The 220,031-nt window shown below is 42.3% G+C and overlaps 2 protein-coding genes across 2 annotated transcripts; one reads left to right on the top strand and one right to left on the bottom strand.

The window, feature by feature from the left end:
* Positions 1 to 30,107: 30,107 nt before the first annotated feature.
* On the top strand, positions 30,108 to 141,295 carry fam222a (family with sequence similarity 222 member A). Its single transcript, XM_033043778.1, has 3 exons — positions 30,108 to 30,215; positions 96,009 to 96,139; positions 133,636 to 141,295. The coding sequence occupies exons 2-3, from the start codon at positions 96,058 to 96,060 to the stop codon at positions 134,898 to 134,900; spliced, it is 1,347 nt and encodes a 448-aa protein (XP_032899669.1). The 5' UTR covers positions 30,108 to 30,215; positions 96,009 to 96,057; the 3' UTR covers positions 134,901 to 141,295.
* Positions 141,296 to 158,242: 16,947 nt separating this feature from the next.
* Positions 158,243 to 219,439, bottom strand: trpv4 (transient receptor potential cation channel subfamily V member 4). Its single transcript, XM_033043776.1, has 16 exons — positions 219,054 to 219,439; positions 205,735 to 206,117; positions 197,211 to 197,383; positions 192,876 to 193,028; positions 188,476 to 188,616; positions 179,598 to 179,896; positions 177,496 to 177,675; positions 176,126 to 176,284; positions 174,446 to 174,538; positions 172,012 to 172,085; positions 170,201 to 170,366; positions 167,040 to 167,106; positions 165,177 to 165,511; positions 162,978 to 163,105; positions 160,262 to 160,386; positions 158,243 to 159,060 (listed from the first exon to the last, which is right to left on the bottom strand). The coding sequence occupies exons 2-16, from the start codon at positions 206,109 to 206,111 to the stop codon at positions 158,900 to 158,902; spliced, it is 2,631 nt and encodes an 876-aa protein (XP_032899667.1). The 5' UTR covers positions 206,112 to 206,117; positions 219,054 to 219,439; the 3' UTR covers positions 158,243 to 158,899.
* Between the last annotated feature and the right edge of the window lie 592 nt (positions 219,440 to 220,031).

The raw sequence follows: 220,031 nt of genomic DNA, 5'->3' as shown, positions 1-220,031 counted from the left end.
TCAGATTAATTTCTGATGTCCAATCTCCAACGATACAGTAGGTAAACAAAGGTTGATGGAATGATCCAAAATATTGATGGCGTACAAATCAATGTTATTCCTTTCTTGGAGCCAATGCTGCTATTGATTTTTTTTCTGTTTCTTGCATATGTTGTGCCAGCACTTTGTACAATTGGTGCATTTAATATGCTGAAAACAGTTGAGTTGCCAAGAAAAGCAATAGTGAAAACTGGCCAACATAACTACATTTGTAATACCATTAAATCTAGTGATTTTCCCCTTTGGCTCTAGGAGAAGTTATTTTCATACTGTGAGCTTGTATTAATGAGTATTAGAATGACAATACATAACATAATGAAAATCACATTTAAGGTCATTTAAGGGTCAACAATTTCATCACTTACTTAAGTCTGTTCAAATCAAAGTAAATTAGAAAGAAATGAGCCAGAAAAGCGTACTAACCAAGGTGAAGATATGAAAAGGCTGAACCAAAATTTGATTCCCAAGCCCAGTGCAAATAAGCATGGGCCAGGTGTGGCACACAGTCTTGTAAAGGAGATCCAAACTTTAGTTTGAGGCCTCTGCTAAGCGTACAGTCAGCACTCATCAGTGACATTGGTGCTACAATTGACCTTGGTATGCAGGGCTGAGAAGAGAAATAGACAATTCAGCTTCTTGTTATTATCCAGAAGCTCAATCTAGAAACCATGCTGTTGTAGGTGTAGGATGAAAGCAGATTGTGCTTACGTTTAATGCTCACCATGCTTTAGTGGCTTGGGTTCAAGTAAAATTGTCAATTAGAAGAAGGACCATGCATGACTGGTTTTGATACGATAATACCTATCCAAAATATACTTTTTAGAGATATAGAGGGAACATATCCCTCTAGGGATATAGGGGGAGAAAATCTTCCCATTATATTCTGGCTTGAAAGGAGGATTGTTAGAGACAGTGTCACACGGCACAAAAATAGGCCCTTTAGCCTAACAGGTCCATGGCAACATCAATTACTCATTTATACTAATCACATCATTATGTTTACTAGGACTTTGTTCATAGTCTTCTATGCTTTGGCAGATCAACTGTTCATTGGGTTAGTTTATAAATAGAGTAAACCCTCATTTTAACAACCCTTTTATAACAGATGTTGGTTATAGTGGACAAAACAGCCAATGCCACCCTAGTCTCACAGCATCCCCCCAGCCACCCACACCCACCCTACGTCAGTCTGAAGAAGAGTTTCGGACCGAATCGTTGCCTATTTCCTTCGCTCCATAGATGCTGCCGCACCCGCTGAGTTTCTCCAGCATTTTTGTCTATCTTCAAAAGAGATGAAGCTTTAGCCACCTACAGTTCTAATAGGTAGGAACAATTTCACAGTACAATTGCAGGGAATATCCAAAAAACAGCCTGTAAAATTGGACCTGATTCAGTGTGCTAAATACATGTGCACTCAGTTTCAGTTCTGGTTACTGCACCTGTAAAATTGCGAAGGGCATCCACCTGATAATCAAAGCCATGACAGAGCAGCCATTTTCCAATAGCCAAGTCCTGAAAATGTAAAGAGAATTATTGTTTTGTAGGCATGGATAATCTCCCCTCTGGAGCACACTACAAAGACTCTTATAGCATGGCACCAGATCCTTCAGCCCAATTCGTTCATGCTAACCATGTTTTAAGACTAAGCTAGTCCTTTTTGTTCCTGCATGTGGCTCATATCCTTCAAACCCTCTCTTACCAATGTGCCTGTCCACATCTTTTAAGCATCATCGTTGCACCCACCTCTACAGCTTCCTCTGGCAGATCCTTCCATACACACCCCACCCTCTTGGTGAAGAAATTGCCCCTCAGATCTCTTTTAAATCTGTTCCCACTCGCTTTAAACCTATGCTTTCTGATTCTGGGTTGCTCCACCCTGGGAACAAGCAGTGTTTTATCTTATCTATGCTATTCATGATTTTGTACATCTCCAGAAGGACATTCTTCATCTCCCTGTGCTCCAGGCAGAAAAGTCCCAGCCTATTCAGCATCTCATTATAACTCAAGCCCTTAAGTCCTGGTAACAATATGGTGAATCTTTCCTGATTAATGACTTCCTTTTACTATACAATCAACTGCACACGAATGTGGTTGAATTGTTTTGTTTGAACAGCATACTGTTGCATGATTCTATGGCAACTACAGAGTTGTGCTACAGGCATCTACCACCTGCCTCCGGATCTTTGGTTATTCCCATGGCATGGGTAGGTAGAGCAGGAATTTCTATTGTCTTGGCCAATATTTCCTCCCTCAAAGGGAAAGATAAAATTCATGCTATAAACGTTGCCTTGGATATTTTGGATATAGATTGGCTACCATGCTAACAATTACTTTCTCTTACGTCTTCATGTAATGCACAAAGTATAAGAAATAAAGGGGATGAGCTTGAGACTCAGTTAGAAATTGGCAAGTGTGATGTTGTGGGAATTACAATGACATGGCTGCAAGAGGACCAGGGCTGGGAACTGAATAGTCAAGGATATACGTCATATCAAAAAGACAGACAGGTGGGCAGAGGGGGTGGGGTAGCTCTGTTGGTAAGGAATGAAAGTCAGTCCCTTGCGAGGGGTGACATAGAATCAAGAGATGTAGCGTCAGTATAGATAGAACTGAGGAATTGTAGGGGTAATAATGCCCTAATGGGAGTTATCTACACACCCCCAAACAGTAGCCTGGATACAGGGTGCAAGTTGAATCAAGAGTTAAAATTGGCATGTCGCAAAGGAAATGCTACGGTTGTTATAGAAACATAGAAAATAGGTGCAGGAGTAGGCCATTCGGCCCTTCGAGCCTGCACTGCCATTCAATATGATCATGGGAGATTTCAACATGCAGGTAGACTGGGAAAATCAGATTGGTTCTGGACCCCAAGAAAGGGAGTTTGTGGAATGCCTCCGAGATAGATTATTCGAGCAGCTTGTACTGGAGCCTACCGGGGAGAAGGCAATTCTGGATTTAGGGTTGTGTAATGAACCGGGAAAGGGAACTCGAGGTAAAGGAGCCATTAGGAGGTAGGCATTTTTTCCAATGAAATAAGAAGCCAATTAGAAAAGTGGGGACGAAACTTGACACACAGCTTTGCTTTCCCACTATGTCATCTTTATTTAAATACAGGTTACAGTATCTCTTCAATGGTATCTTGACTTAGTATCACAATGAATCTGAGAGATTGATTTTCAAATGCATCCAGGGGTTAGTTTCAGAGATGAGGCTACCCATGTTCTCAGTTAAATTATCTGTGTAAGGTACTGTTAACACTGCGTCATAGAACTTCGTAATAAGTACTTTAATAAGAATACATACAGAGACCATAGCAACAGGTACTGTAGGCTCAAAGTTGTAGCTCAAAGTGAAAGTATGGTTGCTTACATTCCACAGGGTGGCATGGTGGAAACCCGACATGGGTTAGGGATTGGGTCCTCAATAGCAAAACCAGACGGGGATCAAATCAGCAATAGTGATTGATCAACATTATCTTGATTTTCTTTTGGAAAGAGAAGGTCCTGCTAACCCCATTTCATCAGATTTTGATCGGAATCTAATGCCTCAGAACATTTACCTGATTCTATTTTTAATAACAATAGATTGGACAGACTTTTGAGTTATTAGTTCAATTGAAGGAACTGAAAAAAATAAATGGAAATTTAAAAATATGGTAAATTTCAAAAGAATGTGTAGATAAATATCTTGATTTATGTGGTTGGCCAAGGCACTAGGAAGTAAAACTGCTTTTTACTTCATAAAGAGTGGGGGGAAAAAAAAACAAGAGTCTAAAGATTATATCAAACATATGTGCTCATCTACTTATTCCTATGTATCGGGCACACTCGTTTTAAAAAATAAAAACAAATGCATATTTTTTTGGAAACACAAGAGATGAAGATCTGCATTAGGTACTCATCGTAACTATATCCAAACATTCAAATCCAGAAAATAATCAGTATCTCTGGAGAGAAGGAATGTCTGAAGAAGGGTCTCGACCTGAAACATCACCCATTCCTTTTCTCCAGAGATGCTGCCTGTCTCACTGAGTTACTCTGGCATTTTGTGTCTATCTTCGATGTAAACCAGCATCTGCTGTTCCTTCCAATATAAATATTCTGCTCACCTCTTTTGGAGCAAGTGGGGAAAGTTCTCACATTGCTTCGAATGTGAAGTCAGGAAGCAAGAGGAGAGAGATTTAAGGAGATAATTCTGGTTCAGAAAATGATTAATGTGCCAGTTTTATCTTTGAATGGTTTTGGGACCAAATAGCATTTGATATGATCTAGCTAGATCTGGTGGACATTCAGATCTGTAAAATATTGCAGCTGTACAATATTTAAATGTTATAAATCTCCATGCACTTTTTCCTCCACCACTTCCCACTGCACATTATAAACTGATACAAAGAGACATAAGGAATTGTGAACATAAGTAATTTTTATTTAATATGTTAAAAGGGATAGATTCAGGGGTTTAGTGAAGGCTTAGATATCAGTTGGCATGGCTGCCAAAAGAATGTGAACATTTCTGGAGTTGCAGGAGATTCGAAAAATACAAAGAATGGCCATCGAACAATGAGGTAGCATACTATTTCTCTGGCATCACTGGGTGACCTTGGAATCAAGGAAAGTTTGCCCTAAACATCACAGGAAGTATGAAATATATCTCCTCTATATATTGTCATTCTGCTTTGCAAGACATCTTTTGCTGAGAGCAAACAAAACATAAATATAAATCCTTCACTCCTGAGGCTGCAATTTAATAGATGTTTTAAAGATTCATTGTATTAAAATGACTGGTATAATATCAATACACAAAATTCTAATGCAGACAAATTATATTCCTCTGTTGCTACTCGAGTTGATATAAAGCAACAAGATAAAAGAATATTCTGCAAAATTTAAAGAATTTGCTTGTGATGCCAACTGTAATTACTAGCTTTATATCAGCATTCCTGTGGTTGTTTACTGAGTTAAAAGCAATTATTTAAACTGTGATGAAACTAACTGGGAAACTGCTCTTTGTTGGATCCACTGCTGAATGCAACAGTGTAGTCTGCTGAAATAACATCAGTAGTCATTAATCCAGGCTGCTTCAATTTCAACCACGCATGTTAATCCAGCTCTCTTGCAGTGTCAGGTTCAATTACTGTTTCAAGTCAGATTCCCCTGATGTCATCAGTATTCACTATTTAAATAGATACACGAAGCAAGGAGGGAGTGCTGTAGCCCGGTTAGTGCTGAACACCTTCGTAAGGAAAGGGACTGGAGAGGGAGGGAAGGAGGAAGGGAGATGTTGTCAGCCATCCAGCACACATTTTTAAAAATTAAATGCCTCCTCAAAAGGATTGTGAAAACATAGCTGGTGATAAGCAAACCTGGTTTGCAGCTTAGGATGTAGATGACTAATACATCAAGGTCATGGGTGTATCATTACATACGTACCAGATGGGTCCTTTCATCTGATCTTAAAAACTGCTTTCTGACCAAAAGCCAACAAGGGAACTTGGAATCCTCAGCTAATACAGTGCATCCATAATGTTTGGGACAAAGACCCATCATTTATTTATTTGCCTCTCTACTCCACAATTTGACATTTGTAATAGAAAAAAAATCACATGTGGTTAAAGTGCACATTGTCAGATTTTATTAAAGGGTATTTTTATACATTTTGGTTTATGGCGAGCACAGCCTAAAGTTGTCGGTCAACTTGTTCTACTTGATCTATTTGTTTGTGCACGTCGGGTTGATTGCATTAGTCGAAACAGGGTGGACCACGTGAAGGTTACAATCTCCCACCCCTGCTTCATAATAAAATGATGGAACTGGTCCTGACCTCTTTTTGGATTTGTGCATTGTAATACAATGCCTAGATCAGATGGGATGACAGTATTCCAGAACACAATAGATGATCTACCTGCCAGTTTAACCCATGAATAAATATGAAGGATCAACAGTAATATCTGATGGATAAAGATATCCCAGTTGAATAGGCCAAGGAACAATAAAAATGTGAGTTTAGCTCTAATCCATTTGGGAAACCCCAGCCCTTCTCTTTACAGGTTATATGAATATAAATAGGTGATGCAGCCAAATGAAAACTTTTTATTTTGTGTGGATTCTTACTCATACTGTTTTGAATCTCCAATATCATGACAGGTGTCCATGTACCTGCACATTTGATTCTTGACTGGTCCAAAAAGACCATTGATCAAATTAAAATAAATAACTTTATATTTAGCAGCCACCAAAATAGTTATCTTTAGGACATGAAGTAAAAACTGGGATAGTTAAAAAATATGCCAAATTAACATTAATAAGAGATTAAGGACCTTATTTTGTGTCAAACATAAAATCGATTCATGCTACATGAGATATTGTCGTCATTCTGTTGCTTGTACTTATGCAGAGGCAAAAACAACAACTATTTTATGTACAATAAAATTAGACATCAAACGCCCAATTAATTACCAACCTCGCAATCTACAGTTCTTTGTCTCCCAATTAATTGTTTTGAAACTGCTGATTGAAGATGGTTGTTTTGACCTTGGGAGAACACTTTGAATAATGACTTTTTAACATCCAAAACAATGGAACAGGCAGTCCGTTTTTGGATTAATATCTGGATATAAGAACTTGGAGCTCAGTAATTTTTCAAAGTGCCTGGAATAAATATTTAAACTGAAGCTTCTGATGTAGACTTGAGTCAATTTGAACCTGTGATGATAAATATTGGAATAGTACTTGCTGGAGCAATGTGTTAGTTATAGAAAGAAGAAGAAAAAAGGTTTGTTATTTAATTGCGCTCTCTAGCTCAAAAATGTTTTCGCATATACTGTGAATTGCTGGAAATGTAAGCCGATGATAACACAGTAAAGGGGCTGTCCCACTGCGGCGATCTAATTGGCGAGTTCAGAAGAGTTTGTCCTCGACTCATACTCGCAGCATGATCGACACGAGTCCTAGGAGGTCTTTGTAGCTCTCCTTCATGCTCGAGAGTAGTCTCCGCGTATCAAGGCCTCAGTTAGGTCGCAGCGTATTTTTCAACATGCTGGAAAAAAATCAATATTTTTTTTGTCGTAGGTTGTCGAGGTAGGTCGTAGTAAGTCGGCATGTTATTCGTAGGTAATCAAAAGCAATCAAAGGTAATCGAAGGTAAAGCTCGTTGAGAAAAAAAAGGTAAGTATACCGACCGGTAATGTTAAATGCCCGCTAAACTTTATTAAAAGTTGTCTGGCTTCTTAAAAGTGTCTCCACTTCGTCTCTCCCCCCTCCCCCCCATCTCTCCCTTTTTCACCCCTTTTCTCCCCCCCCCCCCCCCCCCCTCTCTAAAGGTCTTACCGTAACTGTGCCAGCCGTCTTTTACCTTCATGTTCATCGCGGGTGTTAATTGCAGACACCGCTCCCCCACTTTCCCTGGCTCCCGCCTTTGCGATATGTGTGTGTGTGGGGGGGCAGACGGTCGATCCAGCTTGCGGTTTCATCGCTGACGGTCGATCCAGCTCGAAGTTTTTCAGGCGAGTGCCCTCGAGTATGAAGGTCGAACAACAGTCGCTGAAAAGTTGCGTTAGTGAGACAGGCCCTTAAAGACGTTGCAAGCAGGACCTTGTTGAATGAGAGACAAACAATGCAACTCCATTGAAATTTAATACTGGAAGGGCTGAGATGGGGGAAGTGCAATGTCAAATTCAGTATCCATCAGACTTTTTCACAACTGGATGGGGAGTATGGATAATTGGATTGAGAATACAAAGAGGGAGAGAGAGAAAGGTAATGTAACAAGAAGATTAAAAGTTAAAAACTCGACAGTATTCAATTCCTTTTGCAACACCTTAGCTTGTTTGCAATGAAAACCTTGAAGTGTGGGCAGATGTGGCAAATAGGATTCACACCACTAAAGTGCCAGCAAATGACCTACAAAAAGTAAAAAATAATAATCACCTACAGTTAATACTTAATAGCACTGTCATCACTGAGTCCCCCAGTAACAAAATTCTAGGGTTGCCATTCACCTGCAACTCACTGGACCAACTATAATAAATAAATGTAACTATAAGAACAAGTCAGAGGCTGGATATTCTGTGGAAAGTGACTCACCTCCTGACACCTCAAAACATTTCCATCATCTACAAGGGATAAGTCAGGTGTTTGATGGAGTATGCTCCACTTGCCGAGATCAGTAGCGTTCTAACATCTTTCAAGAAACTTGACACCATTCAGGACAAATCAGCCTGCTTGACTGGAATTCCATTCACCACCCTGAGCATTCACATTTTATTACTGGAGCCCAATGATTGTAGTGTGTACTATCTGCAAAATGACTCACCTATGATGCTCTAATACACCATCCCATACCTGCAGCCTCTCTCCAACCATAAAGGATGAACGAAGCAGGGGCATGAGGGCACCACCACCTGCAGAATCCCCTACAGGTTGCATGTCACATTGACTTGGAACATATTTTTAAATGATAAAATCGAACCTGGAAGTGGTGGAGGCAGGTTCGATTTTATCATTTAAAAATAAATTGGATAGGTATATGGACGGGAAAGGAATGGAGGGTTATGGTCTGAGTGCAGGTAGATGGGACTAGGGGAAAATAAGTGTTCGGCACGGACTTGAAGGGCAGAGATGGCCTGTTTTCCGTGCTGTAATTGTTATATGGTTATATCAACACTAAAATGTACCTGAGTCTATATCCTATTAATTGCTTCCCCACGAAGTTACTTCACCACAGGACTACAGTGTCTGGCTCACCACCATCCTCTCAGGAGTAATCAGAAATGAACACTAAACATTGTTGTTACCAGCGAAGCCCAGAATCTGAAAAATGAATAAACTTTTATGACACTGCTAAAGATTATTAATTGCTTGATCAATGAGCAATTACGTGCTAATGCAGCTCTTTCATGAATGAGGTTAGAATGAGCTGATGGCAGCGAGCATCTCTTTCATGTCTAGACCATGCACCACCTTAAACATTTACTCTTTACCACTAGGGCCCATCAGCAATAACGTGCATCTTTCACATGCCATTTTTCCAGCAAGGCAGACCACTTGCAGAGAAATACCTCAAAATAGATTTAACTGATCTTTATCACTCTAAAAAAAGATAGCATTTATCCTTGTGTCATGTTTATAAAGTTATCAGGTGTACATTTATTGACCAGCTGTGTAAGATACATTCTTAGCAACTGATGGGACAATCATCCCTCCTATTCACAATAGTAACAAGTCTACTAGAGCCTCTAAGATGTAGAAAGTTAATCTATATAATCCACTTTTAAGGCCACTATTTTACAGATGTGAGTCGGATCCAATTAGGTTCGTTCATTAATAGATTGTCTTTGAAAGAGTAAAGATGAAATGCATATAAGTTTTACAGTTTGAGAATCACTGAGAATAGTCCATTTATTTTCTAATTGCATCAATTGAATTGCATTATATTACCATATTTAATTACAAGAATCCTTAATTGCATTGTGATTATATCCACATTCAGCCAATAATGAAAATATAAAGCTCACAATTTTAATGTCAATTCTTTCTTCTCTGATATAATCATAATTTGCTGATCTGTATGTTCCCCGCTGAGGGAGATTCACAATCTTTAGAGTCATACGGAAATCTAATGTGACAAATAGTGTGAGTTTTAATTTGAAACTAACAACTGGGATTACTGAATGTTCCTTACAGTATATTTGAGAAATTATGGTCTGAACATTATCATGCATCATACACCTTTCCACTGATTTTTTTCTGAATCAATCTTTGAGTATTTGGAAACTGAGAGAATAAATGAGGGCCAGGTAAGATCTTGTGGTCAATACAAGCAAAATAGTTTTTTCTTAGATAGTCCCTTGGCATCAAGGATAATATCTCCATATCAGTCCTGTTGAGTATGGAGGTAGCTGAAGAAGCCAATACTATATTCTGGAGGTAGCTGATGAGTTACAGACCTACCACTGCTGGGCAGGAGGTATTTGGAAGAACAGGCAAATTGATGTTTTAGAAGATAGTAGACTTTTCCATCATTACGCTGCAATATTTTGTGCTCTCTTCACAAAGATCAAGGAGGTCAATGCCAAATCCAAATACTTCTTCTCCATTTTGAGTGGTTATGGGTCAGGGATTCTAAGGAGTCCGTGGAAGCTTTGGCACATTTCAAGGAACCTCCATATACATATCTTCAAAATAAGAGTCAAGTGTACTTATCATCTGCACCAGATGTGAACCAGAACAATGACATTCTTTCTTGTTGAAGTTTTACAGGCACATCAATTGCAGCAAAATAAATATACAATAAATTATCATATTATAAGGAAACTAGACGGTGATAATGCAACAATCAAAGCAAGTTAAGCAAACTCCCTAGTAGTTTAGTGCTGAGGTACAATTTGTAGTTGTCATGGTTGCGTTGGTTGGTTCAAGAACCTGATGGTTGATGGGATGAATTTGATCTTGAACCTGGCGGTAATGGTTCTCAGGCACCTGTACCTTTTTTGTGTTGGTATTAACGAGCAGAATGCATGACTAGGGTAGTATGGATCTTTGATGATATTAGCTGTCATCACTTCCTGTGTGAGATCCTTTGGATGGTGAAGAAGTTAGTACTATGATGGATCAGACAAATGTTCACCTTTTTTTGCAGCCTCCTTCCTTCTTGAGCATTAAATTTTTCAAAACCAGGCCATGATGCTATGCTCCCCTCCTTACACTTGTTGAAGTTCAATAGAGTATTTGGTGACAGGCTGAATCTCCTCAAAATTCTAAGTAGGGGAAGTACGTTTTTTCCTTTGTCCACCTCGTAATCACCAGCTCCGAGGAAGATATTGGAATAGAGTCACAAAGTGCTGGAGTAACTCAGCAGGTCCGGTAGTATCTATAGAGAACATGGATATGTTTCAAGTCAGGGCTGAAAAAGGGTGATTACAACCCAAAATGTCACCTATCCATGTTCTCCAGAGATGCTGCCTGACCCGCTGAGTTACTCCAGCACTTTGTGTCTTTTTTAGTAAACCAGCATCTTGTTGCTACATTGGAATAGAGTGCCTGTTTCAGGAGCCTGGTGCCTAGAGATGACTGAGCAGCCTCAGTACCACAGATGTCAACTTGGAAAAGGATCTGTATTCACCTCCTCACCTTTACATAATTCGTGCATTGTAATACCTTAAACCAGTGCAATGAATTAATAACTTTTTTCAAGTCCAAAATATAATGCTATTATGCATAGCACCAACAAGTGGCAAAGAACAGCAAATAATTTATTTTGTATGTGAAGGAGGAATTTGAGGTTTGCCTTTGAAACTAAGGCAATAAGTGAAAACTTACATAGCTAAGAGAGCATTTTTGGACAAATTTGTCAACATTTCTTTAATGCAACTACAGTGCGTTGTGAATAAATAACATTGGCATTTGATATCTCAACGTCAAGTAATCACTTAATAGATACAGATTAGTTTGTCACCAGGGTACAATTAAATTCCATGTTCCCATGAGACACAGAATAAAGAGTATACATACAATAATGATAAATACAGCAATAAATAAGTACTGCAAAAAATATTAATGTACAATACAGAATAACCAATAACCAAGAGTATGTGGCAGCCCCTTTGGAAATGGAGCGTGAAAGAGGTGACTGGTTCAGTAGTCTGATGGCATTGTCTTTTTATGTCATTTTAAACAGTTAAGGGTAAAAAAAAGATGAAGGTTTGAAACTGCAATTTGAATGGGAAATTGGTTTCATAATTGAAAATGAGGGTGATTATAAATGGAACTTATTCAGGCCAAGAAACAATGACTAGCTAATTCTCACAGGAATCATTCCTAGGACTTCAGCTATTCATTTAATAATAACCTTGAAGAATGGACTAAGTTTGCATACAAATCAAAGTGAAGTCCAGAGCAGAGAAATGGAGATTCAGATGTAATTCATACATTTGGAAACCATATTCCTGGTAAGTAACACGTTATTTCCAATATTAATAAATGCCTAGATATAAAAGTTATTTATTCCAAAGGAGGGAAATCAGTATGGAGAATGCAAAGGAAATATTTAATTAGATGACTAATTCAGTTTCGAAAATATCTTTATTTTGTAAGGAGATTATGGAATGACAGTGATATTTTGATTATTTGTTCACATATTATATATGTTGCATTTATGGCATCCCCAACTGCCCATGAATTAACTAGGCATTTCAGAGTCAATCTCTTTAGAAGGTCCTAAGCCACATAGAAAATACATAAGAAAGAATGAATCCGATGGGTTTCATAGCAATTCTATACTGAGTCTAAAAACTAAATTACTAAAACCTTTTTTTTCAGTTAAAATTCAGATTTAATACATGGAGGTTAAAATTTATGCTCATGGATCAGTGATCTAGAATTCTGGTTGCTGGCCCAGTAACTTAACCACTATTCTACTATAATATCAAAAGACTGCTCTGATTAATGAGAATACTGATGTTCAAAAGGCCTGAAAAGTTAAGGAAAAAAATCTAGGTTGGGAGGTGATTGAAATCCAGTTTATTCTTTCTGGAGATGGTGACATGATTGAAAATAAAGTAGATAAACTTTATTGATACTGCTCACACTGAACTCTACCGATCATTGCCACCTTTGGTTGTAAGTTGGGTATGGGAATGATTCAGTAAGTTGCTAAACTGCTTGAACAGTAACTCCCTACAACATCTGGTATTCAAATATCTCTCGTTGACATGGATGAATATCACTATTTCTTGATTATTGCACAAGCTTCCAATTCCCTACCTAATATCATTGTAGGAGATACTGAGACTTTAAAGACTGTGTCTGTTCCAGGAGAATATTCACCATCACCTCTGCTGGTTACTCGTTTCTTGTTGATACCGTTTACATCTGACAGCAATAGAAAAATGTAAGTGTGAAACAGAAATATCTGAGGAACCAAGAGCGAACAGTGGTGCTTCATTATAAAGAAATTGTAGGGTTGAAATTCTTTCAGGTTATTTTAATAAAAACAAGAAGCTTCAACTTTGACCGCAAGCTCATTTATCTTAATTACAGTATTTGCATTAAACGCCTACGAATTTCAACTCTGCAAATTAATTAATGATTCAGTTTCAGATTAGTTTATTGTCATATACACCAGGGTGCACTGAAATTCCTTGTGCATCTCCTTCACTTTGCATGGAGGAGTTCAGAATAAAAATTAAGCTTGTGACGTTAACCCTGATTATTAAAAATATTCCTGGATATATTCAGTTTTCAGAAGTTCCTGTTACCATTACATTAGTGTGAAATTAAGATGATTCTGAATGCAAAGCACAAAATTTTTCCTCATGATTTATGGATGATAGAAACGTTGGTTACCCACTGACTTAGTAAATGAACTACATTGGGTGATACTGAATTAATGACATGAAGACAGTTCAGCCTCCAACCACAAGTCTTGCTGAGTTAGTTGATTTATCTAAGAGTGGCTGTGCAGGCACAACAATTAACTGGCTCTGAAGAAGAAAATCAAGTTGGCAGTTGATTTGGCTTCAGAAAGTCACAATCTGTTGTTGCCCTAGCACGTTGTTCAATCTTTCTTGCAGCTTATGTTGTAACTCACCTTCAAAGTCCCTGTGACATTGGAATTCTTCTTCAGAACTTACAGGAAACTATTCAACCCGTGGTAACTACACTCCAGAATCAAGGTCCCCAACCCTTGATTGTCAAGCTGCAACACACAATGATTCTCCAGTCTGCACAAGCTCGGAGACCAAGTTCCAATATATCTTCCACTCATTCACTGAAGAATAAGAGGGGATGGACTTTATAGTGAAAATCCACACGGTTTACTACCAACTTCATTGCAACACACTTCTCTCCAACTATAAAGGTTCGCAATGGGACCCTGGAAAACATAATTTACAACCCATATCTCAGAAGCTTTCTCTTGGTGAAGGCAAACACCAATGAGGAAATTCACTATGACCTTCCCAATGCAAGCACAGTCTTTGATTAATTGGGAAAGGGTGTTTGGAGATCAGAGCCTCAGACCTGGTCCAATGCTCATGACTTACCAAGCAAAAGTAATCTTTGGCCTCCTATATGCTTTAATATCCTTGTGGACCTTACATTAGCCTCAATAGACAATTCAGAACCCACAAAAATTGGACTGGATGCAAGTCATCCTTGATTGTAAGGGACTGCCTTGGAAGAAGATTATAACAAGACTTGGAATTAGGCAATGTGAAGGAAACTGCATTATTTAATATAAATTTTACTTCGGAGTCACGTGAGTGACTTCGTGAAGAACCCCGCCTACGGCGCATGCGTGTCATATCGCATACACGCATTGAACGTGTCGGACCTGGGGAGGACGTCCCCTTGAACGGGAGAGTTAAAAAGCCGGTCGACGGCAGGTAAGTGATTCTGCATTTTCACCGTTTTTTAGGAATGGATAGAGGACGCAGAAAGGCTGTGAAGAAGCTGCAGGATGTCGGCGGTAAAGGTGCCGGGGACCCGCAGCAGCAGCCGACGGCACAGGCAGTTTGCGTTGAGCCAGCTGTGCCAGATTCAAACCCCGCGCCGGGAAAAACTAATTCTAGACCGGGCGGGAAGGCGAAACGCAAAACGAACCGCTGGGAAAGTGAGCCCGAAAAATCGCCGGTAAATACTTACTTGTATAGCAGTGATGATGACCAGCTGCAGGGCATAGAGCAGCCGGCAGCGATCGCATCTGCAGAGCTCGGAAAACAGTACGAGTGGCTGCAGCATGTGGGGCCGTCATCTATCTGTTTGGAGGAGTACCGGGACGGCGAAAAACGGCGTTTGCAGCGGCCGGGAGCAACCAGAGCCGGTAGGCATGGCGACGAGTTGCGATTTAAACCGCGTGCGACTAGTGCCCGAGGGCACGAAAGTCGGCAGGAGCGGTGGGCTAAAAAGAAACACCCGCGAGCGACTAGTGCGGGAGAGCACGAAAGTCGGCTGGAGCGGTTGTGGGAGGAACATCTCCATAGTGTCAGGCTCCAGAAAATGGATAAAAGCCGCACACATACAGGTGTAAGTCCCTCAGAGCATGGCCAGAAAAGGCTGCTGGACATATCATCCTCATCTGAAGAGGGTGTTCAAGGGCTGCCTGACTCGGACTCTGAACAAGAGTCAGAGCCACGTTCCCATATGGAGGATGAGGGAACACAGTTGCTGGACATGGTGCACACATATTTCCAGCAAGAAGAAACTGGAAAAGACCTAGAGGCCAGGATGGCGGCCAGCATTGATTATATGACGACCCATCACCTCAAAACTGATACCTTAGCTGAGGTATGGGCAAGACATTTACCTCCGCGAAATTGTGCGGCTCTGAATGTACCCAAGGTGAACCGAAGCATTTGGAGACACGTGGGGCAGGATATTCGGAGTCTGGATATAAAAATACAGAATGCTAGTAAAGGACTCTCGGCGGGTATAACAGCTTTGGGCCGTAGGCTGGAAAATGTGGATATGTCCAATGACATGAAAGACGCTTTAGCACTGTTTTGCAATGTTCAATTTGAACTGAACAACATCAGGAAAGGGGCTATTCAGCCAACGTTAGACCCAAAATTTGCAATCCTGTGCAAACAGAAAGCCATAAAACCTCAAAATTTGTTGTTTGGGGGTGACCTATCAAAACAGGTCAAAGATTTGGAGGAAGAGGCCAAAACGTTGGGCCTAATAAAAGCGACCAAAGGATATGTCGGAAAACGGTATCATCCTTATGGGACGACTAAAAAAGCAAGTACTAGTATGTATAGTACGAAAAATTGGAGAGAGGCCAGAGGAAACCAGCAACAGCGTCCTTTTTTAGGGGTTGGCCCGGGACGCCCACAATGGAAAATGCGGAAGCCTCCACTTCAACATTTACCCCACTTTCAACCTCAAGGCCCTCCGCAACCTCGGTTAAGACCAAGAAAGTAACACCACCGATAACCATGGAGGTAGGTGGGTCTGTGCCTCAAAAATTAATAAGGAGCACAGAACTTGGAGGGAGGTTGCAATTTCATTTGGAAGCATGGTGTAAGTTAACTGTGGATAGGTATATCCTTAGCAGTATTAAGGGATATCTTATAGAGTTTATACACATACAAGAACCTCCAGTACAACATACACCGGACAGAACTTATATGCTTACCAAATTAGACAGAGCTAAAGCAAAAATTGAAATACAAAGGTTGTTCACGAAAGGAGTAATTGAAAAAACCAAACATGAACAACAGGAATTTATCCATCCAATTAAGTCAAGATTAACACCTGCAACTAATATTGATTACTTGGGGTTCACTATTAACACACTTGATGTTAGTGACTTTACCTATAGGGAAAACCACTGAGTTCCAAAAGGATTGCACAGAGCTTATTAATACCGTTAAACCATCCATTAGACGGGTAGCCAGGATTATTGGGAAAATTATAGCCACGTTTCCTGCCATTCAATTTGGACGATTGCATTACCAAAATTTACAGAGAGAAAAAAATTAGAGCACTAAAAATTAATAGAGGCCATTTTGATAGGCCTATGGAGCTAACAATTAGAGCTATAAAAGAACTACAATGGTGGGAACAAAATGTTATATATAGCTCCAACCCAATAGTTATTCCAAACCCATCTGTGGTATTACAAACAGATGCCAGTGCACTGGGTTGGGGAGCAACGGATACCATCTCGAGCTCTGGAGGGAGATGGAATATACAGGAAACTAACCTACTTACCACAAAGGGTATAAATTACTTAGAAATGTTGAGTGCTTTTTATGGTTTAAAATCTTATTGCTCGGGAATGATTAACCAGCATGTTAGATTGCAGATAGACAATACCACGGTGGTGGCATATATAAATCATATGGGTGGAAATATATCAATATCCTGTGATGAATTGGCAAACCATATTTGGGAATGGTGTATCCAAAGGAATATTTGGTTATCGGCTACGTATCTACCAGGGATACTTAATTCAGTGGCAGACGCCAGGTCACGAAAATTTAATGAAAATACGGAATGGATGTTAGACAGAAAGATGTTTGCTGATATCACAGCAAAGTACGGAAGGCCGGATATTGATCTTTTTGCATCCAGGTTAAATCATCAGTTACCTAGGTATATATCATGGGAACCAGATCCTGAGGCAGAAGCTACAGATGCATTCTCTTTGCACTGGGGGAAATGGTTCATTTATGCATTTCCTCCTTTCTGCCTCATCAATCGGGTACTACGGAAAATTCAGCTAGACTCGGCATCTGGGATTCTCATAGTACCTGATTGGCCTACCCAACCATGGTTCTCGGTGCTGCAGGATTTGGTGCTTACACCATATATTACTTTAAAACATAGTCCTCAGTTGCTGGTGCATCCGGTGACTGGGGACAGCCATCCTTGCCATAATTATCTAAATTTATTGGTTTGTAGACTCTGAAGGAACCATTTCGGCATATGGGTTTATCTGATAGAACTGTGGACATGATCACAGCAGCACAGAGACTTTCCACTCAAAAACAATATTTATGTCATGTCAAGAAATGGACTAAATACTGCCTGGACAACAATCTAGACCACAGAAAGGTGGATATTCCAGCTGTCCTAGAATTCCTCACAAGCCTGCACTTTGAAGGACTCAGTTACAGCACGGTCAATAGTGCTAGGAGTGCCTTGTCCAGTTATTTATGGGAAGGCACAGAAAGACAGGGTGTCGGCTCACATCCTCTAGTAATAAAACTGCTACGAGGCATCTTTAACACTAACCCACCAAGGGCTAGATATAGCCAAATCTGGGATGTGAGCGTAGTCCTAAAAATGTTACGGAATTGGTCACCGGCTACGGCATTACCGCTAAACTATCTAACTATGAAAATGGTTATGCTTATGGCGCTGGTCACAGCGCAAAGGGTCCAGTCATTACAGAAGTTAAGATTGGATAACTTGACGGAGGCGACAGGAAGGCTGATTTTCGTGATCCAGGGCCTTATTAAGCAAATAGACCAGGATCAGCGGGTCAGGTGATAGAGTTCATAGCCTATCCACAGGATGAACGTCTCTGTGTAGTAAAACACATCATGTTATATATGGACAGAACGAAGGCTATCAGAGGCAATGAAAAGGCTCTTTTAATTAGCCATAAGAAGCCATACCATAAAGTCTCGACTCAGACCATTTCACGGTGGCTGAGATATTGCTTAGTTCAGGCAGGAGTGGACACTAATGTATTCAAATCTCACTCCACCAGGGCTGCATCTACATCAGCAGCTAATCGCCTGGAGGTACCGATGGACAATATCCTCAGAACTGCAGGATGGTCATCAGAGAAAACGTTTCGCACATATTACAACAAACCAGTTAGAAAAGAAGAAACGTTTTCGGGCAAAATTTTGAGTTCTATTTAATTTACACCTGAAGCTTATAAGGTTTATAAATTGATTTAATAAATATTATTTACAATTTTTGCTTAAAAATGTTGGTATCATTGTGTTTTTTTTTTAAATACCAGTAACAATTTCTCCCAAACTACCAAGGCAGTTGTGAAGATTGGACTCGTTCCACGGCATGAGGTCACAGAGCTTTGAAGTCTTCACGAAGTCACTCACGTGACTCCGAAGTAAAATAGTAAGATTAAACGAGAACTTACCAGTTTGAAGTTTGATCTTTATTTTATGAGGAGGAACGTTGAGGGAATACGTGCCCTCCGCTCCCACCCTTATATGGTCATATCTTAAACTGGTATCTCTTTAATAATCTTACTATCTTAGGTCATTATTTTCTATCTGTGACCTCACACCGCTGCTTTGAAGAATGACACGCATGCGCCGTAGGCGGGGTTCTTCACGTATTCCCTCAACGTTCCTCCTCATAAAATAAAGATCAAACTTCAAACTGGTAAGTTCTCGTTTAATCTTACTATTCTATTGCAAAGTTGAAATAAAATTACCAACTTCAGAACACACAACAAAACAAAATCAAAAACGCAGTAAATACACATAAATATTTCCCCAGTCGTGGAGAGATCCAATGAAAGAATGGTCACCTTTTTAAAGTTTTATAAGAAAACTGAGAATTGACACGATAAATATGACAACAAATATCCCAGCCCACCTCAAACCCCACTGTGCCAATGTATCAAATAATGTCAGACAAAATTAAATGTCTCACTATTAAATAGTAATTGCAAGAAAAATCATTCTGGGATATCACTGATCAGTTTGCTACTGATCAGGAAATCATGGGACAAAACATGTTCACAGTTTCACATTAACAAGAGTTTAAATTCAGAAATTAGATTGACTCATGAGAATTGTAAATTGAGGATCATTGCAGTACACAAGCCTTTTGAGACTTGGTACTAAGCTGCATGACACTATGACTACCTTGCAGACCAAAGTGGTGGGTGTATGGAACAAGCTGCCAGAGGAGGTAGTTGAGGCTGGGACTATCCCATTGTTTAAGAAACAATTAGACAGGTACATGGATAGGATAGGTTTGGAAGGATATGGACCAAGCGCAGGCAAGTGAGATTAGTGTAGCTGGGTCATTGTTGGCCGGTGTGGGTGAGTTGGGCCAAAGGGCCTGTTTCCACACTGTATCACTCGATGACTCAATGACTCTAAATCAAAGGTAAAATAGCTTTGCACTAATGTAGAATGCAAAAATTATTTTTCTTTCCTTGCCAAATTTGCAAACCAACATTAATTCCAAAAATGATCTGTTCTGGAAACATAAAATAGGTTCAACATAGCATTATGCCCTTTACCTGATCTGTAGTAAGACAATTACAATATGTAAATGTCAAACCTGCACAATTGCTAACTTTACTGAGGTAGACAAGTTGCAATCTATTTTGATGGCTGTTCTCAACAATTATATTTTTCCTACTTATCCTCACAGTTGGATTTTACTTGCATCTTTTATAAGCCCACACTGTAGTTTTTGAACCTTGGTTCATTTGTTAATAGAAGTTTCCATATTGTGTACTGTACAGTCCCACGATGAATGCAACCCAAACTTATTTATTGAAATTAATCCACGTGAAAATGACTATTGCGCGCAAGAATGCATGTTTTCATACTAAGGTACAACTTTCACTTACCAAATTCCAGCAGCAAGTTCATTAATGTTGTCAGTCTTTTAAAAGGTTTCATCCTAATCGCAGGAGGGAACGAACCAATCATTTAAAAAAAAACTATTAGATTACCATAAATACCAGAAAGACGTGTGTTTTCAAAATGATAAAACATTCTTATATTGTGATAGCTGTAAATTAGTTAGAACACATTAAAGGACAATATTCATTTTCTAAATTGCAAAATTATTCTGCAGTATGCCATAAAGAAATACTGTTCATTGGGGCTTGGGATCGCTTTCCCATTTTGGTTTTAAAAAACTTCAAAGTACTTCAAAGTTTGTCAGTCACATTTATTTATTCTGTTCCATTTCTTCCAAAGCCTCATCTCTTGCTGAGGTGCAATTTCCCATTTGCTGGTGATTCTCAACCTCTTTGCCCAATGCCTTTCTGCATAAGTGATTTCTATAAGTATGTGACATAATTGCAGAATACATGTCCTCGCCATATGCGGTCACCCTTTTGGCTTAGAGATCATTCCAATTATTGTGATCCTACTTTATGCATTGACTGAGATCAAAACGGATACTTTATTTGGCTCGGCTGTACGCTAGTATACACTGAGAGTCTGAAGAAAGGTCCTGACCTAAAACATCACCTATCCATGTTCTCTAGAGATGCTGCCTGACCTGCTGAGTTATTCAGCATTTTATGTCCTACACTGAAAGTCTCCTTGAAGAAATGCAACAACCCCAAACTACTGGGATACACTGGTCCATGATTGTTCAAAGCGGAGAAGTATTAAACGCATAGTTTTTAAAAACCTTTAAATCATGCATTAGGAGAACATAAGCTGCAGAAAGAGTGAATTATCACCCAAACTACCTATCTGCTTGACCTGTCTCCACTATTTTTCCCATACTGGAGAAGAACCACTTTGGTTTCATTTGTAATCTAAGAACCCATAAAACTAGATAAGAGGTTAGTCATCTTCAATCCTGAGGAAGTGCTCAAGAATTAAACTTTCATGAACAAGTCAAGAGGGTTTATTTCCTTTGTTGCAAATGTGATGTAACCACATTATTATTTTTTTACCAGCAATAAAACTGGTTAAATATTAGTCACATATGCTCATGAGATTACACAATTTCAAAACATTACTTCAACGTCCAAATTGGATTCTGAGAATTGAAGATAAAATGAATTATTTCCTTCTCAAAATGGAGAAAGTAAATGGAAAATTAAAATAACAGAGCTCATTCATGTGATTTGATAATTCCTATGTGGAATGGCACTTTCAGAGAATGCTGTTTAGCAAATTAAATGAAAAATGAAGTTTAAAAGATCCAATAAGCAGAAAACTCATGCTATTCTGGCCACACATATTGAACCAGATTCAACAGGAATAGCTCATTAAATAAATAAATAGGCAGGAGAAAAAGGGGAAATAGTTCAGTAATACTACTGAAGTAACAACATTTATGTTACTCATATTGCAATGTAGTGTGTATGAACGGGTGTTTTTTGATCTTATACTGCTTGAGCTGAAAATTGAGAAAACAGGGCCAGATACACATAGTTTACTAAACTTAGCAGTCACAAGTAAAGTTTACCTTTCCTTTCCCAAGGATACTATTTTGCTAAAATATTTCCTTTAAATTTATTCACTTAAAAATTAGTTACAGATGAAAATTGATCCTCGAACAAATCATTGTCAAGCTCAGTGCTTGTTAGTTTAGTTTAGAGATACAGCATGGAAAAAGGCCCTTCGGCCCACCGGGTCCGCGCCGAACAGCGATCCCCGCACAGTAGCACGATCCAGCACCCACTAGGGTAAATTTTTACATTTACATCAAGCCAATTAACCTACAAACCTGTACGTCTTTGGAATGTGGGAGGAAACCGAAGATCTCGGAGAAAACCCATGCAGGTCACGGGGAGAACATATAAACTCCGTACAAACTCCATAGTCGGGATCGAACCCGGGTCTCATGCGCTGCATTCGCTGTAAGGCAGCAACTCTACCGCTGAGCCTCTGTGACTGCCCGTGTTGAATGAGGTTATGCACAACTGTGCTTTAGATTACTATTTCTAAACAAAAAAAAGGCCTAATAAAGATAGATCTCACCACTCATATTCCAATTTATGGAAGACACAAATTTGCAATGTTCATTTTCATTATAGAATTAGTTTAGAAAGTTTATTGACAACACCAAGATATGGATGTTTCAAGTTCAGAAGTGTCTCCAGTTATTTCTCACAATAGTGCAGTCATTGTAATTATTTTTTCAGCTTAATTAGGATAGAATTGAAATGTCATCTTCAGGGAACCAAGGTACCAACTATTATGCTAATCAAATAAGTGTTAACAGTTAGAGTTTCAACATTCTCTTTCTGTAAGAACCTTGGGGATTTGGTATGGGAACATTAATAGTTTCTTCCACTTCTGTGCAAAAGGGGAAGAAAATTGGACACAGAAGACAAATTCAAAAATGTTCAATGCGATGAAATGAAGGAGAGTGTTAATGTTAATGAAGGCTGGTGTATTAATGCAGTTGGTGAGCACTAAACACACCACGGCAAAAATGATTCTTCATCATCACCCAACTAGTTCTGATAAACACGCATAAAATGTTAAATGCTAAAATCCAGGAATTGTTTTAATATCATGCTGCTGTAGGCTTTACAGATGTGATCAAAACAGATTTGAAGATTTAATATAAAATTCAACTCGGTATTCACATCAAGCACTAACAGAACAAAAATGCGTTGCACCTACCCAGGTTTAGTACGTTAGGAGGCAATTGAAGAGACAAATGTTGGACGTGTAAGCTCTACCACTGATGAGGCAGGAGATGCTGGGGTAGCACAACTGGTGGATAATGTTGTCTGGTGGATACTGAAAGTAAGCATGCAGGTACAGCAGGCAGCGAAGAAAGCTAATGGCATGTTGGCCTTCATAACAAGAGGAGTGAGTATAGGAGCAAAGAGGTCCTTCTGCAGTTGTACAGGGCCCTGGTGAGACCACACCTGTGGGATTGTGTGCAGTTTTGGTCTCCAAATTTGAGGAAGGACATTCTTGCTATTGAGGGAGTGTAGCGTAGGTTCACAAGGTTAATTCCCGGGATGGCGGGACTGTCATATGTTGAAAGAATGGAGCGACTGGGCTTTTATACACTGGAATTTAGAAGGATGAGAGGGCATCTTATTGAAACATAAAAGATTATTATGGGATTGGACACGCTGGAGGCACGAACCATATTCCCGATGTTGGGGGAGTCCAGAACCAGGGGCTACAGTTTAAAAATAAGGGGAGGCCATTTAGAACGGAGATGAGGAAAAACTTTTTCATCCAGAGAGTTGTGAATCTGTGGAATTCTCTGCCTCAGAAGGCAGTGGAGGCCGATTCTCTGGATGCTTTCAAGAGAGTTAGATAGAGCTCTTAAAGATAGCGGAGTCAAGGGATATGGGGAGAAGGCAGGAACGGGGTACTGATTGTGGATGATCAGCCATGATCATAGTGAAAGACGGTGCTGGCACAAAGGGCCGAATGGCCTACTCTTGCAACTATTGTTTATTGTCTATTGTCAATTGATGCACATCTTTAACCATTTATGATCCTGCAGCATGAACTTAAGGCTGTTAGTAGTTCAACACTTTGACAAGTCACGAGCCAGGAATTCTCATGAGTTAGAGGGAATATTGCATTTTTTTTAATTCTTGAAGACTTTAAGAACATGCAAATCATTCTTCTTCCCCCTCTGTTAATCAATTCCCATGAACAAGCTTGGTGTCTGTTCCAACTTCCGATGTTGACTATTGAATGATGTGACCTAACTAATAGAGGGGATTGAGTGCAGTGAGGGCCTCAGGTCCAAGGATGTTAGTACTTTTATCCTTCAGATAAATTTGGGAGATTTTGTGAAAACAGCATTAGTGATATCTTTCCAATGTTTTGAGGTGCCTGTTACAAATTGCCCAAGTTTCAGAATCACAAGAGGGCATGGGTCATGAGTTTTGTCCCAGTTTGAAATCTTGATCTATTAGCATAATTTTCCTTGGCGGCCAAAAAATGAGCTAGTGTACTGAAGTCAACAGTGAATTTTATCATCGATATTGCCTTTGCTGAAATAAAGTATTGCCAAGAACCTTTGTTGTCAGAGGTTGATATTGTTCAGTGAGTTTACAGGAAGTTTTGCTTATGCCAACTGTAAGGTTTCAATGAACCAGTCAATAATGACTTTGAGCTCAGCTGAACGAATGCAATCACTGGCATTGGCTGCATACTGCAGCTTACTTACTGAGATTAAGTTGATCTCAGATCGGGTAAAGAGGCAACTAGGTTGAACAGTTGTATAAGAAGGAACTGCAGATGCTGGAAAATCGAAGGTACACAAAAATGTTGGAGAAACTCAGTGGGTCTGAAGTCTGAAGAAGGGTTTCGGCCCGAAACGTTGCCTATTTCCTTCGCTCCATAGATGCTGCTGCACCCGCTGAGTTTCTCCAGCATTTTTTGTGTACCTTAAGTTGAACAGTTTTCTATTAACCCTGTAGATTAGTTCTACTGCAAAAGGAAGTTTGTTGGAAGTAAATTGTGGCACTGTGGAAATAAATTTTTTTTTAATTGTCAGGGCAATGATTTTGACTTTATTGAACAACGCTCTGTAATAACTAATGATTAACATCTCTGGGCATCAAAAAACAAATTTCATAAGTGTGGAGTTTAATTTCCTCACAATATTTTTAAAAATGATGGAGGCATTCAGTGGGTCAGGTAGCATCTGTGGAGGGCGTGTACAGCTGATATTTCATCTGTCCATTGCTCCACAGTTGCTGTCTGACCCTTCCAGCATCTGCAGTTCTTGTGCCTCCATTTAAAAATAACGTGTTTTATTTTACATTTATGATCGTTCAGTGCCTCTAAATGTGATGATAATGTCTAAATATTATTTTTATCACTTCCTGGACAATGATTAGAATATGAATTAGGTTCATATTTCGTATTTAGACCCTTCGCTCCATAGATGCTGCCTCACCCGCTGAGTTTCTCCAGCATTTTTGTCCACCTTCGATTTTCCAACATCTGCAGTTCCTTCTTAAACAAGAATATGAATTAAGATCAGTTTCAATTTCTGCTTTGCCATGAAATAATTTTTCTGACTGATTCACTGATCTGCCAACTTGCCCTTGGACATTTGATGGACTGCACAGAACATACTAAATTCAATTATTTCAGAAGAGCAGCCTTTCAGGTCAGCGTGAAGTATCTTTCTTATTTTTTGATAATCCAGGCTATGCCTTAAGATTTTCTATGAAGAGTTGAAAACTTATTCATCCAGTGTGTCACATGTTATATACCTTGGCTCATGAGTTATAGGTATGCAATTATTAGATTACTCCCTGTAGAATTCCAGACTGCAGCTTCCTCTCCAATTAATCCAGGTCTACAACTATCAAAGTAGTTTCCTTTGTAGTTTCTATTGTGGCTAGTTGGTAGTGCACACACCATAAAGCCAGCAGTTTCTAAAAAGGCAACATAAGAACCCAAGTGCAAAATTCCAGTCTGAAACTATGCTACTGACGTTAGGGAGCAGTCATTCAGAGATGTTGAACCACAAACCAGTTTACTCCCTATAGAAAGGTTTATAGGGAGTATTTTGAAGTGCAAGAGGTATTTATATCTGGTGCCCTGGCCAATAATATTCAGTCAAATAACTTCACTTTAAATTAATAAAAAATGATTGAATTGATTATTATCACAACATTGTTTGAGAGAATTTGCTATCAATATATTGGTTGCCACATTTTCTATATGGCAATCAATCCACAAAGTATTTAATTGGGTGTAAACTATACTGAAAAACACCAAAAAGGCAACAGAAAATGTCTTTCTTTCTTTACTTTCACTTTAAAGAAATTTGCTGTAGGGTTGTTCTTTGTGCAAATCTATGCCCTTTTTAACTAATGTTCAGATCTAAGATAATTAATTTCTTTTTTGATCACTGAAATCTACTTCTGTTGTTAGTAGCTTACTGATGAATTTTTGATTTGTTTGCAGTAACATTAAACCTGGGGATGCTCATTTGAAACTCTACCTCCAATTTGGTTAATTTAAATTCAGACTCAGATCAGTTTATTGTTATGTTCACCAGGGTGTAATGAATTTCCTTGTTTGCATGGGGCTCATTGAGTAAAATACAGCAATAAATACGACAACAAATGCAAAATGGCAGAATGGTGCTAAGATGGTAGTGCAATCTGAAGGGAATAACCATATGTGAGAGTTAAAAGTACATGGTAACACTTCCGGAAAGAGCACATGATTGGTTCAGGAAATCGGGTAACACGCAACATATTGGTTACAAAATCTAACCCATCTGGTCTGTGTGACTTTGTGACTAGATTAACATAGTTAACTATTTAATTAATTCATTATGGAGAGTACTTTCAGTTGAAATACTCATAGTCACTTGTTTTTGAATTGACTGTTATTGAGGGTTTGGTTATTTTGTTAAAATATCAAATTAATTTTATCTCCCAACTCTCGACAATAAATGAATAATTGCCACTTAATTACACTACTTATTCTCCATAGCTAACAAAATATTTATGGATGCGAATTTTCAATTAGATGCTTTAGGTCAGGGAGACATTCTCAGTCAGCAAGGTTTGGAATAATCCTTAAGCAGGACATTGTGCAAGGTTAGTGATAGACAAAGTGAATGTGGCAAAGTTCACACCAGTGGAATACTGAAGAAGGGAGAATGTCAAAGGAGTGTCAAAATAACAAAGCAGCAGGGGGGTGGGCTCCAGTCATTTTGCAAAGACAGAAGAACATAGTCAACAAATTGCAGGCAAACAATGGCCTGCAATTAAATTGTGGTCAAATAACGCCCTGCAATTTCCTGTGAGAATAATTTGAAGCTATCAATGCTCACCAGCATAATGAAAGAAATCTGGTAGCAACTTTGTATATTCTCAGGTAAAAATGGTCAATAATTTTAAATCATTAAAAAATGCTGGGAATGTGATCCAAGCACAGATGCTGCCTGACCTGCTGAGTAGCATACTGAGTTTCAGTTTTTAACAACATTGTAAACCATAACTGACCATCTCAAATGCCTAAACAATCTATTTTTGTATAATGTTCTCCAGTGATAATTTCAGAAGGTTGTAGTTTTTTGTAGATTTACAATATTTCAATTCATATATTTCTCTGAAATAAGCTCAAAATTTGAACCTGTGCTGCCTGTGCGAATTTCTGGATACAACGGGGTGCTCAGCCTGCGTAACAATGTGACATTTGATGGACGTGAGGGAACTCCTTTCACTGATCCCTGAAAGAGATAAACATTAGGTGGGGGAGCACTATTGCCCAGGTCAGGTCGGGGAGAGTTCCCCCCGCCACTGGTACCATGTAATCCCATGCTACCTGCTCCATGGTTGGATAGTCGGCGACTAAACCGTCTCCCCCCACCTGGTTTGCCTGGTGAAGAGGGGGCTGTGGATCCCCCCCCCCCCCCCCCAGCAGGACCAAAAACAAGACTTGTCAAAGGGCGGATGAGCTTCTAGCGAGCCAACGGCCATCCACACTTCAGTAGAAGTTGCGATCACTGTCGTACATAGCATTGTAAGGAATGATAAAACACACACGCCAAAATCCTATACTTCCAGCGGCAGAAGTCCACAGGAACTGAAGGACAGAGATGTATGGTGCGCCTGTCACCGTTCCCGTTGAAAACCAGCACCACTGCGTCGCTAATGTTTTCAACGATGATGAATGAAACTATTGCTTCATCACCAGTCCGGATCACCCTTCTGTTGATGTTAGGGTGGAACTCAATAGTTGAGTTGACATGGGTAAAAATTACTTTTGAGTAGGTCAGGAGTTCTATTTGCTTTGTTGGACACTTGACTAATATGCAGCGCCCAACTTAAATCTTTGCTTAATTCGACTCCTAGATATGGGTGATGATCGACAGCAAGCGATGTATGGCTACCCATGTTGTATTCCGAGAAAAGTGGTTTCATCTTGTAGGAGACATGCATGGTATGGCATTTGGTTGTATTGAATGACATCTGCCAGGTTTTCCCCCACTCACAGAGAGCATCCAGGTCCTTCTGTAAGGATGTTTCCAGTAGTGGGAGAGTCTAAAGCCAGAGGGGCACAGCCTCAGGGAAAAAAAGGTTTCAGGCAGCACTTTGACTTTGATCTGCGGTTCCTTCCAATACATGCAGTCGTTGACTCTTGTGCAGGAAGATGGCGGCGCTGGCTTAACAGCTGCGGCCCACCTGCAGTCCGTCTGTTTTTTTTCTTTCGTTTTGTTCATTGTCATGTTTTAGTTAATTTTGTTTTATTAAGTTGTGTATGTGTGTGGGTGGGGTGGGAGAAACATGTTTTGGTCTCTTCCTTCGGGGGATGCGACTTTTTCTTCGGTCGTATTCCCCGTCTCCGTCTGCGCCGAGGCCTAATGGCGGAGCTGGCGACATCGGAGCTGTAGCAGCAACAGCGGCGGCAGCGGAGACCTGACTCGGCCCCGAAACTGTGGCGGCGGCGGCGGCAGCAGCGGAGACCGGACTCGGCACCGAAACTGTGGCGGCGGCAGCAGCAGCAGCGGAGACCTGACTCGGCACAGAAGCTGTGGCGGCAGCAGCGGCAGCGGAGACCCGGCTCGGCCCTGGAGCGGTGGCGGCGGCAGCAGCGGCAGCGGAGACCTGACTCGGCACAGAAGCTGTGGCGGCGGCAGCGGCGGCGGAGACCCGGCTCGGCCCTGGAGCGGTGGCGGCGGCAGCAGCGGCAGCGGAGACCCGGCTCGGCACAGAAGCTGTGGCGGCAGCAGCAGCAGCGGAGACCCGGCTCGGCCCTGGAGCTGTAGCAGCAACAGCAGCGGCAGCGGAGACCTGACTCGGCCCTGGAGCTGTAGCAGCAACAGCAGCGGCAGCGGAGACCCGGCTCGGCACAGAAGCTGCGGTGGCGGCAGCAGCAGCAGCAGCGGCGGAGACCCGACTCGGCCCTGGAGTTGCGGCGGAGGCAGCAACCACCCGCGGAGTTTGAACCGTCGCCTCGGCGCAGAGGGAGAACAAAGGGGGAAGAGACAGAGACTTTAAGATTTTGCCTTCCACCACAGTGAGGAGGTGTTTGGTGAACTCACTGTGGTGGATGTTAAATTTGTGTTGATTGTGTGTTTTTGCCATTTTTAAAAATTATATGTATGACTGCAGGGAAACAAAATTTCGTTCAGACCGAAAGGTCTGAATGACAATAAAACGAATCTAATCTAATCTAATCGAATCTAAAGGAACTGCAGATGTTTAAGAAGGAACTGCAGATGCTGGAAAATCGAAGGTAGGCAAAAATGCTGGAGAAACTGAGCGGGTGAGGCAGCATCTATGGAGCGAAGGAAATAGGCAACGTTTCGGGTCGAACCCCTTCTTCAGTTTAAACTGCAGATGCTGGTTTAAGCTGAAGATAGACAAAAAAAAAAGCTGGAGTAACTCACTTACTCAGCGGGACAGGCAGCATCTCTGGAGAGAAGGAATTGTTGACGTTTAGGGTCTGAAGAAGGGTCTCTCAACCCAAAACATCACAATATTTCTTCTCTCCAGCTTTCTGTGTCTATATTCAGTCGTTGACTCTTGTTTTTCTCCTCTCCTCACCCTGAACGATGACTTTGTTTCCCCCACTCCTGACAGGAGTCGACGGACCTCTTGCCCGGAGCGGGCGCTTCGCACCTGCTGCGCTCGCGCCCAAAGGCTCGCGACTGGCGGGAGGAGGAGGAGGTGGTGCGTGCGCGCCCGCGACAGGCGGGAAGGCGTGCGCGCAAGCGCGGACTCCCCGCTCACTTCCATCCACCTCTCCCTCCCTCTCTACGTCACCGCGCGGCGCGCTCGCTCGCTCGCGAGAGCGAACCGTTAGTCCGCCCCCAACCGCCGCGGGGGTGGCCGCCCCTCTGCGCAGGCGCAGAGCCGCCCTGTTTGCCCGCCCCGCCCCTCCCCGCCAGCAGCGGCGTCTCTCTCTCGCCAACTAACGTGCGGCGCTCAGTCGGCTGCGCCAGTCAGTGCAATGGGCTGCTGCAAGCGCCCTCGCCGCCCACATTGCACCTCAGCGCCGCAACAAAGATCCAAGAGGGCAGGTGAGTGTGGGAGGCAGTTTATATTAATCTTTTCTCCTCTTTATCCTTCCCCGCCGCTGCTGGCTGTATTAAAATGTATATGTGAGTGTGTGTGTGAGGCGGTATTGGGTTGATGGAAGGTTGGTTGCGGTTTGACAGCTGATCGGCGTCGGTGAAGTCGGCACCTCTGTCCTCTCTCTCTCTGTGTGTGTCTCTCCCTCTTCGGGGAGGGCGACCGGGACTGGAGGCAGCTTTGTGAGGGGAGGAGGCGAGGCCGAGGGGACGGGGGTTGAGTAGCGGATGGCGGCTGAGGGCGAGCCGGCGGCTGGTTGAAGGCGGCCGGGCTTGAACGGGAGCTGGAGCCGGTCGGCCGGTGGGTTGGAGAGGATGATGTCGAGCTCGAACTGGGGGCGATGGAGGGGGGGAGAGAGCGGTCCCGGTCGAGGGGAGGAGGGCGTTGATGATGAAGGAGGGAGTGCGAACCGGTTGCAGAGGCTGCAACGGAGGTGACTGCACCGGCGACTGATGGAGAAAGCACGGCCAAGTTATGGGGGGGGTTACAGCTCCCAGCAAACGCGAGTGGTCCGTGGGCGATTAAGGTGGAGGACAAGAAAGGGGGAAAGGATGTGTAGGAAGGAACTGCAGATACTGGCTTACATCGAAGGTAGACACAAAATACTAGAGTAACTCAGCATCACTGGAGAGGAATGGGGGGAAAGGAGCCGGTTCGTTTCTGTTTTAAAACGTGTATACGACAAATAAAAAAAACCCTCGGACCTCAACCCTGCTGTCAGTTTGCACTCGTGTTCCGCAGTCCAGAGTATGTGTCTGTCTGACTGAGGCAGACTTACTTATTGTTTCATGTGTTGTGGATTTGCCGATCTATATCTCCAGCTGCATCGAAAGGGAGCTGTCTGGAATTAATATTAACAATTATCAATCTGGATGCCTCTCACTACTGTTGCTGGTCTTGGGAATAGGGAATAAGGCAAGCTACAGCGGTATTTCCTTTATATCCAGTTTCATTCCCACTCCCAAAGGTTATAATTTAATAGACCAGATGGATACAAAGTTTAATAGGTTGAATATTTTTAAAGCGTGAATTACGTTATTCCCGCCGCCATGCGATCATAAATAACCAACATTTTGCAAAAAAATGATTGAAGCTAAAATAGGTTGCTTAGTAGCTGTAAAATGTAAATTCTAGTTTTTCAAACATTTTGTTTTAATTTACTTACAACTGCATTTCGTATGATCGAAATCGTGTCATTGCTAAATGAGGTTACTACCCTTTCCATCATTTACCTTCTTGCGATTTTTTTCCCCCTTGAGGTCAATATTGACTGCGACTTGATCGATAGGTGAAAGGCGGTGATTTCAGCGAAGCGTTTCAGGATCATTTTGTAAACGTAATTTTATGACTTTAAAGGGAGATCGAGACCTCCAGACACATAGGGTGCAATGGTGTAGGTTTTTGTGTATGTTATAGTGTTTTAAGTCTCTTTAAATTTTTTATCCTCATTGTCTCCTCCTCCCGATTTTGTGTTTGTTTTATTTATATTTTAGCCATAGACGACTTGTTTGCATTTGTTTATGGCTCCGACTTCGACTGAGTCTTGGCTTTATTGTCAGTGATTTCACGCATGTTCCCCGACGTTTCCCTTTTTCAAGAATATCTTTTTAATCCAGTTATAGCGTGAAGAGTGAGTTCATTGCAAATCTATCTATTGCACATTTTAAAGGGCAAACATTCGTGAAATACGCCTTAATCCAAAGCTTATTGAAATATTTAACTTATATTTACCTGTTACAGTAAAGTTACTCAACACTGGAAGTATGCTAGGGCATTAAGGGCTAGAGGTTTTGATTTCAATCAACGGATAAGTTGTCTGTAAAATACATCGTATTTTTAAAATGTTTTTCAAATGTTGGTGTTAATTATTATAAATAATTTAGTATTAAAAAAAACTACAATTCCTCAGGATTGCGTTTTCATCCAATATCATGTTTTTTTGGAAAAAATTGCATGAGATAATTTTTTGCATTTTAATGGATTTGCTCAAACAGAATTTTTTTATTTCTTAGTCTAGTGGGTAGCACTGTTTTAAAATGTGATGGAAGCGGCTTCTACAGCCATTAGGTGAGAACAGCAGACAACATTTTCACTGATCAGATTAAAGAGCTCGTTCAAAATGTACCCGGTGTTTCTCTCTTTAAAATGTCAATAATTTTTATGTTGATTTCAATACCAACATCTTTTTGTAAGTATATACAGACATAATGGTCGTTTTGATTTTTAACAACGGTGACCTTAAAGTTATCTTTACCTATTGAGGCACGTTATCATTTCTGAGACTGGAGAATCGTTTAAATAGATATCTGTGACTAAGTGAAAGGCTGTAATTTTATCCTCTGGTTTGGTTGACAAATGCAATGTACATATGCTGTTTGCCTTTCAATTGCAAATAATTTATATTGTTACTCTGAATTCAGAATTGAACGGATCAAATTTTACCTTCTTTAATCAATATAGTTTAGGTTTAATAAAACTTTGAGGAAGGAGTCTTGAGTTTAAACTTCAATGCATTCACAAGCCTCTTAAATTTACATGTTTAGATTATAGCATCTGAATATTAAAAAATACTTCCATTTGTATATAAAATCCATAAATTACAGATTATGACAGATTTCAAAGATAACAGTAGTCTTGAATATAAATAAACATGAAAGTATTCATTTTATTTTTGAGTCTTTGTGTTCTCTGATTCAGTACAGAGCCCAGTTGACAATTAATCTGCTAGAATGTTATGTCAGTGGAATTGCATGTGCCCAAAGAGTTATGTGGTACAAATAATATTTTATAAAAGGGTAGAGGAACATTTTTTATCTCCCTACGCCTCATATCTTGTACTGTTATCTTCAATCTTGGGATTGTCACACTGAAAAATTGAGGAGATTTGACGGTTTTGATTAATTATTTTGGGGTGATGCAACAAAAGCGAAGGGTTTACAGATCTATTTATGAAATTAGTTTACACAATTATATTTGAATGCATTGTGATCTTTATTTTGGCCCTGCATTTAAAAGCTGTTTGCACTTTGTTATTTTTATGAAAGTTGGGAACTATAGCTTCAGAACGTTTTTGTTTCTTTCTTTACTGGGTAGCTCAATGTAAAACAAGCATTTTTGACCTCTTGACCGTTACATACTTTTTAGACTTCTTCAACTGGAGGTGTCTCTTAAATTAAAATTATCGTCAATATTTACATTTATTTCTTACAACTTGTCAAACTCCAGAGAAGATGCTCAGTGTCAATAAACCCCTTATTAAAATAAGTGTCTCCACCCCGCCCATAGTTTCTATTCCCATACTATAGTAATATTGATTAAAGACCTTGATTGAATAGCCCTGTCTGACTGCAGGCCGTGGGAGGGAAAGGGGATCAGGGCTAATGAAGTTGGGGGAGGTGGAAGGAATGGTGATTTGGTTACTAAATGTCCCTTCATTGTCTGTTCTGAGTTTAACCCTCAGCCACTGAAATGCAGGAGACTACAGATCTGTATCCAAAGCTGCTTTTGAAACAATTTCCCAGTGGAATGCAGCTCGTGCTTGTGAATCTATTGTCTAGCAAATATTTTTATTACCACTGTGGTTTAATTTGCATTACAATATTACAGAAATAGACCCGGGAGTATATTAAGTTTTTCGGGGGCGATGTGGATATAATTGGCAAGCACATTATTTATTGCCCATCCTTCTTCACCCTTGAAAGTGGTGGCTGCCTTGAAAACAAATTAGGAATAGGTCACCTGACCCCTCAAATGTCGCAATACTTGATGCAAAAAGGTTTCCACGGCATTGTTAGAATCCAGTAATAGTGAAAGTACTCACAACATCAGGATTGTTAATGGCACTTGCAGATGGTGGTGTTCCCATCAATTATGAAAAATCTTTTGACAGTAAGAGTTTTAACTCGAACTTTCTGCAGTCAAGAGTTTTTTTAGAATGTTTTACTCACCCATTCTAGGAAATTGTTTTAAAACGGTATAATTTGTCTTTTATTTTGATATTTTATTGGCTGACACTTCAAAAATTGTATAAATAATGTATTTATTTGAATCTCTTTCTAGATCAATGTTACAGCTTGGTAGGTTTATTGTGCCCTGCTTACAATATGGACACTAACCTTTTATGGCTAGGTTTGCCATAGGCAGAGGTAGTTTTTTGGTAATCTGTGGTATAGTGTACCTCACAAGTTTAATTTTTTTCGCAATGTGTTTCTCTTGATCAACAAGTGTTTTATTTTGTAACTGGCTAACTATTGAATGGATTCTGCAGGTATCAAGTGTTTTCTACCAATTATACTTTGAGGCATCCTTTATCTCTTTTGTCCACTGCTATTTAATTATATTTTGTGATGCCTTAAATGAGAACATTAAAAATAAAGTATTTCACATATAACATTATGATTTGAGTGGATATATTAAAGTGAAGTCATGGTGTCCATGATCAACATTTAAACTTGTATTTGTCAAATCTAATTTGTTCTTAATGATATGCTTGCAATTTTATTTTGTTTTGCCCAAGAGATTTTAATATAAGAATAGTTTACTCAAACCTCCTGAATAAAAGACTACTTTTCAACCTCCCATAAACATATGCCTCCATCTTTGATCAAAGGTACTTTATATGTGAAACTTTATTCTTGATTTATCTCGCATTTGGACCAAGTTGCCAGTGCTAACTTCGGAAGTGTTATTCAATTAATTCCATTTCCAGTACTCTTTACCCCATAATTCTATACTTTTGCTCCATTCAACTAGGTCGATAGAAGTGACAGCTATAAATCAGATGCCACACTTTTACCCAAATTGCTAGGTTGTGGGTTCGAATTGTATTCCAGAGATTGAACAAGGTCTTGTTGGCCCTCTTAAATAGATGTAAAATATCAATTATTTCGAAGTAAAGCAAACTTAGCTCAGACAATATTTATACTTCAAGCAAGATCAGAAGCTATTTTGTCTAGTTATTATCATAGTGTTGTGTGAGACACTTCAATGCACAGGTTAGATTTCTTATGATTTTGCAATGTTGCAAAATAATTAATAGGTTCTAAAATGAGTTGACACATCCTGTGCTAATGTAAGGAGTTACATAAAGGTAAAAAAAAATACTGGGGTAACTCAGCAGGCAGCATCTCTGGAGAACCTGGAAAGACAATGTTTTGGGTTGGGACCCTTCTTCAGACCCGACCCGAAACATCATCTATCCATGTTCCAGAGATGCTGTCTGACTCGCTGAGTTACTCCAGCACTTTCTGTCTTTCTGGAAACTAGCATCTAGACTTCCTTGCTTCTAAATAAAGGTAAATCTTTATCATTCAAGTACTTAACTAATGCTATTATGTATGTTAAATTTAAATCTGATTCCATGCATAGGATTCCTGCTCTCAGCATCTTACTTAAAAAATAAAAAAAATGTCAACTATAGTTTATTTGCCAATTACTTTAAATGCCTGCCCTCTGGTTTCAGTTCTGGCTGCCAGTACAAGGGACAGCTTCTTAAAGTTAACGTGGAAACCATTATTGATGTTTTCTTTTGAACTCTTTCGTTAACCATGCCTGCTCTAAGGCAATTGTCAGTTTCTTTAGATAGATGAAGCACCTCATCTGAAGGTAAAAATATAATAAATCTCCATATTAGAACATGGAACATAGAACAGTACAGCACAGGAGCTGGCTCCTCAGTCCATGACGTCTCTGCCAAATATGATGCCAAATTAAATTAATCTTTCTGTCTGCACGTGATACACATGCTTCTATTCTCTGCATATATTTGTGCCTACCTAAAAACCTCTGAAACGCCACCATCATACCTGCTACCACTGCCATCCCTGGCAGTGGGTTCCAGATATCTACCACTCACTGTGCGTGTAAAAAAACTGCGCCACATACCTCCTTTAAACTTTTTCTCTCTCATATTAAAACTGTGCCCTCTTGTATTTGACATTTCCATTTTGGGTAAAAGATTCTGACTTGTCTATCTTATCTATGCACCCCATACATTTATTAATTTATATCTAATCTCCCTTCAGCCTTCGACGCTCCAGAGAAAACAATCCAAGTTTGTCCAACATCTCCTTATAACTAACGCCCTGTCATCGGGCAGCATTCTGGTAAACCACTTTTGCATCCTCTCCAAAGCCTCCACATTGTTTCTGTAATAGTGGACTGGAACTGCACACAATATTCCAAATGAGGACAATACACAATGAGGACAACACTCAAATGGGGACAACACACAATACTCCAAAAGTTTTATAAATTTGCAAAATGATTTCCTAACTTTTATACTCAATGTCCTGACCGATGAATGTAAGCATACTATGCCTTCTTGCCACTCTATCAACTTGTGTTGCTGCTTTCTGGGACCCCATGATCCCCTTCAGATGTTCCCTGCTCTTACATTGTTTTCCTCTATTAATGTTCAGGATTCTATATATTTAACAGTCTTTTTGATTGCTACCAAGTGATTTGGTCACATAGATCCTGAGTTGTCTCTGTTTCTTAATCTCTTAAAATTGTGCCATGTACTTCACATGCCCCATACACACCATAAAATGTAACAAAGTACATTTTAACTGCCATGTGTGGCCAATTGATGTTTGTATTGTCTTAAAGTCTGTTCCCATTGTTAACTGTTCTTTAGATTTCCTATCAGCATATTTTGAATAGCAAACTGTTGTGAATTTGTTAATTTGATCCTATTGGGCAGAGAGCTAAGGTGGGAGTTATAACCGTATCAAGCAAAGCTGCATGGGATCTAAATGGATGGGAACTGAGGCTGAAAAGTGATGTTTAGTATCACGGTGCATTCTGGCTAAATTACAGAAATAGAATTAACTTTGGAGTTGATAGAAATTGTAGTAAAGTTAATTCAGTTTGATGTTGAAAACTAAAACAAAACTGCTGATGCTGTGAATCTGGAGGAAAATGTGAAATGCTCAATTTTAAGCAAGTCAATTAATTGTTTCTTTCTCCTCAGATGATACCTGACCAGCAGAATAATTCTTGTTTTTTTTGTTGTTAAAATGACATTGAGTCTATGTATTAGAGCACACAGTGATGAGGTTTTGTATTGATTCCATCGTGGAGACTTTGGTGCAGAGGAGGTTTACCAGAATGTTGCTACAGGGAGAAGTTGGACAGACTTTGATTGTTTTCTCTGGAATGCCGGAGGTTGCGGGGAAATCTGATAGAGTTATCAATAGAGGCGCAACATTTTTCCCAGGATGGAAAAATCAAATACTGGAGACCATGGCTTTAAGGTGAGAGGGGCAAGTTTTAAGATTTGCAGGACAGGTATTTTTAAACAGGATGGTGAGTGCCTGGAACGGGCTGCTGGGGGTGGTGGTTGAGGCAGAGATGATACGGTAATGGCATTTAAGGGACTTTTGGGTAGGCATATGGATATGAAGGAATATAGATTATGTGCAGGCAGATAAGAGTTGATCTTGGCATCATGCTCGGCATAGACATTGTGAGCCGAAGGGCCTTTTCTTGTGCTGTTCTGTCCTATGCTCTATGTTTGCTTCCTATGATACATTCTTGAAATTTAACATTCTATTAGAGGTGACGGTAGTCAATCATTGGCAATAGAATTAAAGCTACCTACATTTTTTAAATTTGGTAATGAACTGTTACAGAGAATACCCTCACAAGAATACACAAGCTTCATAAAATGAAGATGTTAAGATTTTGCTGCAGCATGTATTAATGACTCTACTAAATGATCTCTTGGGTTTAATGCTGGATAATAACTTTGTATTAAGGATTGAGTCACTCACTTTGACCTAAGCCCTGTCCTATATTCCAGCATAATGTTTGAATCATTTGTAACAGCCTTACTAGAAACAGGTGCCTCCAGTCATAAAGTGCCTGACTTTGGCAGCAGATCTACTGACTGAATCTCTCCTACTTAAGTTTTTTAAAACATAATTTAGTTTTGAGTTCAATGAAAGGAAGCATTCTTAGAATCAGAATTTGTTTCTACATGAAGCTTCAACAGCATTAATGTGCAGAGCTCATTAAAGGTGGCAGCACAAGTTGATAGGGTGGTAAAGAAGGCGTATGGAATGCTTGCCTTCATTGCTAGGGGCATTAAAGTCAGGAAGTCATGATGCAGCTCTATAAGACTTTGGTTAAGCCATCTTTGGAGTAATGCATGCGGTTCTGGTCGTCCCTTTACAGGAAAGACGTGAGGGAAATTGGAGAGGGTGTAGAGGAGGTTTACCCGAATGTTACCTGGATTATAGCTACAGGGAGAGGTTGGAAAGACTTGAATTGTTTTCACTGAATCGTTGGTGGTTGCGGGGAGACTTGATAGACGTATATAAAATTATGAGAGGCATAGTTAGGGTAGACAGTCAGAACCTTTTTCTCCAGGGTAGAAATGTCCAACACTAGAGGGTATTGCTATAAGTGAGAGTGGGGGAAGTTTAATGGAGATGTGCAGGGCAAATATTTTACACCGAGCGTTGTGGGGGCTTGGAATGCATTGCCAGGGATGGTGGAGGCAGATGCAATGTTTAAGAGGCTTTTAGATAGACACATGGAAGTTGAGGGAACAGAGGGATATGGATCATGTACAGGGAGATGAGATCAGTTTAACCAGGCATCATGTGAAGGAAGGAACTGCAGATAAAATGTGTCGGGAAGAACTGCAGATGCTGGTTTAAATCGAAAATAGACACAAAATGCTGGAGTAACTCAGCGGGACAGGCAGCATCTCTGGAGTGAAGGAATGGATGACGTTTCGGGTCAATCTTCAGACTGATGTCAGGGTTGTGGGTGGGACATAGATAAGGAAGTGCGTAGTGTGGAAACAGGACCAAGGGAATCAAGATCAAGGAAAATGTAGAATAGATCATTGTTAGTTGAGAGAAGGTAACAACAAAGCAAATAGAGATAAAAAGTAGTCCGAGACTGTTAGACTGGTCGGAGAATTGGGAAGGGGGAGGGAATGGAGAGGGAGAGAGAGGGAAATCAAGGGCTACTTGAAGTTAGAGAAGTCAATGTTCATACCACTGTAAGCTACCCAAGCGAAATATGAAGTGCTGTTCCTCCAATTTGCGCTGGGCCTCACTCTGACAATGGAGGAGGCCCAGGAATGAAAGGTCAGTGTGGGAATGGGAGGGGGAGTTAAAAGTGTTGACCAACCAGGAGATCAGGTAGGTTTATGCGGACTAAGCGGAGGTGTTCAGCAAAACTATCGCTGAGTCTGTGCTTGGTTTCGCCTATATACAGGAGTCCACACCTGGAACAGCGGATACAGTAGATAAGGTTGGAGGAGGTGCAAGTGAACCTCTGCCCCATCTGAAAAGACTGTCTGTGTCCTTGGATGGAGTCGAGGGGGGAGGTATAGGTACAGGTGTTGCATCTCCTGTGGTTGCAGGGGAAAGTACCTGGGGATGGGGTGGTTTGGGTGGGAATGAACGAGTTGACCAGGGAGTTGTGGAGGGAGCAATATTTGCAGAAAGTGGAAAGGGGTGGAGATGGGAAGATGTGGCTAGTAGTGGGATCCTGTTGGATGTGGCGAAAATGTTGGAGGATTATATGCTGTATGCGATGGCTGATGGGGTGGAAGGTGAGGACAAGGGGGACTCTGCTGTGTTACGAATGGGGGGAGGGGGAACAAGAGCAGAGCTGCGGGATATCGAGGAGACCCTAGTGAGGGCCTTGTCTATAATGGAAGATGGGAACCCCTGTTTTCACTAAAGAAAGAACATCTACGATGACTTGGTATGGAACATGTCTTCTTGGGCGCAGATGCAGTGTAGACGGAGAAATTGGGAGTAGGGAATAGAGGAGGCAGGGTAGAAGAAGTGTAGTCTAGATAGCTGAGTCAGTGGGTTTATGATAGATGTCAGTTGATAGTTGTCTCCTGTGATGGAGACAGTGAGATCAAGAAATGGTAGTGAGATGTAGGAGATGGTCCAAGTGAATTTGAGTGCAGGATGGAAATTAGTAGCAAAGTTAATGTAGTCAGTGAGTTTCGCATGGGTGCAGAATGTAGCACCGATGCAGTCGTCAATGTAGCGCAGGTAGAGTTCGGGGATAGGGCTAGTGTATGACTGGAACAGTGATTGTTCTATGTACCCTACAAAGAGGCAGGCATAACTGGGCCCATGCGAGTGCCCATAGCTATGCCTTGGATTTAGAGAAAGTGGGAGGAGTCGAAGGGGAAGTTGTTGAGGGTAAGGACAAGCTCTGCTAGGCGGAGGTGAGTGTTAGTAGACCAAAATTGGCTGGTTCTGCGGTCGAGGAAAAAACGGAGTTCTTTAAGATCTTCCTGGTAGGGGATGGAGGTTTAGAGTGACTGAACATTCATAGTAAAGATGAAGTAGTGGGGGCCTGGAAAACGGAAGTCATTGAAGAGACGAAAGGCACATGAGATGTCTTGGACATGGGTAGGGAGGGATTGGACCGGAGGGATAGGATGGAGTCGTGATGTGTGGAAATTAATTCAGTGGGACATGAACAAGCAGAAACAATGGGTCTGCCAGGGCAGTTCTGTTTATGGATCTTTGGGAGAAGATAAAATTGGGCTGTGCAGGGCTGGTAAACAATAAGGATGGAGGCATTGGAGGGCAGACAGCCTGAAGTAATGAAATCTGAAATGATGTGTGATATTAAGGCCTGGTGCTTGTCTGTGGGATCATGGCCCAAGGATAAGTAGGAGGAGGTGTCAATAGACAATAGATGCAGGAGTAGGCTGTTTGGCCCTTCGAGCCAGCACCGCCATTCACTGTGATCATGGCTGATCATCCATCTCTGTCTGAGAGTTGTCGCCTGGCCTCGGAGGTCAGCGCGCCAGACTACCATGGCACCTCACTCGGCGGGTTTGATTATAATGTCTGGGTTGCTGCAGAGCGAGCGGAGGGCTGTATGTTACTACCCATAACGTCATCATGAAGACTGCCTGCTTCTAGCAATATTAGCCTTTCTTGTCCCTCTCAGACCATCTCGACCTGTAACTATAAGGTTTTTATTACATCCAGACAATTACAATATTCTTTTGGTTATCCTTCAATCTAAACCATTAAAAGGTTGGGCTTGCGTAACCATCGTCTGTCCATATACTATGAATCTGCAGTTCCTTCCTGCACATACTATGAATCCTTGTTTGCCTCTAGTCCTATGGCCCTTGGTCCATACAGGCCTAGTTATTTTTAAATTTAAAAAATTGTGTCTCCATCAACAGCCATCACTTGTTCAATAATCGAAGAACCACCAGAAATGGTGCTACAGGTAGAGACGGAGTAGCTTTAAGCTGAATCCGTATTTCATCATTTTGAACAACACTTGGAAGAAGCAATGAAAGTAGCAAGGACACAGAATGTGATCTGGGTAGAACTCCTAAATAATCCTGAAAGGCATAACTGTCAAGTAGGTCTGGGACATTTGGTAGAAGTGGACAAATGTGAGGGATAAACTTACCTGGCCTTGTCCTCTACTTTGCAATGTGTTGAAAAATACAAGTAAGATGCCTGATTCCGGAGTGTTATTTGGGTTCGAATTTACAAACCAAGGAATAATATGGATGTGTAAGGAGAATATACCTCTAAAGAAGGAGTTCACCTCTCTTTGTAATGTAAATCGATTTTTTAATTATTGAACCAGGAACTGGACTTTTAAAATTTTGCAATTGGTGAGAATTGTATGGTGAGACGTGTAGCAAATAAGCTATAATCAGCTTTTGCTGAGTTTTGCCAACAGTTCCCCACAGCTCTGCTGTTGTTTCTCAGCGTAACTGCAACAGCTTCTGAGAATCCTATGCCAAGGGGAGTGTGCTGAATTCGCTGGTAATTTCACTTGTACACGTTACCACGGTTCTTTGTATGGAGCTCCAACTACAGACCAGAAATTTGTGGGGAATATTCTGTCTTTACACTGGGGAATCTGCTCTTGAATTGGATCATGTTAGGTTTGGCACAAAAACCATACGCCTGAAAATATGAACAAGCATTGTATGGCTGTAAGGAAGAAATTAAGTTACACTATTTTAATCAATTAGTTTCAAATGTTTGCAGTTTTTAGGTGTTCTAATTTGATTTGTTTTTTTTAATTTTATATTGAAAACAAGTTTTATTTGTACAGATGGTTAAGAATTGTGATTGTCTGATTGTGATTTTTGCTTCCAATATAACATTCATCCTACAAATCCCTGCCTTTTTTTCCCTCTTTTGCCTAAACCTTGGACAATTATACAATTAAGAATAATGTTCTTTAGTTAGGCGTGGTTATCTTATTACCCTGATTGGTACTTAGTATATGCTTAATTTATTGCAGATGTGACTGCAGCATAAATAATGTGCCACAGAATTTCTAAGGCTCTAGGTAACTAGGCCCAGCTTTCTGATGATGATTGATATTCATGACAAGGATAAGATGTACTAGTACAATGCTATCAACAAATTGCCTGCTGCCACTCACCACAAGGGCTCACTTGTTAATAATGGGCACGTCTTGATATATATTGACCCAATAAGGAGCTGGTATCTTAAGGCGAAGGCAAGCAATGAAAATTGATAAAGAAAAGTAAAACCAAAAAAAAAGACACCAAGTTGTTGGTAGAGGCGCTGAGGCCTTGTCTATTTGGAATGCCCCAGTATTCTGCTACTTAATTTACTTGGCCTTTGTACATTCTTTGGCGTAAACCAAATAAAAACTGTCCTAAAGTAATGAATCTTTACATCATTTTTCTGTATTTTAAATGTATTCGCTGAAATATAATTGTCTGAGCATGTCTTTCCATTCAAGCTGAGTTTATGGTCAGTTCGGTTTCAGATGCATTTAATGTGGTATACATTGCGGTGCAATTACCTTTTTCACATGAAGCTTGCAAAGAAAACAGTATGTGTACAGTAATGAAAAGTACTACAATAAATACAACTTCGTGTAAAATAAGATTGAAATACAATCTATCCAGCTCTGATCCATGGTCCTGGTTCTCAAGCTCTGATACAAATTATTATTTTGTGATAACTAATGCATTTACTGAACTGCTTATATTTCTGTCTCAGACTGAGATTTGGAATTCACTTACTTTAGTCAGGTATCCAATCATAGTTCATGAATAAGTTGCAAACAGTTTATTTGAAAGGAAAGATATAATATGATTGAAACTATTAGTATTTAAATACATACTCAGTGATCACAAAAGGATGGAGGCTAGTGTTTTATACAGTGCAGTCCATAATGTTTGGGACAAAGACCCATAATTTATTCATTTGCCTCTGTACAAATTTGAGATTTGTAATAGAAAAAATTGCATGTGGTTAAAGTTCACATTGTTAGATTTTAATAGAGGCTATTTTTCTACATTTTGGTTTCACCAAATTGCAGCAGTGTTTATACTTAGTCCCCCCCATTTCAGGGCATCATAATGTTTGGGACACACGGCTTCACAGGTGTTTATAATTGCTCAGGTGTATTTAATTGCCTCCATGCAGGTATAAGAGAGCCCGCAGCACCTAGTCTTTCCTCCTGTCTTTCCATCACCTTTGGAAACTATTATTGCTGTTTATCAACATGAAGACCAAAAGTTGTACTAATGAAGGTCAAATAAGCCATTATGAGACTGAGAACCAGGAATAAAACTGTTAGAGAATCAGCTAAACCTTAGGCTTACCAAAATCAACTGTTTGGAACAGCGTTAAGATAGAGAGCACTGGTGAGCTTACTAATCGCAAAGGGACTGACAGGCCAAGGAAGATCTCCACAGCTGATGACAGAAGAATTCTCTCTATAATAAAGAAAAATACCCAAACACCTGTCCGACAGATCAGAAACACTCTTCAAGAGTCAGGTGTGGATTTGTCATTGAGCACTGTCCGCAGAAGACTTGATGAAGAGAAATACAAAGGCTATGCTGCAAGATACAATCCACTGGTTAGCCACAAAAATAGGATGGCCAGGTCACAGTTTGCCAAGAAGTACTTAAAAGAGTTCTGGAAAAAAGTCTTGTGGACAAATGAGACGAAAATTAACTTGTATCAGAGTGATGGCAAGAGCAAAGTATGGAGGAGAGAAGGAACTGCGCAAGATCCAAAGCATTCTACCTCGTCTGTGAAACACGGTGGTGGGGGTGTTATGGCCTGGGCATGTATGGCTGCTGAAGGTACTGGCTCACTTATCTTCATTGATGGTATGATGGTAGAAGCATAATGAATTCTGAAGTGTATAGACACATCCTGTCTGCTCAAGTTCAAACAAATGCCTCAAAACCCATTGGCCGGCAGTTCATTCTATAGCAAGACAATGATCGCAACCATACTGCTAAAGCAACAATGGAGTTTTTCAAAGCTAAAAAATTGTAAATTCTTGAGTGGCCAAGTCAATCACCCGATCCGAACCCAATTGAGCATGCCTTTTATATGCTGAAGAGAAAACTGAAGGAACTAGCCCCCAAAACAATCATAAGCTAAAGATGGCTGCAATACAGGCCTGGCAGAGCATCACCAGCAACTGGTGATGTCCATGAATCGCAGACTTCAAGCAGTCATTGCATGCAAAGGATGCAACAAAATACTAAACATGACTACTTTATTTTACATGACATTGCTGCGCCCCAAACATGGTGCCCTGAAATGGGTGGGACTATGTATAAACACTGCTGTAATTTCTACATGGTGAAACCAAAATGTATAAAAATGACCTTAACATCTGACAATGTGCACTTTAACCACATGTGATTTTTTTTTTTTTTTTCTATTACAAATTCTCAAATTGTGGTACAGAGGCAAATAAATAAATGATGGGCCTTTGTCCCAAACATTATGGAGGGCATTGTAGCTTCAACTTCTAGTGCCTCCCTGTCCACACTATAACTATGAACTCTGTCGACTGCTAATCAGTGTTTCTGAACTCTGCTTTCATCACAGGTGTTGGCTTTGCCTTGGGAGAGTCACAGGACTTCAGGGGCAAGTGTGAGATAAATGCTGATATTTTTTTAATAGAAAAACAAACTGCTCGAGGAACTCAGTGAGTCAGGCAGGATCTGTGGAGGGAAATGGACAGATAATGTTTTGGGTCATGACCCTTTTAGGCTGAAGAAGGATCCTGATCTGAAATGTAGAAACAAATAATTGCAGATGTTGGTTTGCAAAAAAAAATGACACACATGCAAAAGGGTATCACTTATCCATGTAGTTCAAGGATGCTGCTTGACCCGCTGGGTTACACCAGCATTGTGTCTTTCCTGATTTGAAATGTTGTCTGTACATTTCGCTCAACAGATGCTGCCTGATCTGCTGAATTCCTTCTGCAGGTTATTTTTAACTCAAGATTCCATCATCTGCAGTCTCAAGAGGCTGCATTTTACAAATGCACTTGTTTTTCTTTTGATTTGAGCGAAATGTTGTACATTCTAACACAGAATTCTGCTTAGCTACCACTAAGTATCACTCCAGATCTCTCCTGTTCCCTTTGCATTTATTTTATAAGGCCTTGGGAGTGTCTTTATCAGATATTATAAACCAATCATCTCCAAAATCGCGTTGATAAAAATAGCTATAAACACGTGTATAGATTTTCCTCCAATTTGTCTATGTAATGTTTGCAAATGTGGCAGGGACATTTGAGTACTTGCTGCATATGGAAGTCTACCTTCTACTGATAGCTTTAAAATTACTTGCATATCAAAATGTATGAATTCTGGTTTGGAAACTCTTTATCTGAATCCCTCTTTGTATGGGGGAAAAAACCTTGTTTTTAACCTAATGCATTTCCTCCTTCAGGGCAAGCTATCTGAGGAAGACTGAATTCAGCTTGGGTCATTGGATTCAAATTTCCATTAATCTCCTTCAAAGTTAACTTTTTTGAAAATAGTTCTTGATGTTTTATCCCTAATCAGCAACAAACTATTTAAATAAATATGTAGATTTAATTGCATCAGAAGTAAACACATTTTTAAATTGACCTAATGAATATTTGCAAATTTGTTTACAATTTAAATGCTACCCATCTTCTTAATGATTTGCACCTTTGGATGTTTGCACACATTTATAATGAGGTGGACTTATTTATTTCTCTAGTTATTCTAGCCTGTCTTATATCTGTATTTAAACAGTCTGCTTATCTTCTTTACTTATTCAACAGTAATGTTCGTACTCTAGACACGTTTAAGTATTTCAGTAGTCCCAAGACATTTTACTGTGGGGTTATCATATGAGTTTTAACATTAAGCTTCATAAGGTCTTATTAGAGCAGACAACAGATGTTCTTAAGGATGATTGAAGAAGGAAAGATGCACACTGCATATTATGGAGCTTAGGATCTTGGCAGCTGTGAGCAGTGGCTGCCAATAGTGAAACAATTAAATTCAGGGATGATTAAGGGGCCAGGAAATGAAGAATGTAGCTGTCTTAGGCTTCTAGGATTTGTGGAGATTATGGAATGGATAGATTTGAGATTGTTGTAGGATTTGGAAACACAGGTGAACATTTTAAATTCTAACTGTTGATTTACCATAAACCGATGTAGGTCTACAACTACAGGTGTGTCGGGTGAATAACTGGTGTGAGTTAGGAAGTGGGCACCAAGTGTTTTGTGTAACCACAGTTATACAGCAACAAAGTAGACTGGTCCAAAAAGTGTTGGAATAGCAAATTTTGTCCAATGCATTTGGTGCTCCCAATGTGTCCACCTTTACAATGGTGAACTATGTGACCATTTTGCCAAGCACTTGCACTCTTATTTGCCTAGGCCTGCTGGAGCTCTCAGTTGCCAACTATTTTAACGCTCCTTCCCATTCCCATCCCAGCCTTTCTGTCTTTGGCCTCCTTCATTGCCAGAGTAAGGCCGCTCACAAACTCAAAGAACAGCACCTCCTATTCCGCTTTGGTAGCTCACAGTCCAGTACACTCTGAAGGGTCTCGACCGGAAATGTCACCTATTCCGTTTCTCCAGAGACGCTACCTGACCCGCTGAGGTACTCCTGTTCTTTGTGTCTATTTACAGTCCAGTAGCATGGGCTTTGAATTCCTTAATGTCAAGTAATAACAAGTAACAACCCTCCCCACTGCCAATGCCAGTGTAAACACATTTCTCCTACCACCCCAGATACCCTGCTCATTTCCCCTCCTCCCCTGAGTATGCTTATTTCCCATTCTCCAGTTCCACAAGTCCTTTATATCCTTGCTCTTTCCCCTTCCCCCTGAACGTTCCCCCATATCCCTCCCTCTGGCTTTACATTTCATTCCTCTCTTACTTATCTGACAACATTTGTCTCCTTTTCAGCTCTGCTGTTTGTCACTTACCCCGCCTACCTGTCACTCACCCCTCCACCCACCTGTATTTGCCTTGGAGTAACTCAGCGGGTCAGGTCCTCAGACTGGTTGTGGGGAGAGAGAAAGCTGGAACTATCACTCACCTTTTACTTGCTAAGCTTTGTCACACCCCCACCTCTCTTTTCCAGAATTTTCCACCCACCTATCAGGCTGCAGAAGAGTCCTGACCCAAAACTTTGTCCATTTCCCTCCACGAATGCTCCCTGGTCCCCCGAGTTGCTCCAACTTTTTGTATTTTGCTGGGAATAGTCAAATCTGGAATGCAAAATTAATGAAGCTGTTCTTAGCAAATCTATGCAGGGGTCAGAGCTGGCCAGGGTTATGGAGATGAAAATAAACTCTTGTGGTAAAGGCATAGACACCAAAGCTATTGGGGTCAAATATAATATGAGAGAAATAAATAATATGATTCGGTTCGAGACAGACACTGATGCGTTTGGTTAATGCGGAACAAGGCTTATGAGGATGATAGAAGAGTTTGGTCATTCTAAATTTAGCCAGAAGAAATTTCTGCTCATCTTGTATTGAATGTCAGACAAACAGTCTAAGAAGTTGGAGAGAGCAGACTGTCAAGAGAGTTCATGATGTAGATATTTTGGCTTGTATTACCAAGGGGCATCATTCTGTTGAGAAATGGCAGGCAAAGAATAGATCCTCGTGATTCAATTTGATATGTCTGAAAATATTGGACTGGGGTCTGCATCCATGTAACACGGACTGCTCCTCATGACTGGTGCTTTGATAGCACTTGGGCCATTTTAATGGTAAATAATCCTGTAGTCATGTGACATCATTGTGTAAATGCTCCCAACTAATATTCATGAAATGTAATTCAATAAGTGAGATTTATATCTGCAAATGGCAGTCAGGCCTGTGAAGAATTGAAGCTGGCATACAAAGCCTCATTTTATTACCTCCCTGAGAATTGCTTGCCTGAGAATTGCTTTTTTCCCTTGAGTGATCCTGCTAAAGCTGGCTTTATTGTGTTAACCTATTTACGTGTCAAGAGCCATTGTGCCTCTTTTTATCTCTGTTTGTATTTGGTGGTGCAGAGAAGGACAAAGTGAAAATGGATGGCTGGTCAGCTCTATGCGCTTGGGGTAATGAGTGGTTGCTAAGCAATTTGCATGCATGGTAATCAGTTTTATCTAGAAGATGTCATGTACAATTATAAGCCTGCTGACATCTTTTGAAATTGGCCTAATGGGTATTTTAATTTATTGTTGGGGAAGATTATTGCACTTCTTCAATTACAGGATGCGTCTTTTATTCCCGGGGCTGTATTGGAAAGGATTGCTTCTGTGCACATAATCTCACAAGGAGAGGCTCTCAGTAGAGGTCATACAGGATTACTTGTTGTGCAAAGTCACTTCACTTCCACAGAGCAACACAGCTTTGAAAGCTTCATAATCAGCGGAAAGTAAGATAGCTGCTTATTTTGGCAGAGCCCTCCCAAGTTGGTCTAGGTGTGTATAAATGAAAGGATGAATATATGTTTGGTAGATGAGATCATTTAAAAAAATATGAAAGCAACAATATTGTTATCCTGAAAGCGCTGATCCTATAGTATCATCAAAAACTTTCAGTTCATGTTCTTTATTATTTTTAAAATGCTGCCGGGCAGACACACCGAACGGAACAAACTAGTACTTTGTTTAAAAAGCTTATTGGAAACACAATCACTTTCCGAGCCCCTACTCCCTCATCTTTACTATGGACGTTCGGTCACTCGACACCTCCATCCTCCACCAGGAAGGCCTTAATGCCCTCAGTTTCTTCCTTGACTGCAGAATCATCCAATTTCCCTCTACTAGCACTCTACTCCTCGCCCTCAACAAGTTCTCCTCCCACTTCCACCAAGTCCAAGGCGTAGCTATGGGCACCCACATGGTTCCCAGCTATGCCTGCCTCTTTGTAGGGTACATTGAACAATCCCTGTTCCAGGTGTACACTGGCCCTACCCCCAAGCTCTATCTCTGTTACATTGATGACTGTATCGGTGCTACCTCTTGCATCCATGCAGAACACATGGGCTTCATCAACTTCACCACCAATTTTCATCCTACACTCAAATTTACTTGGACCATCTCTGGCACCTCCCTCCCCTTTCTTGATCTCAGTCTCCATCACAAGAAACAGACTATTGATTGATGTCTATTACAAACCCACTAACCCACAATTATCTAGACTACACTTCTTCCCACCCTGCTTCCTGCAAAGACTCTATCCTCTACTCCCAATTCCTCTGTCTACACCGCATATGCGCCAAAGATGAGGTGTTCCATACTAGAACATCCGAGATGTCCTCAATCTTTAGGGAACGGGGGTTCCCCTCTCCCATCTTAAATGAGGCCCTCACTCATGTCTCCTCGGTACCCCGCAGCTCCACCCTTGCTCCCCCTCCCCCTAGTCGCAACAGAGACAGAGTCCCCCTAGTCCTTACCTTCCACCCCATCAGCCGTCGCATACAACACATAATCCTCCAAAATTTCCGCCACCTCCAACGGGATCCCACCACTGGCCACATTTTCCCATCTCCATCCCTTTCTGTCTTCCGCTGAGACCATTCCCTCAAACTCCCTGGTTAACTCGTACCTTCCCCTGCAACCACAGAAGATGCCACACCTGTTGCTATACCTCCTCCCTCAACTCTGCCCAGGGACCTCAACAGTCCTTTCAGGTTAGGCAGAGGCTCACTTGCACCTCCTCCAATTTCATCTACTGTATCCGTTGTTAAAGATATGGACTCTTATCCATCAGCGAGACCAACCGCAGATTGGGCGATCGTTTTGCGGAACACGTTCGCTCAGCCCACGTGAACCAACCTGTACACTTTAATTCTCCTTCCCATTCCTACACAGACCTTTCTGTCCACTTTCTCCTCCATTGTCAGAGTGAGGCTAAACGCAAATTGGATGAACGGCATCTCATATTTCGCTTTGGCAGCTTACAGTCCAGTGGTATGAATATTGATTTATCTCACTTCAGGTCGCCCCGGCATTCCCTCTCTCTATCTCTCCCCCACCGAAGTCGCACTAGCTTCCCATTTTCACCTACAAACTGCTTACATTGGCATGTTCCCTTTATCATCGTTACTTTTTTGCATATCCTTGATTCATTGTTCTTTATCTCTCCACATCACCATCTATATCTCTCATTTCCCTTATCCTTAACCAGTCTGAGGAAGAGTCTGAAACGTCACCCTTTCTTTCTCTCCAGAGATGCTGCCTGTCCCACTGAGTTACTCCAGCTTTTTGTGTCTACTAGTAATTATTGCTCCCTCCACTGATAAATGTCTATCAAATGTAGATGAGTTTCAGATTTGAACTTAAACCAATCTGATTTGGAGGTGACAGGGCTATAGGTGAGTCAAGTCAACTGTTTTAATAGTAAAGCACCACTGAACTGCTTCGTAAAACATAGTGATGGTTGGTGGAGGTGGAAGGGTCGGGATAGTTTTCAATTGTAAAACGGTGAGGCTGTTCCCTGTTTTTGAAAAGTATTAAAAACTGAAGTATTGGTTCCCACTGAGATGAAAAGATTTTGAGGTTGTTTGTGGTCATACTGATTTAATGAAAATGTAGTTTTGCTAGGGTTAAAATAAGAAGAGCAAGCCTTTCAGCCACTGAACTATTTTTTATTTGATAAGTTCTGTAAAATACCCTAGGATTTTACAGAAGGCAGTGTTAAATGGAAATTAGTGTTACATAAGACCATCAATAGAAATTGATGTGCAATTTTTGAATTAACATTTTATTAATTATTCATGGGATGTAGACTCTGCTGGCAATGAACCTCTTCATTATCCAACCTGTAATTGTCCTTGTACAGAGGGGGCAGTTAAAATTGTCGCATTGGTTGATCTGAGGCGCAATAAAGGTGAGCCCTGTATTTTTTTTCAGGAGATACGATAATTTCCTGGTTGCCATTATTGAGATTAGCTTCAATTGCCGATTTAATTACATTAAATTAAAAGTTAACCACTTAACCTGAGTTCCAAGCTTGTGCCTCTGCACTTCCATCTGCAACTGGATCCTTGACTTCACAATCAGTTGGAATTGGCAGCAGTTTCTCCTTGGTTTAGTTTAGTCTAATTGTCACGTGTACCGTGATACAGTGAAAAGCTTTCCTTGCATGCAAACCAGTCATTGGAAAGACAATACATGATTACAATTGAGCCATCCACATCGTACAGATGTATGGTAAAGGAAATAACGTGCACAATATTTAGTGCAAGGTAAAGTCCAGTAAAGTCGGATCAAAGATAGTCTAAGGGTCTCCAATGGGGTAGTTATAGGTTAGAACTGCTCTCTTGTTGTTCAGTTGCCTGATAGTAGCTGGGAAGAAACTGTCCTTGAATCTTGAGGTGTGAGTTTTCGCACATACACTTCTTGCCTCTTGGGAGAGGGGGGGGAAGAGTGAGTGGCCTTGGTCAACTCGTCCTTGATTATGCTGGAGGCCTTGCCAAGGCGATGTGATGTGTCAATGGAACTGAGGTTGGTTAATGTGATGGTCAGGCTGCATCCACAATTCTCTGCAGTTTCTTGTAGTCTTGCATGGAGCTGTTCCCAAACCATGCTGTGATGCAACCCGATAAAATGTATTCTATGGCACATCTGTAGAAGTTGATGAGAGTTGTTGGTACATGCCAAGCATCCTAAGTCTTCCAAGGAAGTAGCGGCCTCAATAACCATCAGCACAGGAACACTTGTGTTCAATCTCCTGGACTCTCTTTACATGACAATTGATAATCTGATTGAATGGTGATAGAACAACCTTACTCTCAACATCAGCATGTCTAAGAAGCTGATTGTTGACATTAGAAAAGGGAAGATGAGGATCCAAGAACCCATCTTCATCGACAGGATGGTGAGAGACAACAACTTCAAGTTACTGCCCGTGTATATCTCTGTCCCAGCAGCACATTGATGCAATCATAAAGAAAGCCCATCAACTGACCCCCTTCCATCGAAGGGATCTATAGGAGACGCATCCTCAAAAAGACAAGCAACATCAAAGATTCACAACACCCTGGCCACATTCTTATTGCACTCCTACCATTGGGAGGGAAGTATAGTAGTTTGCAAACTCCAATCTCCAGGTTCAAGAATAGCTTTTTCCCCAACAACCATCAGGCTCTTAAACACTAACTAAACTATGAACTTTCTTGGTTGCAGTGAGAGCTTTGGAATTTTTGCACCAATATTGGGTTTGCTAACTTATTTTTTTAAATATATTTATGAGTACTGTTAACAATCGTGTTATGCTGCTGCAAGTAACAATTCCATTGTTCCATTATCAAGACATATGACAATTAAACACATTTGACTCTTGAGATTAGAATCTGTTTGCAGCCAAAAAAAAGGCGCACCATGAGTGCAACACTCCTTCAACTACTGGGAATTATCTGTGTGGGATTTGAAACTATAAATTTCTGACTCGGTGACAAGAGTGCTATCATCTAAACCACAGCTTATGCTATAAATATACAGCAGAAGTAGAGCCAAGAGAGCAACAGTGGTGATGGTGGAAACAGGTTGAGGAGATTGCTGGAAAAACTGGTGGGAAGTTGGGGATAATGAGATGGTTTGCCTGGGAACATTGCAACGAGGGATGATGGGCTGGAAATTTTGTGAATGGTGACATTTGTCTTTTGCAGACCAAGTCTGCTCCCTTAATGTTCATATGGACTTTATCTCTGGTTAAAACCTGCTTCATTGTTCTCATCAGCTTCATATTCATGGTTGATTTTTGCAAGTGTTTTCCAATGAGTGTAATATGCTATTTGAATCACTGCACAATCTCTGTGGCTCTGTGCTGTTGCATCATGCACCACATGCTTAGAAGTGCCAGCCAAAAGATTAGATCAGTCTGAAGAAGGGTTTCGGCCCGAAACGTCGCCTATTTCCTTCGCTCCATAGATGCTGCTGCACCCGCTGAGTTTCTCCAGCATTTTTGTGTACCTTCGATCTTCCAGCATCTGCAGTTCCTTCTTGAACACAATTAGATCCTGGTCATCTGGTTCCAAATTGAATATGCCTCATTCCATCACCCCCACCCCACCCCCCTTCCCTGCAGCAGATGTTTGTTGTCCCTTGTTTAGATTTGCTTAACTACACGAATGGACATAAAATCCTGTGATTTGAGGGGAAGAACAGTGCATTGTGGTATGTTATCAGGAAATTTGACATGTAATCATTGAAACTAATTGAAAGGTTAAGAATTTTGTTTGGTTAGCACGTTGGAATAATTGAGGAGTCAGTACATTTTGGGTAGAAGGCACGTGACTATTATAGGAATTAGTCAGTCATAGTTGCTCTAAAATAGGTTCACTGTTGAATATGTTCAGTTTTTATCTTCTGGTAGGAATGTGTTATTTGTGCAGTCTTTTTCTTTCTGCTTGAATTAGTCAGTTGATGGAAGATGTACAGGCGGTTAAATTATTCCTCTTTTGATCATTTCCAGACCAATTAGCATTTCATTATCTCAGGGTCTCATTTCCATTACCATCAGTTTTAGATTTGAAGCATAGTAGTATATTGGCAGAATGTTCTTAGAAGCAGAACAATTAAAATGTACAAAATACTTAGCACTTACCAGTCCTGGAGTATACTAGCCAAGTACAACATCCAGGTACTGGGTACCATTGCATGCCATCACCACTGACCCCGCTTTACACACAAGGTCAGGAGATCAAAACCTTTATGGTGTGTTCGTACTAATAATAAAAAAAAGAACATTGCAAATGAGTAATGTACAAATGGAGTAATGACTAATGTGAAAAACATTTATATTGCATTAACTATGTTGTAAAATGGAGAGTTTTTATTGCAATTCTATAGAAAAGGTTATACAATGTAATTCAACTAAATGCCTTTCTGATTATGGAGTCAGACCCAGAAGCAAGAAAAGTGCAGATCCCATAAAGCTGAGATTAAAAGAGGGAATATGCTGGAAATACAATCTGTTTTTGATCAAAGACCTTATATGATACTGCTTGTCCTGAAACCTAATTGTGTTAACCTATTTTTTGTTTTTATTTAATTTACTTTACCCTCTTCTTATCCTCCCCTGTCTTCACTGCCTCTCTATCAGAGCACCACTGCCATTGTGAATCAATTAAAAAAAAAAGAATTGTTAGTTCATTACATGTGTAAACAGCACATAAATTACCTTCTCCTTTGTCTGCATTTGTGGGCTTGAGTAAGAAAAAAATGGATTAGGAGCAATTTAGATTTCAGCAAAAAAAGAGCGGGAGTATGAAAGCATAGAGTATGGGAGTAAACTTGCAAAAAATGCTAAAATATGTCAAACAAAAGTGTAGAAAAATGTACGTCCCTTAGAATCAGAAACAAATGTTTTGTGCATTCATTGCCATTTTCCAAAATTTTACAGATTATAGAACAGTTCCTACAGATTGGAGCATGACAAATGTAAGACCGTTCTTTTTTAAAAAGGGGGAACATAGAAACAGGCACAGATCACAGCCAAATATCAGTGGTGAGGAAAATGTCTGAATTTCTTATAAAGAATGTGATAACAAGGCAGAGAGGGAAATCACGTGACAAATATATTGGGAGATTTTTTTGAGGATGTAACTGGTAGAATATACGAGGAAGAATCAATGGATGTGGTGCATTTGCATTTTCAGAAGGCTTTTGAGGAACCACATGGTGTGAAAATGAAAGTGCATTCTTTGGGAGGTAACGTACCAGCATGAATTGAAAATTAGTTGACAGAAAGAAATAGTAGATATAAAAATGGCCTATTTGGATTGCAAGCAATACTAGTGGGGAACCAAAGGAATCTGTCCAATGTATTATGAAGGATTTGATGAGGAAAGTGAATGTAATATTTCTGTTTGCCAATGCCACAAAACTGAGATGCGAGATTTATTCAAGGAGATTTAAATTGACTTGGATGGAATGGCCAAACTAAATTAATGGTAAATGCATTGTGATGTGGATAAATAAGATGTTATCTACATTTAATAAGATGATTGATAGGGAAATGTTGATGCATAAAAAGATCTGTATGTTCTTGTACACCAACCATAAGGCAAATATGCAGGTGTGGTGTTCATTTGTTGGCATTCTTGAATGTTGGCATTCATTGCAAAAAAAATTGGAATGCAGGAACAAGAATGTCTTGGTACAATTATAGACTGCCTTAGTGAGACAAGAAGTGGAGTATTGTACCCAGCCTTGGTCTCCTTTATTGAAAAAAATAAAACACTTGCCACAGGTGAAAGGCAAAGAAAGTTCCCAAGACTGATTTCTGGGTGGGTGAAACTGCCATGTGAGGCGAGATTGCATCGACCAGGCCAATATTCATTAGAGTTTACAAGAATAAAAAGGAATCAAATTGAAATGTTTCTATATTCTTATAGGACTCAACAAATGGACATGGGGAAAATGCTTCTCTTACCTTGGGATTTATGAACAAAGGGTCACAGTCTTGGGATACAAAATATGTCATTGTAAGGATAGATTTCTCTCGTCAGATAACAGTAAGCTATCACAAGGCTGTGGAAGCCTAGTCATTGAATATATATTTAAGAAGGAGATGGGTTTTTAAGGAACAGCAATCCTCAGGATTTAAGAGTACATGAGAATGTGGTATTGAGATCAGAATAGCCATGGTTGCGAAAAGAAATCACCTCTGAATGGCCTACTCCTATTTTCTATGTTTCTACCACACATTATTTTCATATTTTCTAGCTATCAACTATCATATGCTATTTTCTGACACTAATTATTTGCCTGTCCTATTTTTATGGTTGATTTCCAACTGTGCAGTCTAATAAATAAGCAAAATCATCTCAATTGACTGCTACATATATTTGCACATGTCGGAACTTTGAATTCGATTAAGGATCTTCGATCTGAAATGCTAACTCTGTGTGCAGATTGTGCCTAATTTGGAGAAAACTGTTATTAATTCAAGTTTCCAGCATCTGCAGTTTTTTATTTTCATCTTCCATCCCTACCTCTTACTATGAAACTCACAATGACTTTTTTCTGACACCTCGTCTCTGATGTCCTAGAATAGAATCTCAGATGAGAATCTCAGAGATGTCCTCGTTCTTGAGTAAACATGGTTTCCCCTCTAATGTTGTAGATGGATCCCTCACCCATGTCTCCTCTGTATCCCGTGGTTCAGCTTTCACCTCCCCTTTCCCCCCTCAGATGGAACATGGATAGTTCCACATACCTTTTTCCCCACCAGCCTCTGCATCCAACACATTCCTTGACATTTCCTCCTCCTTCAAGGTAATCCCACCATGAGTTGTATCTTCCCATTCTCATCCCTTTCCACAGAGACTGCTACCTCCACAGCCGCATGTTTCATTCATCTATTCCCTCCCCAGATTTCCTTGCCATTTCAGAAGGTGTAATACACGTCCTTATACCTCCTCCTTTGCATCCATCCAGTGATTCCAGTCTTTCCAGGTGAGTCACGAGGTTCACATGCCTCCTCTAACCTCAACTACTGCATTCAGTACTCCTGATGTGGCCTCCTTTACATCGGCGAGACCAAGTGTAGGCTCGGCAACTATTTAGTCGAACATTTGAACTTGGTGCACCTGTGCCTGCTAAAACTTCTGGTTGCTGACCATTAAAGCTCTCCTTTCAATTCCCACACTGTTCTTGGCTTCCTCCATTGGTAGAGAAAGGCCACATGCAAACTGGAGGAACAGCACTTCATATTCCGCTTGGATAGCTTACAACCCAATGGTATGAACATAGTCAAGAGTTTTATTGTCATGTGTCCCAGATAGGACTATGAAAATCTTGCTTGCAGCAACACACCAGAATATGTAAACATAATACAGAACAGGAGATAAAAGTTCTGTGTCTATACCATAGACCATATATATACACAATAAATAAACAGATGAAGTGCAATAGGCTGTTATTGTTTAGAGCTTGTTTAATGGCGAGTTTAATAGCCTGATGGCCATTGAATTCTCCAATTTATGATTACTCTACAACCCCCCCCACCCTCCTTCCTCGCCCACAATCAGTTTGATGAAGGGTCCCGGCCCAAAACGGTGCCTATCTGTGTTCTCCAGAGATGCTGCCTGACCTGTTACTCCAGCACTTTCTGTAAACCAGTATCTGCAGTTCCTTGTGTCGAAGTATAATCATACTTTAGGAACTAGAATTAAAATTCTTACAAAAAATAAGATGGGAAAGAGTCAAAATACAATTTTATTCTGGTTTTAAAAATGCATTGGGAATTTGCTTATTTAAAAGTTTTACCGTTATAATAATGGTAATGCTGCAACAATTATTAAAATTGTGATATGTCCCAGTGTGCACGTGCGATCTACTGTTTTAATAATTTATTTTCACAAATGTTATGCTAATGTCTTGTCATCAAAATCTTGTTTCTGAACTGTTCTGCGCTGTAAATATTACACATCATGCAGCCGAAGTAGTTATATCAAAATGTAATAATGCTTCATATGTTCAATAGAGTTGAATCTATTGGACAATATCTACCACATTTCTTTCAATATCTAATTACTATGCCCCATAAAGCCAATTAAAGCTATTATTTTATTAAGCACAATATTTACTGTATTTTAAGCATTTGGTAAATTCCATAATTAGATGTCTATTAATTGAGGTTAGCATCTTATTAATAGTAAAAAAAATCTTTAATTTTGATTAATATTATTATACTGATAATTTTCAGACTAGAGTGTGCAAATATTCTCATGAGTTCCATAAGGTCATCAATTAGCATAATCTTTGATACAAATTAAAAATTTAATACATGTCCGTGTTGGATGAACTTAACATTGCGCATTTATTTTTGGTTTTATCATTGAAAGTGTCAACTAATAGGATGCTGCTGTGGCAGCTATGTCAGGTTGATGTAAAAAGTATGTAGGCTGCACAACACAAATGTATTGAGGTGCTGACTTTTATTTATGTGCAATTAATGCTGCCTGGCTGTCACCAAGACTGTTTTTGAACATTCTTTTTATTACTATTGCTTTGAAAGCTGTATTGTTTAGAGGTTACAATTCTTGCCGGGATATGGTGCAGTTTTCCAAATTTCTAAATGTAAAAACCGTAATATTGAAAACCCTTGATTAGCTCCCTTTTGCATTTCTTAAAAGTTTTGCACATAAGCTAAAGTTACATGTGTGTTAAATGTCCAGGGTTATTTTTGTTTACTGAGAACGCCCTAACCAAGCCAGACCTATCCTCATCTGCAACTAGCTCTGCACGGTGGTGCAGCAGTAGAGTTGCTGCCTTACAGCGATTGCAGCGCTGGAGACCCAGGTTCGATCCCGACCACGGGTGCTGTCTGTACGGAGTTTGTACGTTCTCCCCGTGACCACATGGGTTTTCTCCGAGATCACTGGTTTCCTCCCACACTCCAAAGACATATAGGTAAGTAGGTTAATTGGCTTGGTGTATGTGTAAATTGTCCCTAGTGTGTGTAGGATAGTGTTAATGTGCGGTCAGCACGGACTCGGTGGGCCGAAGGGCCTGCTTCCGCGCTGTATCTCTAAGCTCAAATTATTGGGAACAGCAGCGTTGCTGAACTAATCATCGGCTTGTTGGCAAGTAAGGGTTCAAGTTCATATTTTGCAATCCACCAACATTTAATTACTGATACAATCCATCAATACATTGAAGTAAATTGTGCCTAATCTACTGCAAACACCATTGTTGAGGTAACCAACTATGAATCTAACTTGGTAACCTCTAAAGGTTACTGCCTTTAGAGGAGGAAACCTCTAAACCTCTGGCTAAAGGAAGTTAGAGGTTACTTCCTTTAGCCAGATTCATTAGACTTAGATTTAGTAGGCAGTAAATTAAGATTTTTATCAGCTTAATAGTTGATATAGTTGTACTTTTAAATTATAGCTCTGTTTTTAAAACACAGATTTATTAAGTGGATCTTCAAAAAATACTGCAAAGGAGAACATTTGCAACTTAGTGCTTGCTCAGTCAGTGGCTTTTCATAAGCATCCAGTTAGGAGAAACTAATTCCAATTTGCTCACTGAATGGTCTTGTTCTGAGCTGTTTAATACCACGATCCCATGATAACTTCACATTGTCTGCCCCATAGTGCGTTCCTCTGAAAGACTTTAATAATCCATTGATCTCTGCACTTTTCTGTTCACTTTTCTCTGCTCGTGGTGCTCTCCTACCTGTTCCTTTCTGCTTTTTCCTGTCTCGAACAGTACTAATTTGATTATTTAATTGCTGATTTGATTTTCCTCATCTTAACTTTTTTCACCATATATGGTTGGACATTGATTTTGTTCAACAGAAATGGTTATTTGGATCTGTTTATCTTCTCCGCAGGGAGTATGTTCTTGTGTGCAACAATGTGAGGCCAAGCTTTCAAGTATGACCCCTTTCAAAGTCTCAAACCATGAATGCATGCTCAATGCATGACTTTCAATTATACAAATTCATGGATAGTATAATCAGTTCCTGTAACTAAGTGCAGCAGTCCTTTTAAAACAAATCCTGCTGCTTGTGGAAGAATATGATTACAGGCTGTTTTCTTTGATGAACATACTCCTCCAAAGGAAACATTTTAGAGGCTGTCTGCAAGCTTTAATACATGCATCTCACAATGCAAGTACAATTATTTTGTCTTGTGGGTCACATAAACCTAGTAATTAAATTTTCAAATGTGGCTTAATAAACAAAGTAGATTAACAATCTGCTGAATGTATCTTTAAATAGATCTGACAGTTATTTGCTAAATTCCTGTTCAATGGGTTCAATTTACAGGACGTGTCCAATTGCTAGCAACATAAAAGAGTAGAGCACAAGGGTTGGCAGTGTGTTTTTATAATGTTACTTCTGGTCTTCATGATCTTAATTTTCACCCTTTTTACCAACTGTGCGTGCCTATTTTATATTACAGCTGCACAACTGCCAAGTTGCATATATGGTCTGAAAGATTTGAGTCAGCAAATAGTAAAAAAAATCCCAAATGTGAAGGAATCTCAGTTGAAGAATGGCAATTAAGTTATCTAGTCAGTAAAGGCTTCTGCTCTCTAAGCAGTCCTCTGGGATTGTGCTTCTATTCCAGTTCTACAGGTACTGAGGTGGCTTATGGGGCTGCAAGCACAGGTCAAATAGACTTAGGATGTACTCCTTCAATCATTTATACTAAGCTGCCATGCGTTGCTGTCAATTGATTCTATTCTCAATGCCATCCCAAATGATGTTCCTCCATTTTGACTTGTCATGGGCCAGGGATTATTGCAAGCTGGATGGAATGTTGCACTGTCTCCAAGGCGATGCATATTTAGCTGACCCATATCCAAGGGTCCTTCAGGGAAGGAAGACTGCTAGATAAATTAGCTTTGTGCTGCACTTGAGGATCTGTTCTTCAAACATTATTTTTCCTAAAATGCCCATTATTTGTGCAGACACACAGAAGGCAATGGTCAATTTTATCATTTTTCAATTTATCATTTATCAATTTTATCAATGTTAACCTTCATTGAGAAGTAACTCCCAAAATAAGTAATCTATGTTTTGGGGGATTTTATCATGGGCCACTCTTGTCGAAGGATGGTGTTGTACAGTGGGGATAAACAGGCAGAGGATGTGTGCTTGGCAAGGTATAGGGTCTACTGTCATGTGCTTTCCTGTGCACGTCAATTGTGACTTGGCTTGGATTCCGAGCCTGCACTTGTCATAGAAGACATAAATTGGGGTGATCTTGATTTGATGTGGAGACTACAGGGGTTGTTGAATAGTTCTCCAAGTGGATTAACTGCAGATTAAATGGAAACCTGAAGGTGAGGTGCAGCATTGCAATGAAAAAGTAGTGACTTTTTAGGGTAATTATGCAATTTTACTTTATATCAGTCTGTACTTTGATTAGGCCTTGAGTTTTAAATGGTGCCATTATGAAGCAAATGAAAGATGGAAGTTAAATTTTGTAAGTTGCCTAATCGGAGCAGAAGATCATGTCCATTCTGTCTGTTGATAGACCAAATACAAAGTATAATTCAGGAAATAGATCTTGCGACACTGGAAGGAGGCAATTGAAGAAGCTGATTTTTCCAATGATAAATAACTAAGGTACTGCAATTAAATCTATTTCCTTTTTTAGATGGTATAAGTAATAGTAGGAGTAGAATTAGGCCATTCGGCCCATCAAGTGTACTTCGCTTTCAATCATGGCTGATCAATCTCTCCCTCCTAACCCCAGTCTCCTGCCTTCTCCCCATAACCTCTGACACCTGTACTAATCAAGAATCTATCTCTGCCTTAAATACATCCACTGACTTTGCCTCCAGTCTTCTGTGGCAAAGAATTCCACAGATTCATCACCCACTGACTAAAGAAATTCCTCCGCATCTCCTTCCTAAAAGAACATTCTTTAATTCTGAGGCTATGACCTCTAGTCCTGGACTCTCCCACTATTGGAAACATCCATTCTACATCCACTCTATCCAAGCCTTTCACTATTCTGTACGCTTCAATGTGGTCCCCCCTCATTCTTGTAAACTCCAGCGAATATAGGCCCAGTGCTTATCATATGTTTTGGTGATGATTTCAACATCTAAGAAATCCTGCTATGACCTTGTCTTCCCAGGCACAGTAGATGAGGTTACAAATTCATAACCAAACTTCCACTCCAAAGTTTTAGAATCTCAGCACTGATACCGTCTGCTCCCAGGGTTTTGTTTATTAGTCGGCCTACGGCCCTTTCAACCTTTTGTCAGTTAGTGGTGGGAGCAGAATTGTACCAAGTAGTTTGTTGTGGAATGGAGTCAAGGATGCTGTTGTCTAGAGCAATCAAGAATGAGGAATTCCTTAAAGTATTGGGGTTTTTTCTGGGAAGGGATATCAAATAAGATTATCACTCTTTGTATAGGGAGTCTATATATACATCCTGATGTATTGTGAGATATTGTAAGTTTAGTCAAAAAGGAATGGCAGTCATTTTTTTCCTTTAAAAAGGGCAATATAGGTCATCCCCTGGTTACAACAGGATTCCTTTCCTGCAAACTGTTTGTAACTTGAACAGTTCACAAGTGGGGAAGCTCGGCCCCTGGTCTATATATTTAAATAAAAGCAAATGCCAACCAATAGCCTGGGGGTTTGACTCAACCTTTCGGGTATTGCCTTGAGCTGAGTCACCGCATGACAGAAGACGCCTTCAGGCCCGCAACAGCCTGCAAATCCATCCTGCTGGTCTCCCAAACAATCATATGTATGCACAGGCTGTATGTCAGTCAGACATTCATAACCTGGCGAGGATTTGAAGGTATAAACCAGGAAATTATAGGCTGGTGGGCTTACATCAGTGCTAGCAAAGATTCTTTGTGATAGGATTTACTCGCGGCTGGAAAAATATAGCCTTACTAGAGATAGTTAGCGAGGCGTTGTGCGTTAGAGATCACACCTTGATTGAGTTTTTTTGAGGACTGATGAAGATGATTGTTGAGGGTAGAGCAGTAAAATTTGTATGCGCGTACTTCACCAAAGTGTTCGACAAGGACCCTCATAGTAGGCTGATCCAGAAGATCAGGGTGCGTGAGCTCCACAGCTTGGCCTTGGAAGATAAAGCCTGGAAACAGGCCAACTCATCGCAGTCACGACATTAAACGAGGCATAATGCACTGCCAGGGGAGGTGGTGAAAATGGATGTGATCGTAGCATTTAAGAGGCATTTAAACAGGCACGGACAGATGGGGAATAGTGGGATATAGATTGTGTGTGGAGAGATGGATTAGTTTAAAAAGGCATTATGGTCAGTGCAGGCATCATGGACTGACCAAAAGGCCTGTTTCTGTGCTGTACTGTTTGATGTTTTATATCTGTATCCCACAGGGATGTTAGGAGTCATAATGATCAAAAATAATATGTCGGCTGGATGCGCTGGATTCTCAATAGTTTGAAGTTTCTCAAGTTTTTATTGATTCCATGAAGTTTTTTTATTAAAAATGTTTTGGGGGTTTAAGGACAATTTAGGTAGCAGCAGTTTAGCGAGCAATAATAGAGAACAGAGGTTATTTGAAAAACACTTCCTGTTATTGTTGGCTATTCAACAGACTATAAAGCTGGGTAGAAAGCATTTTATAAGATTATTTTTGCACTCAAGCTCTGGTCTCTATATCACACTTTACTCGGGTTACTGTCACAAATTCTGCAACATAATTTACAAAGTGGATTTTCTATCAACCTGGGGATATACATATTTTAAAATGTTAGTGTATTTTTGGAATAACATATTTGCAATTGTTTCATTGTTGTTCCTTGCATGAATGTGCAAAGTTGACAACTCCTTGATGCAACTACAATGAAGGAAACTGGGGAATGACTTCAAAATGTCAGAGTTCAGTTCATGTGAGCTTAAACATTTATGATATTTGAACTCCCAGTGTTTACTTTATGCATTTAATAATAGAATATTAAAAAATGGACAGTTTTCATTCTTTGTGGGAGGGGAATTATCCAAACTTATTGAGTTCAGGCAATATTTATATATATTTTAAGTTGCTAGTTACTTCTTCAAAAAAAAATTTCAATAGATACCGAGAGTTATGTCACTTACATGATAACTGGTTACTGCTTTTCAATTATGATCACGATTGTTTTTTGCCATAGTTTGGGGAAAGGTAAAATAATTATCAAACTCAGTGTCCTAGCATACACTATAGATCATGCCTGTCACACAAAGTTCCCATTATCCATTGATCTGCGTACTTGCAAGGTCGGCTGTGTCTGACTGGGAGCATTGGCAAATATAATGCATTCCTCATGAGTATTCTCCTGCGGTGTCCAGTGAATCCCTTTTGCTGAAAGATGGATTGCATTTGATCTCTCGTGCCAGCAAAAATAGAGAAATATATCAATAGTCAGTGTGCAGCTGGAGCTGGGATGCGGAGTGTGGGCTGTCTGTGCAGCCAGAGCTGGAATTGTTGTCGAGAATATAGGTGTCAGTGGTAGGCTTGCAGTCACTTGTTTTGACAAGGTTATGTCCAAATGTGGTCTGTTGTGTGTCAATGCAGCCTTGGTGTATTAGTTTTATTAGTATCTTTAATTTGTTGGCCGCAGGAAGTCCATGCCTTTATAACTGTATTTAATACCAAAATATTAAGTGTTAAAATTGAGCAATTAACTATTTTCTTGCTTTGTTCCTCATTTTATTCTATACTTTTCATGTTACCTCTTAAAAAATAAAGCAAGGAAAGTTCATATGCTGGTAATCTAATACCAGCAAAGCCAATTCTGAAATCACTAACCAGATAAAACAGCATCTGTGTAGAGAATAAGGGAACCCATTTCTTCTTATTGACAATTTCATTGCCAAAATAACCGATGTACAGCCAGGAGTGGAAAAAGTTTATGGGTCAGTTAATATTTCCTATTTCTTTCTGAGGAAATGCATGGATGCTTATCTGTAACTCATTTGTGATCATAAATTCTTATTCATTATGTGAACAAACATCAGCGATGATACCTGGATTTTAAAATATTTTGAAGCAGGGTGTTTGTTTTTGAAAATGAAGCCAAATTAAAATATTCTGTGTGTTTGGTGCCTAGTAAACACAAACTTGGTTTCCATGGCAGGTAACAAGTGAATGATCCTAATGCTTACTTGCTAATGTAATCTCTAAATAGATCTTCAAAACTGTGTCTAAAATTTCTTTACGGATTAATATTTAACTATTAACGGCATTCTCAGCTAGGACCTCGGGTCATGAGTTGCTTACATTTGCTAGTCTGCATGAAGTAAAGTTGATTGAGACATTTGCCAAAAACTGGGTGGGGCAAAATAAAAGGACATTTCAGGTCAAAATTCCTGTTGATATACTTCTGGCATGATTCCATGACCATATCTCACTCATCTGGGGAGAATGAAGCATGAGATAGGATCTCAGAGATAGAATGATGTTTAAAACCCCCTCCATGATTAAGATTAAAATCAATTTCCTTCAGAGAAAGTCATCACACAGGCCCTCTTCAAAATGCCTACTTCCAGCGGCCTAAAAATTTCACCCACACAAGCAATACTGGTTCAGTCTATTCAGAGGTAGAATGGACGTGATCTTCACACTCTAAATAATTTTTTTAAAACTAAAGTGCAAACATTTTTTTCCATTCTTGCAGAAATCTTTGACTTTGTCAACCAAACGTGAAAATGGAGAATTGTTCTCAAATATAGCTATTCATAAAAAATGAATTCTGTATATGATTATACATATGACACACAAACCATTTGGATAGGCACATGGATAGGAAAGGTTTAGAGGGATATGGGTTAAACGCAGATAAATGAGACTCGCCTAGATGGAATATCTTGATCAGCAGTGACGAGTTGGGCTGAAGGCCCAATTTCCATGATGTATGCTTCAATAATGCTATGATTCTAAGCCATAACATTAACCAAATCCATCACAGGCTCAATCCCAGTGCAGACTGGAATCAAGCAAGCCTGTCTCAACATTCCATCTGGTTCCCAACCATCTCACTGCAATGCTGTGTGCATCTTATCTCCAATAACCTTACAGGTGGAAAGGAGCCAACTTCAGTTCCAGCTGGAAACTGTTCAACTTAAAACTGCCCTAATTTCAGTCATTGAATTAGAGTATGCACATAATGCATATATACACACATTGAGGCAAAGCTCCATGTGTCTGAAAGGGTGGGCCTTGCACAAAGTATCAGTAAAATAGTGGTGCTCTATCAAGCTGTCTCAAGCCATAGAACACCTCTGCCTGACAATTGAATTCACAGCGAGAACCTGGAAAGAAAAATCACTTTCCATGTTGCAGAAGTTGCATCCTTGGTAGAGGCAATCAATGACAACATTTGCCATTCACTTCCAATGTGCCTGCACAACATTCAAGACAACTGAGAAAAAGGGTATTGGAAGATGAAGATCTCAAATTCTGCACCAAGCTCATGGTCTTCAGAGTAGCAGCATTCCTACTCTCCTGTAAGCTTAGGAATCATGGACATCCTGCAGTAGAGACATCAAAGCATTAGATAAATACTACCATAACGTATTGGCAAAAGCAGGCTAAGTGAATCAGTGTTGGCTTTCTTTCCCAAACCTACATATCCAGACTCGAAGCTCCAATGTTGTACCATCAGCTTTGTTGAATAGGCTGTATCTTGCACATTTGACACCAGATTGTTTGAAACAAGCACTTAAAGCTCCATTGAAGCAATGGATTTTTGAGGACATCAGAGAAAATGCCCTCTAACTCACTCATGAAAATATCTAATCTTTGGCCACTCAACAGAGCTAATGTGCAAAAAAAGCAGAAGGAGCACATAATATGCCTAGCTACCTGTTCATCCAGCTACCTGTTCATCCAGCAGCACATGTCCCATATCTGGTAGAATCTGCAAATCCTACATTAGACTTTTTGGGCTTCTCAGACCTCTGGAAACAAGTCACCCCTGACCCCAAGGATACTGCCAAAAAAGTAATATTAGTGGAAATAATAGTAGTAATATGGAACCAACTGAGCCAGCAATTGTTTTGCACAAATTTCCTAATAAATGCTTCTATAAATGCACATGGTGATACTGTGTAATATACTTGCACATCATTTTGACTTGATTAGCAAAATGTACTGCTGCCCAATTGCTGAGATACCATGTATCACATATTTTCATTTTCACTTAATCTCGGGTCGCATTATATTTTGTTTTTATTGCACTTTATATTGCTGTCTGAAAGTTTCCATTCTGTTTTTCCTCTTTTTCTGACATAGAGTGGTGAGTCTGGAATTCTCTGCCTCAGAGGGTGGTGGTGGAGGCAGGTTCTCTGGATGCTTTCAAGAGGGAGTTAGATAGGGCTCTTAAAAAAATAGCGGAGTCAGGGGATATGTGGAGAAGGCAGGAACGGGGTACTGATTGGGGATGATCACATTGAATGGCTCGAAGGGCCGAATGGCCTACTCCTGCACCTATTGTCTATTGTCTGTTTCTGTGGGTCTCTTGAATTCTTGATGCTTTTGACCCTATCTTTGCTATTTCATTTTGGATCAAAGGAAATTGACATTCGTCACAAACTTTGCACTTATTTATATTGATTACCACATGTCTCTGACTTTTCTGGTGGAAACTTCATGTGAGGGGGGGGGGGGGAACAGATTCAACAGAATTTATACAGATGACATTTGTCCTCCATCAGAAGTAGAGTTTGTATTGCTGTATTCATTTTTATCGTAACCAATCATTAAGTTGAGCCGCATAATTTTACCAGATAAAAATATAGATATAGTAATTCACATTGAAAACAATGAGCAAAATAACTCTAGCCTTTTCTTCAAAATAAGGAATATTGATATACATTTGTAACTTGTGTAAGAAAGGGAAAGCCAAGACTATTCACCTGGCTTCAATTGTGGGACAGCGGTGAAGTGAGTTCACCGCTTCAAGGTTCTGGTTATATACATCCCTGGTCTGCATTCACCAAGTTCATTGATGCAAACACAAAAGCTTACCAGCATCTTTAGCAGCATGTTTCAGAAATTTCCATCAAACTTCTATGGTGTTACGGTGCCTGACCTGCTGAATTCCTCTCTCAGTTTGAATTTTGCCTGGGTTCTTGAACCATACTACTGTACATAACCACAACCCTACCTCTTCAGCACACAACCACTACGGACTTTTCACTGCTGTGGTTGCTTTATTACTTTGGATACGTCTGATTTACTGAGACGATAAATTATCAGTTATTTTGTTTATTGTCTAATATGCCAGTAAAGCTCCTGCAAGAAATACTTTTATTGTTCTGGTTCATAACCAATGCATACGATAATTAACGCTTCTTGTCTCTTATTTACCGCCATGCAAACATCTCAATTTATCAACTTTGTCACTGATAAAATCAACCTCAGGAAATATTTATTGGTTTAGCCAGAAATTTGCAAATGGTTTCAAATTTCATGTAATATCAAGAGTAAATAACTTACTAAAATGAAGTAAGTAAGTTATTTATTTAGATTATTACTAAAATGAAGTTGGTTGACCTCATACGTGGACTATAAATATATATGACTGATTGCCAGCTAAATACCCGAGCTTATTTATCATAAGCAAAATTACAGAAAAGCTTGTCCATTCTCCTGAAGACGAGTTTATTTTTAACTAACAGCTTCCTTGATTACCTATTCTCCAGTTAATGTTAAATTTAAACTTGAATGCAAGACTTTTCTGAATTGTCTTCTATAAATGCCACTTCCCCCTTCACCACCCCTTCAGGAGTTGACTATGGTCACTTGTGAAAAGATGTGTAACTGCTTGTGATAAAACTGGTGTGACTGGGTATGGGTCTATCCCCAGGTTGTAACAAGTTCCATTGCAGATGACCAAGTCGATTGTATCCATGTCGTAAAATACATAAAATCATTCAAAACTGTAACCAAACCTCCTTATACTTGCAGTATAATGTGGATAAATGTGAGGTTATCCACTTTGGTGGCAAAAACAGGAAAGTAGATTATTATCTGAATGGTGGCCGATTAGGAAAGGGGGAGATGCAACGAGACCTGAGTGTCATGGTACACCAGTCATTAAAAGTAGGCATGCAGGTGCAGCAGGCAGTGAAGAAGGTGAATGGTATGTTAGCATTCATAGCAAAAGGATTTGAGTGTAGGAGCAGGGAGGTTCTACTGCAGTTGTACAGGGTCTTGGTGAGACCACACCTGGAGTATTGCGTACAGTTTTGGTCTCCTAATCTGAGGAAAGACATTCTTGCCATAGAGGGAGTACAGAGAAGGTTCACCAGACTGATTCCTGGGATGTCAGGACTTTCATATGACGAAAGACTGGATAGACTCGGTTTGTACTCGCTAGAATTTAGAAGATTGAGGGGGGATCTTATAGAAACTTACAAGATTCTTAAGGGGTTGGACAGGCTAGATGCAGGAAGATTATTCCCGATGTTGGGGAAGTCCAGAACAAGGGGTCACAGTTTAAGGATAAAGGGGAAATCTTTTAGGACCGAGATGAGGAAAACATTTTTCACACAGAGAGTGGTGAATCTCTGGAATTCTCTCCCGCAGAAGGTAGTTGAGGCCAGTTCATTGGCTATATTTAAGAGTGAGTTAGATGTGGCCCTTGTGGCTAAAGGGATCGGGGTATGGAGAGAAGGCAGGTACAGGATACTGAGTTGGATGATCAGCCATGATCATATTGAATGGCGGTGCAGGCTCGAAGGGCGAATGGCCTACTCCTGCACCTATTTTCTATGTTTCCATGTTTCCACCTTGTTGATAAGAGCCAATTAACATTTAATATCTTCCTCGTCCTCTAGTTACAATGGTAGAAAATTAGGATGTTCCATACTCAATGACTGCTTTCATTGGACTTGAAGTATCAGTATTTGTTAAATTGATTAATAGCATATTGCACAAGTATCAAAATAAATATTGCATGTCATTTTCTTCAGTTGCCTTCTACGGTGAAACTGGCACCCAGTGTTCTGAAAAGATGATGGTTACTGAGGCTACATGTAAACGGATTATTATTTTTTTTCTCTTCGAGAGTGGATCTCATTGGAACAATAATAATTGTGGGAGCTCAGTTGTATGTACTGGATGCCCATTCGTCGGGGGTTTGTAAACTAGGGAGGACCAAATGGCTGCAAAGATCTTAAACCTTTTGTAGGTAGACACAAAACGCTGGAGTAACTCAGCGGGACAGTCAGCATCTCTGCTGAGAAGGCATGGGTGACGTTTCGGGTCGAGACCTTTCTTCAGAAATTTTATATTTGAGTTCCAAATTGTATATCCTGTGTTCCTAATTAACTCTGAAATTGTAGTTTAATGACCAGTTCATTTTAGCATTTTATTTCTTGATCACATAAACTGAACTAAAAGTACACTTTACATTATTGCAGAAGGGAGAGCTACTACTTTGATTTATCAGCAGTGAGCAATAATGTGTTTAACTATGTAATAAATCAATGTAATATTACAAAATAAAAAGGGATGACATCTGGAAAAATCTGCATTGACATGAAGTTGGAATTCATTCACAGATAACAATAGTAATATGGTAGTATCATTTTGTTCACCATAACCCATTAGGGCAAGCCAATGCCATCCTGGAGTTTTGCAGTGCAGAACGATTAAAAAGAAAAACATCACCTTGTGAACAATATTGGTAAAGCTGTGAAAAAACAACATTATGTTAGATCTTTTTAAATATCAGTCTGCCATTATCTGGAGAAAAAACTCAATTTCTGGGAATAAAGCTTTCTGAAGGGCATGATGACTTTGGTGGGATGCAGAAGAGATTCAAATAGAGCGTCTTTGCATTTGAGACATTTCTGTAGGGTCGGCAGATGGAAATGACAAGAAGAGTTTTAATAGAGATGCTAAATATCATGACTGGTTTTGAATGTTCCATGAAACGTCTTCCTCATTGATCTGTGGCTGACATTTTGCCAGAGCTGACGGAGCATTTGACTGTAGCTTTGCTTTCACCTGCTCTCCTAGATAGTAGGGATAGAGTTCCCACCAGTCTTCACTTTTGACCCCACCCAGCCTCCACTTTGAACAGATCATCCTTTTGCAATTTATATCCACTTCAATGCAATTCCACCACTCGATACACATGTCCTTCTCCTTTCAACATTTTAAGGGGACCATTTCCTTCACCACTCCCAGTACTGCTCTTTTCCCACCAATCGCTTGCCTTTTTCTATCACTTCTCCATGCAACAGTTTCAGTTTAGTTTATTGTCGCGTATACTGAGGTACAGTGAAAAGCTTTTGTTGCATGCTAACCAGTAACAGTCACAGATACACCACCTTTGCTCTTTCCCTACCCGCCATCCTGGGAGCCAAACAGTCCTTCCAAGTGAAGCAGCAATACGCTTGCACTTCAAATCTAGTGTGTTTACAATGTGGTCTCCTCCACTTTATAGAAACCAATTGGAGTGACAGTTGACTGAGCACTTGCAGTCACAGGGCCATATCTGAGCTCGCTGTTGCCTGACACATTAAGTCTCCAATATCTATGCGGAATAGTCTGTCTGTAGCCTTGTGCTCGATTATAATGAAGCCTGAAGAAGCTTGAGGAACTGCACCTCGTCTTCCTTCAGGAAGCATTACAAACATGGATAAACTCACCGCCTTGGTCTATATCAGAACAGGCTATTTCTACTGTGACTAATTTGTCTGTGATATTGGCTTATTTAATTTTCTGTCCATTTGGACACTCTGACCTGCTGGGCATATCCTACGGCCCTGCATCTTGAAACTTTTGTGTTCCTTTGTTTCTGTTCTCACGTTTCAACTGTGCTTATAGCTTTTGTTCGCTTTCTCTGTCTTTAACTGCCGCCATTAACCCATTAACCAGATGACCTCTACAAATTATTCCCACGTCCACCTGGTCTACAGTCCATCAGAAATATTCCATTTATCATATCCATTCCTCTTCTTTTCTCCAGCCTAAATATAACTTGTTTTCTTGCTCTCTCGTTTAAATTAAGAATCTTTGACCCGAAGTGTTAACTCTGTTTTTCTTTCTAAAGATGCAACCTGACCTTGCTGAGCATTGCAAGCAATGTGTTTCTATTTCAGCATGGTTATTACAGCTGGGTACTTCATTTACAATAATTGGCAGATAATATAGAGTTGTTGTGCTGCCTTCGGGTAAGTGAATGAGCATGTGATAGATTGCCATGTTCGTTTTTAGGAGCAATCAGATTTAAACATCTTTTATGTTTATCTCATAGTGAAGATTCTATGGCAACACATCCAACATTCAACTACTGCAATTTCATTTTTAATGCAGTAGATCTACTCTCAAAGTACATGTTACACTCTTTTTTAAGGGAATGGCCCTAAATTAGACCACAACATTTAAAACAAATGGAGCTTGCCCACATGTAAACGGAATGAAATAGCATCTAAAGCCTATGCAAAACTGAAAGTTTACCTTCCAAGTAACTGGACACTACATCATTATAAGTTAATGCCTGAGGAGAATGTTGTTGTGGAAAAAGGATAAGCCCAAGATCTATATATCTTCAATAAACAAGTTGTGCACATCAGTCTAATAGGTGATTGCAAGGTTATTAATTAGATCTTTTTTAATTACATGCTCTAATCTGCTGAATGTGGCTTTCTCAAGCCAATCATACCTCGTACAAGATTGAGGGCAAATAATTCACATTCCCTGCTCTTCTAATGAAGTCCAATTCTTTTGTTTCCAATGATTGGTGGGTTTGAGTTCAGAGATTCAACCTATTGACTGTACAAGTCGTATAATAAATAGTTGGATCCTAGAGAAAATGTACATGTGTTATTTTTTTCTTTTCCAAAAGTTACCCCAGCTGTCAAGCATTCTTTATCTAAATCCCTGGCTTGGTGAAATATTGACAGCTGCTGAAGAATAATTGCTTTGTACCGACCTTGATGCAGAAGTTCTTTGAGATAAGGACTATGCCATTAACACATTGTCAGTAATATCTGCAGTGGATTATATTGAACTGTCTGATGTGCATTCTGTGTTTATTGAAGTTGTGTGAATTTTGAGTTTACTTTCTCCAGCTTTCCTCCATCTTTGCAAGCATAAATAATAATGATGCATTATTTGTAAGTACCTAATCAGAAATTGTCCATGACTCTTAATGACCTGAACTGACAGAAGAATTCTCTCTATAATAAATAAAATCCCCAAACACCTGTCCGACAGATCAGAAACACTCTTCGGGAGTCAGGTGTGGATTTGTCAATGATTACTGCCGCAGAAGACTTCATGAACAGAAATACAAAGGCTACAAGATGCAAGATGCAAACCACTGGTTAGCCGCAAAAATAGGATGACCAGGTTACAGTTTGCCAAGAAGTACTTAAAAGAGCAACCACAGTTCTGGAAAAAGGTCGTGGACAGATGAGATGAAGATTAACATATATCAGAGTGATGGCAAGAGCAAAGTATGGAGGAGAGAAGGAACTGCCCAAGATCCAAAGCATACCACCTCCTCTGTGAAACACGGTGGTGGGTGTGTTATGGCCTGGGTGTGTATGGCTGCTGAAGGTACTGGCTCACTTATCTTCATTGATGATACATCTGCTGATCATAGTAGCATAATGAATTCTGAAGTATATAGACACATCCTATCTGCTCAAGTTCAAACAAATACCTCAAAACCCATTGGCCGGCAGTTCATTCTACAGCAAGACAATGATCCCAAACATACTGTTAAAGCAACGAAGGAGTTTTTCAAAGCTAAAAAATTCTTGAGTGGCCAAGTCAATCACCCGATCTGAACCTAATTGAGCATGCCTTTTATATGCTGAAGAGAAAACTGAAGGGGACTATCCCCGAAAACAAGCATAAGCTAAAGATGCCTGCTATATAGGCCTGCCAGAGAAGACACCCAGCAACTGGTGATGTCCATGAATCCCAGACTTCAAGCAGTCATTGCATCCAAAGGATATGTAACAAAATACTAAACATGACTACTTTCATTTACGTGACATTGCTGTGTCCCAAACATTATGGTGCCCTGAAATGGGAGGGCTATGTATAAGCACTGCTGTAATTTCTACATGGTGAAACCAAAATGTATAAAAATGGCCTTTATTAAAATCTGACAATGTGCACTTCAACCACATGTGATTTTTTTTATTTTCTATTACATATTTCAAATTGTGGCGTACAGAGGCAAATAGATAAATGATGGGTCTTTGTCCCAAACATTATGCAGGGCACTGTAATTATACAACTGCATCTTTATGGTGGTGAATTTAAAAACGGATTCATTTCAGTTTTCTGAAAATTGTAGTATCAAAATATGACAGTTCAACTGAGAAAATATGAAAAGACTTAACTTTTTCAGCTACTTTATTTTCATCTCTCTGCATCCTTTTTCAGCATTTCTAGTGCATCATAATTAATGTTTTAAGTCTTATTCTTAATTGTTTACTCTGTTGTTACTTGCGAGCGGAGCACCAAGGCAAATTCCTTGTATGTGTACATACTTGGCCAATAAACTTATTCATTCATTCAAATGTTAAAACTCCTTCAAATGTGTCACCTTTGAAAAAACGGAATATCTCTCTACTCCTTGAAGATGTGTGCTGGATCTCTGACCAGCAGGCCAAAGTACCAAAATATAGAAGATGGTCTCATTGCTTTGGTTTTTCAAAATATAAAAGATGTTCTCATTGTTTTTTTAACTGAAATGAGATATAATCACATTTCAAATGAGTCGTAAGCATATTTTACCTAGTATTACCTGAAATGGGAAAATTGGGAATTTGTGTGAAAATATAATAGCTATGGAATTTCTTAATTCTGCTTTAAACGATCTTTTGTAAGGATCCAATAATATTTGTGTAGGTATTGCCATACACATAATGTAAATAATCCACAACCATGTATCTGGACATAAAGGCAGGCTCCATCATGAATAACATTTACTCCATAGAATTAGTATTAACATTGAAAATCCCAGCAATGTAATATCAAGAGTAATCGTGCTTTGTACTTTTGAATCTTGGGCTCTGAATGCTTTGACTCAGTTGCAAAATAATTTCTTCAGTTGCAGTCTTTCTCTTATGTTCAGTATTTTTCCTGATAATAGAGAAAGCATACCCGAAGAGCAGATTAAATTTTAAATCTGATGGTAAATATACATTCTTTTACTGCATAATTTAGTTATAGTTTCATTGTGGAAGTGCTGGAAAATTCAATGCAGCCTGATAACCTCTCCAACATTGGTTGACATTGTTTTTTCAAAAGGAACATTTATGCCTTTTCTCTCAGCATGCAAATTGCTTTAGACGTATAGTACTTTGTGATTCAGCTGACATCTATAATCTATTTACCATTGAGATTCCTGGATAAGAATGTTGATTTAAGGAAAGATTTTAGTGGAGTTGGCCTATACACACTGGAATTCAACTGAATGAAAGGTGATGTTATTGAACAATACATAATTCTTAGAGAGCATGACAACAGTCATGAACAAAAATGTTCTCTCCTGACAAGGGAGTTTTGAAATAGGGGGCAAAACCTCAAGATAAGGATTTTCCCACCTAAAGTTTCAGACGTGCAAGCAATGTACACCATATGCTTAATATCTAGATCTGATAAATCCGGGCAATCTGTAACATTAAGTTGATGTGTTGGAAGGTTATTTGTGTAATCTTTTGGAGTCTGCCATAAGCACATTATACACAAAACCTCCAAAGAATCTGTATGTCATTTAAAAAGGACATTGTTTCAATTTTAATTTTATCAATCTGTCATCCTAGTGATCGGAATGATGGATTGAAACATTTCAAATAAAACAGGTCTTTCCATTTTGACATTTGATATATTCCATTTTGTGAGAAATAAAGTAAATTCACTTATTTATCAAACTTGACCAAATAGTTAATGTATAGCATATTGCCAAGTTTGTCCTTTTGGAAGGTGAAGAGTTAGTTTGGATCATACTGAAATTAAACAATGGAGATTTTGACTTGTTTATTTAGACTGTTATTGACATGGACATCTGAAACATTGGAATAATTGAAATGCAATAAATGTTTTACTATCACCAAGCACAAAGTGCTATAAAATTGGTTTCTCTCAAACCCCAATTTCTTAAAAACTACCAATCCTTTCACTTTACATAATATAAAGTAAGAGCCATTAATAATGCTTATTCAGAGGTTTTGACTAAAGATTAGGTGGAAAGTAATCTAAAACTAAAACTGTTGTCATATCTGCCAAGGACAAATAGGATAATAGACATGAGAAATATAATACATAATTTGAAATATTAAAGTAACGTTAGTGGATCTTTATCAATTTACTGTAATTTCCAAAGACAAACCATACGTTTGGCTTCAGTAGTTTTAACGCAATTGAACAGCCACTTTGGAGTATACTGAATGATTTCATAGTCCAATGTTCTGTTGACTGATTTGAAGTTTCAAAACCAATAATTCTAGTTTAAATTTACACAACATGATGGGGTATTCAGGCATGTGCCGTCATGGTAGGCAAGGTAGGCACTGCCTACACTGACTAAAATTATAAAATGGTAATTATTAAATATAAATAGTAAAGGCAAGGGAGAATGATGCCTACCTGAGAGATCGATCTCTAGGCATAATTCTCCCGTACCTTTCATCCGCAGTACATGTAACATGCGAAAGTACGTGCAGCTCGCGTGCCGTCGACACTGCTTCAAGCCTTCAATGTCAAGGGGAGCTGAAGGCAGCTGAAATTCTGCCTTTGCATCGTGGACTGCGTACTGCGCATATACAGCAGCCTACTGCGCATGCGCAGCGCAAGTTTCTGCGCTGGGTGACACTGCATGGCATTCACTACCCGGTCCGTGTCTTTCAATGTAGACCGGACAGTGAGGGGACGGTGGAGCTCACTCCTGTGTCAGCGCGATCGAGGGACCAATTGAGGTTACTCGCGCTGATACAGGAGTAAGCTCCACCGCCCGCTGTCCTGTTATCCATCGCCCGCTGACCCGCTCTTGAGCTGGTCCCCTCACTGTCCGGTTTACAATGAAAGACACGGACCGGGCAGTGAATGCCATGCAATGTCACCCAGCGCAGCAAGTGAGGCCATGTCCTGTTCCCGGCGGCAGTTGGAATTTAAGGATTCGCGGGAAGCGGCTGACATGAGCGAGGCCGGCGAGTGGCAGGTGAGAGATGTTCAGACGGAGAGCACTGCCAGAGGTGAGCGGGCCGGCAGAAGGCGCTGAGGTGGCGGCCGGTTCCGCTGTCCGGTCCCGGCGGCCGCTCGCAGCCACCCGAGCTACTTCCCTTGCCGGAGTGCCAGTAGGGACAGCAGTGAGTGAGTTACTGGCATGATCCCCGACCCCCTCCTTCTCAACGCTCATGCCCTCCCCACAACTTTACCCCTGGCCAGACACCCCATGCGCTGTGAAAGGAACTCTTCCCCCCCCAATTGGTCCCTTGAACTAGTGTTGTCATTCATTAAGATCACAACTGATTCAATTTGTCCCGGTGTGCTCCCGTAATTCCCACCATCTCTCCACCTGCCGTCACCCTCCACCCCCCACCCTTTCACTAATTCAGAATGAAGGAGATTTGGAAGCCTTGGGCAAATTGAATTGTTACTTTCTTTCTTTTTATTTTTTTGAGCGTGAGAAATTCTATGTCCCGCCAGCCTTCTTTCAAAATTTAGCAATTACAATACAATACCGTTTATTTGTCATTTGAACCTCACATGAGGTTCAAACGAAATTTGGTTTCTGCAGTCATACAAGAAAAGAACCAAGACACACACCGACACAATTTACACAAACATCCATCACAGTGAATCTCCTCCTCACTGTGATGGAAGGCAAAGTCTTATCTCTCCCCTGCTCTCCATTCTTCTCCCGAAGTCAAAGTCAAAGCCCCTGGCAGGCGCTAGCAAGTCCCACAGCCATTTAAAGCCGCACCGGGCGATGTAAGGCCCCGCTCCGGGTATTGATGTTGGAGCCCCCGGCAGGTGCTAGCAAGTCCACGGCCATTTAAAGCCGCGCCGGGCGATGTAAGGGCCCGCTCCAGGTCATCCTCAACCCCGCAATTCGGGCGGGAGAAGTCGCTGTAGCCAGTGCCCCGCAAAGCGGTCTCCCACCGGGGACCCGCGAGCTCCCGGTGTCACCATCCACCGGAGTCGGGTCGCAGCAGCGCGCCACTGCAGCTCTCCACGCTCTGAAGCTGGCCAGCTCCACAATGGTAGGACCATAGCTCCGCCGGCTCCGTGACTTGAACCCCCAGGTCGTTCCGGTTGGAGGCCGCTCCACGGTGCTAGGCCCCAACGGCAACGGAGACCCGACAGGGAAAGGTCGGGTCCCCATACAGGGAAGAGATTTAAAAGTTTCCCCCACCCACCCCCTCCAAAATGGGGGTGCGTCTTCGGCACAGGTGCGTCTTCATTGCCGGGAAATACGGTACTTTATTAAGCGATATGGTTTTTGAAGACTTTATAAAAGTCGACTGACAGCTTACGGAGAGGAGAACAATCTGCGCATGCGCGGTTTAAGATTTTTTAAAAGCCGACTGACTACCTACCCTGAGTAGTTACTCACGGCACGTGCCTGAGGGTATTGGAGACCACCTTTTCACAATTGTTTTGCAAGTCTGTTTGCTGTTTTCAATCAGAAGTGTCTGGTAAAAGGGGGAAAAGAGATCTAATTTGCTGTCTTCATTCTAAAATTATTGGAAATGGTATTTTGCCATATCTATGGGTAAAGTTGCATGCATTTATCTTAGTCTTGCTTCCTCTCACACTTCCTCCAGGGAATTGAATTGCTTGTTTGTTGCTTTTTTGTGGCTTGATTCACATTGTGCTTAACTTAAATAGTGAATTATCCCGATTGTAAAATGCCATTGCTTAATTGTAGAACTTCTATAGTGCAGTTGGAGATAATGTAGCCATTGTGTCTTGGATCTGTTCATACTGCAGCCGTCCTATCCTTCCCATTGTCCTGCTTTCCACGCAACCCCATGTTATTTTTCCACAACTATCATACAGTTCTCTTTTTAAAAATACTTGAATGACTAGAGGCAAAATAAATCTCCACCTAAAATATATGTGAACAACTCCGTTGGGGCGCAGTTGGGGGAGGGTTGCCGTGACTCGCGTCACAACGGGAACCCCTCCACCGTGCCTGAGCAGTTGGGGGCTATGGGTCAGTGGTGGAATATTTTATTGGGGACGGGGCCCATCGGGTCCGCATTTGTTCTAGTATCCCTCTAAAACCAAGTGGTATCAAACAAAATGTAATATCAGTAAAGAGAATTTGGCACATCTGATAATGGTTTAAATGAGCATCATAAAGCAAAGAGAAGAATTCTAGAGTTTAAGGCAGTAGAAGGAATGGCTAGTAGTCTTGGTGCAATTGGCGGCCGGCCTCGCTCATGTCAGCCGCTTCCCGCAAATCCTAAGATTGTAGATTAATTCCTAAGTCAACCAGTGAACACCATTATTTAAACAAAGGTCACTCAATGAACAAAATATGTTTGATTTTTACATTGACTTCCTTATCTAATGCAACATTTTTTGGTTTCCCAGCTTTGAATTTTAAATAATATCTGTAAATTTCAATATTGTACATCCTTTAACATCAGGCTGGTATGATCACTGACCTACTACTTTAGAAGATGAGCACTTCTGCTCCTGGGGTCGAAGGTCCCTCTTCTTGTCTGCTCAATTACTTCCAGTGTCAACCAGGTTACTGTAGTTCGTTTGTACAGTCAATGTTTGGATATTTGACTAATTTGACAATAGGAATATGCCGGTGGAACTTTTAACAAAATGTCAACTCTACAGCATTAGTAAGGAGAGGACTTTTTTGCAAAACAGTTGAATAGAGAGATGACTGATTGCTTAACATAGATTCTATTACAGTAATGCAGACAAAATTTGTGGGGAAATTTGCATATACAATTGCTTGCTTATTTTTTTTAGCTGAAACTGCTGACATTTTTTTGTATTAATTGACTAGCTTGAGACATTCTAGGCCCCTAGTAATTCAGTTTAATGAGTTAGAAGATTGGAGTGGGCCTCAATAGTTTAATTATGCCTAATCATACTTGGAAATAACTACTTGATTTTTTTCCCCTTTATATTTGCTTTATCTTTGTGCCCTGCAGTTGAAAGGGTCAAATAAGGATAATGTAAAATTTGACCTTCGATACAATTTCTTACGGCAAGTAGATTTGCTCAATAGTTTAATTATACTTAATCATACTTGGAAAGAACTACTTAATTTTTTTATATTTTAATTTGCTTTGTATTTGTGCTCTGCAGTTGAAAGGGTCAATAAGGGTAATGTAAGATTTGCTTACCTTTTCTTTCCTTAATAATAATAATAATAATAATAATAATAATAATAATAATAATAATATATTTTATTGTCATTGCACATTAGTGCAACGAGATTTAGTATGCAGCTTCCAACCGATGTAAAAGAAAAGTAAAATAAATAAATAAGCTGTGTGACGTGACCATCCGAGGGAGACAGTCCAGGGGGGATGGGGGGCACTCGGCCGGTTCAGAGCCGCTATAGCTCTGGGAATAAAGCTGTTTCTGAGTCTGGAGGTTCGGGCGTAGAATGCCTTGTAACGTCTGCCGGAGGGAAGTAGTTCGAATAGTCCATTACAAGGGTGTGAGGAGTCTTTATGGATGCTGACGGCCTTCCTGAGGCACCGTGTGTGGTAGATGCCCTCCAAGGCTGGTAGCTGTGTCCCAATAATCCTCTGCGCTCTGTGGACGACGCGCTGAAGAGCTCTCCTCTTCGCCATACGTTAATATGCTCTCTGTGGTGCAGCAGTAGAACGTTGTCAGCAGCTGTTGGGGCAGACCAGTCTTTTTTAATGTCCTCAGGAAGAACAGTCGTTGCTGTGCCTTCTTGACCAGTGCAGCGGTGTTGGTGGACCATGTGTGGTCCTCTGAAATGTGAGTGCCCAGAAACTTAAAGCTGGACACTCTCTCCACACTTTCCCCGTAAATGGAGATTGGGGTGTATTCTCCATTATGGGACCTCCTAAAGTCAATAATCAGCTCCTTGGTCTTGGAGGTGTTTAGTGACAAGTTGTTACGTGCGCACCAGTCCGCCGGGTTCTGCACCTCCGCTCTGTATTTTGTTTCATCACTGTTGGTGATCAGCCCAATCACTGTTGTGTCGTCTGCAAACTTCACAGTGGTGTTGGTGTCGAATGCAGGAACACAGTCGTGAGTGAAGTGGGAGTAGAGCATGGGGCTTAGTACACAGCCCTGTGGTGTGCCGGTGCTCAGGGTGATAGTGGAGGACAGGTGCGGGCCCAGTCTCACTGCCTGCGGTCGCTCCATCAGAAAGTTCAGGATCCAATCACATATCGGCGAGCTGAGGCCTAGTTGGTGGAGTTTGGTGGTGAGCTTGGTGGGGTGACCGTATTGAATGCTGAGCTATAGTCAATGAAGAGCATCCTCACGTACGTGCCCTGCCTGTCCAGGTGAGTCAGGACAGTGTGAAGAGCCAGAGAGATGGCATCCTCTGTTGATCTATTTGCCCTGTATGCAAATTGATGAGAGTCCAGTGAGGCAGGGATGCTGGATTTGATGTGGGAGAAGACCAGCTTTTCGAAGCACTTCATTGGGATTGGAGTTAGGGCGGGCGGTAGTCGTTCAGGTTGGTGACTTTAGACTTTTTCAGCACCGGCACTATGGTGGCTGTTTTACAGGCACTTGGGGACCGTTGCCAGAGATGGAGACAGATTGAAGATTCTCGTGAATACCTCCGCCAGCTGTACTGCACAGTCCTTTAGTACCCTTCCCTGGACTCCATCCGGGCCTGCAGCCTTACGTGGATTGATCCTACGCAGAGCGCACTGTACCTCCTGAGTGCTCAATGTTAAGGCCTGTCCCTCCGCCATGGCCAGGGTAATTCCACTCCTGGTGGTGTTGCCAGTTTCGAAGCGGGCAAAGAAGGTGTTTAGTTCGTTGGCCCGTGTGATATCACCGTGGGGGCAGGCGGGGCTGCTCTTGTAGTCAGTGATGTCCCTGCCACATGCTTCTGGTGTCCGTGGTATTGAACTGGTCTTCCACCCTCTGCCTGTGGATGTCTTTGGCTTTTTATATGCCTTTGTTCAGGTTCGACCTGGCCGCACTGTAGGCAGAAGTGTCCCTGGATTTAAAGGCATTGTTGCGTGCCCTTAGCAGATCCTGAACCTCCTTGTTCATCCAGGATTTCCGGTTTGGGAACCTCTTTATTTGCTTGTCCACTGTGACAGTCTCCACACAGCAGTTGATGTAGGAGAGCACAGTGGATGTGTACTCCTCCAAGTCTACCTCTGTACCACTGGTTGCCTGTTGTACAAACAGGTCCCAGTCGGTGCGATCAAAGCAGCCCTGGAGTTGTAGGGTGGCGTCCTCGGGCCATATTTTGACCGTCCTTATTGCAGGTTTGGTCTTGCGGATGAGGGGTTTGTATGCAGGCAGTAGAAACAGTGAGAGGTGATCGGATTGTCCCAGGGATGGGCAGGGGAGAGCTCTGTAGGCGTCCTTGATGTTGATGTACACTTTATCCAGCGTGTTTGAGCCCCTGGTAGGGCACTGCACATGCTGGTGGAATTTGCGGAGTGCAGCTCGTAGGTCCACCTGATTAAAGTCCCCTGCAACAATAACGATTGTATGATTGACAAGCAAATGAATGGATGTCTATAACACATGGATTACCAGTTTTGTGGGAACTATAGATCAGAAAGGGGACTGGTTGCTGCAAATTATTCAACATTGAGTTTTTCGTACTGGGTTTCATAGATCCTACATGCCTCTCAAAGCTCATGTGACCAATCAACATTTTGAGATATTTAATAACAATTTTAATTTTGGAAAGACTTGCTATCTGATGCATGTATGTACAGGTATTGAATCTCCGCTTATTTTGTAACTCTTTGATTTTTTTAAATTGAGATCAGTGAAACAAGTATCAAACTGTAAATAAGCTTCCAGCTCAGTACTTTTACCGATGTGCAAGTCAAGGCACACTGGCTTTTTAAATATGTGGTGTGTGATTTTTTTATTTTTTTTTCAGCTTGTGATCTCAGCCTGTCAATTATCACTGGAAATTTTGTGACATGAATCTATTAGCTAATTAGCTGGTGGCCTAAAAATAGAAAATGGTGGAACTGCTCAGCACTTCTGGAAGGATCTGTGGAAACAGAGTTGATGTTTCATGTCAAAGATCATTCATCAAAACTAAAATGTTCTTTATTCTGAAATATTAACTCTGTTTCTCTTTCCACAGATGCTGCCAGACCTATTGAATGTTTCCTGTATTTTCTGTTTTTATTTCTGATTTCTTGCATTTTTTTTTTCATTGTTTTGGTAGACTTTTTTCTTTCCACCCTAACGTTTTAATTTCTTTCTATGATAAAATGATTTCCTACCATTTAGTAGTCTGTTTTCACAATGAAGAATTGCAGAATTAACTTGGAATAATGTAAGCAGACATGGCAGCTATTTACAAAGAAATTCCGCGAAGAGCAGAGAGATAAAAGACCAGGCAATTTGTTTTAAATGTATTAGTTGAGGAAACAGTGTTGACCTGTGATTTGAAACATGTCCCAGCACCTCAAATAGTACTGTGGCATATTTACCATTTAATGAAGAAGGGAAACAGGACTCTGTTTTGATGAGATATAAAAAATTAAAGAAAGAATTAAGAAATTTGAAGTATAAACTCCCCAGGGAACTTTATAGAAGAGGCATAATGCTAAATGTAAAATGAAACAGCCCAAGAAATATTAGGACAAATAACCAATGGTTTGATCTGAAATAGTATGAAGGTGAAATTAGAGAGAGAGAAAGACTTTGCTATGCAATAGGAAAAGAATCCCAAACTTTACACGGAGCTGCTCAATGGGATGGGTCGGCTGTTGATGTAGACGTTGACTGGACTGTTTACCATAGATTGAGAGTCTCTAATGTACAGGATTTGCTGCTGGTTCACTAGCAGTTGACATCGGCATTCAGAGAGCAAGCTAGTTACAAAAGTGAATACTTACAGCAATGGAGAACGGGTAGTGCTGTTCGACAGAGGTTGATACTAGGACCTCATTTGTTCGTTTAATTTAAGCCATTACAGTGGAATCATAGCTGAAGCTGACATCAAGTTGGAGGATAGATAATGCTGAGGAGAATTGTGACAAATTATGTAGATATTTCAAAAAAATTGATTTCAAGTCGTGGATATTATCCAGTCAAACATACGCAGTGTGCTGCAAGGTTTTGTATCAATGATCTATTGGTATCGATGGTATATATTTTCAGGAAGTAGTTGACACTGATACTACAAGAATATTTAAAGGACATTTGGACAGATTCATGGATAGGAAAGGGTTAGGGGATATGGGTCAAACGCAGGCAGGTAGGGTGAGAGTAGATAAGACATCTTGGTCAGCATGGACATATTGGGCAGACGGGGTTGTTTCTGTGCTGAATGACTGATTCAATGTATTGGTGTTTCCTGACCTTTTTTGCTGCATTTTGACACTCGTGTGTCATCGTGTTCTATGAGTATTCCTGTAAAATCCTTTATATCACCATGGACTTTGTCCATTAAGTTTAAGTTCTATCCATTGTGATGTTTTAGTTCGAGTGGTGATGTAAAAGGAGCTTTAGAAACAGCAGGAACATAGTTGCTGTGATTACATATTCTATAACATGATTATTCAATTATGCAAAATCTGTCTACAATTTTTTTGATAAAATCAAACTATAAAATCTTACCTAGTGAGGTGCCTTGGAATTCAAGGATTGTGGTAACATATGCAAATAAATATTGCAGAACATTAGGGTGAAAATTAGGCTTGTATTGTAGGATTAGTTTAGCAATGAAATGTCACTATTTGACCAAACCAAATTCAATTTGCTAATCATGAGATTTGTCTGGATAATTTCCTGTGAATTATTCCAGTGTGTGTGAGCTGCTCTCCAATTTAATGAACATCTGGCTTGACTATCTTCTATCAAGAACCACATTATTTATTGACTAGAATGGAGTTGTAGATTACAGCTTTTATCGGTTTAATTGTTGAATGTTAAATCTTCAAGCAGGCATGAGAGATATTAAAATATAACACGTGGATTGTGCTAGTATTTTCGGCTGCACCTGTTCTGGTTACCTTGGGAGCAAGTTTAATGACATACGTAGTTTCGTGTCTGACCTTTGACAAAAGTCAGAACATAATTTTGAGTGTAATGTCAGAATGACCGTGGCCTTGAATATTTTTGTCTGACTCCCAAAAGAACAAGGGTTGGAGGAGGTGGGGCAATTTTTTTATGTGTACTGTAGTTAACGATAGTTAATGACCAACTATATTCAACAGTGGGAACTGAAGGCCCCCTCACTTTTTGAATATGTATTAGGGGGGAGAAAAGGGCAAAGGGAATAAGTGAAAAGCTCTGAGAAATTACAGGCAGCAAGGTCAAATGACCTCCTCTTATGAATTCTATAATTCTAATTGGCAAACTGTGCGGCAACTACAGCATAGATTCAAAGTAAAAATAATTTAGAATTAAAGATGGTGAAAAGACTGGGTTATTTTAGGTAAAATGGAATAAGACTGAGCAAAATAAATCAACTGCTTATATAAGGTGGTTGGAGATAAGGTCATCCAGTCAAAGGGCATGACGCACGGAGTAGCTCAATCCTTCTGGAGTGCTAGGCAGCTTCCGGCATACACTAGTAACACACGCAACACATATGTTCTCACCTGTTTAAAAACCGCCACAATAGCCAATTTTTGTGCAGTCAAAAATTGTGGAACTAGGGGCAACCATGGGTGAAAACCGCCAAAATCACTGCTGCTCACTGACTTGCGAAAGAGCAGCTTGCCGGCTGATTGAGGGCAAGTCTTGGCCCACGACAGCCTGGGGCTTGAGGGTGACTGAGCGCTCTGAACCAAATGCTCTAGTATCTTTGCTCTGAACCCGAGCACCAAGGTGTAAGCGGCCGAAGGAGCGGATCCCTCGGGATAGCCCCCAATCTCCCCCCCCCCCCCCCCCCACCTCCAGCGCCCACACATGAGGCTGGGTGGAGCGGGGCCACGGCTCTGGGCAGCGGTCACATGTGTACGTCCCCGTCAGCTGCAGCAGAGTTGGGGACAGTCTGGTCCCTCCCAGAGTCACTGACCGCACTGCTGGAACTTTTCCACATATAATTTTGACACTCACTTTTGAACCTCTGCCAGGTCATAAGTGACAGGAGCAGAATTAGGCCATTTGGCCCATCAAGTCTACTCTGCCCTTCAATCATGGCGGATCTGTCTGGGGGTTTCTGTAATAGCTAGATTTGGTGGAAGTAGTTTAGGGCAGAGTTGACTTGTGCAACCTATCTCTCTTAGATCTGTTTCTTTTCAGTAATGAGTTTAAGTACTTAAAGGACTATTTGCACTTAAAGGACGTGAACTATCATATGGCAAGATACAGATTTTGCAATAACATAGACATTTTTAAGTCTTTCCAATCATACCTCTGATTTCATCTGTCTGCATTTTCTGCAATTTGGTGGAGCTTTTTTTGGGAAAAAGTGGAGACTAGATTTCCTCAATTTGTTTATAGGATTTTCTACTTTTGTTAATGTTCCAGTATTTTTATTTATCTAGTCATCTGTCATTGTTTGCAAGAAGCTATAAAGGGTAAATTGATCATATGTTTGCTTATCCAATTGTCCGTACTTTAAAAGCAATTAATTGCAAAGAGCATTTGGATGACTTTAGGATGTGATGAAACATTAGATATAAACAAATCCATCCTTCTATCCCCAACAAAACATAGCAGTTTGATAGGTAGTTGCAATTTGCTGAAGCCATCTAATTCCAAAAAGAAATCCAGCTGGAAAGATTGGTCCTGAGCCAATTTATAAACTGATATGTCGTTATTTGCAATAGAATGGTTCGTAAAATCAGTCACTTTAATTAGTAGCATTAAGGAGACTCTGAGAATCTTCATGTGACATTTTCTTGTTTAAAAGAGGAGAATTTTATGAACAATTACATTCTCCTTCGTAGACCATGATAATGACAACTTTTATTTATATACTGCCTGCTAATGTAGTATAAGGACCCAGGGTGTTATTGCAAAATGGTTATTGTGTACAGTATGGCACCAAAGCATGAACTTATAGTTTACCAGTATATATCTGGCTTAAAGATGATGGCAGAACATCTTTAAGTTCAGGCTATTAATGAATAACAGAAATTTGGAATTCTCACAATTATCTACCAAATTACCTTTCAAATCTGACACCAGCTGAGCATTTTATTATCTGGAGCTGCTGTTTACATTCATTTGTAGTTAAGTCTAGAGAATTCTAAAGGCCTGTCCCACTTAGGCGACTTTTCACACACACGCACACGCACACAGAGCGGGGCCAGGGAAAGCGGGGGAGCGCTGTGTGAAATTCACAAAGCCAAGGTGATACAAACACACACCGCGATAAACAGGAAGGTTAAGATGGCTAGCACAGTGTACGGTAAGTCCTTTAGAAGGGGGGAGACACTGTTAAGAGGCCAGACAACATTTAATAAGCCAGAGATACACAGCTGTGAAGTTTAGCGGGCATTTAACATTACCGATCGGTTTTCCTTGGTTCTGAAAACTCGTGCTTATGTTTTTTCCCCCCAATGAGCCAATGAAAATGCCCGGTCAGCAAAGGAGATTAACTAAAACTACCTACGACTACCTCGACTACCTACACCGACACGGCGACCCCACTACCACTGCACCTACGACTACAGGATTATTCATTTTCTCCATGGCGACCAATGTTGAAAAATTTGCTGCGACCATACTGAGGCAGCGACTAGTTCCCAGAATGCGGGAACTCCTCGCGACCATGAACTCCTCGAGACTCACCAGAGACCACCAGCGAACATGTGGCGATCATGAGGCGAGCGCAGATTCTCCTGCACTCGCCTAAAAAGTCGCCTGTGGGACAGGCCCTTAAGGGAGTAACTCTCCAGTTTGTTTGGAAGCTCTGCCTTCAAATGCCTACGTTTGAAGTTCCTTTCTTAATCTTGTTCTTTTTAAGTTATTTGAATTGAATTGAATTCCTTTATTGTCATTCAGACTTTACGGTCTGAACGGAATTTCGTGCCTGCAGTCATACATACAATCATACAATAATAAACAACACTAAACACAAATTAACATCCACCACAGTGTATCCTCCAAGCACCTCCTCACTGTGGTGGAGGCAAAAATCTTAGGGCTGCAGTCTCTTCCCTCCTCTTCTCCCTCTGCGCTGAGGCGATTCCCCACCGGGCGATGGCACAAACAGTCCCGCGGCTCACCGAACCCCGCAAACGGGCCGGCTCAAACACCGCGGCCCGGGGTGGTCGATGCTGCCGCCCTCCAGTCCAGCGGACGCAGCCGCTGGCCCGTGGCTGAACCCTGGACTCAGGTCATAGCTGCCAGAACGCCGTCCCAGCCACCGGAGCACCGTTCCAGCCCCGAGCCGGATCGCCCTCACGTGAGTGCCGTTCCTCCCTCGAGCTGGGCCGCTCCGACGGGAGTGCCGTTCCTCCCTCGAGCTGGGCTGCTCCGACGGGAGCGCCATTCCACCTCGGGCTGGGCCGCTCCGACGGGAGTGCCATTCCACCTCGAGCTGGGCCGCTCCGACGGGAGTGCCATTCCACCTCGAGCTGGGCCGCTCTGATGGGAGTGCCATTCCACCTCGAGCTGGGCCGCTCTGACGGGAGCGCCATTCCACCCTCGGGATGGGCCGCTCCGACGGGAGCGCTACAGCCCCTCACGGGAGCGCCGTTCCAGCCCCGAGCTGGGCCGCCCTCACGGGAGCGAGCCCAGGGTGAGTCCTGACTGGCTGCCTCCGGAGTCTCGAGGTCGCCAGCTCCGCCACTAGGCCTCAGCGCAGACGGAGGCGGAGAAGGGGGATACGACAAAAAAGTCGCATTCCCCCGAAGGGAGAGACAGCAAGCCCCTTTTAAACCCCCCCCCCCCCCCACATAAACACAACCTAAAAACCAAAAACTTAACTAGACAAAACGAAAAAAAACAACACAAAAAAGTAAAGACAAACGGACTGCAGGCGAGCCGCAGCCATTCACCAGCGCCGCCACTTCCGGTAAAACCTTTCCCTGATTAAGCATAACTAATGGTGTTACTGCATCCAAGTACAGTTGTTTTAGGGGAAATCAAGAACCATAGGACATAGATTTAGGGTGAGAGGGGAAATATTTAATAGGAACCCGAGGGGCAACATTTTCACTCATAAAATCTGTGGGTCTATGGAATGAGTTGTCAGAGGAGGTAGTTGAGGCAAGTACGATAGCAGCATTTAAAAAACACTTGACAAGTACATTGATAGGAACGGTTGAGATGGATATGGAGCAAATGTGGGCAAATGGGACTAGCTTAGATAGGGCAGTTTGGTCAGCATGGACGAATTGAGCTGTGCTGTATGGCTCTGACTCTATAATGAAGATATTTTTATGCATGAAATATTCAGATTTTTTTTTTTTAAATGTTTTGTTTGGCCAAGTAGTCAGTGGCATATATGAAATCATAATCATACTTTATTTGCAACATACGAGGAATTTGATTTGCCATGCAGTCACACCATTAAAAAGCAACAAAACACACAAAATACATTTTATCATGAACATCCACCACAGTGACTCCTCCACATCCCTCACTGTGATGGAAGGCAAAAAAAAGTTAAATCTCTTCCCTTTATTGTTCTCACGCGGTCGGGGGCCTCAAACCTTCCGTTGACGGGTGATCTTGACTACCGTAGCCGGCGGCGGGCCCTCCGTGTCGGGGCGATCAAGCTCCTGCATCGAGGGGATCTCAGCTCCCCCGCGCCAGGCGATCTACCTCGGGTCAGGGCTGGTCGAAATCTTCTGCGACTGGAGCTTCCCTACATCGGTCTCTACCTGAGACTGCAAGCCTAGCGATGTTGAAATCCGCAAGCCGCGGTTGGAGTGTCGATCCTAGGCAAGGGATCAGCTCTGATGGCAAGTCCACGTCCCCGAGGTGGGGCTCAGTCAGTCCCGAGCAAGGCCTCCAGTTCCATGATGTAAGGCCGCAAAGCGACCGGAGATACCATCCGGAAAACAATCACATCTGCAAGGTAAGAGATTGAAAAAAATGTTTCCCCCATAAAACAAACCGGAGAACATTAACACAAACTTTTAAAACACACTAAAAATAACAAAAAGACGCAAAGAAAGACGGACTGTTGGCGAGGCTGCCTCCTGGTGTTATATGGAATCAGAATTTCAGGAGTTTGATTTCATGAAACTCCTCTGTATTATTCTGCAAAGATAGATTGGATTCCATGGTACCATCAAAAGCAGACTGCTGACACTGGTTTTTAAAAAATCAAAAAAATATAGTATGGTTATGTAATAGCCTTCCCTCGAAGAAAATGGATCCTGGCTATAATTCAACTGGGAAAATTAGAAATGTTGCTGGTAAAGGTGCATTTTCCTCCCCAATTAGTATCTGGAACAACTGGTTACATGGCTTTTAGAGCCACTCCAATCAATTGCTGGAATCTCTGAAGTGAGAGCTGGCATGTCTGTCATATAAATGATTGGAACTTAATTGCAGCTTTTTGTTCCGATCCTATGGCCATCTCATCATGCTGTACATTTGAGAAAGGAAATTATGTATTATACAGGAATTCAATTTGTACTGCAGATCATGACCTCTGTGGCTTAAAGAAAAAAACTCACTTTTACTTGTACATATTGGAAGTATTTGTGTGATTAGTCTGTTCTTCCAATATTGTTGCATGCAATCATTTGAAATGCTTTTAGCAGATTCAATCTTGGTTTTAAGATGAAATATTCCCATTGTTTTGTGTATTAATGAGTTGTATCTTTCAAAGAAATGCAGTGAATTTATGTAATGTTACATTCATAAAGTCACATTAGTTTTTATATATTAACTTATGACTTGCACGATATATAACATTCTAGTCTATGTATTTTCAAAGCTTAGACTTTGATTGTTGGTGACAACTATAATTTCTGGATGTTAAATGGTTCAAAGCACATTCCACTCCCCTCTATCCTGATTTATTCTGCTTACAGTTTAGACATGGAAGCTATCAGCCATGCCTGTTATGCAGCTGTCTCGGGGACTACATGACATCACTTATAGTTATTTGTAAATGGGTACAAATTCTGATGAGTTCAATAAGAGCTTTTGACTTCATAGGGATATAGTTGGTTAGATTAGTTCGGCAGAAAGGTTGCACATGGAATAAAAGTATGAGGTATTACATTTGAGAATTAATTAAAAACAAGGCATTTACAATAGCAGACGTTGATAAGTGTGAAGGAACATGAGGACTTTGTGTGTGTGTGTGTGTGTGTGTGTGCGTCTACAGAAAGTTAGAAGGATAGAAGGATTAGAAGATGTTTTAAAAAGCACACAAAAAAAACTATGGTTTGTTAGTTGAAGCTTAAAGTAGAAGAGCAAGATGTTATGCTAGATTTGTGCGCAACAACAGTTAGAGCATAGCATGAGTGTTGTGTACTGTTGTGCTGTTTACTTAACAGACAGATGAGAGTTCAGGGGAGATTTGTGAGGACATAGCTGTGTCATGAAAGTTTTTAGCCATGATGGAAAATTGAGGAGGCTTGGATGCTGTTTACTTTGGAACAGAGGAAGGTGAATAGAATTTAATTGAACAGCCTAGACAGAGTAATTAGGAAGGGCCTGCTTCCCTTGGCAAAGGGGTCAAAAACCAAGGGGCATAGATTTGAAATAATTGTAAGAAGAATTGGAGGAGAGACGATACATCATTTCACCCAGAGGGTGGTAGCTGTCTGAAATTCACTGTCTAAAAGTCTCATCACATTTAATGGGAGTCTGGATGTCTACTTAGAGCTATGATTTGCAGGGCTGCAGATCAAGTGCTGGTATTAGATTGGGTAGCTTTCTTTCAACTGGCATGGATGTGAATGGTTAAATTTTCCATGACATCCCAATAATAAGCACATTTCCATATATATCTTGACAATTTAATATCACTATTTAATGCAACTATTTAATTTCATTATATTATTTTTTTAAACGATGTGTTAATTAATTATACTGGATCAATCTGCAGTATCTTTAAAATTAAAAGTGATTGGGGAGGATGTGAATGGCATTATTGTATTGTCAGCATGTGTATTGGAGGGGAGGTGATGCTTGATTAGCACAATAGGACCTCTGAGATTTTTTGTGTTAATAAATGGAATTTAATGGGTATTTAGCTATACTTGTTTATTGGAGATGGTGACATGTAAGAGATTCATTAGAATATATTAAAACACAAGATCAAGGATAATACAAGTACATAGTAGGTATAATAGAAGCTAGATTGTACTTTGGAATGAAAACAATGGTTCAAAGTCCTTTGCTGTAAAATAAAAAAGGCTTTGAATACATTTGCAAGTATTTGAATGCAGAATGCAAAGTACCTCTGTGTTGAAGACTTAATTCCTTTTTTGAGTCTAGTCCAAGAATTCTGGTGTTTCGCTGGTACAAATAGTGAAGGGAAAGGGAGAGTTGGTGCACTTGTCATCAGGTATTCTTTTCTCAAGTTCTTATGGAGCAGCTGGTGATAGTGGAAGTAAATCCTATCAATGAAGGAATGATCAAAGTTAAGAAAATATAAATGACAAGTTTTGGAAAAAATGTTTTTAAAATGCAGTTTATTACCTGTTTAATTATTGTTTGTGTCAAAGCCATCCTTTAGGGCAGGGGTTCCCAACCCTTTTCATCCCATTTACCCCTGGCAACTTTAATAGCACATAAAAATGTTATTTCACTTATTTATGAACAACTAATGATGAACAGATACCAGTATACCAGAACCAAACAGTCAGTCAATGAGAAAAAATATGTATAAATCCAGAATCAACAAATTTACCCCCTGGTAAATTTAGCCCAGGTTGGGAACCCTTGCTTTCAGACTTATTGGAGTTTAAGATCTAATGGTCCGTATTTTAACATTGTGTTCAAGACCTTTTCGATAAAGCATTTCACCCTCCTCTTTCCTCCAGTTTTGCAATGTTTTGTGCCTTAAGGTTACTTTCAATTTCTTATATGTGCAGAAAAGTAACCAAATGCATGTAGCAGCCCTTTAGACATTTAACAGATAAGTGTCCATTCTAGTCAAATATCTTAAATTGAAACGTGTCCAAAGCAACTTAGTTGATGTCTTGTACTATGGACCATCAAATTACATGATGGTCTCTCGCAAAGATAACTTTCATGGGGCTGAATCAAAACAAATTATTCAAATAAGCAGTGAATTCTGTATCTCAGCGATCAATGGATGCTGAGTTGCTAAATATATTCTAGACTGAGAAAGATTTTTGGATTACTAGGGAATTGAGATTTATGGCAATGTAGCTGGAAAGGTCAAAGATCAGAACAGACATGATCTTATTGAATAATGGAGGATGCTCGAGGGGTCTTATGGCCTACTTATCTTTTGCATCTTCTTGTGTGGCTCATTACCCTAGTGGTGCATTATGAGCTACTTCAGTGGGATTCCAAATACAGCAATGTCTTGGATGTAAAATTATGCTTGCTGCATGACTTGTCCCATGTATACTGGGTTTGTTCACATCTCTGTTGTGGAGTTCAAGGATTTTGTGATTCCTCGAAATAAGTGTCTAATTTTTAAATGGAGAGTTATTTACTCGGCCTTTACATATTAATATCTATAGAAGTGATACATCAATTGTATTTTCTTTTCTGTTATGCCCCCTCCACTACATCTCGGTTTAGCATTTGTTTTGGTATTTATTCTGAAGAAATTGCAGACTTTCAATTTTGGCTATTTCCAAATTTGGAACAGTGCAAGATGAGTTAGCTTTATTTTATGGAAATTATAGAGCAGGGGTCGGCAATCTGTTGCCTCCGAGCCGAATGCGGCCCTTAACCCAAAATCATCCGGCCCGCAGGCATATATATTTTTTCCCGTAATTATCCGGCCCGCAGATTTCCGTCATCTCCGTTACCGCCCAGGTCGGAGGCCGCAACGCCAACGCGAGGTGACGCAAGGAAGTCTGCGCTGGTGGCCGCACTGGTGGAGCCGGCGAGCGCTGTCGAGTGCGGCCGAGCACCGAGCTCTGGCTGTACCTCATCCTGCGCAAATTTCTGTTTCTGGGCTTCACTGTCGGGAACGGAGTTGTCAATAGGCCGGGGACGAGTGAGTGTGAATATTTGAGCCACCGTCTTCAAGACAGAGCCAAGGCAATGATCCGTAGGTACGCCATGTTCGTGAGCGCCTGTAATTAGGGGCCAGTGTTCCGGGTGGCATCCTCGAAGGGGCGGGATCTATGTGAACATGTGATTTTATGCCTGCCATCCGGGGCGGGATCCATGTGTACACGTGATAGATGTGGCCCGCCATCCGCTCACAGACTTGTGTCCTGGCCCCTATGAAGAACAAGGTTGCCAACCCCTGTTATAGAGCATATAGAGTCAGAACCATACAGGATGGAATCAGGCCCTTCGGCCCAACTTGTCCATGCTGTCCAGAATGTGCCATCTATACTAATCCTACCTGCCCACGATTGCCCCGAATGCCTTCAGAAATGTCCAGCAAACAAGTTGGTTATATCAAGCTCATTTACTCCTATGCTTCAAGGAGAATGTCAGCCACTCTCATTTTGGAGCATCTGCAAAGAGTTGACCTCGGTAATCAAGCAATAGTATGCAGCTGACGCTTGCATTTGCCCTTGCACAGAGGCTGAACTCCAAATTATGGTTGACACTATCATTGAAGCTTACGAGAGAAACACCTGACACAACATCTGCAAGGTAAAGGTTCTCTGCTAAACTATTGTTCAAGAAGGAACTGCAGATGCTGGAATATCGAAGGTAGACAATGCTGGAGAAACTCAGCGGGTGCGGCAGCATCTAAGGAGCGAAAGAAATAGGCAACGTTTCGGCCCGAAACGTTGCCTATTTCCTTCGCTCCATAGATGCTGCCGCTCCTGCTGAGTTTCTCCAGCATTTTTCTCTGTCAAACTATCCCAGTGCCCCACATTGTCCTCTGGCCAAAAAGTTCACAGCCAGATCCTGGAAAATGCGGATCAATTGCTATAACTCCATATCCAGTAAGGGCGGATGTTGCTGAAGTTCATCTTCAGACTCCTGAAAAGACAATATTCTTGTCCACATGGGAGGAGAGGTGAACAGAAGAAAATCATTGATGTTCTCAAAGACTCATTGAAGAAATGCAACTTCTCAACTCACTCCTGGGAATCACATGCCCATGACTGGTTCAACATGGGACAGCAACAGTGGGGATGTTATTAAGAAAATTAAAAACCAAGCATTGGGTTCACAAGCAACTCTGTAAATGACAGAAGGAGCGGACTGTGTCACAATTCACCATCCCACCCACACAATCTGCCACAACGTGCTTCATTTGTGGAATTACGTGGCCTCATTATCCACTTCAGATCCCATAAATTCGGAGTAAAAAGAAGTAATTTGTTCATCCCGGGGAGCTGCCCAAGAAGAGATTGTTCGTAGGAAATATGAATTGGCAAAAGATTTCAAGATAAGTTGGACCTGATCGTTAATTAAGTAGAGAGTAACGAATGAACGCACCAGCCCTTTCAAAGGTTCAGCAGTGGATCATAATTAAGCCAATACTGTTGTTATAAACACCTCAAAGGCCTTTACATGCGGAACTTCTTTTGGACTGCTTTATATGAAACTTCAAATATATATGGAGGTTAATTTATTTCTGATTGGGAATAATTATTACATTTATAGAGTTTGGAGTTAAAATCTAGAAATGTCCTTTTTTACATTTCACTTATCTCCATGCAGAAAATGGAGTAGTCTATAACGATGCTGTTAACTCAATACTAAATGCCCTCTATAACTGAAATTTTGCACTACATCATTGAAATATTACCCTTTTTTTTTCCAAAAGCAAGTAATTGGTTCTTATTTTTCTTCTTCCATTTAACAGTGTTATAGTTGAGGGCGTTGACTGTGGGAATAGACGCAGCTCCTCCATCATGTTGGCCTGTCTTCAACGAACACAGAACCCACCTTCACAGCGCTTGTCATGTCCCAATAAAACGCTGGAGCCTCTGAAATGTGAGTGGAATTTGATTGCAGTTTGATAGGGTATATCTGTGCACACTGCTGCCATGGTGATGCTTGTGCTTCCATATCTTGATTGGACCTTTCATGCAGAGTGCTTTGAGTGAATAAATCCAAACATCCAAAATTGTATTGGAAGAATTTTTGTCCTGAATCGTCGAAGGGATATTTTAATGGAGCCGCCTAAATATTTGAATAGAAGTGTTGACAGAATGGAATAGTTACCCCTTTTTTTGTTTTTAAAAAAAAAAGAAAAATTATCTTTATTGAAAATGGAATAGGGTACCTATTAAGGGTCGAATTCTAAAATAATAACAGCCTGTTTGTAATGCGTAGCTGGTCTTGAACTTTGATATTTGTACTATATGAAATGTGGAGAGACAAAAACAGCAAACATAGGGAAACCAAAAATCATTATGATATTTTTTTTTAATAGCATCCTGAATAAAGAATTACAAGAACAAAAGGATTTGCAGACTCTTTGGATAATAGCACCAGAAAAGACTGTAGGTCTGAAATTAAATTGGGGAATAGTGATAACACGCAGGCATGCTTATCCTCAGAAGATTTTAAAAAGCCGTGCCATCATTCTAGACATACTCCCAGCAACGTAATCTGATTAAAGAACTTGGTTTTAAAGAGTTAACCTCAACTGCCCTTTTCTTGGGTGTTAACATGTTCCAGGTTTTAAAACATAAGGATAATGGTGTGCACAATTAATATATCAAGTTACTGAATTCAATGTTATGAGCAAAAGCTGTACAATTTCAGGAGAAAGATTAAATATTATTTTTATAAATTGTATTCAGTTTGTTTACAATGACACGGTGGGCCGAAGGACCTATCTCCGCACTGTATCTCTAAACTAAAATTATTGGGAACTACAGCGTTACTGTAATGTAGGACAGTGCCAGAGCAAAAGTAGCTGGAAATCCTCATATCTAATTGCCTGCTTGAATTCTTTTCACCTTTTTAAAATATTTCATCAAAGGCCCTGATTCCAATCTCTTAAAGGCAGCATGCACTTCCTTTTTCTTTTTGACCAAATTTACCACCTCTTTCATCAACCGAGATTCTAATTACGATTAGCTCCAATCCTTATTTTGCCATCCTTATTCCTTCTCCTTATTGGAACAAACCAGTTCTGAATATCGATCAGTTGGCCTTAAAACGACACACATGTGAGATGTGAACTCTCCCAACAATGATTGCTCCCAGTGCACCTTCCCGAGCTACTGCTTAATAACATTGCAGGAGGGTGCTAAATTAGAGTAGGCAAACTACAAATTCCAGTCTTCTCCCTATCTATAAAAATGCTCTTCCTCTAAAACGCCAGTCGCCTGACCAGACTCATTTCCCAACACAAGGTCTAGTATGTTCTCTTCTCTGATTGGACCATCTAAAAACTGTTTCAAGAAATCTCTTTGGATACACCTCAATTTCTGGCCCATCTACGCCTTCGGCACTGAGCAAATCCAATTCAATGATGGGCAAGTTAAACTCACCCACGTACAATCCTATTAGAGTACTTGCACTTTTCTTATTTGTAAGCTCCACCCATACCACCTCAGGAAATTAACTCTCCAGTGTGACCTCTCTGCGTGCCGCCATGTCAATCTCCCTGATCAGTAGTGCAACTCCTCCACCTTTTTTGCCACATTCTCAATCACAGCTGAAACATCAAAACCCCAGAACATTGAGCTGCCAGTCATGTTCCTCCCGCAACCACCTATAACAATGGCCACAACATCCTCGCCCCAAGTGTCAATCCAGGCTCTATGTTCATCTGCTTTCTCCACAATACTCCTTGCATTGAAATAAACACATTTCAGCCCATCAGTGTCACCATATACCTTCACCTCACCCTGCCTGTCCTTCCTTTGAGACATACTGATCCTCACCTCTACCTTCCCATCACTCCTTCCAATTTCCAATCTACAACTCTGGTTCCCATGTCCCTACCTCTCTAGTTGAAACAATCCAGAGTAGCACTAGCGAACCTCCCTGCAAGGTATTGGCTATCATGAGAGATTGCACAAACTTGGATTGTTTTCTCTGGAACTTTGGAGACTGAGGGGACACCAGATAGAAGTATACAATGTTATGAGGTGCATAGATCAAGAAGACAATCAGAACCTTTTTACAAGGGTGGAAATGTCACAGATGCGATGGTATAGTTTTAAGGTCAGAGGAGGAAAGCTTAAAGGAGATGTTTGGGGCAAGATTTTTTACACAAGTGTGGGTGTCTGGAACACAGTGGTGGAAGCAGATATGATAGTGCCTTTTAAGGTGCTTTTATGTAGCTACAGGAATATGGCTCTTGTGTAGGCAGAGGAGATTAATTTGGCATCATATTTGGCACCGATATTGTGGGTCAAAGGTCCTGTGCTTTTCTCTTCCATGTTCTGTGTGTCGGAATCCCCAAATGTAAGCAACGATGCACCATGTGTATTAATGGTCACCAGGAATTTGTGACAGGAAGGCTCCGCGCAGTGGGCTTCTGTATAGTTCATAGCAATATAGCTCCCTTTTTTTGTGGTATTTGTCAAGGATTTAAACAAATAGAGATAATTAGAGAAACAAATAGAGAAACAAATAGCAATAATTAAAAAGTTTACTAAGGTACCAAAATTGTAAATTAATAGAAAAGTTACATGATATTGAAAAGTTTATAACGGAATTGTTAGTTTGGACTAAAAAGTGTTGGCGGAATTCAATCCAGGGATGTATGATGTACACATTGAGACGGGAAACAAGTCAAGGAAATACGTAATAAATGGTGGGATAGTGAGAAGTTTAGATCAGAAGGATCTGAGAAAGCATATCCTGTTGACTTGAGGGATTTGTATCTTCAGGGATTTGACAATGACATAGATGTAAGACCAGGGAGTTCTCTCTGGTACTTTATAAAACAGCAATTAGTCCACAGCTGGAATACTATTTACTGTTCTGGTCATTATGGGAAGGATCCAGTAGTGTCAGAGTGTGCAGAGGAGATTTATGAGGATGTTGCCTGGGCTGGAAAATGTTATTAATGAGAATGTGCTTGTGGTGTTTTCTTTGAGAGAAGAAACTGTGAGGGAAGATTTAAGCATATGTATAAAAATTACTTGCCTTAAATGAAGTAAATAGGAAGGACCTATTTCTGATATCAGGGAGGTCAATAATGAAAGGCATAGCTTTAAAATAATTGGAGGAAGTATTAGAGGGGTAATTGAGATTGGGGTTTTTCACCCTTTGGGTGGCAAGTGGTCTGAAGGGATAGTGGAAATCCTCATCATAGACCATCTGGAGGCGGGATTAGTTTATCTCTTTTTTTGGCTGGCATGGGTAAAATAGGCTTAATAATCTATGCGCCGTATCTTGGTTAATGTTTGCTCAGATAAACCTAAAGTCAGTATAGATCTCTTAAATTACCATGTTACTTTTCTAATATATATTACTTTTTAATATTACTTTTAACTTTACCTTCTCAAACTGTTGCTTTGTGTCTGATGACCATCTTGTGTCATAAGGTTACTGTCAAATCCCTTTAATTTCATTATGTGCTATTTAGATGCTGGTAAGTCCTCAAACAACTCAAATACATTAGCCAGCAATGAATTGCTCTTCACAAGAAGAACTAGGTTCCCCATTCATCTGCAAATATTTGTGCAGGTGCTAAATTGCCTACTCTGAGTAATTTATTATCCTCGCAGTCAATGCAGAACAGAAATACCTGTATATTTACTATTTCTCTTTCTTGTCTTGAAATAATGGAATGTCATGAACTGACTAATCCAGATTCTGGAAGTAGGTTTGTCGCTTGGTTTTACAAATTTATAGCAAAGGTTCAAATATGTACATCTTTATTATATTAAATCATCCAAATGATTCAATGAGCAGCTTAAAGGTGGAGGGGAAGATTCAGAGAGGAATTTCAAACTTTATGACATAGACAATGGCTCCGGGCACTCTAGTAATGGACTGACAAACGTGGGGGATGTACAACGTGACCAGGGCGTAGGAAGGAACTGCAGATGCTGGTTTAAACCTAAGATAGACACTAAAAGCTGGAGTAACTCAGCAGGTCAGGCAGCATCTCTGGAGAGAAGGAATGGGTGGCATTTCGGGTCGAGACCCTTCTTCAGACCAATGTGACCTGTACTGGTGGCGTTCTTGGCAGTTGTGTTTTAAGGTGACGGGGATAGTCAATGTTATGCAGAGCTTGGAAAGAGAATGTGAGAATTTTAAGGTGAAGGTTATCGGGAACCAGGAGCAGTAAAAATCGACGATTATAAAGGTGACGGATAAATTCATTTAAAATTTCCTTTTGACTTTTTTAGATTTTGTACAGATAGTTTGAGCTGTACAAAATCCATTATGAAAATGTTCATATAAAAAGCTGTCGTTTCCTTCTTGTCCATCATAATTTCACTTGCATTTATCTTTCTCTATAACCACTCTCGAGCCTTAATGTAGTAAAACGTTTTTAATGTTGGCTTTCAAGTTGGTTTTTTTCATATTCCCTATTGAACAGTTTTTCTTCTATGCTTTTTTTTTTATGGTGCTCCTAGTTTCAGGCTTTCCACTTTCTTGCAGTTATGTTAGCCCTTTTTAGTTTAATATATATGCTATTTAATGCCCTTTTGGTGAGTGAATAGAGTGATAACTGAATTGTGTGTTATTTGCTGTTAAATAAACTTTAAAGAGTTATGACTTCATATTGAAGCGGCAGATTGATTAATGCAGCAAGAATATATATCTGATATGAGTACCCAGTCCTGGTGTCTTGTTTACATCGGGAGAGTCTTCAATTGGATAATGTGACATCATCTCTCTTCCAAGTTACATGAAGCAAGGTCTGATCTAGCAACCCCAAACAGACAGGCCAACGGATATTGTGGGGTTTCAGTATTAAATTAGGTGCCTCCTCAATCTATAATTGCATTCCTTGGCAAATCCTTTGCTACTCTGTTATCAATTTCAGCTGTTTCAGCCATGACCTTCTCTCTTGTTTAGTAGGTGCTTGTTGATGATTTCAGTGTTCAGATTCTACACACCTCAGATAATAAAGCAATCATTGTTCCAACGTAACACATGGAAAACATATCCCGAGGCAGGCAATATTTGTACTGAGCATTGGTATTTTCCATCATCAGAAGGATAACACCCATCCTTGCCCTCACAGACATCAATATTTTTGTTACTGGGTTTTCCATGCAATGTCTTGGGGGGCTGAAATGAGAACAAGATTGACTCTGTTAGTGCAAAAACATGCTTGACATCCAAAATACGGTAGGTATATTTATTAATACTCAGCAGTTAATGCAGCATCTGTGGAGAAAAATGTACATATCGCGTATTCTGCCAAATCTGAATATTTCTAGCATTTTCTGGGTTTTTTCAATTTCACTCAAAACACTGTGGATACCAGAACACATATGTGGTTATAGGTGGATATATGTAATGAGCTGCCATAGGAGGTAGTTGAGACAAACTATAACAACATTTAAAAGGCATTTGGCCAAGTACATGACAAGGAACGGTTTAGAGGGATATGGGCCAGACGCAGGCCTAATGTAGATGGGGAACCTTAGTTGGCATGGGAAAACTATAAAACAGGGTCTGTTCTATAAATCCCCTATTCTGTTCTGTTCCATGTTCTATAAGTTTCATGTCAACAAATTCACAAGGATGTTGCAGTAATTCAAGTAATTCCCCTGACAGTGCTGTACTTGCTCAGTTTTCTCTTCTCTCTTGTTTAGTAGGTGCTTGTTGATGATTTCAGTGTTCAGATTCTACACACCTCAGATAATAAAGCAATCATTGTTCCAACGTAACACATGGACTAGAGACGGAAATTAGCTACTGATTGGCTACAATCTCGCATATTTACATGCAAATGTTCATTAATATGCACTGTCCCTATAAACAAATTATTATTATTATTTTGATTTTTGTGCTTAATTTCTTGGAGTGGGACTATCCCCACACCTTTCTAATTCAGATGACAACACCACCAGCTGACCTCATACCTCTCTGATCCAGATGGACAACACCAAATGAGGCATAGTTGGTATTTAAGAAACTATTATATTTCTGTGTGAAACTCTGCCTGTCTGCATTATCGGGCTATCCTAAAAAAGAGAAAGACTGTTTAGCCTAATTCTTCTCAAATGTTTTGCAACTTTGTTCTTGGCCTTTTTTAATGAGCGACCCATGATTAAATTAATTGGGAAATAATCCCTAATCCCAGAGAGCTCCAAGTTTCAAAAATAATTATTGTACTTTTCAAATATTATTTTGCATTCCCTGCAATCTCACTGATGGAAAGCCAAAGGACCTTGCACCTGCCCTCATTGGTGGGATGACAGTGTAGAGTGTCAAGTTCATGGACATCCACATCTTGATGAGCTCTGCAGAGCCGAGCACATTGTTACGAGCACAGATTTCACCAATGCCGCTACCTCATCTGAGATTTGGCATGTCACCGAATACTCTATCCGCACTTCGACAAAGTGTTCAGTAGAGAACATACTGACTGGTTGCATCACAGCCTGGTTTGAAATTTCAAGTGCTCAGGAATGAAGGGTGCTGCAGAAAGTGGAGGACATATCCCCAGTCCATCACGTGTTCAGACCTCCCCACCATCGAGGGGATCTATAGGAAACGCTGCCTCAAAAACAGTTAATATCAGCAACTCCCATACCAACCTGGCACGTTCTCTTCTCACTCCTACCATTGGGAAGGAGGTACTGAGGTACAGTGCCTGAAGACCATTAACTCCAGGTTCAAGAACGGCATCTTCCCATCAAACATCAGGTTCTCGAACCATACTGCATCATCCTAATCACAACTCTACTTCAAACACCTCAACCCTGCTGAACTACGAGGGACTTTGCATTACTTTGGTTTTTGTACTATCATGGCCAAGTTTAGTGAAGGTCATTCATAATTTATTATACATTATTGTTGTTGCGTCTAATCCATTTGTAAAGCTGCCGCAAGTAAGAATTTTATTATTCTGGTGCATCTTACATATTAACACTCTTGACTCTTAATAATTACATTCGACTCACCTCCCTGATCAATCGGCTTTTCGGTTAGTTGCAGTGACAGTGGGTCGACCTAAATGTAATTTATGACTTGGAGATGTGTTCCAAGTTGCTGGTTCCAGTTATTCATCCTTGAATTATGAATATTACTGACAAGGTTGCTATTTTCTACCCGCCATTGTTTTCTGCCAAATTGATTGTATTCTTTTGGTTTTTTGACTGTTTATTTGTATCTATAAATGTAGTCAACATAGATGTATGTTTCTTGGAGGTAGACAAAAATGCCAGAGAAACTCAGCGGGTGAGGCAGCATCTATGGAGCGAAGGAAATAGGCAATGTTTCGGTTCGAAGCCCTTCTTCAGACTGCTCCATAGATGCTGCCTTACCCGCTGAGTTTCTCCAGCATTTTTGTCGTACCTTCGATTTTCCAGCATCTGCAGTTCCTTCTTAAGCAAACTGTATGTTTCTTGGAAATTTTTTCTCTGTAGCCAGATGATTATGAATGTAATAGACTTTTCTGGAACAGACAAGCTCAAATTACAGTTAAGCCTTTTAAGGCATTTATAAACTTTATATTTAATGATTTTGATCACTTAGACAGTAGACACAAATTTTATATTTAATGATCCTGAACACATAACACCAAGAGATAAAGGCCTCCTTTACCTCTTTGAAGAATCTGGTATCCAATTGTTGAAATGATAGAATTATTTTAGTTTGACAAAGGTAAGAATCTCATTGTTCTGGTAAACAAACATGGCTTTCACTTGTTACATTTTAGCAGCACCTCTTGTTCATTTAGGAGCCAAGCTTGAAAGACTTACATTTACTAACCTGCACTTGTGTACAGAGGGGAGAAATTCTATGTCAGTTATCAGACAAGCAGAAACTTTATCTGTGCAGAAGACTGTACAATAGCGTGCATTTATAAGAAGCTTTCAATGTCACTAAACGTCACAATGTCCTTGACAGGAGAGTTATCAAACTTAATTTGACAGGATTACATGAAGAGATTTTATTCAAAGCTTGCTCATAAAGATAGATTTTAAGAAAAATCCTAGAGCAGTAAGAAGGGTTGAGAAATTTAGTACAGAAGTTGTAGAATTTAAGATTTTGGTATTGATGCGATTGTTATATAAATAGCTATTTTCAAAATGCAGAGTAGTGCATTCATTATTAGCGTTATTATGTAAATTGCAGAAATGTGTTATTGTCTTACCCCATCGTGAAAGAGTTCCTCACAGAAGTTAAAGCTACAATTTAGTTAATTTCCTTTTACAAACTCAATAATTAGCATGTTGTCTTAGTTTGTACTGGGTTTTTTGTTTAGATTTTTGCAACTAAATCTCCCTCTAGGATTGGTTCCACTATACGATAAAACTTTGCCAGCATTGCAGTGAAATCCTATTGTCAAAGTCGGCTATTCTTATTCATTTCAGTTAAAAAATGAAGGTGATTAATGTTTAAGTTTAGTCAGAGCTATGTATAATTTATTAAATAAATGGGACACCTTCCCAATCTATCTCTGAATGAGACTTTGAGGGGTTTCCAGGCTTTACTCAGAAACATGGTCATAGAGTAATGGTTGTCTTATTGGAAACAATTTACTCATCATGCAACAGACAAAAAATTTCCGTACTTGTACTTTGCTTAAATGAAACCATATATAGCTGCCATTTCTAATTTTTTAGCTTTCGATTATTCTCCACATAATGGCCTACTGTGTCTTACCACTTTAAATGCTTCCTTTTACTCATATAGAACACTGATTCTGAAAATCCCAAAGCTAATTCCTAGAGGGACGATTGTTGATAATTATTTGGATAAATGAGTGATTATTTTGCCTCCAGCATAAAGCAAAAGATGGGACAACATTCCTTGTAGTTCCTTCTCAAAAGTGCATAGGAACCTCAAACAATGATTGTTTTAAAGTAATCTCATGCAATCTAATATCTTTTGTCCTCTTCGGGTGCATGGCTTTTGACAGTCCTGTAAATGTTGCCCAAAATGTTGTACTAAATAATCCCTACCATCTCTACCATTAAAATCATTCATTGTCAAATGACATCCTGACATCAAATGTAAAATGAAAACTATTTTCTCCAATCAAACTTCCAGGCTTTGTATAGCATTATGGCCATTAATCCATCAGATCCTCTCTCCTCCATTATTATAACTTTGACATTCACTCACATTTTACTCTGATATAGTCCCAGGATATGAATGACACAATGCTGAGAATGTTCTCATTGTGAATGTAACAAAACAGATTCTAACATCGCCTCGCATAGGACAAGAAATGTTATACTTTCTCGTCTTCCCAAGAGGTGTTCTGATGAAAGGCTTTAACCAGAAATGAGATCTTTCACTTCATCTATCCAACATGCATAGTATTTTCTTTTTTCTAGGATGGTGAATCATTTATTGTGCAGAATAATAGAGATAGAAATTAATATTGGTTGATATTCATTCTATCTCTCTGAAGTGAACTGGATACTTTTCTACCTGTTAAAAACGTTCTGAAAATATCTTTATTGTTTCTTTTATAATATTTTCATATTTAATTTACATTCTTCCCTTCTGCTTTTAAGCTTCTGAAAGATCCTTCCATAAGCTAGGGTACTGTCTGATTCACCTCTACCCCATTATGGACATTGGACTTTGTCTATGGAACTGAAGCACTTCAATCCTGAGAACTACATTTTGCACTCTATATTTTCCCCATTGTACTTCAGTTTGACTTGATTGTATTTATGTATAGTATATTTGATCTGCTTGGTAGCATGCAAAACACAGATTTTCACTGTACCCCAGTGCATGTGACAAAATCACCCTAAACCTAACATAATCCTAAACCACTAATGAAGAGGAGGCCATTGGGTTAATTGAGTCTGTTGCCACCCCTCAATGTCATTCCTATTTCACTGTTATTCTCTCCTACCCTCCAATTTTCTAATCTACACTAGGGATAATTTACAGAGGCCTTTCACCCTACCAACAGCATATCTTTGGGCTTGTGGGAGGAAACCAGAGCACCAAGAGAAAACCGACTCTTTTTGCGTGTTCGCCCTATGACAGATCTGAAGGTCATAATTGAACCTGGGTCTCTGGACCTATGATAATGTCGCACTCTGTGTGCCACCTTAATACCATCCGAGAGCTGCAATGCAATGGTATTCCCTGCAATGAAAATCGTATTTGCAGCAGCACAACAAGTTTGTAAACACTACTCATAGGATAACATAGTAAACAAACAAAAAGTGCAAGAAATGTAAAAAAGCCCAATATAGTGCGAAACAAAACAAAAGTCCATAGTGCAACCAACACAATTCATAGTTCAAAGTTTGGTTGGCATTTATAATGTTCAATAGCCTGATGGTTTATTGGGAAGAAGCTGTTCCTGAACTTGAAGGCCATGGTTTTCATACTTCCTTGGCAGGAGAGGAATGAGATGGTAGTGTGGGTCCTTGATGATACTGACTGCCTTTTGAGGCAGCACCTCCTTTGATGGCGGAGAGGTCAGGGCCAGGCAGCATTCAACACTTTTTGTAATTTCCTAGCTAACTAGGCCGTGATGCAAACAGAACGTATGTTCTATGGCATACACCTGTAGAAGTTAAAAGAGAGTATTTGTCGACATATGAAAAATCCTCGATTGTCTAAGGACTTTCCTTATAATTGCATCAATGTGCTGAGTCCAGAACAGATCTTCAAAAATATGCATGCCCAGGAACTTGGGGGAACAAAGACCATGGTGCATTCTGTTTTTTTAAAAATGGCTAGGTAAGACAATCTCAGTTTCCTTCCTGTGGAAATTGAAATGATGATATATGGCCAAGTAGTTAAACATTAGAACAGAACAATTGCATCTTTTGTTTCATTTTGTGACACTGCAGGTTACCATTGGAGAATGTCATTGCTGTCTCTTTTGAAGCTACTACATTTTGCTTCTCCACGAGATTTGCTTCTTCATGAGATTTCTCCACGCATCCGCGGATTTCCGCAGATTTTTAAATTTGGTAAGGCATAGCCACCGCTGCTCCATCGTCACCACTGCCGTTGCTGAGGCCTCACTGCTCTCGACGCCTAACTTCACACCTCCGTGGTGCTGACCTGGGCCCCAGCCGTGGGCACCGTCGGCCGCTTCGTCCGACCCGGGCTTCTACCCGCGAGGCCCTGGCTGGGGTTCTCGGCAGCGATCCAGGAGGCATCGAGACCGCGGCGCCTCGATAAAGCCCTCTTTCCCAGTTCGCAGCCGCAGCCCGTCGGGATGCCTTCTGGCGGCGCAATACAATGTATTGTTGCATTTCCAACTTGGACTCGCCATTGAGTCAGCAATTAGCATTCCTTAATAGTCACTGACTTGGCAAATTCTGGCAATCAGAAAATGTCCAGCAATCAAAAGAAGATAAAATATTATTCGCTTATTTTTCTTTCTTTTTTAAAAAAATAATTTGACCATAGAAATAAAGAAATTAAATCTTTAATTTTAAATTTTGGGAAGTGTTATTTTCAAATAATGTCTTAGATTTTAGGTTGAGATGTTAATAGTTTTGTCCACTGTACTTAATTTGACTGAGTAGCTATGTAGCACAATATGATAATCTTTGAAGTAGATGGATCATCATTTTCATCCTAACTGTTAAGAGTTGGATTTGAAATTCATTTGGCGTTTAAATACAATGGTGAAGGATACTTCTCTCTAATTAAACAAGCAAGGAACAGGTATTATATTACAAGTAGGTGTAGGTGTAATATAAAATATTTTCAATATGACAAGTGTAAACAAGCAAGGAGTTGGTGTCATTTTAACGTATGATTATCACAAATTTTCTGTGTAAATTAAAAAGTGACAAGCAAGTAAATTGTGTTATTTTAAGGTACAATTTTAAAAAATCTATAAATTAAGGGTAAGTAGGCAAGAAAACGGTGTCATTTCAAGATATAATTATCAAAAAAGATCTTTTTAACCCCACCTGGGGCGTTGCCCCATCTTTCTTCCTCTTTTTTCATATTTTTCCTGTCTGATCAGAGAGTAATAGTTCTATTTTCTGCTCATAAATAATGAGGGGAGGGGGTTGTTACATTTAAAGGTAAATGCATTCATGTCCGATAGTTAGAATTGATTGGGTGGTTCAAGTTGGATAATCTCAGCATTAGTAGCTATTATTTATGAGATTTGAAATTTTCTGATAATTTTTAAACCCTCAAAAAATTCCACTGTGTTGCTACCAAATTTATCAAAGAATTTTGAGACAATGGACTCTCCAAGGGCTTTTAGTGCTGGTTTTATATATTTGCTTAGTTTCCATGAAATCATTACCATGTTATTTTCCTGTATTAAACTAACACCACTTTTGAGTTCAAAATTGAATACATTGAAGTTTTGTATTATCCCTCTTGCTGCTTTTTGTTCTTAATGGAATTCTGGCAGTAATATCCGTGAAGAACAGTCTGATTACTAACAGGATGTTCTTCACGGTTGTTGAGAACAGCACAGCATGTGTTGGGGAACTTTTGACAGAAGCATCATTCTGGAGTTGAGAATGTTCAAAATAAAAACTGGGTCCAACTTTTTCATCTTTTTGAATTATTCTGTCTGTTTTTTAATTTTAGATTATTAGATTTAATTTTAATTATTCTGTCTTTTTTAAATTTTTTTCCTTGATTAATTTATTTGTTCAAAAGAATACGTATGCTTTTAACTTGTGTGGTTAACAGATTAAATAAAAGGGTAGGAATTAATGCTAGAACTGTATGATGCCTGTTAGACCACAGCTGATGTATTGCATAAAGTTCTGGTCACCATATAATAGGAAAAATATAAGATAGGAAAAAGGGGACAGTGGAGATTTAAAGAGGTTGCTGTCAGGTCTTAAAATTATAGATATGAGTAATGATTTGATAAACCAAGATTATTTTCTTTGGAACACAGAAGATTGAAATACGATTTAATGAGGGGGACTGGATTAGAATAAATAGATTACATTTATTTCTCTTGGCAAATGGCTTAAAAACCCAGGGGGTGTGGATTTTAAGTAATTAGCAGAAATATTAAAGGACTGATGAGAAAAAAATGTTTTCATTCAGAGGTGGCAAGGGACTGAAAGGGGGTAAAGACAAAAAATTCTCTCATCACATTTAAAATAATGTAATTGTATATTTGAAGAACCAAGACTGCAGGGCTACAGATCCAATGCTGGCTGTTGGAATTATACAGGATAGCTCTAATTAGAAATGGACAAATACACTTGGGTGAATAACTGCCTCCTGCATTATATATTATCAATGATTCTGGTTAAGATGAGGATAATTTGCTCCATTTCCTCCCATGTGCGTGAGCCTATCCTTGTGAGTTTCTTAGTAAAATACTGCAAGTGTAGAAATTTACATTTGTGATTGCTCAATGAAAATGCTCGTGAGGGTTTTGCTGTTGCTCATCCTTCCCTATTTTGCAGACCAGTACATTGGAACACTTGATTGGAGTGGTACCCTGAAATCCTGGAGTGGTGCTCTGTTCCTTTCCTATCCTATTATCTATTTGCATTTATGTCCAAATTTAAGACATCTTTCCCCCTAAGTGGTCTTAAGAATTAAATGTTTAGTGTTAATTTCCAATCAGTTGTTTGACTACATGATTACTATTAGTTATTTTGTGTAAATTACTACCTTTCAGTCTCGTGAACTTTTGAGGTAAACATATGACTATCACAATTCTTAAAACACCAAGATGAATTTTAGTTATTACCCTGAGATTCACTGACTGCACTAATCCATTTCCCAGTTGCTATCTTTTCTTCGATTGTATAGAGTTGAGTGTACATGAGTGGCAATCCCCAGACTTTTATGTCCAAATCAATAGTCTATATATATTATAGCTGAAAATAATGAAGCAAAATTAATAATAACATTTCACTGAGTAGTATTCTGCACCAATAAAACGAGGAAGGCATTATGGATTAAAAATGAAACCAATCCAATCATTATAATTCAAATTGGACTTTAACAAGTATTAAAAGATCAGTATATGTAACGGAAGAGAAGGATTTACAAGAAATATAAAAGACCTAAATAACTGGATATCATACATTGGTCTGTACTATACATTTGGGGGTAATTTGTAAGAAGATTAATGGGATTGTTCACAATTGAAGTATCATGGTACGATGGAGAGACCTGTATATTGTAATGTAAGAGAGATAACCTTCCATGCTATTGATGAAGATGTGTTTTAAAAGTGTAAATGTTACAAACTACACTTGAAGTCCTGGATAACCGATGGTGATCTATATTATTGTTGTAAACATTAAATAATTGGACTGAAAAGTCCCTCACAGGGATGGGATCTACACAAAGGATGGTGGGTATATGGAACGAGCTGCCGGAGGAGATAATTGAGGCAGGTACTATCATAGCATTTAAGAGACAATTGGACAGGTACATGGATAGTGTGTAAGAAGGAACTGCAGATCCTGGTTTAAACCAAAGATAGACACAAAGCTGGAGTAACTCTGCGGGACAGGCAGCATCTCTGGAGAGAAGGAATGGGTGACGTTTCGGGTCAAGACCCTTCTTCAGACCTACTAATTTCAGACACCATTTGGCCTTCATACATTTCCTTAATTCCAAGTTCCAGATAGTATCACGAGTCATTTTCTGCAACAACAGTTCACAGACGCCACAATAATCCAAAAATAATTATAAATTATCCAGAAATGATCCATGTAAATAATCCATGGTAATTAACACAATGCAATTTGAGTTCAAATCTATAATGATGGGTTGATGGGGCCTAGCGAGCAGGTTGGCTTCGTGTAGATGGGGCATGTTGGTCGGCATGGGTAAGTTGGGCCAAAGGACCGGTTTTCACGCAGTATGACTATGATTCTAGAATGTTTTTATTAAAATTATAGAAAAGTTTCAAATAAATAGTTATGATATACTTTGTCATATTACTTTTTTTTCTTCCGGTAGATGGTGCTCTGTTTATGCAGCTCCATTTGAGATTATAGCTGTTTACCTCTTGTTTTGGCTGTGGGCTCCTGTTGCTTGTTCTTCCAACTGTAAAGAAAACACCTTATTTTTCACCGCGGTACAGCTTGCTGCCTGGGCACTCTTGAACAATATCATCATATTCATTTTCTCAGCCCCCCCTCTTTCTTTCTTGTCTCACCTTCTGATCATCTTCCTTTAAATCCTCCCATTTGCAGTCACTAACCGCTTTCCCTCTATTCCTGACTGTCTCTCTCACTCATCCTCGACCCCTTTCACTTACCATCTACCCTCTCAATTCCCCCTCAAATCTTCATTGCTCACCTAGCCTTGCCTTGCGCCCACTATCCCAGCTGCTGGTCTCCCTGGTAGCTCTGTAGGAAAGTCGTTGGGTTACAAATGCATGATTTCCCAGCCAATGGAAGTGTATTTATCCTGTAGAAACAAAAGCACCTCGTTCAGCTGCCATTGGACACTGCTGGTAACATGGCCAGCAATTATTCTTGGTGATCTTTAAGTTGACTGGGAATTATAAATTCATATAACACAGAAGAAAGTTACTCAGCTCATTGTATAGGAGAGGCAAAAAAAAATCTCACTTCCAAATCCACTCCACAATTAATTCTTTAAAAAGGTGTTTCACCTACAATATAACTCCATAAACCTATCTTCCTCTCCCTTAGTTAGCAAAATTCAGTACATTTCAGATCTGAATTAATAATTAACGTATCAAATTAATGTGCTATTTTTGTGAGAATGTTTGGAGCTTATGCAGTGTCACAGTATTTCTATCCATCACATATGAAAGACTCCACAGAGGTCTATACTCCCTAACCAGCAGAAATTGTTTCATTCAACGTAACGTATTATTTCCCCAAACTATCTGGGCACCTTTGAACATACTGTATATCTTAATTGCCTCTACTGTAAAAAGAACCAGCACATAACTGAAATTCCTCATCCTAGTTATCATTCCAATAGAGTTGCCCCCCCCCCCCCCCCCCCCCCCCCCCCCCCCACCTCAAACACACGCAGTCACACTCGCTCTACAGGTAGATTTTGCCACGGTGATATATTTAAAAAATAATGATTGGGGCATTAATATAAAACTTGTTATGACCACAATTTTGACTTCCATACTTTTAATAAGGGTTTGTATTTATTGGTTTCAAGCTATTGAAATAAAATAAGTATTCTTATCTATCCATGTACTTGGAGATTTGCTTACACTGTCAGTTGAACTTGTTTCTTTGTGTAAATGAGTGCTTATGATCTCTCTGGAGAATTAGTGCTGTGTAGTACCAAATCATTTTTTTTATGTGGAGATTTCAATATTGACCTACTAAATCCTAACCAACACAACCTTAAAGAAGACAGGAGATTTCAATATTGACCTACTAAATCCTAACCAACACAACCTTACAGAAGACTTTGTCAACACAAAGTCCACTGTTGTTTGTCATGTACATCAATGATCTGGATGATGGTGTGGTAAATTGGATTAGTAAGTATGCAGATGATACTAAAATAGGTGGGGTTGTGGATAATGAAGTAGATTTTCAAAGTCTACAGAGAGATTTATGCCAGTTGGAAGAGTGGACTGAAAGATGGCAGATGGAGTTTAATGCTGATAAGTGTGAGGTGCTACATCTTGGCAGGACAAATCAAAATAGGACGTACATGGTAAATGGTAGGGAATTGAAGAATGCAGGTGAACAGAGGGATCTGGGAATAACTGTGCACAGTTCCCTGAAGGTGGAATTTCATGTAGATAGGGTGGTAAAGAAAGCTTTTGGTGTGCTGGCCTTTATAAATCAGAGCATTGAGTATAGAAGTTGGGATGTAATGTTAAAATTGTACAAGGCATTGGTGAGGCCAATTCTGGAGTATGGGGTACAATTTTGGTCGCCTAATTATAGGAAGGATGTCAACAAAATAGAGAGAGTACAGAGGAGATTTACTAGAATGTTGCCTGGGTTTCAGCAACTAAGTTACAGAGAGAGGTTGAACAAGTTAGGGCTTTATTCTTTGGAGCGCAGAAGGTTAAGGGGGGACTTGATAGAAGTCTTTAAAATGATGAGAGGGATAGACAGAGTTGACGTGGATAAGCTTTTCCCACAGAGTAGGGAAGATTCAAACAAGGGGACATGACTTGAGAATTAAGGGACAGAAGTTTAGGGGTAACATGAGGGGGAACTTCTTTACTCATAGAGTGGTGGCTGTGGAATGAGCTTCCAGTGAAGGTGGTGGAGGCAGGTTTGTTTTTATCATTTAAAAATAAATTGGATTGTTATATGGACGGGAAAGGAATGGAGGGTTATGGGCTGAGCGCAGGTATATGGGACTAGGGGAGAATACGTGTTCGGCACGGACTAGAAGGGTCGAGATGGCCTGTTTCCGTGCTGTAATTGTTATATGGTTATAATGTACAGTATGAGTATTTCCCAAAATCACCAGACCCAGTAGAATTACTTCCCATTGTGCTACACTCATTGACAATATATTCAACAATGACATTGAAAACAAAACAGTAAGTGGATTATTAATTAACGATATAAGTAACCACTTGCCAGTTTTCATAGTTTATGATTACATCCACAGGAACAACAAACCATACAAACTAACAGAATATAGACGAGTGAGATCGGAGGAAGCTATCAAGGCACTAAAAAAGGACTTACTGGCACAAAACTGGGACATAATATACCAAAATAGAGACATTGACAGTGCTTATGAAACATTTATTACTATGTTTAAGTCACTCTATGATAAAAACTGTCCAATCAAAGAATATAACAGAAAACCAATAAATACTAAATGTCCATGGATTACAAAGGGATTACAAAATGCTTGCAAAAAAAAATGCACTATACAGAGATTTCATAAGACAGAGAACTAAAGATTCAGAAAATAAATATAAAAATTACAAAAATAAGTTAACTTATATTATAAGAACAAGCAAGAAAGATTATTATAAGAAAATATTAGATGATAACAAAAACAACATAAAAATAATATGGAGTATACTTAATAATATTATCAGAAATGGCCTGGGGAAAACAAACTACCCGAAGTATTTTATTGATAAGGACAATGAAAATTATAATATGGAGGATGTAGCCAATAGCTTTAATAATTTTTTTGTAAATGTTGGACCAGACCTGGCTAAACAAATCCCTGATCCAGGGACATCTGGAGAAACTCCTGAGAATTTATTGGAGAGAAATCCCTGCTCTATGTTTCTTATGGCAGTAGATGAAAAAGAACTGTTGGACATTGTTAAAACATATAAAAACAAAATGTCTACTGATTTCAACGACATTGACATGTCGTTAGTTAAGATGGTCATTGAGGGGATTTCCAAACTTCTAACATTCATCTGTAATTTATCTTTCCGAACCGGTACTTTTCCAATCAAAATGAAAATAGCAAAAGTTATACCGATATACAAAACTGGGAACAAGCATCATTTCACAAACTACAGACCTGTTTCTTTACTCCCTCAATTCTCCAAAATACTAGAAAAAATGTTCAACAATAGACTAGACATATTTGTAGAAAAGCATAAACTAATCACTGAAAGTCAATATGGATTTAGATCAAGCAGATCAACATCACTTGCAATAATAGAATCAATTGAAGATATCACAAACGCTATTGACAATAAACTATATGCAGCTGGGATATTTATTGATATAAAGAAAGCATTTGATACGATCAATCATGATATTTTATTAAAAAAATTAGAAAGGTATGGCATCAGAGGTCTAGTACTGGATTGGATAAAAAGCTATTTAAGTAACAGGCAGCAGTTTGTGAAGCTGGGCAGCTACAGTTCTACATGCTTGGACATTGCTTGTGGTGTTCCCCAGGGGTCAGTGTTGGGTCCAAAACTATTCACCATGTATATAAACGACATTTGTAATGTGTCCAATGCCTTGAGGCTGGTCTTGTTTGCAGACGACACAAATATTTTTTGTTCTGGGGAGAATTTAAAACAACTACTGGATAAAATAACAAAAGAAATGGGCAAACTGAAAACATGGTTTGACAGGAACAAAATATCATTAAACTTGAGCAAAACCAAAATAATGTTATTTGGTAATTGCAGAACAAATACACAAGTAAATATAAAGATAAATGGGGTTGAAATTGAACGAGTTCATGAAAATAAATTTCTTGGGGTTATAATGGATGATAGAATCAGCTGGAAATCACACATTAAACATGTACAATCCAAACTGTCAAAAAGCATTTCTGTATTACACAAAGTTAAGCAGGTTCTGGATCACAAATCACTCCGCATTCTCTACTGTTCACTAATCTTACCCTATTTAAATTACTGTGCAGAAGTCTGGGGCAATAACTATAAAAGTTTGCTACATTCATTAACTATTCTGCAAAAAAGAGCAATACGTATTATTCACAATGTCAGGTATCTGGATCATACTAATCCATTATTCTTACAGTCAAAGTTATTAAAATTAGCAGATTTGGTTGCATTTAAAACAGCACAGATAATGTTTAGGGCCAAAAATAAAAACTTACCTGGAAATATACAAAAATTATTCAATGAGCGAGTGGGGGGTTATAATTTAAGAAGAATATTTAATTTTAAGGTACAAAGAGTCCGCATGACCAGAAAAACTTTTTGTATTTCGGTCTGTGGAGTAGGATTGTGGAACAGTTTGAATGTGGAGTTAAAGCAATGTCCAAACATGAACCAGTTCAAAATGACATACAAAAACTTTTTTACACAAGGTACAGGGATGAAGGGGTTGTTGACAAACAGGGGTTGGTGTTTGTTTATTATTTTGTTTATTATTTATTTATGTTTTTTGGTTACTTCATACATATTACTTGTAAGTGTATATCAGTTGTATGTATATATATGTTTGTATGCATCTCTAAAAATTGTCTGGGGTATTATTATTATTAATTAATTAATTATTAAATATGGAAGAAGGGTTTAGGGAGAAGGGGTGAGATTAAATAAGTTATTCTTCTTCTCACTCCTTTTCGAGCTTGTAAAGAAAAAGTGTTGGACATTTAAATTTTGCTTTATGCTTTTCATTGCCTTGCAAATATTGCCTGGAATGCCCAAATGTTTGACTATTTCGATTTTGTTGTTGTTATTTATTCCTATTTATGTCTTTACTTGTTCGGAACAAATAAATAAATAAATAAATAGATAGATGGTTATTGAGCCTGTCAGTGTGAGAGAAGTGTATTAACATCAGCGGTGCATTCATTAATCCAGGGCACCTCTGTAGTCTTGCTACTTCAAGCGTGTGGGTAATATCTTCTGGCACAGAAGATTCCTGAACCAGCCTTTCTACTGATTCTCCCCATAGCCCTCCAATTATTTATTAAGAGCTATCTTACATATTTTATGCCATTGGAATGACTTCTTACAGGAACAACTAGCCAACAATGGAGATTAAACTTTTTTGATTCTCACATATAGAGTTATCCACCCGTCTGCATTATAACTTGATTTCTTGCTGATTTGCCCGAGGGTGTAAATAGTATTGAAGTCTCCACCTAGATTCCATTTGTGTGTTGAATATTTGAATGACTGCATCTCGTGGTGGTTGTAGCAAGTCAATACTAGCTTTCCCTAAGCTGTATTACCCACAAAATATTAGAATTGTATTATTTGTCGAATTGAAATGGACGAGGGAAATCATTTTGAGATTGTTGTTCAAGGAGGAAATTACATGATCAGAGGTTGTTCACATAGCAGAGACTACTTGCAGAACATCATTAATCAGGCCTTATAAACTTGTCATCCATCTCATCAGCTTTTACAATGTTTTGGAAGGAATTGAGGCAAATTGCAAAGAACAAATGCTTTGATTCACAAAATAGTTTTTTTTTTCATTAATTACATCGACTAATATTTCGAGCGTCATTCTCTAATCGAAGGAGCTTCTTATGGTGAGATTATACTTGAATTACATGGGTGACTTTGACCTATGTATAGATTTGTCAAACTAAATTAGCAATAAAGCTGCAGGAGAAATTCCTGAAGTGTGACATGGTGAGTATTTTTTTAGACCACTGTTGAAGAACCGACTAAAGAATAGGCTTCCTTCAACTGTATAACCTGCAATGAGAAAGGAATAACTGATATTATTATTGTGCATGCTCCTTTGGGGAAGAGCCACCATGAAGTGCTGGAATTCTTCCTTAAGATGGAGAATTAAATAGTCGAATTACAAACTAGGGTCCTGAATTTTTTTTAAAAGAAACAAAGTATGAGATGTAAGTTAACTATGATAGACTGAAGAACTTCACTTGCTAAGTTGATATATCAATTGATAGTTTTTTTGAAATGTCACATGCATTATAACGATCATTTATTCCTGTCCGGCATAAAAATAAACCTGGACAGTGGGCCCAACCATAAATCCCAAAGTAAAAGTAGATATCTTAATGGATCCAAAGAAGAGGCATCCAAAATTGCCATGTAATGCAACATTGTGAGCAGTTTAGAATTCAGTGAAGGAGGCGAAAACTAAAATTGGTTAAGCAGGGAAATATGGGGAATGAAAGTAAGCTTCAGCGAACATTAAAAAAAGATTGTGACAGTTTCTATAAATCTGTGAAGAGAAGAAAAAATATTTGTGAAGAAAAATGTGTGTGCATGACATTGTGAAATGGAGTAATCATAATTTGGAACAAGGAAATTACAGAACAATTAAAATACTTCAGTTCTGCCTTCACAAAAGAGGATTGAGATAACCTGGGTAAATGTGTGGGTACACAATTTGTTTTTAAAATCAAAATCAGATTATTTTCCAAATTGTGTTAAATTGGGGAAAGTGAACGTCTAATGAAACAGAGAGTGATGAAACCGAGGGGTCTTTGCTTTCAGCAACTGGTGCACAGTGTGAGATGTAGCCGGAGAGCATTAATTGCAAGAACATTTGAGGATGTCTTGCTGTGACTGAACAGGGCTATGATAAGATCACATCTGGAATTTTGTGCAATTTTGCTTTATAAAAGAGGAATTATCCCTTTCAATCAACTGTCTGGGTGAAATTAGTATTATTAACTTTTCAGCATTTTACATTTTCATGTACATTTTTGCTATATCAGCTACAGTTTAAAAGATTGCACTTTTCTCAAACTTGACATTATCATTGAGATGTGTTGATGTGATTTTTCAAAGATTGAGAAAGTAGGAAAGTAAGGAGCCCTATAAAAATGTGTAACTGAAAATGAATTATTTTCCCAGCTTTTTTTAATTTTTAATTTAATCCTCCCTTCACTGCCGTTTGAATTTGACTGCCTGCTTGCTGCTCTGTTAATACTACAGCATGGAGACAAATAGAATGTGACACTTCTATGTGTAGAATGGTATTTGTGGTGACGCTTTGACTACAGATAATAAACTACTTGCCCTGAGGTAATCTAATTCTGCAAACGTCTGTGATAAAACCAGCTTATTCAACATGTAAAAAGCATAACTAGATGACAATGTTGCTTCATCCTTTTCAGATATTTTCCTCTTTAAAATTTAAATACTTATAGTTAAGTAATTCTGGTGGTCTTGCAGTTTTAAGGTATACATGTCCATAACACACATTTAGACTTGCAAGTTTTAGCAGATGATTCTTTCCTTAATTGTCTTTTGTCAGAAGATTTTATTTTGTGTTGTGATAATGTGTTCTGACAGAAAACTTCTGTTTGTTCCCCCCTTTGAAAGTTAATTGTATATAATCAAAATCTAATGCAGTACAATGACTAATTGTTTATATCATTTGTAGAGAGACTGTTGAATAAATTTGCTGTTTGGTAGTTGCATTTGCATAATATATTCAGTTTTAGAGACTAGGACTTATTTACTTCAGTCAGCAGGACAATGCTTTTTACTTTGCAAACAATTTATTTTAATGACATGGGTTAGTATCAGTTTCGAACCAAGACATATATGATAAATATTACATTTATAATGCATAGTACATTAATAAATTAGACACGGTGATAAATGTGCAATGTTGTTGCTGGATCTTGATTAGTTTTTTTTTAATTACATATGAATATTTCCAGCAGAGAATCATACTTGTAGATATTTGTAGCAAGAAGGCACAGAATCATTTATTCCCCAGTGTGATAATTATCATGTCCTGATCTCAGGAGTCATAGTAACCAGGTAAATATCTGTGGCTCAAATTGAAATGTTTGATAAAGGAGAACCATATTTCATAGCAACATAGAAAATAGGTTGCAGGATTAGGCCATTCAGCCCTTCGAGCCTGCACCGCCATTCAATATGATTATGGCTGATCACCCAAAATCAGTACCCCCTTCCTGCTTTCTCCCCATATCCCTTGATTCCATTTGCCATAAGAGCAATATCTAACTCTCTCTTGAAAACATCCAGTGAATTGGCCTCCACTGCCTTCAGTGGCAGAGAATGCCACAGATTCACAACTCTCTGGGTGAAAAAGTTTTTCCTCCTCTGTCCTAAATGGCCTTCCCCGTATTCTTACCCTGACTCCCCCAACATGGGAAACATTTTTCCTGCATCTAGCCTGTCCAATCCCTTAAGAATTTTATGTTTCTATAAGATCCGCTCTCATCCTTCTAAATTCCAATGAATTTACGCCCAGTTGATCCATTCTTTCATCATATGTCAGTCCCACCATCCCGGGAATTGGTGAACCTACGCTGCACTCCCTCAATAGCAAGAATGTCCTTCCTCATATTAGGAGACAAAAACTGCACACAATACTCCAGGTGTGGTCTCACCAGGGCCCTGTACAACTGCAGTAGGACCTCCTTGCACCTTTACTCGTATCCTCTCGCTATGATGGCCAACATACCATTTGCTTTCTTCACTGCCTGCTGTACCTGCATGCTTATTTCAGTGACTGATGTACAAGGACACCAAGTCTTGTTGCAACTCTCCTTTTCCTAATCTGACACCATTCAGATAATAATCTGCCATCTTGTTCTTGCCACCAAAGTGGCTAACCTCACATTTATTCACATTATTACTGCATCTGCCATGCATCTGCCCACTTCCCCCAACCTATCCAAGTCACCCTGCACCCTCATAGCATCCTCCACACAGCTCACCCTGCCATCCGCAAACTTGGAGATGTTACATTTAATTCCTTTGTCTAATCGTTAATATATATATATATTTTATATAACTGGGGTCCCAGCACTGAGCCTTGCGGCACCCCACTAGTCACTGCCAGCCATTCTGAAAAAGATCCGTCATTGCTTCCTGTCTGCCAACCATATCTCTATCCATGTCAATACTCCACCCCCAATTCCATGTGCTCTAATTTTGCTCACTAATCGCTTGTGTGGGACCTTGACAAATGTGCACTGGGGACAATTTACAATCTTTACCAAAGCCAATTAACCTACAAACCTGTACGTCTTTGGAGATGTGGGATGGAACAGGAGCACCCAGGGAAAACCCACGGGGAGAATTCTGTACAAACGCCGTACAGGCAGCACCCATAGTAAGGTCCGGACCAACCGTAAGGTGGTAGCTCTTTTGCTGTGCCACGTGTGCTATGAAGTGACATGGTGCCACTACTGGTAGACCTGCTACTTCTCAATTCTAGCAAACCAAGTAACAATTCGGACGCCATTTCTTTCAGTGTGGTTTGCATGTACTCCCTGTAACCATGCAGGTTTTCCTTGTCTGAGAAGAGTGCGTGAAGAGTTCCCACACACCGAAGATATTTAATGTCCTCTTTTATATGATAGATATACTTTGAGGTTTAAACGTCTCTCCAAAAGCATTTAACAGGAATGGAACAAACAAAATAAGACATTTTATTATAGCCACATCTTGTCAAATTTAGCTTTGGTTTCAAATAAGGAACGCGTACCACTTCCGTTTGCTCACATTGTGTGACCTAATCAGGACCTTCAAATTTGGTTTTCCGTCTTGTATCTCGGCACATTATTAAACATCATTATGGTCCAGACTTTATTAATTGACAACTATTATAGTTAAATGATCTCAGTTAGAAAAAATATTATGTTTTCTGTTTTGTGTAAATGAAGCGAAAACACTTTTAAACATGGCAGAGAAGAAGCAGGATGTTTGCATTTCTAAGAAGGGAATGAAAATGTCATAGATCAGTATCAATGCACAACTTTCAGAATTGGTGCATATCCTTGTCTCATCATTACAATAATGTGTCTTAGTTGGACTTAAAAAATGATAGATTTTGTATCTTGCTGATTGAAGTTTTTTAATAACCCAAATTAACATTTTTGGTTCATTTAACATTAATAAAACCAAGAATAACATCCTAACTAATTTTTTTTTAAATCCAGCTCTGTGCAATGGCCAATGTAATCACGTCAACACTTCTTATGAATTGTTGAAAGATTGTTCCTTCTGCATACTTTTTAACTCTGGTCTCTGAATAAAAATGTGAGTTTTTTTACTGTTGGCAGCTAATTAGTGGCATAGTAATTGGCATCATATATATTTGAAGCTCAAGTGGCTCCGAGGGTAGACCGCACCAGCAGGAAGGGAAATTGAAGCATTTATCTTTTGTATTCAGTTTGCCAAAAAGGTCAATGCAATGAGAACCAGGCTAGACTGAGAGAGTGATTTTTGACTCATTGCCAATTAACCCTTGAGGCTCCTCCAAATGAGTAATGCAATAACCTTGTTATTTATTCAGATTAATTTAGTAACATGACACAAGAATGGACAGTAAAAACTGATTTAGAATTAGTGGGGCAGATCAAAAAGAGATACAGTGCCCTCCATAATGTTTGGGACAAAGACCCATCATTTATCTGTTTGCCTCTGTACTCTACATTTTGAGATTTGTAATAGACAAAAATCACATGTGGTTAAAGTGCACATTGTCAGATTTTAATTAAGGCCAGGTTTATCAATTTTGGTTTCACCATGTAGAAATGACAGCAGTGTTTGTACATAGTCCCCCCCATTTCAGGGCACCATAATGATTGGGACACAGCAATGTCATGCCAATTAAAGTAGTCGTGTTTAGTATTTTGTTGCCTATCCTTTACATGCAATGACTGCTTGAAGTCTGCGATTCATGGACATCACCAGTTGCTGGGGGTCTTCTCTGGTGATGCTCTGCCAGGCCTGTATTGCAGCCATCTTTAGCTTATGCTTGTTTTGGGGGCTAGTCCCCTTCAGTTTTCTCATCATCATATAAAAGGTATGCTCAATTGGGTTCAGATCGGGTGATTTACTTGGTTACTCAAGAATTGACCATTTTTGAATTTTGAAAAACTTCTTTGGTGCTTTAGCAGTATGTTCGCGATCATCAAACCAGCCGACAAGGGAGGTGCCGTGGTAGTCTGGCGCGTCGATCTCTACAAAGCTGAGGCCACGCGCCAACTCTCGGACACCTCCTCCTACTTACCCTTGGACCATGACCCCACTGACGAGCACCAGGCCACCATTTCTAGCACCATCACCGACTTCATCAATTCCCACGCCCTACCTGACCAAGCCTCCAAACTCATCGTTCCCCAGCCCCGCACGGCCCGTTTTTACCTTCTCCCCAAAATCCACAAACCCGGCTCTCCCGGCAGACCCATTGTCTCTGCGTGTTCGTGCCCCACCGAACTCATCTCCACATACCTTGACTCCATCCTATCCCCCTTGGTCAAATCCCTCCCCACCTATGTTCTAGACACCTCAGACACTCTACGCCGCCTCCACGCATTCCACTCTCTGGGCCCTCACCCCCTCATCTTCACCATGGATGTCCGGTCACTCTACACCTCCATCCCCCACCAGGATGGCCTCAGAGCCCTCCGGTTCTTCCTCGACCAGAGGAGCAACCTATACCCAGCCACTGACACTCTCCTCCGCTTAGCGGAGTTGGTCCTCACCCTCAATAACTTTACATTTGACTCCTCCCATTTCCTCCAAACACAAGGCGTAGCTATGGGCACACGCATGGGCCCCAGCTACGCCTGCCTCTTTGTCGGGTACGTTGAACAATCCTTGTTCAATGCGTACCAGGGCCCCATCCCCGACCTCTACCTCCGCTACATTGACGACTGCTTTGGTGCCACCTCCTGCACCCACACACAACTGACTGACTTCATCCACTTCACCACCAACTTCCATCCGGCACTCCAATACACCTGGACGATTTCAGACACTTCCCTACCATTCCTTGACCTCATCATCTCCATCGCAGGGGACAGACTCCTGACCGACATACATTATAAACCCACTGACTCACATGGCTATCTGGACTACACGTCTTCCCACCCTGCCCCCTGTAAAGACTCCATCCCCTACTCCCAATTCCTCCGCCTACGCCGCATCTGTTCCCAGGATGAGACATTTCATACTAGGGCATCGGAAATGTCCTCGTTCTTCAGGGAACGGGGATTCCCCTCCGCCACCATAGATGAGGCTCACACCAGGGTCTCATCCATACCCCGAAACACTGCTCTCTCTCCCCATCCCCGCACACGCAACAAGGGCAGAGTCCCTCTGGTCCTCACCTTTCACCCCACCAGCCGGCAAATACAACACATAATCCTCCGCCATTTCCGCCACCTCCAACGTGACCTCGCCACATCTTCCCATCTCCCCCCATGTCTGCCTTCCGCAAAGACCGCTCCCTCCGCAACTCCCTCGTCAATTCTTCACTTCCCTCCCGCACCACCCCCTCCCCGGGCACTTTCCGTTGCAACCGCAAGAAATGCAACACCTGTCCCTTCACCTCCCCCCTCGACTCCATTCAAGGTCCCAAGCAGTCGTTCCAGGTGCGACAAAGGTTCACCTGTATCTCCTCCAACCTCATCTACTGCATCCGCTGCTCTAGATGTCAGCTGATTTACATCGGTGAGACCAAGCGTAGGTTGGGCGACCGTTTCGCCGAACACCTCCGCTCAGTCCGCAATAACCTACCTGACCTCCCGGTGGCTCAGCACTTCAACTCCCCCTCCCATTCCCAATCCGACCTCTCTGTCCTGGGTCTCCTCCATTGCCAGAGTGAGCAACAGCGGAAATTGGAGGAACAGCACCTCATATTCCGTCTGGGGTCCTTGCGTCCCCTTGGCATCAACATTGAATTCTCCCAATTTGGCTAGCCCGTGCTGTCCCCTCCCCCCCTCCCCTTCCTTCACCCTCTAGCTGTCTCCTCCCATCCGCCCGCCCTCGGGCTCCTCCTCCTCCTCCCTTTGTCCTTCTTTCTTTCCCCACCCCCTATCAGTCTGAAGAAGGGTTTCGGCCCGAAACGTCGCCTATTTCCTTCGCTCCATAGATGCTGCTGCACCCGCTGAGTTCCTCCAGCAATTTTGTGTACCTGTTCGCGATCATTGTCTTGCTGTAGAATGAACTGCCGGCCAATGAGTTTTGAGGCATTTGTTTGAACTTGAGCAGATAGGATGTGTCTATACACTTCAGAATTCATTATGCTACTACCATCAGCAGTTGTATCAACAATGAAGATAAGTGAGCCGGTACCTTCAGCAGCCATACATGCCGAGACCACAACACCCCCCCCCCACCACCACCGTGTTTCACAGATGAGGTGGTATGCTTTGGATCTTGGGCAGCTCCTTCTCTCCTCCATACTTTGCTCTTGCCATCACTCTGATATAAGTTAATCTTCATCTCATCTGTCCACAATACCTTTTTCCAGAACTGCGGTTGCTCTTTTAAGTACTTCTTGGCAAACTGTAACCTGGCCATCCTATTTTTACGGCTAACCAGTGGTTTGCATCTTGCAGTGTAGCCTGTGTATTTCTGTTCATGAAGTCTTCTGCGGACAGTGGTCATTGACAAATCCACACCTGACTCTTGAAGAGTGTTTCTGATCTGTCGGACAGGTGTTTGGGGATTTTTCTTTATTATAGAGAGAACTCTTCTGTCATCAGCTGTGGACATCTTCCTTGACCTGCCAGTCCCTTTGCAATTAGTAAGCTCACCAGTGCTCTCTTCTTAATAACGTTCCAAACAGTTGATTTTGGTAAGCCTAAGGTTTGGCTGATATCTCTAACAGTTTTATTCTTGTTTCTCAGTCTCACAATGGCTTATTTAACTTTCATTGGCACAACTTTGCTCCTCATGTTGATAAACAGCAATAAAAGTTTCCAAAGTTGATGGAAAGACTAGGTGCTGAGAGCTCTCTTATACCTGCATCAAGGAGGCAATTTAAACACACCTGAGCATTTACAGATGCCTGTGAAGCCAGGTGTCCCAAACATTATAGTGCCCTGACTGTAATTTCTACATGGTGAAACCAAAATGTATAAAAATGGCAATTAATAAAATCTGACAATGTGCATTTTAACCACAAGTTATTTTTGTCTATTACGAATCTCAAATTGTGGAGTACAGAGGCAAATAGATAAATGATGGGTCCTTGTCCCAAACATTATGGAGGGCACTGTAAATCATGCTTCCTGAATATGCTTTCATCCAATCTAATAGACATTACCACTTTTACAACTAGGTCAGAGAATTGATTAATGAAAGAGACCTAATAGAATGGACTATTTATTTCAATGTTTTAATTGGTTTCAATATTTTTAGAGGAACTTTGGTTTGGTATATACTTTGGTGTATAAAATTATGAGAGGAATAGATCGGGTAGAATATTTTGCCCAGAGTAGGTGAATCGAGGACCATTTAACATAGGTTTAAGGTGAAGGAGAAAAGATTTAATTGGAATCTGAGGGGTAACCTTTTCACACAAAGTGGTGTGTACGCAGGGGCGGATCTACTATGAAACTAATGACTCTTAAGCTTCAGGGCCCCTAATCCCAGAGGGGCCCCTGAAGCGACTTTAGTCCAGGTATTCTTCCGATTTAAATCGGAATTCCCATTTTTGTTGTTGTTTTCTTAGAAATGAATCTGATTTTTCACCTCGACTAAACCCTTCGCCTCAACTAAACTTCACCTCACACTTAAACCTCAACTCACTAAACTTCGCCTCGACTAAACCATCCACCTCACACCTAATCCCCGCCTCAACTAATCCTCCGCTCGGCCCCGCCCCCTGGTTGGAGCCATTCTGCTCGCGTGAGGCGTCGCCAACGGCCGGGGCTATAAATAGCGGGAGCAGGAGAGAGGCGGCCATTAGTCGAGGCGTGGATTAGGTGTGAGGTTTAGTTAAGTTGAGGTGGGGTTAAGGTGTGAGGTGAGGTTTATTTGTGGGGTGAGGTTTAGTGAGCTACGGTTTAGTTGAGGCGCAGTTTAGGTGTGAGAAGTTTGGTAGTGAGATATCGTCGAGGGGATTAGTCGACGTGTAGTTGAGGGGAAGTGAGTGTAGGTGAGGTGAGGAGAAGTGGGTGTATGAGCTCAGGAAGGGAGACCGAGGTGCTGCTGAAGGAGACTAGACCACTGCCTTCTGTGGCAGGGAATTCCACAAATTCACAACTGTGGGTGAAAACGTTTTTTCTCATCTCATTGCTAGGCAAAGAGACATTTCAGGTAACATTTTTTGTAAAGATTTGTTTTAGCTGTATGAGGCCATTTATTGAAACATATAAGATTATTAAGGGTTTGGACACGCTAGAGGCAGGAAACATGTTCTTGATGTTGGAAGTCCAGAACCTGGGGCCACAGTTTAAGAATAAGGGGTAAGCCAAATAAACTTGACGACTTGACTTGACTTAGAATGTAGATGAGGAAACATTTTTTCACACAAAGTTGTGAATCTGTGCAATTCTCTGCTTCAGAAGGCAGTGGAGGCCAATTCTCTGGAGGCATTCAAGAGATAGATAGATAGATAGAGATTTTAATGATAGCTGATTCAAGGGATATGGGGAGAAGGTAGGAATGGGGTACTGATTGTGGATGATCAGCCATGATCACCGTGAATGCTGGCTCGAAGGGCCGAATGACATACTTCTGCACCTATTGTCTATTTCATGAAATATATATCTTTTGGGGGTTATTTTACTGCTTGTGTGTTAGAAAAATTCTAAGCTATTTTGTAAACTACCAGCAGAAAGCTTGAGAATCACTTTCAATTTATTTATTGAAAATGCAGGAGCTTCAGGGGGCGTTGAACCCCCACCGGGGCACTGCCCCTGGACCCCGTCGAGGGCCTAACCAGCCTCCTGGACCCCCGGCTAATACTTCATACTTTTTTTTCTTGTGGTGAATAACATTCTTAGTCCACATTGCTTTAAACATTTTGGGTCTACTGTATGAGAGTTTAAAAAAAATAATATAGTGTAATTCAATACAAAATAATAGTTAAAATAAAAATGTAATGGTTATTAAAGTATCATGTAGGCTAGCCGTAAACGAAGTAAGGATGTTTCATTCTAAATATGTTTAATATAAAATAATTATAAATAATTTAAAACACTATTAACATTTATGACAGAAATTAAAGTTTGTGGTGATCTGTCGTGGAACAACCCCATTGAAGAAGATAACAGTGGCTACCCAGACCTCATTGCTGGTTGCGAAGCGGCCCCCATTACAGTTCATGCTTCAGGGCCCCAAAAATGTAGGTCTGCCACTGGGTGTATGGAACAAGCTGCCAGAGGAGATAGTTGAGGCAGGGACTATCCCAACGTTTAAGAAACAATTAGACAGGTACTTGGATCGGACAGGTTTGGAGGGATATGGGCCAAACGCAGGCAAGTGGGGCTCATGTAGCTGGGACATGTTGGCCGGTGTGGGCAAGTTGGGTGAAGGGCCTGTTTCCACGCTGTATCACTCTATGACTCTGACTCTATGGTCATAAATTGTAGACCCGCTAAATTACTCCAGCACTTTGGGCCCTTTTCTTTACAAGCATCTGCACCTTGTTTCCATATTAATTTTCTTGGTTGTTGCGGTAGATAGCTTCCAGTAACAAACCCAATGGGAGTTATTTAAACAGTCAATCGAAGTGTGAAATTGTTAAACCTTTTACAAGTTTACGCTGATACCTAATTAAAAAGTAGATTGGTGTTTAAGCAAATTCTCTGTGCAGCAGGAAGACCAAATCACATTACAGCTGTAGTTTCTGTGTGGTACAACATGGAGGTTTTCAGGCTTCCTGCATGAAGATAAGGAGTCAAACAATTAGGATGTCGAGAGAAGAGTTACTCACTACACAAGAGTGCTTATAGATTCATAGGTTCGTATAGTTATACAGCATGGAAGCAGGCCCTTAAACCATATCAATCAAGATGTCTTATGTATTTGATTTGATTGAGTCTTTTTGAAGAAGTAACCAAAAAGATTGACAAGACTGTAAATTGACTTTGATAAGGTTCTGCATGGTAGGCTGCTCTGGAATGTTAGATTGCATGGGGTCCAGGGAGAGCCAGCTTATTGAATACAAAATTGGCTTCAAGGAATTTGTGACCAGGATCTACCTGGGCAAATTTCCACATTGTCTGGTAGATTTTAGTATTATGTTGAACAACTTGGCTAGAGAGACAGCTCATTCTGGAGCACAGATCTTCAGTCCTGCAACTAAAATGTTATCTGATCTCACAGCACTTACTGTAGGACTTCAATCAGATCAGTTGAATATACGAATGCCTTGTTCTATTGAAAGCTGTTCAGAACACAGCCTATTTTAATAACACCTCTAAATAAGATCAAATGGAACAAGTTGTCCTGTACACCATACACAAGAAGAAGAGAAGAACACATCTAAGATTGTGCCAGGTTTATCTCTTGACATGCTCTTCTGTGATCCTCATTAAAACAGGTCCGTCTGATCCTTGACTTGATACCAACATTTAAGTAAAGGATATGGCAGGTTATTTGGGTACAGTATATCAATGCAAGCATAAGGCCTGTGAAGATTATTTCAATGTCTGATTCCTGCTGCTTGCGCACCCACCAGGTTTTCTCTTGCAAAAATGCTAAATATTCACCTTCCCTATGTGCCAACAAATTTTTGTTCTATTTAAAAAATATATGATGATTCACCATGCTGAGCCTCTCTGCGTCCTCTGTCAGCTTATCTTTTCTAATTTAAAGCTTCAGTTTTAAGCACCTCTTTATTCCACTGCTTTTAATATTAAATGTCGAGCTCTCTCAATTGAGAAAACAAAGTGAAAGAATTAGTTAATGTAGTCTATGCAAGTTCGCGGAAACAACACTGAAGCATTTTCTGAAGAAGGGTCTCGATCCGAAACGTTACCCATTCCTTCTCTCCAGAGATGCTGCCTGGTACTCCAGCATTTTGTGTCTATCTTTGGTGTAAACATGCAGTTCCTTCCTACACATTTCCATAGCTTGCTTCATTGATCCTGTTAACTTCAATAGATGCAAATACATGAATCTCACTGCCGAGTTGTTTCTCTGACAAGGTTTTTGTTATTTTTTAGTAAATAATAATGATAATTCCCGTCTCCCCCACCTCCCAATCTGTGCACAGCTGAGTAAAAGTTAGTGAACAAAGGTGCCCTCAGACATTTCTCCTTTGCTCCTTTGTCTTTCTAGCAGTCACCCATGCCCTGATCTCATCCTGAAATGTGCTATCCCATAATACACTCTCTGTCAAAGATGAAATACAATAAAGTCAGCTGTTCCAAAATCCACAGCTCACATTTTCTCCAGCTGATGATGCTTCCTGGACCAGAGCTTGTCGAAAACACTGGACGCATCCCAGCTTTCCAACTGAGTAGAAGAGGATATGGATTACATGGATCAACAGTGTCCTGCCATGTCTGTTTAAAAATTAGTTTAAAGCAGCAGATAATAGAAATAGTATTTCAAAAATATTCTTCCATTTACTTTTTTATTTAGACTAAAAAGCCAAATGCCAGTTTAAACTACAGCCAACTTTAAATCATGTACTCTACATTATTTAAATTTAAACTAGATGAAGTTATGTTTTAAATGCTGTTCTAAGGAGAAAATTATAAGAATATAAATAATGCTGTGGTTCTTGCCTTAACTTGAATTAGGGCCTACTCTTGCATGTTCTTGTTTGTTTAATTTCCTGCCCGTTGTAAACAAATAGTTTGTTTTTGATGTGGTATATATTTTGAAAATGTATTCACTTTTCACAGTTAATGGCCCTTTTAATACTTGGAATTAACCCAAAAATGAGAGAGTAATGAATGCAACAAATGTGTTTTTACAGCATTTTACCAAAAAGCAGATATCCAATTGACAGTTATTTGGGATTTTCCATTTATTTTATTTCATCAGCATACTCGCTTGACAGGACAGTTATTGTAGCGCCATTTTAATTTTATTTTTGAGCTGCATTTTGTTCATGTGTAAAATTGCATCAAACTGACATTTTTGTTTCATTGAGACTCTTGTTGATTTATTGTTTGAGTTAAGAACATGTTGTCATTGTGGCATAGTCTAGAAGCAATGTTAAGCATCCGCGAAATTACCCTGATATTCCCTCTCCAACAGGGCTTCAGAAAGCCTCCACACTTGAATCTGATGATGTTACCATTCTCCATATCACACTCAACCCAGACTTTAATCTCCTCTTATGTTATTTTTAACCTTGCCCTTTAGTGACCACAAAATATTCCTTGCTGAAAAGCGCAACAAAGTACACGTTCACAAATGGCAAAAATTAGGTTTATCCATGCTTTTTTGCTATTCAGAAATCCAATTGACTTGATTCTGAATCTGACTTTTCAAATTTTACCAAAGCCAATTAACCTACAAACCTGTGTAGGAATGAACAGCAGATGCTGAACAAGGGTCTCGACCCAAAATGCCACCCATTCCTTCTCTCCAGAAATGCTGCCTGGCCCGCTGTTACTCCAGCATTTTGTGTCAACCTACCAACCTGTACATATTCCTGGTGGCGGCGCGACTCGTTGCAGCGGCTCCTACAGCCTGTCTGTCTTTTTTTTATTTTTTGTCTAGTTAAATGTAGTGTTTGGTGTTTTTTAATATTGGTTTTAACTGTGTATATGTGGGGGGCGGGGGGGGGGGGGGGAAACCGTTTAAAATCTCTTCCCTGTCCGGGAGACCCGACCTTTTCCCTGTCGGGTCTCCGTTGTCGTTGGGGCCTAGCACCGTGGAGCGGCCTCCAACCTGAACGACCCGGGGGCTCGGGAAACTGCGGAGGTGCGGACTACTCACCATCGTGGGGCTGGCCGGCCTCGGTACGTGGGGAGCGGTGGTGACTCGCTGCTGCGACTTGACTCCTGGGGCTCGGAGGCTCCAGCAACGCAGCCGCAGGTCCGGTGGACTGGGACATTGGGAGCTCACGGGTCCGGGGGGAGAGAGAGACCGCTTCCCGGAGCTCCCGCAACGCGACTTCTCCAGCCCGTGTCGCGGGGTTTGGAACGACCCGGAGCGGGGAAGTACATCACCCGGCACGGCTTCATGGCCGTGGGACATTAGAGCGCCCGCCGGGGGCTCCAACTTCGAGACTTCTAGACCGGGAGTGGGGCCGTAAATCGCCCGGCACGGCCTAAAATGGCCGTGGGACTTATCATCGTCCGCCTGGGACTTCGACATCGGGAGAGACATGGAGAGCAGGGGAGAGAAAATACTTTTGCCTTCCATCACAGTGGGTTCACTGTGATGGATGTTTGTGTGAACTTAATTGTGTGTATGTCTGTAGGACATCGTTTTTGTTTGTATGGCTGTGGAAACAAAATTTCGTTTGAGTCTCACTGGGGCTCAAATGACAATAAATTTGTATTGTATTGTATATTGTATTGTATCTGTGGAGTGTGAGAGGAAAATGGAACACCCAGAGAAAACCCACTTGATCACAGGGAGAACATACAAACTCTATACAGACAAAAACTGTAGTCAGGATCGAACCAGGTGTCTGGTGCTGTAAGGCAGCACCTCTACTGTTGCGCCACTGTGCTGCAGTAATCCAACAGTTCATTCAGTCTGATTTATATCGGCCTGTGGCATGTAAAAACTGTCTAGCCAGATTTGGCTTATTATTGGAACCTGTAAATATGATGTCATTGGAGTGAGAGTTTTTCCCATTTGGTGACATCACCTTTCAAATCAATATCCGAATGGTAAACTAGCCAGCTTCAGAAAGACATTGGTGCTTTATGGTACTGAGTTGTGTGATTTTTAACTGGTTAAACTCGCTAGTGTCCTCGTGGAAACTGAGGCATTCTTGAGCCTTCTGATGGGGGTATTTAAATTCTCAGCTTCTGTGTGACTTTTAGGGAGGTACACTAAAACAATGTATGCAAAAATTGTGGTGAAGAAATACAAGTTTCTAATGCATTTATCCGAAGAAATATATGCTATAACCCAGAAAATACCTGGAACTTGAATTAAATACTTAAAAACCATGATTTGCATATCTTTTGTTTATTTGTTCTATATCTCTGTTTTAATGTCTATATCTCTCGTTTCCCTTTCCCCTGACTTTCAGTCTGAAGAAGGGTCTCGACCCGAATCGTCACCTATTCAATTCTCCAGAGATGCTATCTGGCCCGCTGAGTTACTCCAGCTTTTTATGTCTATCTTTGGTTTAAACCAGCATCTGCAGTTCCTTCTTACACATTGTTTTTAATCTCAGTTTGACTGTCTTATCTATATAAACAGCCATCTGACTGCTTTGACATTCAATAAGGTAGGACAAAAATGTAATCCTATATTGTAGAAACCCATGGTAGCAATCAACAGCAATATAAGTTGGAATATATTCTGTAAGAAAATTATACAAACAAGCCACTAGAAACCATCTATGATTACTTTGGGAAATAAGATGAAGATTTATTTTCATTGATTTTAGTTTTGAAATTTGTCTTAGCTCTGAAAATGATTTAGTTTGTGCATGGTGGGGAAAGTGTTTTCTGGAAGCTATTTATATTATTAATGGGGCATGGATAGAATAAAATAAGTTTAGAGCTTGAAGGTTAAGAAGCAAACTAGGAATCATTTCAAATTTTCAAGGCCATACATACCCAAAAAAAAAAGGTTTTCGGCAGTAGATTAACTGGTCTTCACGTTAATTCAGTGAGTGGGATTTTAGTTTTAACAGTTGCATATCCATTTTTTTTGGAACTGCAACTCAAGAAATTGCAAAACAAAAGCAATAATAATTAATTTAACTCGCCCACTCTGGCAGTGTGCTGCCACTCTGCAACCAATTATCTATCCTAGGCAATAAAGTTCCCATTGCTAATTTGGCTAGAATTGTAGCGAATATTGCAATATTGAACATTAAGTATTTTGAATCTTTTGAAGTTTTACCATTCCCTATGCCTCCCACCATATCCTCGTTGTATGTCTAGGAGCCTAAAACAATCCTTAAAATATTACTTTGTAACTGGCCTGTTGCATCATCCTGGATTCTTACATGGAGATGAGATATTTTGCCTTTTTAATATCCTACCTTGGCTGTCGCTCTTAAGCTTCCCCTTATATCATTGCTGAGCTAATATCAGTGTGATGCAGGTACCTTTCACCAAAACTTCATTTATGAAGGATACTTGCACCTTTTTAAACTTGGTTTTCATTGTTGTTCAAATCCTATTCCTATTTGTGCCAGAGGGACAGTGTACGCCTCTAATTTCTGTGTTTTACTTTATTTCAGATGAGACAGTCAGATCCACACATTCTCCACGGTATCCAAGCCCAGCCGAACTTGATGCTTATGCCCAGAAGGTGGCTAACAATCCACTCACAATCAAGATCTTTCCTACAAATATCAGGGTTCCTCAGCATAAGCACCTTAACAGGACTGTGAATGGCTATGACACAACGGGACAACGCTACAGTCCATATCCTGTACATTCTGGAGGGTACCAAGGTCTTTTAGCTATTGTGAAGGTACACAGCAAAAGTGTGGTGAAAAGTACAGATGGCAAGAGGACGCGAATGTCCCCAGCACAAGTCGGAAATAGCAACATTGGAGCCTACCCAGTGCCAAGCACTTTAGCGCAGAGTCAATCGTGTACTGGGCAAATAATTTACCACAGTAGCCAGAAATCTTTGGAAGGACCTGTTCCGCCTAATGTAACTGTTGCCAAATCTGTTATTCCATTAGGAGGACGAGGCCTGTCTCTGCAGCAGTCAAATCTCCCTTCCATTCAAAGTATTATTTACCAGATCAACCAGCAATGCCAGGCTCAGGCATCACAACAGGTTTCAGCTGCTGTTTGTCAGGGTGCTATAATTACTAATCCAAGCCCGGCCACAGCCAGCCGCAATACAGTGAATGGTTTTACCAGCATGGTTAATGGAAGTGTGGTGTATGCTGGAACAGTTTTACCCGAATGCCGTGGAGGTACAGAGTTGGCAACTGCTTCGAGTTTAGCTTCTGCAGCGGGACCTAAAGCTGGGGCGTATCCAGATGGAATGGATTATTTACTATGGCAACAGAAACACCAGATCCGTATGTATTCGGGCAGTGGAGGTGGGGGAGTTATAAGTAAATCACCAGAGGTTTGTGGTGTCCCAAGACCATACACTTTGGCACCTACTATTGAAAAAATTCCTTCATCTCCTTTGAACTGTGTGGGCATGCACTGTAATTTTTCAACAGGGCAGTATTTAGCAGCCCCATGGAATAGTGTATTGGTGACACCAGACAGTGACTGTTATAATCCACAGGACCTCACGAATGGGCACCGTGATCTTGTTGTTCAGCCTTCAGATGGACTCGCCAGTGTCTCCAGTAGAACGCTATGTAATACCTCTATTCTCAGTAGCAGTCTGCAGTCACTGGAGTATCTGATTAACGATATTCACCCACCCTGCATTAAAGAGCAAATGCTGGGTAAAGGATATGAGACTGTTTCAGTACCTCGATTATTGGACCACCAAAATGCTCACATACGACTACCAGTTTACAGATAGAGATATAACTGTTGTTCAGAAAGATAGTACGATGGTGTTAAATCTGTTAGAAACACAGAAGTCTTCAGCCTCAATACTGTAGTTAAAGGCAAATGAAGTGGCGTGTTTAAAATGCCCCAGGTATTACAAGATTCTGGAATGTGTTTGGGTTGATGAAAACATGGAATCTGCTGGTATTGATATTGAAAGATGGCAATATCAGAAGAAAATACACTAAAATGGGGACTGGGATTTGGCATTGGACACCAGAGGGCGTGGAGCTATTGGAAAGGTGCAGAAAGCTTTGCCATATGTGCTGATGGGTCTGCATGCAGAATTTTCTTTAATTAAAATCCTGCGCTAAATTCTGTGAACGTGGTCCCGAGATCCTCGCCATTGCCGCTTGTCATTGTCATCTTCATCTTTGCCATGATTACAAAAAAATGAGCTACTGCCTAAATCAGAGTGGAGAGTCGTTATTGCACTGTGTTGGAACTAAGATAAAAGTGGGGACAGCCCAGATTATTATAAAAGAAAATATCTTGGAAAACTTGAACCTAATTTTTGTTTGATTTTTTTTAATTTTGTGTTGGCTGCTAAAAATAAAATGATTTTTCCTCTCTACGTTTTAGGGAAAAGTTAAAGTTAATTCATGAGGGAATCGCTGGTTTTAAGGTGTTTCGTAATGAAATATATGCCCACAATTGTGCTAAAATAGCAAAGCAAGCTGTGAGATGGTGCAAGGGTTGATGGTATTGATAAATGCACTCAGAAGAATACTGTATATGGTATTGCTGTTCTTTCTATAGGACTAGAAAACCCATTAGGTGTAAAAATGAGTTGTAAGAGCACATTCCTACAAAACCTGATTGTCATATACTGACTGTTTTAACTTTCTAAGTGAAATAAATGCCTATTCAGTAATGCGGAACACTCAGAGATTGTGTGCTGCTGTGGTGAATAGCAAAGACTAATATCTGACAACAGTTCCAAAATAATAGTGCGTCATGCAAGAATGATTGTCAGTCGCCAAGATAGCTACCATATCAAGTCTAATTATTTTTCATTGTAGGCACCATAATATAGCGGCATTCCACTAAACAGCGTATCATCTTTCCTCTTCCAGTTGTTTCCTATCCAATATAAAGTAAAATGAGCTGTTCCTGGACTTTGCCAGCATTTCTCAATTGGCCAATAAACTGCATGACCAGGGTTTATGGGAGCTAACAAGGCTATTGGCATCATTTTTAAAAGTACACTTTATTTCCTTGGAGATCAACTGGCCACTGCTCAGTTGCTACCTTAGAGAGAGAAATTGTAAGATGATAGTTTGCATTTGAACTCAGTCATTTAGCTTTCATGATCAAATGTCCATTAATGAAAGTTATTTCCAGTCTGATGATTTTCGGTTTCAGAAATTAGCTGCGTTTGTCACAAATTTCTGTTTATCCAATACAAGTTTGATTAAATTAGTCAAATTCACTTCCGCCAGTGGTTAAAATACTGAAATAAGCTGTATCCTAATCAAAGCAGATGTAATTTAATGCCACAAATACATACATTTTCTTTAAACCATGCCATCATCTTTTGTAGAAATGTATTGGCGCAGACATTTTTTTACTGCATTGTTTAATGCCTGTTTAATACTTTGGACTGCTAATGGTTCCGTTTTAATCCGTTGTTGACATTGCAAGTTTGAAATTCCTCTAATTTACGCTGCCACTTCTTCCTCCTCACTCCGCCTCTTGCCACCATATTTTATGAAGAACCTACTTCTTTTTTCTGTCAACATTTCATACTGTTATGCTATATCATATAATCCAGAAAATAAGGGCAGGTAGTTCTGCATTGACATGTGTTTCCACATCACAAATTAGATATAAAACGATCGATGAATGAGGGATCATTATTTGTGTTACACGAACCTAATTGGCTGTAACGCAACTTCGATTGGGAATTAGAGACCCACTTAAAAGTTGCTATGGAAATTGACCCGCAGGAGAAAAAAAGACTTGGAGAAAAATGGTTCCATGTAGTTTCCCCGCAGTAATGTGACACCATTGTCTCTTAAGAACACAGCTGCCACTTTCACCGCAAGAGGCCATTGAAATTGATGACCAATCGCTTCTATTGACACTTGTGCAATGTTACTCCATTGAACAATGTAACATATAACCATCATTTTACAAAAACAAACTTTTAAGAAGAGCTTTTTGTTTTAAATCCTGCGGGGAAAAATAATTTTGTTCTTGCAAATCTGAAACGCTCCATTCCTTTCTTCCATTGACACAATTGCTTTTACAACATGATTTTCCGTTACACAAGATTTCTTAGGAATGCAATTAAAATGTTATTGCAGAATCACGTGTAATAATCTATCCTCAAATTTGTTGCTGCCTCATAATTAACCAGATGGGAAGAATGAATTATAGATTGAGATGGTTGTAACTCTCCTTTGCAATCTCTCAGTCGGGCACCTCTCCTCAATTTTGTAACCCCAAACTCTTGTGGATGATGCAGATTGTTTGATTCAGTTGGGTTTTCTTGAAAGGAAAGGAAAACTGCTAAGAGACATAAAACTATTTGAAACAACTTAAGAATTCTGACATACCTGTCTGCAGCAAGAATACTATTCTTTTTCTTTATATTTTCTACAGATGTACCTCTACATATTTCTAGTATTTTTGATTAGCATAGCACCAACTAAAATATTCATCTTGGTTCATAATTTACTTCATACCAATGATTTGTTCTTAATTTATGCCAATGGAGATAGGTCTTCTAGGATATAGTATAATGTGATTAATTTATTTGGATTCTTTCTGTTGTATAATTTTGTGCATTGTCAAAACAACAGGACTACGGTGATCTTCTATCCATTAATCTTGACTACTTTTTCTTTTGAAGTTGTTTTGGTTAAAAAATGTTACAGTAAACTTCATAAAAACCTTCAAATACCCAGGCGAGTGCTAGTATTAACATCTTCCTGCAAACCACGAAAATCCATCCAAATTTAAGAGTACTACGTTGTTGAACTCGCAATCTTAAAAAAAAATCAGGTCTTCAACTGGGCTCTGCTTATATGAATTACATGAAACTATTGAACAATTCATAAGAAGCACATGCAGGCAATATTGCCAATGTGTTCAGAGTTTTGCAGGTTGTGCTTTCAAAGCCAACTGCAAAAAGTTTTTTATATATATAATGTTTATTTTTATCTTATGACTGCTTTAAATATTTCTATTCCCTACTTTAATTTTATCTACTTTGCGCACAATTGTTTACTTAACCTTCAAAGGGGGAAGGGAAGAAAATTAAAAACAACAAAATATATTTATCTCAAATTGCACAATGGGAGTAATTGTATAGAAAGAATGTGATACGAGAAACGCTTATGTTTATTTAGCTCGAGAAAAACAACTGAGGGAATTGTGAGGTGCATAAGAATTTTTTGGCATTGAATAATTTCTTTTTTTTGTGTGAGCAGTAATAATATTCAGATATATTAGACACTTATACCAGTCAAGTATAGTGGTTGGGATGGAGATAGTGATCCTTTGGTCCCAGGGAGTGAAAATCAAGATCAATTATAACAGATTGATCAACTGTAATAAATGTGTCGTTGTAAACTTTTTTGTCATATTCCATAGGTTCTAAATTGGATGTCTGGGTTCATTTCTCATTGTAAAGAGGCTAGATCAAATGATCAATTATACACTGCCCTTTCACCTCTGGTTGTAGGTTTGATTTCAACTAAATTATGAGGTCAAAGGCCTCTCACTCAATTGGCTACGAGGGCCCGATATGAAATCCATTTGCGATAGCATCTAATTTCATCTGGGCGTTAGCTCACGATTCAGAACATTCTGCAATTATTTTGGTGATGGAGGAAAACAAAAGTATGAAGTGCTCGACTAAGCCACAGATTTGGACAATAAATGAAGCTTCATTCTGCATCTACTTGGGAGTCGATAATGCTGATGATAAATATGAATGTCCAAGATCTTGCCTTTTTAATAATCACATTCTTTATCTCAATAAAAAAAAATATATGCAAGTTGAGTGCTAAAAATATTTTTGCATCTTCCAAACTTCTGTTATTGGACTTAATTTCAAAGTTAATGTGTGCACAATTTGCAAGATAAATCTTTAATCTAGTTTAAAAAAATGATACAGGTTGCAAGCAAACATTTTCCTCCATGGTTGACCTGACCAAAAGCTTCAAAGTATACGTGAACTATTTCATATTGGTCTTATTTATGTACAGGTCACGTTCCATTTTCCAACATGTTACTTTCTAGTTTTCTGAGATCAACCACAATAAAATATACAGGTATTTCCGTACAAGAAATGAGATCTGGCTAGAATTAGAAACTCTGGATTCTTGATTATTATTGAGTTAAGATCCTTTGAGCAAATGTGATTTTCTTTTCCCCAGAATGAGTACAGGATAAATAGACAAACCCTCTCTCTATTCCTTTCCATATAGATGGTAATGTGAAATGTAAGCACAATATCTAAATAAGTATTTTGTAGCAAAGTATGAAGCATTATAATCTTACTTACAAAAGGATTTGGACTTGCTCTGTTTTTAAATACCCTCATTTGTCCCCACCTTGTTACATTTTTGTTCCTGCTAAAACAATTGGATCCTCTCGCAGAATATTATTGGAGAAGAACTGTCACCTCCATTTCTGAACTGATATCTCCAGATTTGGGTTATTCTTTTAAACATTCCACAAGCAAAATACCTGGAATTGAGATCTGGACCATCCATGATTTCTTGAAAGTTTTGTTAAGCCTCAGCAGGCTAATGGACAGGTTGGGGAGAAGAACTAAACCTCTGAAAGCTACTACATGACATTTATAAACCGTGCAATCTTGCCCTGTTTCCATGTGGTTAGGCCACTCTATAATGCAAAAAATAGCTCAGTGATAGTGTAACAGATTTTATGCTGCCAATATCACCATAATGATGGATGGTAGACTCTTCCAACCATATTGATTACCATTGACGTAAATGGAGAATCTATTTAAAAGCAACCACTACCTCTAGTGGATGTATTGTGGCACTGTCGATTGCATTTAAAAACATAACTTTAAGATGTTTTTTTAATTACTCTATGTGAGACCCCTTCCTGATGTCCTTTGATATATGTGCCTACTAGCATCTCCGTTATTAATAGCATATACCTCTTAGTTGTGGCACTGGAGTTGAGCATCATAAAGAAACAAAATCTGATCTGTAATGCTAATGAAGTGTAACATTTCCGTACATTGAACTTTACACCAGACATAAAAAACACGACCCATTTTCTATAGAATAGTCAACAACTAATTTCTCCCTTGAAATTGTTTTGGGGAAGTGTCCTAAATAATCTGAAATGCATGTATCGGAAAAAATCCTTATCCTAGTAAAGCCCTAGTTACCAATTGCCTCGTAATCATCACATTGAACAGAGCAAACTGAAATTATCAAAAAAATAAAGTCAAATAAAATTGTTACTGCTGCTAAAGTGAGACATAGCAAAGTGGCCTCTGAATAGATTTTGTGCAGAGAAAGACCATGTTCAGCTTCATCTGATAATCGTTGCATAGTTCACTGATACAAGTAGAATCCTGGAGTTATTACAGGTGACCCTAATAACTTTGGAGCAAGCATATTCTTGGCCAAACAATAATCCCCATGCATTAGGGTAATAGTATTAAATTCAAAATAGGATTTTGCTGAGAGCACTTAGTCTTTCTGCTTTTCTCCCTCAGCTGTTAAGTCACAGTAACATATGGCAAGTCATTAGAAAGCTTCGGCAATTGAAAAGCCTGCCTTCTAAATACAAATATTTTTTCCTTGCTTGCTAAGAAGAGGCAGGAGAATAAAATGTAAAGACTTGAATTTATGTTAGGCGAACTGACAGCCTTTCTGACAAAGATTTTGTAGATTGGAGAAGTAATAAGGAAATAAGTACCCATGTTTACTCTTTTGTTATGAAGTTACTATTCAAGTCACTGGCTGGATTTGCTTCAGGACAAGCTCTGTTCATAGAATTTCATCAACATTTTCAATGGCATTGTGGACAGAATTTGTCCTTTGTAATTAACAAGGGTGAGTGAGGAAGGGTGGCTTTCACAATCAATGTAGGAGACTCATGCAGACAAAAGAAGCATCCTCGGGCACTTCAGGGTAAATTTGTTTTTATCACTTGAGAGCAATGCCCATCTGTAACAAATGTTTCAATTTTTTCTCTTCCATTGGATATTAGATTAGAATAATAGTGCAAATGCACACATTTTTGTTCGTGGAAAATTTCAAACATAAGTAGAAAGATTTAAGAAGAGAATATTCTTGGGTGCTTATCGCAGATCAAGCATGTTTGGTAACAATTGCAATTTACTTTTTTAATTGTTGTTAAGGAAGATGCTTTTACACAACAGGATAACCGATGAGGAAAGGATACAGTATGAGTCACCCACATTTTATTGCCTCTTTTAACATAGGGTGGACAGGGTTACATAGTGAAATTCAAAACTTGAAATTGAATTTAGTAGATTACTTTTTGAATCCCATTAGCAGTAGACCAAAACAGAGCTATTGAAATAGAGGCTATTCCCAGCGTTTTATTTACAGGCTAAATCCAACTCTTCAGTTGTTTGTATTAGCGCTATAAAATTATTTTGCTTCTCTCTCATTCCCAAGATCTGAAATTCATTCCTTTTATGTTATCAGTTCCAATTTAATACAAAATTCATTGCCGTCTGAATGAAATGTGATTAAACTTTTTTTCACTGCAAGTCAAATTAAACCCAGATAAACAAACCTGAATTGACTGAATGGGCAGTGAGAAAGTGAGCAGCTTTTCTTTGTTTTTTAGTTAAATTGGAAATTTATGGTGTGTTAAGTGTAATACATTTGGTTGAAATACATGTGAACAGCACTTAATGGAATAGGTGCAGGAGTAGGCCATTCAGCCCTTCGAGCCAGGACCACCATTCAATATGATCATGGCTGATCATCCAAAATCATTACCCCATTCCAGCTTTTCCCCCATATCCATTGATTCCCTTAGCCCTAAGAGCTAAATCTAACTCTCTCTTGAAAACAATGCCTACTTCTTCATTCTTGGTTTCTTGGTCCTCCAAAATATTCCAAATGGAATTTTAGCTGGAGGTGTAATCACAGTAATCAATTTTAAATAATTCTCAAAATGTTATCTAGTTCAGAAAAAAATTAAATCGCACAGGTCATTTCTCAAAACTTTTGAGTGAGGACAAAAAAGTATGAAGTTTTACCTTCACGGGTACCTCCATTTCTGCTGAAATCGCCTTTCTCTTTAGAACGTTATAACCAAATTGTTATTTGATAGTTTGAAAAATAATTGCACCAAAGTACAATTACACAATGATTTTCTTACTGATTTAATGTTCCTCAACTGCTTTAATAAAAACAGATGATCAAGCTGTTTGTATAAACTGATGCCAACAGTTTGCTGTGTTATGAAAATACATTTTGCAGGTTGCATCTATTTGACCTGAGCATCAGCCACTGTTCCAAAAAGCCACTTTGCTTTAGAAGAAGTGCTTATGAATTGATTGTCAGCGGTATTTTTATTTTTAATAAGTCCATCTTTTGGCAAGATGATTAGCTCAAGGCTACTTTAATAATAAACTGCTATATCTCTATGGTTAATAGATGGAAAGTTCTGCTAAAACCTAATGAAATCAAATTACTTTCTTTTGTCCAGCAAATTACTTCTATGTAGCATCTAATATTGTTTAGAAAGTCCCAAGCTACCTTGCGTAATTCTTCTCTGACAAAATGTGACACAAGCCACTTAGAGAGGCATGGGACGGGTGACCAAAAGCATGATCAAAGTTAAGCTGTATCTTAAGAGAAGCAAAGTGGTTTAAGTAAGTAAGTAAGTTTATTGGCCAAGTATTCACATACAAGGAATTTGCCTTGGTGCTCCGCCCACAAGTAACAACATGACATATAGTGACAGTTACGAATGACTCAGAAAACACTAAACATTAATAATAATAAAACATTAATGATGAAACACCATTGATAAAGCATGTGAACCAACAAAATACCAGATCAAAGGGAGGCTACAGATTTTTTGCTATTGAGTAGAGCAACTACTCGTGGATAAAAACTGTTTTTATGTCTGGTTGTGGCAACTTTGACAGTCCGGAGTCGCCTTCCAGAGGGAAGTGATTCAAAAAGCTGTTAAGAAGAGAATTCCAGATCCTAAAACTTAAACATTGGTGGTTGAGTCGTGCTAATTGAGTAAAGAAACACTAGAATATGATTTCCAACTAAGACTGCATTTAGAATGATTTGTGAAGTTATTAAGTTCTGCTTTTTGGGGCTAATTTGCCTCTGCTGGAACAAGTGCCAGAAAATGTCTTTAAAGCTGATGGCAACAAGAACTTTGTGACTCTCAAGTTATGTTACTTTTACCCTGTATTTCAAAATATTACTGGATATAATAACCAGATGCAAAATGTATTGGTTCAAGTCCATGTGATAGATGCAGAATTAGGCCATTCAGCCATCAAGTCTACGCCATTTAATCATGGTTATTCTATCTCTCCTTTCTTCCATTCTCCTGCCTTCTCCCCATAATCCCAGACGCCCTGAAGTTTATTATTGTGAAGTGGACTGAGGTGGAGTTAAAAACATTTGCATGCTAGGTCCAGGTAAATTATCCATTGGTTTGACGGTCCCGAGCTACAGTGAAAAGCTATTTTGCGTGCTATCCAGGCAGATCATGCATAATAGCCGATGTAAGTAGTTCCACAGAAGCTAGCATGCAAAGAGTCACCGTGCTCCAGTGCCATTTAAAAGGGCTTACATTCTCTCTAACACGAGAATTTTCAATGATCTGGCATAGTCAATACCATCTATAAGAAGTTTTTGTCAAATCAGACCCTGCCATTTTGTATTAGGTGGGTTATACTAGGTGTGGAAGAAGCTATTTCAGTGTCATCCCCTTGAAAATCTAATCATTGTAGTTACTAATGTAATTTCTAATAGGTGGAAATTATGTACATATCTAATAATGTAATATGTTATATCTATATACGATATACATATAATGTATTACTTCTTTCAAAAATTGTCACATTATCTCCCAGAGTGAATATTCTTGGACAACAATGACACAGTACTTGCTGTCAAGTTATTGCTGTTGCAACCTATCACTATTACATGAAGGAACACCCATAAGCAAAATAGATGGCATATCACATTTACAATAAATATTTTCTGTCCTTAAGATGTTATACGATAATAATTTCATGCCTTCTAGTCCTCTCCAGACATCCATTATCTAATGTAGTGGAACGTGCTTCTACAGCTATGTCTTAATACATTTTTGGAAGAAATGGCAATTGTATTAATTTTTTAAGTACTGTGCAATAAGATTTTTAATTGCAAAAATATGAAACATTTATTTGACATAACCTAGCAAAACAAACAATGCATTGTTAATGACATTTATTTCAGTGTCACAAAAATAGGCATCAGGGAAGGGGGCAAAGCCTTCATATCTGTGAATGGTTACCTCACATTGTGACATTTATGGGTTCAAATCCCATTTATTACTTGATTTATTTTCATCTTGGTCCAAAGAAGCCTCCAACATAACCCCTTCAATACTTTTTCTAAAACGTACATTTTCATTCTGTGGCCGCTTATTTTCCATTCCAGCTATTAATTTTGTTCTCTGAATATTCTAGTCATTTTAAATTGAAATGGTTATGGTTATGACAAATCTGGACCCAGCCATCTAATCAATTGGGACAAAATAGGAGTTTTAAAAACAGACTTCAAGTGAATTTGCAATCCACAAATTAGAGAAAACATTTAAAATTTTCAGATCCATGAAGCTAAATAAACTTGTATGCAACGCTAAGTTATAGAAACATCATTGTATCTTGGAGAGTTATCGAGTGGTACTGCCCAACTGTGGGGATGAATAGAGAAACACATTCCGTCTATCCCGAGTTTTATATGTGAAACAAATGGGGAGAGAAAGAAGTTCGCAATTACCATCTAGGTGCACCTTGCTTTTAAAAGCCTGCAGTATTTCCATATTTGTGTTTTAAATATTTTGTAAATGTTTCCTCAGGAAAATAAGGTGTAATATTGTGTATGTATGAATGAAGAAAGCTGGTTTATTTGAAGAAATGTAACTAAATGCTGTAACTTCTCTGGCCTTGGAACTAACTACTCTGAATGTGCCTATGATTCCCTCATCCTACACATATGCTTTCTCACCCTTAGATTAAACAGGGCACAACCCTGTGTTGCTATTCAGACAACCCTGATGAATTTTGTGTTTATTTTTTGTCGATCTCAGGACTGAAACTTCTTTATTTTATGTAGATGTTTTATTTATTCTGTTTCTTTATTTTATTATTGGTTGACATGAAATGAATAAAGCAAATAACATGAAATAATGACTCTTGACTCTCTTCTGCAACGTGTACGAGAATTAACTTCATTATGTTTAAGTCAAGCATTTGTGGGGAGTTGTTGCAGGAACTCTTAGTACTAATTATTGCAAGCAATAGACAAAAATGTAATTAATCACTGCAAAGATTTGTTAAGACTTTTGCTTGCTGTGCAGATTTTTTTGGATAACTGATAATTAATAATTCCAAGATGGCGCCCAACCCAGGAGACTATTAGCTTGTCCTAAACTTTCTGAGGCGCAACTTTCATCATTGTTCAACTTCTGTCAAGGAGAAGCTATACTTCACCCTCGTTAGACCTCATTTGGACTACGCAGTTGCAGCATGGGACCCATACACAAATAAAAACATTTCTTCCATCGAACGTGTCCAAAGACAGGCAGCTCGATTTGTTACTAACACCTATGAGAGAGAAGCGAGTGTTACCAAACTTCTGAATTCACTGGGGTGGAACCCTCTCCAAGACAGACGTGAAGCTCACCGTTTGACCTGTTTTTACAAAATGTTACATGGCCAGCTCAACATAGATTACAAAACCTACACCAAACCCGAACCAATTAGGAGCAGACGAGGGCATTCGATCCAATTTGAGATCCCAGCTACCAAGACAGATGTGTACAGCAATTTGTTCTTCCCCCGCACAATTAAGGCATGGAATAATCTTCACCCTACCATAGTTACCCAACCAGATACAACTAAATTTAAGGTAGCTCTTTCTTCCCAAAAACCCTTTCTGGCTTAAGTCTTCCCTCCACCACCTCCGGTTTAAATTCCATTTGGAATATTTTGGAGGACCAAGAAACCAAGAAGAAGAAGAAGCATGCTAGCCACAGAAACCAATCTAGAATTGCATATTGCAATAGCTCCACTCTCTTAAAACTCTATACACTGTAAACAGCTCGATTGTAAACATGTATTGTCTTTCCGTTGACTGGATAGAATGCAACAAAGCCTTTCACTGTATCTCGGTACACGTGACAATAAACTAGACTAGACTAAATCTGTAAAAGTGATGTTTAGATTCACAAACGTAAACATTAAGTATTCTCAATGTCAAATTCCATAGTTTTGCATGAAGCGGTCGTAGGCTGAGTGATGAAACATAAGTACATTTTTTTCAGAAATCTAAAGCCAAGTTTGGAGGCCATCTGAAGTTGTCATAATCCTCTGTGGTTCCCTTTAATGATGTGGCTCTTTTTTGGCTTACAAACATTGGCAATGTGCTAATTAAGCAAGAATACTTTGGGAGGTGTGAAAGTGTCCTCCTGTGGTCACTGAACCTAAAAATGTTAACTTAATTACACATTATTTCAATCTCAATGGACTCCATGCCTTTCAAAAGCATATGGGCACTTAAGCACCTGGTGTGTGGACCGACAATTAAATCGAAACTAAGAAAGCTGAGTGGGTTATGGGGAATAAAACCAAACTTAGTAGTTAGTGTATTTTGGTCATTAGAGTAACCTTTTCAGTAGTTAAAAAATAGGTTAATTAGTTCTCATTTTATAAATGGGCTGTGTTGGAAGGACCAGCAGATGCTGGTTTACACCGAAGATGCACAAAAAATGATGGAGCAACTCAGCGGGACAAGCAGCCTCTCTGGAAAGAAGGAATGGGTGACATTTCGGGACAAGATCCTTCAGGCGTGCTATCTTGTCATAGATTTGCTGTTTTGTATTTCATTTGTACAGTAAGTATGTTTAATTATTCCAGCACTTGAGCACAGTTTGAATGCAGCATGTTGATGTCATCGTCTAAAGTGGCTTAGAAAATAGACCTGGGACCCACTGAAGGACACTGGCTTCACAAAGCCACTGGGCATCAACAACTGGTTCATGAGAGGGGTTGAGGTCTGCAGGAGCAATATCGCAATAGAAAATACTTCTTAATTTTAACCGTATCTGAGCTCTGCTGTCAAGGCCAACCTTTATAACCGATCTCCTTTTGCCCTTGAGAAGATGTATGTAACTCACCTCTAACTTTCACAGTCCTTCTCAAAAAAGCACTCCCACAACGTTCAATGGTTTAGAGACTTTGTGAAAATTAGGATGTGCTGATATATTTCCAAGTCAGGATATGGTGTGCGACTTGGAGAAGGACATACTGGTTTTGGTCTACCGATGCTCATGAAGCTGTTGTTCTTAGTGATGGAGGTCACAGGTTTGAGGGCTGATGCAGGAGTAGCCACTGAGTGGTGAAGGGAATTAATACTTGGATCGATGCATGGGATATGGTAACGCTCATAGCTTTGCCCTTCATACCCATGATTGGAGAATAGATGAATAAGCTGAGAAAGCTCATCTTGCTGTGCTGGTGTCATAATTGAAAATAGGAAGTTGATAAATTCAGTGATATCCAGCTCAAGCAAATATGATCTTCCCACCTTCCCAACAAAATTACATCAGCATGTCTCGTGAGAAACATTATAGCAGGTTTGGCCGATGTGCTTTAGAGTCGAGAGGAAAAGGGAGTGATCTCATTGGAAGGTTCATGATGGTAGATGCTGTGACCCCTCGGGGGAATCCAGTATTAGGGATCATTGCTTCAGCATATCGGGGCATGCTTTTAAAGAGCAAATGAGCAAGAATGTCATGAATCTTTGGAATTTGCAATCGCAGACATCTGTGGAACTGAATCATTGAATGGGCTGGGTTAGACAGATATTTGATTGAAGTAGAATTGAATACTTTCTTGTCACATGTGGCAAGTCACAGTGAAATTCTTTGCTTGCATACCTTGCCAGGGTATGCAAATAGTCGCCCATAAAGGGTGCTTACAAACGGTAAGCACCATTAGGCATGGTTATGGGGGACAACAGTCAAAGGCAAGTCAAAATCAGATCATCCATTATTGAATTGTGGAACAGAGCCAAGGGAGTGAAAGGTATACTGCAACTCCTGTTTCATCTGACCTTGTAACTTGTCAGCATTTCCAAATCATTCTCGTACGCCTGCACACCTACGATGCCAAAGACATGAACACAATCTAAAGCAGGACAACAAAAGTGGGGCGAAACTAAGGATGGGAAAAGAAGTAAGAATTCCTGACAAATAGGGTACCATACCGTGATATTCATTTGCAGTCTCCTTTGTCTCCAAAAAATATTCCAATAGTTGTAGCAAAAATGAAAGTGAGCTGGCATTGTAAGAAATAGTTGTACTAACCTGTACGTGCAAAGAGAAAATGCATAGGAAAAGACTAATCTTCAAATTTACTAGTCTTGTTATCCTTGGCAATAGGGTTGGCGTTTCAGTGGATTCTGGCTCACTTTAAAAGATTTGTGTGTTACATGAGCAGTTATGAAGTTATTGTAAATTTAAAATACATAAGAGAAAATAAATCATGTTTCAGAATTTTATTCTCAAGATGATTAGCTGACTATTGCAGGAGGGAGCTGGCATTTACGTGTGAGTTGTTCCTCCATTGACCTCTGGGATAACCTGCAATCATCTGAAAAAGTTAAAATCCTACCGTAGGGCCATATTAGCACTGGCTCCCTGCTGATTCCACTTATCGGATGTCAGGTCTTTTCAATTAACTTGGCTTTACCCTCTGGAAAATCATCAAATGTGTTTGTCCCGCCACGTGTTTTAAAATCTCCTCAATCTGCTTTAGCTTTAGTAAATTTTGTGGAGGAAAAAAAAAACCCCCTATCACTTGGTTAATTACCTGCCCCATCTATCATTTTATATTAAAGACTTGCAAACGCTCTTCGAACAGAAAAACAGCCTGGCTGCTGCCTTTTAATCTGTCACCTGTAATTACGATTGCCTCTTCTTTGATGCTGGAGGATAGCTTTCTGCAGTGTAACCAGATGAGGATGTACAGACTGACTAGAGGGATTATCATCCTTGTCTGAGACGTGCAAAGCTGTTTACCACTCTGCTGATGTCAGGAAAAGGAGCCAGCAGACCTTGAACTGGGAGATCCTGAAGTCTAGATGTGCTTACTTACAGCCTGGGTCAAAGGGAACAATTAGCTATCCACGTGCCTGCTGTAATTTAGAAACATAGAAAATAGGTGCAGGAGTAGGCCATTCGGCCCTTCGAGCCTGCACCGCCATTCAATATGATCATGGCTGATCATCCAACTCAGTATCCCATCCCGGCCTTCTCTCCATACCCCCTGATCCCTTTAGCCACAAGGGCCACATCTAACTCCCTCTTAAATATAGCCAATGAACTGTGGCCTCAACTACCTTCTGTGGCAGAGAATTCCACAGATTCACCACTCTCTGTGTAAGTATGATTTTCCCATCTCGGTCCTAAAAGACTTCCCTCTTATCCTTGAACTGTGACGTTCTGGACTTCCCCAACATCAGGAATAATCTTCCTGCATCTAGCCTGTCCAACCCCTTAAGAATTTTGTAAGTTTCTATAAGATCCCCCCTCAATCTTCTAAATTTTAGCATGTACAAGCCGAGTCATTTGGTTGATTATCTGGGAGAGCTCACAGTAACATCTCTTGGAGAATCTTAACCGTTTGGGAAATCGCAAGAGTGCTTGAAACATGAGGTTCAGAATCTATTTTTAACTCTTTCTTGGGAATGTTTGCAAACATACTATTAGTACGGTGCAGCCAAAATCAGTCTGAAGAAGGATTTCAGTCCGAAACGTTGCCTATTTCCTTCGCTCCACAGATGCTGCCGTACCCGCTGAGTTTCTCCAGCAATTTTGTCTACCTTCGATTTTCCAGCATCTGCAGTTCCTTCTTGAACATTAGTACGGTGCAATTAGCTGCTCAAAGTGACTAAATAATGTGCTTTTGATTATTGATACTATATAGAATAAAATGTTAGAAAGTATACAACAAAAACCTTACTTCAGGCCCATATACACCCCACACATTAGTATAATATATAATAATTAAATCCAAAGAAACGGTTCATAGTTGCTGAGGTTAATGTGTAGTGATCAAGAACCATGGGCGGCACGCTGGCGCTGCGACACAGTTGCTGCTTTACAGCGCCAGAGACCCAGGTTCAATCCTGCCTACGGGTGCTGCCTGTACGGAATTGGATGTTCTGCACGTGACCTGCGTGGGTTTTCTCCGGATGCTCCGGTTTCCTCCCACACTCCAAAATTGTCAATTGGCTTGGTATAATTGTAAATTGTCCCTTGTGTGTGTGTGTGGTGTTGTTAATGTGCAGGGATCGCTGGTTGGTGGTCCGAAAGGGTCTGTTTCTGCACTGTAAACTAAACCTGGTGGTTGCTGGAAATAAGCCCATTGTGAATCTGGTGAGTTACCCTTATCAGGCTCCTATACATTTCTTTCTGATGAGAAATTAATTTGAGTCTGCTAATTAATGGCCAGCTTTTGCAAATGGTTCTTTTGCATTTCTTCACCTTGGAACAGTTTTACAATCCCTTTATGGTGCTGCATAAATTGACTGAGAGGATTGTCCATTTAATTTGAGGACTGTTTAAATACTGACGGGCTGCGTGCAATTTATTATCGTACCTTCCTTCAAGTTTAGTGTGTTCGAGTGGACAGGGAGCTTTCTGCTGATTAAGTAGTACCACAGTGGCCTCTCATGGCCACACGCCCGAGTAGCAGCACTCAGTAACCAACAGTAAGTAACTCAGCGGGACAGGCAGCATCTCTGCAGAGAAGGGACGGTGACGTTTCATCAAAGAAGGGGCTCGACACAAAGCGACACCTATTCCTTTTGTCCAGAGATGCTGCCTGCCAGGGATACTCGCTAGAATTTAGAAGATTGAGGGGGGATCTTAGAGAAACGTACAAAATTCTTAAGGGGTTGGACAGGCTAGATGCAGGAAGATTATTCCCGATGTTGGGGAAGTCCAGAACAAGGGGTCACAGTTTAAGGATAAGAGGGAAGTCTTTTAGGACTGAGATGAGAAAATCATTTTTTACACAGAGAGTGGTGAATCTGTGGAATTCTCTGCCACAGAAGGTAGTTGAGTCCAGTTCATTGGCTATATTTAAGAGGGAGTTAGCTGTGGCCCTTGTGGCTAAAGGAATCAGGGGGTATGGAGAGAAGGCAGGTACAGAATACCGAGTTGGATGATCAGCCATGATCATATTGAATGGTGGTGCAGGCTCGAAGGGCCGAATGGCCTACTTCTGCACCTATTTACTATGTTTCTATGTCCCGCTGATTTACTCCAGCTTTTTGTGTCCATCTTCGGTGGAAACCAGCATCTACAGTTCCTTCCTACACATTCTTTAATGATTCTTTTTAAAGGATTAAGAGTCAAGAGTGTTTTATTGTCATATGTCCCAGATAGGACAATGAGACTCTTGCTTGCTGCAGCACAACAGAATATTTAAACATGGCACATAATGGGAGAAAAAAAAATTCAGTGTGTATACATGCACATGCACGCATACTCAATAAATAAATAAATATAGTGCATTAATAATAAGTCTGTTGTAGTTCAGAGCTTATTTGTTGTTGTGTTTAATAGCCTGATGGCTGTGGGGAAGAAGCTGTTCCTGGTACAGTTTTGTGGCTCCTGTACCCTCCTCTAGTATCTTTGCCTGTACCTTCTTCCCCGATGGCAATGGTGAAATGAGTGTGTGGCCAGGATGGTGTGGGTCTTTGATGATGTTAAGAGTTATTAACCAAGACTACTCATTTTACCAGGATCCAACTGCTGTTCTTGCCTAACCCTGGATTACATTAAAGATGGCAACAAGATATTGCGGATGCTGGAAGATTTTGTTTGATGTCTTCACGCTGGTATTGTGGTTGTACATTTTAAATGATATATTGTAACTGTGTATTATGTTTACAGGCCGGTTCTACTGCTGAAGGTTTCATTATTCTGTTGTTGGTTCATCGGACAATTAAACAGTCTGGACTCTTGAGCAAAAGAACGAACTGTTGGAGGAACTCAGCGGGTCAGGCCGCACCTGGGGAGGCAAATGGTCTTGAGGAAGCATCCTGATATGAAACGCTATCTGTCCATTTCCCTCCACAGATGCTGCCTGACCCACTGAGTTCATCCAGTACCTTGCCTTTAAAGATGTTGGATGAGATCGCCCAGCATTTGATATAATAAAGTGTTTAATTGTACAATGAACAATGAATTGAGATTTAGTTTAGTTTGGAGATACAGTGCGGAAACAGGCCCTTTGGCCCACCGAGTCCACTCCGACATGCGATGCCCGGACACTAACACTATCCTACACACATTAACCTACAAATCTGTATGCCTTTGGTGTGGGAGGAAGCCAGCGCACCCGGAGAAAATCCACGCAGGTTACGGGGAGAACGTACAAACTCCATACAGACAGCACCCGTAGTCAGGATGGCACCAGTGTCTCTGGCACTGTGAGGCAGCAACTCTACTGCTGCGCTCTAGATGATTAACTTTGTCTTGCTGGAGTTGGTCGTTACCTGCCACTTACCAATCCCCAGTTGAATGCCATTGGGGGGTTTTCCGTGTATGTTGCAAGGACTGCTTCGTTTTCTGAGGAATTGATCTAAACATTGCAAGTGAACATTCCCACTCCTGCATTTAAGGAGGCAAGGTAATTAACATAACCCAGCCATGAAGCTTAAGGTCACAGTCTTGCAGTCGTGTGCCCAGTTCCAAGGGCACAGAACCAACCATTGCTTGCAGCTTCATCCCGTCAACTGAAGAATAACCATATAACAATTACAGCACGGAAACAGGCCATCTCGACCCTTCTAGTCCGTGCCGAACACATAATCTCCCCTAGTCCCATATACCTGCGCTCAGACCATAACCCTCCATTCCTTTCCCATCCATATAACTATCCAATTTATTTTTAAATGATAAAAACGAACCTGCCTCCACCACCTTCACTGGAAGCTCATTCCACACAGCTACCACTCTCTGAGTAAAGAAGTTCCCCCTCATGTTACCCCTAAACTTCAGTCCCTTAATTCTCAAGTCATATCCCCTTGTTTGAATCTTCCCTACTCTCAGTGGGAAAAGCTTTTCCACGTCAACTCTGTCTATCCCTCTCATCATTTTAAAAACCTCTATCAAGTCCCCCCCTTAAATAAAGCCCTAACTTGTTCAACCTTTCTCTGTAACTTAGTTGCTGAAACCCAGGCAACATTCTAGTAAATCTCCTCTGTACTCTCTCTATTTTGTTGACATCCTTCCTATAATTAGGCGACCAAAATTGTACACCATACTCCAGAATTGGCCTCACCAATGCCTTGTACAATTTTAACATTACATCCCAACTTCTATACTCAATGTAGGGTACTCGGTCATAAATCTTCTCGAATCATCGCTAATGCAATATCATGTTTAATTTCCCCGAGTAATTTTCTCATGTTATAATCCACAGATACATGCAACATGAAAGCAGTCATGAAAAAAATATTTTATTAGAAATGCTGGATTGAAAACTTGGTTACAAAGTGTGCTGACTTCAACAAAATGAGCAGCGAGTCCCTGAACTTTACATGGAGGGTTTCCAACCAACATTATTCAACAATGGACACTGATCACTAGGCATGTTATACTTTGGATCAGCAAAATGCATTTTATAATTCTGACCTTATAGATTTTAACCAGCTTCATACTAATGTACAGATCACTCCCCCTCACTTCCCTCAAAGATGTGATATTCGTGCTGTGAGTACAATTAGCTCCTCAATATACATTTTAAAAAGTCCTAATCAACCAAGATCATGGAACGACACTCCCTAATTCTTTGACTTGAACAATTGAACCAAGCCATTATGACATAATTTATGATTACTGGATTTTTTTGGGGGCTAATCTTTTCGATACGTTTATCCTCTTCGAAATCCATTCTTCCCATTAACAATCTCAATGGCTTTGCTGTTCAAATACTGTAAGTCCCATTTTCAGCAATGTCCTTGAGGTAGAATAACACTGCTTGACATTAAATTAGAGTAGAAACAAGGAACTGCAGATGCTGGTTGACCAAGGAAGGACAAAATGCTGGAGTAACTCAGCGGGTCAGAAAGTCTCTCTGCAGAACATGGATAGGCGATGTTTCGGGTCGGGAGCCTTCTTCAGACTGACTACTAAATTAAATTGGCACATTATTATAAAATAATATAATTGAACTGTGTGGATATACAACAGGGCTGAAGATTCTTAAGTAAAGGACGCAATGCGTGGAAATGTGAAAAAATTAACCAAATTATAGATTATGCCCGTCTTCAGAGACGAGTTTGAACTGACCACTCATTCACATCCACACATGCTGTTTGTGTTTGGGGCAGGAGTCCAATTTCTCCTGCACCCTCTCCCACTCCCACTCCCACTCCCACCACTGAGAATCTTTGCAAATGTGCAGATGGCTCATTGTGAACAAGGGATTGAATCTAAGGAAGACAGACACAAAAAGCTGGAAGAACTCAGCGGCTCAGGCGGCATCTCTGGAGAAAACAAATAAGTTTTCTCAAAAACAAAACATTTCGGGTCGAGACCCTTCTTTGGACTGAGAGTCAGGGAAGAAGGAACTGAGAGATATGAAAAAAGAGAGACATCGAACAAATTAATAAAATATATGAAAAAAGGCAGATCAAAGCCAGCAACAATGATCAAGGAAAGGTGGAGTCCACAATGGTCCATTGTTGGCTGTGGGGAAGGTGATAATGAGTAATACAAACAGTGACCAGCAGATGGCAGTGAAACTAGTACAATGACTAGAGTGAGAGGGACGGGGAGAGAGGGGATGAAAGGGCTACTTGATCTGTATCCAGTAAAGTTTACACTTGGCAATATAAGGGAGTCCACACAGAAGATGGTAGTTTTTAAAAAATGGTTAAAAACTCTATTATAAATATCGGATGCATCTTCTGAGCTGTAAAGTCTACGTACAGAACAACAATCTTTGGCACTGATGAATGAAATGTGCAATTCTGTAGATACATAAATATTACATTTGACTCAATATACATTTACTCTGCAGTGCAACACATCTTGATGTTTTATATTATAGGTTTATATCTAGATAACAACATGTTTATAATTTTTTCAATACATAAGAACAATAAAATAGATTCAACATATAAATTGGTCATTAAGCGGGGAATGTTTGAAGGCCAGGGCTTTAGTTAGGCATGTTCATCTGGATTTGACCATGAGGACCTATATTTTAATTGGGTTAACAATCTCCAGCTAATGCCCCACGTGATAATAACTCCTCTGTAAATTTAGTTATATATTGACGTGACTTAACTTAAATTCAAAGTGCCAGCCCAATCTTCTCCAAAATTTCAATAACATTTGATGAAATAGAAATTCATGATCATTTCAACTTTGTAAATCATTCAACCCAACTCTGCTCCAGTAATAATATACATAATCACATAATACGTTGCACACCAAGTTAACTGGAGGAAACTATTAATGCCTCTTTCAATATTCTGATAAATCAGTATTTCAGTATTCTACACCTCAACTTTACTGCCATGTTAATCTCAATCCTTATTTTCACAATCTTGTTGAAAATGTTAATTGATCCATCGTCCACCCCCTTGTACAGTGCCTGATTTCCACAACCACTTGTGCAAGTACATTCATGAATAACATTGTTTGGTTTAGAGATACAGCACGTAAACTGGCCCTTCGGCCCACCAAGTCCGTACCAACCAGCGATCAACCCGTACACTTAGTACTATCCTATAAATCATGGACAATTTACAATTTTTACCGAAGCCAATTAACCTACAAACCTTTGTGTTTAAGAAGGAACTGCAGATGCTGGAAAATCGAAGGTAGACAAAAAAGCTGGAGAAACCCGCTGAGTTTCTCCAGCTTTTTTGTGAACCGACAAACCTTCATGCCTTTGGAGTGTGGGAGGAAACCGGAGCACCTGGAGAAAACCCACGCGGCCACAGGGAGAACGTGCAAACTCTGTGCAGGCAGCACCCGCAGTCAGGATCGAACTCGGGTCTTTGGCGCTGTTAGGCAGCGACTCTACCGACGTGCCACCTCGCTATTTTAATAATAGTTCTAATTTTAGAGTTACACTTTCCCTCCAGAGAAAGCAAATGACACCTAACCCGAGGTATTACTAAGTAGCTAGTAATACTGATTATCAGTACTGTGGCCTGGCTGGGGTTGAATGGTTGTGAAATAAATAATGCTTTATCTCTTCGCTCTCCTGCACCTTGAAGCCACTTATAAGTCACTGCGTCCTTTCCCAGAGACCCAAACCTTGGCAAAAGCTCTGGAAACTCAAACAACCCTGCATCTAAGCAGCTGCTGGATAACCCTAGAGGGGAGAAAGGTGAAAGGGATAGAGATAGACCCTCTCCCATGACTCTCAGCCTGAAGAAGGGTCTGGACCCGAAACGTCACCCATTCCTTCTCTCCAGAGATGCTGCCTGACCCGCTGAGTTACTCCAGCGTTTTGTGTCTATCTTCAGAGCAACCCCAGTATTGATCTAGATCAAACATTATATGTCTCTGGACAGGACTTGCTATAATTCTGGTATGGGTTGACAGAATATTTCTCTTTTCAAATAACTCTATTTCTTTGCTAATATTTAAAATATAATATTCATTAACAATAATACAGTTCACAGGCTGATAGCACAATGAAATTGGACCAGAACAGGATTAAAGTCAGGATTAAAATCCTTAAAGTTAGAGGTCAAACCAAGTGCCTAATCAAAACCTCACACAAATTTAATCTGAAGCTAAGGACTCATAAGCGTAAGGGGATACTTTATAACGGTATATACAATTATGAGAGGCATAGATCGGGTAGAACCTTTTTCCTAGATGTGGATATATCCAACACTAGGGGGCTTAGCTATAAGATGAGAAGGAGACCATTTAATGCAGATGTGCGGGGCAGTGGTGTGGGCCAGGCCCACGCTGCTAGAGGTGGTGGAAGCAGATACGATAGTGACTTTCAAGAAGCTTTTAAATAGGCACATACAAGTGCAGGGATACAGGGATATGAATCATGTACAGGCAGATGAGATCAATTTAACTTGGCATCCCGCAGGAGAATGGGGTTGAGCGGGAAAGATAGATCAGCCATGATTGAATGGCAGAGTAGACTTGCTGGGCTGAATGATCTAATTCTGCACTTATATCTTTTGATCTTATGAGACATTCAAACCGATACCTCAAATTGCCCTGGAGTGTGAAAGGTCTGAGACATGGTCAAATCCTTAAGAACCATAGACAATAGGTGCAGGAGCAGGCCATTCGGCCCTTCGAGTCAGCACCGCCATTCAATATCATGGCTGATCATCTAAAATCAGTAGGTAGACAAAAGTGCTGGAGAAACTCAGCGGGTGCAGCAGCATGTATGGAGCGAAGGAAATAGGCAATGTTTCGGGCCGAAACCCTTCTTCAGTACCCAGTTCCTGCTTTTTCCCCATATCCCTTGATTCCTTTAACCCTAAGACCCCAAGTATTTGCGTAGGTAGTAACTGCAGATGCTGCTTTAAACCAGAAGATAAACACAAAGTGCTGGAGTAACTCAACGGGACGGGCAGCATCTCTGCAGAGAAGGAATGGGTGACGTTTCGGGTCGAGTCCCTTCTTCAGACACAGTATTTGCTGCTGACAGCAAGCGACCCTAAAACACAACACCATTCACTCAATAACACTAATGCACCCTACAAGTGCCAGTAAAGTCCTTTGAACTAAACTATTGAGGAAAAATAAAAAGAATCAACACTTATTTAAATACCGGGTTTTCGCGCAGAAAAAAAAATGAACTTGTTCTGAACTGAGATTCCCTTTTCACTCAGATATAATAAATTATAGCACATATTTTTAAGTGATCGGTGGAATGCATTGTAAGAATCAAAATCACAGGCAAAAGTGTCCCACTAGAAGACCAATTTAAAACTGCACTCAACATTATGAAAACATTTGTTTAGCAATTTTGTCCAATTATTCTGGAAAAATGGCCAAAATGTCTGTGACCAAAAGAGCTCAAGTGATGAAACTAGGGGGCCTTATACGATTTCCAACTCATAAGACAAAGACAAGGAGAAGGTTCTTCATCCAAAGTGCAGCCACTTTGGGAATATTTTGAAAGGCGTGTTTTAGATAGAGAGGGATTCAAGAGAAATGGTGCAGAGAAGTGCCACTAATCAGCGCTAGACAAAAATGCTGGAGAAACTCAGCGGGTGAGGCAGCATCTATGCAGCGAAGGAAATGGGTGACGCTTAGGGTCGAGACCCTTCTTCAGACTAATCAGTCATCAACTTATTGAAACCTACATGAGGGTCTTACTTTCGTTTCTGGTGTTATTATTACAATACCTGTGGCCCAATTACACCCTATCGAGAACCCAGAGAGGTGGAAGCATTCATATTTCATCGAGACTCTGGTCCAGTGAGGTTTCAGCAGAATGGGAAATGGCTGCACAACAGCCTGGAGTGGACAGTGAATACTTCCAAGATACTCTGGACAGTCACAAAATGTGTACAGATCACAAAAAAAGGACAGCGTGCATTTTGTGGCAATCAATAGTAAACGCGAGGGCCCCTTCCTACTAAGTTTGAGTTTGATTCTGGCTTTGTGAATGAGTTCACTTCCAGCATCCGTCAGAACATAGAGTACAGACAGGCTCCGGCTGTCGTTTTAAATGTGTGTGTCGCCCTTTGGCCCCCGTTTGTTCTGGTGTAAACTGCTATATCCATACTTCCTCTCCATCGAGAGATGCTCCATCCCCACCACATAATCGTCAGGTCGGGAACTTTTATTCAGCTCTACAACTCGCGGGACCACAGTTGACCAGCGGTCTGGGTGAAGGGAAAGAAGAAAAAACGAGCGTTTATTAATCGCGATCAGTCAATGATCGGATCCCAGCAAAATCACAATCACTTTACAGGCAAGAGCAGATTTAAGGAATACCTCATCGCTATTGAGCTTGAGGGAGGGTATCAGGGGTTATGGGGAGAAGGCTGGAGAATGGGGTTGAGAGGGAGAGATAGATCAGCCATGATTGAATGGCAGAGTAGACTTCATAAGATCATAAGTGATAGGAGTAGAATTAGGCCATTCGGCCCAGCAAGTCTACTCCACCATTCAATCATGCCCGATTGGGGATGATCAGCCATGATCACATTGAATGGCAGTGCTGGCTCGAAGGGCCAAATGGCCTACTCCTGCACCTATTGTCTATTGTCTGATCTATCTCTCCCTCCTAACACCATTCTCCTGCCTTCTCCTCGTAACCTCTGACATCCGTACTAATCAAGAATCTATCTATCGCTGCCTTAAATATATCCAATGACTTGGCCTCCATAGCCTTCTGTGGCAAAGAATTCCACAGATTCACCACCCTCTGACTAAAAAGAAATTCCTCCTCATCTCCTTCCTAAAAGAATGTCCTTTAATTCTAGTCCTAGACTCTCCTCCCACTAGTGGAAACATCCTCTCCACATCCAATCTATCCAAGCCTTTCACTATTCGGTACATTTCAATGAGGTGCCCCCCCCCCCCCCCCCCATTCTCCTATACTCCAGCGAGTGCAGGCCCAGTGCCGTCAAACGCTCTTCATAGGCTAACCTAATCATTCCTGGTGTTTAAGAAGGAATTGCAGATGCTGGAAAATCGAAGGTACACAAAAATGCTGGAGAAACTCAGCGGGTGCAGCAGCATCTATGGAGCCAAGGAGATAGGCAACGTTTCGGGCCGAAACCCAAGGGTCTATGGAGCGAAGGAGATAGGCAACGTTTCGGGCCGAAACCCAAGGGTTTCGGCCCGAAACGTTGCCTATCTCCTTTGCTCCATAGATGCTGCTGCACCCGCTGAGTTTCTCCAGCATTTTTGTCTACCTAATCATTCCTGGGACCATTCTTGTAAACCTCCTCTCGACCTCTCTCCAGAGCCAGCACATCCCTCCTCAGATATGGTGCCCAAAACGTCTCACAATATTGAGCAAAAGACTTGATGGGCCGAATGGTCTAACTCTGCTCCGAGAACGTATGAACATCGCACCTCGGCGTAGACGGCCCATGGTTTGCGGAATGCCGCTTTCGAACTGGTAGGTGTCATTCCTGCCCGGATCTTCGTTGATAATGCCAACATTTTGGTTCCAGTGAGACCAGTTAACCTCATCCACCCTGGATGAACAAATACAGGGAGAAAGAGGCATTGTAATTACCATTACGCAGCGAGACTCCTGACGGGCACCCCTGAAAAAGGGACCACATCACCCCGATCCCGGCCTCTCTCCACTGGCTCCCTGTGCGGTTCCGTATACATTTCAAGACCCTCCTCCATGTCTACAAAGCCCTCAATGGGCTTGCCCCCTCCTACATTAAAAGTCTTCTCACCTACCGCTCCACCTCCAGGTCACTCAGATCGGCCGACTTGGGGCTACTGAATATCCCACGGTCTAGGCATAAGCTCAGGGGCGAGCGCGCCTTTGCGGTTGCAGCTCCTAGACTGTGGAACAGCATCCCCCTTCCCATCAGAACTGCCCCCTCCATCGACTCCTTTAAGTCAAGACTAAAATCTTATCTATACTCCCAAGCCTTTCCTGACATCCACTGAGCGAGGGCTATATGACAGATGGCACAATGGGCTAAGTGTTCGGCTGGCGACCGGAAGGTAGACGGTTCGAATCCCGCTTGGAGTGCATACTGTCGTTGTGTCCTTGGGCAAGACACTTCACCCACCTTTGCCTGTGTGTGAATGTGTGTGAATGTGTGTGAGTGATTGGTGGTGGTCGGAGGGGCCGTAGGCGCAGATTGGCAGCCACGCTTCCGTCAGTCTGCCCCAGGGCAGCTGTGGCTACAGAAGTAGCTTACCACCACCGAGTGTGACTGAGGAGTGAATGAATAATGCCATGTAAAGCGCCTTGAGTATTAGAAAGGCGCTATATAAATCCCATCCATTATTATTATTATATATGTATGTAGTTTGTTTGTTTATACTATTCTTATAACAAATGTAAAACACTTTGGCCAACGAGAGTTGCTTTTTAAATGTGCTATATAAATAAATGTGACTTGAGGACCATGAAGTGAAGGAGCAGAGAGTGTAAATCCCAGGGCACGAACATTGTCCTTAACGTGTCTAACGTCTCTAACCTGTGCCTTTTCCCATCGGACCCTGAGCCGTGCAGTTTTCCACCGCCGCATAAGAGGATACAAGGTGCTGTAGCAACCCAGCGGGTCAGGCAGCATCTCTGGAGAAAAGGAATAGGTGACGTTTCGGGTCGAGACCCTTCTTCAGGCTGAGAGTCCGGGGAGAGGGACACTGGAAGTATGAAAAGGTTCAGAACGAACCAGAGCCGCGACAGATGACAAGGGAAAGGTGGAGCCCACAATGGTCCATTGTTGGCTATGAAAGAGGTGATCATTTTGATGCGAACAGTGGAACTAGCAGGATGACGAGGGTGGGGGAGGGACAGAGAGAGAGGGAATGCTTGAAATTAGAGAAATCAATATTCATCTTCCAGCTTTCCCCACCATAATCGAGGTCATAACCTCAGAATTAAAGTACGTTCCTTTAGGAAGGAATTGAGGAAGAATTTCTATAGTCAGAGGGTGGTGAATCTGTGGAATTCTTTGCCACAGAAGGCTGAGGCCAAATCAATGGATATTTGTTAAGGCAGAGATAGATAGATTCTTGATCAGTACGGGTGTCAGGGGTTTTGGGGAGAAGGCAGGAGAATGGGATTAGGAGGGAGGGATAGATCACCAAGATTGAATGGTGGAGTAGACGTGATGGGCCGAATGGCCTAATTCTGGTCCTAGCATTTATGACCTTATGAACATAATCAGTCGTAAACTGATTCCCATTGCCACAGCATGAATTAGGGTGCAGTGCAGCTACGACAGCCTCTCTGCAAAAAGATGCAGTGAGGCTTATTTCGTTTTGGTCTCCTGACACAATAATAACATTATGCCAGCTCTCAGAAAAATCTCATTCACCACTTATTCCCTGTAACCTATTCTCTCACACATGGCCACAGGGGCACAGGGTCACACCAATAGAGTTGCTGCCTCACAGCGCTAGAGACCCGGGTTTGATCCTGCCTGCGGGTGCTGCCTGTATACAGTTTACACCCTCTCCCTGTGACCTGCGTGGGTTTTCTCCGGGTGCACCAGTTTCCTCCCACACTCCAAAGACGTGCAGTGTTTGTAGGTCAATTGGCTTGGAGTCAATGTAAATTGTCCCGTGTTTGTGTAGGATAGCGTTCAGTGTGCGGGACGATCGCTGGTCGGCGTGGACTTGGTGAGCTGAAGGCTTGTTTTCCAACACGCTGTATCTCTAAACTAAAACACTCCTGCCACCCACACACACCAGGGCCAGTTAATCTACCCTCACCCCCTTGGGATGTGGAAGGAAACAAAATCACCTGGGGGAGGGTCTTGGAGGAGGGGGGTGTGGGGGTGGTCGGATGGAGGGGTAAGGGAGGGGGGGGGAGTGCGGGGGGGGAGGGGATGGGGGGAGGGGGGTATTCCTTTTCCTTTTTTCTTTTCTTTGCCTTGCTGTTTTCTTTCCTTTCTTTTTCTGTTTTCTTCTTTTCTACTTCGTTTTTTTTTTCTTTTCCTACTTTGTACTGGTTGAAGATTGATCCCACAAGGTTACATGGATTACATGCAAACTCCGCAGAGACAGCAGCTGGGGGTCAGGGTTGCACACAGCACCAGCGTAGGGATGAAGCAGTAAAAGCAAGACCACCCTGTTATTTTGTTCCCACCTGAAGCACCATCTGCGGTCCGGAGTGCCATCAGAATTGATCCCGACAGTGACCATCTCTCCCGAACGGAATGCTTTCCTCAGGAACACAGGGAATGATCTCTCAATGTCCAGGATTGTTGTGGCCCACTGTTGAGAATAAATAACGTTTTATTTTAACAAGCATCAGATGTTCAGCTTCATATTTCCCAACAAATAATCGACCGTACACAGTTACACTGTTTGTCCACCTCCTTCTCCTTCTTCCTTCATTCCCCACAGACCCTCATCTTTTCTTTACCCCTATCCTCCTTCACACTCTCTCCCTCTGCTTCAGTCCCATCGCGGGGGTGGGAGATTGCAACCACGTGGTCCACCCTGTTTCGACTAATGCAATCAACCCGACGTGCACAAACAAATAGACGTAGTGTTTTGTTAGGCTGTGCACGCCATACGCAAGGAGAAGAGGAAGTCCCATCACTATCTCTTCCTCCTTAGAGGCGCAGCGGTAGAGATGCTGCCTTGTAGTGCCAGAGATTCAGGTTCGATCCTGACCACGGGCGCTGTCTGTACGGAGTTTGCACGTTCTTCCAGTTGTGGGTTTTCTCCGGGTGCTCCGGTTTCCTCCCACATTCCTAAGACGTGCAGGTCTGTCTGTTAATTGGCTTTGGTTAAAAATTGTAAATTGTCCCGAGTGTGTACAGGATAGTGCTGGTGTACGGGGTGATCGCTGGTCGGGACGGTCTCAGTGGGCTGAAGGGCCTGTTTCCGCGCTGTATCTCTAAACTGAACAAGTGGGCTTGAGGATGAAATACAACACAATAATAAATACAACAGAATTCTTCACAGAGTTGCTAGGCCGTGGTAATCACCTCCAGGGTTCATGGTAGACACAGAAACCATGTCAACATTCAACATCAAGTTAGATGAATGAGGATGGAGTGATTTGGGACACTGGAAATCAAATGTGGCTTGGTAAACATTCTCCTGTGCCAGCAGAGATTGCCCCATAGAGTAGAGAGAGTGGGTGCAAAACTATCCCTCTCAAATGCAGAGATTGTTCGAACCTCAATGTATGTTAGAAATTCCACATATTGCCATTTGAATACATTCTAAACACACAGCAGGGAAACAGGCCCTTCGGCCCACCGAGTCCATGCTGGCAATCGAACACCCGATCATTCCGAGTACGATATCCCACTTTCGCACCCACTCCCTCAACACCAGAAAGGGACCGCAGATGCTGGTCTAAACCGAAGACAGATACAAAAAGCTGGAGTAACTCAGCGGGTCAGACAGCATCTCTGTGGAGAAAAATAGGTGACGTTCCGGGTCGAGACCCTTCTTCAGAGATGCTGTCTGACCCGCTGCGTTACTCCAGCTTTTTGTGTCTGCCTTCCACGCTAGGGGCAATTTACCGAGGCCAACTAATAAATCATCCCGCACGCACATCGTTGGGATTTGGGAGGAAACCGGAGCACCTGGAGGAAACCCAGGTGGTCGCAGGGAGAATGTCCGCATGGAGTTATAAACATGGAGTTGATTGGGTTAACGTATGTTGTGCTCTGGGTCTGTAGCCGAAATGTTTAAGAAAGAACTGCAGATGCTGGAAAAATCGAAGGTAGACAAAATCAGACTGAAGAAGGGTCTCGACCCGAAACATCACCCATTCCTTCGCTGCATAGATGCTGCCTCACCCGCTGAATTTCTCCAGCATTTGGTCTACCTTCTGGGTCTGAAGCCATTGGAGTCTAGAAGGATGAGGGGTGATCCCATTGAAATCTACCGGATAAGGATAGAGTGGACCTGGAAAGGATGTTTCCATTAATACGACAGTTCAGAACCAGAACACACACACACATGCTTCACCCAAGGTAAAGCCCCTGTCCCACTTAGGAAACCTGAACGGAAACCTCTGGAGACTTTGCGCCCCACCCAAGGTTTCCGTGCAGTTCCCGGAGGTTTTTAATCAGTCTCCCTACCTGCTTCCACTACCTGCAACCTCCGGCAACCACCTGCAACCTCCGGGAACCGCACGGAAACCTTGAGTGGGGCGCAAAGTCTCCAGAGGTTTCCGTTCAGGTTTCCTAAGTGGGACAGGGGCATAATCGGATGCAACCCGGGTCTCTGGCGCTGTCAGGCAGCAGCTCTACCCGCTGCGTCCCTACATATTCTGACCTGGACTGGATGTTAAATGGGCCCATTTATCAATGCAACCCACCTGAAGCCTCCAGATTTGCTTGCTCTTCTTGGAGACCTGACCCACAGTCTCGCCCATCAAGGCAATCAACATGTTGAGCAGCAGTACGAATGTCAGGATGATGTAGGAGACGAGGAGGATGACAAAGACAATGGGAAACTTGGCACTGTTGATGACGTCCAGATCGCCCATGCCAATGGTGAGTCGGAACAGCTCCAGCAGGAACTTGCTGAACGATAGTTTGTCCCGACAGATGGGGTAGGTCGAACTCGTGCAGTTCGGTGAATCTGACGTTATGTCACAAGTCGGAAGGGTGATGTCGTCGCTGGGACAAGTCACCAACAGGGAGACCAGGGCTGAAATAGAACGTAGAGTTGGTACACCATTAATCTCAAACGACCAGCAAAATCCCACACTAACCTGAGATTAAATATATGAGAACAGTGGATGATCCATCAGCCAGATGATACTTTAGACTTTATAGAGATTCAGCGCGGACGCAGGCCCTTCGGCCCACCGAGTCAGCGCCAACCAGCACACTATACACTACCCCATACCCCATACACTAGCACACATCTTACACACAAGGGACAATTTACAGAAGCCAATTAACCTAAAACTCTGCAAGTCTTTGGAATGTGGGAGGAACCCGGAGCACCCAGAGAAAACCCACGCAGGTCGCCGGGAGAACGTGCAAACTCTGTACAGACAGCACCCGTAGTCAGGATCGAACCCCCAATCAGGTGTGTTCAACACACTTCATATACTCAATGACAGTAGAATCAAACATCATACCTTAGAGACAAATTCCATTTTATGCTCCAACATGGGATGAATTTCTAGTGTAACACCTGATTGTATATGTTATACGGTGGCGCAGCGGTAGAGTTGCGTCTTACAGCGCCGAAGACCCGGGTCCGATCCCGACTACGGGTGCTGTCTGTACGGAGTCTGTACGTTCTCCCCGTGATCTGCGTGGGTTTTCTCCGAGATCTTCGGTTTCCTCCCACACTCCAAAGACGTGCAGGTATGTAGGTAAATTGGCTTGGTAAATGAAAAAAATTGTCGCTAGTGTGTGTAGGATAGTGTTAATGTGCGGAGATCGCTGGTCGGCACAGACCCGGTGGGCCGAAGGGCCTGTTTCCTAAACTAAACTAAAAAAAAATTAGGAGTATAATCATGGAGTGGATTGGGTTAACGTATGATGTGCTCTGGGTCTGTAGCCAAAATGTTTAAGAAAGAACTGCAGATGCTGGAAAAATCGAAGGTGGACAAAATCAGTCTGAAGAAGGGTCTCGACCCGAAACACCACCCATTCCTTCGCTGCATAGATGCTGCCTCACCCGCTGAGTTTTTCCAGCTTTTTGTCTACCTCCTGGGTCTGTAGCCATTGGAGTCTAGAAGGATGAGGGGTGATCCCATTGAAACCTACCGGATAAGGATAGAGTGGACATGGAAAAGATGTTTCCATTCACGGGACAGTTCAGAACCAGAGGCCACAATTTCAGAATTAAAAGATGTACCTTATGAAAGGAGATGAGGAGGAATCTGTGGAATTCATTGCCACAGACGGCTGTGGAGGCCAAGACATTGGATATTTTAAAGTAGACGTTGACAGATTCTTGATTTGTACGGGTGGGTGTCAGAGGTTGTGGGGAGAAGGCAGGAGAATGGGGTTGAGAGGGAAAATTAGATCAGCCATGATTGAATGGCGGAGTAGACTCGATGGGCTGAATGGCCTAATTCTGCTCGTAGGTCTTATTATCTTATGTTCTTCTGGTCGTATCCCTTCACACCGACTTGCATCTTCACTCCAGCCCCCACTGCCCCAATATTCCTTGCTCAATACCCACAGCAAGACAATAGTGTTTTATTAATACGTACCTGATGTGAAACCAATCATGAACAGCACATAGACGAGAAGAAACCGGAAAAGATCTTTGACCAGAATCTGAAATGATAAAAGGCGACTTGTCAGGAAATAGAACGCTGCAACAGAAGTGTGGAGATCACATTGAAATTGCATGGAGGGGAATGAGGATGGATCGTGGTGTGTTAATGTGTGTGGATGTACAGTAACTGCACGCAAACAAGCCCTTCAGCCCACTGAGTCTGCGCCGACCAGCGATCACCCCGTACACTAACACTATCCCACACACTGGGGACAATTTACAATTTTAACAAAGCCAATTAACCCACACACCTGTACGTCTTTGGAGCGTGGGAGGAAACCGGAGCACCCGGAGAAAACCCACGAGGGTCACAGGGAGAACGTGTAAACTGTATACAGACAGCGCCCGTGGTCAGGATCGGACCCGGGTCTCTGGTGCAATACGGCAGCAACACTACCACTGCGCCACCCTGCTGACCTGCGGTGTTAATAACGTATAAGATTATTAAGGGCATGGACACGCTAGAGGCAGGAAACATGTTCCCGATGTTGGGGGAGTCCAGAACCAGGAGCCACAGTTTAAAAATAAGGGGCAAGCCATTTAGAATGGAGATGAGGAAAAACTTTTTCACACCGAGAGTTGTGAGTCTGTGGAAGTCTCTGCCTCAGAGGGCGGTGGAGGCCGGTTCTCTGGATACTTTCAAGAGAGAGTTAGATAGAGCTCTTAACGATAGCGGAGTCAGGGGATATAGGGAAAAGGCAGGAACGGGGTACTGATTGTGGATGATCAGCCATGATCACATTGAATGGCGGTGCTGACTCGAAGGGCCGAATGGCCTACTCCTGCACCCATTGTCTATTGTCAATAATCAGGGCAGCACAGTGGCAGAACGGTAGAGCTGCTGCTTCACAGCGCCAGAGACCCCGCTTCGATCCTGACCACGGCTGGCGGTCTGTGTGGAGTTTGCACGGCTCTCCTTGTGACCGCGTGGGTTTCCTCCTTGAAAGATTCTTTCAGGTGATGAAATGGAATGTTTGAGCAATGAGACCATGATCAGGGAGCAAGATGGGAGAGGGGGCAGAGGGTGATGGATTGAGGAGGCAATGAGGAGGTGCATTCAGGAGGGAACTGGGTGTCTTTGTGAAGATAGATTCTTCAAGTTCTATTGAACCTCAAAAATAGGATTGATGACTCTGGTGATCTTGTCCCTGGAAGTGTACATGTTCCACAGTTCAGTACAGTAAACCCTTGTTACAACGAACCATAGTGTGGTGGAGGGGGGGGTGGATGGTGTTCGTTACTGCCGATTGTCCGCTCTAAGCGTTCAAGGGATTGTACCTAGTAGAAACAAACAACTGTAGTTGCTGGTTAAGACACAGGAGGACTCATAGTGCTGGAGTAACTCAGCGGGTCAGGCAGTATCTCTGGAGACATGGATAGGTGACGTTTCGGGTCGGGACCCTTCTTCCGACTCTCGGTCCAGAACTGGGCCTGGAATCCAGGCAAGTTGACGGCCCCGGTCTGCTGGCAGCCGGGCGAGAGGCGAGGTACGGCGGAGTCGACGGTCGCGGCCCACGGTCGGGCGGAGTGCAGGTGAGGGTCGGCGGTGACGGTGGCAGGCGCGGCTTGGAAGCAGCCGGGGAAACGCTGTGGTGATGGTGTGGGCCTGTGGTGGTGGTGGTGGTGGTGGTGTGGGCCTGTGGTGACAGTGTGGGCCTGTGGTGATGGTGTTGGCCTGTGGTGATGGTGTGGTGACGGTGTGGGTCTGTGGTGATGGTGTGGGCCTGTGGTGGTGGTGGTGGTGGTGGTGTGGGCCTGTGGTGACAGTGTGGGCCTGTGGTGATGGTGTTGGCCTGTGGTGATGGTGTGGTGATGGTGTGGGCCTGTGGTGATGGTGTGGGCCTGTGGTGATGGTGTGGGCCTGTGGTGATGGTGTGGTGACGGTGTGGGCCTGTGGTGATGGTGTGGGCCTGTGGTGATGGTGTGGGCCTGTGGTGATGGTGTGGGCCTGTGGTGATGGTGTGGGCCTGTGGTGGTGGTGTGGGCCTGTGGTGATGGTGTGGGCCTGTGGTGATGGTGTGGTGACGGTGTGGGCCTGTGGTGACGGTGTGGGTCTGTGGTGATGGTGTGGGCCTGTGGTGACGGTGTGGTGACGGTGTGGGCCTGTGGTGACGGTGTGGTGACGGTGTGGGCCTGTGGTGATGGTGTGGTGACGGTGTGGGCCTGTGGTGACGGTGTGGTGACGGTGTGGGCCTGTGGTGATGGTGTGGGCCTGTGGTGATGGTGTGGTGACGGTGTGGGCCTGTGGTGATGGTGTGGTGACGGTGTGGGCCTGTGGTGATGGTGTGGTGATGGTGTGGGCCTGTGGTGATGGTGTGGTGATGGTGTGGGCCTGTGGTGGTGGTGGTGGTGGCGTGGGCCTGTGGTGACGGTGTGGGCCTGTGGTGATGGTGTGGGTCTGTGGTGATGGTGTGGGCCTGTGGTGATGGTGTGGTGACGGTGTGGGCCTGTGGTGGTGGTGGTGGTGGTGGCGTGGGCCTGTGGTGACGGTGTGGGCCTGTGGTGACGGTGTGGGCCTGTGGTGATGGTGTGGGTCTGTGGTGATGGTGTGGGCCTGTGGTGATGGTGTGGTGATGGTGTGGGCCTGTGGTGGTGGTGTGGTGACGGTGTGGGCCTGTGGTGACGGTGTGGGCCTGTGGTGATGGTGTGGGTCTGTGGTGATGGTGTGGGCCTGTGGTGACGGTGTGGGCCTGTGGTGATGGTGTGGTGACGGTGTGGGCCTGTGGTGGTGGTGGTGGTGGTGATGGTGTGGGCCTGTGGTGATGGTGTGGGTCTGTGGTGATGGTGTGGTGATGGTGTGGGCCTGTGGTGATGGTGTGGGTCTGTGGTGATGGTGTGGGTCTGTGATGATGGTGTGGGCCTGTGGTGATGGTGTGGGTCTGTGATGATGGTGTGGTGACGGTGTGGGCCTGTGGTGACGGTGTGGGCCTGTGGTGACGGTGTGGGCCTGTGGTGACGGAGGCAGGTCTGGCCTGGAAGCGGGGCGAGCCGGGGGGGAGGGGGAGCGGTGGTAGATCCGTCCGCTACAACCGAGATCCATTATGAAGTGCATTAAAACGAGGTGTTTTACTGCAGATGAATGACTATACCCACCTTCTGTATCATAATGCTGTAGGTCCCGGTAAGCTTCAGACCCCTGGTGAAGTAGAGTGTGTTTATCCAGCCTAAGACCAGAGCAAACACCATTACAGCAAGATAGGACTCCTCACCAGCCACGTACAGTCCTGCCGACACCAACACCAGGATGGAATAAATAAAACTGCAACACAGGAGCACCACAGGCCTTGGTCAGGAGACGGTGACAGGATAAACGCAACTCTCTAGCTACACCCAGCTCTGACCCACTTTCTCCCAACAGTTCAGTCTTTGATCAGTGAGGTGCAACTTCAGCAACTTTTAGTTAAGATTAGTTTTAGAGATACAATGTAGAAACAGGCCCTTTGGCTCAGCAGGCCCAGGCTGACCAGCGATCCCCGCATATTAACACTATCCTACAAACACACACACACACACTAGGGGAAATGTTTACATTTATATCCAAGTTAATTTATCTACATACCTGGACATCTTGGGAGCGTGGGAGGAAACCGAAGATCTCGGAGAAAACCCACACGGTCACGGGGAGAACGTACAAACAATGGTCGGGGTCGAACCCGGGTCTCTGGCGCTGTAAGGCAGCAACTCTACCGCTGCGCCACCATGCCGCCCGGATATCTCTCAAAGTTCACCACTGTAATACTTCAGGGTTTGCCCTCTGACCTCTGACCTCCGACCCTGACAACCCAGACATATCTCCTGCCATTAATTGCCTTGCCAGCTGCTTGGCCAGTTCCCTTTAACCGCTCGGTGGCAATTTACTGATCTCTCAGCATCATTGGCGTTAGACATACACAAATTAACACAAATATTTATAAGTAGGAAGGAACTGCAGATGCTGGTATATACTGAAGATAGTCACAAAGTGCTGGAGTAACTCAGCATCTCTGGAGGAAAAGGATGGGAGGCGTGTCGAGTCTGAACCTTTGTTAGTTTAGTTTAGAGACACAGCGCGGAAACAGGCCCTTCGGCCCACAGAGTCCGCACCGACCAGCGATCCCGGCACCTTAACACTATCCTACATACACTAGGGACAATTATACATTTATAACCAAACCCATTAACCTACAAACCTGTACATCTTTGGAGTGTGGGAGAAAACCGAAGATCTCTGAGAAAACCCCAAGCAGGTCACGGGGAGAACGTACAAGGTCAGGACCCATGGTCAGGATCGAACCCCCGGTCTCTGGCGTTGTAAGGCAGCAACTACCACTGCGCCACCGTGCCGCCCCTTCTTCAGACTATTTCTCCAGAGATGCCGCCTCACCCGCTGAGTTACTCCAACACTTTGTGCCCATCATTATTTCCCAACACTGGGTCATTAATGAATGGTGTCGCATGTAGCAGGCAGCATTAGACACATTTCTTTAAACAGCCTTTCTGCTTCTCAATTTCAACTTTTCCTTCTGCATTTGGTTCAATGTGATGCACATGAATCTGTATTTTCCACGGGCAGGTTTGAGTGGTATTTCTGACTGACTGAGAGGGAATTAATACGGCCGGCTCGCCCAATGCAAACATTCCACAATTCTCTCCAGCAGGCGACAACTTACAGCTCAGGTGAATCACAGAAACATATGGGAAAGTAAGTGACCATTTGGCCCATCATGTCCATGCCAGCCAATACAAGCACAAGTCTATAATGGAGGGTTCGGTAAATGGCAGCCTAATGGTCATCGTCACTCTATGCGCAAAACATTATCTTACATTTTTGTACAATTAATCACACAATTAGCAGTCTTCTGACAAAGTGAACATGTTGTAATCTGAATTTTAGGTCATCTTTAAGGACACAGAGAGGTTCTTACTAAAGTAACTGGAATGATCCATCGATGAACATGGAATTCATTCCTGGGCATTTCTTCAGGAATAGATCCTTGACCTTTGGAAGAAAAGAAAAGGGATCAATTTGTGTTCTTTTACATCACCATCACGTTTTCAACAGGTGTTCGTTCCCCTTTTCCGTACTTTATCAGATCTGTGTGGAGTTTGCACGTTCTCCCTGTGACTGCCTGCGTTTCCTCCCGGGTGCTCTGGAGTTGTGATTCTTTTCAGGAATTAATGACCAGATCACCGAAACCCTTCAGCCTTAGATACCGAAAGGATCAGCCTGTGTTCAGAGTGCCAAACAATTATGCTGAGAGAATGGAGCAGCTGGGCTTGTACACTCTGGAGTTTAGAAGGATGAGAGGGCATCTCATTGAAACATATAAGATTGTTCAGGGTTTGGACACACTAGAGGCAGGAAACATGTTCCCGATGTTGGGGGAGTCCAGAACCAGGGGCCACAGTTTAAGAATAAGGAGTAAGCCATTTAGACGAGGAAACACTTTTTGTCACAGAGAGTGGTGAGTCTGTGGAATTCTCTGCCTCAGAGGGCGGTGGAGGCAGGTTCTCTGGATGCTTTCAAGATAGAGCTAGATAGGGCTCTTAAAAATAGCGGAGTCAGGGGATATGGGGAGAAGGCAGGAACGGGGTACTGATTGGGGTTGATCAGCCATGATCACATTGAATGGTGGTGCTGGCTCGAAGGGACAGAGCGGGTTAGGCAGCATCTGTGGACTCAGTGGGCCGAAGGGCCTGTTTCCACGCTGTAATCTCAAAAGGCAAAACTAAACCAAGTTACTGGCAGCTCCCTCCCAAAACTACGTCAATGGGCAGCCAGTCACCAGTAAGTATTTGGGATAATCCCAGAGGATAATTTTCCCTCCAATTCCCCAGCCCTGGGCTTTGTCACTCAGGATTCCCGCTAACAATGTAATATGTCAGGTGAGGGGAGACATCTTCCTGCAAGTCACCTCTTCCCTGCAGGTCACTGTATGCATTGGGGGCCATCACGTTACTCCTCGCACCTTAATCTCAACCATCCCGAATCTAGGAATTATTTTGCTTCACGCCTTCCTGACCTTGAAGAAGGATCCCTACCCGAAACGTCACCCGTTTGTTTCCCTCCACAGAAATACTGCCTGACCCATTTGGTTGTTGACTTTCTCCAGCAGTAAAATGGCGGCCCAATAGTCAAGTCAAGTCAAGTTTATAGCGGCACGGTGGCGCAGCGCCAGAGACCCGGGTTCGATTTCGACTATGGGTGTTGTCTGTATGGAGTTTGTACGTTCTCCCCATGACCTGCGTGGGTTTTCTCCGAGATCTTCGGCTTCCTCCGACATTCCAAAGACGTACGGGTTTGTAGGCTAATTGGCTTGGGGAAAAATCTAAATTGTCCCTAGTGTGTGTAGGATAGCGTTAGTGTGCGAGGATCGCTGGTCGGTGCGGACTCGGTGGGCCGAAGGGCCTGTTTACGCGCTGTGTCTCTAAACTAAACTAAACTAAACTAAACCAGGTGCTGGAGAAACTCAGCGGGTCAGGCAGCGTCTGCAGAGGGAAATGGACAGATGACGTTTTGGGTCAGGACCTTTCTGCAGCTATGGACCAGGTACTTGAAGGTGGACAGGTTCTGGGCCAGTGGAAGTCAGCCACATACAGGAAACTGGGCAGACCAAGTCACTATTCCCCACACCCTCTTTAAATCTCCGGGAGGTAGCCTCTTAAATCAGAAGGTCTCACTGCACTCCACCAAAACAAATAATCAAACACATTTATTTTAAAACAAATTAAAAATTGTTTCAATAAATATTGTGAAAAAATGTCCTGTGGTTCCATCTAGTTTCTAACCAACTTCATGTTAGGTGTTTACAATAAAGCATTTGACAAAAGGTCCAGTATATTTGTTGATGTATATTTGCAAAGCTGTAAAAATATTTCACTTCCTTCTGTTGAGAGGAAATTGCTCTGTTTTTCCTAAGTTAACGGAGGAAATCTAAAAAACTAGGAGTATCCCAGACCTTTGCCACGTTAGATAGCCTTAGTCAAAATGGCCGCAGCTCTCCTGGTTCAGACCAAGATTCCCAGTCAAGGAACATTAATCAGTAAGTAGATGTTGTGCAAGGTTTGGGCTAGGTTTTGGCACAATGGTCTTCAACAGTTAGGACATTGAGTATAGAAGTTGGGAGGCCATGTTACAGTTGTACAAGACATTGGTGAGGCCGCGTTTAGATAATTGTGTTCAGTTTTGGTCACCCTGAAATAGGAAAAATGTTGCTAAGCTAGAAAGCTTACGAGGTTAATTTTTCCTATTTCAGTCCCTCAAACCTCTCGTCCAAAAATCCCCCATTCATAATCCTCACCCCCCCCCCCCCCCGAGTCAACTCATCCAAACAGCAGCGCTGAATAATCTCCACTTACGTTCGTGAAGAAAAAGAAGATGGCCGTGATGACAGTGATGAGCTCGCCCGCCATTCGCAGGTAGTCTACGGAGGTCTCGTACGGATAAGGAGGCTGGAAGAGATTTCACAAGAGAAAGTCATTGATGTGGCCTCGATGAGTGATGAAGCAAGTCCTGTTCAAATCAATGACATTCACACTTGCAGCAGCACAACCGTACCTGTAAACATAGTGCTCTGTAAAACCCAATTAAAAAAAACATATACACATGTATATGCACCAATGTGTGTGTGTGTGTGTGTGTGTGTGTGTGTGTGTGTGTGTGTGTGTGTGTGTGTGTGTGCGTTACGAGCCGCTAAGAGACGTCCCCAAGCTCCGACGTACCCGCTACGTACATTCTACGTGCTTACCACGATTTGATATTTTTTAAAATTCGGAAGAGCTCTTGAATTACTTCGTACAGTGGGACAGGCCCTTCATTGGGGAGGAAGTATTGTTGCACTAGACAGAGGAGATTGACACAATTACTGCAGCATAGATTCCTTATTTCTCTATCTCCTCCCCACGTCTAAAGCTCCTGCATCGCTGCCACAATATCAAAATAAATGTGACGGCAAGTAAGGCTATTATAAGCCGCGGGTATATTGAACCTGTGAGCAAATGGGTGTCCGTGGTTATGGGGAGAAGGCAGGAGAAGGGGGTTGTGAGGGAGAGATAGATCAGCCATGATTGAATGGCGGAGTAGACTTTTTTTTAAAATTTATTAGAAGCAAATGTACAAGAGTAGAACCAACGGCATATAAAATTATACAGTTATTGTGCAGCTTCAATTTTAACTTTTTAGCTTTGAATTAGAAAAAATGAAAAGAGAAAAAGTGAGATATGCAAAGATAGGACCCCTAGACCAGTGGTTCCCAACCTTTTTTAGCTCATGGCCCCCTTGGGATCTTTTAATATTTCTGTGCCCCCCCCCCCCCCTGACATTATTAGCGGAAAAAAAGTACTTCAATATTACAATACCTTCCATAAAAATATCAGTGTCTATTAATTGCACATATATTCTCTTTTATTCTATTCCACAAACATCAAAAATATTTCAACTACATAGATTTAAATTTATTAGAACTGAAATTTAGGAGGCAACAGGGTGGTAGCTCTGTGGCCCCCTTCATTGAACCCGTGGCCCCCTAAATCCCAACATTTTTCTGTGGGCCCCCAGAAATTTGCCATATGGCCCCAGGTTGGGAATCACTGCTCTAGACTACCAAAGTGGTGAAGCCAAAGAGTGAATAAAAGAAAGAAAGAAGAGAGGAATAGAAAAAAAGAAAAGGACAAAAAGAAAAAGAGAAGTGGTGGTATCCCTGTCTCTCATCCCTCCCTCTCCCCACCCACCTCATCCAACCCATAGTTAGATTTAAATCCAAAGTTGTGTTGCGCCATACTACCCTTGTAAGAAATCAGTGAAGGGTGTCCATGTCTTGGGAAAATGATCTGGTTTTTATCGCGGAGTAGACTTGATGGGTCGAATGGCCTAGTTCTGCTACTGTCACTTATGACCTTATGAGCAAATCTGAAGCAATATCTGTCCGACTGGTACTTTGATGAGCGTGCAAATCCATTTCACGTCCAAAGGACAAAAGGTACATTGAAAAAGTGTTATCAAAAGAACACAGGCAGGAGATGGATCGCATGAGTACTCACTTGGCCTTCTGATGGTCTGTAGTATGCAATGAGGGTGAATATGATCATGGCTGTGATGTAGGATATAACACTGAGGTAGAAGGACACAGCTGCAAACTTCTTCCATTTATCACGGAATAGTTCGTTGATTGGTTCCACTGCCAACATTTCGTAACGATTCTATGAGGCAAAATTAATCAGTGTCGGTATTAAAACTTCACCAGCAAATGCCAAGAGCTAATTCGGGCGGAGAGCTGGAACTGTAAGGCTAGAGATAGCTAGAGACAGCCAGAGAACAGGCCCTTCGGCCCACCGTGTCCGCGCCGACCAGCGATCGTACACCAGCTCTATCCCACGCGCTAGGGACAATTTACGGAAGCCAATTAACCGACAAACCTGCACGTCTTTGGAAAGTGGGAGGAAACCAGAGCACCGGGAGAAAACTCACAGGGAGAACGTACAAACTCTGCACAGAAAGCACCCGAGGTCGGGATCGAACCTGGGTCTCTGGCGCTGTGAGGCAGCAACTCTACCGCTGTGCCACCGTGCCACCATCATCCTCATTCTCATCACTTCGCTAGAAACTATTAAAGGTTTTGATGAGGTTTTGATGAAGACCGCACACCTTTATACGGCGTGCCCACATACAACACGATACCAGAACCAAACCATTGAAACATGTTTTCTGGAACTTTACTGAGCTCTTGAAGTAACCGCTGTCCCAAGTAATTGTCAATTTCTATCGTCGACACAAGGAACTGCAGGCGCTGGTTTACAAAAAGAGGACACAATGTGCTGGAGTAACGGATCTGCGGAGAACTTGGATAGGTGACGTTTACAGCCTGGACAAAGGCCAGAGATAACAACACAGAAAGTGGGAGACACAAGGATTGAATTGAGAATATTGAAGCTGGAGGAAGGAATGAAGGTGGAAGTGGAGGGGAGATCCATGTAACCCTTCATTCTCACCTCTTCCACAGCCAACAATGGAGCATTGTGAGCTCCACCTTTCCTTGGCCATCTGATTGACCAGAACCCACTCGTCCTGACTTGTCCTGAATCTTTACACACCTCCAATCTCCCTCTCCCCCTGAAGAAGGCTCTCGGCCTGTTCCTTTTCTCCAGAGATGCCGCCCCCAGCCCGCTGAGTTACTCCAGCATTTTGTGTCCATCTTCTGAAGATGCCAATGTCATTTCTATTTTATTTATTTTTTTTAATAATCTTTTTATTAGAGGCAGGTACATAACATATTAAAAACATTTCATGTATATCATTCCTACATTACTAATATTATCGATTGATATTAACTCTGCTTCTAGTATTTTTTTTATATAGATAGAAAATAAGAAAGAGAAATAAATTCTATTCCTCTTTTGAGAGACCCCATTACCTCCATCTTCCCGTTGTAGACCAGGATCTCCAGGAGCGAGACCTCTTCTCCGCACGTGTCTATCGCTGAGAGATCGTATAGCGAAGAGTACACTGGCCCGTACACCCAGTCTCGGAATTTGCGGGAGAGGTGCCGAGCACTCTCATCCGTTATCTCCCTCCGGATGATGTGCTGGAAAACCTGCCGGAGATAAGAGGCCGACTCATGACGTGCTGTGGATTTCATATCAAGCCTGTTCAGAACTCTGCCTCGGCAAGGCCAGCAGCATAATCAAGGACGAGTCGCACCCCCGGCCACTCCCTCTTCTTCCCCTCTCCCAATGGGCAAAATGTTTGCAGGAAAAATATTCCCGGAGTTAGGGGGGGAGTCCAGAACCAGGGGGGGGTCACAGTTTAAGAATAAGGGGGTAAGCCATTTAGGATTGAGATGAGAAAAAAAAAATTCACCCAGAATGTGTGGAATTCTCTGCCACAGAAGGCAGTGGAGGCCAATTCGTGAGAGAGTTAGATATAGCTCTTAGGGCTAACGGAATCAAGGGATATTGGGAGAAAGCAGGAACCCCTGGGGTACTGATTTAGGATGATCAGCCATGATTATATTGAATGGCGGTGCTGGCTCGAAAGGACAAATAGCCTCCTCCTGCACCTAGTTTCTCAGTTTCTATGCAAGAAGTACAGAAGTATGAGAAGTCGCACCTCCAGATTCAGGGACAGTTTCTACCCACTGTTATCAGGCAACTGAACCATCCCACCAACAACTAGAGAGCAGTCCTGACCGGTTGCATCGTGGCTTGGTTCGGAAATTTGAGCGCCCTGGAGAGGAAAAGACTACAAAAAGTAGTAAACACTGCCCAGTCCATCATCGGCTCTGACCTTCCTTCCATCGAGGGGATTTATTGCAGTCACTGCCTCAAAAAGGCTGGCAGTATCATCAAAGACCCACACCATCCTGGCCACACACTCATCTCCCTGCTACCTTCAGGTAGAAGGTACAGGAGCCTGAAGACTGCAACAACCAGGTTCAGGAATAGCTACTTCCCCTCAGCCATCAGACTATTAAACCTGGCTCGGACAAAACTCTGATTATTAGCAACCACTTTCTGTTATTTGCACTACCAGTTTATTTATTCATGTGTGTATATATTTATATCATGGTATATGGACACATTTATCTGTTTTGTAGTAAATGCCTACTATTTTCTGTGTGCTTAAGCAAAGCAAGAATTTCATTGTCCTATACAGGGACACATGACAATAAACTCACTTGAACTTGAACTTGAACTATCTACCTCATTGGAGTATCTGTGATCGGACGTTATCTTGCACTAAACGTTATTCCCTCATCATGTATCTGTACACTGTGGATGGCTCCATTGCAACCATGTATTGTCTTTTAGCTGACTGGTTAGTGTGCAACAAAAGCTTTTCACTGTATCTCAATAAACGTGACAATAAACTAAACTAAACTAGTCTAATCTAAACTAAACGCTTCTACCACCATTCCTGGCAGCTCGTTCCAGGCACCCACCACCCCCTGTGCTTCGTCCTTTAGACATTCCCCCTCTCACCTTAAAACATCTTTGGAATGCGGAATGGAGCCATGTTCCTATCTAAAACTCCACTATCACACCTGCTTCCACCACCACTCTTCTGTGGAATTCTCTGCCACAGAAGGTAGTTGAGGCCACAGTTCATTGGCTATATTTAAGAGGGAGTTAGATGTGGCCCTTGTGGCTAAAGGGATCAGGGGGTGCGGAGAGAAGGCAGGGATGGGATACTGAGTTGGATGATCAGCCATGATCATATTGAATGGCGGTGCAGGCTCGAAGGGCCGAATGGCCTACTCCTGCACCTATTTTCTATGTTTCTATGTTTCTTGGCAGTGCGCTCCAGGCCCCCCCCCCCCCCCCCACCCTCTGTGCTCCAAACATTGCCCCTCTCCCCTTAAAGCTACTTCTTCTAGTCTCTGACATCTCCACCCTTCTCTCTACAGTCTGTTCCACATTGCAAAGCTGGTCTGATGGCCACCCCTTCCCACCATCACAAAGCATTCTGTGGAGAAGTAATATTCAGCCCAAGTGCCTTAAGAAAGAACCAATTTACCCCAATCTTTCCGAGCTTTGCGGCCATCTTGAGGGGCGATAAGCCATCGTTGTTTAAAATCGCCTCCAAGTTGTTCTCCGGGTAGGTCTTGGCACATTTGATGAGGAACAGGTCGTACATTTTCGTCAGGAACTTGGTGTTCTCCCTGGTGTTGTCGGCAATGGCGACCAGCGCGTGGAGCACAGTATTTCCGCGGGAGTCCTGCCTCCGCAAATCCGCCACCTTGTCTGGGTTTTCAGTGAGGTAGTTGACGATGTCGGGCTGGTTGGTGCAAGCAGCCAGAGACAGAGGTAATTCGCCTGGGGAGATACAGGGAAAGGCAGTTAGCGTCCCATCCCGAAAGACAGAGACAAAGAATTGTTATTTAGTTTAGTTTAGTTTAGAAACAGGCCCTTCGGCCCACCAAGTCCGCGCCGGCCAGCGTTCCCCGCACATTAGCACTACCCTACACACACTGGAACAATTTTACATTTACACCAAGCAAATTAACCTACAAACCTTGGAGTGTGGGAGGAAACCGGGGCTCTTGGAGAAAACCCACGCAGGTCACGGGGAGGATGTACAAACTCCGTACAGACAGCACCCGCAGTCAGGATCGAACCCGGGTCTCTGGCGCTGTGAGGCAGCAACTCTGCCTCTGCGCCACCGTGCCTCAATAAGGGAATTTTATGATTTTATAAGGTAAATATTTCATGATTTTATGAAGGATGTCCAATAATTTATTGAATTTGAATCAATGATTTTAAGCAGGGAATGTCTGTTGTTTTTGCCGGGTATAGAATGGTCTCGGTGGGATCGGGAGGTGATGGCTCTGATGATTTCATGGAGTGGTTGAATGAATATGTTGGAGATTGCATGATTTAGTTGGGTTTTGATGGTTTACGGACGGGGTTTAATGAGGTTTATTTGGGAGGGGCTGTGTTGGCCACTTTGTGGGCCTGGACTCTCCCACTGGCATCCTCAATGCCTCCGTTTGGAAGGTGGTCTTGGAAGGTTGAGGGGAAAACCTGATAGAGTGGACCAAATGATGCGAGGCATAGATAGGGTGGACAGGCAGAACCTTTTTTTCCCCAGGGTGGAAGTGTCAAAGACTAGAGGGCGCAGCTTTAAGGTGAGAGGGGCAAATTTGAAAGGAGATACGCAGGGCATGTTTTTTACACAGTGCCTGGAACACACTGCTGGGAGTGGTGGTGAAGACAGACACAACAGGAGCATTTAAGAGGCGTTTAGATCGGCACGTGCCTGTGCAGGGTATGGAGGGACATGGATCACGTACAAACAGAGGAGATTGGTATAACTTGGCAGCTTGTCCAGCACGGACATTGTGGGCCGAAGGGCCTTTTTCTACGCTGTACTGCTTGTCATTCTATGTGCAAGGACACCTCAACAGACATGCTCGGCGTATGGTGGTTTACTCAATGGCCAGTGAATGTATCGACCTGCCCTGTACCAGATGTGAGGATGGATGAGAGAAGTGCTTTAATTATTTAGAGTGAATTAGAGAAACTTGTTGGCCTCACTCCACTCCGATCTGTGGGTCTATGCCAGGAATTAAATTAAGAATCCATTATTTACCTCATTAAGCTAATACTACAATTCTCAACCCTGATTAAGTTAATAGCACGGGAAGCAGTTGCTAAGAGACAGGTCTTTAAAGTAGATGTTCTGAGCTGCAAACACAATGTGTTGCTTACCATAGTGATCACACTGAATTCCCCCTATCAGAATATCGCAGATATCAGGGAGGTTTATTAAAAACCTTGAATAACAGTCCACTCCCCAAACACCGGCAATTCAAGGCAGTCTGGCAGCATCCAGGATTAAACAGCGAGTGGCCTCCTCTACCATCCCCAAATGTAACTCCCCAGGCCAATACTGTACAGGGGCTTCACCGTGTACCCTCGACAAAATACACCTATATACAAGGCACAACGTGCTGGAGTCACTCAGCAAGTCAGGCAGCATCTGTGGAGGCAGTGGATGGGTGATATTACGGGTCTTTGACACTAGGACTCTGAAGAAACGTCCCGTCCCAAAACGTCACCTGTCCCATCCCCTCCGCAGCTGCTGCCTGACCCGCGGAGTGACTCCACCACTTTGTCCCTTGTTACGCCAGGTAAAGTTAGATCAGGTGAAGTTACACCAGGTAACAAGATTTACAAGGTGAATTCTCAGTAGGTTTACAAGGTTCATTCCCGGGATGGCGGGACTGTCATATTCTGAGAGAATGGAGCAGCTGGGCTTGTACACTCTGGAGTTTAGAAGGATGAGAGGGCATCTCATTGAAACTTATAAGATTGTTAAGGGTTTGGACACACTAGAGGCAGGGAACATGTTCCCGATGTTGGGGGGAGTCCAGAACCAGGGGCCACAGTTTAAGAATAAGGAGTAAGCCATTTAGAACGGAGACGAGGAAACACTTTTTCTCACAGAGAGTGGTGAGTCTGTGGAATTCTCTGCCTCAGAGGGCGGTGGAGGCCGGTTCTCTGGATGCTTTCAAGAGGGAGCTAGATAGTGCTCTTAAAGATAGCGGAGTCAGGGGATATGGTGAGAAGGCAGGAACGGGGTACTGATTGGGGATGATCAGCCATGATCACATTGAATGGCAGTGCTGGCACGAAGGGCCAAATGGCCTACTCCTGCACCTATTGTCTATTGTAAAGTTCAACCAGGTGAAGTTAGACCAGGTAAGGTTAGACCAGGTAGAGTTAGACCAGGTAAGGTTAGACCAGGTATAGTTAGACCAGGTAGAGTTAGACCAGGTAGAGTTAGACCAGGTAGAGTTAGACCAGGTAGAGTTATACCAGGTAGAGTTAGACCAGGTAGAGTTAGACCAGGTAAGGTTAGACCAGGTATAGTTAGACCAGGTAAGGTTAGACCAGGTAGAGTTAGACCAGGTAATTATGGACTAGGTGGAGTTAGAGCAGGTAAAGTTAGACAAGGTAAACGGCTAAATGAAAGGAAAACAATTTAAGATGTTACGCACTTGTGGGCAAAGTCTAGCAAGGCGTACCAAATGGGTCCAAGCTCTGCCTGAGTGTCTATCTCAGCAGCCCAGCGGACGGAGAGTGTAAACAGAAAGCACAAGCTATGGTCTGTAACCAAAACCAGCAGCTTGAAGAGAGAGCAGATCAGCCAGAAAACCACACCCTGGGGCAGGCCCTCACAGAACATGTATTCACCTCAGTACTCAGGCGAGAAGTTAAAAACTGAAGCCTTGCTTCACAGACACTACTCCTTTCATACCCTGGGACACGTCAACCCAGCCTGTGCTATGAATAGTCTGTTCTCTTTGACTCTTTTACATCAAGCTAAACATTTCTTGGGCAACTGTTCCTCCCTCTGGTCTGGAAACAATTTACTACCCAATTATGGGAAGTTGTTAAACTCATTTTCAAGATTCTCATACTATTCAGAATGGAGACTATAAACTAGAACAGTTAAGCTAGAACAGTACACAGTCATTCTAAAATATCTGATGTTAATAAATTAATGCATTATAACTATAATTATCGATAAATTGTCTAATTTCTGACACAAAGCTGCTCTGTGAAAGTGGATGGACATCACTTCTAAGGGGGTCCGATGACGAGTCTCGACCCAAAATGTCACCTATCCACGTTCTCCACAGATGCTACCTGACCCACAGAGTTACTCGACTGTGTCACTTCCAAACCAGCAGAATTCAATACCGAACATCTCGAAGACTGCTGTGGAAGATGAACACAAAATCTGCTGGAAGAGATTCGAACTGACTTTTCTTAGTTTAAGAGGCACAGCGCAGAAGCAGTCCCTCCGGCCCACGGAGTCCGCGCCGACCAGCGATCGCCCGTAACCTACTCACTCGGGGACATATTTACCGAAGCCAATTGGCCAACAAACCTACACGTCTTTGGGATTTGGGAAGTAACCGGAGCACCCGGTGAAAGCCCACACGGTCACATGGGACAAGGTGCAAACTCCGTAGAGACAGCACCCGTAGCCAGGATAGAACCCGGGTCTCTGGCGCTGTGAGGCAGCAACTCTACCGCTGAGGCACCATACCGTTCCTATTACATTACCACAACTTGTAGACCACAACTTCTAATTCGGGACGTGCTGCTTATAGACACCGTACCGATAAAACAAACAAGCAACCCGTCTGCAACGTACAGATCTCTGTAAGGCACAACTTCATAGCGAACCACTCCCTTTATTGATAGCAAACATTGCAAATTACTTCCATATACATTAAGCATCCTGTCTAAGGTATGGCTTCCTTTGACACCGATGACCTTTAATGCTCAGCGTGTGTGTGCGCGATGTGTTTACCAAGAGATCTGGTTGAATTATCGTGGCAATAGACCAGCCCACACTATTTGAATGGTCGGAAGGCAGATGTATGTCTTGGCCTGCATGCTTCTCACCTTCAGAAATGTTTGCTTCTAATCGGAATGAGTCAGGAGCAAAGGAACTGGGAAGGAGTTGGAATCACTGAAGAGTCTGAGAATTTCTCTGGCATCTTTGGGAGGCAGAGAAATAGATCATGATTTGCGGGCAGGCAGGCAGAGATTGAATTGGAATACTGTGGCATTAGGATTAATCGCCGTTAAACTCTACCCACTTTCATTTTAACATAATCTCTTGAAAGAAATATATATTGTCAGGAATTCAACACATTAATGGCCAATAATTCCACTTCTAGCTCAGCGGCAGAGTTGCCACCTCACAGCGCCAGGGACCTGGGTTCAATTCTAACTATCGATGCTCTCTGTACGGAGTTTGCACGTTCTCCCCATGACCCAAGTGGGTTTTCTCCGAGTGCTCCGGTTTCCTCCCAAACTCCAAAGATGTACAGGTTTGCGGATTAATTGGCTTGTGTAAATTGTCTCTAGTGTGTAAGTTTGAACTAGTGTCAGGGTGATATCGCTGGTCGGCGCAGACTCAGTGGGCCAAAGGGCCTGTTTCATGCTGTATCTCACAACTAAACTAACCACTATTTATCTACCATTTCAGCTCTTACAAAATACTTAATAGACTCGCCATATCAACCATACTAAAACCCGCCTCCGTCTCTTAAGCCTAACCTTTCCCAAGTGCTCATTTACTCTGGTGAAAGTCAACTGCAAACAGCCTCAAATATCCTGACGTTTTAATTGCTCTTTGCATAGAACAACCTTGCATTTTTTACACTTCATCACTGGGTTCCTTGGTGAAATGGTATACTGTGATGGTTTCATCATGAACTGCTTTGATCTTTTCCAAGTTCATATGGCCATTTGGAGTAATGCCCCTGTCCCACTTAGGAAACCTGAACAGAAACCTCTGGAGACTTTGCGCCCCACCCAAGGTTTCCGTGCAGTTCCCGGAGGTTGCAGGTGGTTGCCGGAGGTTGCAGGTAGTGGAAGCAGGTAGGGAGACTGACAAAAACCTCCGGGAACCGCACAGAAACCTTGGGTGGGGCGCAAAGTCTCCAGAGGTTACCGGAAGTGGCGGCGCTGTGAAAACGGCTGCGGCTCGCCTGCAGTCTGTCTGTTTTTACTTTTTTGTGTTGTTTTTTTTGTCTTGTTCAGTTAAACTTTTGGTTATTAGGTTGTGTTATGTGTGTGGGGGGGGGGGGGGGGGGGTGAAACAGGGCTTCTGTCTCTCCCTTCGGGGGAATGCGACTTTCTTGTCGTATCCCCCTTCTCTTCCCCCGCCTGCGCTGAGGCCTAATGGCGGAGCTGGCGGCCTCCAACCTGCGACCGACCTCGAGGATCCGGAGGTAGAGCCAGCCAGGACTTACCAACGCGAGGCTGGCCGTCTTCGAGCTGCGGCGGCGTTCGGGCAGCGGCTCTACTCGGCGCTCCGGTGAGGGTGGACGACGCGGGGCTGAGACACTCCTGTGAGGACGGCCCGGCTCCCAGCTGGAAGGCGCTCCCGTGGGGGCAGCCCGGTGCGGGGCTGAGACGCTTCCGTGGGGGCAGCCCGGTGCGGGGCTGGAAGGCGCACCCGTGTGGGCGGCCCGGCTCCCGGCTGGAAGGCGCACCCGTGTGGGCGGCCCGGCTCCCGGCTGGAAGGCGCTCCCGTGTGGGCGGCCCGGCTCCCGGCTGGAAGGCGCTCCCGTGGGGGCAGCCCGGTTGCGGGGCTGAGACGCTCCCGTGTGGGCGGCCCGGCTCCCGGCTGGAAGGCGCTCCCGTGTGGGCGGCCCGGTGCGGGGCTGAGACGCTCCCGTGTGGGCGGCCCGGTGCGGGGCAGAGACGGTGCTCCGGCGGCTGAGGCGGCGTTCTGGCGGCAGCGACCTGAATCCGGGGCTCGGCCGCGGGCCAGTGGACGACATCGTTGGGAGCTCGCAGGTCACAAGCTGGTGCCTGTTTTCTGGAGCTCCAGCGGCAACAGCTGCGTCTGCTGGACTGGAGGGCAGCAGCTTCGACCACCCCCGGGCCGCGGAGCTTGAACCGCGGGACTGACTTACCATCGCCCGGTGGGGTATCGTCACAGCGCAGAGGGAGAAGAGGAGGGAAGAGACAGCAACCCTAAGACTTTTGCCTCCATCACAGTGAGGAGGTGCTTGGTGAACTCACTGTGGTGGATGTTAATTTGTGTTTATTGTGTGTTGTTTATTATTACATGTATGGCTGCAGGCAACGACATTTCGTTCAGACCGAAAGGTCTGAATGACAAATAAAGGATTCAATTCAGGTTTCCTAAGTGGGACAGGGCCATTAATTGCCAGATCTCCATATATCTTCATTCTCCCACTGATTGATTCAGATTGACTCTGGAGATATGGCGTGGAAACAGGTCCCAGAGACAGAGCAGCAGAATTAAGCCATTCGGCCCATCGAGTCTACTCCGACCATCCACTCTGCCTCTCTTCTGCCTTAAACCGTTTATCGTGGACAGTACAACTGCACTCCACTAGCCCCTGAGAATTTCAACGGATGCCCTGCTTGTTAAATCTATACTTCCACGGCTGGTTGGATGGATGCAAGCTTCAATCCACCAGGCCCCGGACAACATGGCGATCAACAATGGGGGAGGTCCTCATGATCTGAGACTCTTGTGGCAATATTCTTAGTGCTTTTGGAGAAATCTGTCAGGAAATGCTCACATTCTGGCTGCTGACTGTTCACAATAAAAGCATCCCGTGACATTGGCGTAATTTCCTTTCATTGCTTTGTTGGATATACGTTGAAATATTGCCAAACCTTTTGTTTTGTAACACTCACACAAAGAAAACAGCAGAGACATAGAAACATAGAAACATAGAAAATTGGTGCAGGAGTAGGCCGTTCAGCCCTTCGAGCCTGCACCGCCATTCAATATGATCACGGCTGATCATCCAACTCAGTATCCTGTACCTGCCTTCTCTCCATACCCCCTGATCCCTTTAGCCACAAGGGCCACATCTAACTCCCTCTTAAATATAGCCAATTAACTGGCCTCAACTACATTCTGTGGCAGAGAATTCCCGAGATTCACCACTCTCTGTGTAAAAAAAATATTTCTCATCTCAGTCCTAAAAGATTTCCCCCTTATCCTTAAACTGTGATCCCTTGTTCTGGACTTCCCCCAACATCGGGAACAATCTTCCTGCATCTAGCCTGTCCAACCCCTTAAGAATTTTGTAAGTTTCTATAAGATCCCCCCTCAATCTTCTAAATTCTAGCGAGTACAAGCCGAGTCTATCCAGTCTTTCTTCATATGAAAGTCCTGACATCCCAGGAATCAGTCTGGTGAACCTTCTCTGTACTCCCTGATTTATATTCTGGTGCTAATATTCTGGTACATAGTCCTTGGAGCACAGGGGGTGAGAGGGGTGGTCTTATAGAGGTGTATAAGATAGTGAAGGGGATAGATAGGACAAAGGCACAGTTTGTAGGAAGGAACTACAGATGCTGGTTTACACCAAAGACAAACACAAGATGCTGGAGTAACTCAGCGGGACGAATGGCCATGTGCTGGCGCGAAGGGCCGAATGGCCTACTCCTGCACCTATTGTCCATTGAACTGCAGATGCTGGTTTACACCGAGGATAGACGCAAAATGTTGGAGTAACTCAGAGGGACAGGCAGCATCCCTGGAGAAAAGGAATGGGTGACGTTTTGGGTCAAGACTGAAACGTCACCCATTCTGTCTATCCAGGGATGCTGCCTGACCCGCTGAGTTATTCCACCATTTTGTGTCTATTGTTTTTTAAGGATAATCTCCAGTTTCATCTTAAAGGTTGGCAAGAGGGTCATGGTTTCCAGCCAACAAGGCAGTGTTTAGGTATGCGTGATTACAAGGCCTTTATCACTCTAATAAGTTCATAAGTCCATGGGAACAGAATTAGAACATTCGCCCCCTTTCAATCATGGACGATCCATCCTTCCCTCTCGACTCCATCCTCTTGCCTTTTCCCTGTAACATTTGACACCCTTTGGAGTGGCACGGTGGCGTAACGATCGAATTGCTGCCTCACAGCGCCGGGGACCCGGGTTCGACCCTGACCACCGGTGCTCTCTGAGCGGAGTTTGCACGTTCTCCCCCTGACCGCTTGAATTTTTTCCGAGTGCTCCGGCTTCCTCCCACACTCCAAAGACGTGCAGGTTTAGAGGTTAATTGGCTTCTGTAAATTGTAAATGGTCCCTAGTTTGTAGGATAGTGAAGTGAAGTAAACCCTTACTAATCAAGAATCTGTCGATCTCCGCTTTAAAAATACCCAACGACTAAAATACCCATCTATGGCAGAGAATTCTACAGATTCACCACCCTCTGGCTAAATAAATTCCTCCTCATCTCCTTTGTAAAGGTACGTCTGAGGCTGTGCCCTCTGGTCCGAGACTCTACCACTAGTGGACACATCTCACGATATCTCTGTGAATGAAGCTGGAATGAAAGTACACCAAGATTAGAAATTGTAGTATCTTCTCACCAAAGTAGAAATATCCGCCCTCATCCTTGGGCTGGAAGAACTTCCCACGAGCCTGCGCATGGACATCCCCTCCCTTTTCAACCAGCAGCTCCACGTAATGCTTGCAACGCCGCTCGATGGCAATGTGCAGTGCGGTCTGGCCTGAGGCAAGAGAGAAAAGATAGACAAATTGTTTTCCATAATTTAGAACAAGTTTCATAGCAGCACGGTGGCACAGCGGGTAGAGCCGCTGCCTCACAGCGCCAGAGACCCGGGCTCGATCCTGACTACGGGTCCTTGTCTCTACGGAGTTTTTGTACGTTCTACCTGTGACCTGCGTGGGTTTTCTCCGGGTGCCCCGGCTTCCTCCCACACGCCAAAGACGTACGGGTTTGTAGATTAATTGGCTGCGGTAAAATAGTAAATCGTCCTTAGGTGTGTTGGATAGTGTTAGTGTAATCGGGTGATCGACGTACTGGTCGGCACGGACTCAGTGGGCCGAAGGGCCTGTTTACGCGCCGTATCTCTAAGGACTAAAGTAAATTTGTTGACTGCTGTAAAAAATTCAACTATGTAAATAACACGAACTTACATAGTTGGCCAATAAATTTAACTTCAAGAGATTCCGTCAAAACTATGGCCCATGAGATGAATGCTAAGCCACGGTCCTGTTTTGGAGAGGAGTACGGAAATGGAGGCCATTATCCCATCCAATATATACCCCTTAATCCTACAAAACCATGACCAGCAGAAAGAACGAACGCTCAGGCCAACACCACCACCTGCAGGTTCCCCTCCACGCTGTACTCCACCCTGACTTGGAAATACAGTAAACCCTCATTATAACGGACCGTAGCGGGGGGAAAGCAGTCCGTTATTGCCGATCTTCCGCTATAACCGAGTTAGGAATTACTATGTGGAGGAAGGAACTGCGGATACTGGTTTATACCAAAGTTATAAGTGGAAGAAACAAACAGTTGCAGTCGCTGGTTAATACACACAAGGACACAAAGTGCTGGAGCAACTCAGCGGGTCAGGTAGCATCTCTGGAGATCATGGGTTGGTGACGTATCTTCAGACTCTCAATGGACAATAGACAATAGGTGCAGGAGTAGGCCATTCGGCCCTTCAACCCAGCACCGCCATTCAATGCGATCATGGCTGATCATCCACAATCCCCGTTCCTGCCCTCTCCCCATATCCCCTGACTCCGCTATCTTTAAGAGCCCTATCTAGCTCTCTCTTGAAAGTATCCAGAGAACCGGCCTCCACCTGAGAATTCCACAGACTCACCACTCTCTGTGCGAAAAAGTTTTTCCTCATCTCCGTTCTAAATGGCTTACCCCTTATTATTAAACTGTGACCCCTGGTTCTGGACTCCTCCAACATCGGGAACATGTTTCCTGCCTCTAGCGTGTCCAAACCTTTAATAATCTTATATGCTTCAATAAGATCCCCTCTCATCCTTCTCGGTCTGGAACTGGGCCTGGAATCCCGGTGAGTTGACAGCCCCGGCCTTGTGGCAGCCGGGGGGAGAGGCGAGGATCGTCGGAGTCGATGGTCGCGGCCCGCGGGCGGCAGGAGTGCTGGGAAGTGGTGGCGGTGGTTCGGCGGCCCAGCCTGGCAGTGAAGGTCAGAAGGTATGTCCACTATAACCGACATCCATCATAAAGAGCTCCATGAAAAGGACGGCTTATTGTACATACTCATTCCTTCATTGTCAACATATTCATAAGTTCATAAATGATCGGAGCAGAATGAGGCCATTCGGCCCATCAAGTCTACTCCGCCATTCAATCATGGCTGATCTATCTCTCCCTTTAACCCCATTCTCCTGCCTTCTCCCCGTAACCCCTGACACCCGCACTAATCAAGAATCAATCAATCTTGGCCTTAATAATATGCATTGACCTGGCCTCCGCAGCCTTCTGTGGCAATAAATTCCACAGATTCACCACCCTCTGACCAAAGGAATTCCTCCCCATCTTCCTAAAGGGACGTCTTTTAATTCTGAGGCTCAGACCACTGGTCTTAGACTCTCCCACTAGTGGAAACATCCTCTCCACATCCACTCTATCCAGCTCCCAACCCAATAACATTGTGGGATTATCTTCATCAGACTGAAGTGGGTCGAGAAAGGGGCTCGAGTTTCCGTCTGAAGAACAATTATGGATTCCCAAGGGCAATAAATGCTGGGACTGCAAGAAACGACACAAAGAAAGGAATACATTTTAAAAATGCTCTTCTTTTCCAGCTCCTTCGGTTCCTAGCCCTGCTCCGTCCTCTGCTCCCCCACCCAACGCCGCTCATCGCCAGATGCCACAGATGTCTGATAGCTCTCATTACTGCAAAGAGAGAAAAGCCGCAAGAAATTGCAGGGTTTTCGTTGGCGGCGCCCCACCCCTGACCCTACTCACTGTCAAAACACAGAGCACAACGTTTTACATGGTGAGCCCTCTGAAGTGGGTGCCATAGGAGAGATGCTGTCAATGAACAAGTCTTTGGTTATTCAGGAAGGGACTGAGACCTGGTGTTGATCAATAGCAGCAGAAGCCCTGGTGTACGTCTCGAATCAGACTCGGGCTCGGACCAGCCTAACACTGGCCTTCTGTTCCAGATGTGCAGCAGGGAGGGGCAATGCAGGGACATTCTTGCCTTTTTGGCTCCCTCCACCCTTCCACACAGAGTTTACACTGCGTGAGTGTTCCACATCAATGGAATTATAAATAACTCAGTCCCAAGTTGCTTGAAAATCCCAACTTAATGACCTAATTTTTTGGCTATCGCAGAAAGCATTTTAATAGGTAAACAGAGGTGGGGAGGAAAACTGAAATTATCAACATAAATAGAAAGAATGCAACTCACATTTTGCCACAGAGAGAAAAAAATTGACAGAAAGGGCGGCACGGTGGCGCAGCAGTAGAGCTACTGCCTCACAGCGCCAGAGACCCGCGTTCGATCCTGACCACGGGTCTGTACGGAGTTTGCCCGTTTCCCCGTGACCTGCGTGGGTTTTCTCCGAGATCTTCGGTTTCCTCCCACACTCCAAAACCGTACTGGTTTGTAGGTTAAAGATTGAGGGGGGGGGGATCTTATAGAAACTTACAAAATTCTTAAGGGGTTGGACAGGCTAGATGCAGGAAGATTGTTCCCGATGTTGGGGAAGTCCAGAACAAGGCGTCACAGTTTAAGGATAAGAGGGAAAGGTCTTTTAGGACCGAGATGAGAAAATCATTTTTTACCACGAGATTGGTGAATCTGTGGAATTCTCTGCCACAGAAGGTAGTTGAGGCCAGTTCATTGGCTATATTTAAGAGGGAGCTATATGTGGCCCTTGTGGCTAAAGGGATCAGGGGGTATGGAGAGAAGGCAGGGATGGGATACTGAGTTGGAAGATCAGCCATGATCATATTGAATGGCGGTGCAGGCTCGAAGGGCCGACTGGCCTACTCCTGCACCTATTTTCTATGTTTCTATGTTAATTGAGTTGCTATAAGTGTAAATTGTCCCTAGTGTGCGTAGGATAGTGTTAGTGTGCGGGGATCGCTGGGCGGTGCGGACTCGATGGGCCGAAGGGCCTGTATCCACACTGTATCACTAAACATAAATCTGCCTTATATATTTCTGAATGGGGATCAATTACCATCAGGAAATTACCTGGTATTCCCTTGTGATCTATGGTCACTTTTTTTTTACATTTGTGTCTCTGATTTACAATGGATATAGTTGCATGGGGTTGGAAATTTTGCAGCGGCTGCAACATTTGTACATTCTCCATGGGTGAACCACAGCATGAGAAAACTCATGATTTCAATTTGCAATCTCTGATGATTTCCACTGATCGATTGAAAGATGCGGCATGGACCCAGCCCCTTCGGCCCATCGAGTCCATGCCGACCACCGATCACCCGTTCACACTAATTATCTTTGATCCCACTTTCGCATCCACTCCCTGCACACTGTGGGCAATTTTACAAAGGGCCAATTAACCTGCAAAGCCGCACATATTTGAGGTTAATTGGCTTCGATAAAACTTGTCCCTGGCGTGTAGGATAGTGTTGGTGTGCGGGGATCGATGGTCGGCGCGGACTCGGTGGGCCGAAGGGCCTGATTCCACGCTGTGTCTCTAAACTAAACTAAATTAAGAGTTGGTAGACAAAATTGCTGGAGAAACTCGGCGGGTGAGGCATCATCTATGGAGCGAAGGAATAGGTGACGTTTCGGGTCGAGACCCTTTTTCAGTTTGAAGAAGGGTCTCGACCCAAAACGTCACCTATTCCTTCGCTCCATAGATGCTGCCTCACCCGCTGAGTTTCTCCAGCATTTTTGTCTACCTTCGATTTTTCCAGCATCCTGCAGTTCCTTCTTAAACAAACTAAGAGTTGAGTTACAAGAGACGTCAACAATGGCTGCCTTCTCACCTCTGTAGTACACATCCCGGAACGGTACATTGATGAACTCGGGGAGGTTCCCTGTCTTTTCTGCTATTTCCAGCAACAACGGTATGGTGTTGTTCCTCCCGTGGGTTAGGTTCAACAGCGCCTTGGGTAAGCAAGTCTTCCCTGTTGATGGTTCTAGGAATGGTAAAGAAAGAAAGAATTGTCAGTCTGCATTGAATTACTACGCTTGGGCAACAGCAGTAGAGTTGCTGCCTTACACAGCCAGAGACCCGGGTTCGATCCCGACTATGGATGCTGCCTGCACTGTCTGTAATACGGCAACCAGAATTGCATACAATGCACCAAATGCGGCTTTCATAGGGTGAGGCACTCAGTGTAAGATTTAGGACTTCAGGTACAAAATATTCATTGTACAGGATTTGCAGTTTTGTCGTTGCTACACTACTGAAAGTATGTGGTAGTTATAGAGAGTGTGCTGAAGAGATTCTACAGTGGCGCAGCGGTAGAGTTGCTGCCTTACAGCGCCAGAGACCCAGGTTCGATCCTGACTACGGCTGCTTGTCTGTACGGAGTTGGTATGTCTTCCCCTTGACCTGTGTGGGTTTTTTCCAGGTGCTCCAGTTTCCTCCCACACTCCAGAGACGAACAGGTTTGTAGGCTAATTGGCTTGGTAACATTGTAAATTGTCTCTAGTGTGTGTAGGATAATGCCAGTGTGCGGGGATCGCTGGTCGGCATGGACTTGTTGGGCTGAAGGGCCTGTTTCCACACTGTATCTCTAAAACTAAGAACTAAAACACACTACGAGCCGTTAAATTGCCACCCCATAATCTGACCACTGTGGCTTCCTTTTGTAAACTACTTTAACAACCATTGGAACGTCAGTGAAACATTGGTTTTGGGCGCCAACATTCCTTGTGGTTTCCAAATTTTGACATTGCCACCAAGGACTTATCCATCAGCGATCCAGAACTGTAATTCTGTATTTAAGAACTGACAATACATGTATTTATTTTAGGCAATGTACAAACAAGCTTTGTCTATAATAAGAACCAATGTCAGAGCGTAAATTGGAGGAACAGCTCCGCATATTCCGCTTGGGCAGCTTACACCCCAGCGGTATGAACATTGACTTCTCCGACTTCAAATAGCCCTTGCTTTCCCTCTCTCTCCATCCCCTCCCCCTTCCCAGTTCTCCCACCAGTCTCACTGTCTCCGACTAGATTCAATCTCTGTCCCGCCCTCTCCCCTGACATCAGTCTGAAGAAAGGTCTCGACCCGAAACGTCACCCATTCCTTCTCTCCAGAGATGCTGCCTCTCCCGCTGAGTTACTCCGGCATTTTGTGTCTGAAATAAAACGTTGTGCTTTTATTGAACCAAGATGGGAGTTAATAATTATGCCTGGGATTGAGAGTGGCTAGAAAATAGTCAGAGAGTCGTACAGCACGGAAACAGGCCCTTCGGCCCAACTTGTTCATGCTAACCAAGATGCCCCATCTAAGCTCAATCCATTTATCTGTCCTTGGCCCATATCCTTCTAGGCCTTTAGTCTAGTTTTAGTTTAGTAAAAGAGATAAGAGCACAGGTACAGGCCCTTCAGCCCACCAGCTCACCACCGACCAACGATCACCTCGTACACTAACACTATCCTACACACTAGGGACAATTTACAATTCTTACTGAAGTCAATTAACCTACAAGTGTGGGAGGAAACCAGAGCACCCGGGGAAATCCCACACGGTCACTGGGAGAACGTACGGACGCCGTACAGACAGCACCCGTAGTCAGGATCGGAAATAAATCTCTGGCGCTGTGAAGATGCAACTCTACAACTATGCCACTGTGCTTTCTTGTCCATGTACCTGTTGTAGTACACGCCTCAACTACCTCCTCCGGCAGCTCGTTCCATGCACCCACCACACTCTAGGTGAAAAAGTTGCCCCCTCGGGCTCCTATTAAATCTTTCTCCTCTCACCTTAAAATAGAAGCTCTGGCATGCTGCAACATATATTTAGCAAACCTGGCCAACGTAATGATATTTAATATATTTTCGATATTCTTATGTGTCCTACAGATTGAATGGCCTTGTGTTCAAAGGATTCTACAATGCTGCCTGCTGTCGATTCTTAGCCAACGTGCTCTCCCAGTGACTATTCTGCACTTGTGCTAACTATACGGTGGATTAAGGTTACCCAATAATTGCCATTTTGTATGGCATAGACTTTGCTGGCAAGACCAACACTTACTGCCCATCCATAATTACTCTTCAGAAGATGATGAGGCTCCACCCTTGAAGCAAACCACCACAATCTAAGTTGAATGAATGAATCCAATTTTATTGTCAAGTGTGACAAGTCCCAGTGAAACTCTTTGTTTGCCGACCCAAGGTATGCGAATAGTGGCCACGTAAAGGGCGCAGATAAAGACACTAAATATCCCGTGGCATGACCTCCTCTGTTCTCCCCCCGTCAATAGACAATAGATAATACACAATACACAATACACCATTCGGCCCTTCGAACCAGCACCGCCATTCAATGTGATCATGGCTGATCATCCCCAATCAGTACCCCGTTCCTGCCTTCTCCCCATATCCCCTGACTCCGCTATCTTTAAGAGCCCTATCTAGCTTTCTCTTGAAAGCATCCAGAGAGCCGGCCTCCACCGCCCTCTGAGGCAGAGAATTCCACAAACTGACAACTCTCTGTGAGAAAATGTGTTTCCTCGTCTCTGTTCTAAATGGCTTACCCCTTATTCTTAAACTGTGGCCCCTGGTTCTGGACTCCCCCAACATCGGGAACATGTTTCCTGCACCTCGCTCCAGGTCCACCTTTGTTCCCCCCCCCCTCCTCTCCCTCTCCCCCTCCCTCCCATGCTGTCAACATGCAAGTCATGTTAACTCTCCTTCCCATTCCCACACAGATTATCTGTCCTCACCCTCCTCCATTGCTTCTGAGAGGCCACACGCAAATAGCTTACACAACAATGGTACGGACATTGAATTTTCCCATATCAGGTAACCTACATACCCCTGCTGTTTAGGTGTGGGAAGGAACTGCAGATGCTGGTTTTATCCCAAAGATAGACACAAAATGCTGGAGTAACTCAGTGGGTCTCTGGAGAGAAGGAATGGGTGACGTTTCGGGACGAGATCCTTCTTCTTGCACTCTGCATCAACATGACAAAGATGCTCTGCCAAGCTCACCCTGCCGCTTCATTCATATACCAAATAAGGCAACATAACATTATCCAAACAGACTGAGTACATAGCTAATGTCATTTATTTAATATACACCCACTGCTCTAAACACAGTCTACAGTAATAGGATAGAGCAAATGGTCTTAAATTGAATTGATAAGCAAATGCTAAATGTAACTGGTGTGGTTTCAGAATGTCCCTGGCAACTGGAATCGCTCTTTATCCTCTTTACCACAACGGAACCCAGGGGGAGATTTGTATCCTCATCAACTGAGCATTAATCATCATTCATTGTTCATTATTATTCATTATGAACATGGAATTCTCCAATTGTAGGTTGGATGTAGGGAGGGAGGGAAGGAAGGAAGGAGGGAAGGAAGGAAGGAAGGAAGGAAGGAAGGAAGGAAGGAAGGAAGGAAGGAAGGAAGGGAGGAGGGAGGGAGGGAGGGGGGGGAGGGAGGGGGAGGGGAAGGAGGGGGGGGGGGGAGGGGGGAGGGAAGGAAGGAAGGAAGGAAGGAAGGAAGGAAGGAAGGAAGGAAGGAAGGGAGGGAGGGAGGGAGGGAGGGAGGGAGGGAGGGAGGGAGGGAAGCAAGGGAAGGAAGGAAGGAAGGAAGGAAGGAAGGAAGGAAGGAAGGAAGGAAGGAAGGGAGGGAGGGAGGGAGGGAGGCAGGGAGGAAGGGAGGGAGGGAGGGAGGGAGGAAGGGAGGAAGGAAGGAAGGAAGGAAGGAAGGAAGGAAGGAAGGAAGGAAGGAAGGAAGGAAGGAAGGAAGGAAGGGAAGGGAAGGAAGGAAGGAAGGAAGGAAGGAAGGAAGGAAGGAAGGAAGGAAGGAAGGAAGGAAGGAAGGAAGGAAGGAAGGATAAAGATAGACCTGACCCTCAAACAACAACATTCCCCCTCCCCTTTCTCCCCCAAGAACTCCCCCTTTTTTAACCCCTCGTTTGGGCCAAAACCCTTGGGTTTCGTCCCGAAACGTTGTCTATTTCCTTCGCTCCATAGATGCTGCTGCACCCGCTGAGTTTCTCCAGCACTTTTGTCTACCAGCATCTGTAGTCTCTTTGTTTCTAACACCAGGATGAGTACCATCTCCATGCTCTGACATCGAGAACAGTCTCACAGTGATTATACGTTTGCTGCCGTATTTGGGTTTTCACTTCACCTCGAAATTCCTCGTCTACCAGACGCTTCTTCTGACTCAGGAGGAAGACGAGCAGCCCGTCGAGCCCGGCCACTGACCCCTGAGACACGATGTCGAACAGAAGCGCCCGGTTAAACACCTTCAGCACTGGCGGCGGCTCTGGAGCGGGGGCCTTCACCTTCGGGCTGTTCTTACTGGAATGAAACACAAAAAGGCATGAAGTCGGGACGAAAGGCATGGAGGGGAGATGACTCCTCTGCGTCTCTCTCTGAGAATTACAGAGCCCAACGCTGTTACCAAGCCCTCCCTCCCCCACCCAAGTCACCCTACTCGGATCACGCTCGTGTCCCTTCATTATCACCTCCTCCACAACCAACAACGGACCATTGTGGGCTCCTTGGCCACTGGTGCCGGCTCTAATTTGCTCTGTGTACCTTTTCACGCCTCTAGTTTCCCTCTCCCCTGACTCTCAGACTGAAGAAGGGTCTCGATCCGAAACGTGACCCATTCCTTCTATCCTGTCCCGCTGAGTTACTCCGGCTCTTTGAGTCTATCTGGTGTCAACCAGCATCTCCAGTTCCTACCTACACAAAGTCTCCCTGTCTGGATGACAATGATGAAAGATTAAAGTGTAAAACTGATGTATCAATTTACTCTCTGAGTATTTCTCAAAAGGAGTTAAAATATTATGTCAAATTATGTAAAACATGTAAAATATTATTAAAATATTATATATTAAACGTTTCCCGTTTTAGTGGCAAGGTTCTATGCACGTATAAAATTAATTAGACTTAATTTATTTAGTTTAGTTTAGAGATATAGCGTGGAACCAGGCCCTTCGGCCCATCGAGCCCACGCCGACCATTGTTCACCCGTACACTAGTTCTACGCTATCCCATGCCACACACTAGGAGCAATTTATACAAGCCTATAAACCTACAAACCAGCACGACTTTGGAATGTGGGAGGAAACCGGAGCACCCGGAGAAAACCCACATGGTCACAGGGAGAACGTGCAAACTCCATACACACAGCGCCCGAATTCAGGATCGAACCTGGATCTCTAATGCTGGGAGGCAGCAGCTCTACCGCTGTGCCACCCTGCTGCCCCAAATTCAATGTTTAGTTGCCATATTTGCCCATTTATTACCAAACCTGAAACAATAAAAACAAAACAATAAAATCATGAAATAGTCCATTATTAATCGAACAACTAGAGTTTGAAATGAAAAAAAGAAACTGATTCAGGTAACGGGCCTAAAGCTTACAGAAAGATGGATGTATTTTAAAAACAAAGAACGATATTCTTCTAAAAATAAACCTCCAAAACCCCAGCAACATCCATGCCAGTGAAATTAGCGGATGCCCTTTGGTATCCCATGGGAGTATGGTCAGAGCAAGTGTAATACCTTTCCTCAACCAAGTTCACACTCAGGGCGGCACGGTGGCACAGCGGTAGAGTAAAACCCCTGTCCCACGGTACGAGTTCATTCCAAGAGTTCTCCCGAGTTTGCCCCGATTCAAACTCGGAGATTTACGGTAATGGCCGCTCATCGATACTCGGGGCTCTCGTGGACATTTTTCATCGTGTTGAAAAATCTTCACCAGTCTTCCCGTGCTTACCTGCCGTTAGCGAGTCTTCCCGAGCACCTGCCGTTAGCGTAACGAGCCGCTAAGAGACGTCCCCGAGCTCCGACGTACCCGCTACGTCTTTCTCCGTGCTTACCACGAGTTTGATTTTTTTTAAACTCAGGAGAGCACTTGGAATGAACTCGTACCGTGGGACAGGGCTATTACTGCCTTACAGCACCAGAGACACGGGTTTGATCCTGACTACGGGCGCTGTCTGAACGGAGTTTGTACGTTGTCCCTGTGACCGCGTGGGTTTTCTCCGGGTGCTCCGGTTTCCTCCCACGCTCCAAAGACGTACAGGTTTGTAGGTTAATTGGCTTTGGTAAGATTGTAAATTGTCCCTAGTGTGTAGGATAGCGCTAGTGTACGGGGTGATGGCTGGTCGACGAGGGCTCGGTGGGCCGAAGGGCCTGTTGCCGCGCTGTATCTCTGAAGTCTAGAGTCTAGGCTTGACTACATTGGAAAGGAAGCGCAAGACTTGCATAACTCTCAGGTTTCGGTGCAGGTCATGTCCCACACAGTGTGTGGTTGGAATCGGGAATGCACAGGAATCCCACAGATGCGGTGGTGCCAGTTCCATTGTGAACTTTAGGAAGTGATTAGTTAAACGCACGGTGAAGAAAATTCTGCAATAATTCTAAGCATTCCACCAATTAAGTCTGTGCCTTCAAAGGAGCTCAAAACTCGATTTCCCTCCCTACACCAGTCTTTGTACCTTTCTCCAATTTTAGTTAACAAATGTGCCCCAACTCAGGTGTGCACCCATTCCTCCCATTATCCTCCCCCCCCCCCCCTTTCCCCTTCCACCTTTGCATCTTACACCTCTTCCATTTTTATCTTACACCCTTTTGCCTCCTTTTCACCTCTAGCCCTTGTCCACCCATCTGCCAATCCAGTCCCCCTTCACCTGTATCCACCTATCACTTGCCCAGCTTTGTCCCATCCCCCACCTCTTTTCCAGCTTTCCCTACCCAGCTACAATCAGTCTGAAGAAGGGTCCCAACCTGAAACATCGCCTATCCATGTCATAGAAACATAGATAATAAGTGCAGGAGTTGGCCATTCGGACCTTCAAGCCAGCACCGCCATTCAATATCATCATGACTGATCATCAAAAATCAGTACCCCGTTCCTGCTTTCTCCCCATATCCCTTGATTCCGTTAGCCCTAAGACCTGTACCACTTGAAAACATCCAGTGAATTGACCTCCACTGCCTTCTGTGGCAGAGAATTCCACAGATTCACAACTCTCTGGGTGAAAATGTTTTTCCATATCTCAGTCTTTCAGACATGCTGCCTGACCCGTTGAGTTATGCCAACATTTTATGGCTTTTTCCTTTTCCTTTCTCTATTCTTTTTAAACCTTAAACGCCCACCACTCTAACCAAACCTTTGCAGTCTTCTCTTTATACTACTTGGTGTCAAATGTTGATTTAAAATAACTGCGTTAAAACGCCTTGGGGCGTTACCTGGAGCATTATATAAAGTTGTTCCTGGTTATTGCTGTAAAATAGTTCTGGAAAAGTTCAACATAAAGGTGACCACTTTAACTTCAAAAGGAAATAATAAGAATAATGGGCCTGTCCCACTTAGGCGATTTTTCAGGCGACTGCCAGCGACTGTCAGAGTGGAACACACACACATCGCTTCCTTCACCAGCCTGTTATGCAGGCGGGGAACAGGGCAAGCGAGGGGAGCGCTATCTGAGTGAAATTCACAGGGTGCAAAGCCAATGTGATACAGACACACACCGCGATGAACATGAAGGTTGGCGCTGTAATTAAGACGATGAAAGCACAGTGTACGGTAAGTCCTTTAAAAGAGGGGGGGGAAGAAGGAGTGGAGACCACTTTTAAGCCAGAGATACACGGCAGAGCCCCAGTGAGACCACACCTGGAGTATTGTGTACAGTTTTGGTCCCCTAATTTGAGGAAGGACATTCTTGCTATTGAGGGAGTGCAGCGTAGGTTTACAAGGTTAATTCCCGGGATGGCGGGACTGTCATATGCTGAGAGAATGGAGCAGCTGGGCTTGTACACTCTGGAGTTTAGAAGGATGAGAGGGGATCTCATTGAAACATATAAGATTGTTAAGGGTTTGATAGACAATAGACAATTGGTCAGCCATGATCACATTGAATGGCGGTGCTGACCAATTGTCTATTGAAGCTCGGCGGACATTTAACATTACCGGTCGGTTATCCTTGGTTCTGAAAACTACTGCTTACGTTTTTGAGCCAATGAAATTCACCGGTCAGCACCGGCTACAACCTACGAGAACCTTCGACCTCCTGGTGACCCACCTACGGCACGAGAATTCTCCATGGCGGCTTCATTCTGGTCACCGCTTATTTTTCAACACGTTGAACAAATCGCGGCGGCCATAATGAGGCCGCGACTAGTTCCCAGAATGCGGGAACTCCTCACGACCATGAAGGCGACTCCCCGGCAACCACCCGGCAACCACCCGCGAACATGTGGCGACTGCATAATCTCCTGCAGTCGCCTAAAAAGGCGCCTAAGTGGGACAGCGCCATAAGGGCGTGGAAACAGAGGCCGCACCGACCAGCGATCCCCACACATTAACACTATCCTACACACACTAGGGACAATTTACATTTACACCAAGCCTATCAGCCTACAATACCTGTACGTCTTTGGAGTGCGGGAGGAATCCGAAGATCTCAGAGAAAACCCACGCAGGTCGCAGCGAGATCGTACGGACTCCGTACAGACGAGCACCCGTAGTCAGGATCGAACTGGCGCTGTGAGCGCTGAAGGGCAGCACCACTACCGCTGCGCCACCGTGCCGCCCGAGAATAATCTCAAGAACAGGTTTTTCAGAGATATCTTTGGAGGTTGCTTTGTAAATAATGGTTTGGAAAATGAAATCTGCCCACGAGCTGTGGTATAAAAATTAACTCGACTAGTGGTGGTATTTCAGTGAGGAGCAGGTAGAACGTAAAGATCCAAAGGAATTACGATTTTTATTATGGATGGCAGGCGGAATAATTCTAGCACCTGAAATACACTTTACTGAGAAGGAACATATTCAATGTTAACGTTTAAAAATAACTCTGAGGTGACTTGGAAGATCGGTTAGTTGAAAACTACATTTTCTACTCAGAATGAGATCATCCGGGGCTGAGAGAGACCTGAGGGGTTACACCCTGCCCTGGCTTAAAGTCCAGACACAACGCATCTTTATTCACAGTCCACGGCATTCAGCTTAAAACATAAAGGCTCTGAAGGCCCAGTGTCCAAGGGCACAGACAGCGACTTTATTACCACAAGTTCAGGGGGGGAGAAATCCCAATACGTGGAGCAGCAATAAAATACTTGACTCTGTTGGTTGTGAAGAAGGATAAATATTCATTCCTAAACCACATGTGTGTGTGAGGAACTTACTCACACATCGACTCACACATAGGCCGCATTCATCTAGCAGGGCAACTTTTTTTCTCCCCCTCTATTTTTTAAATCTAAACATGAAATTTAGAAATAAAAATGAAATGAGGAGAAGGCAGGAGAATGGGGTTGAGAGGGAAAGATAGATCAGCCGTGATCGAATGGCAGAGATGACTTGATGGGCCGAATGGCCTAATTCTGCTCCTATCACTTCAGTTCAGTTCAAAGATATAGAAACATAGAAACATTGAAAAAAAGGTGCAGGAGTAGGCCATTCGGGCCTTCGAGCCTGCACCGCCATTCAATATGATCATGGCTGATCATCCAACTCAGTATCCTGTACCTGCCTTCTCTCCATACCGCCTGATCCCTTTAGCCACAAGGGCCACATCTAACTCCCTCTTAAATATAGCCAATGAACTGGCCTCAACTACCTTCTGTGGCAGAGAATTCCACAGATTCACCACTCTCTGTGTAAAAAATGATTTCCTCATCTCGGTCCTAAAATACTTCCCTCTTATCCTTAAACTGTGACCCCTTGTTCTGGACTTCCCCAACATCGGGAACAATCTTCCTGCATCTAGCCTGTCCAACCCCCTAAGAATTTTGTAAGTTTCTATTAGATCCCCCCTCAATCTTCTAAATTCTAGCGAGTACAAGCCGAGTCTATCCAGTCTTTCTTCATAAGACAGTCCTGACATCCCAGGAATCAGTCTGGCGAACCTTCTCTGTACTCCCTCTATGGCAAGAATGTCCTTCCTCAGATTAGGAGACCAAAACTGTACGCAATACTCCAGGTGTGGTCTCACCAAGACCCCGTACAACTGCAGTAGAGCCTCCCTGCTCCTATACTCAAATCCTTTTGGTATGAATGCCAACATACCATTCGCTTTCTTCACTGCCTGCTGCACCTGCATGCCTACTTTCAATGACTGGTGTACCATGAGACCCAGGTCTCGTAGCATCTCCCCTTTTCCTAATCGGCCACAGTGCAGTGCAGAGACAGGCCCTTGGGCCCACTGGGTCTGTGCCAACCAGCGATCACCCCGAGCACCACCATAATCCTACACACACTAGGGACAAGATATGATTTTTTTGTTACCAAAGACAATTAACCTACAAACCTTGACGACTTTGGAGTGTGGGTGGAAGGAAACCGGAGCACCCGGAGGAAAACACACGCGGTGATGGGAGGGGAGAACGTGCAAACTCCGTACAGACAGCGCCGGTAGTCAGGATGGAACCCGGGTCTCTGGCGCTGTGAGGCAGCAACTCTACTGCTGTGCCCTGTCACAAGGTCACAATTAATAGGAGCAGAACTAGGCCGTTCGGCCCATCGAGTCTACTCCACCATTCAATCATGGCTGATCCATCTCTCCCTCCAAAGCCCATCCTGCTGCCTTCTGACACCCGTACTAATCAAGAATCTAACTATCTGCCATAACAATGTTATGGAGTGTTGCCCCAACCTTATGAACATATGAACATAAAATGACATTTAGTGGACATTTGTCACCACTAGTCTCTGAGCTGCAGCCTCTAAATTCACTTCTGCACGCTCATTTTACTGTGGAAAACTAAAATTATTTGTCCATTGCCAAATAATACGAAGGCTCAGGACAGCTATGATGGTTTCTCTGCCTTTCAGTCTCTCTAACACACGTGCCTGCACAATACCACAAACCTTCACGTATCTCTGCCTCATTTGCTGCAGATTTTATTTTAAATGATCGCAAGAGAGTTGAGGAAAGAACGGACGAGGATTTAGTCGGGAACAAAATCGGCTACGAAGCAGGGGAGGGATTTTTGAGGAGGGAATGTCAGGAATTCTGACGGGGCGAAGGGAAAGGGAATGCATCACAGGATTCGATTCTTTTTGGGAAGGATGCAAACTCTAAGAGTGTTCCAGAGGTGGGATGGAAAATATGTGCGTGGAAACATCCAGGGAAGATGTAATGGAACGTTACACCGGCTGGTCTGAAGAGTGCAGACTGCAGAAGGGGTTCCGACCCGAGGCGTCACCTATTCCTTTTCTCCAGGGATGCTGCCTGACCCGCCGAGTTACTCCAGCATTTTGTGTCTATTGTCGGTATAAACCAGCATCTGCAGTTCCTTCCTACACACACTGCACACTGCACACGAACTGTTCCTGTCACCTTGCTACTCATGATACTATTTTATTCACAGGCATCTAACATGGTGATCAGAAGGGCAGCACAGTGGCACAGCTGGTAGAGATGCTGCCTCACAGCGCCAGAGACCCGGGTTCCATCCTGGCCTCCTCACGTTTTGCCTGTGTGGACATCCTCACTTGTTTACCAAAGGTGCTGTTCAATTTAACTAACGGGAAGAACGATACCATACCAGCTGGAGATAGCAGAAAAGACAGGAAACCTTCCAGACATCCTTCGACAACCTTCGAGAGATATTGAAACATAGAAAATAGATGCAGGAGTAGGCCGTTCGGCCCTTCGAGCTTGCACCGCCATTCAATATGATCATCCAAAATCAGTACCCCGTTCCTGCTTTTTCCCCATATCCCCTGATTCTGTTAGCCCTAAGAGCTAAATCTAACTCTCTCTTGAAAACATCCACTGCCTTCTGTGGCAGAGAATTCCACAGATGCACAACTCACTGGGTGAAAAGGTTTTTCCTCATCTCAGTCCTAAATGTCCTACCTCTTATTTTTAAACTGTGACCCCTGGTTCTGGACTCCCCCAACATCGGGAACAGTTTGTCCTCTATCTAGCGTGTCCAATCCCATAAGAATGTAATATATGTTTCTATAAGATTCCCTCTCATCCTTCTAAATTCTAGTGAATACAAGCCCAGTCGACCCATTCTTTCATCATATGTCAGTCCCGCCATCCCGGGAATTAACCTAATGAACCTGATGAACCAGAGGACATAGGTCTAAGGTGAGGGGGGTGGAAAGATTTAATAGGAACCTGGGGGGGCAACTATTTCTCCACAAAGGGTGGTAGGTGTATGGAATGAGCTACTAGAGTAAGGTGGTTGAGGCAGGTACTATCACAAGGTTTAAGGAACATTTAGCCAGCTACATGGATAAGATAGGTTTAGAGGGATATGGGCCAAGCATAGGCAGGAAGGACTAGTGTAGATGGGGGCATGTTGGTTGGCATGGGCAAGTTGGGCCGAGGGGCCTGTTTCCAGTCTGGGTCACAGTTTAAGAATAAGGGGTAGGCCATTTGGGATTGAGATGAGGAAAATCTTCTTCACCCTAGAGAGTTGTGCATTGGTGGAATTCTCTGCCACAGAAGGTGGTGGAGACCAATTCACTGGATGTTTTCAAAAGAGAGTTAGATTTAGCTCTTAGGGCTGAAGGAATCAAGGGATATGGGGAGAAAGCAGGAACGGGGTACTGATTTTAGATGATCAGCCATGATCATATGGAATGGCGGTCGGTGTTGGCTTGAAGGGCCGAATGGCCGACTCCTGCACCTACTTTTTCTATGTCTCTATGCATCACTCCTTGACATACTCACTCTTTAGCTGGCTTCTTCTTCTTCCTCTTGTCATCGCTGCCATGCCGGTAAGATCCATAGTCAAAAAGTGAATCCATGGGGGCCTTTTTAGGGGCGGGAGCCATGCTGGGCATGGAGGAGTCGTAGATGGAAGACTCCAGCAGGTCAATGGGGTTGGGCATCCTGTTCTTGAACGCGCCTTGGAACTTGGACCTCAGGTTCGGTTTGTTGTTCTCGCCGTTGTCCCGGCCGGCGGGCCGCGGTGCTTCCCCAGCAGCACTGGCCTCGTCATTCTCAAACAGGTTCGCCAGAGAGGACAGGGGGAAGCCATCTTCATTCACGTTCTCCAGCCCACTGTGGCGCAGTCTCCCAGAGTCTTTACCTTCAGTTTCAGCCATCGCCACCTGAATGTGAGCAAATGCATTCTGTGAATTATTCATTCTCTCTCTCTCATCCATTCTCTCTCTCATTCATTCTCTCTCTCTCTCATCCATTCTCTCTCTCTCATCCATTCTCTCTCTCTTGTCCATTCTCACTCTCTCTCTCTCTCATTCATTCTCTCTCTCTCTCTCTCTCTCTCTCTCATTCATTAACACATTATCTCTCTCTCTCTCTCTCTCATCCATTCTCTCTCTCTCTCTCTCTCTCTCTCTCTCTCTCTCTCGTCATCTCTCATCTCGTCCTTTCTCATCTCTCTCTCTCCCTCTCTCTCGTTCTCTCCTCCTGCGTCTCATGTCTCTCCTCTCTCTCACACATTCATTCTCTCTCTCTCTCTCTCACACATTCATTCTCTCTCTCTCTCTCTCTATCTCTCTCTCATTCTCTCTCTCATTCTCTCTCTCTCTGCAAACAATAACAATAAACAATTAACGCGAGGGGGGGGGAGGGAGATTTAATCAGAACCATTTACGGGGTAACTTATTTTACACAAATGGTGGTAAATGCATGGAACGAGCTGCCGGATGAGGTTGTTGAGGCAGGTACTACTGCAATGTTTAAGAAACATTTAGACAGGTACATTGGATTGGATAGGACTGGATTAGAGGGAAGATAGACACAAAATGCTGGAGTAACTCAGCAGGAGAGAAGGAATGGGTGGCTTTTCGGGTCGAGACCCTTCTATAGAGGCCAAACGCAAGCAGGTGGGACTAATGTAGATGGGGGCAAGTTGGTCAGCGTGGGTCTAATTACACACTGTAAGAATATGACTCTACGATACAAAGCCATGTGATAATGATGTTTTCAATCCACAATGATCACCAGAAAAAACCCCATGTAAACAAAAATCACCTATAATAATAATAATAATAACTTTATTTATAAAGCACTTTAAACAACTGCAGTTGCCACAAAGTGCTGTACATGAGAACTCATGGACAAAAAGCTATTACAAACCATTAAAAACCGTAAAACGAAGGACTATAAAAAACACACTAAAATGAAAAGACATTAAAAGCACTAAGAACAGGAGCAATGCCTCAGCCAGTGTCGAAAGCCAAAGAATAAAAATGTGTTTTTAGGGAGGGTTTGAAGATGGACAGTGAGGGGGCCTGTCTGATGTGCAGCAGCAAGGTGTTCCAGAGTGCCGGAGCAGCAACAGAAAAGGCTCTATCCCCTCTGAGCTTCCGCTTAGACCTTGGTACCTATTCCCACCTCGGCTCAATATAATAACCAAACCTATCAACCATGGAATTATGAAGACTTTGCATAAGCCATCTAAGTCAAATATACAGTGCACAAGCCTTAGGTTGCCAAGGGGAACCATGAATCTTTCCAGCGAGAGACATCCTACCTCACAACTCACAATTCGTAGGTTGTCATGGCTACCACACGGAACAATTTACATCAAACAGATCTTTAATATCTCTAATACCTTCCACATCTCCAGCCTCCCGCTCCCCTGACCTACTACTTCCTGAGAAGACTACGGAGAGTCGGTTTGTCAAGGAAGACGCTCTCTAACTTCTACAGGTGCACAGTCGAGAGCATGCTGACCGGTTGCATCGTGGCTTGGTTCGGCAATTTGAGCGCCCTGGAGAGGAAAAGACTACAAAAAGTAGTAAACACTGCCCAGTCCATCATCGGCTCTGACCTTCCCTCCATTGAGGGGATTTATCGCAGTCGCTGCCTCAAAAAGGCTGGCAGTATCATCAAAGACCCACACCATCCTGGCCACACACTCATCTCCCTGCTACCTTCAGGTAGAAGGTACAGGAGCCTGAAGACTGCAACAACCAGGTTCAGGAATAGCTACTTCCCCACACCCCACATTAAACCTGACTCGGACAAAACGTTGATTATTAATAACCAATTATCTGTTATTTGCACTTTATCATTTTATTTATTCATGTGTGTATATATTTATATTATAGTATAGGGACACACTGATCTGTTTTGTAGTCAATGCCTACTATATTCTGTTGTGCTGAAGCAAAGCAAGAATTTCATTGTCCTATCAGGGACACATGACAATAAACTCACTTGAACTTGAACTTGACTCTCAGTCTGAAGAAGGGCTCGGCCCGAAACACCACCCATTCCTTCTCTCCAGAGATGCTGCCTGTCCCACTGAGTTACTCCAGCGTTTTGTGTGTGTCATGGATCTTTAACAGGGTTCTGAAGTTCATACTGTCCCACACAGCGAAGTCCAGAGAGATGGTGCCAAGACTCAACACAGATAGTTGGACAAATATTAAATATCCATCCCACAAAATTTCATTGGGACCTCAGCGCTCAAACTCCAAACCTGTTCCGATATCCAGTAAATAAAAGCTCGCCGGAATTCCAGTTTTCTCGTCATTCCCACTGATTCTCTTGCCAAGTGAAAAATAAAACATTCAACCAGTCCTACCCTTTGTATTTTAAATGATGAAAAGAAACTCAAAATGCAGAACACCAGAGGAATTGAGACACATCAGGTGGTCAATGGGACCAAATCTTTAGAGTTTAGATATACAGCATGGCCCTTCAGCCCACTGAGTCCATGATCATCCGTTCACACTAGTTCTGTGTTATCCCACATTCACATCCACACCCTACACACGAGTGACAATTTTACAGAGTACAATTAACCTACAAACCCGCATATGTTTGGGATGTGGGTGGAAACCAGAGCGCCCGGAGGAAACCGGGAGTACGTGCATTCTCCACACAGACAGCACCCTAGGGCAGGATCGAACCCAGGTGTCCGGCACAAGATGATAAAGTGGGTCACAGATTTATCAATTCTTGACAGCAGTGAATTAAAGTAGGATGTAGTACAATTAATTTCTGTTTCAACAGGGAACAGAAATGTCATGGGAGATGATTCCTGGATTAGGGGATATTAGTGGATACAGGGAGTTTGGGCAGGTTTGGATTGTTTTCCCAAGAATGCCGGAGGTTGAGGGGAGATCTAACAGAAGTATATAAAATCATGAGTTGACAGTCAGAACAATTTTCCCAGGATGGAAAAATCAAATGCTGGAGGGCATAGTTTAGTTTAGTTTAGTTTAGTTTGGAAACAGGCCCTTTGGCCCAACACGTCCGCACCGACCAGCGATCGCATACACACTAGGGGCCAATTTATAATTTTTACCAAAGGCAATTATCCTACAAACCTGTACGTCTTTGGAGTGTGGGAGGAAACCAGAGCACCCGGGGAAAACCCACACGTTCACATGGAGAACGTACAAACGCCGTACACAGAGCACCTGAAGTCAGGATCGAACCCGGGTCTCTGGCACTGTGAGGCAGCAACTCTCCCGCTGTGCCACCGTGCCGCCCCAAATTAGCGTTAAGGTGAGAGGAGCAAAGTTTGAAAGGAGATGTGCGGGGCAAGTATTTTTACACAGAAGGTGGTGAGTGCTTGGAACGTGTTGGTGGAGGCAGATGCGATTGTAGCATTTAGGTAAGTAAGTAAGTAAGTTTACTGGCCAAGTATTCACATACAAGGAATTTGCCTTGGTGCTCCGCCCACAAGTAACAACATGACACACAGTGACAGTTACGAATGACTCAGAAAACACTAAACATTAATAATAATAAAACATTAATGATAAAACACCATTGATCAAGCATGTGAACCAACAGAATTCCAGATCAAAGGGAGGCTACAGATTTTTGGCTGTTGAATAGAGCAACTACTCGTGGATAAAAACTGTTTTTATGTCTGTGGCTGTGGCAGCTTTGACAGTCCGGAGTCGCCTTCCAGAGGGAAGTGATTGAAAGAGTTTGTGGCCAGGGTGAGAGGGGTCAGAGATGATCTTGCCCGCTCACTTCCTGGCCCTTGCAGTGTACAGTGCCCTTGCAGTGTACATTTATGAGACTTTTGCACAGGGCACATGGACATGCAGCAAACGGAGAGATATGAACTATGAGCAAGGAGGTAAGCGTTGGCCTTAGCATTATATTTGGCATGGACTTAGTGGGCCGAAGGGCCTGTTCTCCATGCTGTACTGTTCTATGTTCTATGGCTCATACCCCACTGTCCTGTGGTGGATGGTTTGCTTTCATAATGGGGAGTTTACTCAACGTTCAGAGTTTCTTTGAACTCCCTGTTTCATTACCGGAATCATTTTTAATCTATTTTTTTTCTTTTGAAATTCAATGACAGTGATTATCAGAATTTTGAGAAGTAGGTTATAATCGAGGATGGTCAGATGGGAGTCCTTCTATGAAATTAGCTGTCGTGGATTAAAAAGTCCCCAATCACCCACTAACTATATCATTCAGTTCTCAAGTATATGGCAGGTTCAAGCCAGTATAATTTGTCCGTTTTGATTAAGCTGCTGAACTAGAATCAAGAGCGGCCTCCGTGACTATTGGTCTGCTGACTTGAATTGAAGGGCGGCAAGGTGGCGCTGGGGTAGAGCTGCTGCCTCACAGCGCCAGAGACCCAGGTTCAATCCCGACTATGGGTGCTTGTCTTCATAGAAACATAGAAACATAGAAAATAGGTGCAGGAGTAGGCCATTCGGCCCTTCGAGCCTGCACCACCATTCAATATGATCATGGCTGATCATCCAACTCAGTATCCTGTACCTGCCTTCTCTCCATACCCCCTGATCCCTTTAGCCACAAGGGCCACATCTAACTCCCTCTTAAATATAGCCAATGAACTGTGGCCTCAACTAGTTCATTGTTTTTCTCATCTTGGTCCTAAAAGACTTCCCCCTTATCCTTAAACTGTGACCCCTTGTTCTGGACTTCCCCAACATCGGGAACAATCTTCCTGCATCTAGCATTCATGGAGTTTGCGCATTCTCCCCGTGACCTGTGTGGGTTTCCTCTGGGTGCTCCGGTTTCCTCCTGCACTCCAAAGACGGGCAGGTTTGCAGGTTAATTGGCTTGGTGTAAATGTAAAAATGGAAAATTGTCCTCTAGTGTGTGTAGGGCGGTGTTAATGTGCAGGGTCGGTGTGGACCAAGGGCCTGTTTCTGCTCACTATCTCTAAATTAAAACAAGAAACAAAAAAAAACAGGAATTTAAATCGAAGAGTTAATTTAAAATGTAATCTCAGCGATGGTTAGCCAAGAAATTCCCTAAAGCCACAGCTAGTTATCTAACGTCCCTCAGTGGAAGAAACCTATATCCAGCCTAGCCTGACCCCATAACCATTGCCATTGTCATAGAGAGATGTAGCGTGGAAACCTGGTGCAGAAGGTCAGTAGATGCATCCACTATAACCACAATTAGGTTAGATTAGATCAGATATTTATTTATTGTCATTCGATAAAAACATGTTTCCACATGAATCAGGAACGAAATTTGTACCCAGCAGCGTAATAGTGCAGTAATGCCCCTGTCCCACTTAGGAAACCTGAACGGAAACCTCTGGAGACTTTGCGCCCCACCCAAGGTTTCCGTGCGGTTCCCAGAGGTTGCAGGAGGTTGCAGGTGGTGGAAGCAGGTAGGGAGACTGACAAAAACCTCCGGGAACCGCACGGAAACCTTGGGTGGGGCGCAAAGTCTCCAGAGGTTTCCGTTCAGGTTTCCTAAGTGGGACAGGGGCAAATGACATCAATAAAGTGCAGTAAAGACATCAATAAATTCTAACATATAAAAACCTTCCACAATAAAATCTAACGAGCCTATGAATAAATAGTAAAAAGTAAAAAAGCGGCATGGTGAAAAGACAGCAGGATAATAATGTCCATAGCAGCAGCAGTAGCTGCAGACAGTTCACTGAGGTAGCAAGGGTTCAGTCAGTGAGGTCGGGTGTTTAAAAGTCTCACAGCCTCGGGGACGATGCTGGCTTAAAGCCTTGGTACACAAAATGCCTATTTCCTTCGCTCCATAGATGCTGCTGCACCCGCTGAGTTTCTCCAGCTTTTTTGTGTACCTTCGATTTTCCAGCATCTGCAGTTCCTTCTTGAACACGATGGCTTAAAGCCTTGTTGTCCTGGCCTTTATGCTACGCAGCCTTCTCCCAGAGGGGAGGAAAATCCATCCTAAACATCTCCAGTTACTCCAGTGTCTATCTTCTGTGGTGTTGAAATTTGGTTCAGCCTTCGATGCACAGAAAATACTGCATACCAAAGACAAAAAAAAATTGCCTGCTTATTAAAGGGAGCAGCATCTGGAGCCCATTTCAAGGGAGACATGCGTTTTATGTAGGAAGGGGTGTGGGGTCAAAATGTTCCTTCGACTTAAACCAGCGGCGCTCACACCCATAGAAGAAACTAAAAGATGATCTCAGATCTTTCGATTATAGCATAACTACAAGTTTACAAATAACCTCAAATTTGAAGACATCGGTAAACAAAATTATAAAGAGCATAGATAGGCTAGATAGTGAGAATCATTTGCCATGGCAGGGCTGCATAAAACCAGAGGACATATTAGTTGATTGAAAGATACGGCATTGAAACAGGCCCTTCGGCCCACAAGTCCATCGATCGCCCATTCACACTAGTTCTATGTTCTGTATCCACTTGCATCCACTCCCTGCACACTAAGGGGGCAATTTAAAGAGGCCAGTTAACCGATAAACCCGTACAACTTTGGGATGTGGGAGGAAACCGGAGCACCCGGAGGAAACCCACGAGGTCACAGGGAGAGCGTGCAGACTCCACACAAGTTTAAGGTAAAGGGTGGTAGATTCAGAGGTGATCTGAGGAAGGTTTTCTTTTCAACCAGCGGGTGTCTTAGAGTCATGGGGTTGCAGAGTTATGGATATGCAGAGAATGGAGGGATACGGATCGCATGCAGGCTGAGGAGTTTAATTTAACTTGGCATCATGTTCGGCACAGACATTGTGAGCCAAAGGTTCCTGTGTTCCTGTGCTACTCTATGCGATGTACCTCACTCTGCATCTAAAAAGTTGTCCTTCTCGTTCCTATTACATTTTTTCCCTCTCAACGTAAATCTATGCTCTCCACGTCTATGTACTCCACATACCCCTACCCTGGTGAAAGACTCCTGGTGAAGGGCAGTCATGGTGGCGCAGCGGTAGAGTCGCTGCCTTACAGCGAATACAGCGCCGGAGACCCCGGTTCGATCCCGACTACAAGCGCTGCCTGTACGGAGTTTGCACGTTCTCCCCGTGACCCGCGTGGGTTTTCTCCGAGATCTTCGGTTTCCTCCCGCACTCCAAAGACGTACGGGTTTGTAGGTCACTTGGCTTCGGTAAATGTAAAAATTGCCCCTTGTGGGTGTAGGATAGTGTTAGTGTGCGGGGGTCGCTGGTCGGCGCTGACCCGTTGGGCCTGTTTCCGCGCTGTATCTTTAAACTAAACTAAACTGTGTATTCAGGCGACGTTTCGGGCCAAAACCCTTCTTCAGACTGATGGGGGGTGGGGGGGAGAAGGAAGGAAAAGGGGAGGAGGAGGAGGAGGAGCCCGAAGGCGGGCGGATGGGAGGGTGGGAGGAGACAGCTAGAGGGTTAAGGAAGGGGAGGAGACAGCAAGGGCTAGCAAAATTGGGAGAATTCAATGTTAATGCCATCCGGACGCAAGGTCCCCAGACGGAATATGAGGTGCTGTTCCTCCAATTTCCGCTGTTGATCACTCTGGCAATGGAGGAGACCCAGGACAGAGAGGTCGGATTGGGAATGGGAGGGGGAGTTGAAGTGCTGAGCCACCGGGAGTTCAGGTAGGTTATTGCAGACTGAGCGGAGGTGTTCGGCCACCAGTTCTGAGCAAAGTTAAGTTGTTCTGAAGAATCTGAAGAAGGGTTCCGACCTGAAACGTCTCCTAAGGAAGTTGAAAGGACCTTGGATGTATTCACAAACACTGACCCTGTTATGTCCAAGCACACTCTCAGAGATGCTCATCTGGATAGAAGTGTGTGTTGTCTTTGACAAAGGCACCACAGTGTGAGACCTATCATGCAGATTCCAGCCCTGTCATGGGTATACACAGCTGAAACCAACGTGTCTCTCAGGCCTTGCCACTAATCCTTTGATGCTCTCGCGTACAAACAGAGCTTCGCTCGTGAATCTCATCGCAGTGGTTTTCTTATAGACGGGTCCTCTACAACCTGGCCCCTATTTATAGCGAAAGTCGATGGATGGAGCCATGATCTTGTATCAGTTCAGTTTCAGTTTCAGTTGATGCCAACTGGCACATGTGACAAATAAATGTATCTCGCATCTTGCATCTTGTCTCGTGTACTGAGGTACAGTGAAACATTTTTTGTTGCGTGCTAACCATTCAGCAGAAAGACAATAAATCCACCACATTTATGCTTAAACCTCGTGAGCATTGATTAAGAATGCAGTCTGCGGAGGGATTTCTTTAACCAGAGGGTGGTGAATCTGAGGAATTCATTGCCACAGACTGCTGTGGAAGCCAAAACCTTGGGTATTTTTAATGCCAAGATTGAGAGGTTCTTGATTATTAAGGGCGTCAAAGGTTACGGGAAGAAGTCAGGAGAATGGGATGGAGAGGGGAAAATAGATCAGCCATGATCGAATGGACGAGCAATTTCATTGCGTCGAACAGCCTAAAGGGTCTGTGTTCAAAAGGGAACTGCAGATGCTGGAATATCGAAGGTACACAAAATTGCTGGGGAAACTCAGCGGGTGCAGCAGCATCTATGGAGCGAAGGAAATAGGCGACGTTTCGGGCCGAAACGTCGCCTATTTCCTTCGCTCCATAGATGCTGCTGCACCCGCTGAGTTTCCCCAGCAATTTTGTGTACCTAGCCTAAAGGGTCTGTCCCACTTTCATGACCTAATTTGCAACCTTTTTTACTCGTGGACATTTTTCATCAGGCTAGAAAAACGCCCCGACCTACTTGATGCCACGAGTACCTACGACTAACATCACGACCTGCTACGACTTACCTACGACCTCGTGACGACCATGCTGCGAGTACGAGTCAAGGGCAAACTCGGCAGAGGTCGTGAATTAGGTCATGAAAGTGGGGCAGGCCCTTAATTCTATTCCTAACTCTTCTGGTCTTATTTTTATTTTTGACTGGAGGTCTGTGACTAGTGTACAGGAAGGAACTGCAGATGCTGGATTACAAAATCGAAGTGAGATACAAAATGCTGGAGTAACTCAGCGGGTCAGGCAGCGTCTCTGGAGGTGTTCCACAGGGATCAGTACAGAGGCCTTTGTCATTCTCTTCCTCCCCTTCCTCAGCCCTCGGGCTCCTCCTCCTCCCCCTTTTTCCTTTCTTCTCCCCGCCACCCCCCATCAGTCTGAAGAAGCGTTTCGGCCCGAAACGTTGCCTATTTCCTTTGCTCCATAGATGCTGCTGCACCCGTTGAGTTTCTCCAGCATTTTTGTCTACCTTTGTCATTGAATTGGACGAAAATGTGGGTGGTCTGATTAGTAGGCTACATGGAAATTGGTGGAGGAGTGGATAGTGAGGAAGGTTGTCAAGGGATCCAGCAGGATTGAGGTCAGTTAGAAATTGGGCAGAGACATGGCAGATGGAGTTTAATCTGGACAAATGTGAGGTGATGCATTTTGAAAGGTCAAGAGCAAGGGTATACTGTAAATACTGTACACTGGTAGATAGAGCTCTTAGGGCTAACAGAATCAAGGGATATGGGGAGAAGGCAGGAACGGGGTACTGATTCTGGATGATCATCCATGATCATATTGAATGGCAGTGCTGGCTCGAAGGGCCAAATGGACTACTCCTGCACCTATTGTCTATGTTTCCCCTGGCTAAAGGGATCAGGGGGTATGGAGAGAAGGCAGGTCCAGGATACTGAGTTGGATGATCAGCCATGATCATATTGAATGGCGGTGCAGGCTCGAAGGGCCGAATGGCCTACTCCTGCACCTATTTTCTATGTTTCTACGTAAATGGCACAATCCTAAGGAACATTAATGGGCAAAGGGAACTTGGGGCCTCTAGCACCGTGAAAGTGGCAACTCGATAAATAGTGCAGTAAAGAAGGCCTATGGCATGCTGACCTTCATTAGTCAAGAGATCAAGTATAAAACGAGAGGTTAGACAACATGGATTGTTTATGTTGGAGAATCAAAGACTGGGGTGGAAATATTATACACTGGAGAGGGCAGCTTTAAGGTGAGACGAGGAAAATTTAAAGACTTGCAAGGCAAGTACTGTGTATAAGAGTTTAAGAAGGAACTGCAGATGCTGGAAAAATTGAAGGTACACAAAAATGCTGGAGAAACTCAGCGGGTGCAGCAGCATCTATGGAGCGAAGGAAATAGGCAACGTTTCGGGCCGAAACCCTTCTTCAGACTGAAATTTCCTTTGCTTATCATTTCCTTACCCGTAAGGAAACATTTCCTTATCTCTATATCTCCCTCTCCCGATTGAAGAAGGGTCTCAACCTCGAATGTCACCCATTCCTTCTGTCCAGAGATGCTGCCTGTCCTGCTGAGTTACTCCAGCATTTTGTATCTATCTTTGGTTTAAACCAGCATCTGCAGTTCCTTCCTACAGCTTCACACACCTGCCTTGCTTCTCTGCTAAATTCAGTCAAAACCACCTTGAGAAATATATTGGATGATTACATATTATAAATGGCGTAGTTTAAAAGGTTTTTCAACGAATATATTTGTTATGCTACACACATTCATCTAACTAATAGACCCAACAAAATGGAATAACTCAGTAGGTAGACAAAAGTGCTGGAGAAACTCAGCGGGTGCAGCAGCATCTATGGAGCGAAGGAACTCGGCAACGTTTCGGGCCGAAAGCCTTCTTCAGACTGTACTCAGTAGGTCAGGCAGCATCTCTGGAGAACATGGATAGGTGACGTTTCAGATCGAGAGCATTCTTCAGACCCAGGTCTAGGCCCAAAACGTCACCTTTAGTGATACAATATGGAGACCGGCCCTTCGACCCACCGAGTCCGCGCCGACCAGCGATCACCCCATCACTAACGTTATCCAACACACTAGGAACAATTTACAATTTTTACCGAAGCCAATTAACCTACAAACCTGTACATCTTCGCAATGTGGGAGGAAACCAGAGCACGCGGAGAAAACCCACACGGTCGCAGGGAGAACGTACAAACTCCGTACAGACAGCATCCGTAGTCAGGATCGAACCCGGGTCTCTGGCGCTGTAAGGCAGCAACTCTACCGCTGCACCACTGAGCCACCCCTCATGTTCCACCCAACCTAACCATGTTCTCCAGAGATGTGGTCAGACTTGCTGAGCTACTCCAGTGCTTTATGTCCAATGCTCCACTGTGGACTTTGCACTACCAACTTTGGTTCTGCACTATTATGGTTTGGTTTTCTCGTATTACCGATTATTAATTTATTGTTTTCAAGTTCAAGTGAGTTTATTGTCATATGTCCCTGATAGGACAATGAAATTCTTGCTTTGCTTCAGCACACAGAACATAGTAGGCATTTACTACAAAACAGATCAATGTGTCCATATACTATGATATAAATATATACACACATGAATAAATAAAATGATAAAGTGCAAATAACAGTTTTATTGGCTATTGCATATTTATTTGTAGTGTCGTTAACTTAATGGGCCAATGTGGCTGCAGCTAGTGGAGTCACACAGTATGGAAACAGGTCCTTCGGCCCAACTTCCCCAGGCCGACCAACATGCCCCATCTATACTTAGCCCCACCCGCCCACGCTTGGCCCATATCCCAAGCCTATCCTATCCATGTACCTGTCCAATTGTTGTTTAAATATTATGGTATTAGCGTAAGAATTTCATTTAGGTTGCTGGCACCTATGACAATTAAACACTCGTGACTCTTGTAACAGATGTCTACAGATCAAATGCTGTAATTGGGATTAAAATAGACAGGTACCTGATGGTGAACACAGTAGAACCAAGGACTAGTTCTGATCACTGTGACTCTAAGACGTAGCCTCATCAGAGGCCCTGGACATATGTCATTTTTGAGACGCACAGACTGAGGAAGGATCCCAACATGAAACGTCACCTGCCCATTCCCTCCCCGGCCGCTGACTGATCCGTTGAGTTCCTCCAGCACTTTGTATTTCTCTCAAGATTCCGGCACCTGCAGTTTCTTGTGTCTCCTCAACAAATATTAAGTTGGTAGACACAAGGAACTTCAGATCTGGTTCGAAAAAACTCCCCCACAAAGTGCAGGAGTAACTCAGCGGGCCAGACAGCATCTCCGGCGGACACGAGTTGGTGAAGTTTCGGGACCACCTTCAAACTAGACTTGTGTCTCCTACAATATGAACGCTGCCTTGACGATAGAAGCTACAGAGAGAAGCCTCCGGAGAGGTGAGGGACGTGGGAGGGTGGGAGGGAAGGCGGGAATCTCAAACACCAGGGGGGAGCAAAGGGTGCAGAGAAATCTTGAGACAGTTGGAACAAAAAGTTTCATGGAGAAACCATTCGGGCAGGCAACAGAAGAAACTACAGATGCTGGCATCTTGAGCCAAGCACAGTGTTGGAGTAACTCAGCGGGTCAGGCAGCATCTGTGGAGGGAATGGACCAAGTGACATTTCGGGTCTGGACACATCTTCAGATACATACAACCTTTCAAAAAAACAAACAAAAGAGGGAAATATCTCAATGTGCCCCTCGTTGGAAGACATGGATAGGATGGGCCGAACGGTTTTGAAATGATGAAGGAAGAGAGACGAGGAACAGAGAGAAGCAACTAGTGAGAGGAACGATAGAGATACAAGGATAACCATATTAAAAAAAGTGGAGATATAAGGAAATGCAGATGCTGTTTTTTTCAAAAGACAAAGTGCTGGAGTAACTCAGCGGGTCAGGCAGCATCTCTGGAGAAAATGAGTTTCAGGTCGAGACCGTTCTTCAGACTGAGAGTCAGGGGGGAAACAAACGGGAGATGATGTAGAGAGATCGCATCTCAGGAGCAGTAACGCACTTGGAGGGTATTTTCGGAGTAAAGTCGATATTTTAAAAAAAAGTGGAGGAGATTGTTGAGCTCCAAACCAACCTGAGAGGGGGTGTAGATCCAGTGGTCTGTCTCCCTGGAGCCGGCGGGACGGGAGGGGAACCTTGACTTGAAACTATCTCGACTCCCTCTCGCTCAAGGCAGATCCAGACGATAGTATCCACCGGCTTGAAGACCCATTGGATTTCAATTCAAAACATCTCCGATGATTTTCTTTGTCCTCCTTAACTGTGGGCAAGTTGTCCCCACCGTGCGCCGCTCGCTTCCAAAAGCTGATTCGAATCACCCCTTTTTTTGTTGTTGTTTTGGCTTCTCTGCAGACTTTTCCCGATCGCACCTCCTGGAGTTGGTTACAAAGCGAGATCTACTGCCCTGCACATGAATCTGCCGAGCGTCACAGCCAGCGAGACCTTTGCAAGGATTGAGCCTGATTTGCTGGCTCCGTCTCGCCTGTGCCCTCTCGTCCCCTCCCCTTCCCACTGAAGTTTCAGGAAGGAACTGCAAATCAAAGATCCATCCTATAGCGGAGGCTCTGCTATAAGGTCTTTGCTGCAAATGCTGCTTAGTTTATGAATACACAAAATCACGAGAGAGGTATAGATCCGGTAGAGGCACATACAGAGTCCTTTACCCAGAGTAGGGGAATCGAGGGCCAGAGGACATAGGTTCAAGGCGAAGGGGAAAAGATTTAATAGGAATCCGAGGGGTAGCTTTTCCACACATTGGTGGGTGTATGGAGCAAGCTGCCAGAGTAGGTAGTTGAGGCTGGGACTATCCCATCGTTTAAGAAACAGTTGGACAGGTACATGGATAGGACAGGTTTGGAGGGTTATGGACCAAGCGCAGGGAAGTGGGACTAGGGTAGCTGGGACATTGTTGGCCGGTGTGGGTGACAATAGACAATAGGTACAGGAGTAGGCCATTCGGCCCTTCGAGCCAACACCGCCATTCAATGTGATCACCCCAAACCAGTACACCGTTCCTGCCTTCTCCCCATATCCCCTGACTCCGCTATTTTTA

The sequence above is a fragment of the Amblyraja radiata genome, chromosome 25 (assembly GCF_010909765.2).
Source record: "Amblyraja radiata isolate CabotCenter1 chromosome 25, sAmbRad1.1.pri, whole genome shotgun sequence".
NCBI lineage: Eukaryota > Metazoa > Chordata > Chondrichthyes > Rajiformes > Rajidae > Amblyraja > Amblyraja radiata.
Note: the sequence above shows the minus strand (reverse complement) of the source record. Positions and strands in the feature narration are given on the sequence as shown.

Excerpts from the sequence above, each read along its gene's own strand:
- fam222a (XM_033043778.1), top strand. The coding sequence starts at position 96,058 with ATGTTGGCCTGTCTTCAACGAACACAGAACCCACCTTCACAGCGCTTG. Across the intron at positions 96,140-133,635 it reads AACGCTGGAGCCTCTGAAAT|ATGAGACAGTCAGATCCACA; the intron begins GTGAGTGGAATT and ends ACTTTATTTCAG.
- trpv4 (XM_033043776.1), bottom strand. The coding sequence starts at position 206,111 with ATGGCTGAAACTGAAGGTAAAGACTCTGGGAGACTGCGCCACAGTGGG. Across the intron at positions 193,029-197,210 it reads GGTAGACGAGGAATTTCGAG|AACCATCAACAGGGAAGACT; the intron begins GTGAAGTGAAAA and ends TACCATTCCTAG. Across the intron at positions 167,107-170,200 it reads ACAGCATTATGATACAGAAG|ATTCTGGTCAAAGATCTTTT; the intron begins GTGGGTATAGTC and ends TTATCATTTCAG.